The sequence below is a fragment of the Bacillus rossius genome, chromosome 18 (assembly GCF_032445375.1).
Source record: "Bacillus rossius redtenbacheri isolate Brsri chromosome 18, Brsri_v3, whole genome shotgun sequence".
Lineage (NCBI taxonomy): Eukaryota > Metazoa > Arthropoda > Insecta > Phasmatodea > Bacillidae > Bacillus > Bacillus rossius.
Window position 1 is genome coordinate 30,121,365 of NC_086345.1, and position 253,616 is coordinate 30,374,980.

Consider the following 253,616-nt stretch of genomic DNA (forward strand, 5'->3'; position numbering starts at 1 on the left):
GAAATATTCTCTGGTTCATTTCGTGTTATGCTAAAATTCAAATAATTATACCTTAGTGCTGCTTCTGTCATTGGTCCACTGTTAATCTGGAGGACTGAGGGCCAATTAGAGACCCTCACTCGCAGAAGTGTCGAATCACAGGCCACCCAGTCGAGACGACTCACAAGTCAGCAGACAATGAACAGTTGGCATTTGCCCGAGTGTGTGTAGAGGATATTGGAGTCCATCCTGGAGGTCATTGAACCAGCGAATTTTTCCGGTCTCTAGTGACTAGTACCTTTGAATATATATATACTGTATAGAAGTCGCCATCCCAGGTTAAAATTTCTAATACGGTTTTGAGGTAGTTGGTTAATTCACCGCCGCAATCGCCACCATCTCTAGGGCATCGACTTGTGGTGGTCCCTAGCGGACAAGTCTCGAACTCTTCAAACACCCCTTCCCCCTCCCGATGAACGACGTTGAGCTGCAGTGAATGATGGATGAGGGGTGCGGGGAATGACAGCGGGCGACAGCGCTGCGCTCTAACGTGTAAATAACAACTAAGACGATACAGGGCGTTACGGCAGCGCACTGCAGTGGTGAAGTTCCCAAGCTGCTCATCATACGCTTCTGAAAAACGTATAGTAAATCCTATCCACTCGCGACTTCTATACAGTATATATATTCAAAGCTAGTACTGAAAGATTCGCTCACGTTCATTTAATGAAATCAACGATGGAGTACAAATCACGGCCCCCACAAGGGCGGGACTGGGTGGACCACTGGTTCCAGGTCCCGGGCTATCTCAGTGTGTGAAATACGTATACACACTCGCTGACGTTATTTTAAAGTGAAACAATTTTATAAACAAAGCTTAGTTTGGACTTATAAAATACATAGTAACCATAATATTTCAACCTGCATGTTCAGGTTAAATAACATTCTAAGAAGAGTGTAGGTGAGAAATAACCTTGCAATTATAATGTAGCACGTGATTGTAAAATTGTGTGGGGTGGTGGTAGCTAGGTCCAGGGCCCGTAATCGAATGTGGAGGCAATGGTACAAGTAAATACTTCCAGGCCGCGGGGGTGCGAGCGTGGCAGAACTGGGCGCCATCTCCTCTGCTCGGGAAACTAAGGCATCAGGGTGTCCACAAGGAAAAAAAAAAATATTTCGTACCAACTTAGGCGAGAAAAAAGTACTATAGGCCTATTTGAAAAAAAAAGTACTAAATTTTAATTTGTTACGGTTTGAACGTATTAGGAAATTATTATGACATTGCAACACACACATACGTTACATAGTTTTTTTTTAAAATAATTACGCTTGATAATAAAACATATTGGAGTTACTGTAATATTATTATATTAAAGAAAAAAAAAGTACTAGATCTGAGCGTAAAAGTACTAACTAGACCACCAAAAAACTTATAAAAGTACTAGATCTAGTGGGAAAGTACTAACTGTGGACACCCTGCTAAGGCTGTGGCGGCCTCTGATTTTTTTTGTTTAAATTTTTTCTTAACCTAACTAAAAACTAAGTGTGTTTGGGAGGGGTCCGGGTTAGGGGAGGGACCTAAGTGCGTCTCAGGCCGAAGCCTATACGCCTAGTCTTGCTGGGATTAGCCATGCAGGGAGAGGGTCGCATGCATCGTGTGCTAGGAGGGGATTGGCCAGCCATGGCAGCGATTGTTGCCATGACTAACTCCCCTCTAGTCTAAACTACTAGTCAAGTTGGGCCCAGGTGAAACCTGCATAGACACAGGGAAAACCCTGGGCCTCTGTACCACGACGCTGCGGGAAGGGCGCGCCGCCATTGGTCGAGCTGATAGCGAGGCCCCGCCCCCCCAGGGCAGCGGAGCAGAGCGACCCGCAGCCAGCTGACTCCGACCGCGATGTCCGATTACGCGATTACCTTCCACATTCAGTGGCGTAGCCAGGATTTGTGTATGGGGGGGTGTTAAGAAGCATGCCCGCCCCCCCCCCGTATTAAAGCGGGTTGGTCCGGGGGTCGTCCCCTGGGAAAATTTGGATTTTAAAGTGTAAAATAGTGCTATTTTAGCAGTTTTCGGTACTTAAATTTAAATATTGTAATGGTAAAAAATGTTATTAATTTTAATATGAAATTTGTTTCAGTGATGAATAAGAAATTTAATTAAAGATTTGGTGCTAAGGGGGGGGGGATGAACCCCTAACCCCCCCCCCCCCCGGCTACGCCCTTGTCCACATTCACCTGTCCCGTGCATCTGGTCCGCATTGTCCTTCACAGAGGGCAGCACTGTTAACATTCTCACATTCACTCGAACGGATTTCATCAACGGAAGTCTACATATGAGCAAATGTATGTTGCTGAAATATATATAATCGCATTTAATCATATATAATCATATATTCTATATAAATAATACATAAATAATGGAGTTACGCCCTTAAACCAAAATAAAAGAATTAAAGAGAATGATGTTATACAGAACGAAGAATTTGGAATGGATCGGAACGGATTTCATCAACGGAAATCTATATGAACAAATATATGTTGCTGAAATATATATAATCGCATTTAATCATATATAATCATAGATTCTATATAAATAATACATAATTAATGGAATAACGCCCTTAAACCAAAATAAAAGAATTAAAGAGAAAGTAGTGGTTTAATGATGCTATACAGAACGAAGAATTTGGAAAAGAAAATTCCTTCTTGCATGCCCCTCGGGGTTTATATCGAGAGGATAAAAGTGAAAACAAACGCCTATAAATAATATGATTAGTTTATCCATCACAGAGGGCAGCACGGTACATTGCTTGGCTTTACTGCACTGTTAGCATTCTCACGTTCACTTTGCCGAGAACGCCGGTTACAATTATCCAGTATCTCCGCAGATTTACGGAGACGGAGATCAGTTAGTTCGAACATGATTCCAAAATAATATCCTTAGTATATCAACAACAACAAACTGGTTAAGTCTGCAGCAAGTACACGCGGATGGCGAGATCCAAAGTTTGCAAAGCCAAAGGGAAGCTTTAGTATTAACTATTATCTTTGAAAGATTTGTGCAATGGGAGTGCATGACTTGATGTAAGCTTTTGGACATACGCCATTGCTAAGCACATGTATGTCTGTAGAAGAAAACTACAAAAAATCAAAAAGAAAAAAAAAATTAAGAAACAATTGCTGTCAACAGGATATGAACACCACATAATATTTTCATAACAGGATATGGTCAACAAACAAAGAAAAACTAAGAAAAATGGACTAAGATAACGAAAAACAAAACCACAAATGATGACACCACAAAAATATTGAATAAAAAAAGTATTAGTAAAAGATTAGTATTAAAGTATATAGTATTAACTGATTTACAAATGTTAACAAGATGGGCAGTTTTTTTTTAATAAAAACTCTTTTGAATATCAGGTTCAAAGCCGGGGTTTGGTATTTTTTCAAGTATTTTTCGCTTTTATCAGAGCAGTTTCATTTCATATTGTTTTGTTCACCTGTGTGTTTTTACCTTTGTTTAGAACGAAACATAACTTGGTATTCAAAATACGGCGGAGCGCCTACGAAGATTCTGTTATTTAAGATTAGGAAGAACTCTTTGTTTGTTTGAGTTAAATTCTCCGTTGGAAAGTCTGTGAATTTACTGTAATTTCTGACAGTGTGGCGAGATTTATACAAAATATGGATTAACTGAAATTTACTATTGGAATCTCGGTACATTTTTTTGAAAGTGTGTTCCGAGTTTAGTATGTGTTTAGGCCAACCCTGTTTATTTTCACTACTACACACTTTCGTAATTTTTATTCACGCTTTCGGGTACTTCGTTTTACGTTTTCAAAGCAACTTAACGAAAAAAAAAATGCAACTCAACGATGCCCAAGACGAAAAATAACAATCTAAAATAAAATGTTTGTTCGGAAATTATCATTTTCGCGCCTCCTACACTTTGTTTGTATTCATCATTTTTCTCATTGGTAGAAAATGGAAAAATTCGCGAGTTCAATGACCTCCAGGATAGATTACACGATCCTCTGCCCTACTTGGGCAAACGGCGCCTGTTCATTGGGTGCTGAATTTTGAGGCGTCTCAAGTGGCTAACTTGTGATTGGATACTTCATTGATTGATGGTCTCTGATTGGCCAAGAGTCCTACATGTTAACAGTGAACCAATAGCAGAAGCAGCACAACAGTATAATTATTTGAATTTTAGCATATCACGAAATGAACCCGCGAATTATTCCGGTCTCTACTCGTTGGTGCATATTGTCCATGGCGTCAGATGCCCGATCTCCATAGTTACAGTTCGCCGGCTCCGGTCAGACAGATCCGCTCCACGTGACTGTACCATCGGTATCTGACGTCACAGGTCACGTGAGCCAATCGAATGCCGTCAGCTCAGACGCGACTGTCCTGATGTACCGTTGCAGGTCATAATTTTATTTTTGACGTGACAACGTCTAATAAATCGATGAACGCCGGCTGCACGCACGAAAAAGTCCCGTTATGCACATTGTTCCGTTACGCTGTGTCCCGTTACGCTCATTGTACGCTTGTGCCGCAAGCGTACAATCTCTTCCACTGGACTGTTTATAAAGTGAAGTGATAAGTTATTGTGATTTTCTTTGCTTATTACAACAACAATTTCGGCAATAAAGGTTAATTATTCTTGCATTTTAAAAATCTGATTACTAGTATAATTTCAAGTATTTATTCTTTTATTATTAAAATAAAAATGATTCAATTTTATTCATAAAAGTATGCAATAATTGCATCTATGTTTTGTTATGACGTTGTCACGTTAAACCATCGTCCGTAAACCGACTTTACAGACAACCAATTTTTTTACACTGAACACTGTTAAACTTATATAGTTTTTGGGTGGCCCAACTTAAAAATATATATATAACATATAAAAATACCCAATGGATACTTTTTGCATAATTATTTGCAAAGTTTAATATTCAAAATTTTTTTTATCGTTTTAGATAAGGAGAACCCAATGGAACAAACAACTGTAAATTCTTGGGTTTAAAGGCAATGCTGGTGGGTGGCTACTCTGTGGTTGCGGTTTAATTATTTTTTTTCAGAAAAATTTATTTGATTTTATTTAGCTTTTAAAAATCATTGAAATTCTAATGATTTTAAAAGGCCCGTTAAAATTCAATATTTTTTTTATATCTTAAATTAAACGATAGCACATAGCAGCCGGAAAATATTCCTTAAAACGTTAACAGTTCCAGTTTTAAATTTCATTTCACTTGATATCAGGTAGGCCCTACTTGTTTCCGTGACGCCGTGAAGATGTCATCGCCCCTACATACCTCACCGGCAGAGAAAGAAGGGGGTTCAGTTGAAGAGGTTGAGCTGGTAGCCAGCTGTGCATCTGCGTGTCGAAGAGGCCCCAGCTCATCCGCGCACGTGTCGTGTCACGTGCCGAGCACGTGGGCACGCGGGCGCGGCACTTGTTGGCGTCTGGGCGAGAGTGCGCATGTGCTGGTCACGCGGCTGCGTTACAAGCAGGGGCGTAGGAACCGGGGGGGACGTGTCCCCCTGAACTTTTTGGGTGGAGGGGACTGTCCCCCCCAACTTTCTAGACAGTGATATTTTCATTTTATAATATTATTCTGCCCAACTTTATTTGTAATTTCTTTACTCATCAAATTTTATCTTAAGGAAACAATAATAATTTTAACATCGATGTATCCAATGGTTAGATACAAAAACTGCTTAAAAAGCGCTATTTTGCACTTTTAAAATAAAAATTTTCCGGTGGAGGACCCCCGGACCCCCCGTCTTAGTAAGAGGGGAATGGGTTTACATGACATCAAAATCATTATTTGTCCCCCCCAACTTTATGAACACAGCTACGCCAATGGTTACAAGTGGAACTTTACAACACGTCAGTAATCAGCAGAGACCTGTATAATTCGCGGATTCATTTCGCGATAGGATAGAGTCCAAATACTTTTGACATTATTTTGCTTCGGTGATTGGCTCACAGTTTATCTGAAGGACTCTGGGGCCAATGAAAAAATCTTTAACAGAAGAATTAGCGGAATCACGATCATTCCAGTCAACAGGTGTTACACGAGTCGGAAACCAATCAGCAGATGTAATTTGCACGAGTGCATGGAGGATCATGGAGTCCATGCTTTAGGGATTTGAAATCGCGAATTTTACAGGTCTCTAGTAATCAGTCATTTCGCGGCAGGCTCGGTGCTTCATCTGCTATCGGCTCACGGCTAACGTGCAGGAGTCCGGAGCAACGAGAAACACCCAGCCAAGGTGGAGGTCAGGCGTCTGACTTGACTTGCCGGGGAAGTTGAAAGCCGCGTGCCCAGTGCAGGTTCTGTGACCAGGGGCGTAGCCAGGGGGGGGGGGTTAGGGGTTCAAACCCCCCCCCCCCCTTAGCACCATATCTTTAATTAATTTATTATTCATCACTCAAACAAATTTCATATTAAAATTAATAAAAAAAATTACCATTACAATATTTAAATTTAAGTATCGAAAACTGCTAAAATAGCACTATTTTACACCTTAAAATCCCCATTTTCCCGGGGGAGGACCCCCGGACCCCCCGCTGTAATACGGGGGGGGGGGGGGGGGCGCATGCTTCTTAACACCCCCCATACGCAAATCCTGGCTACGCCACTGACTGTGACTCTCCAAGTTGCGTGGGAACCTCGTCATCACTCCACTCATCTAGTCGCCGGGTTGCGTCTACTGGAGCTCTTAATAGGCCCGCCTCGTCAGGGGTGTGTGTGTGTCGGCGAGGCGGGACTGGCTGGTGCTTCTATCGCGGTGTCTCCTCTGGACTGGCGCGCAGTCTTCTCCCAGTGCCTACGAGCGGTGACCATAACATTACATGGCGGAGAAATGAAGATCAAGGTGTAATGCAAGTCCCTTGAGTGCTGTCAATAATCTGTACCGGTTGTTTTACACAAAACAATTACTCTGAAAACACACGTTTTACCCATTTTCATTCTTCTAAAAAATACTTTTTAAAAATTCAATCCGAAATCAAAAGTCCTTTAGGCCCTCGGCGAACTCTTAAATGCTTCTCGTGAGCAGACCCCGCTCGGATATCTCGAGTAGTTTTGAAATGGCGTTGTTTTTCCTGAAGCTCTGCGCACCTTGTGTGTGTGCCCGGGTGGGCGGGGGCCTTAAGGGAATTTTCTGTTGGGATCACGTGGGCAAAATTACAAATGTGTCCTAACAGAAATGGTGTATACGACATAAATACCTAATATTTTACAACGATCTCGTTATTATGTTTTTGTTTGTTATCGAGAAACGCCGCAGATATTTAACTACCTACTCCCGTGAATAAATTTATATCTATAGGTAGAGACCGGAAAAATTCGCGGGTTCAATGACCTCCAGGATAGACTCCAATATCTTCTACACACTCGGGCAAATGCCAACTGTTCATTGGCTGCTGACTTGTGAGTCGTCTCGACTGGGTGGCCCTGTGATTCGACACTTCTACGAGTGAGGGTCTCTAATTGGCCCTCAGTCCTCCAGATTAACATGAAACAATGGCAGAAGCAGCACTAAGGTATAATTATTTGAAATTTAGCATAGCACGTAATGAACCCGCGAATTTTCCCGGTCTCTATCTACAGGTTAAGGTCGTAATCTGGCTCGGTTGAGCTCGGCTGATTGTCGTGTCCGATGCGCCGGAGCGAAGCGTGGCAGTTGCCGCTGCAGAGCGGCTTGCGCCGTGCTGTACCTCTCCGCGCGTGCCGCCGGAAACCGTGTAGGGGAGGCACTTCCTGCGGCGACCCCTCACCTGCTTCATTGAGGAGTCTGTTCGCGGCGCGTGCCCCCCTCCCGCCCCTTGCCCGCGGAGCAGCCCACTCCTGAACCGTGTCGGCGAGTGCTTTCAAGGCTTCATCAAGGGGGGTGTTCTGTAAAGACGGTTTACGGACGATAATTTTACGTGATAACGTCATAAGAAAACATTGATGAAAAAATTGCATACTTTTTTTAAATTTCAAATATCATTTACAGTTTTTTTGCAAAATTTAATTTAAATAATTTGTCTAAATATAATCACGAACAATTAGTTATGGAAATAAACTGAAATCAAGTCAATGTCAATAAATTGTTAGTTTGAAATGACGAAATTGGACAAATAAATCTAATTTTTTTCCCAATTGCTGCTTTAAAAAAAGGCCCGCCTTAACCTGTTTGATATTATAGAAGAATTTTCTCGCACGGTGGCTGGCCGGCACTTGCACGCTCGGGCTCATGCGGAACGTCACAATGAGTCATGATTTTTGTACGTGCAGCCGGGCGTTCATCGATTTATAAAACGTTATCACGTCAGCAATCATGAGGACTGCCGACAGAAGTGAAAACGTTTTTTCGAAATTTTTACGGAAAAAAATATCACGCAACAAATTTGTTTTATCACGTTAGTAAAATAACTCCTAAATTACTATAAAATACCCATTGCATAGTAATTGTAGGTATTAAAAAAGTAAAAAATGATGTTCTTAATTTTTAGGTTATATTGATACAAAGACTCCGTTTTCTTCGTTATTCAAACTATATATCTATATGAGAATATTAACATATTTTATACTCACTTTTTACTGCAAAGTAACCGTATACTTAAGATTTAAAAGCGCAATATGTTATACTAATAGGAACAGATATAGTGTTGTAGTTAACACTTCATGTGACCATGTCGATGATGACTTACATGAATTTACTCCCTATCCAAACCTTCCCATAGAAATTTTCACTTAAAAAAAATCTGATTTAAGATGCTTTTAAGGACGCACGTCATTGCTGGTCACACCGTATGTCACAAGAAATCTCAATAACGGACAAAGAAGATGAATACACAAAACCGATCTGCAAACACATGGAAAGCAAGCCAAAATCATCTGATGCCAAGAAATTAAAAAAAAAAAAAAAAACCACAAACGTACAGAAAAATCCGTGGAAGGAAGTTAGTATTACAGCTGTATATTTTGAATATTCACTTTCGTTTCCGTTATTTTGGGGTCCTTTTAGACGTACGGTGTAGCCAGAAATGGCGTAGGTTAACAAAAAAAGATCTTAAATAAATTCTCGCCGTTGCGAGAACCATTTATGGAAAAGAAAAGAAATATATAACGTCTTAAATTTAAGTAAAACACAGTAGCTTTAAAAGTGTTATTGTTTAGTACAGGTGATGGGACAAATTGCCATAAATCCATTTTTTTTCCCCTGTTACAATGGCATCAGGTACAATACCCCAGTTTGACCTTGGATCCAGAATCTTATCGGTCCATACAGATGCCTTTTGCAAATCCATTGTCTTGTCCAGTAAAGTATTTGACAAGGCTGCACGCCGCACATCCCAGGGTGTTTGGCAAAGAGGGGGGGGGGGGGGAGGACTAGCAGTTCCTCGTACCAAGGGCACTTTGACATATTTCTTTTGTCTTAGTCGGTAATTGCGAATTGTACCTTCAGTGTTATGGCCGCTACCTCCCGGAAGAGGGGATTGCAGTCCCCAAGGCCTGACCCCTCTTTGCCGTCCAAGGTCATACGGCAGAGAAGTTCCAGGACTTCATCAGCCCAGGTAGAACCTAAGGCATACCTTTGAATATATATATACTATATTCAAAGGGCATACGGACTTATTGCCTCAGAGCAGCGGTTCCAAACATTATTCAGCTGGCGACACACCTTTCCTCGTAGGAATACCTCCACGGTCTATCGGTCCATGGCGGAGTAAAATAAAACAAACCTTATTTGTAACGTATCCCTTCCTTATGTATACATAATTTACCATCAAATGTTGCAAATATATGCCCCTTTTTTTGAAGATACAGATTGATTATTGATAAATAATTTGTTTTCTGATTTAAAAAAAATGGTTGACAAAATATGAGCACTTTGTGGCAAAACAGATATTTATTTAACAATAGATATGTGTCTGCACACAATTCGATTTGTTTCTGATTTTTTTCTCATCTTTCTTGATGGTTTTGTTCGATGGCTTCTGATAGTTTTGGGATCGAGTCGCGCGACCCACCTGTAAACCCTTCCGCAACCCCGCTGGTGGATCGCGACCCACCGGTTGGTAACCGCTGCATTGCAGCGTTGCCATCCTTCGACCCACGTTGCGAGGAGGGGGAGGGAGGGGGGTGATTGTCCGACACGATCCAGTAAGGCTTGTATCCAATCTCTGCACTCCAGTGATATTGGAAGAGACCTGAAAAATTCGCGGATTCATTTCGTGATAGGCTAGGATCCAAAATACGTTTGCCTTATTTTTTTTTTTTTTTTACTGCATCAGTGATTGGGCCACTGTTTATCTGAATGACACTCGGCCAATGAAAAACTTTCAACAAAAAAGAAGTATCGAATCACGAGCGTCCCAGTTAACATGTGTCACGAGTCAGTAGCCAATGGGCAGATGTAATTTTTCCCGAGTGCATAGAGGATCATGGAGTCTATCCTACAGGTCATTTTGAAATCGCGAATTTTTCCGGTCTCTAGATATTGGTAGAGACTGGAAAAATTCGCACTTCAGTGACCTCTAGGATAGACTTCGCAATCCCCTACACAAGCAGGCAAATTACACCTGCTGGTTGGCTATTGACTCGTGAGACATGTCAACTGAGATGCTTGTGATTCGATACTTTTGGTTGAAGGTTTTATCATTGGCTCAATGTCCTTTCAGATGAACTGTGAGCCAATCACAGAAGCAATTTAAAGGTATAGTGGTTTTGAACTCGCGAATTCTTCCGGTCTGTAGATGTTGGTCTTCACCAGAGATGGGCTCGCTCGAGGTACGGCAGATACGCCCCCGGGACAGTCGGACCCAATGGGAGCCGGCAGCGCTGACCTCTAACCTCTCGGCGGGCCGCGGCAGGAACAATTGACTCTCAACGACCTCCTTCCGGCCATCTTGGGCCACCGCCGCCATCTACCACGGGAAGCCTTCTGTTCACAGACGAGAGAGACAAAACCCCAAGTTCCCCGAAGTTCATGCTCGCTTTACTTTTTCCGTATCTTTGATGTAGCTATCCTAACCAAATCAACCGTCCACAATATGTTTTTAAGTATTTATGATGTAGCTAACCTAACCTAACTGACCATTAGTATCCTTTTATCAACACCGCCATATTTATTTACAGTGAACAAAAAAAAACCGAAGATGCACGATCGGTAGAGACCGGAAAAATTCGCGAAATCATTTCGTGATACACTAGAATCCAAACAACTATACCTTTAAATTGCTTCTGTGATTGGCTCACAGTTCATCTGAAAGGACATTGAGCCAATGATAAAACCTTCAACCAGAAGTATCGAATCACAAGCATCTCAGTTGACATGTCTCACGGAGTCAATAGCCAACCAGCAGGTGTAATTTGCCTGCTTGTGTAGGGGACTGCTAAGTCTATCCTAGAGGTCACTGAAAGTGAGAATTTTTCCGGTCTCTAACGATCGGGAGTTTGTCTCTCTCGTGTGTGAAAAGAAGGCTTCCCGAACCAGACTCGCACACTTCGCCCGCCCGCTCTGTCGGGAAGTGGTTCCACTAGGCCCTATGCACTCCTGCAACACGCGAGGAGAACCCACGGACCGTAAAGGTTTCCATTAAAGTTAACGTCGCGTTGGATCGCGAGTGTAGCGCACGGAGCAGGCGCCCTATTCTTGACGGGAAGCCTAAGATGTACATCGAGTTCTGTCCCTGCCCGAACACGCCCGAATATTCACCTTCGGCCAACCTCGGGGTTATTTATTCTATATTTATATTTCTCTGTTTATTTTAATGTAGCTATACTAACCTAACTAACCGACCACTTTCAATATTTGAATTCTTTTTTCCTGCGGAAAAAATAAAACAAATCCCGAGGTTGGCCGAAGGTGAATATTCGGGCGTGTTCGGGCAAGGACAGAACTTGATGTACATCTTAGGCTTCTCATTCTTGACGCTGTTAGAGGAATATTAACTATCGGAATGACGTCAAGAACTGTCGTAATAATTCCGCCGCCACCGCCATCTTTGAGGGTTTGTTGTTCTTCGTAACTTCGATCTGTTGAAACCGATGAGGCTCCATCGTGTTTTTGAAAAAACTTTGAAATAGTGTGTGGACAGTTGGTTAAGTTAGGTTAGCTACATTTTAAATTTTGTAAATAGTGCGGATTTGTTAAGTTTGTATTTATGTTTGCTACAAAGTAAAACCAGCAACAATTTGTTCACCTTCGTTATCAATGATATCACTTGTAAAAGTTGCAAGGCCTAGCTTTGTACAATTGATATCGTTGGCAGCTGAATTTCCAAGGATTTTTTCTCGTAAGAGGTGCTGATATATTTTTGAAGTGAAAACTTCTATAGGAAGGTTTGGATAGGGAGTAAATTCATGTAAGTCGTCATCGATTTGGTCACGTGACGTGTTTTTTTTAATATATATTTCAAGGGTAAAACTTAATTTATTCTATTTTTAATGATACAACTTTTTTATTTCATCTTTATTTTCCAAGGAAATTTTAACGTTTTTGTGTGGTACATACTGCGAGTATTGGATATTTTTTAGTAGGTAGTTAAGTTGAGGTTATTTATTTATTCTTTTGTTTATTTATTTACGATGGGAATTCCTTCAAATGTCAGGTTATTGATTTTATTAGAGATAATGTTGATTATTTGTAGATTTAAGTTAGTAATTTTATTTTATTCTTTCAATGAAAAAAACTTCATTTCTTATAGTTTTAAAGTTTTTATTGGTAGGGGCAAAACTTAATGGGTTCGCGTCACCGACATGCTAGTGATATAATACCAAAATCATTTTCTTGCGTACATTTGACGTAGAAATGATTTCATATTACACGTTTAAAAACAAAATTTTAAGTTTTCACTTCTGTCGACAGTCCCCATGACTGACTTTTAGTTTGTTTTTTTTGACGCGATAACGTCTTATAAATCGATGGACGCCGGCTGCTCGCACGAAAAAGCATGACTCATTGTCACGTTCCGCCTGAGCCGAGCGTGCAAGAACCGGCCGACCACCGTGCGAGAAAATCTTCAATATGATATCAAACAGGTTAAGGCTGGCTTTTAAACTAATTGGTCTTGATTATATTTAAACAAATTATTTAAATTAAATTTGCGAAAAAAACTGTAAATAATATTTGGAAATTAAAAAAGTATGCACTTTTTCATCAATGTTTTCTTATGACGTTATCACGTAAAATTATCGTCCGAAAACCGACTTTACAGACAACTTTTTTTATTGAGTGTGTAGAACGGAGTGAAGAGTTCGGCGAGTGTGTGTGTTGTGAATGAGCACTAAGCACGAAGTGAGAAAGGCCTGTAGCATTCACGGCGAAGAAGACTGCGGACTGCGGAGAGATCTTCCCCCCCACCTCCCCCACTCCAACCTCCCCCCTCCCCACGCCTAACGGCTCGTGCGCGGCCCGTGCCCCGCCGGAAGTGGAGGGGGGGAGCGCTTCCGGTCACGCGCCGGGGAGCGCAGGTGTCTGCAGCACCACAGCTGCCGCCCGCTGGCATCTGCAGCTGCAGCTGCTGCCATCACAAACACTAACTGCGTCTTGTTTACCGTCGTTTCTTCTTGTACTTTTTCAACGTTTGTTTTCAATTTTAGATTTGTTTATTTATGATCTTCAGTTTGGCGCAGTTAGGGCGTTTACCTTCTCTTACACTGAACCATGTGTAGAGACCTGAAAAATTCGAAGGGTTCATTTCGTGTTATGCTAAAATTCAAATAATTATTGCTGCTTCTGCCATTGGTCCACAGTAGTATAGGAATGTATGTTCTAAAACAGGATTCAGGTTGTGGAGCCTGTGGAGCCGACCGCCATCTTGGATTGTGACGTCACGGCGGCCATTTTTAACTCAAAATTCCTCAAAATTGACTCAAAATGACTCAAAAATTCCCGTTTTAAGAAAAAATTTCCCGTTTTCGAGGGAAAAATTCCCGTTTCGAGGGAAAATTAGGATTTCGAAAAACCACAAAAGTCGTTTTGCATTAAAAACCACGAAATTCCTGATAGAGGCTTAAGCATCCTTAACTCAAGCCTCAGTTAAGCCTCTTTTAGGATTATGACGTCACCGTTGCTATTTTCGTTACGCCCGCCATCTTGAAAATCCGCAATTATTATGTTAGAAAATCGGGAAAAATTTTAAAAATCATTAAAAAAATTATTTGATCGAATTAAATAAAAATCTTAAAAACCACTGTTGGACTTATCGTTACGGTCGCCATCTTGGATTATATAAATGTTGCAATTTTCGTTACGCCCGCCATCTTGAAAATCTGCAATTTTTATGTTAGAAAATCGGGAAAAATGTTAAAAAATCATAAAAAAAATTATTTAATCGAATAAATAATAAAATATCTAAAAACCACTGTTGCAGTTAACGTTACGGTCGCCATCTTGGATTATATAAATGTTGCAATTTTCGTTACGCCTGCCATCTTGAAAATCTGCAATTTTTATGTTAGAAAATCGGTAAAAATGTTAAAAATCATTAAAAAAATTATTTAATCGAATAAATAATAAAATATCTAAAAACCACTGTTGCAGTTAACGTTACGGTCGCCATCTTGGATTATATAAATGCATATTTCGTTACACTTACCATCTTGGTTGAGTACCATGTCATTCTTACACTTTACGTTACGACCACCATATTGGATCCTATTAATGTTGCAATTATCGTTATGGTCGCCATCTTGAAATTTAGATGCATGCTTGGAAATCTTTATTTATTATCCGATTTTAATGAAAAAAGGTTCAAAATTCATCAAAAAATTAACTTAATAGAATTCTGATTATATCGATTCCCATCCTTGGTTCGAAACCGCTAAGAGCAAAAAAATAAAAAAAACATCAGATCCTTCCTACACAGAAGCCACCTACAGACTGACCTACCTCCACCAATAACAAGGTATTTACCATCAGCTGGTATGACGTCATGTCCGTCATCTTGTCTTCATCCGCTGGAGACCACCAACCTGTTTTCGTCCGTTAGAGTGTGCCGATACCATGTTAGTATAATTTTCTGGGCACCATACCATTGTCCTCAACTGTTGGCATTAAACTTTGTCATTTACCTTGAACTTTGACCTTGACCTTGAACTTTGACCTTGACCTCTAACTTTGACCTTGTCCTTGAACTTTGACCTTGAAATTTGACCTTGACCTTAAAATTTTACCGTGACCTTGATCTTTGACTTTTAACCTTGATGAACATCATGGATCCGTCATTGTATGTTTAGTACATGCTACCAGGAGCTACCACATGCTAGCGATCATTACCAACATCATGTTTTCATCTGCTGGAGGACACCATCTTGTGTGTACTCGTCTTACCATCATGATAGTTTTATTATAACCTGCTACAGTGCAGTAATCATTTATTACTGAGGTGCCCGACATCTTGAAATTAGGCCGCCATCTTGAAATCATGTAATTATTTAGTTAGAAATGCGGGGAAAATTCCAAAAGTCACCGAAAAAATCAATTATTAATTTTCAAATTGAATCGAAGGATTCCTGTCCACGGTTCGATTCCTGACCAGTGACAGTTGTAACTAATTATTAAATAAATTTTAGATTCTGTTTTCCATTACCTTTCGCGGAGTTAATTAATCATTCACTCTACGAAAAAAAACTCAAGTCAATATACCTGACCAACGAATTAATACATTGCCGATTAGCCTATTATGAAAGTCTAATTTTTCAATTATCTGAATAACCTATAAGCCATTCATGTACAAAACCACACATAGGTATAGACCAATTAATTGCCTTCAGTCCATGAGACCGAGTCATGTCCATTATCAGACGTATAGGCTACTCATTTCAGGTCCGCATGACCTTCTTCGTTAGCTAATTATATTCAATTAATCCGTCGTGACATTTTATATACTTACTAAAGGACCAATTGACCTTGAAAAATATTTTAGTAACACCAAGAGGTTTTAAACTAGTAAATATTCAATCACTACATTTTGTACTACGCACAATCAACAAAAAAGGAAGCACCGACAAAGAAAAGGCAGCACCGCCAACGAAAAGGCATCTCATTTGGAAGCACCGACAACGAAAAGGCAGCACCGTCAACGAAAAGACAGCACCGCCAACAAAATGACAGAACATTTTGAAGCACCGTCATCAAAAAAGCAGCACCGCCAACGAAAAGGAAGCACATTTGGAAGCACCGACAAAGAAAAGGCAGCACCGCCAACGAAAAGGAAGCACATTTGGAAGCACCGACAAAGAAAAGACAGCACCGCCAACGAAAAGGAAGCACATTTGGAAGCACCGTCAACGAAAATGCAGCACCGACAACGAAAAGGCAGCACATTTGGAAGCACTGACAACGAAAAGGCAGCACCGGCATCGAAAAGGAAGCACATTTGGAAGCACCGACAACGAAAAGGCAGCACCGCCAACGAAAAGACAGCACATTTGGAAGCACCGCCAACGAAAAGGCAGCACATTTGGAAGCACCGACAGCGAAAAGGCAGCACCGGCATCGAAAAAGGCACCACATTTGGAAGCACCGACAACGAAAAGGCAGCACATTTGGAAGCACCGACAAAGAAAAGGCAGCACCGTCAACGAAAATGCAGCACATTTGGAAGCACCGACATCGAAAAGGAAGCACCATCAACGAAAAGGCCGCACCATCAACGAAAAGGAAGCACATTTGGAAGCACAAGTTACGAGAACTTAGTCTTAGTTAGAAATCTGAATACAAGAAGAAAAAAAACATTAAATTTTTATAATTGCAATTATTTATTTCTTTACATTATACAAATACAAGTAAAACAATCCATTATTATATGTAGCCAGCTTTCCTCATTTCTTTGAGTATGAATGATATTTCTTTGATGCACGAATAGTTTCCTGCACAAAGCGAGTCATGTAGAAGTCTTAGCCGGTCAACCAATATGTTTGGATCGTTCCATGAAGTGTAATCAGTCTCTTCTACCACCATCTTACTTGTTTGATTATTATAAATATTATTTTCTCTGGTGTCTTCCGTTTTAACTCCATCCTCAGGGTTACTTTCATTATCGAGACAATGATCATCACAAGCTATTTTTCAATATTATGATGGATTTCTCCATGTACTCCTGATTATTCCTGTGGTTTCTTCAAGTGCTTCTGTCTATTATGAGAAACCGCTCTCTGCATGACAGATTTTTTACCTAATGAGTCATGACGTGTTATTTAGAGTTACATTTAATTCGAGAATATCTGTTACTAAATCAGCACTTGTAATTTTTTTTACCAGGTGGAAATAAAAATTATGCAACCATTACTCAGTCAAATAATATGTCATGAGACATCCGTGGAGCACTAACATGTAAGACGAACTTCCTTCTCCTTGATGTCTAGCGAAGCCATCCTTGTTTTGCGATCGTTAGTGAGCTTCCCGCATACCACATAAAACAACTAAATAAATTATGACTCAACACAACACGTGGCGACATCACATGCTAATAATCGAGACCACATGTAACAATTTCTTTTGTATGATGTAACTTAATTCTTGCAGATGAAATATTAAAAATTATATTTAAATAATGTATCTAATTTAATTAATTCAGTTTGCATCTGACCATAGTCTCAGTAACTAATATGAATCCTGATTCGGTGACTGTTGCTGTAACGAAAGGACACAGGTGTAAGTTTTGCAGCAAAGAATTTATCTTGAGAAAGAATGGAAGACAACACGAGAAGAATGACTGTGATAAAAATCCACAACGTAATATGATAAGTTGTGTTCGATGTAGCAAGTCGTTTACGCGGAGAGAGAGCTTAAAAAGACATGACAGAAATTGTAACATCAAGCCTGTGTACAAGCTAGAGGACAACGATGGCTCTACTAGACTAAGGAAGAGTGATCTGCATTACGACAATAATTTTCCTTGTCTTGGGAGAGATTATGATCGCGGTTCTTCCGATCTCGACAAAGAACTTAAATTGAAGGACGATTATGATTTATGGAAGAATGAAGACAATGGAAGAATCTTTAACGTAAAAAGTGAGAATACATTCCAGCCGAATTCAAGTAGATCTTTCCTACTTTGTAAAAATGATGGACTCCTAAAAAGGAAGCATGAAGACGATGAAGACGCTTCGACATCATCGACATCGAATTCTTACGGTAATCTGGGTGAAGATGATGTCTTCTACGGTGATTGCTACAGCGACTCTGCGGCTGTTGACAAAGGTATAGACTGTGATGAAGCAACTAAAGCAGGCAAGATCGAAGACTGTGGTGGTGTCCTGAGACCGAAACGATGGAAACATCGTGATATATTAAATAAATCGGATCAAGCTTGTGATGATCATTGTCTCGATAATGAAAGTAACCCTGAGGATGGTGTTAAAACGGAAGACACCAGAGAAAATAATATTTATAATAATCAAACAAGTAAGATGGTGGTAGAAGAGACTGATTACACTTCATGGAACGATCCAAACATATTGGTTGACCGGCTAAGACTTCTACATGACTCGCTTTGTGCAGGAAACTATTCGTGCATCAAAGAAATATCAATCATACTCAAAGAAATGAGGAAAGCTGGCTACATATAATAATGGATTGTTTTACTTGTATTTGTATAATGTAAAGAAATAAATAATTGCAATTATAAAAATTTAATGTTTTTTTTCTTCTTGTATTCAGATTTCTAACTAAGACTAAGTTCTCGTAACTTGTGCTTCCAAATGTGCTTCCTTTTCGTTGATGGTGCGGCCTTTTCGTTGATGGTGCTTCCTTTTCGATGTCGGTGCTTCCAAATGTGCTGCATTTTCGTTGACGGTGCTGCCTTTTCGTTGTCGGTGCTTCCAAATGTGGTGCCTTTTTCGATGCCGGTGCTGCCTTTTCGCTGTCGGTGCTTCCAAATGTGCTGCCTTTTCGTTGGCGGTGCTTCCAAATGTGCTGTCTTTTCGTATGCGGTGCTGCCTTTTCGTTGTCGGTGCTTCCAAATGTGCTTCCTTTTCGATGCCGGTGCTGCCTTTTCGTTGTCAGTGCTTCCAAATGTGCTGCCTTTTCGTTGACGGTGCTTCCAAATGTGCTTCCTTTTCGTTGGCGGTGCTGTCTTTTCTTTGTCGGTGCTTCCAAATGTGCTTCCTTTTCGTTGGCGGTGCTGCCTTTTCTTTGTCGGTGCTTCCAAATGTGCTTCCTTTTCGTTGGCGGTGCTGCCTTTTCTTTGTCGGTGCTTCCAAATGTGCTTCCTTTTCGTTGGCGGTGCTGCTTTTTTGATGACGGTGCTTCAAAATGTTCTGTCATTTTGTTGGCGGTGCTGTCTTTTCGTTGACGGTGCTGCCTTTTCGTTGTCGGTGCTTCCAAATGAGATGCCTTTTCGTTGGCGGTGCTGCCTTTTCTTTGTCGGTGCTTCCTTTTTTGTTGATTGTGCGTAGTACAAAATGTAGTGATTGAATATTTACTAGTTTAAAACCTCTTGGTGTTACTAAAATATTTTTCAAGGTCAATTGGTCCTTTAGTAAGTATATAAAATGTCACGACGGATTAATTGAATATAATTAGCTAACGAAGAAGGTCATGCGGACCTGAAATGAGTAGCCTATACGTCTGATAATGGACATGACTCGGTCTCATGGACTGAAGGCAATTAATTGGTCTATACCTATGTGTGGTTTTGTACATGAATGGCTTATAGGTTATTCAGATAATTGAAAAATTAGACTTTCATAATAGGCTAATCGGCAATGTATTAATTCGTTGGTCAGGTATATTGACTTGAGTTTTTTTTCGTAGAGTGAATGATTAATTAACTCCGCGAAAGGTAATGGAAAACAGAATCTAAAATTTATTTAATAATTAGTTACAACTATCACTGGTCAGGAATCGAACCGTGGACAGGAATCCTTCGATTCAATTTGAAAATTAATAATTGATTTTTTCGGTGACTTTTGGAATTTTCCCCGCATTTCTAACTAAATAATTACATGATTTCAAGATGGCGGCCGAATTTCAAGATGTCGGGCACCTCAGTAATAAATGATTACTGCACTGTAGCAGGTTATAATAAAACTATCATGATGGTAAGACGAGTACACACAAGATGGTGTCCTCCAGCAGATGAAAACATGATGTTGGTAATGATCGCTAGCATGTGGTAGCTCCTGGTAGCATGTACTAAACATACAATGACGGATCCATGATGTTCATCAAGGTTAAAAGTCAAAGATCAAGGTCACGGTAAAATTTTAAGGTCAAGGTCAAATTTCAAGGTCAAAGTTCAAGTACAAGGTCAAAGTTAGAGGTCAAGGTCAAAGTTCAAGGTCAAGATCCAAGGTAAATGACAAAGTTTAATGCCAACAGTTGAGGACAATGGTATGGTGCCCAGAAAATTATACTAACATGGTATCGGCATACTCTAACGGACGAAAACAGGTTGGTGGTCTCCAGCGGATGAAGACAAGATGACGGACATGACGTCATACCAGCTGATGGTAAATACCTTGTTATTGGTGGAGGTAGGTCAGTCTGTAGGTGGCTTCTGTGTAGGAAGGATCTGATGTTTTTTTTATTTTTTTGCTCTTAGCGGTTTCGAACCAAGGATGGGAATCGATATAATCAGAATTCTATTAAGTTAATTTTTTGATGAATTTTGAACCTTTTTTCATTAAAATCGGATAATAAATAAAGATTTCCAAGCATGCATCTAAATTTCAAGATGGCGACCATAACGATAATTGCAACATTAATAGGATCCAATATGGTGGTCGTAACGTAAAGTGTAAGAATGACATGGTACTCAACCAAGATGGTAAGTGTAACGAAATATGCATTTATATAATCCAAGATGGCGACCGTAACGTTAACTGCAACAGTGGTTTTTAGATATTTTATTATTTATTCGATTAAATAATTTTTTTAATGATTTTTAACATTTTTACCGATTTTCTAACATAAAAATTGCAGATTTTCAAGATGGCAGGCGTAACGAAAATTGCAACATTTATATAATCCAAGATGGCGACCGTAACGTTAACTGCAACAGTGGTTTTTAGATATTTTATTATTTATTCGATTAAATAATTTTTTAATGATTTTTTAACATTTTTCCCGATTATCTAACATAAAAATTGCAGATTTTCAAGATGGCGGGCGTAACGAAAATTGCAACATTTATATAATCCAAGATGGTGACCGTAACGATAAGTCCAACAGTGGTTTTTAAGATTTTTATTTAATTCGATCAAATAATTTTTTTAATGATTTTTAAAATTTTTCCCGATTTTCTAACATAATAATTGCGGATTTTCAAGATGGCGGGCGTAACGAAAATAGCAACGGTGACGTCATAATCCTTAAAGAGGCTTAACTGAGGCTTGAGTTAAGGATGCTTAAGCCTCTATCAGGAATTTCGTGGTTTTAAATGCAAAACGACTTTTGTGGTTTTTCGAAATCCTAATTTTCCCTCGAAACGGGAATTTTTCCCTCGAAAACGGGAAATTTTTTCTTAAAACGGGAATTTTTGAGTCATTTTGAGTCAATTTTGAGGAATTTTGAGGAATTTTGAGTAAAAAATGGCCGCCGTGACGTCACAATCCAAGATGGCGGTCTGCTCCACAGGCTCCACAACCTGAATCCTGTTTTAGAACATACATTCCTATACTACTGTCCACTGTTAATCTGAAGGACTGAGGGCCAATTAGAGACCCTCACTCGTAGAAGTGTCGAATCACAGGCCACCCAGTCGAGACGACTCACAAGTCAGCAGCCAATGAACAGTTGGCATTTGCCCGAGTGTGTAGAGGATATTGGAGTCTATCCTGAAGGTCATTGAACCCGCGAAATTTTTCCGGTCTCTACCAAAAAGTTTTTGACTGCGTGTGTCTCTGCAGGTTGTCCTTCATAGATAGAGACCTGAAAAATTCGCGGTTTCGATGACCTTCAGGATAGTCTACACATTCCTCTGTACGCTCAGGAAAACAACGCTAGTTCGTTGGCTGCTGACTTGTTACTCGTCTCAACTGGTTTGCCTGTGATTTGTTACTTCTTTGGTTGAAGGTTGCTCATTGGCCCAGAGTCTCTCATACAAACAGTGAGCCAATAGTAAGAGCAGCTTAAAGGTATACCTATGTGTATGAATTTCAGACTATCGCGAAACGAATCTGCGAATTTTTCCGGGTCTCTATTCATAGTTAATAGACCGGTGGATCCCCACACTGTGAGCACGCGCTGGGACGCGCCTAGCAGCGGCCATGGCGCAGGCGGCTGATGAAGCGCGCCGGGCCGGAAGACGTCGCTTGAGCGATGACGAGCGACGAGCGAGGCGACGCGACGCGACACGGATCTCGCCCCGAGCACTGCTCAGCTCGCCAGTCCGAGCGGCGACTGCTCAGCAGGGCGGACGAGGGACGAGTAGTCCTGGTCCCGTGTCTTCATTTCAAACTGCATTTTCAGAAGAAAAGGAATGGCTGAAAACACGTGTTTTCAAGAGTAATTTGTAGGGCCATGTAATTTTCGCGGAAAGATTTCCAGACCAGCTGTGTGTTAAAACTTTGTAGGATTAGCTGTGTTTCGTGGTTGGCTATGGGTTTATTCCAGCTGCATGTCTACTGTCGGCGCACCAATCACAGCCATCCAGTACGAAAGCAAATTCGTTCTGAATGGCCCGACCGGACAGGGCGATGTCTTCTCTCACAGACGGCAGCCAATCACAGTGGAACAATGGCATAATTTGTTGCAGTCTAACGAGCGAGCAGATTATTTCGCGAAAAATTCATGGCCCTACCTATATATATTTTTGCACGTATGAAATACGTTTTTAGAGATTATACAGAGTATTTCTTAGGAAAGTTGGTGCACACACTGTTACACTGTAATTGACTTTTCACTCGAGCATAATTTTTTTAAACTATGGAAAATATAATAGAATATTTACATCATTAGACTTTATTGGATTTTTTATGATTACTTACGTGCGCAGTTGATACTGGAAAGCTTTATTGTTAGAGACCGGAAATATTCGCGGATTCATTTTGCGACAGGCTTAAATTCAGTTCTGCTTTTGCTATTGGCTGACAACTCATGTGGAGGACTCTGGGCCCATGAGAAACACTCGACCAAAGCTGTATCGAATCACAGGCTACTACGTTGGGACGTCTCACAAGACGGCAGCCAATGGGTGGGTGGCATTTGACCGAGTGTACGTAGAGCTGTGGAGTCCATCCTGGAGGTTATTCAACCAGCGAATTTGTGCGTATCCGTAGAGACCGGAACAATTCGCGGGTTAAATGACCTCCAGGATAGACTCCAATATCCTCTACACACTCGGGCAAATGCCAACTGTTGATTGGCTGTTGACTTGCGAGTCGTCTCGACTGGGTGGCCTGTGATTCGACACTTCTACGAGTGAGGGGTCTCTAATTGGCCCCTCAGTCCTCCAGATTAACAGTGGACCAATGACAGAAGCAGCACTAAGGTATAGTTATTTGAATTTTAGCGCAGAACACGAAATGAACCCGCGAATTTTTCAGGTCTCTACGTATCCGCCTGTGGCTGGGTGTTCCCACGGGGTGCCCTGTGATCGCGGCTCTGAGTCGTGCACACGGCAGAACTCTTTTGTGCCCGCCACGACGTGCGAACAACTGGGACAGCGCAGTCGGCGACACGAGGCACTGCAGGCTCAGTACCCACAACCCCCCCGCGGCGCCACTTCCGGCCCGGTGGCCCGCACTTCCGGTGCCCGGCAGCTGCGGCGGCTGTAGCTCATTGAAGCACTTGCCCCCCCCCCCCCCTCTCGGCGCGCAGAGCGGTTGCAGGGACGTCATTCCGTGGTCCGGCACTCTCCGTCATCCGGCTCCAATCTACATTTCCTGCACGACGTGGTTAGTTCCCCTCTGTCGGTATTTATGTGAGTCCGTAGCTTTCATTTTCGAAATTGGATCATTAACTTCGGCGCAGGGAAAAAATTCACACAAGCTTAGTCCATTAACGGTGCCGTATCCTATATTATTATGCCTCTAACAAGTTCTTGGTTTGGCTCATGATTTTAACTAAATTCTCAAAATAACGGTGGACAATTTTTTGAGAAAAATTTTTTTTTCCAATTTGGTAACTGTTCATTTCATGGTTTTTGAAAATCTCAAAGATCAAGTTCTTGTATATCATTCCCAGCATGAATTAGGCGATTGTAATCTGTACTGTTAACAAATATGGAATTCCCGTTGAAAACGTTTTGACGTAGTATTGACGTATTGGCGTAAGTGTTTTTCTCTGTTTTGAAAACTGGATATTGCTTACAACTTAACACCCGTATTGTCGAATAAAAAAAAATAAAAATTGGTTGTCTGTAAAGTTGGTTTACGGACGATAGTTTATTCTGGTAAACGTTCGAAGAGTTCCATCAAATTGTCCCGACTCCTGCAGCTATTTGCCAAATAGGCAATTATTCGAATCATTGTTTGTTTTGTTTTTTTAATCACGTCTAGCCGTAACGACGTTCTTAACGACCATCACATTCGCGCCCGACAGTAACAACGGAAAATTGCGCTAATTATGTTTTGAAAAGGGCCGTCCCGGTGATTGCTGTTTACTCAAGAGCCGCCCGCCAATCAGAGTGGCGCTAGGGCGGGCCGGCTTCATGCGACACTTGTCCGTGTGGCCCGTGTGTACTGTGCGCGCGAGCCGTACTGCGCCCTGCCACGGCTCGGCCAGCTCCGTCACTGCCGGCGAGTGTACTGCGCGCGCGAGCCGTACTGCGCCCTGCCACGGCTCGGCCAGCTCCGTCACTGCCGGCGAGTGTACTGCGCGCGCGAGCCGTACTGCGCCCTGCCACGGCTCGGCCAGCTCCGTCACTGCCGGCGAGTGTACTGCGCGCGCGAGCCGTACTGCGCCCTGCCACGGCTCGGCCAGCTCCGTCACTGCCGGCGAGTGTACTGCGCGCGCGAGCCGTACTGCGCCCTGCCACGGCTCGGCCAGCTCCGTCACTGCCGGCGAGTGTACTGCGCGCGCGAGCCGTACTGCGCCCTGCCACGGCTCGGCCAGCTCCGTCACTGCCGGCGAGTGTACTGCGCGCGCGAGCCGTACTGCGCCCTGCCACGGCTCGGCCAGCTCCGTCACTGCCGGCGAGTGTACTGCGCGCGCGAGCCGTACTGCGCCCTGCCACGGCTCGGCCAGCTCCGTCACTGCCGGCGAGTGTACTGTGCGCGCGAGCCGTACTGCGCCCTGCCACGGCTCGGCCAGCTCCGTCACTGCCGGCGAGTGTACTGTGCCGTGCTTCGTAAAAATTCACAAAATTTTATCAAAACTCGTCTAAAAGGATTACTTCAAAAATCAGTTTGCGGCTAACATTCTTTTAGAATAAGAAATTGGTTGTCTATAAAGTCGGTTTACGGACGATAGTTTAACATGACGTCATAGCAAAACATTGATGAAATGATTGCATACTTTTATGAATAAAATTAAATCATTTTTATTGAATTATCACTATTTTGTATGGATACAAAAAGGAGGAAATGAAATCTACGATTTAATTGATAAATTTACTTTTATTTGCACTCATCAATTCAAATATGTTTATTACTTTAACGAAGAGATAATTTTAACTATAACTTTTTTACATTTTTTCTATTTAACTTCTTCCAATCTGTGATATTCTGTTAAGGATAGGACGATGATAGGAAAAGTAGGAAACGAATGGGAGTGTCTCAAGTTTAATGTGCCTCGAAAAAGTCAAATCGATGGTTGTTCCAATCGAGTGGAAGAGAGATAGATGCGTCGCAAGCGTACAATGAGCGTAACGGGACAATGCGTAACGGGGCATTGTGCGTAACGGGATAATGCGTAACGGGGCAATGTGCGTATAGGACAATGAGTCATCCTTTTATCGTGCGTGCAGCCGGCGTTCATCGATTTATTAGACGTCACGTCAAAATGGCTTACTTATTGTTATTGTTGTTAATGTTAACACCCCGGCATGTACGTGGCAACAGTGCAGAGTGATCCGGGACACGCCATGACGTCACAGGTCGGCGAGTACCGCGGTCTAATTGCGGTGCGCTCCCAATTAACGCCTGGCGCGCGGGGGACGCAACCCGCCGCGCGAGAGAGCTTTGCTGGCTGCGTGCGGTCTCGGTCAGGCGCCGCTCCACTGGGCCTTGGGCCATAGCTAGAAGAGGAGGGAGGGTTGCCAGGCAACCAGGTCCGGCGGTGCGCGCCCCTCACCCTTGTTGTACGTGCCTAACCCACAAGTGCACCCCACGTATACCTGCGTAGCATTTGTTTATTTGTTCCTACAGCTGAGGGCCATCAACAGAGTTACACACATAAAACATACATACATTCGGGGGAAATACAAGTAAAAACACAGCACACAGACACACACACACGAACAAAATTACAAACAAAAATGGTTACGATTTTTTTCTACAGTTTTTTCCAAAATTATGACAAGAATACAAATACATTTTAGATTTTTCATGACTACACAAACTAAAATCATTTGTATTATAGTTTTCAAATCTAGGTTTAAATTTCTTTTCATTGGAAGTAACAGTAAGTATTAAAATTTTTATACATAAATTTATTAAACTATTTTTTTCTTATACTACTGAAAGTTTCATTTATTCTATTATCATAATACTGAGTTCTTAAGTCAATCTGAGATTTTATAACTGAGCAGTCAAAATGTGATTAAAAAAATTAATGAGAAAGTTGGATCATTGGTAAGAACGCTTAGTGAATAGAAAATGCATTTTAGAATTATATAAAAATGTAACATTGTCAAACGAGATGTGAGACAGAAATTTTTAACTTATGTAAATATAACCGTGCGTCATTCATAGATCACTGTACACTTGCTTCTAAATTTTTTATAGAAAAAGAAACATGTTTTAGTCTCAACTTCACCCAACTTTAAATTAGAAATTGCATACACAGTTTGAAGCTTGATTTGGCAGTAAACATTACGGTTGAATATTTAAACAACGATAACGAGTAAAACACAAAACACAGAATGTATGTAATAAAGGACATTTTATTCAGTGTTAGTCAGATATTATAGTTATTGCCAGTCTGTTTTACTGTCACTCTCCATCATCACGTGTTCTTCGGCAGTGGACTGAGTGAGAAACAACGAAGGATAGACGTGAGCGTGCAATGCAGTGACTGTAGACATTTCAGCTGGTGTAGCAGGTTGACCGGTAAACCAAAAGTATCATCACAGACTGTGTTATATATATATATTTATTTTTTAATATTTATTCCAGATTTCAGGCTTCCTTAACGTGTAGTCTGTGGTCCGAGTATGAAAATAATAAATGTTGATATTTTTTACTTAAGTAAAAAAATACATCTACACAGAATTTTTGTGCGGTACATATGATGTTTCTTGATAGAATAATTTGTTTGAAACATTCTGAAAATACAGCATGCCTAGTAATTAAATGAAAACCAAATGAAAATGAGGTGACTTACTGGTGAACAGCTAAGTGTTGTCGTCATTTAAAATGTGTGATCCTTCGCATAAACATATTTGGTTGACTGTTGATATAACTCCTTCCTACGTAGCCTACCAATGTAGATTCTTTTCGGTGTCCATCTTCCACAGTTTACATTTAAGTAATCCACATAAAGGCATAAAATAATATCGCAGATGTGAATAAATAACCCATCATTAGAGACTGGAAAAATTCGCGAGTTCAATGACCTCCAGGATAGATTACACGATCCTCTGCCTACTTGGGCAAACGGCGCCCGTTCATTAGGTACTGAATTTTGAGGCGTCTCAAGTGGGTAACTTGTGACTGGATACTTCTTTGATTAATGGTCTCTAATTGGCCGAGATTCCTACCTATTAGCAGTGAACCAATAGCAGAAGCAGCACAACGGTATAATTGTTTGAATTTTAGCATATCAGGAAATGAACCCGCGAATTTTTCCGGTCTCTTCCCATCATAATTGCAATTGTAACGAGTCACCGGACACAACACGTCGCTTCGCTTGCCGCGAGACACGACTGGTAGCCAGACATGCTTGTCGAAGGAAATAGCTGAACTAGGGAAGCCTTTATCTTTGAACTTGCTTGCATGGCAGAACCTCACCTCTCCAAACACACGGCCTTGTTTCCTCTTACGACGGCAGTTTTGGAGCGAGCCTCTATCTCAGCGCCCTCTTGCGCTGATAAGACAATCTTCACAGCTATGGACACGGAAACTGTAGGAGCGATTGAAATTTTGTTGCTTTTAAAAATTAATTCCGTTCATTGTGAACATCTTTCACGCTTTCAACCCACATTTTAACTTTAATGGCAATAAACGTTGCCTCTGATCAATTTTTTTTTGTGTCAGTTTCTGCGGAAATGCATTTTTAGTATTAAAAACCATTATATAACTGAAACATGAAGCGTTTTTGTCTTGAGATATATTCGGTGGCGTCCACATGAAATTACTAAAAAAAAATGAATATACCTGTAAGTTTTTTTTTTTTGATGTGGTACATTTTGAAATAGGGCCTTCTACAAAACTGTTCCAGTAAGAAAGTTACTTTTTTAAAATATTTTTTTGGCCCCTTAAAATACAGTTATGTAAGCAAAATATATATCGCCTGAAGTACATGTTATACAATATGCGATAACGATTTGTCCAAAAACTACAGCTTTAAATTCGCATGACGTTTGGCAACAGCGCATGAAGAGACAAGGACAGCACTAGCGGAAGTCGGCGTGTGTTAGAGAGAGAGAGAAAGCGCCCATTTACTTCCACGCTGCATGCACACTGAGTGGGACGGACTATTGTTTGAAGTAACCTGGGTATACGCATCTCGAAGAGATGGTTTTTTTTCCTTCTTCCCAAATCTCACGTAGACATTGTTGACTTGCCGCTTGTTTATAAGAACAATATGCAAAATTTCATCGAGATCAGAGTAAAACTGTAGACTTTTGTGGTAAAAAACAAAACAAACGGAACTATCGTACTCACACAGGCGGTCGATGAGCTATTGTTTGAATATGAAATGAATTGTAAACAATGAATAACCTATGAGGCAAGACAAGCGAGGCTGTCCCCCCCCCCCCCTCACCAACCCTCTAACACCGCCCCGTGGACCAGGGGGGGAGGGGTGACGTGGAATTACACCTCGTGAAATATGCCGGCGCCGAGCCACCCTTCCTCCCCTCCACCACTCCCGATTCCTTATTTACGGCGCGGCAAATGGAATTCCCGCCGACTATAAATATACCATCCCCCCCCCCCCCCACAAGGAATGAATTCGAACAACCCAATCCGTTTTTCTCCTTGCCACCAACTCCACCCCCACCACAACACCCCCTAGGGGCGGGGGGTGGGGGGGAGGGGGGGGGCAAAGCAAGCCGCCACGAGCACGCATTCTGATTGGATCTCATTAACGTCCTTCGCCTCTCCCTTAGCGCCGCTGGTGGCTTGCCAGTCACTCGGGTGGAAGGAGGGGGTAGGGGGTTCTACCCACGTCGGGCGAGATCAAACACCAGACACTGGTGTGTGTCGGAGATGCAAGGAACAAACACACTCTTCTATTATCTTTGAAAGATTTGTGCAATGGGAGTGCATGACTTGATCTAGGCTTTTGGACATACGCCATTGCTTAGCACATGTATGTCTGCAGAAGAAAACTACAAAAAAAAACACAAATGACAAGAACACAAATTAAGCAAAAATTTCTGTTGTCAGGATTTAACGCCACACAATATTCCACAACAGGAATATGGTCAACAAACAAGGAAAAAACAAATAAAAATGGACTAACAGAACGAAAAAACCCCCACAAATGATGAAATAGTTTTTTTGGAAAACTATTGTGTTTGTTTCGTCTTTTCGTTTTGCTGTGTTTTTTGTCTCGTTTCAACTGTTGTGTTGAATTTTTTTTTTGGGTTCGGAATTTTTGTGCTGTCATCATTTGTGGGTTTTTTTTTCGTTCTGTTAGTCCATTTTTCTTTGTTTTTTCCTTGTCTGTTGACCATATTCCTGTTGTGGAATATTGTGTGGCGTTAAATCCTGACAACAGCAATTTTTGCTTAATTTGTGTTTTTTGTCATTTGTATTTTTTTTTTTCTTCTGCAGACATACATGTGCTAAGCAATGGCGTATGTCCAAAAGCCTACATCAAGCCCTTCTAGGTGCGTGGTTGCGGGGCTAGGGACGGCAAAACCTTTATTACGGTCTTTGTTTTTATGTTGCATTATCTTGATATATTTAAGCTAATTTGATTATAGAAATACGTCCACGTATCTACTTCCAACAGTCGACCTGTTACTGCCTCGTAATGCTTCAACGTACCAACCTAAAAAATTCCCTACTGTGAACTCCAATGTTTCACTTCCCCCCCCCCCCCCCTCCATTTTCTATCAAATAAGCATGCGTTCTTTCCGAAGCCTTTGGTCCACCATTTCATTATTTTTTCCTGCCAAATTTATTGACAGTTTATTTTAATATATTTGTTTTTACTTGAAAAATATTATTTGATTCAAATTCGATATTCGGCACTAAAACATCGATATATCGAAGCCGCCCGTGACGTGTGACGCTGTGAGGTACCAGGCTTGTTGCAGACCACAGTCAAGTCAGGTTACAGGCGGGCGTTCCTGCAGCTGTGTGTGCAGTGTTAGGTTGTCACAGTGTATTTCAGTTATTTTATTGTAAGGTTTATTAATTCGTAGGGACCGGAAAAATTCGCGGGTTCAATTACCTGCAGGATGAACGCCATAGTTATACGTACTCTCGGTCAAATGTCACCCACTCATTGGCTGCTGTATTGTGAGACTCCCCAACGTAGCAGCCTGTGATTCGATAAAGTGTTGGTTGGGTGTTTCTCATTGACCCAGAGTCATCTAGGTGAGTTGCGAGCCAATAGCAGAGGCAGCACTGAGGTATAACTATTTGTATTTTAGCCTATCGCGAAATGAATTCGCGAATTTTTCCGGTCTCTACTCTGGGCCAATGAGAAACACCCAACCAATGCTTTATCGAATCACAGGCTGCTACGTTGGAACGTCTCACAAGACAGCAGCCAATGGGTGGGTGACATTTGACCGAGAGTACGTATAACTATGGAGTTCATCCTACAGGTCATTGAACCCGCGAATTTTTCCGATCTCTATTAATTAGGTTTGTTTGTGTTCTTTAGTTTATAACGGCTGGAGTATAGTTTTAAAGTAATCAGGTTTGATGGATAAGTTAAGTTGTCGCGACGCGTTACCCCCTCATTCCCCTTTACGCCCGTGTCACAGTCGGCGAGTTTTTAATGACTGACGTCTCGGCTCTCGCCGTACGGCTTCGTTAGGAGTAATCGCGTGAAAATCGATCCGAAGTCGATAAACGGAAGTGTGTCGCAAAGATGGCGGACCCACGTGTAGCAACATAAACCCGTATATAGTCACTTTCGTAAACATCAGGGTACATAACAAACGTGTTGGTGTGCCAGACGAAACCTTATATCAATGAAACTACCCTGAAAACTTAAGTAATAATAGTAAAAGTAATCATAAGTTTAAAAAACGTTAGAAAACTGGCATTAGTACAATTACAATACATATTCTCCTTGCAAGATTCCAACAGGATGGGTGGGACAACGGTAGAGTGAGTGCGTTTAAACCTCAAAGTATGTGGTTCAAATTTTGCAACTAAATATTTAAAAAAAAATTAAAACATAGTATGCCATAATAATATTAAATAAGCTCAGAAATGTTAAGTTTTTTTTGTAGGAAGTATTTAAAGTCTGCTTTCAGGCGTTTAAGCAAAAAATATACCAACTTAGTGCTATAATATGTGTTATGTTATAAGATGTTTCAGGTAAATATTATATAAAGCCGTAGAAGTATAACTTCTAAGTTTAGTGGAAACTTCGCAGTATTAACTGTTCACTGAATTTTTGCAAGATGGGCAGTATTTTAATGAAATTCCTTGTCGAAAATCGGGTTCAAAACCGAGGTTTCCATAGCAGGTGTTTCTAAAAGTTTAAAATTTCCGGTTGTTTCATGCTGTTAACTGCTATCTTCGTTTGATGGCGGCACGCAACGTTTGCGATTCAGGCAGCGAATTCTAGCGGCGGGCACGGAAAGTATGTTTGTGGTTCGCATACAGAAATTTTTGTAATTCGAAAACAAATACCAGATTGTTTATCACGCTCGGCATTATTTTAAATAATTATACGGTAAATTTCGCGTCAGAATTTCGCATTAAAAGTTTATTTGCTCACATTTTTTTCTTCAAATTTTGATTTTGATTTGAAGATTCCTTGTTAAATAAATTAGAAATATTTTAGAAAAAAATTGTAAATAACATCACCCCTGCGTCCTCTGGGTTTTTTTGTTGCCCAACCGTAACAAAGATATTTTTGGAACGTGCTTTTGTATAGTTTGCCATGAGATTAAGTGTGAGAGAAGGCTAAAGGCAATAACTTCACCATTACAACTATAGAGTTAGTTACAAGTGCTTATCTGAACCATGTTTAATTCAACAGTTTGAAATATTTCTGTCCATAAATGCATAAAGGTTAACTTCAGGATCTCCTGAATACATTATTCAAATTTTCAACTTTTTAGAATAAATAAAAACGGTTCCACATTATACATTTTATTAAGAGTAATTTTACGACTTTTTTTCTACTAAAATAAGCTTGTTTATGCTAAAATAAATTTAAGAAGCGGTAATCCTGATGAAAGGACTTAAATATTTATTGAAACCACCGCAGTTTTTAGCATTCACCAACGAATACAATCCATTACCAGAGACCTGAAAAATTCGCGGGTTCAATGATCTCCAGGATAGTCTCCAATATCCTCTACACACTCGGGCAAATGCCAACTGTTCATTGGCTGCTGACTTGTGAGTCGTCTCGACTGGGTGGCCTGTGATTCGACACTTCTACGAGTGAGGGTCTCTAATTGGCCCTCAGTCCTCCAGATTAACAGTGGATCAATGACAGAAGCAGCACTAAGGTATAATTATTTGAATTTTAGCATAACACGAAATGAACCCGCGAATTTTTTAGGTCTGTATCCATTACATACAATATTTTTTTTTTCGGGAAGGGGGGAGGGAATTGAGTACACCACACGTAGCGGACGAACCAACTGTGGGCGAGGTGGATGACAAACATAGAGGGCATGTGCCGGTCGATATGTGACAGCAAGACTGCAGCCAGCGCGAACGTCTTAAAGGATTGGCTACTAAACCTAGCCAGGACTGATGTTTTTAGCGCGGACTGTAGCCACAGAGAGGGGGCATGTTTTTAGCGCGGACTGTAGCCACAGAGAGGGGGCATGTTTTTAGCGCGGACTGTAGCCACAGAGAGGGGGCATGTTTTTAGCGTGGACTGTAGCCACAGAGAGGGGGCATGTTTTTAGCGTGGACTGTAGCCACAGAGAGGGGGCATGTTATTAGCGCGGACTGTAGCCACAGAGAGGGGGCATGTTTTTAGCGCGGACTGTAGCCACAGAGAGGGGGCATGTTTTGAGCGCGGACTGTAGCCACAGAGAGCGGGGCTTGTTTTGAGCGCGGACTGTAGCCACAGAGAGCGGGGCATGTTTTGAGCGCGGACTGTAGCCACAGAGAGGGGGCATGTTTTGAGCGCGGACTGTAGCCACAGAGAGGGGGCATGTTAGCAGCGCGGACTGTAGCCACAGAGAGCGGGGCATGTTTTGAGCGCGGACTGTAGCCACAGAGAGCGGGGCATGTTTTGAGCGCGGACTGTAGCCACAGAGAGGGGGCATGTTTTGAGCGCGGACTGTAGCCACAGAGAGGGGGCATGTTAGCAGCGCGGACTGTAGCCACAGAGAGGGGGCATGTTTTGAGCGCGGACTGTAGCCACAGAGAGCGGGGCATGTTTTGAGCGCGGACTGTAGCCACAGAGAGCGGGGCATGTTTTGAGCGCGGACTGTAGCCACAGAGAGGGGGCATGTTTTGAGCGCGGACTGTAGCCACAGAGAGGGGGCATGTTAGCAGCGCGGACTGTAGCCACAGAAAGGGAGCATGTTTTGAGCGCGGACTGTAGCCGCGGCCGGGGTGGCGGTAACAAGATTGACTGGCTCCAGGCGGCCACCTCTGAGGACCGCCGCCACCCCCTGCATCAAGGTTTGATGAGCGCGACCCCCCACAGCGCCTGACAGAGTCTCTGGGCTTATTGTTCGGACACGTACACCCGTGTCTTGCACAGGGCCGGTCCAGTACAACCATCAGTATTTTTGAAGTGAAAACTTCTATTTAGGGGCCATGCGTTTTTCCGCGAAATAATCTGCTCGCTCGTTAGACTGCAACAAGGTATGCCCGCTCTAGCGATTGCTCCCTTGTGATTGGCGGCCGTCTGCGAGAGAAGACATCGCCCTGTCTGGCCGGGCCATTCAGCACTTGATGGCTGTGATTGGTGCGCCGACAGTAGACATGCGCCTGAGATAAACCCAGCCAACCACGAGAGACAGATAATGCTACAGAGTTTTAACACACAGCTTTGGTCGGAATATCTTTTCGCGAAAATTTCATGGCCCTACTACTATGGGAAGGCTTGGATAGGGAGTAAATTCATGTAAGTCGTCAGCGACATGGGCACGTGACGTGTTAACGATAACACTATATCTGTTACTATTAGTATAACTTATTTCGCTTTTAAATCTTTAGCATACTATTACTGTGCAGTAAAATGTGAGTATAAAATATATTAATATTCTCATATAGATATATAGTTTGAATAACGAAGAAAACGGAGGAGTCTTTGTAGCAATATAATCTAAAAATTAAGAACATCATTATTTATGTTTTTAATACCTACAATGCAATGCGTATTTTATAGTAATTAGGAGTTATTTTACTGACGTGATAATACAAATTTATTGTGTGATAATATTTTTTTTTTTGTAAAAATTGCGAAAACGTTTTCATTTCTGTCGGCAGTCCTCATAACTGCTTTGAAATTTTTTATGAAAAAATTTATCTTTAATTAAGTTTTCAAAATGAGACACAAATACGCTTAATCCGTGCTGATTCTTTTTGCTCAACTAATACAGAGGGTATATATGTTTAAGTTTGGTTGAATATTTAAATATTTAAAAATTGAATTGTATGGTTATATTTGAGAATGTACTCCTGCTTGTGTCCAACAAAAATGTGGAATGTCACAGTGTAGGTACACTTGCAATCAGAGACGAGTGCGAAAAGGTTTTTTTTTGGGGGGGGGGGGAATTGGGGATATATGCCCACCAACAAACTGAAAACAAATTTTGAAAGCAAACAATTTGCAAATTAATTACTGTTCACGCTCTTGCTTGCAATGAATGCTGAGAAATCCTTATCATGCTTCCTAACCAAATTAATCATAAGCCATTTAATTATTTGCAGTGTTCAAAACAAATAATAATTGCGAGATAACAGTATCGCAAAAAAATAAAATAAAAATTGTGAGCGAGTGTTTCAGCACTCGCCAGAGATGTGTAATATCTATCCTTGCTATTGAGCAAATTCATGCGTTCTTAAGTTGCAAATACGTTTATAATACGAAATTCGGATACGAAATTTAACGTAAAATTATTTTAAATAATGCCGAGCGTGATAAGTATATACAAACTAGCTTTCAACTTCATTTCTGTACGCAAACCACACGTAGTTTCCGCACCCGCCGCTAGAATTCGCTGCCGGAGCAGCTACGGCGACTATTGAGTCATTCCATTTGTAGGCCTAAATTTTATCTATAAAATGAAACTGCTCCGATAAAAGCGAAGAATACTTGAAAAAAATACTACACCCCGGCTTTGGATCAGATTTTCGACAAGGAATTTTATTATAATATTGAGACATCTTGTAAAAATTAACTAAACCGTTAATACTAAAAAAAAAAAATCTCTTTTACTTTGTGATCTTTGATGGCAGCCCCGTGGTTTTTACACATTTCCTTTTCACATAATTCCGTTTTCAGTTTAATGTTTAGAATGCTGTAAGTTTTTGACGTGATAACGTCTTATAAATCGATGAACGCCGGCTGCACGCACGAAAAGCATGACTCATTGTCACGTTCCGCCTAAGCCGAGCGTGTAAGAACCGGCCAACCACCGTGCGAGAAAATCATCTATAATATCAAACAGGTTAAGGCGGTTTTTTTAAAACTTATTGTTCGTGATTATATTTAAACAAATTATTTAATTAAAATTTTGCAAAAAAAAATAATAATAATAGGCATTTGAAAATTAAAAAGTATGCAATTTTTCATCAATGTTTTCTTATAACGTTATCACTTAAAATTATCGTCCGTAAACCGACTTTACAGACAACACCCCCCCCCCCCCCCCTTTAAAAAAAAATGAAGTCTTCAGTTTTAAGAGCGAACATAGTGCAATTCATTTCTGAAATGACGTGAAATAACCCCAAGGTAGTCGAACGGTTGAGAGTGTGCGAGTTGAAGGGCGCGCGATGCACACTTGTTGCCGGCGGTGTACGGTTAGGCCCTGCTACCTGGCCGAGTGATAAAGGCGGTAATCCGTGCAAGGCATTCGCCGACACACACACAACATTCCACCCACCCACTAATTTCAAGCCCAATTCCCACCATGACAACTTCTTTCCCTGCCCTCGCCGGCGGGGTGGTTAGGGGTCTGGCTGCCTGTAAACACCGCGGCCTAGGGCCCAGCTCTGCTTTCCCACTGGCAGTCGCACGTTCAGCTCGGCCATCTTGCATTTCCTGCCCCCTTCCCCTACCTCCCTTCAACGAGTTTCAAATTCCCTTGTTTCTTAATGAAGTTCGCAGGCATTCTCACCAATTGTCTGCAGTTGCTCGGCTTCTGGGTTGGAACCCGCGTCCAAGGTGAAAGTATCACCGACGTTTCGGTCGACGTTGCAGTCGCCATCGTCAGGGGGCAGCTACTGCGAGCAATTGTTTTGTAACGATACAGTTGCTTTCACGTAAATGCACAAAACTGAGAAATATCTGTAATTTCACACGATTATTTATTTATTTATTGCAGTCTCTCACTGTCCCTAATGTTCATTATGTTGGGCTGGTAATGCCTTTAAAGCCTCTCACTGTCCCTGGATCTCACTGTGTTGACTGGTGATGCCTTTAAAGCATCGCCGATAGGAAATCTTGCTCTCAGGCGGTCACTAGCCGGCGCCTCAACACAACACTGTTGCATCCATCTCTTGGACTGCATCCAGCAGGTGGTTCTACACTCTCTGTGGTGCTCTTGCCCGAAACAGACTTGTTTTATTTATTCAATTTTTAATAGGACATTTATAAGAGTAAATATAGCGAGGAACAAAGAATACAAATTTGCGTGTTGGAGTTCAGAAGTGAAACTACTTGATTATTACGTAGGTATAGATAGGGGTATATTATTAAATTTTCTATCATACTATTCACACAAAAATGGATTTTTACTTATATTGTTTATTGCGCAAAGCAGTAAACTCTTTACCACACGAATAAATAAATTATTAGAGACCGGAAAAATTCGCGGGTTCAATGACCTCCAGGATAGACTCCAATATCTTCTACACACTCGGGCAGATGCCAACTGTTGATTGGCTGTTGACTTGTGAGTCGTCTCGACTGGGTGGCCTGTGATTCGACACTTCTACGAGTGAGGGTCTCTAATTGGCCCTCAGTCCTCCAGATTAACAGTGAACCAATGACAGAAGCAGCACTAAGGTATAATTATTTGAATTTTAGCATAACACGAAATTGACCCGCGAATTTTTCAGGTCTCTATAAATTGTTGATACTTTGAATGAAATAAAAATATATGGTAGCCTCATTCGTTAGCCGTTACGAAAACTGAGGAGTAGACAGACACAAGCAGCTTTACGATACGAGAATTCCGTAGAATCACTGCTATGTCATTCCCCCTCCCTCCTCCCACTCGACCGCTAGCGCATGCGCTAGAGTGGCGTCTCCGCTGACGCCCTCATGCGATCGGAATTTTCGTAACGCTCGGAAATTGTAGCCACCTCAGCAAAGAAGTTTCACTTAAACTACAGTTTGATATGTTGAATGTACATCGGCAGAGCTTGTAAAGTATAGACTGAAAAGTCGTCTTATTGGTAATTTAATTTTTATTTATTTTATGTTACCGTGTTTAGCGGTGGTGAAGCTAATGCCACATGCCTTTTTCTAACATATATACATACAATCGTGATGTTATACTAAGTGTATATCAGTTGAGGATATTTGTGACAGAACAAAAATGCAAGGGAGGTATTGAGATAAAGTTTTAGGAATACTAACCCGTAGATAAAAATAACGACAAAAAATAAAAATGGTTCGTGAGACCGAGCCTTTACCGCACTTATTAATTTTCTACAATCACAAATATAATTTTTAAATAAAACAGTTCAGCATAGCTAAATTCACATTTATGCTAAAATAGGCAAATGACCAAAGGCAATCTTGAACGCTAACTAAATGTTCAGAGATAAGAGTTGACTATTACATAATTAAGCCATGTAACTCCAAACTAAGTATACGGGCATACGTATGGGCTGGATGGCGGCTAAATGTTAGGCCTGGTTTATAAACTACGCAAGACGCAACTAACGCAAGAAGATCACAGTCACTTATAAATGACGCAAGTTGCAATAAGTCACAAACCTTACAACTTAGAAGATACATTTCGACACAGTCCACAGGCGTAGGTAGGAATTTTTTTAAGTAGCCTACCTATTTATTCTGGAAATATTTTGGAAACTTCCATGAATTTCTGGAACATTTTAAGAACTTGATGTGCATAAATTATTTATATTATCCAATATTACAAAATTATCGATTTTAAAATTTTCTCATTTTCCATGAAGCGAAAATATTACGGCTATTTTTAACTCTATGTTTCCTCCATTTAATCACTTAGAACGAATGTCATATTGTATGCCAAATAAGGTAATTATTTAATTGTTAAACTTCCAAACACTATTTTTCATCCCTTGCTAATAACGTGGTCGTATAAAAATTTTATTTGCATCAAGGTTTAAAATAATGTTAAAATGGTTTGAAAACAAATTCGAATGATTTTGATATTAATAAATTTTGAATTTTTTTTAAAATTTAAACTCCTGTTTTTACGAAAATAATTCGTTTAATCAAAACATTTTCAGCCAAAGTTTTTGATAGTAATTGAAAGTTTTACAATAAACTAGAACGAATTTTATCGTGTACACGGTACGGAAATTATGAATTTTTAAAATACCTTTTTTTTCAACCCCTTTATGCAGTGGCTCATCTTATCAAATTTTTTATCAGACAAAATTTCTAGATAAAAATTATAAGATTTGCAAACAATTTGTACGAATTTTATGGTGTGCCTATACGAACAGAGTTGTATTTTTTTTTATCCTCCAAACCTTTTTTTCCCACCCCTTGCAGTTTTTAGACAAAAGTTTTTGGTATTACTCCTAAGATGTGATATTTTTCCATATTATAGGAGTTTTTTCTCTGTCGGAGATTGACACTTTAACGGACTCGACCGAGATTTTCCACAAATAGATTTTATGTATCAGTTTGGAAGAGAATCGTAAAAAAATTGCGGCAGTTATCGGGTCCACAAAATTGTGGTATATATAAAATTTGAGTAGACGATGGTTTTGGGGCCGTGGACCATGAAACGAAAAAAAAAACTATAATTTTTTTTCCGGAAGTCACCCCATAGTAACGGCTACAATAGGGAGTAATTTTTTTTGACGTGATAACGTCTTATAAATCGATGAACGCCGGCTGCACGCACGAAAAATAGTCACGTTCCGCCTGAGCCGAGCGTGCAAGAACCGGCCAGCCACCGTGCGAGAAAATCTTATATAATTACAAAAAACGTTTAAGGCGGGCTTTTTATTTGATTGTTCGTGATTATATTTAAACAAATTAAATTTGCAAAAAAAAACTGTTAATAATATTTGAAAATTAAAAAGTATGCAATTTTTCATCAATGTTTTCTTATGACGTTATGACGTAAAATTATCATCCGTAAACCGACTTTACAGACAAACCCCCCCCCCCCCTTTTTTTTCAGCATCTTTTCTTCATCAATTCCGATTGCAGTTGGAACATCATTTATTAAATATTAAAGATTAGTATGGGATAAACTACTACTTTGCGGAACACCTAATATCATGAAATTGAAATTGCATTTGCAAATTTGACTGCAAAGGGTCTATTTGCAAGATAATTAATATATATGTATATACACATAATACTGTGAGTGTTTAAGACGATCTTCCTGATTGAAAACTATGTGGGTTTTTTTTTATTAGGGTATTTATGAGCGTGGCGGTTGGTACAGGCCTAAGACATTATAAATTGGTAGAGACCGGAAAAATTCGCGGGTTCAATGACCTCCAGGATAGACTCCAATATCCTCTACACACTCGGGCAAATGCCAACTGTTCATTGGCTGCTGACATGTGAGTCGTCTCGACTGGGTGGCCTGTGATTCGACACTTCTACGAGTGAGGGTCTCTAATTGGCCCTCAGTCCTTCAGATTAACAGTGGACCAATGGCAGAAGCAGCACTAAGGTATAATTATTTGAATTTTAGCATAACACGAAAAATGAACCCGCGAATTTTTCAGGTCTCTATAAATCGGTATAACTGATTGTTGAAATGCCTCTCGGGCACTGCAGTCAGCGCGTGGGGCGGTCTCTGGTCGGTGGTAGGCGGGCACGCGGGAGTCGAGCTAGGCGGCCCTCAGGCAGGCGGCAGGCGGCAGGTGGCCTCGTCCTTCAGGCCCTTGTTTGTTCGTAAACGCGGATGGTGTCTGCCCCCCTCCCCCCTCCCTTCCCAAAGGCGCTACAGCCGCCATCTCGCCGCGATAGAGTAATGAAGGAGGGAGCAGACATTCCTGGCATAGCTGGTCGGCTACAGGGAGGTCTCTCCGCCTCCCCTCACTCCCCTGCCCCACACTCCAGGGGCGAGGCTCGGCCGACACAGGGTGTGTCGCAACCACGACTCTCCTGCGGCCACAGGTAACACGTCCTTCGTTTTCAGAGACCGGAAAAAATTCGCGGATTACTTTCGAGACAAGCTGTAATCCAAACTCTTTTATCTTAACTTGATGTAAGTTTTTGGACATACGCCATTGCTATGAACTTTTTCTGTTGAAGAAAAACTAAAAAATAAAATAAATAAATAAATAAAAATACCCAAAAAAAGACAAAAAACACACAAAATTAAGCAAACAATTGCTGTCAACAAGAATATGAACACCACAAAATATTCTGTAACAGGAATATGGTCAACAAACAAAGAAAACAAAGAAAAATGTTCTAAGAGAACAGAAAAAAAAACCACAAATGATGACAACACAAAAATATTGAACCCAAAATAATTCAGCACAACAGTTGAAACGAGACAAAAACACGACAAACGAAAAGACAAACGAACACAATAGTTTTACCAAAACAGAAACAAGCTTTAGCTAAATGCTGCGTCAGTGATTGGACCGCAATATACCTGAAGGACTCGTGAGCCAATGGCAAACACTCAACAAAAGAAGTATCGAATCATAAGAATCGAGTCGGTAGCCAATGACCAGGTGATAGTTGCCCGAGTACATAGAGAATCGTGGAGTCTATCCTAGTGGTCATTGAAACCTATTCATTTTCAGCCGCGTGTTGTAATGTTGGTTTCTCTTTACTTTGCAAGTAAGATAATATTTCAGTCTTGTCTGGTTTCAATACATTTGTGTGGGAAAAAAATTATCTCAACATTTTAAAATAAAAACAATATTTATGAAAACGTGTAGGCTACTCAAATTATACAGACTGTTAAAAAAAATCTCCAAATATTTTGGGGAAAATCCCCTCCCCCCTTCTCCAAGATCAGCCCTACCTTAAGTAAAAACTGCTGATGATTTACAAGTTGAAATGTCTTTTCCACCTCATGATTTAATTAATGCTATAAATAAGTTGAATATGGATCTTGATTGTATTTTGAAATGGTCGATAAAAAATAGTTTGCAAATAAGTCAAAAGGTAATAATGCAAGGGACAAATGCTATGATGTCGGTGATAAATTAATTTAGCATCCCTGCTATAATTTAAGATAAACTAAAAGTAAACATTTCACCAACAGTTAAAAACTAGGGTATTATGCTTGATAGGTAGGGCCATGTAATTTTCGCGAAAAGATATTCCGACCAGCTGTGTGTTAAAACTCTGTAGCATTGTCTGTGTCTCGTGGTTGGCCGGGTTTATTCCAGGCGCATGTCTACTGTCGGCGCACCAATCACAGCCGTCCAGTGCTGAAGGCAAACTCGTCCTGAATGGCCCGGCCAGACAGGGCGATGTCTTCTCTCGTAGACGGCAGCCAATCACAGTGGAACAATGGCATACCTTGTTGCAGTCTAATGAGCGAGCAGATTATTTCACGAAAAACGCATGCTTCTATTGATAGGTCACTAAACTGGTCTCGGCATATAACGTTGGTATGTAGACGGGCGTTCGGCGCTTTGCATGGCCTTAAACGTCTGGAAAACGCTTTTTCCGACCTGGGATAAAAATATTTTATTCAGACGCTTATAAACCTGATGTCTGATTACTGAGGTACTGTTCATGGCTATTTAACCGAGGCCCTGGTCGTGAGAGACAGGCAGCCATGCTGCGCTGAGGTCTCTTGTAAGCATACATGCACTCTACTATACTCACGCCTCAGGCTGCAGTGCCATTGGCACAGAAAAAGTATCATTTTCTAGCTGAATGGTACCGAGATCAAGGTAATTAGTTAAGAGTGCAGATTGGAATAATTCGCGAGTTCAATAACCTTCAGGATAGACTCCACGATCCTCTGTCTACTTGGGCAATCGGCGCCTGTTCATTGGGTGCTGAATTTTGTAGGCGTCTCAAGTGAATAACTTATGATTGGATACTTCTTTGACTGATGGTCTCTAATTGGCCAAGAGTCTTACATATTAACAGTGAACCAACAGCAGAAGCAGCACAACGGTATAATTATTTGAATTTTAGCATATCACGAAATGAACCCGCGAATATTTCCGGTCTCTAATAATATGTAATAGATACAACCAACTAAATGGTTTACATCTTGTCAGTATGCAAGATTTATTTTTCCAGTTTTCAGTGGTATTGGATATGCATTGTTTTCATTCTAGAATTTTAATTCTGCCTACTACTAGCCCTTCCTCAATCACTTTAGTAATTAATGATGATAATAATATTTGCTCGCATTCCTTTTGGCGTAAGAGCCGGTTAAGGAATTGAAAGGGGGATTAAAGTTTCAGTGGATGCCGCAGGTAACAGGTGCTGTTGCTCTTTTGGGGGGGGGGGGGGGGGGGCAGTGTGGAAAGTAGCCACGCAGTCGCGTGTTCCAAACACGGCAGTGTGTACAGTGTTCGTCTGGCTCTGCGAGTCACTTGTGCCACTCTCGCCCGCTGCACCCGCGGCCAGACCCCCCACCCCTGCTCACTCTCACTCCAGCCACACGCACAATTATCACTTCCCCTCCCCCCTCCGGGGCCGGACCAATAATAAATCTGGACGCCGGCTTATCCGACGCGCCCCATCGCCAATAGAGGCGGCCCTTAAATTACGGCGGGCCGCCGCCGCGGCGGGTAAATAAACACATGCCGACTGTAATGCCCTGGGCTGCCCTGGTCCAGAGGGGCCGGAGGGGCAGGCAGCCAGCTACCTTCCAGCATGATGAGGCGTGTGTCCGCTCTCTCGTTTCCTAGCTGCGCTGCCTGATTGCCTCGCTTCACCTCGTCGCTAGAGACCGGCAAAATTCGTGGGTTCATTTCGTGTTATGCTAAAATTCAAATAATACCTTAGTGCTGCTTCTGTCATTGGTCCACTGTTAATCTGGAGGACTGGGGGCCAATTTGAAAACCCCTCACTCATAGAAGTGTCGAATCACAGGCCACCCAGTCGAGACGACTCACAAGTCAGCAGCCAATGAACAGTTGGAATTTTCCCGAGTGTGTAGAGGATATTGGAGTCTATCCTGGAGGTCATTGAACCGGCGAATTTTTCCGGTCTCTACTCATAGCCTGGACATCCTTGGCTCACAGCCCAGGCAACTGGCCAGCCTCTACGTGTAGGCTTAGGCCTGAGGCGCACTTTTTCTAAAATAAATATAAATACTATTTTTGAAGTGAAAACTTCCATAGGAAGGTTTGGATATGGAGTAAATTCACGCAAGTCGTCATCGACATGGTCACGTGACGTCAACTGTGAATGTATGTGTGTATATATACATATACTCAGTGGTGCGCGCGCAGCCAGTACACATAACACAGGTCGACAAGTAATGCACACGACATATACCAATACATATCTTATTAATACGCGTCTTCAGTCCCTGTACATCAGTGCTGTGCACATGTGAATCGAATGTGTGTATGCAGTAAAAGGTGAGTATAAAATATATTAATATTCTCATAAAGATAGATAGTTTGAATAATGAAGAAAACGGAGTCTTTGTAGCAATATAACCTAAAAATTAAGAACATCGTTATGTATTTATTTTTAATACCTACAATTACTATGCAATGCGTATTTTATAGTAATTTAGGAGTTATTTTACTAACGTGATAAAACAAATTCGTTGTGTGATAATATTTTTTTTCGTTAAAATTGAGAAAGTCTCTTATTTTTAACAAAAAATTAATTCGGATATCCAAAAATAACAACTGTTTGTTTATAGTTTTAAGTTTTCACTTCTGTCGGCAGTCCTCATGACTGCTTTGACATTATTTTTAATAACTTCGACAGTAATTCACCCAAGTAAGTAACGTCTGCTTGCATGATAAATTAGCTTTGGATGTGAATGACTTTCTGGTTGTTGGTACAGAGGGAGTTGTTAGCGTGAGAGCACATGACCGCCGGCTGCGCTGCAGTTTGTAGTGAACATCTTCTGCTTGAAAACACTGTAGGTCGGTGGGTGAGTACCTGCCAGAGATAGGAAGCCTTCTTTTCACAGACGAGAGAGCCAAACGCCCGATCGTGCATCTTCGGTTTATTTTATTTTGGACAACTCATGATAACTAATGGTCAATTAGGTTAGGTTAGCTACATTATAAATACTTTAAAACATTGTGAACGGTTGGTTATATTAGGTAAGTATAGCTACATTAAAGATACTGTGAAATCATGTAAACGGTAGAGACTGGAAAAATTCGCACTTTCAGTGACCTCTAGGCTAGACTTCGCAATCCCCTACATAAGCAGGCAAGTTACACCTGCTGGTTGGCTATTGACTCGTGAGACATGTCAACTGAGATGCTTGTGATTCGATACTTTTGGTTGAAGGTTTTATCATTGGCTCAAATGTCCTTCAGATAAACTGTGAGCCAATCACAGAAGCAATTTAAAGGTATAGTTGTTTGGATATCACGAAATGAATTCGCGAATTTTTCCGGTCTCTAGTAGTAATTTATAGAGACCTGAAAAATTCGCGGGTTCATTTCGTGTTATGCTAAAATTCTAATAATTATACATTAGTGCTGCTTCTGCCATTGGTCCACTGTTAATCTGGAGGACTGAGGGCCAATTAGAGACCCTCACTCGCAGAAGTGTCGAATCACAGGCCACCCAGTCGAGACGACTCACAGGTCAGCAGCCAGTGAACAGTTGGTATTTGCCCGAGTGTGTAAATGATATTTGAGTCCATCCTGGAGGTCGTTGAACCCGCGAATTTTTCCGGCCTCTAGTATTTTAGAAAATAGTTATCTTTTTCTCTCTTTCTCTCTTTCTGCCGTTCATACTTGCGAGTCGAGGTTCGAATATCCGGAGAGCTGGACTCGTGTCACGTGCTATGTCACCCCAGCCCCTCGGCCGTGGACAGGCGAGGGTTAGGCCCCTCGGAGACTGCACTGTGGCGGCACGCCTAGCGCGGGGTTGGCGCACAATGGCGTGGGGCAGGTCAGTCCCTTTCCCGCCGCGCGTAGCAACTCCCACGACACATTCCTTCCGAGACCACTTTGTGACTCTGCGACCAACACACTGCAACTTCCTGCAGCACACATGTGGACAACACGGAATACGATTTAATGCACCGACAATTGTTCATGCGGCCATTTAAAAGGGTAAATTTTATTTAGATTTTGCGTACCAGGTTTTATCTTTGTATTTTTTTTTTATGCTTAATACTAAAATCAAGTAACTGCCATATAGCTATCTATAACTGTATTACCATCTGAAGTATCGTGATGAAGTATGGTTCAGTAAAACTCTGCATATTTGTACTCTGCATTTTTTATTACTATTAACCAAAGACTAGCCTATAATTTGTTTGATAACATTTCCAATTTTTGGCTCAACACCTTGGGTAAATAGAGGGGTTGATTTTTTTGAGCTCTTAAAATTTTTTTGGGTATTCCATATTTTTAATAGTATTTACACAGAGTGTGTCGGGGACGCAACCCCCCTTCCATGTTGGACGGAAGGCGGTTTTCACAATAAATGAGATGGCTATAGTAACGGTTGGTGAACAGTTTTGAAGCACGTGACATAATTTTACACCTGTCGCGACAACACGATTCAACGAGTTTCAGAAACACATATCGCTCATTACAGTATACCCCATTATCTTTTGGGAGGGTGAAGATGGATATCACTTCAACATTGAGCAGGTAAATCCATTTACAAGAGAAAAATTAATAAAAAAAAGTTCCTGCAATGAATTTTTATTCTTGCCGTTTAATGATCCGGCAAGCGACACAAAACCACATTCTGCAATGTCGTCAATTATATGTGTTGCAGAAAGTTGCAGTATGTTTGTTGCAGTGTTACAATGTGGTTTTCCGAAGGAATGTGTTGTGGGAGTTGCTTATATATGTGTTGCATATATGTCGGGATAACAAGAGATGTTTCATTCAAGCGTAATTTTTAAAACAATGAAAAAAAATCAGATATTCAATGATTGTAATCAATTAATTTTATTATGCTTATTAATGTGCGCAGTTAATACTGGACAAATGACTTTAAACTATTGGAGGTACTGGGACAACACAAAGCACGAATTCCCGGATAAGAATCCGAACCCAGTATTGCTGTGATCACTAGGTGCATGCACTTTTCGCGAAAAAATCTGCTCGCTCATTAGACTGCAACAAGGTATGCCCGCTCTAGTGATTGTTCCCTTGTGATTGGCGGCCGTCTGCGAGAGAAGACATCGCCCTGTCTGGCCGGGCCATTCAGGACGAGTTTGCTTTCCGCACTGGATGGCTGTGATTGGTGCGCCGACAGTAGACATGCACCTGGAATAAACCCAGCCAACCACGAGACACAGACAATGCTACAGAGTTTTAACACACAGCTGGTCTGGAATTCTTTTCGCGAAAATTACGTGGCCCTAGTGATCACTATTTTGTAATGAAACAGTTATTTTCAGGTAAATGTAAATATTTTTAAATAGCGAAAACTTTACATGAGTATTTCTGTTCTCTTTAAAAATAAAACTACAGTGTATCAGGCACTCGCACATGACAGCTCGCCCCAGCTAGGACCCCGCATTCCGACGGCCTTTCGATACATCGTTCGAGTGATATCGATACCGATTAAATATCCGGTTTAATATTTCCGTGTTTTCGATAAATCGTGGTGTCATAATACCGAAACTTCTGCCCTTATTTCGCTTTTTTATAATATTATAATCAAAGTTTGTGTAATATAAAGGTACTTGACACATAAAAGCTCTTACAATGGAATTACATAAAATCAGTTTGGCTCTTGCAAACAAAAAAAATTCAACTGAGAAATTTTCAAAATTTTAAAAAATAATTTGTATATTTTTTTTCTTATGGAATAATATTTTATTTCGATATTATTGGAACAAATATTATATATAAAAAAAAATATCGATGCGAAATTATCGATTTTTGAGCATTAAAAATAGATATTTATCATGTATCGAAGTATCGTGGCCACCTCTACCTCGGTATGCTCCCGCTGGTGGGTTTCTGCTGCCTTCTGGCAGCTACAGCTGCAGCTGCAGCATAGCGCGTCATACTGAAACGCTAATTCTCAACAAACGACAAAATAATTGTTTCTTGCGCGGCAGTCCGTTTACCTACTGAACAAACTATTATTCCACAAGCCACTGGACAGTTTGCGTAACAATGTTTAAAATTGACTGTTAGTGCGTAGCATTTAAGAACCTTTTCTCACATCCGTGCCAAGTTTAATCTTCTTATTTGATTTATGTGCGTCGTATTCTATGGACATTAAAAAAGGCTGAAATGCGTGTTATCTGAATTGTATTTGATAGGAAATCGGATGCCCTGATATCGATGTTCAAAACGTGTTACTCATAAATAGAGACTTGCAAAATTCGCGGATTCATTGACCTCTAGGATAGACTCCACGGTCCTTTAAATACTCGCGGAAATGACACCTGTTCATTGGCTACTGACGCGTGAGACGTCTCAACTAGGCTGTCCGTAATTCGGCACTTTCTTGGTTTAGTGTTTCCCATTGGCTCACAGTTCCCCGGATAAAATGTGGGCCAATCGCAGAAGCGGTACGAAGGTATAGTTGTTTTGATGCTAGCCTATCGCGAAATGAATCCGCGAATTTTGCATGTCTCTACTCATAAACACTTACACGCCATGTTGGCGTCAGTAGAAGTAGCTGCTGAAGGGTGACGATGCCGGCGCCTGAGCTCGCCGCGGTATGCAACCCGCGCGGCAGCGCTGTAGTGCGGGCAAGCCTGACGCGCAGGCTGCCGTGTGTTCCAGGGCCGACTGGTTCATTGTTACACGGTATTGCTGTGTTGTGTGTGGAGTGATGCCGTCTCTCATGCAGTTCATACACATGCGCCCGGCGCCTGGGCTCGCCGCAGCATCGTGTGGCGTGGACTTAAACTCCGACACCGTTTGACCGCTCGCCACGAAAGTTGGCTCATAGAATCCCCCCCCCCCCCCCCAACAGACCCAATTGTGAATGCTTTTACGGTATCCATTTTTTTTTCTGTAGCTCTCCGCCAGACGGCGCTGCAGCGCAACAATTTCTAAACCGTTCAACCGATAATAATGGGTAAACATGAAAATCGTAGGTCGTGGACATACAAACAGCAATACTATGTGTGTCATTTCTCTATGACTGTCATATAGCGCTATCTATTTTTCTTTTGACTCGCGGACAGTATATCACCAGGCAACGCCGGGTGTTGCAGCTAGTATTTAACGTGCTTTATGTAGCGAGATTGAGAAGATGTAACAATGTAAAATGATCACGGTCTAAAAGCTGTTGACGCGGAGAGACGGGGCGTGTATCTGCGTGTATCTGCGTGTATCCGGCTGCGTGCCGGCTTTGAATATATATACTGTATAGAAGTCGCGAGTGGATAGGATTTACTCTACGTTTTTCAGAAGCGTATGATGAGCAGCTTGGGAACTTCACCGCTGCAGTGCGCTGCCGTAACGCCCTGTATCGTCTTAGTTTGTTATTCACACGTTAGAGCGCAGCACTGTCGCCCGCTGTCATTCCCCGCACCCCCAACCCATCATTCACTTCAGCTCAAGGTCGTTCAGCGGGAGGGGGAAGGGGTGTTTGAAGAGTTCGACACTTGTCCGCTAGGGACCACCACAAGTCGATGCCCTAGAGATGGTGGCGATTGCGGCGGTGAATTAACCAACTACCTCAAAACCGTATTAGAAATGTTAACCTGGGCTGGCGACTTCTATACAGTATATATATTCAAAGGTGCCGGTGAGGACTGCGTGCGCGCGCGGGGTAACGGAACTGCGTCCACGCGCAGCGAGGCGGCCGTGGAGCGTGGAGCGTGGAGCGTGGAGGCGGCGCCTGGTCACGCTCCAGCGACACGCTCTCTGCACGCTCCGCTGGCGCCCCGGGACCTGCCATTCGTGAGGGTCCGGGCGTGTTCGGGCGTGTCCGTGACCCGTCGGCTATGCTCGGTCACCTCCTTCCCCCCTTCCACCATGCGGCTTGTGTGTATCGTCCTTACTGAAGTCGTACTTATTCAGGCGCGTTATTAAAAAAAATGATGAGAAGGGATTTTTACGATGCGCGAGCAGCATGCAACATAAAAACTGACAGGATGAAAAAAAAAAAAAAAGGTTTCATACAAATAAAAATAATATATGTACTTTTAAATCATATACTTCAGTGACAGATGTTGGATATTGGTCCATACAATTGAAAAACTATGGTTTATTGTGAATATAAATTATATAAATTGTTATATAAATTGTGTGTATAAACTTTTCAAGGGAGGCTATGTTTCAGTATGCATGATTTATTTGCATTAAATTTATTATATTATTAAGAAATAATTAAAATTTATAAATTAGAATAAATATCCAGCATATTTATTTATTTTCATTATTAATTAAAATTATCTACATTTATTAAATTAAAAAATTAATTTTATACAAGTGATAATATTAATATTATGATTATTTCGTTTTGAAATGCTTCATTAGGCTTTAAAACAGATGCCAGTAAATTCATCGAGGGAACTAAAACAACAGTATTATTAAAGATAAAACAAAAATTTTAATCGTTATTTAACCTTCTTAAAATATAAACTTTTATAAAAAATATATAATTTTATACTTTTAGTGTATTAACTAATATAATTTAACCATAGTTCCTTATGACTGTAAATATATTTTGCTAACTTCGAAAAAAAATTGGTTGCAGATCTAAATTAGACACAAAAATGAAAAAAAAAAGTTTTATTTGATTTAATCACCTTTTCCAGCTTGCAAAGTAAATACAAAAAAAAAAAACAATCGTCAAAACCCCATCGTAGCGATTATAGAGATTTTATTTGTAGGATACAGTGCGCACCGCATCAGTTTAACTGAGGAACTATTGGTCCTTTAATTAAAAAAAAAGTCGAATGCGAGAGTCTAGGAGTCCAAGAGTGAAGAGTGCAATGACGAGTCCTACAGTGCAACGAGCAGTCCATGAGTGCAACGAGGAGTCCAAGAGTGGTGCAGGAGTCCCAAGAGTGCAGGAGTCCAGAGGCCACAGTGCAGGGAAGCACCGAGTCCCGCCGGACTGTCTCCCGGGCGTCCAAGCGAGACGCGAGGCCGTGGGAACATCTTCCCGGCGCCTCCACTCCCTCCCTCCCCCATCCACCCACAAGCCTTGCAGCATCTCCGCTGGACCAGCCAGGCGCGACCCTCTGCCGCCGGCAGCCAGGCTTCACTGCTTCACTGCTCTCCGGCACACATTACCTCACTCTACGGTGCCTGTTGCTGCTTCTGCTCGGATATACATTCATTCTTCATTCCGTGACTGGGACAATATGGTATAATAGGAATAGTACGTCTTTTATAAATTCAGTCAATTCATGTGACAGAAAAACCACGTATGCTCTTTGTAAAAATTACTGATATATGGTGTCCCTTTGCACAAGACTGTAATTAACCAGTTACGTGCGACAAAAGGCCTCGTGATTCTTACTTTTACACACGTGAGGTAATCTCTGAGTCCATGAACAACCGGGATTATTTGTTTCGTTACGTAACCAAGCTGCAGGCAAGCATGCGGCCGGGTGTGGGAGGGGGGGGGGTGTCCGCCGCTAGTAAACATGGCCGCCGCTTCTGTCGCGACTCGCGAGGCATGCCGGGAGCGACGGAGAGGAAGTACGTCACGAGCCAATAAGGAATACTGTCATATTTTCAAAATGATTTCCCTTTAACTTACCTTATATAGCTAAGCTGATGTTATTTTATTATGTCTACAGTGCGTTTTTTATAATGTTAAACTTATTTACGATAATGATGAAACCACAGCATGCAACGAAATGCACGCATCATGCAACGGAAATCTTAACAGGATAAAGCGCATGCGCAGTTAGGTCCAGTTGTGTTCGAAACAAGATATACAATGTAGCACTTAGTATCCAGACAAATGAAATATAGTTCATGGAACAATTTAAAAAAAACATTATTAATATTATATTAATAGCTACAAATTCTTGTAACTATTTTTAAAATGCTGTAAACCAGCTTTAAAATTCTGCAATTCGATTTTTTTTTTCAGGTTAACTCAGCTGAGAAAATTGTGTTAGAACATATATAACGTGGTAATTATTTTAATTTGACGAAGACTATGCTATCTCTTCCTTTGATTGTAACTATTTGATTTTTATAAAATGCCAAAAGAGTGCAACACGTTAGCGCTCAGCGCAGGAAAAATGAATTCAAATTTTAAAAGTGGTCGGTTAAGTTAGCTACATTAAAACACTTTAAAACACTATGGACGGTTAGTTAGGTTAGTATAGCTACATTAAAATAAACATAGAAATATAAATATATATATATATAAATAAATAAACCCGAGGTTGGCGGAAGGTGAATTGTTCGGGTGTAATCGGGAATGGCAGAACTTTATGTGCATCTTAGGCTTCCCTTGTGGGGAAGGATTTAGGCCGTGTTTTGATTGTTTTATGTGTTAAGCAGACATTATTTGTTCAAATACGGTATCAACCCTCCTGTCTCCTATTTCAGAAAATGTGTCTTAAAATAATATTGGTATTTCGACCAGGAAAATGGTTTAAATAGCACCATTTGGCACATACTAAACAAAATTTTCCCGGGGGAGGGCCCCCGTATCCCCCCCCCCTTCTTCTCTTTATTATGCCAAATGTTTCTCACTACTGACAGGCACTCCACAAGGTTGGGATCTCCGGTATTGGTCCTGGAAGGTGAGGGCGGGCCACTCACCACGTTCACGAAGTCCTGGAAGGTGATGGCGGAGGTGGCTCGCTCCCTGGCGCGCTGCAGCAACACGTCTCTCTTGTTGGGCTCCAGCTCGGCCAGGAAGTCGGGGTTGTGCAGCACGGCCAGGAAGTCGTCCCACGGGATCTCGCCGAACCCCTCCGGGTCGTACTGCAACACAGGCACCCGCCCGTCAGCGCGGCATGCGCGCGGCACGGCCAACAATAGCCCCGGCGCTTGTGCCAATCATGTGCATTGTAGGCACCTTTTTTTTTAATTTTAAAATAATTTAGTTTTTCTCTATTTTTTTTTTTTACTTAAATTATTTTCTTGGTGCCATTTTATTCAGCCCAGTGTACGTCCGGACTAATTCTTTTTCAGCGTGTTTTTTTTTTCTTCTCTCTCTCACTCTCTCTCTCTTTCCCCCCCCCCCCCCCCTCTCCCCCATCATCCAGTTGTTACGCCTCTCAGTTTATATGTCCAAGAAAGTCGTTAGACGTCTACAACCCTACAACTCAAAAACGTAAAACAGGGAAAAAAAAAAATTCTTCCTCGAGCTTCTTAGAAACCTCCCCCCCCCCCCCCCCCCCCATCAGTCCTTAGAAAAATTAATATTTGTATTTAAGATCGTTATTATCTTTCGCTTTGAAATAATTAAAACACGTGAGAGAAAAAAACTGCATGGGTTAGAAATAAAATCGTATCTTTCTATTGAATAGTCGCTGTACTTGAGAGTTTACAAAGTATCTAATTTTAAAATACAGAAAACTGAAACGTGAGCCGAAAAGCTGCAAGTGGAACGTTTTCCGATGCTTGCTTTAGTGATTTGCCTTCTTATACTGGTATCAGCAAGAAACGTCATTTAACTTCTGGCGTGTTGAGTTTCTCGCGTTCTTGCGTTGAATCAGCGGCTGTATGTAATGCCTTTGAATATATATACTGTATAGAAGTCGCGAGTGGATAGGATTTACTCTACGTTTTTCAGGGGAATAAGATGAGCAGCTTGGGAACTTCACTGCTGCAGTGCGCTGCTGTAACACCCTGTATCGTCTTAGTTGTTATTTACACGTTAGAGCGCAGCACTGTCGCCCGCTGTCATTCCCCGCACCCCCCATCCATCATTCACTGCAGCTCAAGGTCGTTCAGCGGGAGAGGGAAGGGGTGTTTGAAGAGTTCGACACTTGTCCGCCAGGGACCACCACAAGTCGATGCCCTAGAGATGGTGGCGATTGCGGCGGTGAATTAACCAACTACCTCAAAACCGTATTAGAAATTTTAACCTGGGCTGGCGACTTCTATACAGTGTATATATTCAAAGGTAATGCTGAGAGAGTTGATATCCGTGTGATCGCACCAGCCGTAGCATGGGCCGTGCAGTGTCGGCTAGCAGTGCCTCGTGTGGCCGTGCAAGCATTGAGGGAGCTGCCACAGTTCAGGAACACACCAGACACAATCTTCTGTGTGGCGCCTGTTCCAAGTAGCGTGGTTCCAGCTTGTGATGGTTGTGAGCAGTGGCGGATCCAGCGGTTCACCTTGGAGGGGGCACTCTAGGATTTCAGAATAGCCAGAGAAAAAAATGTCTTAAAATTACTAAATTTGTTTTTAATCTACTCACACTACACGTAACATCCAACCACCAGATTTTATGATTCTACAAGAAATTCATTAATTATATTAAAATATTTTATTGGTTTCAGAAACAATCATTTTTGTAGGCAATATTAATGTAGCAGACAACTGGTTTTTTCGGGGGGGGGGGGGGGGGGGGGGGGGCTTGCCCCTGGTGCCCCCCCCCCTTGGATCCGTCACTGGTTGTAAATTATGTGGTTTGGCATTTTGAGTTTCTAAGTCAAGTTCTAGGACACGACAGTGCTAAGTTGTGTTTGTGGATTTATTTTTTTTTTCCTTCGAGAATTCTAAGTAGGTAATGGGAAATAATCGATTGTTTGATTCTGTGGAAAGCGAGTTTCTGGCACTATAACATTTTTTTTTTTTTTATGTGTGTGACTCGTTGTGTCTTTTAGAGCACAAAGAGCCCCCCCCCCCCCCCCCATGTCTTATAATGAAATTTTTACAATTACAAACTTACTCTGTAGGTCCGAGGACTGGCATAATAATTAAATAAATAATAATAAGTCATCGATTCCGCTATTTTGAATTATTACGCCACATCCGTCATTTTGTTTTTTTAGAACTTTCCGCCATTTTGAAACATGACGTAACCGTTGCAAATTTTGTTACGTCCACCAACCTGAAAATCTGTAATTATTAAGCTAGAAAATTGGGTAAAAATTAAAATAATACAAAAAATAGTATTGTCTTTTCCGGGTCTCGTAACCAGTACCCCCTGTAGGGAAGTGGCACAAATCCGACTGCGCTCTGAGCTCGACAGCTATACAGTCTTCCACGCGATCAATACATTACGTCACGACTGTCAAGTGTGTGGCCAGTTCAGTCCAAGCCAAGGAGTATACAAGTAGAGAGAGATTTCACTCCCAGGTTGAACCTCTTTTCTTTATATTTGTTCTCGGATAACCGCCACTATGTAATGTAATAATACCAACAACCAGCGTGAAAAAACCATGCAAAAATGTATTTTAAATAGGTATTTTATTAATGCATAATGTTAAATAATGGTTTTAAAATAGTTTTCGAACGGTTTTTTTATTTATTAAATGTATGTACAAAAATTGAATTCAATGTTATTGTTTAAGAAGGTAATTTTGTTTGTCCCAATACCGCAGGATCTGGGGCTCCATATTGTATAGGATCTAGGGTGTTATTTTTATTCCAGATTAATGGAAATATGTATTATTAATTCCCCCCCCCCCCCCTCAACAATTTTTTTTAGTTAGAATCGTTCGGAGAATAACTTAGGTTATCATCTATCCATCAAATGAAAACTTATTCTGAAGTCCAACAAATACACATAACCTAACAACATCATTAGGGAAACTAAAATGTTTCACATCGTTTCTAGGCTTAATATTTTCACAGTGCGGCACCCAACATCTTCCAAAAGTTTTCTTCTTAACTTTTTCCATCTCAAATTTTTAAATAACTCAAAGTAATACCAAATTGCATTCGTTTCAAATTCAAACTATAACAGTTTTAAATTTTGAAACGAACAGTGACACCAACACCTACATTCAAAATATCAAAGAAATAATGTATTTAGCATGAATGATTTTAAACCAGTAAACTAAAGTAAATTTCGAAAATAAAATCAGATTCCTTCATAAAAGTCAAGTTATTCAACATAAAATTATAAAATTATTTAGTCTAAAATAGCTTTCTCACGTTGGCACGAGTCTTTTCCACAGTCTTCAATAAGCCATCGTAGGCCCTAACTAGTGACTATCCCCTGGTCCAAGCTATATTTTACTGTTTCTTTCGTGCAGTCTTTCTTACTTACAATATATGTATTTTACAGTCTCTTATAAACTAATAAAGATTTAAAGGCATTTTTTTTTTTTTTTTTTTTGTATTTCGACAAATATCTTCCAGCTGACCTTACTCTCATACTTCTTAAGTTGCATACTCGATTAACAGCCAGTTTTACACTGAATTGCTTTTCTTGGTGGAAAGAATTGCCTTAGTCTCCAATTTTTTATTCATACATTTTGCGATCGAGGCACAGTGCACACAGTTATGTTTTCTGAGAAGTGACCAAGTCACTGATGCTATTACAACGTCCCGTGTTCGGTGTTCGGATTGGAATATTCTGAAGTCGGAATGGTCACGTCATCCGATTTTTCAAACGAAAATTTATGACAAAAAAAAAACGTCGATGACAACAAAATTACGAATTCATGTGTCCATTTTAACTTTTATAATAAAACGTGTGTATTTTTGTGCGAATTTAAACTTGTTTATATTGGCATGGGTTTTCAAGGACACTATCCAGACGCGTCTACCTGCATGGCATGGACGTTTGAGACAGGTTAGTGTTTGACACAAGGAGGAGGGGGAACAAGATGTCAATACATACTAATATATATTGATTCATTACGGGGGGAAAAAAAGCATATACAAGTCTACCACAAGTTCTCATGCGATGAAAAAACCTGAAATTAATTTTAATTGTACGCATTGGATAAAGTGCAAACGACTTAATAACATTACTCATAATAATTACAGAATACAATTTACCAATGTGTGTCCAAATTCTGTACAGCGAAAACTTCCTGATTGTTTTCCATTTAAAAGTAAAAAAAGCAGCAACTGTAAAGTAATACCTAATAGGGTGATTTTACCACGAACTAACTAATATACAAATTTTAATGGTTGGAATGACTCGCGTATTACCTACAATTAAATTAAAAATCAGTAAACCACACTTGTTTTATCTTCTGGGATTAATTATTAAATTTCGAACAAATGTAATAAACGACTCGTCCATGATAACATCACGTGATTTTATTTTGAAATGTATATCACATACATAATATTATCTACAATGTCATACACACGAACGATCCAATGGATGACGCGAAAGCCAAGCGGAAACAGACGGATCTCCCGTTATCGCGTCTCTGATGCTCCAACAATGCACGGAAACGTAACAATTGGCAATCAGTGAGATTGGCTTTCAAGGTTAAGAACTATTAAGTTAATTGTAAAATATTTTATGCTTCGAGATCATAACACCGGCAGAATTTACGTATATAATAAAAATGAACGACCAAGTTACAATAGAACACTAGATATTCTTGTACTTTAAACAATTATTTTACGTAATTACAACGTAAACAAACATGGCTACCAGCGCGGCCAAGTACTCTGCTTCTATTGGTCGCAATGAGAAATGTACACGGAAGACGAAGAGTTCAGCATTGAGCTAATCCGTATGTGTAAGTCTCCGACTGTGTGTGTTGTAGAAACTCTATTCCGCGACATTCGTAATCGTTTATATAAGTGCCACTGTAAAACGGGCCGAAGTCATCATACGGAACGATCGAAAAAAGGGTGAGCATTTCCAAGTTCTTAATACTGTTGATAATTCGGGGCAATTTCAGTCCTCTGGTTGGCTACATTTTCAACCTTGTATGAAACCCGCCATCAACACTTCCAAGGATTCCAAGGAACCTTCCTAGGAAAATTATTTACTGTATTTATGTCGTTCTGTAAATCCCACATGGTCGAGTGCCGTGGGATGTAGAAAATATCAGTAAATACATATATAAACAAATAAATTACCATTTAAATAAATAACAAAAATGTTTAGGAAAAAAACATGCCAACCTATTAATATACTTACAGTACAAAACAAGAGTACATAGAAAAAACAATGAATTCGTTACGGTTAATATTACCACTTTGCCACAAAATTTTAATTTTAGTACATAAATACTTGTATTAATTTGTTTCGTAAAAAAAAACATTAACAATAGTTCAATTGTTTTTTTTTTGTGTTTTATTAGGTGAAACATTCCTTTGAGTGGGGAAAGGTGTTCTAATAGAACCTTTTTATTTTATTTAAGATATTGGTAAACTATTTGTGTTTTGTAATTTTTTGTTGTAGAAAAAAAAATATAGTTTTATGCCCATTAATGTATACTTTTTTTAAAAAAAATTGACTGTGTGATCTGGTGTCCTGAAATTTTCTATAAATCTTAGTGTTATGTTCGTGCATATTTATGTTCATTTGGAGGTAAAAAAAATTCTTTATGAACTCCATTGTAACATGTGAACTATAGCGGAAAATTAGACAAATTTTTTCGAAAATTCTGCGTTGCGACGAATTTAGAATGGAATTTTTGTCCCAATCATATGCGGTTATATCCGGCGCACGTGCTATCACATACATAAGTCTATTCTTCCATCATACAGCATTGAGGACAGAAGCGCGCGAGGCGCGACGCACCAGCCATCTAGCGAGCGCGCTGAGAACTAAGACACGATCCGTTACGGATCAGCCGCTAGGTAGCGCTAACGACTTGTGACAAACCAGCTGCTACACTTAATCAACGGGGAGTCGATTATCTACACTATTAGTGTTGAGCGAAGAAAATTGGATTAGCAGGTCTGTTGAAAAAAAAAGTGAAAACATCACTGAATTTTATTTACTAAACTGAATACTCATCGGAAAGTTTTTTTTTTTTTTAAGTTATTTAAATAAAAAATCATCATAGTGATTGTAATCGATAAATTAAATGAAGCCTGCTTACGTTTGTTTATTAATTACTGGTATAATATTTGTGCGTTGATTAAAATAAAACAATTATAATTTTTAATAACAGTAAATGAATTGTTTACACATTTTCTCCAATTATTTTATTAATAACTGTTAATGATAGAGCCTGTACATACTTAGTTAGTAAGTAGGTGATATTTCTGTTAACGGTAATTTGGTCCATAATTCTCGAATTTTCCCAAAAATTAAAAGTGACTGCAGGTAAGTGAAGTGAGTAGGTATGTTACCGCGAAGTGATCAGGAATATGGCTTGGTTCATTGTTGCGCACACCATTCATGACACACCATGTTTAATTCCTCCTCCTTTGAGGAGACTAATTCTTTCCCCAAGGTCTGGCACATGTGTGAGACATGGCAGCTATTCTGCCATTTCGTCTTGTTTCACACTGTAGTAGAGTTATTTTCTGTTACAATTATGTTTTGGGTGGAGGGGGGGGGGGGGGGCGCCGATCCTGGTTCCAGGGCCCGTAATCAAATGTGGGGGCCATGAAACCACTCTGCCAATACAGTACGAGTAGTGACTGTTGTTTAAGTACAAATAATGTATCATGGTTCACTTATAGTTTTAGAGATTACTAAAATAGTAGTAACTTATATAATTTATATATTCAGCGAAGCGCGAAACGAAACTGAAGAAGATTGAAAAAAAAAAAATAATAATTGCTAAACATGGTTTTATAAACGCTCGGCAAAGTTTGAAATAATTTAAAAATTTCCTTAAATTAGAGGGCGCAAAAATTATTTAAGACTGGTATTATTCTAGACTTAAGATTGTAATTGCAGCAAAACACATATGCATAGAGTGTGTATTGAATGTTTTCTAGTACGAACATAATTTTACTAAGACAATTAATTCCATGATTTTATCGAATACAACACTGCTGAGCTTACCCGGATACCTAGTAACAGGTTGTATTCAAACCAAATGCGACTGTAGAACTTCAAGTTTGGTTGTCGCTTCAACAGTGTTCCCCTCGAATTGCTAATTAACATCCACACAAATATTTCAAATTAAATGTGCTTTCGCATTTTCCTGTTTCGGGAACTGTAAGCCCTGTCTGTTTTGAAAGTTTTGTTGATGTGTTAGTCGGTGGTTGTGAACTTTGCGCCTGTGTCACCGCAGCAAAACACGACTCGGTAATGACTGCCGACTTCAGCGGCGGGTCGCAGGTAATTAGAGCCGCGTGTTGCGCTCGTCGTTTGTTTGTCGTCCTTTCCGCCGCCGCCGCGGTCTTAATTGCAGCAGTTATTACAGCCAGGCCCAATCAGCGGTCCTTCTGAGCAGTGTCGCCTGTGCTGGCGCCTAAAGACAGGCCCGTACTACCAGCCAAGGCACGTCTGCGCATGCGCGCGCTTGTCACTCTCTCCCCCTCCCCCCCCCCTCCTGCACCACCTTACCCCTCCCTTCCTATTCTTCGATATTCCCGTGATCACATTTGGAACGTGCGGTAGGCATTACGGCAGAGTGTAACGTCTAAATAAATGCCATATCTGTAATATTACTATCCCTTTAAATTTACAGAACTTTTTTTTTTCAGTTACGATATGATCATTTATGGAGAGTGAATTGAAAAAAAAAAAAAAGAAATTAATAAGGAAACAGTCCGAGAGTTACTGCCATATTCTAGCCTTTAATAAATGTATAAACATAAAGCTGTAAATGTGATATGAGCGTTTCGCATAATTTGTATGGTTTCTAGTGAATTATTATAATTTACTATCCGATCAGTGTAAACTCGTGCGTTAAAACATTTCACATATCATAACCGAGCCCCCCCCCCCCAACCACCCCCCCCCCCCCCGACCACCCTGGGAATACCTCCCAGTAAAATGGGGAGTCCCAAATATTTGTTTATTTTTAAGCATTTCTGATGTCTTGGAAAGTCATTATCAAAACTTTGGTTTCTATCTGAATTTTAAAATTAGGTACTAAAGTTATGAAAAAAATATACAAACAGTACAGTTGCACTAAATTAAAAAAAAAATTATCAATTTCTACATAAAATAAATGAACCATTTTCAAAGGTCAGTTGTGGATTGGAGTGTAAATACCCCCAGATTTTTTTTTTCTCATTTGTCAAAAGTCGATGTTAGTGGCGTAAGGTAACTATATGTTAACTACTGGTGTAACCATATTATAAAATCTACAGTCGCTCAGGTGAAATAATTAGAGATTCCATCCCTGGCTGTTGTATTCCGGAATCTGTTCATTTATACAAAACTATATCAATGGAAATTATATTAGAGATATTTTATGTCGATGTGCTTCTTCATGCCCTTAATCTAGATGAATAATTTTTGCTCACACTAATAGCAAAACAATTTAGGAAAATATGCAAAACACTTATACTTGAGTACTAGAGACCGGAAACATTCGCGGGTTCAATTACCTCCAGGATAGACTCCAATATCCTTTACACACTCGGCCAAACGCCAACTGTTCATTGGCTGCTGACTTGTAAGTCGTCTCGACTGGGTGGCCTGTGATTCGACACTTCTACGAGTGAGGGTCTCTAATTGGCCCTCAGTCCTCCAGATTAACAGTGGACCAATGACAGAAGCAGCACTAAGGTACAATTATTTGAATTTTAGCATAACACGAAAAATGAACCCGCGAATTTTTCAGGTCTCTATTGAGTACTATATATACGACCCTGGGCTTACCGCTGTTTCCAACGGACAACATATTAAAGCGAGTTGTTTCACATTGTCTGTGGTCTCATCAATGAAAGAAACCTCTTGTAAATAAATGATTCTGAAGTGTTCAGATTGTATAGTAAGGATACTAGTCCTATCCTGCCCGTGCATAGCGAGGGTGTGCAGTGGTAACGCACTGGCCTGCAAGCACTGTTCGCTCTCCGGACTGCGGCCGGTGGCAGAAAAGAGAGAGAGAGAGAGAGAGAGAGAGAGAGAGAGAGAGAGGAACATCGCACGATATTCTCCTCGTGACCGCACAACAAGCAAAGTCGAGGAACAACTCCGCGTTTTTGTTGACGGCGCGCGGCAGCCAGCTCCATGCAAAAAAAAAAAAAGAAAAAAAAAATTCCGCCGTTAAAAGTTAAACGAAAGGGGAGCAGAAAAAAGTCGCGTGAAATGTTAACGAAGTGAAGTCGGAGAGGCAGAGACTAGCCGAGATGTAGAAGAAGGAGGGGGGAAGCGATTTAATTAAAGGGCCGCGCAGCGCGGATGGTTAAGGGGGGAGAGGGTAGTGCCACGAGAGCCAATCACGAGCCAGTGTTTGCACTCGGCGTCGCGTGGCGATAAAAAAAGGGGGGCCTTTTCTTCCCTTTCCTTTCGGCTTTCCGCCGTGTCCCAAGGACGGGAGCTAACCTCGTTCTGCAAGCGCAGTCTGGACTTGTGGGGACTTGAGGGGAGGACTTGGCGTTAAGGCCGCAGCCAGACACAACCACTCGCGCTTACAGCTGTTTCTTCGAGACTGATGGCGGAGTCCAGTCTCCACACCGAAGGGCTTACTTTATAAGCGCAGGAGGACATGACTGTGAAGGAACACTCGCAGGGTTAGACATTGTTAGGTTATTGTTCAACAAAGGATCGAATAAATATATATATATATTTTTAAGATTTTTAAAAATTTTCATGATTTTGTAGTTTAAAAATTACGAATTTTCAATATGGCGGACAAATTTCAAAATGGCGGGATTATTTTTTATATTAAAATTTTTATTATATTTAATTTTAAAGATATTTTTTCCCCGATTTCATACCACAAAGATTGCGGAATTTCAAGATGGAGGCCGCTGAAACTGCTTCGCTACTCATTAATTCATCTTATAATCGTATTTCATCACCAGAAAACTGTATCGAAGTACACCCATCATATAAATCATGTGTCACAAACCTGCAATAATGCTTCAAGCTCTAATTAATAAGGAAGCTAATGTTTTTGTCACGCACAGTGCCGCATATGCCGACACACGTTACGCAGAAGCCTAAAATATACAGCCTGCGCTCTGTTAGAAATTACAGTAAATTTACGTACTTCGAAGAATTTAACTGAAGTAAACGAAGAGTTCTAATAACTGGATCTTCATAGAAACTACGCCGTATTTCGACGCCAGAGTTGTGTGTGTCGTTCCAAACAAACACATGGACTAAACAAGTGTGTTATTACTGTAGACAACAAGTTTTTGAATTTTTTTTTTGGTTAATATACCAATAATATTCTTTTGGATTCACGTTCAAAGTAAGTGAACACAGCGTCTGTAAATTTATGAAGATCCCTGGACAATTTGTAACCAGCGTTTTTTTCGTAAATTAGAGATGAGAATTTTTAAAAGTACATTTTTTTTCTCTTTTAAACACTCGTATAAGCATTAAATATGCCATAAGAGGCAAGGGTTATAATTTGAATTTCCCGCCACATTGGGAAACAATTCTCGCGAGGAAGAGCTAGCTCACGTTATCGCCACATGTGCCAGTGTTGAACAGGCCGAGTGTGAACTGTATAGAATTTGATTGGATTCCTAGGACTGTAAGCGAACATTTTTTTGTCCTCAGTTTTTTATTCACTTGTATTGTCGTGCTTTTTGTGATTATTGTTTACTCATGCAGGTTATTGGAACACATACATTTAAATTCATGCAGCAGCAACAGCCTATGTAACACAGTTCAAATAAATAACTTATGCGGTAAATTACCTTGTCAAATAGCTGGCGCCATTTCTGAAAAAAAAAGAGAAAAATAATTATGCATTAGTATTACAGTTTTGAACGTTAGGTACAAAATACAAGTTATCGTGTTCATGAAAACCTATCACACGGGCAAATTAGATTGTTTATATTATTATTTAAATCAGCATTGGCATAAACTGTAAACACACAGGTAGTTATTTTAAATTTGAGTTATTTTAAAAATAAAAAGCACATACATTTAAATTAAAATTTAATGAAATAAGTGACCAATCATACACACTTTACCTACACTCCTAGACTCTTCCTGTACATTCCCATACTCTTTATTTACACTCCTACACTCGTACACAATTTACTCTTCCCCTGCACTCCTGCACTCCTGTCGCAGATGGCAGCACCGTGGTTACACGTTTCCGTTCCATGCGACTTCCGTCACATTCATGAAATTTCTCCTATCAAATGCCGTATTCTGAGAGCTAGGATGATACACACATAAAAAAAGATAACTCTTGATCTTCAGATCACTTCATCTCCGTCATCGCGAATTTAAGCAATGTACCTATCGGTACGAAAACGAAACCAAACACCACTGTTCTGTGCCACGCTGTCACCAGACAGGGCCTACGATACGCTCATTGTGCTCCAAGTATTCCGTCTGTGCCAACGTACCAATGCCATTCACTTTCAGAGCTGATTTATAAGTAATTTTTAATTATGTGACTGGTGAACAAACTGTAATTATTCTAACTCGTACAACATTTTAATGTTAAGGACACCACATAACAATTATTATTTAAATAAATATGCGAATCAACAAGTGTTACACCGTCAGGTTGGAGCCCTTGTGTTTTTTATTATTATTTACATGGCGCTAGTTAAAACATCGTTGTGTTGTGTATATTCCCGTCTAATACGTATATTTGAAATATTAAATAATACACGTAACTTTTAAATAATGCGTTAGCTCCAGAATGTGAAGGAATCGGGTGGCCTCCGGTAAACGTGTGTGTTTAAATACCTACATTCATGTTAATTGTTTGAATGTACCAGTGATCCTTGAAGGCAGGCAGGACTTTCACGTCACTGGAAGATCATGACACGTGAAAAGTCACAGGAACAAGGTGCAGGAAGGGTTTACAAACTCGGAGGAGGAAGCAAGAGTTAGGAGTGTGCAAGAGCTATTACAAACACTCTCTTCTTCATTGGTGTAACGTAAATAAATGTCCCCTTAACATATCTTTGGGAGACTGGTGGACCTTTTTAGTTTCAGATGTGAAAGAATAACCAATGCGATTTCGTCTACATATAAGTGCACGAGGCGACTTCGAAAGCATGGGGCTTAATGGAGGGGACTAGTGCAGCGCTCTGGTGGATTTGAAATGAATGAGGGGGCACTGCTTGTGGTGTGAGGCGCCGGCTGGCAGGCGTTTAGCGGGCGTTCAGGGGAAATATTATCTTTGAAAGATTTGTGCAATGGGAGTGCATGACTTGATGTAAGCTTTTGGACATACGCCATTGCTTAGCACACGTATGTCTGCAGAAGAAAACTACAAAAAAAAAAGACAAAAAAAACAGTCGCACCTGTGTTTCCGTACCATGTGCGTCTCTGCCTGAGGACGGGAGCAGATAGCAGTTCCCGAAACGTCGCTTGTTTCTGTTTTAGAAAACTGTTGTGTTTGTTTCGTCTTTTCGTTTGGTCGTGTTTTTGTCTCGTTTTGACTGTTGTGCTGAATTTTTTTGGGTTCAATATTTTTGTGCTGTCATCATTTGTGTTTTTTTTTTTTGTTTTTGGAAAACTTTTGTGTTTGTTTCGTCTTTTCGTTTTGCTGTGTTTTTGTCTCGTTTCAACTGTTGTGCTGAATTTTTTTGGTTCGGTATTTTTGTGCTGTCATGATTTGTGGGGTTTTTTTTCGTTCTGTTAGTCCATTTTTCTTTGTTTTTCTTTGTTTGTTGACCATATTCCTGTTGTGGAGTATTGTGTGGCGTTAAATCCTGACAACAGCAAATTTTTGCTTAATTTGTGTTTTTTGTCATTTGTGTTTTTTTTTTTTTTTGTAGTTTTCTTCCACAGACATACATGTGCTAAGCAATGGTGTATGTCCAAAAGCTTACACCAAGTCACCCAGGGGAAATAACTCGCAAATCCGCCACGAGCGGGCAGAGGCGGTACTTTCCAAGACCAATGGGTGTCCTTGGCTTCAGCCGGGGTCAGTGGCCGGTCAGTGTCCTGGGCATGGTTCCCTGGGCATGGTTCCCTGGAAAGGCAGTATAGGGAGGGGGGGAGGTAGAAACTGCATGACGGTGGGAAATTAAGAGGCCACTCCAGTGTTTCAGGGGCACTACGCAACCCGCGTTAACCTCATAAGATTCAATGATATTTTCATTTTGCTTATAACTTATTAACTAATATAGATTTCGAAATGATGCTTGCTTGATATGTAAGACAACGATGCACTTATCAAAGCCCCTTTCTTCAAAAACGTGCATAAATTATGGTTCAAACCTAGACAATACACTTATGCATATTAGTAAAGATTATAATTAAACCATAATTTATGCACGTTTTTGAAGAAAGGGGCTTTGATAAGAGCATCGTTGTCTTACATATCAAGCAAGCATAATTTCGAAATCTATATTAGTTAATAAGTTATAAGCAAAATGAAAATAGCATTGAATGTTATGAGGTTAACGCGGGTTGCGTAGTGCCCCTGAAACACTGAGACGTGCCGATACGTCGAGAAGGGCGCGCCTCTAGGCTGCTTGCCTCAGGAGAGCGCCGAGAGATAAGGCGTCTCGATCACGGCTCGGAGGAGAATTACAGGCGACGGGCGTGCGTCAAAGCGGGGATAACACGAGCGCACCTGCCGGCTCGCAAAGACTGGGCAAAATAATCAGACCTGGGGCTGGGAATCGGTTGGGGAGAACTGGCCTGACAAAGATAAAATGGGAGTTTAAGTTTTATCTGCACGGGTCTGAAAATCGTACAGGTGCTGCTGCGTAGTGTTTCACTTATGAACAACTTGCAGAACTGTTACGACCCATCAATCTCCGGGACACGAAGTACGCTGCAAATTCTTTCTATAATTGCACGTGATATCGTAATTTATTGCAGTGTCCTATTGATTAATTATATCATCATTACTGAGAATAGTTTATCGGAAGGGAAAAAAAATATGTGTTTCAGTGGTCATGTGAATAATGTCAAGGAAAAAAAAAGAGAGGCGACTTTTCTGTTTTAAAAGCAGAAGTTATTCGGCAAATGTATTTTGGTCTTTCATCCTACCAAGTAACTCGTGAGTTAAATAGGTAATTAATGTACAGAAAGCGAAAGAATTTTTAAGTTTTATCTGCAAAATTACTGGTAAAATGAATGTTTCAAAAATTCAAATTCAAAATATGTGTTCCAAAAATGCTGATTGGCGGCACAGAGCTGAAAGGAGCGTGCAGGAGATGCAAGGAGGTCGCACGAGCTACTCACGTCGTTGAGCAGCTCCCGCCGTAGCTCGGACTCGTCCAGCTCTGACTCGTCCTGCTCCGGCTCGGGCAAGGGCTCTGCCTGCTGCATGGCGCGGCGGGGTCCCGCTGCCAGCGCGGCCCAGGACAGCCGCATGTCGCCGCTCAGCGCCCCCTGCCCGCGGCCCCTGCAACACCGGCACAGCTGCGTGTCGCGGGCCGCTTGCCTGCCGGTTCGCCATCACCTTTGAATATATATACCGTATAGAAGTCGCCAGCCCAGGTTAACATTTCTAATACGGTTTTGAGGTAGTTGGTTAATTCACCGTCCGCAATCGCCACTATCTCTAGGGCATCGACTTGTGGTGGTCCCTAGCGGACAAGTGTCGAACTCTTCAAACACCCCTTCCCCCTCCCGTTGAACGACCTTGAGCTGCAGTGTTTGATAGGTGGGGGGTGCGGGGAATGACAGCGGGCGACACTGCTGCGCTCTAACGTGTAAATAACAACTAAGACGATACAGGGCGTTACGGCAGCGCACTGCAGCGGTGAAGTTCCCAAGCTGCTCATCATACGCTCCTGAAACACGTAGAGTAAATCCTATCCACTCGCGACTTCTATACAGTATATATATTCAAAGCCATCACGCAGCGCGGCTCGAGTTTCGACGGAGCGGGGAAACACCACCGCGAGACAGCGCGAGACGTGTGTTCTTCCGACCTCTCGGCCGGCGTTGCTCACGTGTCCCCATCCCGATGTGCGCCCTTGAAGGGTAGTGTGGGAGTATCTTCCAGTTCTTTCCTTTAAGAACATTCCAGACCTTTTTTAAAATATACAGAACTGCAAGGGATCGCTCCCTATTTGTTTGATCGGGAGGGTATTAGAGCTTCGGCTGGGACCACCAACCCAGCACAGTCGCCGCCTCAGCCCCTCTACCGCGCTCAGCTGACCAGACAGTTGGCTGTGTCCTGAGCCCTGAGACTTTATCAGCACTGCGTGAGACAGCGCGAGACAGCGCGAGACACCGCGAGACACCGCGAGACACCGTGAGACAGCGTGGGTGCTCGTGTCCAGCCCTCAGGAGACGGCAGGTTGGGCGCAGAAACAGCCGCCAGCAACACGGAGGCCATTTTGTTCACATGTTATATTAATAATAATTTATGTACCATTTTTTTACACTTTGTTAACAATATTCACTTAATTAACCTGGAAATTTAGCTCTCAAGAAAGCAAGCTTGTATGTGAGTGCATATAGTCACTTCAAATTACAAATTACATGCGGTATTTTGACGATTGTAAACATTTGTAAATGTATAATAACTGAGAAATAAATATATAAAATATAACCTAAGAAACTTTACATTAGTTATATAAAGATGAAAGTTAAAAAGAGCGTATCCTCGACTGCAACGGTGGGATGGACGGTAGCCACCTACTAGCGAGGTATTGGAGGTGACATACCATCGACATGGTCGATATAATCACCATCATCATCATGGATAACACATCGAGTTTAAACTTACTTGGAAAATTCCACAAATTATAATCGTTAATCAAAAAAAAAGGCTAATGATTGAATGTGATATGAATATTTTATTGAAATGATAATCATTTATAAACAATCAACCATGGTTAAATTTGATCATAATGTAACACAAAAACTGTGAAGAAACATATTTTTTTAGGAATATACTTGGCTTTTGAAAATTAACTCCGTATCTAATGCAGGGCTTTATCACAACTCTGATTCTTGGGGTTTGGCGAGGAATAGTTTAAAAATTAATTTATATTTTATAATTATCCTGTTCTCTTACTTTTCCAGCTCATGCATCTACATACACCTTCTCATGCTGTTACGTAACGACCCCCCCCCCCCCCCCCCCGTAACAATTAAAACCTTTAATAATCAATTTATATATGTGTGGGGTAGGGGTAACAGGGGTTATAGCCTTTGGTACGATTCCTGTTCTGATCGGAGATTTTTCACTTGTGAACTATTTCCTTCCAGCCTCCAAAGTTTCACAGCCCTCTTAGTTCTGCTTCCGTCACGCGACTGTCATGTCCAGTGCAATACTGGCCACCCCATTATTTATATATATATATATATGTATACACAAGATCTACTGTATTCTATAATTCTCTAAAAAAAAAAAAAAAAAAATGTAATTACTTAGGATGCCTTTGATTTCAGACGTATGAATCAAAAGTGTAATCTTCTGTTTGATTGGTAGCCCCAGGCCAACTGCTATTCCTGAAATGTGACGGTATTGGATTCCTGTTTTAATTTCGCCCGCGGATCTCGCATTTATGTAAATATAACGTTTTTTATTTGATGTTTGCCCTCCACTCCTGCATCGACACTGTAATGTGGCGAGGTATGAATAATCAGTTGCGCGAGACCCGATATTGGATTTTTGAAACTTTTTTTGGTGTAAAATGTTTATTAACCTGTAGGTATCTTATACAGATTCACCGCGTACCAGTCACTAGCACGGCTAGCTCCTATGGGACTGTCGAACTCACGTAGTCAATGAGTCAACTAGAATTTTGGAATTTTTCCCGAATTTCTAGCTAAATAATTACATTTCCAAAATGACGATCATAATGGCTTACTGGAGAATGATATATGAGGAGTCTAAGCTGCTTTTAGGATTTTGAACATTATTAATGAATCAGTGTATTTTTTACATAAAATATTTTTTTTCCATCATCCAGGGATCGAGCCAGGGGCAGGAATCTATATAATCAATCAGTAATGTATTTAAAAAATTCATTAATTTAATTAAATTTTTTTCCATAAATTTTAAAATTTTCTCCGAATTTCTAGCATAAAAATTACGGATTTTCAAGATGGCGGGCCGTAGCGAAAACTGCAACGGCGACGGTCATAGTTCAAAATGGCGGAATTCAGAATGGTGGATGATTCGAGAAAACAAAATGGCGGAGTTCAAAATGGCGGGAGTACTGAGACTCGCTCACGTGTTCCCCCCCCCCCCCCCCCCCCCCCCCGTTAATTTACACTGCCTCTGCATGGAGCTCGAAGATGGCACAGGTGTGGCAGGAGGTGTGTGTGTGTGTGGGGGGGGGGGGGAGGGGGGGCGTTGCCCGTGCGAGACGCGACAAGTCTCCGTCCCGGGAGGCCGTCACGAACCCAACAAGGACCACGAGTGCCAACCTTACAAACCCGCAGCATCGCGGGTCCATCTTGCCTTGACGAGGAACCAACAAGAGCACTCACTGTCATTCCTAGAGACCGGAAAAATTCGCGAATTCATTTCGTGATATACTAGAATCCAAACAACTAAAACCTTTAAATTGCTTCTGTGATTGGCTCACAGTTTATCTGAAGGACATTGAGCCAATGATGAAACCTTCAACCAGAAGTATCGAATCACAAGCATCTCAGTTGACATGTCTCACGAGTCAATAGCCAACCAGCAGCCTGCTTATGTAGGGGATTGCGAAGTCTAGCCTAGAGGTCACTGAAAGTGCGAATTTTTCCAGTCTCTTGTCATTCCACACGCGCACGTTAGCTCTCGCGCCATCGTCGTTGCTCGCGACTGTTGATGCGGCTTATAGTGTCGGCCGAAACGTCGGAGGGTCTTTCTTTGAAACTTGACGCTGATGGAAAAAAGAACCACACCAACCAAGCAATCTCATTGTTGGATTTGTTCAGCATGATCAAGGCTGCGAACTATTTCAGCAACACTTTCCAAGGGAAAAAGAAAGCAGCTTTGTAAAGTAATATGGCACAAAAAATTGTGCTCGTATAGTGAATATATCTGTCAGTGTTGACAAAAAAAAAATATTTTCAAATCGGAAGAGATTTTATTGTCTGCAACCATTTTCATTCGACTTTTAAAATATAAAAATAAAAACTTGAGACATGATTTTTACTTCGATTTTCTGCAAGAGTAATTGCTTACGGTTTTTGTGGCTTTCCGTCATTTTTATGGACACGTTTTATTTATTAAATATGACTTGAAACCTGAAACTATGCAGTGCGTTTTAGTAAAAATCCACAATACAATTTATTTTTTTACGGTTTGAGCCCTCTATTAAGTCATGTTTTATACATTTTCCACTGTACTACAAGTTGCGCGGCTAAATAGTACTTGAAAGTGCAATTACGATTCGGATATATTTCCCTTTTTTTAACAACCTGTGCTCTGTGCGATAAAAAATTACTCTTTATTTTAATGACAAAGAACAATTCGTGTTCCCCCCCCCCCCCCCCCCCCCCCTTCCCGCCCCGACCCATTCCTAACCAAACACGAACCTAGCGAGATGTGTTTTGAAGTCCCTCAAAAATTCATTTCTCATGCGAGAACATTTTTGCGTAATAACACGTTTTAAATATTCAAGAGCCCTGAAAAATATCTCATGTATATTTTAAACCTCATTCCGACTGGCGACTGGCGGTGAACTACCAAACATTTCTCTTTATTGCTGCTTCATTGCTTGGCGCGAAATGCAACGACGCCGTTGTCATTTCTGTTTGCGCTTTTGCAGTCTAAAACTGAATACGTTATTTCAATCAGTGACACACTTTTCACTGAAACTACGGCTGCCAATCTTCTTCCGACTGACGTATCAATGGAATACACCGACAATCAGTAGCAGTAGCTAGATAATCGAATATTAAAAATCTTGATTTTTATCTTTCTTTTATTATGCTTATTAATAGAGACCGGAAAAATTCGCGGGTTCAATGACCTTTAGGATAGACTCCAATATCCTCTACACACTCGGGCAAATGCCAACTGTTCATTGGCTGCTGACTTGTGAGTCGTCACGACTGGGTAGCCTGTGATTCGACACTTAATTGGACCTCAGTCCTCCAGATTAACAGTGGACCAATGGCAGAAGCAGCACTAAGGTATAATTATTTGAATTTTAGCATAGCACGTAATGAACCCGCGAATTTTTCAGGTCTCTGCTCACAAGTCAGCAGCCAATGAACAGTTGGCATCTGCCCGAGTGTGTAGAGGATATTGGAGTCTACCCTGGAGGTCATCGAACCCGCGAGCCACAGGTCTGTCCTGAGCAGAAGGGTAGAGCTCCTCCCCCCATCACCCCCCTGCTCCTGGTCTCATCACACGGCCGACGTCACAGCTAACTGGCCGCTTCCCCAGGCTCTTCCCCCCTCGCCCTGGTCAGGACAGAGTGGTTCGTCAGCATTTCAAGTAGGCACCAGTTGTAGTTAACGACCACTTTGTACCGATACTGTTCATGGAACCTTTGAATATATATACTGTATAGAAGTCGCCAGCCCAGGTTAAAATTTCTAATACGGTTTTGAGGTAGTTGGTTAATTCACCGCCGCAATCGCCACCATCTCTAGGGCATCGACTTGTGGTGGTCCCTAGCGGACAAGTGTCCAACTCTTCAAACACCCCTTTCCCCCTCCCGTTGAACGACCTTGAGCTGCAGTGAATGATAGATTGGGAGGGTGCGGGGAATGACAGCGGATGACAGTGCTGCGCTCTAACGTGTAAATAACAACCTAAGACGATACAGAGCGTTACGGCAGCGCACTGCAGCGGTGAAGTTCCCAAGCTGCTCATCATACGCTTCTGAAAAACGTAGAGTAAATCCTATCCACTCGCGACTTCTATACAGTATATATATTCAAAGATGGAACTGGAAGTCGGTGCAGTATCTGCTGTATCTTGCAGCGACGATACCCAGGTTAGGACTGTGTTTGTCAGCGGCCTCATTAACATTACCATTTAACTTTATAATTATCTGAAAACACCGCCTGACCACTCCCCGCAACAGGGTCTGTGCCCAAAGCAAACATACAAGCAGATCACTGGCAAATAGGTCAAAATAGGACACGTGACATTAGTAAACAGAATTTCAACTCACTAAAAAGGTTATTAAACAATTAATAGAAATAATAAGATACAAACAAATTATGCGAAAAACAATCCAATGGCGACAAGTTAATATTAATTTTACAATGGATTTATAAAAAAAAAATACCAACTAACATTTAACCACACGCGCGAGACACAAAGAAATAATACAATTATAAAGTTATTTGTTTACCTTTCCACACAGAAGCAAACTGAAATATTCTGCCAATTATAACAAAAAAAATTGTATAACTTTAATAGGTACAAAGTATTTAGACACTTAAAAGTAGATACCTTCAAAATATTTATTGAAAACGTTCGTAGATACAACGTAATTTGGGGAGCTTAAAAAAATAATTGGTTGTCTGTTAAGTCGGTTTACGGACAATAGTTTAACGCGACAACGTCATAAAAAACATTGATGAAATTATTGCATATATTTATGAATAAAATTGAATCATTTTTATTGAATTATCACTATTTTGTATGGATACAAAGAAGGAGTGAAATTAAATCTACAATTTAATTGATAAATTTACTTTTATTTTCACTCATTAATTCAAATATGTTTATTACTTTAACGAAGAGATTATTTTATCTTTAACTTTTATACATGTTTGCTATTTAACTTCTTCCAATCTGTGTTATTCTGTTAAGGATAGGACGATGATAAGAAAAGTAGGAAACGAGTGGGAGTGTTTCAAGTTTAATGTGCCTCGAAAAAGTCAAATCGATGGTTGTTCCAATCGAGTGGAAGAGAGATAGATGCGGCGCAAGCGTACAATGAGCGTAACGGGACAATGTGTGTAACGGGACACTTTTTCGTGCGTGCAGCCGGCGTTCATCGATTTATTAGACGTCACGTCAAAATCGAAGCAAAACAATCCGGAACGTTGCCAGATGGTGACCGGACAATTTTATCTTCTGAACACCGCGGACATAAAATTTACAAAATGATTTCTTACGGTCAAAAATAAAAAAATAAAAATAAAAAAGGGCGTTGTCTGTAAAGTCGGTTTACGGACAATAATTTTACGTGATAACGTCATAAGAAAACATTGATGAAAAATTGCATACTTTTTAATTTTCAAATATTATTTACAGTTTTTGCAAATTTTATTTAAATAATTTGTTTAAATATAATCACGAACAATTAGTTAAAGAATTAAACTGAAATCAAATCAATGTCAATAAATTGTAAATTTTAATTGACGAAATTGGACAAATAAAACAAATTTTCTAAATTGCTGCTTTTAAAAACTCCCGCCTTAACCTGTTTGATATTATAGAATATTTTTCTCGCACGGTGGTTGGCCGGTTCTTGCACGCTCGGCTCAAAGCGGAACGTGACAATGAGTCATGATTTTTTCCTTGCGTGCAGCCTGCGTTCATCGATTTATAACTTTTATAAGACGTTATCACGTCAAAAAGTTTGAAAGTAGCGCAGTCAACTCGGCTCTGCCCACTCCCCCCCCCCCCCCCCCCAGCTACTGCCGCCTTGTCAGCATGTCACCCCGACACGGCGTGGCGTCTGCCGACCAGACCCGGTGCGACTGCTGCGACGGGGTCTAATGGGGCGGGGTCGAGGCGCTGGTATAATGGGGTCCCTGGCGACTGGCCCACATCCTCCATCGGCCGCGGCGGGACAGCTATCGATCTGGGACCGCGCCTCGCTTCTTACGCCCGCCACGCCTTCTCACGGCCCCGCCCGGGACTGTGCAGTCTGTGGTGTGCTCGCTGCAAGACCGCGACACAGCCCGGGACTGTGCAGTCTGTGGTGTGCCCGCTGCAAGACCGCGACACAGCCCGGGACTGTGCAGTCTGTGGTGTGCCCGCTGCAAGACCGCGACACAGCCCGGGACTGTGCAGTCTGTGGTGTGCCCGCTGCAAGACCGCGACACAGCCCGGGACTGTGCAGTCTGTGGTGTGCCCGCTGCAAGACCGCGACACAGCCCGGGACTGTGCAGTCTGTGGTGTGCCCGCTGCAAGACCGCGACACAGCCCGGGACTGTGCAGTCTGTGGTGTGCCCGCTGCAAGACCGCGACACAGCCCGGGACTGTGCAGTCTGTGGTGTGCTCGCTGCAAGACCGCGACACAGCCCGGGACTGTGCAGTCTGTGGTGTGCCCGCTGCAAGACCGCGACACAGCCCGGGACTGTGCAGTCTGTGGTGTGCCCGCTGCAAGACCGCGACACAGCCCGGGACTGTGCAGTCTGTGGTGTGCCCGCTGCAAGACCGCGACACAGCCCGGGACTGTGCAGTCTGTGGTGTGCCCGCTGCAAGACCGCCACACTGGTCCTGACACAGCCTGGGGTGCTGACATGCAGAGCGAGCAGCATGGCTGACTGCACGGGGAATGTCAGCCACCAGCTACCCTCAGGAGAGTTCTGCCGTGTGGAGCGGCTATCTGTAGTGCTCATTGCTAGAGCCACGGAAATTTCGCGGATTCATTTAGTCGCAAGCTAGAATGCAAACCTCCACACTCTCGCACTGTGTTCATGATTGGACCGCAGTTATCTGGACACGCCCCTCTACGACCGTGAGCCAACGATGTCCAGCTAGGAGAGAAGTAAGCGAATCAGGTAGTGCCAAATAACAAGGATAAAAATGTTCTCGCTAAGAAATCAACCAATGGGAAAGTAAACATGGGTCGAACACACCTATAACTTTGAATTCTATCCTGAGGCCAGAGGAATCCGCGAAATTTCCGGGACTCTACTCATTGCTAGAGACCGGAAAAATTCGCGGGTTCATTTCGTGATGATATGCTAAAATTCAAATAATTATACCGTTATGCTGCTTCCGCTATTTGTTCCACTGTTAACATGTAGGACTCTTGGCCAATCAGAGACCATCAATCAATGAAGTATCCAATCACAAGTTACTCACTTGAGACGCCTACAAAATTCAGCACCCAATGAACAGGCGCCGTTTGCCCAAGTAGACAGAGGATCACGGAGTCCATTCAGTCCTTGAACATTGCAAGACCGCGACACTTGGCCTGACACAGCCTGTGCATCTCGAGTATTTCTGTGTTCTGTAGAGCACAGACGTCACCGCCAACACAGTTCATGAACCCGAAGTTAGCAGAGGTGGATTGTGCTGGATGAGAGGTGATGAAGATAAGATATTGTTGGATTACGATGCAATCGCATCATTGGGATCAATTTTTTCATAAAGATTGCATTTTCTGGGCTTCTGGGTGTAGGCCGTGCCAGGTAATTGTCTTGCGGACGTTTCGGCAGTCATTGCAGCTGCCATCATCAGACAGACTAAGTCAGATTGACTGGTGCCGCCGCCGCTGATTCATCATATTGCCATCCGGGGCGGTAAGCGCGGGCGAGGCCAGAAACCCAAGTTTCTACAACTCGCTAAGTGCATAGTAATTGAGGTGCACCCCACACTGGTGAATAATCATTTGAATCGACGGCGGGGGTGCGTGTCTTGTTGGATAGAGTTTGGCACACGGGCCTATGTGTGCGCTGGTAGGTTGTGTAACGCTATAAAAGTTACGTGTATTGACTGGTGCCGCCGTTTCCTCATATGCTCAGCCGGGAGCGTGTGACAGCGATACCAGGAACTCTTACGTTCCCATAACTCGCTATGTGGTCGCCAATATAAAGATTGCGACCCCGTCACTTTGTTCGAATCATTGGAAACGACGGCGGGGCGCGAAGTGTGCGATTTTAAGATTAAAGGTGGCTCACGGTCCAGAAAGAAGTAAAATAGCTGTCGCATGTTGCTTGGCTCTATTTTTAATAGTGTAGATGTCAGGCGGGGGGGAGGTCACCCTTTCCCCTCAGTTAGTTGGCTAACTGATGCATGAAAGTGTCGTGATGTCTGTATTTCAGAGGTTGCAGGTCCGTTTGTACCCTGGTGTCTGGGTGGTTGTTTTCTGGTTCGCTGGGCTGGTCGGCCAATGACAGGCTTGCTGGCTCCTGATTGGTTGAGGTGGTTGGCCGATGACAACGACTCTGAGGTCAGTCGCCGCCGCGCCGTGGCTGGCATGGGGGAGGGGTGGAGGGGAGGGCTCGCTGCCTGCTGCATGCTGCATGCTGCATGCCGTGCAACATGCATGCATGCCCCGCCTCGCCGTGCGGGCCTCAGGTGTATGGGGGGGGATGGGGGAGGATTGTTCACATGTGCCGAGGAACACGACCCTGCGTGGCTGCAGGCGCCGACATTGCAATCCCGCGCGCATCGAGGCACTGCTCCACTGGCTGAGAGGGCAAATGTGTATCCGCCTGGCTGACAGGTTTAAACACTTTTAGATAATATTATAATAACATTTTTTTAGTAACATTATTATGTTACAGGGTCACTATTTATAAATATACAAAATTTAAAGTTAGTATATATGTATAAATATATATACACACAACCTTAAATTTTGTGTATATATATATATATGAATGTCTGTCTGTTTATTTGTCCTATGCGTTTATAAACCTTTTATTCGATTGCGATTTAATTTTGCACGCTTGACCTTCGAAACACGAGAGGAAAGTCACTCACTGTCTAGTGTGATGTTTTAGAGAAAACCAAACTTTTGAAACAGAATTTGATTGTCCTTGGTAAAATTTCGGCATGGTATTGTTGACGCTTTCTTTGTCTCCGTGGAAACGGTCTCTTGCATTGTTGACGCTTGCTGCGTATCCATGGCAACAGCTGTTGCGACGACAGAGGCGCTCCCAGGGGGAGGGGCGTGTATAACGAACAGTGCTGCCTGCAGACTGCCGCGACGAAGCGCGGTACTAAATAAAACAACTTACTATTCGAAGGAACGTGCCGAGTTTTATGTTATAAATATATAAAAAAAAATTCAGTGATAATTTCTACACAATTAAGTGGACAGTTTACTTCGGAATTTTTTTTGACGTGATAACGTCTTATAAACAGAGATTAGAGAAAGTTACAGATGGAGCATAAGCTCTGAGCACTGTGGCCAATTTGTTCACGCAAGAAGATGACGGTCATTTGTTTATATAGTATATAGAAATGTAGTTTACTACATACTCTTGTACACAATCATTTTTCTCGAGTCAGCAGTCTTTATTTGTTTAATATTCGTGCACTTTTACACCATCATACATACATCACTTATGAGAAAATGCGATTTTCTTCATGGAACAATATGGCGGCGACCTGCTTCCCCCTTACGTCCCCTGGCTTCAGCAGATATACCTACAAACTGTGTTTATGCTCCATCTGTAACTTTCTATAATCTCTGCTTATAAATCGATGAACGCCGGCTGCACGCACGAAAAAAGCATGACTCATTGTCACGTTCCGCCTGAGCCGAGCGTGCAAGCGAGAGCGCGGAACAAGCGACAGAGAGGCACGATCGACTTGTGACGCATCTGTCTCTCTCCCACTCCATCGGCCGATGTGTCCGAGTAGAAGAGAGACAGCGGCAGCACACAACCTACACGTGAACTGTTTTGTCAACTGTTCATAAAGTGAAGTGAAAAGTTAATGTGGTTTGTACGCAATTTTTCATCAATGTTTTCTTATGACGTTATCACATAAAATTATCGTCCGTAAACCCACTTTACAGGCAACCCCCTTTTTTCATAAATTTCGTGACCCACAGTTATCCTGATTATTACACGAGAAGTTAAATGTTATACCTTTCGCCATTAAAAAAATTGTATTTTTGTTAGTCATTAGCAAGAGAGTTAAGCTAGTGTTTTACGTCCACAGAATAATTTGTGAGCTGTGTTAACTTGATCAGGGCCGAAACCAGCCCACCACTGAACACCACTCATCAAGAGAGAGAGCTGTACTGGTCGGGGCATGACTGAAGGTGTGACGTGAAGTCAGTTGGCGCATGCGCATTCGCGGATGCTCGCTCATAGCTCGTAGCTCATAGCTCGGTGCGGCGAACACGAGGCGTCCTGGCAGGGTGATACTGCGGTGGCTCACCACTGCCTTCTGCAGTATCTGTGGAGTGTGTCAGTCCCGTCTCATGACAACACCATAGTTCTTTCATTTTATTGAAAACATCTACGATTTATTTATTCGTGTGGAAAAGAGTTATTCGCCAAAAATTGCTAAACAATTACTCAAAATTTGCCTAAAATTTGCCAAAATCCACCAAAATATCCAAGTTTTTTTTTTTTAAATTCAACAAATTCTTTTAAAAAAAGTAAAAAAAAAATTGCATTTTCGAAAGGAGAAACCCGCAAAAAGTTCAAAAATTTGGAATTGGAAAAACCCCAAAAGTCTTTTGCCTTACGGAAAAAAAAGTCTTAAAAACGGCTTCATTTCCCATGGGCAGGCCAACCTAAGCCACCGAGGTCATGACCTTGACCATTACGATTAGGATGCCACGGCCATCATCTTGGATTATGACGTAACTGTTGCAATCAACGTTATGGTCGCCATCTTGAAAATCCGTATTTATTATGCTAGAAAATCGGGAAAATGTTAATTGAATAAAAATGTTATATAATAAATTTTAATACTAAAGTACCGTCATTTTGAAATAATGACGGCACGTCCGCCATATTGAAAATCCGTAATTATTATCGGCAAAGATTGGGGAAAACGTTAACATTTATAGAAAACAGGATTTTTTTTTGTGGATTTTGGTGCATTCTGGGCAAATTTTGAGTAATTTTTGGCGAAGTTCAAGGTCATCTAAGATGATCGCCGTGACGTCACAATTCAAGATGGCCACCTTGTCGTCACAATCCAATTTCCCCCCCCCCCCCCCCCCCAATGCAGCTACTCCCACCAATCAACTACAAATATGATTATTGCTGCTAGGAGAAAATTCACTGAAATTTAGGGCCTGAAAAAAAAAATATTACAAATAATAATAGTTGTAAAAAACACTAAATTTGTTTGTTCTTGTACATAATTGGGTAATTGTCTAGTGTAGGTATAGGTGCCACCTAAAAAAAAACCAAACACCCGAAAATGGATTTGTTCAGTCCCTTGTTTATTTATAATAATTGTGTCGAAGCGCAATAAGACATTTTCAAGAACTTCACATGTAATTAACAATTTTACGTTAGTCTGTGCGGTGACTCCGCCGCCGATATGCGTAAGTCCCGGTAAACGTTGAACTATACTATCCAATCGACGTGAGAAAAAATTGGTAGATGTAGATATTATCTGTAATACAAATTGAGCTGTGCGGCAGAGACTGTTTGACTCGGCACTGTGGCAGCCGGGGTTATTTCCCAAAAACACAGGAATGTTTACTGGCAGTGTGGCAAGACTAATGAGGCCCACTCAGGGTGGGAACACGAGTGATAAGTTGCGAGGAAATGGCCGGAGTCGCACCAAGGCGAGTGCTGGCTCGTGTGCGAGAGAACGTGTGAATCGCACCGCGGCCCCCGTGGCAGCGCGCCAGCGAGCAAGGAGGCCCGCCAGCGAGCAAGGAGGCCCGCCAGCGAGCAAGGAGGCCCGCCAGCGAGGAGGAAGAAGCCGGTCGAACACGGAGCTCCCTCTAGAGCCGACCTCTTTGGCAGGAAGCTGAGTTGGAAGCGACTGTTACATCTCGGTACCAGGGTACCACTACACATCAAGATGGCCGCCCGGCCTCAAGTCGCTCTTATAACACGAAACTCGGACACAAAATTTAACGTATAATTCTTTAAAATAATGCCGAGCGTGATAACTGGAGACCTGAAAAATTCGCGGGTTCATTTCGTGTTATGCTAAAATTCAAATAATTATACCTTAGTGCTGCTTCTGTCATTGATCCACTGTTAATCTGGAGGACTGAGGGCCAATTAGAGACCCTCACTCGTAGAAGTGTCGAATCACAGGCCACCCAGTCGAGACGACTCACAGGTCAGCAGCCAGTGAACAGTTGGCATTTGCCCGAGTGTGTAGAGGATATTGGAGTCTATCCTGGAGGTCATTGAACCCGCGAATTTTTTCCGATCTCTAGGTGTAATTCTTTAAAATAATGCCGAGCGTGATAACTATACTGATAATATATTCGTTTTTCAAATATCAAAATTTCTGGATGCGAATCACACACATAGTTCCTTTTTGCCCTCGCTGCCTGAATCGTAAACGTTACTTGCTACAATCAAACGCAGATAGCAATTATCAGCACGAAACTATAAAAAAAACTTCATAGAACGGCTCCGATAAAACCTCTGCTTTGGACCTTATTTTCGAAAAGGAATTTTGCTAAATTACTGCCCATCATGTTAAAATGCACTAAGTAGTTAAACTTGTATGGCATTACTAAAATATTAACAGGAATCATTATACGAAATAACACTAAGTATCTGTTTGTATATTTGTTTTTGTTCAAACGATTGATATCAGTCTGTAAATACTTCCTACATTGAAACTTAACCTTATTGAGCTGATTTAATATTATTATCACATAATAATGAATTGTTATGTTATTTAAAAGAGTTTAAAAAAAACATTTTCTAAAATGAGGTTTGAATCACTTCCAAAATTCACCTTTGAGCTTTGCTATTTTGTTTTTGTAAATGAATTTACAGAGCTTGTGACATAATATCATTTGTCTCTCTGATAATGATTGATTTCTGTTGGTTAAAAACTAAAAACTTGTAATATTTCTGATTATTTTTTTGTTTTTTTTTTTTTACTTTTGGTCCCCCATAACTTCTGGTGATTGTAAAATGAATGCAAGAGTCCCGAAAGTAAGCCTAATTGATAAGGCCCGGTCTAGTGTATTCCAGATATTAGGAAAGAATACAGATCGAATATTAGCTGTAGACGTGAAGGAAGCCGTTACCCCCCCCCCCCCCCCCAATTGTTTTTTCTGATTTTCACATATAAATATGGCTGTTCTGGCCTGCTTTTATCAACTACTGCAGATAAGCTGTTCGGAAGAAAATTAAATGAAAATATTACTGGTAAATATGTTAATATATATTAAAAGACCAAAACAAATCTTCATATTAAACATTTAATGATTAGAGTTGACACGTTTCTCCAATGTAACCTCCAACACAGGTGCAGCTACTACATCTGTAAACACACGGCCGCCATATTGGTACGTGTAGTACCCAGAAATACCCCTCACCCAGAACCGGACCTTATGCCCCCAGCTGTATAGTTCCCTGATGTCTAGGGGCATGCATTTTTCGCGATATAATCTGAACCCTAGTTAGACTGCAACAAGGTATGCCATTGTTCCCTTGTGATTGGCGGCCGTCTGCGAGAGAAGCCGGGCCATTCAGGAAGAGTTTGCTTCAGCACTGGATGGCTGTGATTGGTGCGCCGGCAGAAGACATGCACCTGGAATAAACCCAGCCAACCACGAAACATAGCTAATACTTAGAGACCTGTAAAATTGGCGATTTCAAATCCCTAAAGGATAGACTCCATGATCCTCTATGCACTCGTGCAAATTACATCTGCTGATTAGTTAGCGACTCGTAACACCTGTCGACTGGAATGATCGTGATTAGCTAATTCTTCTGTTAAAGATTTTTCATTGGCCCAGAGTCCTTCAGATAAACCGTGGCCCAATCACTGAAGCAAAATAATGTCAAAAGTATTTGGACTCTATCCTATCGCGAAATTAATCCGCGAATTTTACAGGTCTCTACAATGCTACGACGTTTTATCACTAAAGACCGAAAAAATTCGCGGGTTCAATGACCTTTAGGCTAGACTCCAATATCCTCTACACACTCGGGCGAATGCCAACTGTTCACTGGCTGCTGACCTGTGAGTCGTCTCGACTGGGTGGCCTGTGATTCGACACTTCTACGAGTGAGGGTCTCTAATTGGCCCTCAGTCCTTCAGATTAACAGTGGACCAATGGCAGAAGCAGCACTAAGGTGTAATTATTTGAATTTTAGCATAACGCGTAATGAACCCGCGAATTTTTCAGGTCTCTATTTATCACACAGCTGGTCTGGAAATCTTTCCGCGGAAATTACATGGCCCTAAGTGATGTCTGGTGCGCGCGTGTGGCTGAAGGCCTGGAGGGTTGGCAGCGCTGGGCGCTTCTTGCGCCGTCTTCGCCCGACATCCTGCCACAGGCCCCGCCCCTATCGATCCCTCCCCTCCCCCCGCCAAGAGACGGTCAGCGCGGGGCCGATCTCAGCTCGCAGGGAGAGAATATCAGCTCACGCTCTCATGAGCATGGTCTCCACCCTGTTTACTACTTGACGGTTTATACTCGTTAACAAATACTGATGCACATATATTTTAAAATGGGGCTCTAGATATATGTATGCATAGAGACCGGAAAAATTCGCGGGTTCAATGACCTCCAGGATAGACTCCAATATTCTCTACACACTCGGGCAAATGCCAACTGTTCATTGGCTGCTGACTTGTGAGTCGTCTCGACTGGGTGGCCTGTGATTCGACGCTTCTATGAGTAAGGGTCTCTAATTGGCCCTCAGTCCTCCAGATTAATGACAGAAGCAGCACTAAGGTATTATTATTTGAATTTTAACATAACACGAAATGAACCCGCGAATTCTTCAGGTCTCTATGTATGCATTGTCTAGCTGGGAAACACACACACACACACACAAATGGGTGCGTGTACTTATGTACGCGCGTGAGAAGTTATACTTCTTTGGCATCATTAAAAATAGTTTTTAATTGCATGCAAATAATTAATTACAGTAAAATAATAAAGGGCTGAAAAAAAGAAAGTCAACACAGTCAATAAAGTTCAATTTAAATTTGAAAAATTAAATAAATAAAATTTAGAGAATAATAAATATATATGACATAATTTGTACTAAATATTATAAGATACCTAATTTTAAATATTTATTATTGATTATTTAATATTTTAAAAGAAAATTAATTAATTTAATATTCACTTTTCATTTTTTCAAAACTTTTTCATTAAATTGGTTCATTAATTTTTATAAAATTTATTATTTTTCCAATTTAATAATGAATATTAAAAATTGATATTTTAATTTGATGTTCGATTTTAATTTTTATCTCAATTTTTTAATTAAATGTTTTATTTAATTTATTTCTTTATTTTGTAAATATTAAATAACCAATAATAAATATTTAACATTTATAATTTAATAATATTTAGTATCAATTACATTAAATAATAATATTTTAATTTATATCAATAAATAATATATGCGGATAGTTAACCTCAATTAGATTGGAGCACTTGAAAAAGTATAGACTAAAGGCAAAATTTTCTTTTACTAATATTTACGAATAGTAAATAATATTAATCAAAATATTCAATTTAATCACTACTGAATATAATTTATTAGCACATATATAATTCGCACATGTATGAAACTAAAACACGTGTTGTGAATTTAGAAACTAGAAACATGTGGATAAATATTATAAATTTGAAAACAGTGATCAGAGGCGATTAGCGTGCCAACATGCGCGACTAATAGAGGTTCTATTTCTATTTTGTTGGTAGCTTTTTTTTCGAGACTTAATGAGCGGTTTAGCGGGCAGCTTCAACCTGTTAATTTTGTGTTACAGTCACGCGCGCGCATCTTAAAATTTCACTCTCATAATTTTTTCATAACGCGCCTAAAGAAGTATAACTTCAAAATTTATTGTGGTGAGTTGTGATGTAGCTAGTCAAATGAAACATAGGTATTAATAAATTATCAGGTGACAACATTTCCCGTGAAACATGTAATTCAATGACTAGAGACCGGAAAAATTCGCGGGTTCAATGACCTCTAGGATAGACTCCAGTATCCTCTACACACTCGGGCAAATGCCAACAGCTCATTGGCTGCTGACTTGTGAGTCGTCTCGACTGGGCGGCCTGTGATTCGACACTTCTACGAGTGAGGGTCTCTAAGTGGCCCTCAGTCCTCCAGATTAACAGAGAACCAATGGCAGAAGCAGCACTAAGGTATAATTATTTGAATTTTAGGATAACACGAAATGAACCCGCGAATTTTTCAGGTCTCTAGCAATAACTATGAACTGGAAAAAAATTCGCGAGTTGGATGACCTCCAGGATGGACTCCACATATTATGACGTCTGCTCTCGTGAGACTTGTCCTAGCGTGGGAGCCTGTGATTCTGTTCGGCTGAGGTCGGGTGCTTCTCACTGGCCCAGAGTCCCTCCAGGTGAGCTGTGAAGCTGCGAGCCAACAGCAGCAACGGCACCGAGGCGTAACTACTTGAACTGCTGATTTCCGGCCCGAACCTCCCCTCCCGTGTCTGCGCCCTTTTAGGGTAGAATAGGAGTAGAGACCTGAAAAATTCGAGGGTTCATTTCGTGTTGCGCTAAAATTCAAATAATTATACCTTAGTGCTGCTTCTGTCAGTGGTCCGCTGTTAATCTGGAGGACTGAGGGGCAATTAGAGACCCTCACTCGTAGAAGTGTCGAATCACAGGCCACCCAGTCGAGACGACTCACAAGTCAACAGCCAATGAACAGTTGGCATCTGCCCGAGTGTGTAGAGGATATTGGAGTCTATCCTGGAGGTCATTGAACCCGCGAATTTTTCCGGTCTCTAAATATGAGTCGTCTTGCAGATCTTGCTAGTCCAGAGCCCACCACCTGAACTAGACTGGGAAGACAGGTGCCCTCCGCTCTGTCCGACCTGCGGACCGCCGACTGCCTGCGCCAGTCAGTGGACAGAGTTTCACAGGAAGTCAGCCTCAGGTTCCCGCCGCCCGGCAGGCTGAGACCCCAACAGTACGTGCTGACTCCGGAAACTGGTGACCACCGAGGTCTGCCACCAGACAGGCCTCAACGGGGACGCACCACAACGCCGAAATACACTAACGCCGAATAATGTCATTGCAGGACTGACACAAAGGTTAGGTTAGGTTAGGTAAGGTTAGCACACAAATTCTTTCAGTTGTTTTTCCATTTTGCTCCTGTGCCCCCCCCCCCCCTCCCTTCCCTTTTCCCCGCGGCAACATTTTTCGGCGTTTATTGTATTTCGGCTTTGTGGCACACAGCAGTTTTCTAGCTGTCACCGTTGCGGTCAATTCGGCATTCGGCGTTATTGCACGTACGGCGTTGTGGTAACGACCCCACCAGCACTTGTGGGGTGTCCAGTAGCTGGAGTCAGGTGATCCTGGTGTGTGGCGGAGAGGGGGGTGGGGGGAGGGGAGAAGCCCGCCAAGAAGCCAGCGCAGCGCCCTCGGAGTCACGTGACCGAGTAGCCCGCGCGTGGTCCAGGGTTACTGACTGCTGGGGACAGGACCAGGGGCGCAACAACAGGGGGGGGGGAAGGGTATTTTGCCCCCCCCCCCCCCCCTCTGACACCTTGAAGTGGGGGCAAACGGGAGCAAAGAAAGTGCTGTGTAATCAATTTTCAGATAATAAAACTGCTTAAACAGCACCATTTTCCACCTTGAAATACAAATTTTTCCCGGGGGAGTTCCCCCGGACCACCCTGCTTCAGTAGGGGGATCCATCATTCTTTATATAAAGGTATATTGCACCCCCCCCCCCCCCTTTTGGAAATTTAGTTGTTGCGCCCCTGGACACGAGCGTACTTGGGAAAGGGGGGGGGGGGGTGGGGGTTGTAGTGCCATTCATCTCTGGGGCTCGGTCCTGGTGCTCCTACCGGGACCGACAAGTCAGTTGTGGTTGAAAACCGGGGTCGTTACCGCGACGCCGAAAATACCATAACGCCGCCGAATGTCAAAATTTGACCGCAACCGCCGACAGCTAGAAAACTTCTGTGTACCACAACGCCGAAATAACAACTGGATGAATTTGTGTGTGTGTTTCTTAAATGTACCTTTAAAGCCGAAATACCACAATCAAACCTAACCTTACCTAACCTAACCTAACCTAGCGTAATATAACCTTACCTAACCTAACCTAGCCTATCCTAACCTAGTCTAACCTAACCTAACCTAGTATAACCTAACCTAACCTTTGTGGCAGTCCTGCAATGACATATTTGGTCGTTGTGGTGCGTCCCCGTGCTACCGGACAAGTCCCACTGCGCTTCGTCCCGCGAGCAGGGGGGGGGGCAGTCACCCTGCGGCACGGATATCATCATCACCAGACACGATCCACAGGCAGCACCACGGAACAAGTACAGGAACAGAAGAGGCGGGGACAGGAAAATAAAAAAAAAAATAAACCGCAGAGCGTAACGTAACGTGGCTGAAAGTTGCACTGAGGTATCTGCATGGACGTCGGAACGTTTTCATGAGTGGGGGGGGAGGGGGGGGGGGGCGAAAAAATGTATCACACTTACCTCAGTCCTAGAGTGGGGGGTCAGGAGTACTCCCCCGGGAAAATTTTTGAATTTGAGATGCAAAATTGTGCTATTTAATGAGTTTCCGAACCAATATATTAAATATACCATTCTAAGAATTTGATGACGTGTTATGTATTAAATACTACTCTGACAGTAGATGTAAGTACAATTTAAATGAAATACCATCTAGGAATTTACAATCATTTTACAGTATATTGACAATAATAAATTTGATTTTCTAATCAATGTGATCACCAATGCAAGGTTTGTAACTACTGGTTGAGAAAAATACTACCAGGACCAAACATTTATTCTGGGAAAAGGAGGAGGGCGAAATGCTACTCTCGCCCCCCCCCCCTTCCCCTGTTCCGAAGTCCCTGGGTATCTGGACACGCAGCAGGAGGTCCTGGCTTCGAGAGCACGTGGAAGACAAGGTGTTCGAAGAGGCGGGAGCTGCGAACACCGCCGTCTAACGGTTAATGCGGGTACAGGAGGAGGAGGGGGGAATGAGCTCGCACAATAGCGGCCGAGGGGAAAGGCGCGAGTGTTTTGTTCTGCGCGCAGCAGACAAGGACGGAGAACCACAGAGAGAGAGAGTGTGTGTAACGGCAACTCCCAGGGAGAAACAGCGGAACACAAGGCTGCCAGACTCCCTGATCAGAGATACAGCACGGAGTACACTAAGCACCAGTGCACAGAGGACACTAAAGCTACTGAATCTTCGCATTTCTCCTTGTACTAATGCGCTACAAGTTGCCAAACTTGACAAACGTGAATGCGGACGTCATGTTTTTTTGTTTAATTTACAGCAAACGGGATGCAATTCAATAAATAATATTTTATATTAGTAAACTATTCGTCTAAAAGCTATCATTATATTTTAGGTTTACAACAAATATAGTCAAAATGTGTGTAAAATCTGTATGAGGAAATATAGGGATTTTTTTTCTTTGGAGTAGCAGCTCTGCAATTTTTTTTCTGTCAGGGGTGTGTGTGAATTAGTGAGGCGGCATGATAAGGGCGACGCTCGCTGATATTTCAAGCGCGGTATAGTCTCCAAGCGCAAGTCTCTGAACAGGCGCGCAGTCTTCTCGTCGTCACAGGAAAACTGTGAAATTTGAGCGGTGACCATAACATTACATGGCGGCGAAATGAAGATAAAGGTGTAATTGCAAGTCCCTTAAGTACTTTCAAGAATCTGTACCGGTTGTTTCACGTCTAAAAATTACTCTGAAAACATGCGTTTTAACCATTTTAACTGTTCTAAAAATACATTTTAAAATTTAATCCGAAATCAAAAATACTTAACGGCCCTCGCCGAACTCTTAAATGCTTCTCGTGAGCAGACCCCGCTCGGATATCTCGAGTAGTTTTGAAATGGCGTTGTTTTTCCTGGAGCTCTGCGCACCGCGTGTGTGCCCGGGTGGGCGGGGGCCTTAAGGTTGAAAGTAACTGTTGCACAGCAGTCTCGGGGCTCGTGAAGCACCGGGCGAGGCGGGAGCGCTGGTTATCTGCGTCTGGCCGGCTCATCTCTGGCGGAAGTGGCGCCCTCTAGAGCCAGGAAGCAGCTCTGCTCCGACACCCGACCCTCCTGGCATCACCCCCCCCTTGCATCTGGAGTGATCTTGCGAGCCTCTTCCTCAACAATACCGGAGACATGGTCGAGACACATTTTTTCCTTCCACGCAAGTAGAAAATTATTGTTCTTAAAATCAATTTTTTTTCCTGACCTGGACATTCTTTACAGCCAGCGCGATGAAGCGAGGTCATGCCTCATCAGAGCGCCGCGATCTCGCCTCAAAGAAACCACGACCTCGCAGCTACTGCGGTATATCGTTTGCTTTTTCCCGTGATGCACGAAAACACGAGAGAAGCAAATGCATGAAGAATCCTCACGTAAAGTTTCGCTGCGATAACCGCCATGTTTGTTTTACGCGCATTGACAGTTTGAGACGTTATGAGAAAAAACCTGTTTCTCCTGAGAAATAATAATTTTTGTTTAGCATGAGTTTTTTTTTTTTTCATATTGTCTAAAACTGTAATTCTGTCAGTAGAAACTATTTTATGGTTTTATAAAAGTCAGCAAATAGTAGAAATTATACGGTATATGTATAAAGACTTATTATAACTAGGGGCATGCATATTTCGCGGAAAGATTCGGAGAATAGCTCAAAGTTAAATTACTGTAGCATCGTCAGTGTCTCGTGATTGGGTGAGTTTCTTTCGGGTCAATATCGATTGTCACAACACCAATCACAGCGATTCAGTGCGGAAGCAAACGCGTCCCGAGTGGCTCGGTCAAGCAAGGCAACGACTTCTCTCGCAGACGGCCGCCAATCACAAGGGAGAAACAGCTGGTGTGAGTATAAATTTTTACAATCTAATAGCCGTTCAGATTTATTCGCGAAAGATGCCTGCCTTTAATTATAAGTAGAGACCTGAAAAATTCGCGGGTTCATTTCGTGTTATGCTAAAATTCAAATAATTATACCTTAGTGCTGCTTCTGCCATTGGTCCACTGTTAATCTGGAGGACTGAGGGCCACTTAGAGACCCTCACTCGTAGAAGTGTCGAATCACAGGCCACCCAGTCGAGACGACTCACAGGTCAGCAGCCAGTGAACAGTTGGCATTTGCCCGAGTGTGTAGAGGATATTGGAGTCTATCCTGGAGGTCATTGAACCCGCGAATTTTTCCGGTCTCTAATTATAAGAAAGTATGGTATAAAAATATTTGTAACGTTGACAAGCCGGGTTTGTTATGAACCGCAAACTGAGCGCGGGACGGCCTATCGGGGCTCGGCCAGTTATCTCGCCAGCTGGTTTCCCCGCGCGCACGGCCCATTAGCTCCGCGCTGAACAACATTACAAGTTTGGCCCCGAATATTGATGGCCCGGTGCCTTTGTCATCGCCACATAACCTGACCTCTCGCACGGACTCTGTCCCGGCCTTCGTTCTCACTTCCCTTGATACATGTACATTATTTGTATCGGTCTAGTGTTTACAGATGTGGCTTCTGTCAAAAAATACAGCACTAATTTTTTTTTTTTGCTCCGGTGTGCGTGTCAAGAAAACTATTTAATTATTCATATAAAATTTTAATGTTTATAAATACAACTTTGTACGGAGTATACCAAGATAACTACTGCAATTTGTATAATAATATATAATATCCTCTGCTGATTTAAGTGAACGTAGTTAAATTTCGTTAGCAATTATCATAATAGTCCAGCTTATTAAAATTTTGTTAAAAGTAACATAAGAGTAGCGGCGGAACGCAATGGCGGGAAAACGCGTTCACGCGAAGAAAGCAACGTCCGCGCGCCACAAGCCCACCGCCTCCTGCCTGTGACGTCACGGACATGTTGTAAGCCTGGAGTCTCGGTGGTGTTGGCCTGGTCCGCTCACGGAAATAATAAAAAAGCATTTAAGAATTGCGCCGAGGGCGGTTGAATAGCTCTGTTTCCATATTTATTGTTTAAACTTTATTTTTAGAATATGATCGGTCAGCGGTAAAAAGTCACGCGAGTTTTCCGTATTCATGGTCACTCGCGTGATTTCTCACGGCTCGGAAATAACGTTAATGAAATACATATCTGGTGAGGAAATTCGTGACCTAACAACAACTAAAAGTCAGATATCGGAGAAACACTTACGGTAATGAAAAAAAAAGGGTGTTGTTTGTAAAGTCGGTTTACGGACGATAATTTTACGTGATAACGTCATAAGAAAACATTTTGAAAAAAATGCATACGTACGTTTTAATTTTCAAATATCATTTACAGTTTTTTTGCAAATTTAATTTAAATAATTTGTTTAAATATACCTAATCACGAACAATTAGTTTAAAAAACCCGCCTTTACCTGTTTGATATTATAGATGATTTTCTCGCACGGTGGTTGGCCGGTTCTTGCACGCTCGGCTCAGGCGGAACGTGACATTTTTCGTGCGTGCAGCCGGCGTTCATCGATTTATTTGACGTTATAACTAGAGACCCGGAAAATTCGCGGGTTCAATGACCTCCAGGATAGACTCCAATATCCTTTACACACACGGGAAAATGCCAACTGTTCATTGGCTGCTGACTTGTAAGTCGTCTCGACTGGATGGCCTGTGATTCGACACTTCTATGAGTGAGGGTCTCTAATTGGCCCCTCAGTCCTCCAGATTAACAGTGGACCAATGGCAGAAGCAGCACTAAGGTCTAATTATTTGAATTTTAGCATAACATGAAATGAACCAGCGAATTTTTCAGGTCTCTATTTATAAGACGTTATCACGTCAAAAAAAAATTTCGTTTGAGACCAGCCATGGTTCCTTCTGGTCGGTGTCAGCACACGGGATATCTGGAGGGGTGACGTCACAGGCGCAACGGAATCCGATGGCCGAGGCGAGCCTGACGAGTCGATATCACGGAGGAGCACAGACTCCTGCCAGCAGCAGCGACCAAGCAGCAGTTCCATTGTTTCCACGATCTGTGACTTCAGCACGGGAGTACAGTCGCTGACACGTTCAACAGGTTCCTGCTTGCAAATATTTCTAGTATGTACTTCTGCCGGATTTATTTTGAGAATACCGTACGTAGACACTGAGCGCATCTACCTAGCCAAAGAAATTTGAAATGTGACGTTTAGTTGTTTAAAGATAAATTTTTTTTTAACATTTACATGTACGATCATTTCATATTTTATGTGTATTAAGCCACTTGGTTTATTTCGTCAACAATTTTTTTTTTCCGGCATTCTGAGAGGTGTAAGATCACTTCACAAAATTAGAATCTGAAACCTGTTCTGTGCTGCTCGGTCGTTTGATGATGATACTGAGGTTCCAAAATACGCCAATGAATATATATATATATATATATATATATATATATATATATATATATACCTATATATATATATTCAAAACCTACTTTTTTTAGGTTTTTAAATTTTTATTTCTAAATGATTTACACCTCTCAGAGTGTTGTAAAAATATTTATAATAAAATAAACCAAACGTGTTGGTATAATTAAAATAGTCTACGATAGTAAATGTAGGACTGGTTTTCCTGTGATTCGATGCTTCTTCAGTCGAGTGTTTCTTATTGGCCCAGAGACGTCCAGATGAACAGTGAACCAATAGAAGAAAAAAAGCAGCTTAATTTGAATTTTAGCCAATCGCGAAATAATGACTCCGCGAATGTTTCTGTGCTCTAGAGATAATTCATTCATACAAAACAAAAATCTCTTCCCCCCCATTTTCATCGAAATAAAAATGAAATTATCGCTTAATCCCTGCTGCAGCACAAAGAACGGAACCCTAAAAAGAAAACTACTTCAATTGATTTCTCTATTGATTGAAATGGGGAACCGAAAGGCTAAGGACTGGAAAAATTCGCAGGATTCAATGACCTCCAGGATAGACTCCAATATCCTCTACACACTCGGGCGAATGCCAACTGTTCATTGGCTACTGACTTGTGAGTCGTCTCGACTGGATGGCCTGTGATTCGACACTTCTACGAGTGAGGGTCTCTAATTGGCCCTCAGTCCTCCAGATTAACAGTGGACCAATGACAGAAGCAGCACTAAGGTATAATTATTTGAATTTTAGCATAGCACGTAATGAACCTACGAATTTTTCAGGTCTCTAGCCATAAACACTAGTAGACCCTCGGTCATTTCGCGAGTTCACTGGGTTGCAAAGTTCACTTGGAGCTCGTTCACATCCGCTCCCCCGTCGGTGATTGGACGACAGTGTTCTTCTCGACGACTGTATGCCAGTTACGAACAAGGAGAACCCGCCGAAACAAGTGCGCTTGAGCGGGGCGCGGCTACCCTGGACGGACAGTAGCTCCGGGTAGTGGGGTAGTGGGGGACCGGGGAGGAAGTGGCCAATCAGAGCCTGCAGCGGAGCACGCTGCTCCCTCCCGCCGCTACCCCCGCGCCATCCAGAACACACCCCGCCGTACTCGACCCTCCAGCAGAACATTAGCAGAGACTGGAAAAATTCGCACTTTCAGTGACCTCTAGGATAGACTTCGCAATCCCCTACATAAGCAGGCAAATTACACCTGCTGGTTGGCTATTGACTCGTGAGACATGTCAACTGAGATGCTTGTGATTCGATACTTTTGGTTGAAGGTTTTATCATTGGCTCAATGTCCTTCAGATAAACTGTGAGCCAATCACAGAATCAATTTAAAGGGTATGGTTGTTTGGATTCTGGTATATCACGAAATGAATTCGCGAATTATTCCGGTCTCTAAACATTAAGACTGCAAACAGGTGCGCCAACCCTGGCGATTGTTCCGCGAGAGAAGACTTTGCCCTGTTTGACCGAGCCATTCAGGACACGTTCGCTTCCGCACTTGTTGGCTAGGATGCACTTGGAATAATACCCAGCCAACCAAGAAACACACACGATGCTACAGAAGTTTTAACACACAGCTGGTATGGCAAATCTTTTCGCGAAAAGTACGTGTTCATATGAAAAGCTTTCGAGTAACTAGCCACGTGTTAAAACTTTTGTAGCATTGTCTGGGTTCATGTCAGTTACATGTCTGCTGTCGGCCCACCAAACACAGTCCTGAATGGCCCGGTCAAATAGGGCAAAGTCTTATCTCGCAGACGGCCGCCAATCACAAGGAAGAAACAGTTTGTGTGGGCATACCTTGTTGCAGTCTAACAAGCAATGAGAAATATTATTGCTGGAAATACGTGCCACTACCGATTACTAGAGACCTGAAAAATTCGCGGGTTCATTAAGTGCTACGCTAAAATTCAAATAATTATACCTTAGTGCTGCTTCTGTCATTGTTCCTCTGTTAATCTGGAGGACTGAGGGCCAATTAGAGACCCTCACTCGTAGAAGTGTCGAATCACAGGCCACCCAGTCGAGACGACTCACAAGTCAGCAGCCAATGAACAGTTGGCATTTGCCCGAGTGTGTAGAGGATATTGGAGTCCATCCTGGAGGTCATTGAACCCGCGAATTTATGCAGTCTCTACTGATTACACGACTTCATGAAAGTTAGAACTATTTTGAATCTATCCTGTTGATAGGAACTGCAAAATCGCTGGCTCTTTGACCTAAGGACTCCACAGTTCTAAGGTAATTCTGTGACGTGGTTGGTCCCCAGCTAGCCAGATGAACAATTAACCAATCACAGAGGCTGTACAAAAGTAAGAGTGTTTGAATTCTAGCCTATCACGACCTGAATCCGTTCAAGGCAATGTCAATCTTAGCTAAACACAGGCTGGATTCTTAAAATAGCTGCTTAGTATAGTCACTCTGCGCTTATATGCTGCATGATGCAAACTGTACCGTATGCAATTATTTATTATTAATTTTACTTGTTATTATTCTATTGTAATATTCAGTACACAGCTGAATCAAATTGGTTAGAATTTTTTACCTGCAAAAAATAAATAACATGAACACAAAGTACTAAAAAAACTGAATAATTAAAACAATATTAATGCTAAAAAATTATTAATGGATAAAAAATTTGATAATGCAAATTTTTTAAATGAAACTGTCATAAAGTATTCTTTTAACTTATTTTTTTTTTGTGATGGTTGGTGCACTAAAATTATTTTGCTTTCTGCTTATGTCCGGGCTTAGTAAAAAAAAATTTTTTTTCTCAAAAATAGCATAATGATAATAACAATAAACCTATTTTTAGAATAGGTGTGATCCGGAGAGATTTTAAACTCTTAATATTAAATTATTAAACTATGAGCTAACTAACTACATGTAATCATAAATATTCCACATTAAAGGATACACCAATTCCCTTATTTATTTATGTATTTTAATTACATGTCTATAATATCAAACTAAATCAATCACGATTATCCCAAAATTGCAAAGAATTGTTTTTAGATACGAAGACCATTAAATTACATAATGTTTGCAAGTGAGGATAAAATATAATAAATTTTCCCTAGCTATATATACACTTTCGTGTCGGTTCAGTAGTTGATTAGTAGGGACTGGAAATATTCGCGAGTTCAATGACCTCTAGGATAGACTCCACGTTTCCCTACATATTCGGGCAAATGCCACATGCTCATAGGCTAATTACTTCTGAGACCTGTCAACGAGAATGCTTCCGATTCGATTCTTCTTTGGTTGAAGGTTTTTCACCGGCTCAAAGTCATTTTAACATAAACTGTGAGCCAATCACAGAAGTAATATGAAGGTACAGGTGTTTGGATCGTAGCATAACGCGAAACGAATTCGCGAATTTTTCCGGTCTCTATTGATAGAGACTGGAAAAATTCGCACTTTCAGTGACCTCTAGGATGGACTTCGCAATCCCCTACACAAGCAGGCAAATTACACCTGCTGGTTGGCTATTGACTCGTGAGACATGTCAACTGAGATGCTTGTGATTCGATACTTTTGGTTGAAGGTTTTATCATTGGCTCAATGTCCTTCAGATAAACTGTGAGCCAATCACAGAAGCAATTTAAAGGTATAGTTGTTTGGATTCTAGTATATCACGAAATGAATTCGCGAATTTTTCCGGTCTGTATTGATTAGATTGACAACAGCATGTTCTACACAGCTGGTACGGTCGGCAAGTAGGTGTCGCGCGTGTGCTCCAGGAAGCGTCTATAGCCCTCGGCGTGGCAGACGGCGGCAGACAGGCCTCGTGTGGGGACACGGCTCGCTGGTCTCCCCTCCCGCCTGTTATCACACTCGCCGCGTGTCTGGCGGGCGCTACTGCCGCTCCAGGGTAGCTCGCACCAGCTGCTGCTCCCTCAGTGGCGTGCCACAGCTCCGGGCTAGATTTCCGCGGGTTCACTGACCGCAAACTGTTTCATAAGGCCCAGCTTGATATGCACTGGAGGAAAGATGAGTTTCTCTCGTTCAACTAAGGGTCTGTTAAGGGCCCCGCCTACCTGGGCACACATACGGTGTGCAGAGCTTCAGGAAAAACAACGCGATTTCAAAACTACTTAAGATATCCGATTGGGGCCTATTTACGAATAGCATTTAAGAGTTCTCTGAGGACCGAAAAGTACTTTTAATTTCGGATTAAGTTTTTAAACTGTATTTTTAGAAGCGTTAAAATGCCTAAAACGCGTGTTTTCAGAGTAATTTTTAGGCATAAAACAATCAGTACAGATTCTTGAAAGTACTTAAGGGGCTTGCATAACACCTTTATCTTCATTTCTCCGCCATATAATGTTACGGTCACCGCTCAAATTTCACAGTTATCCTGTGCCGACGAGAAGACTGCGCGCCAGTTCAGAGACTTGCGCTTAGAGGCTATACCGCGCTGGAAGCACCAGCGAGCGTCGCGCTTATTATCCCGCCTCACTAACACACATACACCCCTGACGAGGCGGGCCCCTTAATAACGTTTTTTTTTTCTCTAACGTCCATGTCTTCTCCTTTAGGCTACTCTCTTGTCTAACCCAGTTGTGTGTTTTATCTCTGCTATCCCAGACACACAAGAAACAAGGATATTTGGTGTGGCCACTTGCTGTCCGAGGAGATAGCTACCATTTTTAAGTCCACACAAATCACCCATTGTTGTCCACGATACCGTATCTCAGTTCTACGTACACCCGGGTATATGTCACCCGCTCATTGGCTGAAATCTTGTGAGACGTCCCAAAGGAAGCAGCCTGCAACTCTGTTCAGGCCGCCAGGGTAACGGCTCTCGGCGGTTCAGCGACCTGCAGTTGCGACAGCCCGCCCCGCCTCCCCTCTCGCCCGCCACCGAGGCCACAGAGGTCACAGAGGTCACAGAGGTCACCGGCCAGTGCAGCGGCGACGTCCGCCACGTTCCCACTGCCACCTCGCCCAGTCGGGAGTCAAACTGGGACCGCAACTGCTGTGTCTTGTTCGGCACTGTTCGTTACCGACGATCCAACTACTACAGACCGGAAAAATTCGCGGGTTCATTTCGTGATATGCTAAAATTTAAATAATAATACCGTTGTGCTGCTTCTGTTATTGGTTCACTGTTAATATGTAGGACTCTTGGCCAATTAGAGACCATCAGTCAGTAAAGTATCCAACCACAAGTTACCCACTTGAGACGTCCCAAAATTCAGCACCCAATGAACAGGCGCCGTTTGCCCAATCAGGCGGAGGATCGTGGAGTCTATCCTGGAGGTCATTGAACTCGCGAAATTTTCCAGTCCCTACTCATACGCTCTCAGCGTATTCTTGTGTGTTTGTCGCTGACAGACGCCACACTCCGAAATCTTGCGCAGTTTTCAAAAGGCGTTTTCCCTGAAGCTCCCCAGCAGAACCCCCAGAGACACGTGGAAGCCTTTTTTTTCACAGACGAGAGAGCCAAACGCCCGATCGTGCATCTTCGGTTTTTTTTTTTTTTTTTAGTTCATTGTAAAAGGTTAGGTTAGCTACATTATAAATACCTACTTTAAAACATCGTGGGCGGTTTATTTGGTTAGGATAGCTAAATTAAAGATACTGTGAAATCATATAAACAATTTCCTAGCGCTGGATAGCTACATATTTAAAAGTTATTTGCTAAGCAACCATAAAACGATTTTACAGTATTTTTAATGTAGCTATACTTATCCTAATATAACCAACCGTCCACAATGTTTTAAAGTATTTATAATGTAGCTAACCTATCCTAATCGACCGCAAAATTTAATGCCACACCGGTTTATACAATGAGATAGAACGGGGGGGGGGAAAAAGCGAGCATGAACTTGGGGGAACTTCGGGTGTGTATCTCTCGTCTGTGAAAAGGCTTCCCCAGAGACACGTGGTCACTGGGTGTCTGCTAGGGGGGAGCGCCCCCCCTCCCCGTGTAAACAAACCTATTTCGGAGCCGGAGCCTGCGACTGCCGCCTGCTCGCTGCGTCGACACAGCGCGAGGTGACTGCTCCGAGCAATGAGCACTCGCAGTCACGTGTCGTCATCATGAGCAAGTTCTCACGTGGCTCTGAGAAGCGAGCTCTGTGTCAGGAACAAGAGAACCAACACTTGTCTGTGCGCGACGAGTCAATAACTAAGGACACCTGTATTATTTCGCGAATACATCTCGTGTCAGGCTATTTCACACATAACTGTAGCTTTTTTCTTAGAGGTTTGGCGAATAACGGGCGTGCAGCAGTACGGTAACTACGTCCTCATTGGCCCCGTCAAGTGCGGGAAAACAGCCTTCACCGACCACAGCCAATAATTACAACAAAAATCTACAGTTTTAACCAGTGGACCAATGACAGAAGCAGCACTAAGGTATAATTATTTGAATGTTAGCATAACACGAAATAAACCCGCGAATTTTTCAGGTCTCTATACATGATGGTCGAACCGGTAAACCTTTACAAGAGATTCCCCCAAGAATGGAAGCCACCAGAGTCAGCTGGCAGCGGTCACGTAGGTAAATAAAGACTGGCGCGGCTCGCTGTGATGCGATGCTTGTCCTGGCGCGAGTGACGTCACACTGTCGCCTGTCTGCACTTGCGGTGCGCGACGTCCTGAGCGCCGTGCTTTGTAAACGTGTTCGCAGTGAAATTTTGAGTATGTAGTTGACTTGTGAAATTAGCTGGAGTTTTTAATAACATTTATTTATTGATATTCTGTAAACGCTAATCCAAGTCCGGTATTATCTGTTTACCTTCTGATAAGGGAACCGAGAACAGCAGACATCACGGGAAGGGGACGGACGGAAGGTTCAAGCAGAAGCAGGCCCACGCCATGACAGGGTGGAGGGGTGGAAGGGGGGAGACGGTCGCCATGGCAACAGCCGGGAGGGGAGCTCCAGCATCCCTCGTCTCGCCGTCAGGATGGACTGCACCGCCCTCCACGTGCATACAGCATACTACAAACATATAACTTTCAGATCTACAGAAATTTCCCATATGACACAAGTAGGGCCAAAAGAAAAGATTTTTTCGCGAAAAGATTTTTCCGACCAGCTGTGTGTTAAAACTATGTAGCATTGTCTTTGTCTCGTGGTTGGTTGGGTTTATCATACTGTCGGCGCACCAATCACAGCCATCCAGTGCGGAAGCAAACTCGTCCTGAATGGCCCGGCCAGACAGGGCGATGTCTTCTCTCGCAGACGGTAGCCAATCACAAGGGAGCATTCGCTAGATAGGGCATACCTTGTTGCAGTCTAACGAGCGATCAGATTATCTCGCGAAAAAATGCATGCCCCTCGACATAAGTTTTTAACGATTACGCTTATGAACCCTGTTCCACAGTTGCAACTGCAAGCGGGCCCCGTTAGCGAGGGGCTTCCTAACTCCAGACACCCCCCCCCCCCCCACTCGTCCAGGATCTACGCTCATTCGGTCGCGAGTCACACTCTCGCACTGTGTTCCTGATTGGACCGCAGTTGTGTGGACACGCCCCTCTGCGAACCTGAGCCAGCGACGCCCAGAAGAGAAGTGAGAGAATCAGGTAGTGCCACCCATCAGGGACAAAAAAAAAACCTTACTAAAATACCAACTGGAGACCTGAAAAATTCGCGTGTTCATTTCGTGTTATGCTAAAATCCAAATAATTATACCTTAGTGCTGCTTCTGCCATTGGTCCACTGTTAATCTGAAGGACTGAGGGCCACTTAGAGACCCTCACTCGTAGAAGTGTCGAATCACAGGCCACCCAGTCGAGACGACTCACAGGTCAGCAGCCAGTGAACAGTTGGCATTTGCCCGAGTGTGTAGAGGATATTGGAGTTTATCCTGGGGGTCATTGAACCCCGCGAATTTTTCCGGTCTATGTTAATAGGATTTAAATAAAGTATTTAAAGGATCAAAATGAAAACATTATAGCCAAAATATCAGTTAAATTTTTTAAATATATTTCCTCAATTATTATATTAATGTTGATATACTTAATAGCTAGGGACCGGAATAATTCGCGGGTTCAATGACCTCTAGGATGAACTTTATAGTTCTACGTACACTCGGTCAAATCTCACCCTCTCATTGGCTGCTGTCTTGTGAAGTTGTCCCAACGTAGCGGCCTGTGATTCGACACAGCTTCGGTTGAGTGTTTCTCACTGGCCCATAGTCGTCCAGGTGAGTTGTGAGTCAATAGCAGAGGCAGCACTGAGGTATAACTATTTGAATTTCAGGCTGTCGTGAAATGAATCCGCGAATTTTTCCGGTCTCTATTAATAGCTTTATGGTAAATAAAGAATTAAACGTACGTAAGCAACCGTTCACGCCGTTGTTTACAATATTCTAAACGTAGCTAACCTAACCTAACCGAGCGTTTACACGAACATATAATATTTTCAATTTCACCTAACCTAACCAAATCATTGAACTGTTAATAATTGGTACACACTACTCAAAACACTGAAATGCCATGTTACACAATGATTATAAACAAGGACCTATTCTTGTCCTTTTCGCGTCAGTTCAGTTTTACAAACAATTTTTTCATTCACAAAAACGTTGCATTAGAGACTGGAAAAATGCGGGTTCAATGACCTTTAGGATAGACTCCAATATCCTTTACACAATCGGGCAAATGCCAACTGTTCACATTGGCTGCTGACTTGTGAGTCGTCACGACTGGGTGGCCTGTGATTGGATATTTCATTGATTGATGGTCTCTGATTGGCCAAGAGTCCTACGTGTTAACAGTGGAACAAATGGCAGAAGCAGCACAACGGTATAATTATTTGGATTTTAGCATATCACGAAATGAGCCCGCGAATTTGTCCGGTCTCTATGCATTAATATTCGTCCTTGATTCTATAATCCGAATGCTATGGGCTGCGAACACAGGGTCTCGGTGTTGTCTCGCTAGAGTGCGCCGCCAGCTGTCTCTGTGCTGAGGCCGGGCCGGCACAATTGGCACGGGACATCTGCATGGGGCGGTCTGTCCGCGCTCCCATTGGCTGACGGCGCCAGCTGTGCGCGTGGCGCCCTCACCTGGCCCAGGGGCTGCTGCCACCCTTAACCCCCTTCCCTACTCCCCCCCACCCGGGTTGCTCGCGGCGAGGCAGGACGTGTCATTTATAGAGACCGGAAAAATTCGCGATTTCAATGACCTGTAGGATATACTCCATGATCCTCTATGCACTCGGGAAAATTACATCTGCTCATTGGCTACTGACTCGTGACACCTGTTAACTGGGACGCTAGTGATTCGACACTTCTTTTGTTTACGGTTTTTATTTGGCCGAGTATCATTCAGATAAACTGTGTCCAAATCACTGATGTAGTAAAAAGGCAAACGTTTTTTGGATTCTAGACTATCACGAAATGAATCTGTGAATTTGTCAGGTCTCTAGTCATGACTAGAGACCTGACAAATTCTCGGGTTAATTTCGTGTAATGCTAAAATTAAAATAATATTATACATTAGTGCTGCTTCTGTCATTGGTCCACTGTTAATCTGGAGGACTGAGGGCCACTTAGAGACCCTCACTCGTAGAAGTGTCGAATCACAGGCCACCCAGTCGAGACTACTCACAAGTCAACAGCCAGTGAACAGGTGGCATTTGCCCGAGTGTGTAGAGGATATTGGAGTCTATCCTGGAGGTCATTGAACCCGCGAATTTTTCCGGTCTCTATAAATAATAGGCCCCGCCTATCAGGTGTATATTTATGATAGTGATGCGGGATGATAAGTGCGACTCTGGCTGGTGCTTCTAGCGCGGTGTCGCCTCTACGCGCAGGGCCGCGGCAACTGTCAGATCTGAGAGGCGACCATGACACATGGCGGAGAAATGAAGATACAGGAGTAGTGCGAGTCCCTAGAGGGCTCTCATGCATAAGCGTTGTTCTGTAAACGTGAGTTTTAAATCTTTCCACTCTCCTAAAAATACGGCTTAAAAAAACAAACGGAAACAGAACTACTCATTCACACTCAGCACATTCCAAAATCCGTTTCATATTTGCAAGAAGACGCCACTCGGATATCTCGAGCAGTTTTCTAATCGCTAACACTTCACACGTCACGTGGCCATGTTTGTAACATGATCTGCGCGTATACATAGCAGTCAACTCTGTTAGCGACGTACTTGCAATTGTCGTCCCTGTGTTGCACAACATACTAACAGATGAAGTGGTAGTACAAATTTCTGCTCATTTATGTTCCACGTTTAACCCCCCCCCCCCCCCCCCCCCCCAATAATTAAAAAAAAAAATGTGCTGAGATTTACATTATTACATTTTCCTAGAGGCATGCATATTTCGCGAAAAGATTCCGAGACTAGATGAAAGTTAAAAACACTGTAACACCGTCTGTGTTTCGTGATTGGGCGAGTTTCTCCCAGGTACATATAGATTGTGACAACACCAATCACAGTGACTCGATGCAGAAGTAAACGCGTCCTGAGTGGCTCCGGTCAAACAAGGCAACGACTTCTCTCGCAGACGGCCGCCAATCACAAGGAAGAAGAAACCACAGGTGCGGGTATACCTTGTTGCAGTCTAATGAGTGTTCAGATCTTTTCGCGAAAAATGCCTGCCCCTACCTTTTCCTCGGAATGAAATTAAAAGGGTTCGCAACCAATCATCTGCATCTTCCGCTAGACAACTGTAGTACTATAGAGAGAGATTGATAGTTGTCTAGGTTGACTCGGGGGAGGGGGGGGGGTGAGTAAAATATTTGGAAAAACTGTATCTTCCTCGAAGCATTTTAATTAGAGGAAATATTTATGTTCCGAGGAAGTTATTTACTACCAGACAAATCAGGGACGACACGTCATGAAGAATCTGCACTCTGATTGGCCCACTGAACACCGGAACAAATATATTTTTTTCGCCGATCAGAACCAATAAGAAAGCATTAAAAAAAAAATTCTGACGTGGGCAAAGTGTATGGAAGTCAAAGTTTCCCGCCATGCATCACTATCCCTACGCATAGGTAGCTCAAATCATAGTCATAATTGAAAAACAAATAAATATATCTCGAAATCAGACTAATCAACAAAACCATTTCTGCGCATGGAGCACGTATGTGTCTGAAGCCTGAAGCAAAACAAACAGCAGCAGTAAAAAGACCAGTGCTAGACGTTGCTCAATATCTGGAAATTAACTTGCTGGGGAAAATGTAACAAAATGCAGTCAGACATGAAGCGAGAATTGTTAGATTAAAATGTCAATAAAAACTTCTACAAAGAATAACCGTTATACTACATAATAGCTAAGATTGTTTTGCTATCCAGAAAGGAAATTAGTGGGGGTTGTTCTCGTATTTACTTCAACTTATTGTTTATTGTGTGAGCAGTAATTGTCATGTTACTACTTACATGAAATCAAAAATATAAACCTCTTCCCCCTAAAAAAAATCACTTCCTAACTGGACAGCAAACAAATTTGTGATTATAACGCATTTTAAAGCTGTTAGATCTCAAAAGTGTTGTTATCATGTTAGTTTAACAAAACTTACTAAACTACTACAGGACATGAATGAAAATAATATTTTTGGGTACATCTGTGAGAACACTGTGGCTTATAAACACTGTCAGCTGACAGTATGCGAACGGTAGGTACACTTGATATTTATTTTCTGGAAGATTCTTTAGGCGGGCCGTGTTACACGATGTTGGTCACCAATGTTTCACACAGTGAACAAATGAGTCACGGGGTGCCCACGTCTGCATGGTTACATTGTGCGTGAGGCCGTTACATTCTCGTCAGCTGATTGTTGCGCTACGTTGGTTGGACGCGCTGAAGTGTGTTGTTTACATTGTGTAAACAGTTTCAAATGCTTAATTTTAGGCTACTTCTTCAGGCTCTTTATGAAAAAAAAAATGATGACAGTGAATTTTTAAGATGCGCACGCATCATGCAACGAAATTTTCTCAAGATGAAAAAAAAAAACTACATACAAATAAAAATTATATTTGTACTTCTAAATCTTATACTTAATTAGTGATAGAAACTGTGTGTATACACTTTTTAAAGTGTAATTTCAAGTGTATTTTATAAATGAGGTTAGGTTATACTTCTTTAGACACGTTATGAAATAATAATGACGAGAATGAATGTATACGATGCGCGCGCAGCATGCAACAAAAATTGACAGTGTGAAAAAAGGCTACACACAATTAAAAATTACATATGTGATTTTAAATCATATTCTTTATGACTGATATTGAATACTGGTCCATATAATAAAACACATTTATTTATTGTGCATATAAGTGAGGTTATAATCGCGTATGTATAATTTATTAGCATTAAAATGATAAATTACTATATTATTATTTAATAATTAATTAAAAATTAATATATTAGAATAAACATTTTGATTATTTATTGATTTTCATTAATAATTAAAATGTATCATGATTATTTTACTAAATTAAATAACTACTTTTTTAGACGTGTTTATATTAATATTGAATGTTGGGTAGCTATTCGATTGAATGTATAATTTACTACCCGCATTGATGATATCACTACAGTGTCTGACGTCACGATACGAGGTCACGCGATGTTCTGGGCGTCACAACAGGGTGGATGGGTGGAGGGTCGTAAGCTACAGGCTCACCACAGAGGTAGGCAGGTCGAAGCGCTCGTGTTCCTCCCTGGAAGCGCGCGGGCACGCGGCACGCGGCACTAGGCACGAGGCACGTGCAGCACGCGCCGGTCGAATGCGGCGGTACGCCACGTGCGCACGCCGACACGTCACCGCCCGACTGCCAGGCGACGCGCGCGCCGCGCGGCGGGTGGAGCGTGAAGCAGCGCCGCCGTCTGCGCCGCGATGTCCGCGCCGCTCCTCGGGCGCGCTCGGCTCCGCTCGGCTCCGCTCGCCGTCCTCGTTCACGTGAGCTCTGATCCCAGATACACGCCATCCATTTAGCGCAAAGCTTTTAGTAATGCACACTGCAAAACTAGAGACCGGAAAAATTCGCGAATCCATAGAGACCGGAAAAATTCGAGGTTTCATTTCGCGATAGGCTAGACCAGGGCCGCAACTAGAGTCTCTGGCACCCGGGGCATGAATGGATTCATGCGGCGCCCCCCCCCCCCCCCCTCTATTTTTGCACATACCACACCAATAAAGCGGGGGTCCGGGAGCCCTCCCACGGAAAAATGGTGCTATTTAAGCATCTTCCATACCTACATGTAACAGTTTCTGTGCTACTGTAACTTCCATGCATGAACCCACTATGTCCATAAAGTAGTCCGTATAATCACTAGACTTGTTCATTAAATATGTTGAGACGTTATATTGTAAATCAGATTAGAAATTCCTGGCATGCAAGTTAAAAAACTTTTTACCAGTTACCAGTTGTACTAGGAATTACAATGCAAGCGATTTCGGCGCCCCCACAGCTTTGCGCCCGGGGCGTATGCCCCGCTTGCTCCCCCCTAGTTGCGGCCCTGGGCTAGACTCCAAACTCGTACACCTTTATGCTGAGTCAGCGATTGGACCACCGTTTATCTGAAGGACTCTAAGCCAATGAAAAACCTTCAACAAAAAACGTATCAAATCACAAGCATCCCAGTTGACGCGTGTCACGAGTCAGTATTCAATGAGCAGGTGCAATTTGTCCCAGTACATAGAGTATCATGGAGTCTATCCTAGAGGTAATTGAAACCGCGATTTTTTCCGGTCTCTACGAATTCATTTCGTGATATACTAGAATCCAAACAACTATACCTTTAAATTGCTTCTGTGATTGGTTCATAGTTTATATGAAGGACATTGAGCCAATGAAAAATCTTCAACCAAAAGTATCGAATCACAAGCATCTCAGTTGACATGTCTCACGAGTCAATAGCCAACCAGCAGGTGTAATTTGCCTGCTTGTGTAGGGGATTGCGAAGTCTATCCTAGAGGTCACTGAAAGTGCGAATTTTTCCAGTCTCTATGCAAAGCTATAGTGACGTATGAAACGGCGGAGTATATCCTGAAGGACAGTGAACGCTATTGTTGCGTTGGACCTCCAGCTATACGAATTTATAAAACACACAGACCTTCTACATGTACAGCTGTTCACGATGTTCCAAAACAGTAGCTTTTGGTTTATGAAATTTTCTTGAAGTTCCATGATTGATAGGTACAAATGTACCATACAGTAGTTTGATAATGGTATAAAGTAGCCGGCAGAAACCTTCTTGCTAAAATGTATCATTTTTTAACAATGGTTTTCCCATTAATGCATTAAAAAAAATTGAAACTTCAAAATTGTTATGGATATCACTCAGTTTGTAGGTTCTTCAGTTTCCCCTGGCGTGTATTGCCAGGTGTGTGTCTATATGGTCTACTATTCTAACAGCCTCTTTGTTGGATGTGTCTGTATGTCCAAGAAACTAGTATATTTAAATGAACATAATTATTTATCATTCGATGAGAAAAAACATCAATAATGTCTTAATGTCAATTTTTTAATTAATACATTAATGTTTTAAAGCAATTTTTTAAATAAATAATAATTTTTAAGTAACGACTTGAAGGTAACTTCCATATAAAAATATTTTCCTTTATTTCTGAGTTACTTTTTTTTTGTCAATCAGCAGTTTCTTTTCTTTTCGGATACCATAACTAGAGACCCGTGAATTTCGCGGGTTCATTTCGTGTTATGCTAAAATTCAAATAATTAGACCTTAGTGCTGCTTCTGCCATTGTTCCTCTGTTAATCTGGAGGACTGAGGGCCAATTAGACACACCCTCGCTCGCAGAAGTGTCGAATCACAGGCCACCCAGTCGAGACGACTCACAAGTCAAAGGCCAATGAACAGTTGGCATTTGCCCGAGTGTGTAGAGGATATTGGAGTCTATCCTGGAGGTCATTGAATCCGCGAAATTCACGGGTCTCTAACCATAACCTTTATTATCAACATTAACTTGGCTTGTCTCGACAGCTACAAGCAGCAAGTATACCAACTGCACACATCTTGGCAGTATCGGCCAACCTGTTCAGGTTGACTGAGAAATGACCTCGAAACGAAACACGTTCGGACTGAGCGCAACCGCACGGAAAGGGTGAACATGTTCACCTGGAGCACGAAGTAGTTCAGAGTCCCTTGGAACCAGGGCAGACGTGGCCACGTGGTCTTCCATGTCAGCTCGCGGTCTGCGCCATGATGGCTGGACGCTGGTGTTTGCGTCGTATTGTGTGGAAGCGACAGACTTGTTCAAGCACCGAGGGTGTAACAATATGGCGGTGGCGAGGTTGAGAAGTGACCTGAACTACGTCACAGCGCGCCCTCTCGTGACCAGGGTGTCCACAAGGAAAAAATATTTCGTACCAACTTAGGCGAGAAAAAACTACTAATTTGAAAAAAAAAGTACTAAATTATAATTTGTTATGGTTTTAACAATTTAGGAAGTTATTATGACATTGCAATGCTCGAACTTGAATATCACACCACAAACATACATTCCATAGACCCAGTGGCGTAGCCAGGATTTGTGTATGGGGGGTGTTAAGAGGCATGCCCCCCCCCCCCCCCCCCCCGTATTAAAGCTGGGGGTCGGGGGGTCCTTCCCCGGGAAAATTTGGATTTTAAGGTGTAAAATAGTGCTATTTTAGCAGTTTCGGTACTTAAATTTAAATATTGTAATGGTAAAAATTTTATTAATTTTAATATGAAATTTGTTTGAGTGATGAATAAGAAATTAATTAAAGATTTGATACTAGGGGGGGGGGGGGGGGGTTTGAACCCATAACCCCCCCCCCTGGCTACGCCCCTGCATAGACCATGGTTTTTAAAAATAATTACGCTTGATGATAAAACATATTGAAGTTACTGTAATATTATTATATTAAAGAAAAAAAGGTACCATATCTGAGCGTAGATGTACTAGACCACTAACAGTACTAGATCTAGCGGGAAAGTGCTAACTGTGGACACCCTGCGAGTTGCCGCGGCGTCTCGTGCCGGAAGCGGAAGTGGCGAGCGAGGCCTCGCGCTCATCGGGGGCCAGACGCTGCCGCCTCATTGAAGCAGGAGGAGGGGTGTGGGGGAAGCGAGCCTGTGAGTCACTCCTGCAGAACTGCGCTGGCCCTGAAGGGTGGGAGCGCCCCTCCAGCCACACCGCCTCTTGCGGCATTCAAGAGCCATTCCGACATGAAAGGCTGGGCCTGCCCAAACACTCTTTATTCTCACAACCCTCTCTCTGCTTTATCAGATCACTTCTCTCTCTCTCTCTCTCTCTGTCTGAGAGTGTTGGTGCTCGCACGGCCTGCTGTTCTCCGTGCACTAAATACACGATGCACAGAGACCGGATAAAATTCGCGGGTTTAATATCCTCCAGGATAGACTCCAATATCCTCTACACACTCGGGCAAATGTTGACTTGTGAGTCGTCTCGACTGGGTGGCCTGTGATTCGACACTTCTGCGAGCGAGGGTGTGTCTAATTGGCCCTCAGTCCTCCAGATTAACAGTGGACCAATGACAGAAGCAGCACTAAGGTATCATTATTTGAATTTTAGGCATAACACGTAATGAACCCGCGAATTGTTCCGGTCTCTATCTATAAATGCATGATACAACATAGAGCTTCTCGTCTTCCACACTCGGTGCGTGGGTTCGTTACTGACGTACACGAACAGGCAGTGGGGGTTTTCAGTTCCGATAGTAGCGCATAAATTACATTACTACTGCTGATAAAATCCATTGGGAAATTTATAATTAGGAATTGAAACAATTCGCGGGTTCATTGACCTCCAGGATGGACTCTACAGTGCTATATGTACACTCGGGCAGATGTCACCCGCTCATTGGCTGCTGTCTTGTGAGACGTCCCAACGTAGCAGCCTGCGATTCCAATACAGCTTTGGTCGAGGGTTGCTCATTGGCCCAGAGTCCTCCAGGTGAGGTGTGAGTCAATATCAGAGACAGCACTGAGGTAAAACTATTTGAATTTGAGCCAGTGGCGAAATAAATCAGCTAATTTTTCCTGTCTATACTTATAATTATACAATTTTTTTTTCAGATGAAGTTTGCAACTATGGCCTTGGAAACGTTTTATCTTTATATATTTTTTTACTGTGGTTATAGAAAAAAAAATTACATTATGTAATGGGTAAGAACACTCTAAAGGTATGAAACCCCTAGACCCTTATTTATTTTCAAAATATATAGTGTTGTTTATCATTTTAATATGTTTGTTATGTTGCTAATTTCAGTTTATAAGGTTTTTCCATTTATTTTAAGGTACTGGTTAGGATAACAGCCTCGAAAAAACTAGACAAGAGGAGACACAAATCAAACTACCAGTTAATTATTTTAAGTTAGTTTTAGGCGACTTTTTAGAAGATTTAAATATTCTTATATTTTCTATTTTTATATTTTCTTGGGTGTAGATGCATATTATATTATATATATAATATAATATATAATGATTAGTAGAGACCTGAAAAATTCGCGTGTTCATTCAAATAATTACACCTTAGTGCTGCTTCTGCCATTGGTCCACTGTTAATCTGGAGGACTGAGGGCCAATTAGAGACCCTCACTCGTAGAAGTGTCGAATCACAGGCCACCCAGTCGAGACGACTCACAAGTCAGCAGCCAATGAACAGTTGGCATTTGCCCAAGTGTGTGTAGAGGATATTGGAGTCCATCCTGGAGGTCATTGAACCCGCGAATTTTTCCGGTCTCTATATATGATAGTGTGTTGCACTTTTTTTTCACTACGCGAGCGAGAAGAAGCGGGGAGTGGTGAAGCGAGGAGAGGGGAAGTGAACAGAAGGAGAAACAGCTGCGCTACCGAGCGTGTCGCGTGTAACGTGTCACGGATTAAGGGGCCCGCCTCATCAGGGACGTATGTGTGTCGGCGAGGCGGGACTGGCTGGTGCTTCTAGCGCGGTGTCTCCTCTGGACTGGCGCGCAGTCTTCTCCCAGTGCGTATGAGCGGTGACCGTAACATTATATATGGCCGAGAAGTGTGATGCAAGTCCCTCAAGTGCTTTCAAGAATCTCTACCGGTTGTTTCACGTCTAAAAATTACTCTGAAAACATGCGTTTTAGCCATTTCAACTGTTCTAGAAATGCAGTTTAAAAACTTAATCCGATATCGAAAGTACTTGTCGACCCTCAGCGAACTCTTAAATGCTTCTCGTGAGCAGACCCCACTCGGATATCTCGAGTAGTTATGAAATGGCGTTGTTTTCTTCCCTGAAGCTCTGCGCACCGAGTGTGTGCCCGGGTGGGCGGGGGCCTTAACGCGGCGGTCTCCGCCATGGTTGACATCGTCAGGAGAATAAACTCGAGATGTGATAAACGAAACATTACATGTAACTTTTGAGTAAATGTTACGACGTTACGAGTGTATCCCGGGTAACTTGTGTCTTCAAGACATGGCTACGAAAGTAGCTTGGCTTCTGGGTTGTAGCTGTGTCCTTGGCAAATAATTCACCGACGTTTCGGTCGACATTGCAGTCGCCATCATCAGGGAGCAGTTACCTATTGTAGGTACTACTCAGTACACAAGGTACCTTTTAGTTATGTATTTAAAAAGCAAGTGTAATTTTTCATAGTTCTTTTTTTATCACTTATATGGTATTTGTTAGTTTTTAGTTAATTCTTACTGTATGGTTTTAATCCTACCCCTAATGGGAGTGTAGTGAAATTTAAAATAATAATAATAATTCTTCTCTAGTCATATATTTACATTAGAACTGAAACCTCACATGTTAACGTAAAAAAAAAATTATTATAAATTTATTCAATTTTTCTTGTAACAAAATTTATGAGATTTTTTAAAAATTAATTAACTTAGTTGATGTCGTAGGACGTAACATACCCTTCGCATGTCTGGATGCCGCCGTATGAGGCTCAGGGAGGGGCCAAATTAATTTTTCTAATAAAGTTTAGCATATTTGGTATTGAAATACCGAACAGTAAGTTTAGTGTGGTCTTAGTTAGCTTGCTGCTCTATTTAACAGTGGGTTGAAAGATGATTAATAATTTTGTAGTTTTAATTAAGTCGTGTGCATTTGATTTCTGATTCAAAAACGTGCTCTTATTTATAGCACTACAGTAAAATAATACTTTAGTAATTTTGGAAAACAATGATTAGAAAAATCAGAACGTATTCTGGGTTCAGAGGGGAGCAAGGCCGCTATGCCCCCATCCCCCTTCTGGATTCGCCAATGCTTAGGGCGGTAGTCCAAGATGTTCGGGTTAAGGTAGCGAACAAGCACTGCTTTGTTGGGCCACAACCGTAACCTAACCTGAAGGCTGTATTCCAGTACGTGTTCGAACCAAATCCGAGTAAGGCAAAAAAAAAAGGGGGGGGGGGGGGGGCAACAGTTCTAATAATCTATGCCCTGAGGAGGCTATAAACTGGTGTCAACTCATTCTAGCAGACGTTTCGCAACCATAGATAGAATAGTTACGGAAAAAAAATTCCTAGAGATGACAGCAACATCACACACAAAAATAGAACCGACTACTTAATTTTCTCAAACACTTTTAAAGTTGCGATTAGTTGACCTTGAAAGTGTATTAAATGTATTCCAGGATATTTTCTCTTTCGTAAAGTTTCATTTCGCACATCAACATGCTTTTCATATCCCCCAAGATCACAAAAATGACTATAGAAGCTAACAGCGTCAGATGTGGGTTCGCCATTTGTACGAAAACAACGAAAAAAATTGAGATTTGTGCATGCACGAAATTAGAGAAACTGATCGGCAACGAATAGGACACTAAAATCTGTTTCCTAGGTCACCTCCAACAGATCGCGATGGCAGAAGTCCCGCGCACCCGGAAGCAGCTGCAGCACTTCATCGGGTTGCTAAGCTGGCCCCGAAACTACATCCCAAACTTTTCCCAGGTCATCGCGCTCCTAACAGACCTGCTGTCACCCCAAGTCCACTAACACTGGGGCACGGCCGCGCAGGCGGCGTTTGAGGCCGTCAAAAGCGCATTCACCCGGTGCCACACTCTGGCCCGCATTGACCCCGAGCACCCTATCGTCCTCCAGACGGATGCAAGCGCCCTGGGCACCGGAGCCGTGCTGTACCAGGTGGACGACCGCGGGGAGCGGCAGCATGGGCGTCGTAACCGGGGGGGAGGGGGGGGGACACGTCCCCTCCAATAATATATTTAGTTTCGTAGTTTCTCCTAATGTTTAAATTAATGATTTTGTGTGGATATAGCACCAGCAGATATGTTAACTGTGTTTTTACAAATGTGTTCTCTGAAAATATTTTTTATGAAAAATAAATTATATATTGCAACCAACTATAATTAGAAAATTTAGGAAAGAAAAATGCCTAAAAACCACCTTTTTGCACCTTAAAACCCCAAATTTTCCGGGGGGAGGACCCCCGAAACCCCTGCTCCCCCCCCAAGAGGATGGATATTCCTCAACAACTAAATCAATTGAAGTCCCCCCCCCCAAAAAAAATATATCCTTGCTACCCCCATGAGCGGCAGGTGGTGGACTATGCCAGCGCAAAGTTTGGCTCGGCGGAGAAGCAGTACCACAGCAATGAGCAGGAGTGCTTAGCGGTGGTGTGGGACGTGAAGAAATGCCGTCCACACCTGCAGGGCAGGCATTTCACCCTCCGCACCGACAACCGCTGCCTCACCTTGCCCCCACGCAATGCAGGGGAGGAAAGGGAAGCTGATCCGTTGGTGCTGCTCCTGCAGTCATTTGACTTCACAGTAGAGCACGTGCCAGGTGCGAAAAACCATCTCCCTGACCTGCTCTCGCGCGAGCCAGGCGGCAGTCGGGAGGTGCTGGATGAAGAGGAGTGGGACGAGATCCTGCCCCCACCCATGCCAGCACAACTGCCGACCGGCTCCCTACCTGTATCCGCCTCACGATCGACGTGGAGGGGGCCGAACAACCGCCCAGCACCCAGGCCGACATAGAACGGCGTGTTCTCGTGTCCCAGCGCCGATCGCCAGATGCCGACCAATGCCGCGAGCTAGTGCGCGGAGGAGGCCACCCCTCCCGGCAGCTCCGGGACGACCGGGTCCTGAACAGGTCGCCGGGGGATACGGACGGGTGGAAGACGTACGTCCCCCCAGATGCGCGCGAGGCAATGCTGCGATTCTACCATGACCATGACCTCACTGGACACCCAGGCCCGGACCAGACTCGGAGAGCCGTCTGCCAGTACTACCACTGGCCAGGGGTGAACCGGGATGTCCGGGTCTACATCCGGGAGTGCGAGACCTGCCAGCGCCGCAAGGCCCGTCGAGGCGACGGCACCTAGCAGCAGCAGCCTCGCCTACCGTCAGCGCCGTTCCAGACACTCGCGCTGGACGTGATGGGGCCGTACCCCCGCTCGCCGTGGGGTAAGCACTTCCTGGTGGTGGTGACCGACATGTTCACCCGCTGAACCGAAGCCTACCCCTGCGGCAACATACGAGCAGCCACCATCATCGAAGTCCTGATGCTCGAGTTTCTAACTCGGTTAGGCTACCCGGAGTCCGTCCTGACGGACAATGGCAGCCAGTTCCTGGGGGCCCGGTGGAGATGGTGGTGCCAAGAGGCACACATCATCCACCACACCACACCCTCCTACCACCCCAGGGCCAACCCGACCGAGCACAGGAACCAAGACCTGAAGGTCCAACTGCGGCTGTGCCTGGGGGAGGACCATGCCCAGAGGGACCGCCACGTCGCCGACACACTGCTCTGCGTCCGGACGGCGCATGAATGCGGCCACTAGGATGACTTCCGCGGAAATGACCCAGGGGCGCAACCTGCCGCTACCCAGCGAATTGGCAACCCACGGTATTCCGCACCCGGGAGAGCACCAGGAGCAGCGCGACCAACGGCGCACCCACGAACACAATGCGGCCCGAGCGCGACAAGCGCACTACAACCAGGAAATAACACCACAGACTGCACGACCACCGGCACAACTGCGGGCCAGCGACCGTGTGTACGCCCGGGCGTACCCCCTGTCGGCGGCACCATGGAAATACTGCACCAGACTCGGCCCCCCCCCCTGGGAGGGCCCATACACTTTGACACGGCGCCTAGGGACAATGTCCTACATGGTGAACCTAGGTGGCTGCAGTGTGCAGAAGATTCACCGGGACCACCTGCGAGTGGCGGCGACTTCCGGGGAACCCCTTCCGACAGAAACCCGACCAGGGCCCGGCCGACGGACTCACTCCTCCCGACGCGCGCCCTCCCGGAGGACTCGAGCAACCGCAAGAGACAGCCAAGGACGCCACTCCGGAAGAGCAGGAACACCTCGCCGACAGAGGACTGGAAACGGACACCCCACATGACCCCTGCGATGCCCCCTGCTCGGCAGCGGCCCCGACACGGGGGGAGGCCCCCGAGAGTGAGCCCCCCCCCTCCGAGGCAAGAGGAGTCCACGGGGACATACACCATGCCGCGCCGGCGGAGAAGGGACCGACCCGGCCATGCGCGGTGCCGGGTAGTGGAGGTCACGGGGGAGGACTCCGAGGATCCTGCCGGAGCGCCCCCTAGTCCAGAGCCCATCATCTCCGATCCGGATGAGGCCGAGGCGGAATCGCCCCCGAGTCTGACGAGAGGCGGTTGGGGACACACAGCCTCCCTCACTGAGGCCACTTTCCACATCACCGTCATGCACCCGCCCGAGGAAGGGACCGGCTGTCCGCAAAGAACGTGGCACAGACCAGCGAGGTTGCGGGAGTTCGTCCTAGACACCACCCAGGGGCAGAACTCACCCAGCCCGACGCTGATACCCGAGCGGGAATGCTAGCCCTACGGACGGCAACGTTCGACAAGCCCCGAGGAGAGTAGCCAGCAAGAGCGCCCCCGATGGGAGCGTCGGCTCCCAGCCCGCCTGGCTGAGTACGTCCTGGGCAGTCTCGTCGCGCCACCCCCCACTTCACGTGCTGCGGCGCTGCCTCCCGGCCTAGCTGCCCACACGGCGACCGAGGCGGCATCCGTCTGCGCCAACACTTCACGCCCCGCGGCGCCGCCTCCCGGCCTAGCTGCCCACACAGCGACCGAGGCGGCGTCCGTTTGCGCCAATGCTTCACGCGCCGCGGCGCCGCCTCCCGGCCCAGCTGTTCCCGCAGCGACCGAGGCGGCATCCGCCAGCGCCAACTTAATCATTGTATATCTCGAGATTTCTTGCCACAATACGATTGATGATTGATAAATATAGTAACAGTTCTCTATTCCCGCCAAAATGGTTTCCTACTTTACTCTCATTGGTTGTTGCGCCATGCATCCATAAAAGAAATAAAAATATTCAACAGCAAGATTTCAATTGGGAACCTATTTCACACAACTCATGTGCACAGTCTTGCTTATGGCCTGTTGTGGACTCGCTTATTATTTTTTTTTAAATTATGAATGCAGCCTAAAATTCTGCAATAAATTACAATTAAAATAAACACAGCCAAGTCCTGTTTATCCAAAAAAAAAAATTGGGTAAAATATTTTTAAAAATTTAATTTTTTTTTTGTGTTTTAAAAATTGTGTTTAATATCTTGATCTAATGTGAGTTCTTAAAAGTTTTTTTTTTATTTTTACTTTATTGCAACTTGTCCCAAAGAGCTGAAATCTTATGCTGGGGGACAATACATACACTGTACAATGTATATACAACATCAACAACAGCAACAACAACAACAACATAAACACAATTGTATCCATATGGCTATCAATATTAAAATAGCCTATACACATACATTATTACGTTTTACCACACAAGTCAAATACTAATAACAGTAACAGCTATGATTATTACAAACATGTTCAGGGTTGCATAAAACTTTTAACTAATATTTAGCGGTAATAGTCATAAGAAGTTACAATAGAAATAACACATATACTCAAAAATATTAATTATAAATAAGTTTTATGGACTGTGTTAAGCAATAACTTAATGCATATATAGATAGATTTGTCTCCACGATGTGGCATTGCAAAAAATATTCAGCTGATTAAAATATATGTTGTGCAGCTGTTGTAAGGTACAAACTCACAATAATTACTTCTTTTTATGTTTTTGTTCTGCTGATGAAAAACTAGTTTTCTCATTAATATTTTTTTCTTAATTACACTTTATGTCCCAAAATTAAAATATGGTTTTAAACATTTTATTTTATCTTAGATTTTTTATCACCATACTCTGTTTCTATTGTAACTCCCCCGCAACATCAGTGTATTTTTAATTTATGGTATTTAAACTTTTTCTTTCTATTGTTTTTAAACCTACATAAAGATATCTAGCAGTTAACTGTTAAAAAATAATATTGTAAAGAAAACATTAAGTGTGTTATGTTCGTTTAGAAATAATTTATTTACAATAAATGCAGGAACCTTTTTCTCTAATAACTGAATTTATAATAGGCTATCTAAGTCCTTACAACTTCTTTAGCCGACCTCTATAGCGTAGTTGGATGCACACCGGCTTACAGTGCGAGGGATTATGGGTTTGAGTCCCATTTATGGGTGTAAATAAATTTATATACGGATATTTTATGGCTAACATAATGATATGGCCGTGGGCTTTGAGCCGCAGGCTACCCCTCTCATACAAAAAAGAAAAGTTGCCTTCTTTGCTATTGGTTATTCTTTTGTCGGCTTTTGAAGAGCGCTTCCGGTGTAGCTCGAATAGTGGCCGGATACGAGGGTGCATTTGACTACGGTGTTAATTGCATAACCATCATGATTACGGAGTCTTATCCCTCAAGCGAAATTAGAGGAAGAAAGCAAATCGCACGACAGATCCAGCTACTGAGACACCGGCGGAAACCAGGTATGACCAGAGCTTGTTATAATTTGCTTTAAACCATTCCGGACCCTACGTCGTACTAAGAGTAGGTATCTGATGATTAAAACGTGTGGGAATTTTCACTCTCTTGAGATTGGCCGTAAACTTTATCCTAACCTCGACATTGAAAGCTGGCACAAATCGATTGAAAATTAATGTTAAAACTCGATGAGTTAAGCGATTTCCACTGTCAGGAATCGCACAGAAACATAACCTGAATCCCTATACCCAGCAGACCCTGCTGCTTAGTTTTGAGTCGCGCTGAATGTGGGCGTCGATCTACTTCACGGAACAGAATCATACCGTCCTTAAACTAGAGGGTTTCACTAGATATCCTTCTGGCCCCCGCAAACCAATTAAATTAGTGAAAGTATTTTTTGAAGGGCTATCACTAGCTGATATTCCAATCTACAAAGAAAGGTACAAAGTTACTCCCAGTGAGTTTTCAGTTGTTCATTGCAAGAAATACTTATGCTTCGGACACCTACACACGTTCTGTAGTATGCTCGATCCTGGGTCCGGGGCCCGTAGTCGAATGTGGGACCATGGAAAAACCATCAACCATTGATAATTACATATATATTTTTGAAACATCAACAAGCTATTGTGAAAAGAACGTGGAAAAATAAAAATGTAGACACCGGACACAATTGTACATTAGTTTTTTTTTTCTTGCGGAAAATATATGGACATTTTTCCGATCCATCGTGTCTTTAATCGTAATGAGTTTTCAGGGTTGTTTTATTTAATTGGTAAATATGTATTGTACGGATTAGCGCCAAAAAAAAATTGTACAAATATGAAATAACTTTCATTATATGCTATCTTACGTCCTCTTTTCAGAACCGCCTGCGGAGATAAAAAATTCCAATTACTTTTGGAGATATCAAATTTTTTAATATTCATTTTTTGGCTATTTTTTTAAAAAAAATTTAAAAATCCGAAAATACCTTTATTCTGTGCTCTTTAACTTCCTCTTTTCATTAAACCCGGCGGAGATCAGAAATTCCAAATACTTTAGGAGATATGGAATTTTTTAATTTTCATGCTGTGCACTATAAATACTTAAAAACTAAACAACCATTAAAATTAATTTTTATTATTTTTAATGTCCGTTCAGTTTCAAAGTATTTATACTGTAGCTGACCTGACCTAATCTACCTTTGTCCCATTTTGTTAGGTCAGGTCAGTTAAATTATAAATACTTAAAACCATACAAGTAAAATTAATTGATATTATTTTTAATTTCCGTTTATTTTGAAGTATTTATCATGTAACTAACCTTACCTAATGGAAAATTTCTGTTATTTAGGCATTCACGCACACACGGCAAAATATAAAATGGCGTTTGTTAAATGATTACATAGGGCTTGTATTGCAAAATAAGAACGGCGATATCTGCAAAAGTAATTGGAATTTTTAATCTCCGCAGGCGGTTTTGAAAAGAGGACGTAAAAGAGCATATAATGAAAGTTATTTCATATTTGTAAGATTTTTTTTGGCGCTAATCCGTACAATACATATTTACCATTTAATTTTCTTTCAGGTTTATTGTGTGTTGAACTTTGGTGCTCTCGTTGTATGAGTTTTGTGCAGGTGTGTCGCTGCAGGTCAGAGGGGTGACGTTCACTGGAGTGGTCACGGCTCTGTGAGATAACTTAACTCTCGCTGACGAAAACATCTATCGGTGACTTGAGGGGGAGGACGGTAGGAGGGGGATGGGTTCCGAAGAAAAATCGGCACGCTCGGGCGTTCAAATTATGAACTAAAACAATATCGAAACACATTCTACTCAGTTGTGTGCACTGTAACTGTTTTCAGTAACCCGTTTAACTTTAATCTCAAATGATATATATATAAAGTGCAAAGACAGTATATTGAAGAAACTCGAGGCTCTTAGGTAAGATAATTACAACTAAATATTTTTTTTTTATATTGACATCATTGAAAACTTAGTTCCGGAAGTAGTTTTATTAGCAAATAACACGGTAGTGGCATTTGGCGGAGTTTGTGTCAGCTCCGACTGACTGTTACAACTAGGCACCTCTGTATGAGTCGTGCTCCGTGAGTCTGTCTTCATGTTGGCTTTATTTCCTTCTTAAAATATTTCTTTAAAATTAGTCAGTTATATTTAGTTTCTTTTACATGCCTTCGCTGGCACTTCCATTTTTTTTTTGCATAATATTTGAGTTATTGGTCTTGTATTGTCAAGTTTGCTTTTGCATGCACTAAATTGTCCTTGAATGTGTAAGGTTTGGGCCCTAGTCACTCACTTTTGGACGGCCATTTGCAAAAGAGGTTGTTCTAATTTTTGCGTTGTCATCTAGGTTAGGTATTTTATTATGTGTGAATTTTTCCCTGTGTTTTATTGGCTCACGTCTCGTGGAGTTGATATTTTTTAGTTCAAGAAGTGTTAAATTTTATTACTTCCTTTTTTAATAATTTTCTTTTCAGATTTCTTGGGGCTTGTGTGAGAGTTTTTTTTAGCCTATTAAGAGACATTCCTGTCTTCAGTTAGTTTTCTGTTATTCAGCTGCGGTGTAAAGTGCTCAAGAAATTACTTGTCTATTTAATTAATTTTTCAGGCCTATATATAAAAAAATCCAAAAAACTTATTTCAACTTCTGTTGCAACAAGTTTTGTGAAATTGTGTTATTTGTCGAAATCAGTATAGTTGAAAATTAAGATGTGGGTTTTTTTTTTGTTTTGATAATATCTTGTGTTGGTTGAACTGCATTGTTCGTAGTGGTACGAGTATTTAATAATCAGGATCCTTGTGACCTGTTTTGGGGTTGTGTGTCATTTCTGTTGTCCCAGGGTTGTGCAGGGGGTGTCGTCCCGATCACAGGTTTTTTTACCCTTTTTTGTGCCGAAGGGTGCTTTTTGAGGTTTAGTCTTCCTTCTGTTGTAATGTGTCCTATTATCTCCTGCTGTGCACTAGATGTTTTGTTACTAATTCTGTCATTTAGGTTTCATCCTATTCGGTCATGTTTTGTTTTTTGTTGTACTCGTATGTGCCGAGATTGGATTTTGATCCCTTTAGCTTCCTCCTCCACTGTAGAGTACTATGTTTTTTTTTCTGTAATGTAATAACTAGGAACAAGAATTTATGGTTTTATTTTTAGTCCGATTTCATTTTAAACAAGATATTTCGGTGTTAGTATTTTAATTATTTTTTTTTATGAACTCTGTTTTTTGATGAATATAGCCAATTATTAAACAAATATGATGTGTAAATGTTTCATTAACTCATCTAAACAAATATTGTGATTGATACATGATACTCTTTTAAGATATTATAATTTGTAATAAGCATTTCTAAATTTTTGGAATAAAAATCAGCATTTGTTCATGTGTTTGAAAAATGTACCAAATGGTGTAATGTAAAAAGAGTTGCTAATAACAGTTAAAAGATTAAAAAAAACTTCAATTAAATTGTTACAACTTTCATGCTTAATATGTTACATTCCTCGAGTTTAATGTATTTAAAGAAATAAGTTTTGTGATTTCAGTTAAATTTGTTATTAAAGAGACTGATTTTTTTATTCAGTTGCATTTTGGTGTTGTATGATATATTGAATTACTTTTTGGTGTTATTTCGGTTTTATCGCAATCCACCTTTTAATATTGTTTGTATTAATAATATCTTTTTTTTATGATTTTTATTTTTTTGGACTTTAGCCCTTAGTTTTTTTTGTTTATTTTCAGTCTGGTAAATGTCTCGATGGCCGTGCGGTTAAAGACGTATGTTTTCCAACCTAGAGATCAGAGCTGCGATGGTTCGAATCACAGCGCTTCCAATGTATTTTGTATAAAAAATTAAATTTAATATGTCGATAAGGACTATAATAGCTATGGTAGGTAATGAAACATCAACCTTATCGCAATCCACCTTTTAATATTGTCCGTAGTAATATATTTTTTTTAATGGTTTTTATTCTTTTTGGACTTAAGCCCTTAGTTTTTTTTTGTTTTATTTTTTTTTTGTTTAGGGTGCTATTACCACCTACCTGCTACGGTGGGTTTTTGATGTTCGGGGAGTGATGTACTGCTAACATGAATGTTGTCCTATACTATCATGAAGATACTGACAACCTGCGATCTCGTGATGTGCCATGCGTGTTTATAAAGCCTTCCTTGCACTGCAGTGCCTCGACTGCTGACTGCAACCGAGGTCCCCCGCTGATGGCATCTCGCAGACGCAGCAGCGACCTGGGTCACCACCACGGAGACCCGGGGCCTCCCCACCCTGTCGCCCGGAGCCTGCGACGGCACGGGTAAGTGGCCAGGGGAGGGCTGGTTGGTGTAACGCTCAGTGCAGCTACTTGCCTTGGCCGTAGCAGGGGTGTTTCCGCGGCGTGTCGTACCTTACTTTTAAATACTTCCGTCGCGAGTGAGCATGATAAATGTGTCATGGTTAGAGACCCGTAAAATTCGCAGGTTCAGTGACCTCCAGGATAGACTCCAATATCCTCTACACACTCGGGCAAATGCCGACTGTTCATTGGCTGCTGACTTGTGAGTCGTCTCGACTGGGTGGCCTATGATTCGACACTTCTATGAGTGAGGGTCTCTAATTGGCCCTCCCTCAGTCCTCCAGATTAACAGTGAACCAATGATAGAAGCAGAACTAAGGTATAATTATTTGAATTTTAGCATAACACGAAATGAAACCGCAAATTTTTCGGGTCTCTAGTCATGGTATACAAGTGTTGTGTTCCACGATGTCGTGGAAATTATGAAGGTGGTCCAAAAGCTCGCGTCTTCAAATTTCTCGACAGTGAAAATAGTAAAAGTGCGTGGTTGAACGCAATTCCACGGGAACACTTCATACCCACAAAATATTCCAGGGTAAGTTGTGCATTAACTCTAGTATTTATTTGCCAATAGTGCTAATATTCAATTAGGGATTTTGCCATTTTTTAATCCGTGTTTTAATCAATCTGGTTTTAAATCTATAAAACATACAATATGCGTTGACAAATGGAATTAAATTAAATAGTATTCAGCAATAAGCATGATTCTGTACCGTTATCGGTAAATATGTAGTTAGGCGGTATTTGCGAAAAAAAATGTTAAAAATCTGAAAATACCTTTATTATATGCTCTTCAACTTCCTCTTTTCATTTAAAGTGGCGGAGATAAATTCCAAATACTTTAGGAGATATAAAAATTTTAAATTTCATCATATGTAGTTCAGCGGTATTTGCGGAAAAAAATGTTAAAAATCCAAAAATACCTTTATTATATGCTCTTCAACTTCCTCTTTTCATTAAAAGTGGTGGAGGTAAGAAATTCCAAATACTTTAGGAGATATCGAATTTTTAAATTTCATCATATGTAGTTGAGCGGTATTTGCGAGAAAAAAAAAGTTAAAAATCCAAAAATACTTTTATTATATGCTCTTCAACTACCTCTTTTCATTAAAAGCGGCGGAAATTCCAAATACTTTAGGAGATACCGAATTTTTGAATTTCAGCACAATACCAGTGCATTCATGTGGCGTGCATGCACCATTGTTTCTTGTTTACGTACGAGTATCTATTTTTTTATTGGATAATGATGTCAAATGATTGTTCGTGATAGGCCAGAATTCAAATGAACTAATACATGATTATTTAGTTTATTTATTGTTTAAAACAGTGTTTAATTACCGCCTCCAACTTAGGAGAGTTTTTAACGTTTCTAATTTTAAAGTCTTATTTCTTATTTGAATATTGTTGCACAAGTAATAAGTAAAAAAAAAATTACGTGAGTTCCTACTGTCCATCCTTTGTCCCGGTTGGTTAGGTCAGGTCAGTTAAATTATAAATAATTTAAAACTAAAGAATAATTAAAATTAATTTACATTATTTTTAATATCACCTTAGTTTGAAAGTATTTATAATGTAACTGATCTGACCTAATCGACCATTTTAGTTTACTGTTCATCCTCTGTCCGGGTTTGTTTGGTCAGGTCAGTTACATTATAAATATTTTAAAACTAAACAGCCATTAAAATTAATTCACATTATTTTTAATGTCGGTTAATTTGAAAGTATTAATAATGTAACTGATCTGACCTAATCAACCATTTTATTAATTACGCATTCACGAACACACAGCAAAATAACAAAAATAGCCGCGGTCGAATGGTTGCAGAGGTCTTGTATTGCAAAATTAAAAAATTCGATATCTCCTAAAGTATTTGGAATTTCTTATCTCCGCCGCTTTTAATGAAAAGAGGAAGTTGAAGAGCATATATAATAAAGGTATTTTCGGTTTTTTGACATTTTTTTCCGCAAATACCGCTGAACTACATATTATTAAAATTTAAAAATTCGATATCTCCTAAAGTATTTGGAATTTCTTACCTCCGCCACTTTTAATGAAAAGAGGAAGTTGAAGAGCATATAATAAAGTTATTTTCGGGTTTTTAACATTTTTTTTCGCAAATACCGCCCAACTACATATTTACCCCGTTATCTTCAGCATAGTAAAATTATTCATTAAAACGCACTTAATAAGTAATAATAAATAGTATTACGCCATGTCCGAAACTGCATATTTTGTATAAAACTTCATGAGACCCAATTTTCAATAAAATTATTTGAAGACGCATTTTAGGGTTTATTATTACATATTTCGTATCTAGAGATGTAAATAAATTTAAGTAATCTCAAAACTCACGCTGTGTAATTTTTAACCTTCGGAAACACGCAAAGATATTGTAATATGTTTAAAAACAAATAATTTCTTGTAATGGTCGTAAGAAATATTTTTAATAATTGGTAAATATTGCAGTTAGCTTATATACTAGGCCTACTCATCCTTAGAAATAAATTTTAACATTTGTCGTAATAATTCCAGTTTGAAGCATTTATAAACTTTGTTCTTTTGTACACTTGTAGATGTATGGAAATGTTTACTGACGATGGCCAAGTTTAATTACACTAAATAAAATTTTTATACAACTATTAACCATTATTACGGCCTTAAAGTACCAAGCATTAAACTCTGAATTCGTAGGTTTTCTTATAGTGGTTATGTTTTGGTTCAAATGGAAAAGCTCTCTATTGATAACAATACTGCCCACATGCATAATATTTATCTGAGTCGGATATTAGCATAGACATTTTATATAAAAAGACAGCAGAATCCTTACACAGGCTGCACAAATACATTTTGCCATGCCAAATTCATCATTGTATCTTAATATAAGCTACATTATTTGCTATTTTATACACGTGTGCTATAATTCATGTCAAGTTAAACTACACTCCATGATATCGTTCTAATTGTAGGAACTGTCAAAAGTATGCTATACACCAAGCATATAAATTAAACATGTGCTATGAGAAGCATTTAAGTTGCTTTTAATTTGTTTGTTCTCACTTCCCTTGATACATGTATATTATTTGTATCGGTTTACTGTTTACAGATGTGGCTTCTGTCAAAAAATACAGCACTAATTTTTTTGCTCTGGTATGTGTGTCAAGATTACCATTTAATTATTCATATAATTTTTTTTTAAATGTTTATAAATACAACTTTCTACGGAGTATACCACGACAACTACTGCAATGTGTATAATCTAATATATAAAATTCTCGTGTCACAGTTTTCGTTGCCATACTCCTCCGAAACGGCTTGACCGATTTTGATGAAATTTTTTGTGCTTATCCGGTATCTATGAGAATCGGCCAACATCTATTTTTCATCCCCCTAAATGTTAGGGGTAGTCCACCCCTAAATTTTTTTTTTTATTTCCAGTTTTTGGTAGGAAATCACCATGGCAACGGCTGTTGCTTTGTTGATGCTTCATTCGTCTCTATGGCAACGGCTATTTCATTGTTAGTGCAGTCCTCATCACCGTTGAAATTTTGCAAGTACTTTAAATATCAAAAATTGCCCTTTTTTTTTCAAGTATATATATTTTACAGACTTGAAACTTCACAGTAATGTTCCTTATGTTACGCAGGATGACATTTTCCGAAAATTAGATCCCATAGCATAGGTGTTTAAAACCAGGCAACAGTGGGTACTTTGTCTGCATGAGAACAGTATTTTGCATTGTTCATGCCTTCTGCGTCTCCATGGCAACGGGCATCGCGTGGCAGTGGCGTACCCACAAGGAGGGGCATGTATAATGAGCGGTGCAAGAGTGATCTGCCTGTAGACTGCCGTAGCGAAGAACGGGTATATCAGTTGTACGTTGCGTGCACGAGTCGGGAAACCATCGGTGCTATTCATTTTCTCCCCGGTACATTATACAGCATTGTAATAAATTTTCAATGAATTTTTTATATTTACCATTACTGTAAATGGGAGATGTGGCATAATTCTTTTTCCATTAGTATAGCCGTGCGAAGCCGGGTCGGGCAGCTAGTAATCTATAATATCCTCTTGCGGATTTAAGTGAATGTAGTTAAATTTCGTTAGCAAATATAATAGTCGTGTTTAATAAAATTTCGTTAAGAGTAACATAAGAGTGGCGGCGGAACGCAAGGGCGGGAGAAACGCGTTCACGTGAAGAAAGAAACGTCCGCGCGCCACGAGCCTACCGCCCCCTGCCTGTGACGTCACGGACATGTTGTAAGGCCTTGAGTCTCGATGGTGTTGCCGCCACGCTAGCAGTACATCACTACTCCACTGTGGATCACACCGACACAGTAAAGCTCTGTTCTCAGCGCGTGCTCGGGTTGCCTCGGAAACCGAAACTGCTCACGATTGTTGGGGCAGAGAGGCTGGTGGTAAAAAACTATAATGGAGAACAAAAATCGGCCCCAATAGATTTTCAAATTTTTGTTTGAAGTTTGAGCACTTTAGCCCTAATTGTTTCCCCGCTGCCCAGTGACTCTGCACTGTTCGGAGTTCAGATTGAGGACGCGGAGCTGTGAGGATGTCTGGCGGACGCTACGTTGGCGCTGCCGGTGCGGAGTTGGTTCCGAGGTGTTTGGACGTGAGCCGAGTTCCATGTCCTAGAACAGATTGCAGAGCAATCACGATTACATTGTATGCTTAGTCGCTCGGCAAAACTGTTTAAATTTCCGACAGTAAAGTAATGAATGGCTAAAAAAAAAAGAACACTCAAAAAACCTATGTAAACATTTGCTATGACCCTATACTATTTCAAATCAGGAACCTGTAATTAAGGTAACCATCAGTTATGTGTTTTTCACACGCTCATCAAATATGTACTTGCAAATTATTTTTACTTGTAAACAAATGCCTTTAGAACTAACAGCTTTCGTTTCCTATTTGCAGCACATTTTACACTGTAATAAAATGGTTTCAATACAAATTCCTTTAATTTACTGTCCATAATTATATATTTCATAGAATTATTTACAGTGTGAAGGTTTGTAAACTTCCTTTATATCCTTAATAAAACCATAATTTGTCTTTAATTGAATAAGGGCCCTTAAAAGTCCTTAAATTTCACCAAAAATCCTTAAAAATTCCTAAAATAAAGACTGATAGCTTGCAAATAATATATGTTATTTTTTTTCCAGACATATTAGCAAACTGCTGTGCGCATGCAAAGTACAATTGGTGAATTTGGGCCATAAGATTAGTTTTCATTTTGTATTTTGTATTTCACCTTCAAACTTAATATGTGTGTTTTGCTGTCTTATTTTGAACTTATAAAGTAAATGTAATTACGTAATTATAAATTAAAATGTTAGCAGTGGAAATTTTGGACACTATGTTTGGGTTAGATGTGTTCCAGAGATAATTGTTAACAATAGGGGCTTATCTGTAAGAATTGAACTAACCAACTTTTTTTTTTTTTTTTGCTTTAACTTGGTATTTAAGATATTTTTTGTACTGATTTTGTGATATTACAAATAATTTCTTAGCTCATGATAGTGGCCAAGGAAATGAAGTAAATGGGTCTTTAAAAAGGCCTTAATGTATGATTTCTCAAGAGGGTACGCCTGAATTATGTTTGTTACAGGTAGACATTTCACTTGGCAGCCACACGCACCCTGACGGCCCCCGAAGATGACAGCTGTCACGCCATGACGTCTCAGTACGTAGTACATGGTTCATACCCTCTCGAGCGATCCAAAACTAAGGAGATTTTAAGCACCCCTTTAAATCATCAATATCACCACCTTAATCACTATCAAGAAGTTAATAACCATTTGTGCAGTTACGTCGACTATCGAATTTTAAATTTTATAATGAAACGGCAACGACCAAATCGAAAAAGACTTAGAAATTAATGTTTTCTTGTGTTGCAAGTACACTTATAGGCCTAATACGAAACTTGGACATGAAATCTAACGTAGAATTTTTTAAAATAAAATATTATTTAGAATATTTTTAAAACACACATTATAACACTAAGTTTGTGTTGTAAAATTGTTTTTGTTAAAACGACTGAAATCAGTCTGTTAATACTTTATACATACAATCATTATCACAAAAGTATCTCAAGAAAATATTGTTAAAAAGTTAATTCACAACAAATAATTTAGTTAAATTAAACTCTTACAGATAAGTCCCTATTGTCCAGAACTATCTCTGAAAAATGTCAACCCAAGCATTGTCTTATCTGAATTTCATATCCCTACCATTTACAGTTGTCACTGATTATATTTACTTGAAAAGTTCAAAGACAGACAATAAAACACACCTCGTTTGAAGATGAGATGTACAAACTATGAAAAACAAAAAATTAAACAATTTTTTATACATAAAATTCTAATCACTTGGCCTGAAACACTCCAAATGGAACTGGGAATGCACAAGGCATTGTTTGGTAGCAAGTCAGACACAAAAGAATGTTAAAGCAGGGCCGGTGCAAGGTAAATTGGCGCCCTAGGCGAAAATCCTTAATGCCCCCCCCCCTCCCCTCGCTGGACACCCCAAAAAAATTTTCCTTGCCTCAAAATACATCATGCAAGCCTGAGATTTTGTCAACAATCAAATGTAAGCAGGCTTGTGTTTTTTTTTTTTACTTTATTACTTATTACAAATCATAAACAGGTCACCGTGGACTTTAAATAATTACTTATATCAATATAAACATTCTAAACTGTTACAAAAATCCATTTTCATCTAGTTTCAATAATCGTTAAACATGTTATATCAGCTGTTATGTGCCGTGCTGCGCCGCCCCCAGCTACTTGGCGCCGGTTGCCTGGTTCGCCTGTATGGAAGCGCCGGCCCTGCGTTAAAGTACCTGCAAGTATCTGTTACTTGCAAGCCATCAGTCTTTATTAAGGAGTTTTCAAGGTCTGTTAGTGAAATGTAATGACTTTGTAAGGATTGTAAGGAAGCGTGATGGCTGGCCGGAGCGCGGAGTGACTGTCCTACTGGTGCAGGGCCTTCTGGGAGGTGAGGGGTGACGGACGTGTGCTCGTGCTTCGCAGGTGAACGGAGGGGGCTGCTCCGTGGACCGTCGTGTGTCCCCTGGAGCTGCAGCACAGTCCAGTCCAGTCCAGTCCAGAGGTAGGCACCACTAGCATCAGTAGTGTGGGAACAACCTTCCACATGACTTGATGTAAGCTTCTGGACATACGCCATTGCTAAGCACATGTATGTCTGTAGAAGAAAACTACAAAAACCCGAAAGACAAAAACACAAATTAAGCAAAAAATTGCTGTTGTCAACAGGATATAAACACCACATAATATTCCATAACAGGAATATGGTCAACAAACAAAGAAAAACTAAGAAAAATGGACTAAGAGAATGAAAATACCCCCACAAATGATGACAGCACAAAAATATTGATCCCAAAAAAAAATTCAGCACAACAGTTGAAACGAGACAAAAAAACGTCAAAACGACATACATGTCTACAGACGTACATGCCCCTAGAAATGGCGTATGTCCAAAAGCTTGCATTAAGTCATGCACTCCCATTGCACAAATCTTTCAAACATAAAACCTTCCACATACCTTCAGTTCTTGTAGGGCCTGAAAGATTGTTTTAACATGCAGCATCACTACCTTGAGGGACCATTTGAAAACGGCTCAAGATATCTGAGTGATGTCTATTTACGAAAACCATTTAAGAATATGCTATAAGTAGAGACCGGAAAAATTCGCGGATTCATTTCGCGGTAGGCTGGACTACAAACTCGTTCACCTTCATTCTGAGCCAGCGATTGGACCACCGTTCACCTGAAGGTCTTTAAGCCAGCGAAAAAACTTCAACAAAAGAAGAATCAAATCACAAGCATCCCAGGTAACACGTGTCACGAGTCATTATCCAATGAGCAGGTGCAATTTGTCCTAGTGCATAGAGGATCATGGAGTCTATCCTAGAGGTCACTGAAACCGCGAATTTTTCCAGTCTCTAGCTGTAAGTAGTTAATTTTTTTTTTTTTTTTCAAACATTTATAAGAGAGTGAACTTATGGTTTAGAACAATTTTCAGGCATGAAACACCTGGTACATATTCTTGACAGCACTCAAGATACTTTCATTACACCTTTATCTTCACTTCTCCGCCATGCAGTGTTACGGACACAGCTCGGCGCGTGACGAGAAGACAGAGCAAGTCCAGAGGAGACACCGCGCTAGAAGCACCAGGTACACCCCCTGACTAGGTGGGCCCCTTAACTAAAAATTTCCAAAATTGTTCACATGCTAGTGTTGGTTAACCACCTTCCTGTCAGTCGGCGGTGGTTCGGTAGTTCAGCCTCGGTGAGAGCGTAGTGCAGTGTTTCGTGACACGCCGGAGACACCAGTAGTCTTTGGGATGCACTTGCATTTTATTGCAATCTGACATCAAGGCAGTTAATCTTTGGTGCAAATCAAGTCTTGTCGATCTTAATCATGATAAAACAATAATAATTTCCTTTACTAGGAAATATTTTCCTATAAACTATGATTACAAATTAGATAATTTAATTCCAACAACGATTCGAAATAATTTTTTCATCAACATGTAGGTTTTTTAGTTTCTAGTTCTCGAACACTTGCCCTAATTAAATATATTACTTACCATGCCATTAATTCAGATTCCATTATTTCTCTTTTCTTAGCACTTATTAGGTCAAAACTAGAATATTGTACAGTAATATGGAACAACAATAATTCATTGGATATTGATAAAATTGAAAATATTCAAAACAAATGTATTAATCTTATTACTCAAAAATCATTTCCCCCTCCTAAATTAACATCACTTTTTGATCGGCGTGCCCTCCTTGACCATCTTTTTATTTCCAATTGTTATTCTTCTAAAATCAATTGTAAATCCATCTTGGATAATACTGGTTTAAGAGTCCCCCAGTATCATAGTCGACTTATGTCTACTTACTGTACAATCAAGAGAAAAAATGATATTATTTTTAGATTAGCAATTTTAATAGATTAGACCTAATAGTAACCAGCTTAACCAATTAGTAAATTATTTTAGTAGCACATGCAGTCAACTTCAATTCACTGTGTATCTTTGTTTTTTGGCATTCTAAATCCACTAATTTTCTGTATTTTTGAATTAATTAATTTTTTGTTTTTAATTTATATTGTTTTGTGTCCTTTGTCTGAGGTGTCTCTTGTGTATTGTGTTTTTTTTTTTGTACCGTGCACACCCCTGTAATCTCTTCGCAGAGCATTGGTGTGCATGTCACAATTTATAAATAAAAAATAAATAAGTTTTTTTTGGTTAGTGAGTTTAACAAACAGTGGTGGAGGCAAAGCGTAGGTAAGGTGGGTGAGGTAAACTACACTTTGGTGTTCACTCAGCTGGGCAGTGCTGAGTCATAAATAAGGTAGGGGAGAAGAGGGGGGGGGGGGGGGGGCAGGTACCCACAGCTCAGTGGATTTTTCATATCATTTTCACTGTGCAATTATAACTTGCTAGTAGGATGAAAATCACAAATCTATTAACAGAATTTATAGGAAACCTAACAAGTTATAAAACATGTGCAGATCATGTTTACAGTTTTTTTGCCAAGATTTTTTTTTTTAATTAATGGGGTTTTAAAAGTTGTACAACAAGATGAATTAGACCCCACCATCTTGAATTTTCCCATCTTTTTTGCCATAATTCTAATTTTGAATTAGGTATTTATCCCGATTTTTTTGGCATGTCGAAGTGTATATCATATCTCCCGTGCCTTCTGTACCTGGTTGCAACCACGTATTCGCTAACAGCCGCGTGGAAATAACTTATTTCTCGCAGGCAACTGCAACTATAATGATGATCACACAAGTTCACAAGTGTTGACTTCAACAAGTAGACGAAGCTAAGTCCTACGCCATGTCAAACCAAAAAATTCAGAACTGAAGCTTTTAACTGCAAGTGGTATCTAAATTTTTGACATTGCATGATGGAGATGCCTGATCCCCTGGCCCTGTGGTAGAGTATAAACATAAACCAATAGTAGTGTTCCCAATCTCTCTCCCCACAGTCTAGTATTCTTAGCTTGGTTAAAATTCAACAGAAGTCAGTAAAATAATAAAAAGAAATTAACTTAATTGTGGTAAAAACTGTTCCTTAATAGGCTCCTTCTAATAATGAATTTGATTCAGTGTGTGCTGGACTCCTTTTGTGCTTAAGCAGTTTCGATTAGTCTTAAAAACTTTGCTCACTGGTTCAGATGATGTGTTTGTTATCTGTGAAGGCTGAAATGATTAATGCATATCCTCTTCTTTTTGTAATAATAAAATGAGTTAAATTGATAGATTCTTACATACTTATTGATAGGGACAAGTTATAGGATTAATTGTGATAAAGCCAAAGTAACTCATTGTGCTATTGCGTGGTACATGTCAGTGCACCATGCAATACCACAAAGTAAGTTAATACACAACTAAGAACCAAAATGTTACTTAATTCATAAAATATCAGCATCTTTTATTAAAAATGCTGATTTAAATCACAATAACATAATATTTTAATACACAAAATTCGATGAATGAATATTTAGTGTGACATTTGTACCATAGTGTATGTAATAAATTGATTGGATAAATTTTTTTTTTATTTACATTGCAATGTTGGTACATTTGTCGAACACAGACAAATACTTTTCAATTAATTTTTATTGTCTTATCTATTAGTGTCATTATAATATTGTGATTAATGTAAAGGTGCTTAATTCATCAGTAAAAACGACTCTGGTGAAACAAGTATCATACTTAAGCATTATATTTATGGAATAATATGATATATTTATGAATAAATAGGATTCATAAAATATAAAACAAAAAAATGGGTGCGTGTACTTATGTACGCCCGTGAGAAGTTATACTTCTTTGGCATCATTAAACGATAGTTTTTAATTGCATGCAAATAATGAACTACAATAAAATAATAAAAGGGCTGGAAAAAGATAGTCAACACAGTCAATAAAGTTCAATTTAAATTTGAAAAAATAAATAAAATTTAGAGTAATAAATATATGTGAAATAATTTGTACTAAATATTATAAGATTCTTAATTTTAAATATTTATTATTGATTATTTAATATTTTAAAAGAAAATAAATAAATTCAAAAATTTAATTTAAGTTTAATCATTTTTTAAATATTTATTTTCTAAATTTAATATTCACTTTTCATTTTGATGTGACGTCTTATAAATCGATGAATGCCGGCTGCACGCACGAATTAGTCTCCATGGTAGCATTAAACGTTTAACGCAACCTTGTTGGAAGTCGCATTAGAAGTATAACTTCAATAAAACTGAAATTGCCTTAAAAATAAAACCATAAAATCTTGTATATATTTATTAATGATGCACAGAATGCGGTGGCAATTCACAGCAAATGCTGTGTTGCAAACATTGACTGATTGTGTGTTGGACTGCCAGATACCTTAATGCAACCCTTAAAATATTTATTTTATTTTTCCTCTTCAAAGACTTAAGTTGCAAGTTCAGAAGCAGGTTGTCACATGTATGATAATTTTTTTTGACCTTCCAAGAAGTAACATCATTTTCAAAGTCTGAGACCACTAACCTCAATTTTTTTAAAAAAAAAAAAAAGAAAAGAAAAGGTTAACAAATGTATTGAATTATGATCAACAGTTGCCATAAGTGAAAGGAATATTCAAATGTTATAAATTTTTAAGAAGTGTGTTATGATGTTTGTATCTAATAAAACATAATTTAAAATAATTATGAAGTGTATGTGATTCATGTAATAATTGGAAATGTGAGGTCATGTTGGGATGTTTAAGCAATGTGCCTTGCTCAGTTCATTTTATTGTCAATATGTTAGAGATTTTTCTGTAACTTTATTCCTATAGCACTCTTAAATTTATTGTAAATTTACCAATTTTCTCACCTAATATTTACTTTGTTATTTTTGCAAGCTGCAAAATGTCACAAGTGATCATAATAATGAACTATTATGTTATGCTTTACAGCAAGTATTAGATAATCTTTTACAAATATTTTGAGACTAGAACATAGAATGAGTGTTTGCTATTGTGTTAATAAAAAAAAACATGAAAATGGTATGTTCTGTAAATGATTCATACGTGGGGTAATGTCGATGTAATATGATTTTTTTGGACACAACACCACTTCAGTTTTGCATTGTTGGTCATTGTAAAAAAAATAAAGAATGTAAAGTAATAAATTAAAATGAAAACCCCACAGGGAACAGGCCTAAATGAGCTGGTGTCGAACAGATGAACCTAAGGTTGAACTTGAACAGGTATCATGGATAGCACAACAGCACCATGGTTCTCTATGACTACAGTTGCGATGTTTTGGGAGGTGGCACCTGTTCGCGTCATAAGGCACAGACAGGCTGACAGCAACAACTGTTTCATCATAGGAAACTGTATTTCTGTGCTGTTGGTGTCTTGTCCATAATACCTACTTGTTAAGGTTAAATTATTGAATCTGGTTCAATCGTTGAATCTGTTTTGACATCAACAAATTTAGGCTTGTTTTCTGTGAGTTTTCATTTTTTTAATACTTTGATGTCTTAATAATTTTTTAATGACCAACAGTGCGAAAATTGATGACCAAAACATATGTTGCCAGACAAACTGAAGATCATAGGAATTTTTTTTGTACCTATGGAGAATATAATGAAACTTCATTCTTTTTATTGTCAATAAATTGTTAAAAATGACCCTACCTGATTTTTATTTTCTAATTAGAAATTAATTTGAACTGTTGCAAACCAAATGAGGAAACAATTTTTTTTGTGTTGGACTTAGAGCAATAAATTTAGTGGTTTTAAGGGCCCTGGGAGGCATAATATTTGTACAATCCATGTAATAATTTGTACAAATATAGCACAAACTTGAAAAAGTTTGTACAATATTTGTACAATATGTGTAATAATTTGTACAAATATAGCACAAACTTGAAAAAGTTTGTACAAACTTTCAATGGTTTGAATATTATTTGTTAATGTAGATACATTAAGACAAATATTGCCTAGATATTTACTCAGTTTATGGAAAAATATGCTTAATTTAATGTATATTCCATAAATAATTAACCAGAAATGCTTAATTTCATGGGAAAAAATGCCTTATTTAACTGTACTAAGTCCAACAAAAAAAAATTCATTTCTTCTTTAATAAAATTTAAATTTTGTGAAAAAGTTAAAAATAAGAGAGGAACAGTTTTCTGTCAAAAATCATATTTATTTCACAAATTAATTATTAATTTAAACAGTATGTACAAGAATGGAGTCTTCACAAAGTGTATGTTGCAATGGTGTCTCCATCAGTGCAACAGGATAATCACCCAAGGTGAAAAAACTCTAATGCTGCATGGGGGGGGTAGATTGTCCAGCCATGCTGCATATGGGCGTCTGCTGGGACTGTCACACCTGCAACAACCAGACAAACCCTAGATGAGTTTCAAAAATATGTCAAGATGTTCAAAGCATATTGCTAGTGGAATATTAAGTTGACAGAAGTGTCAAGCTTATATATATTCATGAATATTAAGGTTTTAACAAAAATTTTCTTACCTAAGTGAAATGAATTAGATATCAAAAATATATATAATATCATGATAATATAACCACACGTTGTAAAAATCAAAAACAAACATGTGTGCAATCAGTCACTTAGAATGAAATGTGTTCTTAAAAATTAGAATGTTAGCAGAAATTGCATATTCTGAGGAACTGGTCGCTAATTAGCAGGGCTCATTTACATCATGTGTTCCCAAAAGGGGAAGGAAGAAATAATTTATCAACTAATATTTGTAGTTTTGTCTCTAAAGGCTTGAACAGACATGTTTCACTAGGAAGTCATGATTCCACTGCAGTTGCTGCTGTACATACAGTTACCAGCAGATAAATGGAGAGACCTTGCTTTGTGTTGTGAGAGTTTCCTGCCACTGGCTAGACTGAAACAGACTTCTGTAGACAGACCTGTGCACGCGTCTCTTCTGTTTACAGAAGTTGAAACAGACTTCATTTTATTTCCCTGTGGAGATTTTGCGCTAAATTAAATTTACAGACGTGCTATTCAAAACGTGCAGTAATATTAGGTACATACCATCGTGCAATCTGAAGACATGCTAAGAATCCCAAAATAAATTAATTGGCTATGCTGGTTTGATTGGAAATAACACAACCACCCTTGATTATTAAATACATATTTACTTGTAATAATTCTTTCAAAATTATTGTATTAAAAGGTTTCTTAAAGAATTTATTTTTTAAGATAGTCTAGAAACGAAACACTTTGAACCTGGATACAACATTTTTTTGGGATAGAATACAAATATTTTCTTGCCGTTCTACTGTAGTCGGCAATTAATAAAGTTTGCATGGTCATATAGTTGTTTCATTTAGTATTTTGGATACCAGCCAAGATGTACCAAGGAAGAAATCCAATCCAACACAGCTGTCCCTGCATGTAACTCACCTCTGGCAAGTGGACGGTCGCTCCGAGACAGACGGCGGCCTGGCCGGTGGTGGCGAGGACAGACGAGGACACAGCTCAACTGGACATACTGTTACGACGGGACGCTGTCTCAGCTCGGGCAGGTCTTCGACACAGGACCCAGTAACCAGCCGGGTGGAACACCGAGCCAACGACCAGGTTTCCTAGCCTGGGTGACCTCCATTGCCGTCTCGCCTAGCAGCGGCGAACCTGCAGACAACTTGCAGTGTAGTGAAAGAATAAATAATTTAGATGAGCTATCAATCTTCTCTACGTGCTTTATGGAAAAGTGAGTGAATTTTTATGATGCGTACCTACCATGGAACAAAAACGTTACTTGCAAATAAAATGATAAATATGTGCTTTTAAATCATATACTTTAGTGATTGATATTGAATATTGGTAAATATAATTAATATGTATTTATTGTGAATATTAGTGTTAGATGTTGTGTTTATTAACCTTTTCAAGTGTATATTATATAAGTGAGGTTATGTTCTCACATGTATAATTTATTTTAATTATTTTATCTCTTAAAAATTTTATAAGCATGTTTGTAATATTAATATTGGATACGGAGTATTTATTTAATTTTTTTTACTTTGAATGAATTTATACTTTTATCAATATTTTATTTCTATTAATTTTTTTGCATGAAAAATTAAATATTTTTATAATGCCAAATAAGCATTCACATATGTACACGTGCCCAATTTTTATTTTCCTGTTGATTCATTCTGAATTTTCTAGAAAATAATGAATATCAAAGTTCAGAAATATTTGTGTGTGTTTGTAGTGTCCAACATGTGACGGTTTTAATTATCTGTGATTGGCTCATTTTATCTTAGCCAGGCCAATAATAATATCTGTTTGGTATATTCTGATTCACAAAAAATTGCATCTTCCCATTTCAAAAAAGGCTCCATGTACATTTCTTCCATTGTTTCCATAATACAATTTCAGTTTAAACAATTAGACATATATATTGCATGCACAGTAATGGCAGACTGACTGGATTATAAGCGGCATGGTTGCACCTAGGTAGAGCGGGTGATTTAGAGTTTCCTGTACGCCTAAGGTTGTGGTCTAACATAAAACCAAGTTACACTGATCGGTGATCGGCAATCAGGATAGCAATGTCAAAACCTTTTCTTCTACAAAATCAGAAATAGCAGGGTTCTCTGTTATAGTTTGCAGTCTATGAATATTAATGTTAATTGCACAGCAGTTTTGATAGTTCACTAATACCACCTTTGCTTCTATTGCATTCAAAAAATATAATAAGGCAGAAATTCAGTATGTAATAAAGTTAAGAATTTTTAATTTTTTTTCACACAACTTACAGAATTCTCTGTAATGCAGTGAAAGCATCCCACAAGTGCTTGAGCTAGTTCGGCACAATGACAGAATGGCTAGACTGCAGTGGTTTTGTCCTAGAGAGCGAGAGACAATATGAAAGACTGCAACAAGTAGTCCAGTAGGTGGAGAACACAGATTACTGCTTCAAAGCGAGGGAAAGCAAAAGACAGACTGATGAGGTAGTTGAAATCACAGGTCTGCAATATGATACATCAAGGAGAACTATGGTTGATAGCAATTATATCTCTGTTACAAACAAGTAGTCATGATTTTATGGTTTTAAATTTGGACAGATCCCATTTTTATATGTGAAAACCAGAAACCACATTATTGGACCTACCACACAGCAACTTATCAGTAGCAGAGAGGGGGGAAAAAAATATGTTCAATTGACAGAATGCTTTAAGATATTTCTGGTGCCGACATTTCAAATTTGAATACAAGAAATTGATATGCAATGTTTAAAGCTCATGTTTCTCTGTATGCTTTTAGCGACATGTATGGGTTAAAGATACGGATTGTTTTTAATAATTCACTTTTAACTAAATTTTTAAACTAACTTTTTTACTCTAAAAACCATACATTACAAACTAAATAAATCATAAAGATTACACAACTAAATATTTATGAATTGAATTATACATTTTAAAAGTCAAAATGAGAACTCATGTAAACTTTAATGTTTTGCTTTATATTTTGGTGTTATGTGCTGTATTAACTTCCAATTCACTGTTATTTTGGTTTTATTACTATTCACCATATTGCCTGCACATAAGGTTACTAGGATTTATAATACCCAGCTTCTTAGAAACTGATCAACTAATTACATGAGTTTATAGAAGTCAAGTTTAATGTCCAATAGTTACTACAAGTATACAATACATTCAGATAAATAAAGCTTCTTTGCAATGGAGACACCGTCAACTACTGAAGCTACAGGACACCACGTCGAACACACAACACAAGACGACAACTCCAAATTAAGACCACAACATCGTAACGTTCACTTGACAAACTCCCCATCTATTGTGCATATGCAATCCTGGGACAGTACACGGAGCGCGTAGCTGTTTACATCAAGACATTTACCACAGAGTTCATTTTGTTGTTATTTCTCAAACTTTGAGCTACAAAATGCAGAACCAAGCAACCATTTATATGCATCCTTTACACGACACTTAATATAAAAAAAAAATCACACCCTAAAAAAGAATGTTAAGATGAAGGGCTTTCTTAAAGGTGTCAACATTTATCTTTATAATATACCACGAATTGGACAAAGCATTGAAGACTACACGCGAACGTGTACGTAGCACCCGCGCTAGCGATGGTGCAAACACAACAGCGTAAACAAACACATACACAATGTTGTAGAGAGAGCGTTGTGCAAGAGTTACAACATGATCCCTTCTCTCAACGAGTTACTCGATAAATGCAGACTCTGGTATGTCGGGTTACCACCATGCTTACGGTAAAAACACTCAGCTGATACATTTATAAGACTTTTTAACCCTAAGTGTGTTTTAAGCTATCATATCAAGTGCTATAACATTTATGATTACATAAATTATTCCTGGATGTATTTACAGCAACAGACATTTAAAAAAAACTCTCCCACCGAAACATTTCATATCAAACATAACATCAGAACTGCTCACGACCCTTACATCTTGTGCGCAGAAAACTACACTTAAATTATGTACCATATAAAACATTTAATTGTATAAAGTAGCATGTTAACTCTCATACATTTACTTATTTCCTTAATACTAAACCTTATTTACTTAACACTACCGAATTTTCAAATTAAAACGTGGCATTATAGACGTAATAAAATACTTGCATGAAACAACAAAAAAAAAACCCAACAACTGTATATGTGAAACGAAAGAGCTAAACACCCAACAAGTAAATGCTTGATGTTGAACTGCCACCATGTGCAATGGTTAAATAGCAGCGTTCCACCTTGGATCAACTGCCGTTCTGTTGAGTTCATTTTGATGCCCTGCAAACAAAATTCCGAGATAATGTTTCGTCAGAGCGACCGAACTGAAACGCCCAGGCAACACACAACTTTGCAACCTAGGCAAAGGTTTATTTATTTCTTTATCTCTTTTAACTATAACGAGGGACTTTTAACCATGCCTGAAAATGCATCAGTAATAAATAAAATAAATATAAATAAATGTTTAGGCCGTACCCAAACGGACCCGATTCCTATTACGTTAATGAGCATTATTTAGGTGCTGAATGTGATATTCTTGTATACCTTCTTAGTAAAATGTTTAAATTACAACCATGCACATTACACTTCCACCACATTGTTAACTACTTAGCACACTGACTACACTTACTTAAACATTACTACATGTTACTCTCAGGCCTGCCACTTGAATTCTTTACAAACTTCTTGCAAATCACAACATTTAGAGTACAGAATGTTCACTCCAGTTCTTTGGACACCTGTAAAGGTTTCTTTTAATTCTTAAAAGAAGGTAGATGAGACTACTTAACTAATTTAATATAATACAAGCTTTGTTACCCTTAAAACTATCTTTTCACCACAAATATCTTGAAATGACATGAATATGCTCAGTGTTAAGATTAAATACACCAGTTTTTTTATGCTTTATCTACATACACACACACACACTAACACCACACACATTAATGCCATTAGAAAGCTAGATTCTACAAAAAAAAAAATTTTTACGTTTCAGCCTTTGTTCTTAACATCTGATGAGCTTCTCTCGTCTGTCCAAAACCAACACCAGGGTCGGTCACACACTCGCTGCACATCAGAAACATTCCACAGCATTTGACCACAAAAGTGCACACACATTTACTTATGAACGATGAACAGATCTGACGACACGCACGCTCCTCGCTCGTCGACTGGATATGCTCAGCGAAGACGGACAACACACAGGTGGGGGGGGGAGAGGTGGCTCAGTACTCCCACTTGGTGGCGCTCTCGTAGTCCGTGTCTCCGAGGCGGAAGGCCCCGTTCTTGCCGGCCACGAGGTACTCCCCGCCCACGCTCTTGATGCAGATCCGGGTCGGCTCCCGCAGCTCCAGGTAGAAGCCCTCGGGAGAGTCCGAGTCCGCCGTCACCGACTCCCCGTCCACGTGCCAGTACTTGTCGTTCTGACCTGCGCACGCCCCGTCCCGTCACAGGCTACAGCAAGCCGCTCAGTAACAACCGCATCCTCGCGCTGGCCATGAGATAGAGCTGTGCCGATCCGTATCGGCAGGTACCGATATTGCAGATATTTTGGTGTATCAGATCGTATTCAGGATCCACCAAAACGAGAAAAAAATTGCAGGCACTGTATGTTTTTGCCCAGATATTGTTATTATTGAATTAATTGTTTTACTTAATTATTTCGAGGATTTGTAATAAACTTTACCATAATTATTGCACGAAAAGGTATGTAATAATTATTTAAAATTAGGTTTCATAATTAACTTCGCAACATGGTATAAGTTTACCCGAACTACGTTTCCTTTTTCTTGTCACGTTTATCGTGCGACATAAAATGGCGATGTCTCGCAGTCCGTACAAAAAGACCGGGCGTGGTTATAAAACCGTAAATATACATTTAAGATAACGTGTGTACAAAATACAAAATGATTTGGCAGTTTTATTAAAACATGTCTGTTTAGCTAACTTATCCCCAAAAATAAATTTTCACCAAAGCCAACTAATACGCAGTTTTATTTCTGTTTGCGTTACATACAACAGGTCAGCCGGCAGTAGTTTGAGAAGTTAGTGAGAGATAGCTCTCCCGTCGCTACATTAGGTAGTTTTTACGTTTCAAGGCAGATGTCTCTAAGTGTAATTGATTGAAAAAATTTTGATTTTCTTTTAGCGTACCGCTTGAATAAAATACGTGTTTTGTTTATTAAAGGCAACGAAACTGCTCAGAATTATTATATATTGTGACGCCTGTAACTTTACGAGATACTTCGGCTTTACTATCCAAATATAAACAAAAGCAGTAATTAATGCATCATTGAATTTTTTTTACTAGACTTTTTTTGTTTTGGTTATGTTAAAAGTCTGCAATTAACACAAGTGCTTGTTATTTTTCTGTATGAGTGGTGTTGAGTCAGTACATTTTACTGGCTGAATAAAAAAAAATATTTGTGAGAATACCATGTCGTTCATTTGGAAATACTTTACAGTATCAGAAGACAATAATTCCAAAGCTAAATGTACAATTTATTGTGTGATAAGATCGTGAGGTAAGTTGTAAGCATTCTGTGTACATTTGCATATTGTAAAAAAAAAACATTCAGACATTAAACACACAACAAATTTGCAACTCCTGTTATATTTTACAGTTTTTTTAAATTTTGATACAGGTGTAAGTAAAAATTATTTTATAATGTATCGGTCCCGGATCGGCCGATATTAAAAATTAATATCGGTAGATCGGTGTATCAGCAAAATTTGTAGATCAGCACAGCTCTGCAATGAGAGATGTTGTATATGCCCTTAAAAAGTATTGATTTATTGACGTTATAACATCTTATAAATCAATGAACGCCGGCTGCACGCACAAAAAATTGTCACGTTCCGCCTGAGCTGAGCATTCAAGAACCAGCCAACCACCGTGCGAGAAAATCTTCTATAATATCAAACAGGTTAAGGCAAGCTTTTTAACTAATTGTTCGTGATTATATTTAAACAAATTATTTAAATTAAATTTGCAAATACTGTAAATAATAATTGAAAATTAAAAAGTATGCAATTTTTCATCAATGTTTTCTTATGACGTTATCATGTAAAATTATCCTCCGTAAACCGTATTTACAGACAAATTTCCCCCCCCCCCCCCCCCCTTCACCCCTTTTTTTTAAAGTTACTGTAATTAAATAAATGTTCGCTAACAGATCGTCCAAATTTTCATTAAGAACCCACTAAGTGATCATTAAAATTTCAAAAGATAAAATTAAAATTTCACTATGCACATTTATCACATGTATGTTAACATTAAGGAAATATCTGTGATATTTTCATTAAAGAGCTTATTGTAAGAACCCTGAATCAACACACTATTTTTAAGATAATCAAATACATTAATGACGACGAATAAAGAAAATAATGGACGAAAAGGCAGGCAGCCACAGCTGGAGCCAGATATTATCCTGGCTACCAACTTGCTAAAATTCAGGCAGGACATTTCAGACAGACATTTAAATTAGAGATGGGTCGAGTCTTGGTTTATCGAGTCGAGCCGAGCCGAGTTGGGTCAGATTGACTCGACTCGAAAACCGAGTCACATATTTTATCAAGTTCGAGACTCGAAACACGTTTCGAGTTAAGTAACAGCATAGTGACATTATAGCACTTTATTATAGGTTGTCTTGAGTTTTCGCCAAGTCATTAATACAGCAAGAAATGATAATGACCTTTAAACAAAACAAATCCCGTGCAAACCTAACCTTGCCTGCTAGGTACCATGCTACGGCGCTAAAATAGGCACAAGTGCAACCAAACCTAGGCCTACCTTCATTTATGAACGTGATGTCGTAACGTGATTTTGTCGATAGTGGCGACAGTTTATAGGACAAAATTATGTCACATGACCATTTTATATATTAAAAAAAAGGCTTGGAAAACAGCGTGCACTGTTTTCATTTTGTTTTTCATCCTGTGTTTACTTAAAATACGGTACCGCATTTGTTTACAAAATACGTCAAATGGATTTTCACTGAAGAAAAATATGTTGCAAAACGCACATGTATTAATAATCATCACGTTTATCGTGCCCCGTTTATAAAAACTCGTATAAACAAGAGATTTCCGTAACCTAAAAATGAAAACATAAAATAATTATATTGTAATATTTAGTAAATAACACCAAGCCGTGATGCGTGAAAATGGCTGCGTGTAAGGCCAGCCAGCCTTGCATTTTGGAACTAAATTTAGCTGTGCTCCGCTACGCAGCGCTGCGTTACAATAACATTTAGGATAAAATTACTTTTCTTTTGTTTGAATAAAATATAATAATAACAACGCTCATGCATTTTATTTGGCAATCAGTTACTGATCGCCGAATCAAATGCATGAAATATTTATTTAAAAACATATTGATATTCTTGTAGTTGTAACAAGTTTCGGGCGAATAATCTTGCCGCGGAAAGTGTATTTACATTGAGAATGTGACAATGTGACAAGGCCTATATGCCTTGAGCTGTTTGTTCATGTGGGGATCTGCCGGTGGATTGAAAAAAAAAAAAGTTACGTAACTCGGGAAGCCTTCTTTTCACAGACGAAAGAGCCAAACTCCCGATCGTACATCTTCGTTTTTTTTTTTTTTGTTCATTGTAAATAAATATGGCGGTGTTGATAAAAGGAAATACCATAAACAAGGCAACAGTATTTATTTGTACGCCGCCATATTTTTCGTTTGCAGTGTGTCCGTGAATGTTTATTTTGGACAACTCATGATAACTATGGTCAATTAGGTTAGGTTCGCTACATTATAAATACTTTAACCCTTTTAGTGCCAAAGTCCGATAAATCGGCCTTGCCTTGTTGTGCGAGAATTGCCAGGGCCGAAAAATCGGCCAGATTTTTTTTCCGTTTTCAAGACAGGTTTTTGTTACTAGCAGCGCATTCTACCTTTCTCTAATGAAGTGTCCTACTATCTAGTTCCTTTTTCTGTAAACAGGTAGCGTATGTGCCCTACTATTTAGTTCTTTTTTCTCACAACAGAGAGTATGAGTGTCATACTGCTGGACATCGCACAGCGTAAGAAACCGCGTTTTGCTGCATTTTTTATCCTAAAGAAACACTTTTCCTTTTGAAAAAAAATTGTTTCTTTTGTAAATTCTTTATTTTAATTCTTTTATAAATATCATGAAACTGTTTTCCAGAAATTTCTACAAATGTATTTTTTTCAAAGTTATGACAACAATGGTTCATTTATGTAAACGATATATGTAACTACCAGTTTCGTGGATATTACAAATTGCGTAGGATTTTATACCGTTGGTTATTCTGCGTTGAAAATTATTATTGTAGTAGTCATAGTAAACACGTTTTCCCGCATATTTCTCAGTGGAAAGTGATGTTACTCTGTTTCAAACTAATACTACCGCGAAACTTTGTGCGATCAAGGCTTTTGTTTTCGTTTTCATAATAATGTCTCGGAAAAGAAGTTACATTGCGGGTAAAGATGACAAAGAAATGCTCGACTATTTTTATTCGCTCGATAGTGATATTTGTGAAAGTGATACAACAAGCGACAACGATACAAGTACTGATGAGGAAGAGCATTTACCATCTACTTCAAACACACCGAGACTTACTCCTGTGGCTGCGGATAATTATATTCCAGCCGGTGCATCACTTCGTACGAATTCAGGCGATAGTTCAAGTGATTCGTCGGATGAAAATGAACAGACTGACGTAAATAATATAATCTGGTCTTCTTGTGAAAACTTTTCACCACCAAAACACAACATACCCCAGTTTTTAGAAAATGCTGGACCAAAACATTTACCCCCTCGAAACTCGAAGCCCATAGCATATTTCCAGCTAATGTTTACTTTTTCCTTACTACAGCTTCTTGTAAAGGAAACCAATAGATATGCTCAGCAGTTTTTATCACAGAACAAGGGTAAATTAGGTACAGGTTCAAGAGCTATTTCTTGGAAAAAAAACTTCAGTTGTCGAAATGAAAGCATTTGTAGCATGTATAATAAATATGGGCCTCATAAAAATGCCTACACTTTCCTCATATTGGTCTACTGTTCCTTCTCGCAGCATGCCATGGTTTCGAAAAATGTTTTCTCGCAATAGATTTCAACTACTTCTAAAATTTTTCCACCTATCGGATAACAAAAACCTTGGTCTACCAGGCGAATCAAACTATGATCCAGAAGGAAAATTCAAACCAATTATTGACCACGCAAATAATGTTTTCAAGCACCACTTCACTCCATACCAAATGCTGAGCATTGATGAAAGTTTGGTCGGAACAAAGAGCCATACTTCATTACTTCAATACCTTCCCAACAAACACCACCATAGATGGGGAATAAAATTTTGGATGCTATGTGATAGTACTGTCAATTACTGCATGGGATTTTATGTATACCGTGGTGCTAAAGATCAATTAGATAAGACTAGCATAAAACTACATGGTCTTGGGTACACTGTGATAATGAAGCTATTATCAGGTGTGAATTTACTACGAAAAGGTTATCACATTTTTGTTGATAATTTTTTTATAAGTGTACCAGTTGCACAGAAACTCTATTCTGAAGGGACTTACCTTACTGGCACTGTTAGGCGGAACAGGAAGCATCTACCAGCCGAATTACACAGGCAAAACAAATTTCAGGTTGGGGAGAAAAGGTATTTCAAAAGTAATGAACTGCTGTTATTGGCATATCGCGAAAAGAAATCTCAAACAAAACCAGTAATTTTACTATCAACAAATGGAAAAACAGAAGATGTTCAGTGTACTAAAAAACGGCACGGACTAGAGAGAGTGCGTGAAAAACCAGAAATCATTCACAAATACAATAAATACATGGGTGGTATAGACACAAGTGATATGATGCTGTATTGTTATCTCGACGAAAGAAGGTCATTGAAATACTGGAAAAAAGTATGTTTCAATATATTTGGCCGTATGGTACTCAACAGTTATATTTTGTACAAAATGAATACAGATGGTAACATTCTGACAAGATATGAGTTCGTCTCTGCTGTAGTGGACAGTCTCGGAAAAGAGTGGCTAGAACAGCAACACCAACAACCTGGTGACACTAACGAAAGTGTGGCGTCATCAGGAATTCTGAAACTGCCATTGAAGAAAGAAAAAGAATGTTGTGTTTGCAGTGTATCGAGTAAACGTCAGGGAGGAAAAAGAAAGCGTTCAAGGACAGTTTGTGCAAAATGCCATAAAGGATTGCATGGTGTTTGTTTTAGTAAACACAGCTGCTAGGACCAGTGAATATGTATTTGACTATAGTTGTGATGGATTTATCGTTGTTATCATGAACTACCAATTAATTTTATATTTTTAATTGAAAAAAATGTGATAATGAAAAATGCTGATCAAACCAAGACAATATTTTTCTTCTAAAATTTGAAAGTCAGTTTCACCTAAATTTGTATAAAGACATACAATAGCAATGCATAATTTTTTAATTAAATCGTTTACTTTTTAAATACATTAATAACAGACTTATAATTATTAAAAAATTATAAGGATTCAAAATACACTATATAGTTGGAGTTACGCTAAGAAAATATTTCATTTGTATTGTACACAGTTAGAAAAGCAATGTTTTTTTTTCTTTTTTTTTTTTTTCAAAAAATTATTATTAGAATAAATATTGGAAAAAATTACATTACTATTATACTATCATATAGAAAAACAATTAAATATTTTTAAAAAAATTCAAACCAAAGAATATTACTGTCAAAACTACTCCCTATCCACATTACAATTTATAAAAAAAATTTAATAATTATTTTTTTTTAATTTAAAAAACAACAAAAATAAAATAAGATGAAAATTTTTATGTTTAAACATGAGAAGTGACAGAAGAAAACATTTATCTATAAACAGTAAAAAATTTCATAGTTATAACAGTAAAGGTTAAAAAGTTATTAAAATTAAACTCTAGAGATGCAATTTAGTTAAAAATGACCTGGCACTATTAGCACTACCATACTAGCAGAGGCTGGCACTAAGAGGGTTAAAACATTGTGGACGGTTGATTTGGTTAGGATAGCTACATTAAAGATACTGTGAAATCATGTTGAAATAAAGCTTAGTTTTTTATATTTAAATAACATAATGATTTGAATTAATCATTTAAAATATTTAAATAACATAATGATTTTCTAATTAATCATTTAAAATATTTAAATAATGCAGATGCATCTTGGATACACAATTTTTATATCAATGGGTGTAATAATATTTTATTTATCATATTCGACGCAAAAAATTATAAAATTATGAAACTCTAACTGACTCGACCTCTTCAAAAATTTGGTGACTCGAACTCGACTCGACTCGAAATATGAATTGCTAAACTCGGCTCGACTCGACTCGCCAAAAAACCTCAACTCGTCCATCTCTAATTTAAATATACTCCACCATAAACAATCTCCACATAAAAATAAGGGGGTGCATATTCTTATGTACACATGTTAGAAGGAGTGATACTATAAACACAGTTGGTAAAGTATGTATAACTTTAATTAATCAAGACAAATTTTAATTAATAATGACAATAAATATGCTGAATGTTTATTATAATTTAGTAATTTTAATTATTTAGCAATAAGTAATAATTTATAATGAAAATAAATTATACATACGAAAACAACCTCGCATAAATAAATACATTTGAAAAAACTTATGAACACAATTTCTATCACTAATATTCACAATAAATAAACGTAATTAAATTAATGTTACTAAAATAAACAGAAAATAACAAAAATTACAAAATAAAATACTGGTAGGCACATGCCACAGCGCATGCATTGTAAAAATTCATTTTCATTTTTTTATAACGCATATAAAGAAGTATAACTTCAAAAAATCAGTGAACAAACTGATTATTACAGAAAGGGCATGACTACAAAACATATTAAACACGAATGAAAATATAAAGTATTTACAAGTTTACTCGTGTTGATTGGTTATTATCTGGGTCCAGCTTTGGCTGCCCGACTGTCAATTATTTTTGAAAATACACTTCTTCAGGCACGAATGAAGAAGTAATGAGTGCATTTTTATGGTTTGTGCGCACACCGTACAACAAAATTTTCACACCATAAAAAAAAAGGGCTACATACAAATAATAATATCACATGTGCTTTTAAAACATTATACTTTAGTAATCGATATCGAATACTGGTCCACATAATTAAAAAAAAAAATAATTTATTGTGAATACTAGTATAAACTTTTTCAAGTGTATTTATGTGTGAGGTTATGTTCCCGTATGAATAAATTATTTGCATTTAAATAAAAATTAATATATTAAGAATAAACACATTGCACATTTAATGATTTCCATCAATAATTTCACTAGATGAAACATTTACTTGTGTGCACGTGTTTGCAATATCGGGACGGGGGGACGGGGGGGCACGCACCCTTGAAGAAGACGACGCCCTTCTCGCTGCGCTCCACCTGGATGGTCTCGTACGTGGCCTTGTTGCACTCCAGCTTGGGCGACGACGCGCTCTTGTAGCCCACGAAGCCCTGGTCGCTCTTCAGCACCAGGATGGGCCTGCACGCACACACGCACGCACACGCACGCACGTGCACTTTGGGACCGTCCTAGCTTGCTATGTTTGTGTCCCGACATCTCAGAAACCATTAAACCTAACCCTTAAAGACTTTAAATATATTTCATGTGTTTTTATAATACTGTACTAGAATCGATTGCTGTATGTGCTTTTGGAAAAAAGTTACTAAAATTTTGAGAAATAATAGTATTTTTCCAAATTAATTCTTTCTAAAAACAACTTCATAATTATAGTACAGCTATTTCACAATTACCATCTCCAGCTATGCTAAAAGTTTGAACTTTGTAGTGTAATAGTTTTTGAGATAATGGGTTAAATACGATAGAAAATGTAGTTTTCCGTAAATCAAGCTCAAAGTTGGAAAGGTCTATAAATCAATCAAATCTCAAGTAAGGCTCCAAATTTTTGAAAATATACTATTCAGTATTCAGAAAAGTCAAACTAATATATTTTTTTAGCATTTAAAATTTGAAAGGAAAAAAAAAATCATTTTCGAAAAATGCAGTTCAACTTTAAAAAATAAAAGAATTATAGATGGAAAAAAGCTTTTCGCAATAACACTCATATCATTTTATTCAGGAAAGTCGAAATTTTATTTTGGTATTAAAAATTAAAAAAGTACCTAAATATTTTAATTTTTTTACTGTCAGACTCAGACTTTGTGCCGGAGTTCCCCTGGTTTTCCCCGTCAGAGGGAACTCCGCATGCGGCCATGAAACGCACGCACTGCTCCGAGCCGTAGCGAGCGCCTGGCCGCGTCCTTTCCCGCAACGCTGGTTGTCGTTTGTAAGTGTGCGAGAAATGTGTTTTCATCAGTTCCCACAATGTTTATTACTGATGTCAGTCGCAAACTTCCTGAAATACTAGCCAATTGTCGGTGGGATAATGTGAAGGTAGGGATCAAAATAAATATGTTATAAGTTTCAAAAATTAACATTGTAGTAGGATTATTGAAGTGTAAAAAAACCAGTTTTGTTGGTGTTTATTTGCTTGATGAACCAGGACTACGCATATGTTTGTAACAGTTTTGACTGAATAAAATCCTCTTTGCATTCTAGACTCTGTATGAGTTGCACAGCCCACAGCTGGGCATTGAAACACATTTAAATTTAAATTAAAAAATAACATTTGATGTTTTCCCTACCCTTATTTTCATGGCAGACTTGATATTTAACTGTTTCTCAGTGGGTAAAAAATATATATACACTCTACTTTGAACTGTTTTAAGGCTTGTGTTGAAAGTTTTACAAAAATCAAACATTGAATACTTGGGACCAGTGTTTTAACCATAAATTGAAGATACTAGCCAATCTAGTTATTTATTAAATTTTCACATAGAAATAGTGAAATATGCTATATAATGAGCACAATATGAAGACATTTTCACAATTAATATCTAAAAATTTCTTGTAGGAGAAACCTTTGAATGCCCTGCTAGGAGTATCAACCTCTTGACAAGCAGGCAGAAAGAAATACAGTGCAATGAATACTCTAGCAAGCGATGGGAAAGGGTTGCTCCAAGTTCAGCAAGACTTGACACCATGCTTCTCTGGACTTTCTCAGCAATCAGATAAGCTTACTGAACGTCATATAGGTGCCGCAGATAATCTACCAGCCGATGATCAACAGTTTACTCTAGTTATCTTTTGTTTCCCAAGAACATCGAAGATTACCCACAAAACCTTGTATGTTGTTTTTGGTTCTATTTACAGTTTTCCTCATTGTTAACAACAGTGGTGTTTGGGGACGCTTGTGGTGTGTGTGTACATACAGAGATGTTCCTTTTCCGGAAAAGTATTTTTTGGGGACTTCTCCAGTTATTTACAGGAAAATTCTGTTAAATGAGAAAATTTTCAATGATTTATACTGCCATAGAAAATAAAGAAAAAAAAAAAAATTTTTTTTTCACCTGTTGTATAAATATTAGTGAGTCATTAGTTGGTAAAATGAACTGTACATGTGTGTATGCAGAACAGTCTTCTACCTACCTGCCATTTTCTTCAAAGTTTTTACCTATAAAATTTCACTAGTGGTATACAAAGTTTGTAATAGAGGATGAATACTATACACACATTCACATAACAGCATGAGAATGATTTTCCCTGTTTCTTAGTATATCAACCTATCTTAAAATCTATGTTGGTATTGAAAAAAATGATAAGTGGTTATATTCCCACTTGCGTCCTAGCCTTAGACTTGAGTTTATACCATTTCTTATGTACCCATGTTTTTTTTTCTTCTCTCTTTCTTACTATTGAAATGTAAGAGTACTCTGTAATATTTAGTTTTTGTGGTTGTACAGTTTGTTTGTATATATATATGTATATATTTGTATTAATTGACTCGTTCTATATCCCTGAGTCCTTACCTCCTTGTGGGATCTACAGATCAAAAACTGAATAAATAAATAAACGTGAGTAGCATGCAACATGCCGGGCCGGGCAGGAACTAGGGAGCACGCACCTGTTGATCAGGTAGAAGTAGTACTTGGCGCTGTCGTCCACCGAGTCTGAGTTGGCGTAGAGGTGGCCCGAGCGCTTGGTCGCCACGAACTTGCCGTTGTTGGCGCGGAACCCCACCGAGCCGTCGTTCTGCCACACCAGGTCGAACAGGGCGTTGGAGGACCTGCGGGCAAACAGCAGGTCGTAGGCTCACACCTGCACGTGACGCAACAGCAGGGAGCCTCTTCCAAAAGAAACTGGAAGCTGTCTGTAATTAATTGTTCATCATGTGGTGGTATATAATTTCCCACGCTTAATTCTTCCTTTAAAAATTATCATACTTATTTAGATATGCGACTAATAAGTAGTAAATCTATGTAAAAAAGACTAATAAAACTTTTTGTTTTTTAAAATATATTTAATAAATTTTTTTATAAAATGTACAAGTATGAATAGCTACCTGATAGCTGTTGTGAGAAAAATAAAAAATATCACCCTCAAAATTTTATTTAACATTCATCATCCAAACACTACTGATGGTCCTGAACTTCTGCCGAGATCTGTATATTCTAAACGTGAACATGTGACCGCAAAGCTGGCAGAATGTGAGCTGTGTTCGAGTAAGTGTAGCCGTAACTCTGCAGATCCAAGACACGTTAAGTCTGGGTCACGCTGTTGGGAAGGCATGCGACACTACGGTAGACGATAGCTGGAAGGAAGGCCAATCGCCAAGATGAAATAGAAGCATGTTTCCTATAGGAACTTCTAATTCCAGCTACAAAGTTGACATTCACCCCATCATTTCAGCTACGTAACTACGTCACTACTGCCTTGTGATGACATCAGTACACTCCGAACACTGGGAACTCCTGTATCAAGCTGTCTACTAATACTGGTGAACCATTTTCAATAGTTTTTCAGGACTTAATCTTAATCAAATATTCTTTAAACTTTTTTGTGTAACAAAGTTATTTTTTTTACTTATAATAAGCAAAAATTAACATACTATATTAATTGCAGGAAAGTGTACATTTTTACGATAGAAAACTGAAACCTTTTCCGAATTAATTTCTACATAATTTTCAATATAAACGAATGGTCTCCAATTGTAAACTGTGGCAAGGTGTCAAAAAAAAAATACAAGTTAGCAAATGGTGTTTGGATATTAAAGTTTTGTGACTTATCAACACCGCATTATTATTTTGTTTTCTTCTTGGGACCTTATTTCTTTCCTTACCTGCTGCCACCATGCAAGTGCTTTCAAGTTAGGCCTACTTTAGAGTTAACAGGCACCCGTGAATTTACTTAAAGGCATTTCACAAATGTAGCTAGTTAGTTTAATACCACTGCTGTCCAATGTAATGTAAATTTAGCACATGCATTTATTACTCGATAAGGATTTTGGCGACATATTTCGTACTTGACATGGTAAAATTAATGACTTTCGAATGTTATTTAAACAGTTACAGTTTTCAATATACCTGATAGATTTAGCCTAATATCTGTAGGAAAGAATAATAAATTACTACCTAAAGTAACCAGCATTACCCCAGCAAATCTCTGTGAACAGTGACTTTCTTCTTATTTTGGTGGAAACTCATTTGTGTATAACAAGCTCGAACCCTGCAGATTTTGTTTGGATAAAAAATACAGCCAACGCTCTGCAATCCTGGCTTTCTTCAGTTTGAAACATTCTGTTATTAGTAGGGACAAGGTTACATTGTGAAACATGACAAAGCCAAAATAACACTGAAAAGCATATCAATAATACCCCATAAAGCACCAAAGTGCAACCAAAAAAAATTAAATCAAAACTCAACTCGGATAAAAAAAACATTCATGGAGTTAGTATCAAAATGTAAGTCAAATATATTGGAAAAAATTGTGCTTTTTTTTATATTGCAACTGTTATTAGTTAAAAAATTTTACATTAAGATATTAGTAAGTTTTTCAAACACACACATTTTTGCTGATTTTTTTTATTATCCCCATTAGTTAGACATGCTTATTTCTAACTATTACATTGAAAAAGTGCATCATGTATCATTCAAAATGACACTGTTTTAGTGAAGTAAGTATCATTGAACAAGTGTCACATTCGTTGAAAATTGTGCTATCTTATTGAATAAACAGGGTTCATAAAAATCATAAAATTTTGTTTAGGTATCCGGTGCCAATCTAGCCTTGCGCGTGCGTGTATGTGTGTGTGTATACATACACACTCACACACAGACACACACAGAACGTACGTTCTTCCATTCGGGTGTTCCCTGACCTCTAACCCAGACCACACCACTGCACTCCTGCTAACGTGTATTCACACAAATCTGTTCTGAAATTTTCCTGACACTCTCCATGACCAAAATTATAACATGACCTTTTTAAAAACTAACCTCTCTGTACATATATGATAACACATCTGTAAATAAAAATGCTCTCAGTCTGAAGCATGAGCTTGTTTGCTCTGCCCGGCGCACAGGGGAGAGGGGAGAGGCTACTCACTTCTTGTCGCCGCACGCCTGGATGCCGCCGCCCGTCTCCAGCGTCCAGTAGCGGTCCTGCATGGTGCGGATGTACCAGCGCTTCGTGGACGGGTCAAACTCCAGCTGGAAGGTCTCGTGGTCCGAGATCTCGTCCTGGTTCGCCGTCACGTCCACGCCTGCCAACATACACACACCTCACAACTCAGTATTCACACTATTCTTACATTGTACACCAGCTTTACAACAGCCTTTAAATCTGCAGTAAATAAAGAATTTTTTTTTAATTCACAGTCTTTTCAACTGATGACTTAGTGTGACAAACATTCACATGAAAAAAATTTGAAAGCCTCTAGGGAAACACATACCGACTTATCCAATCTATCTCTGCAAATTACATACAAACATTTGGTCACAGAAATTAAGTAAATACATGTTAAAATTTAAGGAAACTCTTTTCATAAATTTTTCCAGTTTAATTAAGGCATGAAAATCTGTTTTAAATCGCTACTTTTTAATGATGATAAATAGTGCATATAAAATTCAGGAGAACTATTTACTTCAGACAATTTCAGTTTCTTTAACTGATATCTACAATGGTGCATGCAGGGAGGGGGGAATATACTTCCACCCCCCACTCTAAGTTATTAAAACATTTTGCAATATATCATGAGGGCTGTTTGCAGGGTAAGCTGTCACGACATCTGAAACTACCGGCTGCACAGTTGAGACACTTGTTGAAATGTGCAAGCAGCGTACAACAAAAATTGACAGGATGAAAAAGGCTACATACAAATAAAAATTATACATGGGCTTTTAAAACACATATCTAGTGAGATATTGAATACTGGTCAATATAATTTAAAATAAATTTATTGCAAATATTAGTAATAGAAATTCTGAAGCGTATTTATGTAAGTGATGTTAAGTTTACATATTTATAACTTATTTTCATTATAAATTATTACATTATTAAATAAATAAAGTTAATATATTAGACTAAAATTTTCAGCCATTTATATTCATTATTAAATAAAAATTGTGACAATTATTTTACTAAATTAAGTAACTAATTTTATACAAATGTGTATATTAATATTAAATACTAAATAGTTATTTAAATTTTATTGAATATAAACTTTACAACCGTATTCATCACTCCAGTTCTTTGTTTTATTTCTATTAATTATCTGCAAGCAAAATAATTTTTTTTTTTTTTTACCGCGCCAAATAAGTATATTTTCTAACGCGCGCACAGATTCCAAACACCCCCCCCCCCCCCCCCCCCCCCTCCAACCTGCTAAGAAGCATGGCGGGGCTGCTGTGCGGGTTGCCTGTCCGCCGCCCGCAGGCGCACTGCCATCCGTCACAACAATGGTCCATTACAACGCTGCCAACTGCTGAGAAAACTTTCATTATTTTTTTTTTACAAAACCTCTCTTGTAGGATTAGATTAGTTTGACAATCTTCTAAGTTATGCATTTAAAGCTCATTCAACTTTTTTTTCTCTTCACAATCGTATTTATTTAATCATGTTCAGTTTTTCATTCCTGTGACAAGGCGATTTTTGTAAAAAAAAAAAAAAATATTAAAATGTGTTCAAACTTAAGTTTAAAAAAATTAAATCAATTGAACAATTAAACTAAGAAAAACATCTTCAAATATAAGAATTTACACGCACAAACTATGAAGACATCCGGAGGTTACATGTGATCCGTCCGTCCGCCGACAGTTTGAAGACACCAAATCTTTGACGGACGGACGGACATATGACATACTCTCGGCCGCGAACCGCGAGCTCTGCACACACTTCACTGCCGCGACAATACACAACACATGAGACTGCATTTCAAGGCTACGAAAAAAAATAATTTCATGAATAAAAACACGGTCAGAATTTGGGTATATACATAATAAATAAAAAATAAACAAAAATAATTATATAATAATAGATATCCTTGTACTTAGAAACAAATTACAACGTATTTTAAAGTTAAACACACCGCGGACAAATACTCTGCTTCTATTGGTCCATGTCCGCATGAGTCACAGAGTGTCGCCACTCTCCTGGCCAATCACGGACAGTGACGTCAGCGCAACATGAATGGCGGACGCGACACACCTTCCAATTAGCATTTTTTAAAATTATTATTTCAATCGCGTCGCTAGTCTCGCCGTGTCCGCGACGTGACTGAAATAATGATAACATTTGTGATCAACACATTTCTCTCAAACATGTCCTACCTGCAAGCACGGACTGCTTTTGTGTGTGTGAGGGAGGGGTGTGTGTGTGTTAAATCAACTTTTTTTAAATATAAGTACATATGTTGATTTGTCGCGCAGGTTCACGATAACGCGATATTTTTGCTTTTGCAGCGCACAGTTCACGCCGATAATGTTTCCCCAACACAAGAGAAAAAAAAATGGGGGGGGGGGGGGGGTTCACTGCTCATAAATTGTTTTTTCCGACTTGCGTAATGTCTTGGAATTTCGTCCGATTGCTAGAAATGGTGTTGTATTTTACATACAGAATTTCACTGATGAGGTTGATAATACAAGGGCTGGCGTGCAGATAGTAGACAAGTGAATGAAAGAAACTCTTATCTCGCAACCCAGACGATGCTACATTGTTGCAAATCACAGCTAATATCTAAATCTGTCCGCGAAAACTGCATGCCCCTACTAGCACGTTGCAACGTGGCAGCCAGGCAGGCAACTCGAAAAAAAAAAGTTAAATATATTACTCTCGATGATTAAACGGACATATTCGCATTGTTGGTGCACACTGGTTGTCAAAGGCCTTCACACGGAAACCGTGCCAGTATCAGCTCATGCCAAATGTCAAACGAAGCACGGAGACTTAAACGAAGGGATTTAGTCAGTAAACATTACCGCACATAGAAACAGTGAACACAGAAAGACAACCACCTTGGACAATACATAGACGCACAGACCACGAAAGAAACACAAGACATTCAGAGATCACATGTTTCAGAGCACCGGTTCACAAACTAAGCGAAGCGCAAGTGTCGTTCAACTTCCAGCTCTCTCGCATTTCCGACGGCCATACTGGAAAATAAAGTGTTCTCATCTGAACTTCTAAACACGCAGATGTTTCGTTGCGTCGACGACCACGATTTTCTTTCTATTACACATATGTTTACACTTGTTAATAACTTCACATAGAATATAACATAGAAAATAACTTATTTTTAATTTAATTAGATTGTGATAGATATGAATTATTTTAAGAAGCCCCGGGGTAAAAGCGTGTTTTCTACGTTTTACAAATTACAGTTGTGTTGGCTGCATGTCGCGTGCCTTGCCATGAGCGCAGCGGGATGGCAGCGATATATCGATATATCGAAAATATCGATAATTCAGGTTAAAAATATCGATATTTTTTCCTTTTTTAAATCTAATTTTAAGTAGAAATATTTTCCAGTAAAAAAAATTATAAAAATTCTTCAAATAAATTTGGTAGAAAAATAATAAAATAGTGGACCTAAGGCTTCGGAAGGAAAAAATTAATTAAAGGAGGTAAAAGAGGGGGGACATATCGGGGTTGGCAGTATGGAAGTTGACAGGGTCATTGCAATGCAGTGACAGGCTGTTGGGCAGGGTCGAACACAACTAGGTCATTATTCCATTTTATCATTATTCACTATTCTCTTTTCTTCGTGTTGTTGGCTTTTTTTTTTTTTTTTTTTTTTTTAGCTTAACATCTTCAGAAGTCTAGGGCAATATCAACCCATAAATATTGCTTAAAAAATGGGAAGAAAAAACTACCGAAACACTAAAGAGAAACTATTATGGAACACTAAAAATAAATAAAAATTAGTTGTATTCACTTTTGCTAGAGAGATAAAACATACATTAAACGTGTATACTGATGTCGACACAAAGAAAGACCCCTCGCGTCGTGTGGCAGACGGCCGCGTCGTGTAACAAGGGCTGTGACTCACCAGGCTACCCCGGCCTCCTGGGATTAGCATGGGGGGGGGGGGGGGGAGACTGAGAACAAAATACAGCTTTGTATCGATTACCAACTTTACTGGTCCACTAAGCGCGCTCGGAAACCAAGCATTGCTACTCGGTCAGAAAAAATAACAATAATAATTAATAATTACATGCTTTACAATAATGCCGTCCATTTGATTACATACATAAAAATTGTAATTGTGTGTATGAATGTATGTGTATATATATATAAATGCTAGAGAACTGAGAAGTTTGCTTGCATAGTATAACTTTCTTTTGGTTGTTAAGTGAATAGATGGAGTGATTTGGTGGGGGGGGGGGGGGGGTCGAAGCCGTGCTAGTGTTTATTTTATTTTTACGGAAATGCAATCATAATACGAGTGACCAGTAGTTCATCTAATACTATATATTTAACTATTAGTGGAGACGAGTAGTTTTTGCTCAGAGGCTAACAATCTTTTTAAGACGAAATTTCCACGCAATTATAAACGATTGAAGCAAAACCTTAAATTTGACGAGAATATGTCATCAGACAAGTTTGAAGGAATTATTTCCAGTATTAAATGACAGTAAGTCACGTGATTGTTGTAAGTTAACGTCATACCTGTGACGGGTGCTTGCCCTACCGTCTGGCCGACCGGCCTGCCTCTAGCCTCGTCTCCGACATCGTCGCAACAATATCTCAACACATCCTCCAATGACAGAACGCACGTGGAAAGGATTAAAACATTCTCCGAATGATTCTTGCCATGAGGAACATTGATTTAAGACATTATTGCAGATGTATCGTGTTTGTTATTTTTTTTTTTTTCCTTCGTCCATTCCTCAGGTTTGCTCTACGACGTACAGTGCAGACCAGCAATTGGCGTAAGTCCATAATGATGTTTCAAAGCAAGAATTCAAGTTTTCAAATGATTATTTTATAGATATTAAAGTCTCGTGGACCACTAAGTTATTACGACAGCATTACACATTAGATTTGCCAATAAAATTAAAACTGTTAGAGATAAACTTTTTTGACATGACGTCTAATAAATCGATGAACGCCGGCTGCACGCACGAAAAAGTGTCCCGTTACGCTCATTGTTCCGTTACGCTGTCGGCGAGTGCAGTAATAATAGTTTATGTTACAATTGACTAAAAAATTATGGTGATTCATATAATTGATGATAGATATTTGATTACAGCTTATTTATTTATAAAAAAACTTGTTAGTAATAATATTTAAACTTTATAGCTAAACGCCAGTTTTTAAAATAATTACAAGTCATCTACACGTGAACTGTTTCGTCGACTGTTGATAAAGTGAAGTGAAAAGTTAATGTGGTTTTCATTGCTTAATGCAACAATAATTTCGGCAATAAAGGTTAATTATTCTTGCATTTTAAAAAACGGATTACTAGTATAATTTCAAGTATTTATTCTTTTATTATTAAAATAAAAATTATTCAATTTTATTCATATAAGTAGGTATGCAATCATTTCATCAATGTTTTGTTATGACGTTGTCACGTTAAACTATCGTACGTAAACCGACTTTATAGACAACCAATTTTTTTTTGTTTCATAATTAAACTGGCATCAAGTTTTATTCCAAGCAGTTCTTTACGGAGCACCATTTTAACGAGTAAGTCGTGAAAGCTTAACATTCACAAAACGAGAACCTATTTTCGCAAGAATTCATACAAAAGATAAAGGAATAAAAATAGGACAGTGCGTTTCAACCTGAAAGCATGTGAAATATAGTGTTATTCTTCCACTGGCTGGCTGTACGGCACCGGGCGTGGGGAGACATACAGCCGAGGACGCACCACAACGCCGACAGCTAGAAAACTGCTGTGTATCACAACGCCGAATTACCACAACGCCGTAAAATGTCATTTCTGGACTGCCAAAAAAGTTGGGTTGGACTAGGTTGGGTTGGACTAGGTTAGGTTGGACTAAGTTAGGTTGGACTAAGTTAGGTTGGACTAGGTTAGGATAGGCTAAGTTAGGATAGGCTAAGTTAGGTTATATTACGCTAGGTTAGGTTTGATTGTGGCATTTCGGCGTTGTGGTAACGACCCAGACAGGAGCAGTGGAGGCCGCGGGCTCTACAGCTGATTGTCGCCCAGAACCTGCACACAGGTACAGTTCCAAAACAAGTGGAAGATGATGATACGTCACGGAGCCCCGCCCAGTGTAAGTGAGCCTCGCTAATGGCAGTTCCGTTACAGCACTGCCGCACTGCCGCCAGCAGGTTCGTTAGTAATGACAGCCGCGGAACAAACCAGTCCCGCGCTTGCAAGGTAGTCACTGTGGAACGGTGTCGCTGAACGCAAACGCCACAGCTATAATTCACGTCTGCTTATTGCATGCGCGTACAGCGTACAAAATACTAGCAGTTAAAAGCCAACCTAGGATAAAAGCCTGTATGTTGTGACCGTGTTGTTCTGTCCGGAATGACAGAAGGCTCGGGTCACGACTACAGTTACCTGCCGGCCACAGCTGTGGCTGTGGCTGTGGCTGTGGCGCAGTGGCGCAGTGGCGCACCTCCGTCCAAGGGAAGCCGCCTTTTCACAGACGAGAGAGCCAAACGTCCGATCGTGCATCTTCGGTTTATTTTTGTTCATTGTAAATAAATATGGCGGTGTTGATAAAAGGATACTAATGGTCGATTAGGTTAGGTTAGCTACATCATAAATACTTTAAAACATTGTGGACGGTTGATGTGGTTAGGATAGCCACATTAAAGATAAGGAGAAAAAGCATGAACTTCGTGTTTTGGCTCTCTCGTCTGTGAAAAGGCTTCCCTCCTCCACCCACCATCACCACCGCGTTTCATCTGTTATACACGTATTTATTCAACCGTATTTAGAAACTTAAAAAGGCCAAATTTTATGCCAACTACAGCATGAACCGAGAGCATGTAATTGTGTTGTATACAGTTTTATTATACACACACACATATATTATACACACATACAAATTGAGTAATGGACGACTAAGGCTGCGCACAATTAATTTAAAACTGTCCACAGCACGATTGCGAGCTCTCAGTACATGCTAGGGTTGACATAAAAAAAAATTGGCCTTTTAAGTTTGTATTAACTAAATAAATACGTATTACATTTCTAAAACCGTTTACAAACCACTAACAATAGCTGGAGCTGTCGGCAGCTCGAGACACACTTCCGGCGGAACTGCACGCTGATAGCGCCGTGTCCGAGGAGAGATAGCAACAGTCGCCATCTTCGTCTCAAACGGTTTACGCCACAACGCATCGGGAAATGTCCTATCCCGATCTCGCTCGCCATGTTCATTTTTTAATCAACTCGTAATTACTATTGCAGTAGTTCTTCTGCTGTGAATAGCAGCGCGATATTTAACAGCAATTACGTCACACTTAGTAAATATATGTTTGGAAATATTTGCGTCATAACATATGCAACAGAGGGATAAAATGTTACATTTAAACTTGCCCTTTTAACTAATGGCAATGACGAGCCAATGAAAAAAAAAATCAACACGGCCTTACGGCAAACATCACCCAAAAAGAGAGTTACAAAGACAGTAACAGACGCTATCGACCTTTTTCTAAAATTTTCAATACCAAATGTTAATTTTTTTTTAACACAGGCCAATCATAGACTCAAAAAAATACCATTAAATCACATACTATTTTCAACTAAGTCAAAATTTTAAAATTTAATAATTTGATTGACCTGAAACCTGTATAAAACAAAATGGCGTCTTTCGATTGCTAACTCTTACCGCAGGGGACATTATTATTCTACGTGACGTTTTGAAAACTTGTCATAACTTCAAAAAACATTAGTGAGATAATCTTTCCGTACTCTTCAGAGATGTGTAACATCTAACCTCGATAACGAGTCAATTTACATGTTTTCGTGTAGCAAATGAACTTGTGATGCAAAACTCGTGACACGAAATTTAACGTACAAGTCTGTAAAGTAATGCCGAGCGTGATAAATACACACAAATTGTGTTTTAACTACACATTTCTGGACGCTAACCACACGTAGTTTCCACACCCGCCGCTAGAATTCGCTGATCGGAGCAGCTACGTCGACTATTGAGTCATTTGATTAGAATATTTATACATTTTAACTATATAATTAATTTGGGCCTGATTTTCTATAAAGATTTTATTAAAATTCTGCTCATATTTTTAAAATTCATTAAACAGTTAAGACTATACAGGTTCCCTTTGGCTTTGTGAACTTTGGTTCGCGCCGTACGCCAGATTCATTAAATCACTCACAAAAAACACCGCATACTGAGCGCTAAGATGATGACTATGAAAAAAAGAACTTGTAAAACGTAAACCCACACAACCATCGCAGCACGCTCTCTTGTCATTTTGGTTCCGTCACACAGATTGTCTCGAGACAGTTACCGAACAATGTTCGAAACATTAAAAATTGCTCGCGTGAATTATCAGTGACGGCTGTGGCCAGGGCCGCAACGAGGGGGGGGGGAGGGGGGGGGGCAAGCGGGGCATACGCCCCGGGCGCAAAGCTGTGGGGGCGCCGAAATCGCTTGCATTGTAATTCCTACTACAACTGGTAACTGGTAAAAATGTTTTTTAACTTGCATGCCAGGAATGTCTAATCTGATTTACAATATAACGTATCAACATATTGAATGAACAAGTCTAATGATTATACGGACTACTTTATGGACATAGTGGGTTCATGCATGGAAGTTACAGTAGCACAGAAACTGTTACACGCAGGTATGGAAAATGCTTAAATAGCACCATTTTTCCGTGGGAGGGCCCCCGGACCCCCCGCTTTATTGGTGTGGTATGTGCAAAAAAAAAGGGGGGGGGTGGGAGGGCCACATGAATCCATTCATGCCCCGGGTGCCAGAGACTAGTTGCGGCCCTGGGTGTGGCTCAGTGAAACGCAGGAATGCCGAGCCACGGCGCGTGTGTAACGGCTTGTGGCCGTGTGTGAATGCCGAGGCCACCGGGCGGGAGACGGCCATACGGTAACGCAATGAAATAGGGAAGCCTTCATTTCACAGACGAGAGAGCCACATCCGAAGTTCATGCTAGCTTTTTTTTTTTCCGTTCTATTTCATTGTATAAACCGGTGTGGGATTAAATTTTGCGGTCGATTAGGATAGGTTAGCTACATTATAAATACTTTAAAACATTGTGGATGGTTGGTTATATCAGTTAAGTATAACTACATTAAAAATATGTACTGTAAAATCATTTTATGGTTGCTTAGCAAATAACTTTTTTAATATGTAGCTATCCAGGGCCAGGAAACCGTTTACATGATTTCACAGTATTTATAATGTAGCTAACATAACCTAATTGACCATTAGTTATCATGAGTTGTCCAAAAAAAAAAACCGATGCACGATCGGGGGTTTGGCTCTCTCGTCTGTGAAAAGAAGGCATCCCAATGAAATATACTGTTGCACAGTGTTCTAGTTGCAGGCCCGGCTACGCTAGCGAGACGTCGGGACTGCTAGGAAGCAGAGCGTGGCTGTTCCGTTACCAGGTCAGCGCGCATGGATACAGCACAGCGCCAGTTGCGCTATTGGTGGAGGTTTAAATAGTTAAAATAGGGGGGGGGGGGGAAGAGAGATAATAAAATTAAATAAACACAAAATTAAAAAAAAAAAATGAATTAATTGCCTCTAAAGGGCAATATTTTATTGTTATATCTGAATCATGATAAACTAATGGACTGTCTAGTCTGGGGAGAATCGGCGTGGCTGAGCAAGTGCGACATCTCAGGAGGAACCAGCGTCTTGCGTCCACGCGGCCGACACAGGAACATACTACCAACCCCACAGGCTGTGACCAACATGGAGGACGCTAGAGGAAGGACACGGCCAGATGCGCGGCTCTGCAGCACTCATTAGCACCCCCCCCCCCTTCCCTTTATCGCTCCCGCGTCTCCGCTAAATGTCACATCGCGCCATCCACCACAACTATTGCAAACACTAGGATGCCACACTGATCCCAACAGTCTTACTCCATAATCATTGTCTTTGTTAAGGAACACAAATCCAATATATATTACTCTATGGACAATATCATTACAGCTGTAAGAATGCGCGAAAACTTGAAGGGTTACTGGGGGGAAAAAAAGGGGGGGGGGAGTAACATTTATCATTCCCATTCAACTGTTACGATTTTGCAAGCGCAATCAGTCCCCTGCCCCCTTCCCCGGATTAGGACCATGGTTGTCAAACATTCCTATATGCCAATGACTTTACCGTTAGCTTCAGGTACTCCATTCAATTATAATGGCGCAACTTTAATATATCAAACTCTGTCTGTATTTTACTATGTAAAAATTTATAACATTTCCGTTACACTGCACTTTTCAAAGTGGCGTCCCGATTTAAATGACGTATTCAGTTTAAAAAAATAAAACCCCGAGCTGTTGTCAGGAACCTCGCGTCCAGGTATGGCCAGGGACCTCAGCCACAGTGTTTAATGTTAGTAAGTACAGTGCTTCGACTACAGATAACAAACAGACGCATCGTTTGGCCGTCACAGCTCTGCGATCACGCGAGCTCTCAGCCAGTGAAGCAGTGCCCTGATGCGCGCGGAAATTTACTATTCGTGCCTGTAACGTTGCAGGGTTTCATTTCTCGACAGCTGTTCCTCAACACAAGTTGATTTTTTTTTCTAATTTGCTGTTACCCATTAGATTTAAGCCCCGCAGTTCGCGGACGCAGCGACAAGAAGTCCCGCCACTGTTCACGCACTGAACCTTCCACACGGATGTCAAAGGGATTGCTCTCCCTTTTGCTTGTCGACCCAGTCCTCTCAGCCAGGCCGTATGCGCGAGACAGGAGATATCCAGCTATGTCCAGGGGCTGAGGCTACCCATGCCAGTATAACTTCATGTAGGCTTTTGGACATACGCCATTGCTTAGCCCATGTATGTCTGCAGAAGAAAACTACAAAAAAAAAACACACATGACAAAAAACACAAATTAAGCAAAAATTGCTGTTGTCAGGATTTAACGCCACACAATATTCCACAACAGGAATATGGTCAACAAAGAAAAAACAAAGAAAAATGGACTAAAAGAACGAAAAAAAAACCACAAATGATGACAGCACAAAAAATATTGAACCCAAAAAATTCAGCACAACAGTCAAAACGAGACAAAAACACGACCAAACGAAAAGACGAAACAAACAACAGTTTTCACTCCCTGCCTCACTCGGCTGACGAGACAGTTCGCCGCCTGAGTATTGGAGTGTTCTATGTCCACTGTTTAGGTAATTTATGCTATGGACACGAAATTAATATTAGTATTAATTTGTACTATATGCACACACGTCTACGCACATAAAAATGTTTGTTCTTAATTTAAGACCAATATTATTTTGTTCTATGTCATGATATTCATATGCTTATATCTCAGTTCCGAACTTCAATGGACATATAACACTCCAATTCTCAGGCGACGAGTTGGCTGTGTCCTGAGCTCTGCCACACCACACTGGGACCCAGTGAACCCGTGGTCCGGTGGAGGCCTAGTTGTCCGGGCTCGAAGATATACCGTCCAGTGCGCACGTTAACCTCGACAACTCCTGCCAGAGGGCTGCGGCAGGCGTGCCAGCGCTAGCGGGCAATAGGACGAGGAGTCCTCTGCAGTCACTGAACTGTGTTTGGGACACTCGCGGAGACTGGCTGGACCGGTTATCCCCAGGGCCTGGCCGGCTGTTGCACAAGAGAGCTGCTCTTCCTATGTCCACACTGTCCCAGGCAGTACCTCCCCGCTGTGTCCAGGCGACTATGCTTCAACCCCTCCTCCTCCGACACTCCTCCACACACATTCCTCACCTGAATTCATTGTGTAAACATCAACCGATCAAAAAAAAAATAACTCACCTTTAAATTCACTTCGTGCCGCACCATGCTACGTTCGGAATTATTTTGGTGGTCACTAACATCTTCATATTCACGATCTAATTTGTTGTCAATAAAACAAAAAAAAAGCCTACGCAGCTGCAAAGTTTGTTGTTCTAATTAAATATTTTTTTTTTAAGTTCTATCCAGGATTTGTGTTTCGCCCCAGCACTGTTCATGATCAAACAACTAACTGATTACATTGCAGTTCCAAATGTTAAAGCGGTGCGACTGTGCTTCATATCCACCATAAAACTGCTTCCAAAAGGTTTTTTTTTTTTTTGCTAGTTAAGCATAAATATAGGTACGTACCCATACAACAGCAAGCGCACAAATATTTCTCACTAGCTTGGCCACCTCATGACATGGCTGGAATTTCTTTCCGGAAAACGTATTTATTTTACTGATTTGGCAAAATCACCACAAGTCTAAGAACGTAATTTTTGCCACTAATTATGAATAAAACATGTTTCAATTAGCGAAAGATAAACCAATAAGAAAGTCTACTCTTTAACAGTATTTGACATTAATATTAAATTACTGCCTGAAACGTAACTTCTCATAACTTCACGAAGCTAAGGTCATATCTTCTCTTTATCTGCACAAGTATTAACAGCTATGGACAATAGATTACCCACTTTTTTTTTAATTTAACATTAATATTTCAACTCGGTATTACATATCATTATCTACGAAAACGTTTGGCTTTCCAACATGGCTACAGCAGATTTCGGAAAAATTTGTTCCTATTTTATTTTACGTGATTTTTATATCATCCGTGGCTCGCGCCAAAAGGGAACGGTTTTCAATATCACAAACACGACGACAGCACACACTTAACACATTCATACTTAAACATCAGACAGCACAGGAATACCGTGGAAGGAATGTAGTTATAAATAAACACAGCCCAGACTGACACAGTTGGATAACAACGACGAGACAGTTTCAACACTAACTGTAAATGCAGGCAGACAACAACAAACCTGCACAAAGCAGCAAGAAGATACACAGGTAGGTATTATGGGCAATTCAACGAGAACACCGACGAACATGGTATGTTTCCATGTGTTGTCCATAATACCTACCTGTTTGGGTTAGTGTGTTAGACTACAGCCTATTTAGGCCTGTTCTGTGTGAATTTATGTCTCTTATGTTCATTTCTTAATTAGCTTTCTTGGATGTTTCCCTCCCTGGAAGGGAAGCAAGATGTCCATCAAGCTCTGTCCTAGCCCGATTACACCCGAACAATTCACCTTCGGCCAACCTCGGGTTTACTGACGTGACAAAGTCTAATAAATCGATGAACGTCGGCTGCACGCACGAAAAAGTGTCCGGTAACGCACATTGTCCCGTTACGCTCATTGTACGCTTGCGCCGCATCTATCTCTCTTCCACTCGATTGGAACAACCATCGATTTGACTTTTTCGAGGCACATTAAACTTGAAACACTCCCATTCGTTTCCTACTTTTCCTATCATCGTCCTATCCTTAACAGTATAACACAGATTGGAAGAAGTTAAATAGCAAACATGTATAAAAGTTATAGTTAAAATAATCTCTTCGTTAAAGTAATAAACATATTTTATTTAATGAGTGCAAATAAAAGTAAATTTATCAATTAAATTTTAGATTTAATTTCACTCCTTCTTTGTATCCATACAAAATAGTGATAATTCAATAAAAATGATTCAATTTTATTCATAAAAGTATGCAATCATTTCATCAATGTTTTGTTATGACGTTGTCACGTTAAACTATCGTCCGTAAACCGACTTTACAGACAACCAATTTTTTTATATACCTATATTTATACTTCTCTGTTTATTTTAATGTAGCTACACCAACCTGACCAACCGTCCATAGTGTTTTAAAGTGTTTTAATGTAGCCAACCTGACCGACCACTTTTAATGTTTGAATTCATTTTTCCCGCGCAAAAATAAAACAAATCGCGAATGTTGGCCGAAGGTGGATTGTTCGGGTGTAATAGGGGAATGGCAGAACTTGTGATGTGCATCTTAGGTCTCACCTCCCGGGACCACCTGGGCGTAGCGGCCACGTGCGTGCGTGCGAGACTCGCACCAGGACAGAGCAGGACACAGGAGGACAGAGCAGGACACAGGAGGACACAGGAGGACACAGGAGGACAGAGCAGGACAGAGCAGGACACAGGAGGACACAGGAGGACAGAGCAGGACAGAGCAGGACACAGGAGGACACAGGTGGACAGAGCAGGACAGAGGAAGGAGGATGCGCGCTAGCAGGGCGACCTCGCCGATGTGGGGCGACGGGAAGCCCCTGCTTCCGGCCCCGCCGTCAAGGCCTCAGCCGTGTCACCGTGTTTCCTCCGGGTGCTCCCGGGCTCAGTCGCGTCACCGTTACAATCACTCGACGGGATAACATGCTGCATGCAGATCATGTATAGAAATACAACAACACGACTGTAATCTATACTAATATTATAAAGCTGAAGAGTTTGTTTGTTTGTTTGAACGCGCTAATCTCAGGAACCACTGGTCCGATTTGAAAAATTCTTTCAGTGTCGGATAGTACATTTATCGAGGAAGGCTATAGGCTATATTATATTATCAATTACATTAGGGATCCTTACTAAAAGTCCAATTTAGAATCAAATGCGTTGGAGGGGGTTAGATACAACATGCAGTACACGTACGAAGTGTGTGTTGACAATGCCGCAGGCGCTATAAGTTGCCACGCACTAGATGCCTTATCATTCTTAATTTTCCCATACAAGTAAAAAACACCCGTGTGATATTAACAACGAAGCAATCAGTACCCTCATATAGAATACATAGAGATAGTGTGAGGTATATATGTAGATATAGAGATAAATACAGATAGAGAGATACATAGATATATAGGACTATAGATGTAGATAGAGATAAATATATATTTAGAGACATGGATAGATTATTTGTATATGTGTAACTACTTCAAACATATTACAAAACAAAACTGAATGAGGCATTGCAATGCATGCCGAGCATTAGCTCGTTAATGGAATCTTTTCAATATTAGTAATCCCTCATTTTTCAGTTTTTTTTCTTTATTGCTTTATAGAGTCTAGATTACATACAGACCAGGTAAATAACTATAAACTGGCAGAATAAAAGTCTGTCGGGATCTGAAAGTGATATAAATTATTTTGCACACTTGACATTCAAATTAAGAAGACAATTACTAACTACATCTGATCTCTGAACAGTTCCCCTTCACCCTGTGTTCAGCCCGGGCAACGCTGGGTACTGCAGCTAGTTATATTATAAATACGATTTTTAAATAAACTCAGTTTATAGAATTAATTTAATTTAGTGAAATATTTGCGATAAATTTTAATTAATATTGAGAATCAATAAAAATGTTTAGTGTAACCTAATTTATTAAATGTCTATTTATAATGCAAATAAATTACATAAACGGAAACACAGCCTCACTTGTATAAGTACACCAATATTCACAATAAATAAATTGGTGTTTTAACTGCACGGACCAGTATACAATATCATCACTAAAGTATAGGATTTAAAAGCACATACATATTTTTATTTGTACGTAGCCCTTTTTCATCCCGTCAATTTTGGTGCGTGCTGCGTGCGCATCGCAAGAATTCACTTTTTTTTTATATCACATCTAAAGCAGTTTAACTTCAATAAAATAATACTATTTCTTGGATTCAGAAAACTTACAACAAGGGATTTGGACAGTTACATTATCTTCCACTGCCTCTGTGGTTCGTTAATACAGGTATTTTAACATCTCGTGTCACCCGTAACAACATACTGTCTTCACTGTGATCTTGCTTATTTTTTCATAACAAAGTCAAGGGCAGGGGGGGGGGGGTTTATATTCATCCTATCGCCTCTTGCATTTGCAACTTGGCAATTGGCATTTCAAGACAAGACAGTTACAAATAGAGTTAACTTTTATTACTGGTCAAAATAAACTAGGAATATACCAAAAGAGGGTTTACCAATATGTACTACTAGTTACTGTTAGTTCTAAGGTGCCCGACGAAAAATTATAATTATAACAAAAACCTTAATTTAATACAAAGGAAATTTTTACTTAAAATTTAATTCCTTTTAATATTTTGCAAATGAAAATTATTTCTCATACGTAAATGAAATGATAAAAAAAATTTACAAAATTTTGTTTTTTAATGTAGAACCTCTTGAAAAAATAAATTTAGTGTTTTCTCTCATCATTCAGTAATCTTCCTTGCTGTGGATTCGATTCGATATACACCAGGATGGAAACCATATTGGCAGAGTGATTAGTATGAAGGTTAGTATGAAGGTGCTCTACGGAATAGAGTTTGCAACAACCATTAGCATGCTAACAATTTAAGCGTGCCTTATCATCCAATCGCGATCAATTTACTGCTATCATTAGCGCTGGAAATGGACAACAGAAACGTGGCAAAAGTCACGGCTCGCTACTTTTTCACTATCGGCGTCGTCAGAACATGAAGCCATGCCCCCATGCAGGTTATCTTTGAGCCACGGACTGTTAGCACGAGCTATGTTACACTGTAAGCGCATGAAAACAGAATTCATACAGCGTTACAGAGTCGTACAGTGAGTCTGCGATTAGGGTTTATACTATTTTATATTACTACCTGAACATACATGGTTGTAGTTTGCGCGCTGTTTGTCAGGGTTTTCAGGTTTAATTTTTAACGTGATAACGTCTTATGAATCGATGAACGCCGGCTGCACGCACGAAAAAGCACGACTCATTGTCACGTTCCGCCCGAGCCGAGCGTGAAAGAACCGGCCAATCACAGTTGCGAGAAAATCTTCTATAATATCAAACAGGTTAAGGCAGGGTTTTTTTAAACTGATTGTTCGTGATTATATTTAAACAAATTATATAAATTAAAATTTTGCAAAAAAAAACTGTAAATAATATTTGAAAATTAAAAAAAAAGTATGCAATTTTTTCATAAATGTTTTTCTTATGACGTTATCACGTAAAATTATCGTCCGTAAAGCGACTTTACAGATATACCCCTTTTTTTAAGGTAAAAACAACCAGCGGTGACGGTGACGGTAATGGCAGAGACCACGGTGGCGGTAATGGTAATGGTAATGGTAGAGACCACGGTGACGGTAATGGTAATGGTAGAGACCACGGTGACGGTAATGGTAATGGTAGACACAGCGGTGACGGTAATGGTAATGGCAGAGACCACGGTGGCGGTAATGGTAATGGTAGAGACCACGGTGACGGTAATGGTAATGGCAGAGACCACGGTGGCGGTAATGGTAATGGTAGAGACCACGGTGACGGTAATGGTAATGGCAGAGACCACGGTGACGGTAATGGTAATGGCAGAGACCACGGTGGCGGTAATGGTAATGGTAGAGACCACGGTGACGGTAATGGTAATGGCAGAGACAGCGGTGACGGTAATGGTAATGGCAGAGACCACGGTGACGGTAATGGTAATGGCAGAGACCACGGTGACGGTAATGGTAATGGTGGAGAGTGGCGGCAGCCGGGCTGTAAGGCCGTCGCGCTCCGCCGCACTAGACCGCCACTAGAGAGCTAACTCTGCACGCACGGCTGGCCGCGACAACACCCCGGCATGCACCCGGCCACTGCTACTCTCTGGTCGCAACTAGAGGCACCAGCAGGAGCACTGACCTTGCTTGACGGACACGTAGCGCGCGTTGAGCGCCGCGGCGAAGCTGGCCTGGGGCAGCGAGTCCTCCAGCGAGAACAGCTCGTCCTTGGTGACGGACGTGGAGCGCGACTTGAGCACGGCCTTGGAGCCGATGGGCGACAGGTAGGCGCCCTGGCAGTCGCGCAGCGCCAGGTGGCCGGCGTGGTACTCGGCGGCGAACAGGCAGGCGGCGGAGCACGCGCCCACCAGCTTGCCGTCGCGCGACAGGTACTTGTTGTTGCACGAGTGCAGCGCGTACTTGCCGCCCTCGTCGGCGCGGAACTCCAGCGTGAACAAGGTGTCCTCTCCCCACGGCACGTTGGCGTCCACGTGGATCTCGTCCAGGCCCTCCGACAGGTGCGCGAACCGCTTGCGGCCCACCGACCGCAGGTTCACCTGCCGCACACCACCACACCACACCACTGTCAGCACACCACGCCACACCACCACACCTCCGACAGGTGCGCGAACCGCTTGCGGCCCACCGACCGCAGGTTCACCTGCCGCACACCACCACACCACACCACTGTCAGCACACCACGCCACACCACCACACCTCCGACAGGTGCGCGAACCGCTTGCGGCCCACCGACCGCAGGTTCACCTGCCGCACACCACCACACCACACCACTGTCAGCACACCACGCCACACCACCACACCTCCGACAGGTGCGCGAACCGCTTGCGGCCCACCGACCGCAGGTTCACCTGCCGCACACCACCACACCACACCACTGTCAGCACACCACGCCACACCACCACACCTCCGACAGGTGCGCGAACCGCTTGCGGCCCACCGACCGCAGGTTCACCTGCCGCACACCACCACACCACACCACTGTCAGCACACCACGCCACACCACCACACCTCCGACAGGTGCGCGAACCGCTTGCGGCCCACCGACCGCAGGTTCACCTGCCGCACACCACCACACCACACCACTGTCAGCACACCACGCCACACCACCACACCTCCGACAGGTGCGCGAACCGCTTGCGGCCCACCGACCGCAGGTTCACCTGCCGCACACCACCACACCACACCACTGTCAGCACACCACGCCACACCACCACACCTCCGACAGGTGCGCGAACCGCTTGCGGCCCACCGACCGCAGGTACACCTGCCGCACACCACCACACCACACCACTGTCAGCACACCACGCCACACCACCACACCTCCGACAGGTGCGCGAACCGCTTGCGGCCCACCGACCGCAGGTTCACCTGCCGCACACCACCACACCACACCACTGTCAGCACACCACGCCACACCACCACACCTCCGACAGGTGCGCGAACCGCTTGCGGCCCACCGACCGCAGGTTCACCTGCCGCACACCACCACACCACACCACTGTCAGCACACCACGCCACACCACCACACCTCCGACAGGTGCGCGAACCGCTTGCGGCCCACCGACCGCAGGTTCACCTGCCGCACACCACCACACCACACCACTGTCAGCACACCACGCCACACCACCACACCTCCGACAGGTGCGCGAACCGCTTGCGGCCCACCGACCGCAGGTTCACCTGCCGCACACCACCACACCACACCACTGTCAGCACACCACGCCACACCACCACGCCTCCGACAGGTGCGCGAACCGCTTGCGGCCCACCGACCGCAGGTTCACCTGCCGCACACCACCACACCACACCACTGTCAGCACACCACGCCACACCACCACACCTCCGACAGGTGCGCGAACCGCTTGCGGCCCACCGACCGCAGGTTCACCTGCCGCACACCACCACACCACACCACTGTCAGCACACCACGCCACACCACCACACCTCCGACAGGTGCGCGAACCGCTTGCGGCCCACCGACCGCAGGTTCACCTGCCGCACCACACCACCACACCACACCACTGTCACCAGGGGCGCAACAACAGGTGGGGGGAGGATATTTTGCCCCCACCCCCTCTGAAACCTTGAAGTGGGGGCAAACGGGGGCAAAGAAAGTGCTGTGTAATCAATTTTTTGATAATAAAACTGCTTAAGGGTGTGCGTCCCATTTCAGGTCAAGACTTTATATTTACAGTAATTACAGATAAACTTGTAGACTTTTTCAATTGTTTAAGATTCACGAAATGAAAAATATGTACAGCGCATGCTTTTTGCATAATTAGCTGCCAAAGTTTAATTATTTACGTTTTTGGGTTGTACAAATAAGGAGAATTTAATTTATTGCAGAACTGTAACTTTTTAGGTTTAACTGCAATGCCACAGGCTACTTCAAGAAATGGTTTGAATTTATTTCAGAAAACATTAATTTTACCTGGCATTCAAAAATTCTCAAATTTGGTACGATTTTGACAGCTAAGAAACATGAAATGAGTTTTTGTGATAGAAATGTTAACCATATCACGAAGTAGCCAGTGGCATAGCAATTAAACCTTAAAAGTTTCAGTTCTGCAATAAATTAAATTCTCCCTATTTATACAACCCAAAAACGTTAAAAATGTAACTTTGGCTGCTAATAATGCAAAAAGTACGCGCTGTATATAATTTTTCATTTCGGGAAAGTTAAACAATTGAAATAGTCTAAAAGTTGATCAGTGATTAATATAAATATAAAATCATGACCTGAAATGGGAGGCACCCCCTTAAATAGCACCATTTTCCACCTTGAAATACAAATTTTCCCGGGGGAGGACCCCCGGACCCCCAGCTTCAATGGGGGGGATCGATGATTCTTAATATAAAGGTATATTGCCCCCCCCCCCCTTGGAAATTTTGTTGTTGCGCCCCTGACTGTCACCACACCATACACCACACCGCAGAGCCACGGTCGTCACACGCGCGGGGGACAGAGGGGAGGACAATCCGGAGTACTGCGATAACAAAATAGCTGAAATTCTCGTCAATCATAATATTAATGTTGAATCCATAAAAAACAACACTACTGGTTACATGTAAAGACCGGACAAATTCGCGGGTTCACTTTGTGATATGCTAAAATTCAAATAATTATACCGTTGCGCTGCTTCTGCTACTGGTTCACTTGTTACTAGGAAAGGAATCTCGGCCAGTTAGAGACCATCAATCAAAGAAGTATCCAATCACAAGTTACCCACTTGAGACGCCTCGTAATTCAGTACCCAATGAACGGGCGCCGTTTGCCCAAGTAGGCAGAGGATCGTGGAGTCTATCCTGAAGGTCATTGAAGTCGCGAATTTTTCCAGTCTAGTTATATTAAGTCTAGATCGGATCATGTATCGGTAAACATATTATCTTATTTAAAATTTAAAAAAAAATACTTGGTCTGTGGTTCCAGATACTTGATTTTATGCAACACTAAGTTTTAAATATTTTATTAATTAGGCAGATGTGGGGGAAAACACTTATATTTTTACTAGGTCAATAACTTGTAAAAATTTTGACTGCAAAAAAAAAAAAAAGGAATGGGATGGAGTTATTTAGAATGCATCTTCAACAATGCCAACCTCGTTCACAATCCACGTAAGTTTTCAACTTAAAAAACATTCTTGCACGCAGCTACTGCAACTTAAAACTTCAAAACTTATTTTTTTCTTTCGGCCAATTAAGGCATTGGAATGTTTAAGCACCCCAGCACCTGACACCCGTCACAAGTCCTGCACTCCCCGCATTAGGGCGGCCTCTTCAGGAGATGGCCCAGGCATCGCCACGTGGCGGGGTGAACCTGCACTCAACTGTGATGGTCTGCATTTGTACGCTGAGGAAAGCCGAGTAGTTTTTCTTTTGACGTGACAACGTCTAATAAATCTATGAACGCCGGTTGCACGCACGAAAAAGTGTCCCGTTACGCTGTGTCCCGTTACGCTCATTTCACGCTTGCGCCGCATCTATCTCTCTTCCACCCGATTGGAACAACCATCGATTTGACTTTTTCGAGGCACATTAAACTTGAAACACGCCCATTCGTTTCCTACTTTTCCGATCATCGTCCTATCCTTAACAGAATGACACAGATTGGAAGAAGTTAAATAGCAAACATGTATAAAAGTTACAGTTAAAATAATCTCTTCGTTAAAGTAATAAACATATTTGAATTAATGAGTGAAAATAAAAGTAAATTTATCAATTAAATTGTAGATTTCATTTCACTCCTTCTTTGTATTCATACAAAATAGTGATAATTCAATAAAAATGATTCAATTTTATTCATAAAAGTATGCAATCAATTCATCAATGTTTTGTTATGACGTTGTCACGTTAAACTATCGTCCGTAAACCGACTTTACAGACAATGATATTTTTAGGAGAGTGAAAATGGCTAAATAGCATTTCCAGCATATTATTTAAGCTAGAAACACCTGGTAACAATATATTTGAAATCACTCAAAACGGACTTCAATTACACAATTCCGAGACGACAGAACTCTTTTTTCGCCGACCTCCACGTTCACCTAACATAACACCAGGCGAATTGTTTTTCCTTTTTAGGGCTCTACAAAAAGATCGTGTCTACGTTCCGCCGCTACCTAATGAGACACATAATTGAAGAGGCTATTTCTTCCGTTAATCCGGGACGTGTTAACCAAAGTGTGGTAAGAACTGGACCAAGTGTAACTTAAAAGGTGCACATGTTGAACGGGAAACCTTTTCACAGACGAGAGAGCCAAACGCCCGATCGTGCATCTTCGGTTTTTTTTTTTTTGTTCATTGTAAATGTGTTGATAAAGGGATATTAATGGTCAATTAGGTTAGGTTAGCTACATTATAAATACTTTAAAACATTGTGGACGGTTGATTTGGTTAGGATAGCTAACCTAAAAAAACGAGCATGAACTTCGGGTTTTGGCTCTCTCGTTTGTGAAAAAGAAGGCTTCCCATGTGTAAGAGTGTACGGCGCTGTCGGCCGCTGGTTCACGGCTGGCCGACTGGCGCTGCTGTCGCTCCACTGGGCCGTGGCCTCGGTGTCGGCTTACAGCCAGTGTTCCGTTACCTGCCCGAGCACGGCCTGGGAGACACCACGCTCTGCATTCCCTAGTGTGGGCTCTCTACGACAACCATCTGAGGGCCAACTGGTAGTTCCGTCCCATCTCAGCTATCGGCACGCGGCATTTGGTGGGAGTGATTCCGTTAATGGAACATGGAGTCGCACGGGACGGAAACGTGTAACCACGGTGCGGCCATCTTGTGGCGGATGGCGCGAACGAAAGTTCACAAAGCCAAAGGGGAAACTTCGTAGTTTTAACTGCCATATCCAATTATTGCTTTTTCCGCTATCTGTAACTGACATTTTAACCAACAATGTTAAAATTTTGTAAACAGTTCGGTTTCTCTTATTTAAACCACACAACTTAATACAAATACTGAATTATGGAACAATAATGTGTCTTATTAAATCACTGAAATCCACAAAAGCTTGTAAGTCATTCAAAATATATATTTAAAATGAAATTTAATATAATAAAAAAAAAACATGCTCGAGAACTCACAATAAATTATATTTATCAAAATGAAATAAATTGTTTAATTAATCAAATACACAGTAATTTTGATAAATGATTTTTAAATTTTAAAATGATTTTAATGTTAATAATACAGCACTTTAATGAAAAAATTAATTTTTTTCGTGCTATGTATGAAACATTTTTTTAAAAATTTTCTATGGATTAAAAATTTAAATTTAAGAATTTTCAATAATTTTTATGAACCCCTCAATACACTCATGATATTTGAATATATGCAAATTTCTAATGAGTCGACACATTTAGGCTTGCATTCAAAAACTTTTTTTTAAAGTTAATTCTCTTTTTTTTTAATCTCTTCATTAAAATTAGCAAAAACAAAATATTTTGAGCACTGTCAGGGCCTCGAGTGGTTCCAAACCCAACATTAACTTTAAGCACACCAGATGAAACCCTTGCAATATTGTTAGCAGAGGCACTTGCAATGTCAGCCGGCGGACAGCCACGCTCTGCTACCACTCGCTCGGTGCCGTACCTGCGGGCGGGCGGCGAGGTGCACCAGCCACAACTCGGCGTCCCCGGGCGCCTTGGCGGTGCAGGTGAGCTTGTCGGCGGAGGCGCCCAGGAAGTAGCCCCGCGCCTCGTTGCGCAGCGCCCAGCGCCCGCTGCCGTCGGCCGCCACGGAGATGTGGAAGCGGCAGCCCGGCTCGCGCTCCTCGCCCTCGCACGCCACGTTGCCGAACGAGTCGACGGCGAGGTACTTGTCGAGGTGGGAGCGCAGGAAGATGGCGGGGTCGCCTCCGCCGCTGGACGCCGGCTCCAGCGTCCACACCTGCTTCTTCTTCAGCGACGCGCCGTTCGCGTTGATCTTGAAGCCGAACGTCTCCGCCGTCAGGTAGCGGTACTTCGAGTTGATCAGGCCGATGGTCCAGCACGCCTTCGAGCCGGCCATGTCACCGCCGTTCATCTCCACCCCGTGACCGTTCACGCCGTTCATGGTCGCGTCGTCAGTGCCTGCAACACCACAATAATGTTCGCAGGCTTTCAGGACCATTGTCTTAAGTGGCTTGGCTTCTGGGTTGTAGACATAGGTAACTAAATGCTCCCTGATGACGTCGGTGAATTATTCGCCAAGGACAAGGCTACAACCCAGAAGCCCTCCTTGTCACCGTGATAAGAGACCAACTACGTGTATTTATTAAACGCTAATCATAATCCCTTGTGGGTCCACGCTTGGCCATATTGCAAGTGAAGATATTCGTGTGAGTAAATAATTAATTTAAAACAGAACCGTGAAAAAGTCAACGTAGTACAAAGTAAACTGGTAAACTCTTGCAGCAATCACATTGTACACGTGAATGAACCTCGCGGTGAAAGCTGCAACGAAAGCAACTGCTGTAGCTCCCCTCCTGCAATGCGAGAAGCTGGCCAGGAGAGTTAGGGGACGTGTGAGCTGGATCCAGGTGGGGTAGCAGTCGGAGGGGAGCCATCGAGGGTGGCTCCTCAGGGGAGCTATTTCGGACCACCTTATCGACGACCAGCACCAAAGAGGGGGAGGGGGGGGGGGGGAACACCGCCGCAACGCACGCAACAAGAAAAGCGCCAGCCTATCTTCGACACGTGAATTAAGAGGCCACTCCAGTGTTTCAGGGGCGCTACGCAACCCGCGTTATCCTCGTAAGATTCAATGCTATTTTCATTTTGCTTATAACTAACTAATATAGATTTCGAAATGATGCTTGCTTGATATGTAAGACAACGATGCTCTTATCAAAGCCCCCTTTCTTCAAAAACGTGCATAAATTATTGTTTAAACCTAGACAATACACTTATGCATATTAGTAAAGATTAGTATAAAACCATAATTTATGCACTTTTTGAAGAAATGGGCTTTGATAAGAGCATCGTTGTCTTACATATCAAGCAAGCATCATTTCGAAATCTATATTAGTTAGTTAGTTATAAGCAGAATGAAAATAGCATTGAATGTAATGAGGTTAACGCGGGTTGCGTAGTGCCCCTGAAACACTGGAGTGGCCTCTCAAGGTCGTGGCCCGCTGGACAGCTGCGGGTCTGACTGCACCTGAAAGGGTCCGCGGCACGCCACTCACCCGTCCAAGCCGGGCCTATCTCGTGAGCACAATGAGCGGTGCTGGGCTCCGATTGGCGGCCAATTAGCCGATGATATCACGCACAAGGGCATTTGCGACTGCTGAAGGACAAGTTGCACTTCTGTTTCAATAGAAGAGATGGTTCGACTGATGGTTTGCATCGCGCGAATATGGAAATGACCAGGGAAGTAAAATATATGTAGATTCTCGAAGGGGGGTCCATGTACCCCTCAAAATCGTCCCCCCCCCCCACTTAGAAATAGGTTACGTCTATTTTAAATTTAATTTTGAGCTATTTTAACTGCATTTTCCTAATTATTTCCACTTCAAAACATTTTCAAATGACCATCTTCATGACATTAAGTAAACCTCAACGTCGGGAATAAAATGAACTCAGTTTTCAGATTGTTGGTCAATATTCTAACTATTGTTTGATAAACCCTCAACCCCCCCCCCCTCACATTTTTTTCCCCCCTACATTAATGCTCATCTGGAAATCTTTTAAACAGAACCACTTAATACTTTCACAGAATACAGACGTGACATCTGGACTTATTTTAAACCCAAATGGTAAAAACCTATTATACATTATTCTATTAATTTTTAAAAAATGAAAACTTGAGTTAAGTGAACACAGTTGGTAACAGCCTGAAGGAAGTTTTTCTCATACTTTCAGATCCGAAAGGCTTAAAAGAACTGAGTTTCTGTGACTAGGTTTAACGAAATTTTAAACTTAACAATGAAATGGCTCCTATAAAAGCAACAAAAAAAACTTGAGAAAATACTAAACCCTGGCTTTGGACCTGATTTTCGACAAGAAATTTTATTAAAATACCCATCTTGTTAAAATTTTGCAAACTTTGGTTTGCACCTTCCTGTAGATGGCAGCACCTTAGTTACACATTTCCGTTCCATTTCTTCCGTCGCAGTCACATAATTACTCCCACCAAAAAATAATGCCGTATACCGAGAGCCAAGATACTATATCCCCTGGAAGCTGCATCGTCCTCGTCCTTGTTTCCCGGTCGTCCTGACAGATGGGCGAGCGAGGGGAGGGGAGGGGCAGGCGCTATTTCCGGAGCAGCGGCGGGGACATTCGATCGCGGCCGGGAACTACCGGGGTGGCTCTCACAGACCCGCAGTCTGGTCGGGGCGTGACCTATGGCATCGCGGGCGGTGCTGTGTGCGCGGCAAGGGTAGTAGAGACAGCCTCTGTCGAGCCGAGCTCCACAGCGGCCGAGTGAATAGTGGCTACTTACGTATCAACGACACCGCAGCTACACATTTGGCGGTTATTTAAGAGGCCGCTCCAGTGTTTCAGGGGCACTACGCAACCCGCGTTAACCTCATAACATTCAATGTTTTTTTTTTTTTTTCATTTTGCTTATAACTAATTAACTAATATAGATCTCGAAATGATGCTTGCTTGATATGTAAGACAACGATGCTCTTATCAAAGCCCCTTTCTTCAAAAACGTGCATAAATTATTGTTCAAACCTAGACAATACACTTATGCATATTAGTAAAGATTAGTATAAAACCATAATTTATGCACGTTTTTGAAGAAAGGGGCTTTGATAAGAGCATCGTTGTCTAACATATCAAGCAAGCATCATTTCGAGATCTATATTAGTTAATAAGTTATAAGCAAAATGAAAATAGCATTGAATCTTATGAGGTTAACGCGGGTTGCGTAGTGCCCCTGAAACACTGGAGTGGCCTCTAAGTGCCGCCAATCTACACCTACAAATTTTTTTGCGACAATTTTTAAAAAAATAGTAGTCAATCGGATGGTTGGGTTATTTTTATTTATTTATTTTTTATTTATTATAATTATTTGAGTGTTAAATTTAAAAAAATGCTATAAACCAGTTTACAAGGTTGGTTAGGTTAGGTTAGATACATTAAAAAAAATACTCTAAAATGTCTAAAATGGTTAGGAATCCCCTATTACAATTTGGCTAACGTAACCAACCAAAAAGGACAACTTCTACGTAAGTACCGAAGTGTTGTTAATTTGAATGGTTGAATTACGTGTAACTGTAATGAGTCGGGCTATCCTGCCACAGGTGACAGCACTGCGTGGGACAACAGGTGGTCACGTGACGGGCGTGTGACGAGACAACAGGTGGTCACGTGACGGGCGTGTGACGAGACAACAGGTGGTCACGTGACGGGCGTGTGACGAGACAACAGGTGGTCACGTGACGGGCGTGTGACGAGACAACAGGTGGTCACGTGACGGGCGTGTGACGAGACAACAGGTGGTCACGTGACGGGCGTGTGACGAGACAACAGGTGGTCACGTGACGGGCGTGTGACGAGACAACAGGTGGTCACGTGACGGGCGTGTGACGAGACAACAGGTGGTCACGTGACGGGCGTGTGACGAGACAACAGGTGGTCACGTGACGGGCGTGTGACGAGACAACAGGTGGTCACGTGACGGGCGTGTGACGAGACAACAGGTGGTCACGTGACGGGCGTGTGACGAGACAACAGGTGGTCACGTGACGGGCGTGTGACGAGACAACAGGTGGTCACGTGACGGGCGTGTGACGAGACAACAGGTGGTCACGTGACGGGCGTGTGACGAGACAACAGGTGGTCACGTGACGGGCGTGTGACGAGACAACAGGTGGTCACGTGACGGGCGTGTGACGTCACTTGCGACATCAGTTATCACAGATTCACGTCGGAGTGTGACAATCCTCCACAGCCTGGGAAACAACTATCATGTATACTGCTACAATAACAACCAAAAGAATTTATCCCCTTTTTTTAGCAAAAAAAAAAACCACGCAGCTAATCCATATTATACATACATATATAGTATAATTGTATAGATAATTTCTTATTAAAAGGTAAAAAATAATTTGAATTAAAATAGATTATTGTTGATTTAATTGCATTTATATATTATTGAATATCTGTCTGTCTGATGAAATATTTGTGTGTTTGAAATCTTATGATTACAATTATAACCTGGCATGTATTTTATCTCACTGATGAGAGATATACCAATAAAACCAATTTTTTTACAACCAAGTGCAACCAACGATTGATATATTTTTTTATTGCATGATGAGATAATTAAAGAAAAAAATCAACGTGAGATTTTTCTCACGAGGACATAAACTAGTTTACTTTTAAAAAAAACAAAAAGCCGGAAAAATAACAGTGCGTTGCGACTTTTTAAAGACGACTTTAAAAAATGCTAAACGATCAGGAGTGGGGTGTTCCACGACAGTAAATAAACAGCGGCACACTTTGCAGTCCATTCATTGCAATGTTTGTTACAACTGTGAACTTAGCTGGTTGTTACCGTTCCAGTGGATTGTTGAAGCGAGCAGATTCACTTGTAACGCGCTTGGAGTTTTCTTCTGAAACATGGTTTTGTCCACACCAGGTCGGCAAGAAGTTACCTGCCCGTCTACAGTCCAAGAACGTCGGTTGCAACCACGGCGCGGTTAAAGCAGAAATTCGTTAGAAAATTGGAACAACGAGCAGTTCAGAGGAAGATCTACTCCGCTCCGAATAATTTTAACGAATCTCCATAAAGTTCTGAAAGTTTCGAAAAAAAAAAAAAAAAAAAAACGTATCTTGCGAGCTCTATCTTATCTATGAATCACAATATAAATGGCAATTAGCAACCATTAAGGGTATGTCGTTATTTTATATTTACGTTCAACACCATTATGTAAACGTCATGGACTATTTGAATGGCCGAACTTTAATCAAAATTAAAAACGTATGTGTATATATTATTGTGCATTCTTTTCACATGATTAGCTGTAAAAAGTTGAATATATATTATTGTGCATTCTTTTCACACGATTAGCTGTAAAAAGTTGAATTTTAAACAATTTCGTGCAGCATGGTGAGAACCAAATGGTAAAGTAACTGAAAATATTTTTTGTGTTTTAAGGCATTCCTGGTGGCCATCCGTGATACGGTTTTAATTCTCACAAAATTTCATTTTATTTATCAATTGAAAATCATAAAAATTCTGATTTTAAAGTCTAGGTAAAATTAAATAATTTGTTTCTGAGAGATATTAAACCATATTACATACTAGCCAGTAAAATTGACTGAACATAAATAGTCTAATTTTATATTCCATTTCATTCTTCTTATCCATACTTAGTGGAAACATTAAAAATGCAACTTTGCCAGATACTTTACAGCAAAACGTATGCTACACATATACATACATACAATTTTGTTAACTTTCAACCACTCACTCAAGAGAGACAGCAAGTTTATGTGGGATGTAAATAGCAAATATAAAATAATGACTAGAAATTGGACCACGAAAGTATTCACAGCACTGAACAGAAACCATACTACATCAGGTCATAGTTGCCATGTTCTTACAACGTCATTGAAGATAATCAGACCCGTGGAAGTTGCTCACATCTCTTCATCAACTAGAAGAGAGCTGAAGATCTTCAAACGGCTGAACAGATTTTCTTGAACCATAGCTAAGAAAACTCTCGGTCAAGTCACTTTTCAAACACAAAAAATACCTAAAATCAAAATAGGTTCGTTCGTTTGGGAGTTACGATGCCACAGACAGATACAGACACACACTTGACTTGAAACACCCCTCTGTTTGCGTCGGGGTTAAAAAAAAAAAAAAAAACTAGAAAACTAGAAAACTTCCAACACGCAAAAAAATTTGGATGTCGCAATCTCATCTGTCCGTCCGTCAAAAGTATACAAACAATTGGCGGAAGGATGGAATTTTTCGGGCCATCTCATTGGCTGGAGGTCGCGCGATTCACGGACGGACTATTGTAATTTCGGTTTCCGACTGCGTGCTTAGTTTACGGCCATTCGAATGTTGACCACACGCGACATGCTGTCTTCCAGGTTGTTCAGACTGTCTGCATATTCCTTCACGGCTCCCGTGCCGACGAGTGAAGTATGACTTAAATAATCCAGCGCAAAGTTGAACAGGCGTCACAAACAAACAAAAAATTAAATCAATAAATAAAAATAAACACCAGTTACACTGCGTTCAGGCCCGCCAACCCGGGCACACAAACTGCGCGCACAGCTCCAGAAAAAAAAAAAACTTTGCGATTTGAAAATTTGTCAAAATGTTTTCAGTGTTGTCTGTTAACGAAAAGCATTTACGAACATGGATTAGATAGTAGTCCCGTACCCCATTTAGTTTTAAAACATCATATTTAGAAGAGTGAAATTGGTTACTAAAAAGCGTGTTTTTTTTTTTTTTTTCAAAATAACTCTTAGGCATGAAAGCCCCAGAGGAACTACTAACTCCACCTGTATCTTCGTTTCTCTGCAACGTGTCTTGGTCGCCTCTCAGATCTGACAGTTTATTCCGACCTTACGGCCGGCATTCTCGCGTTCCCCTCCCACATATGCGCCCTAATAGGGTAGGGTGGGAGTACCTTCCAGTTCGCTTTTAATAATATTCCAGAGCTTTAAGAAAAACAGAACTGCTAGGGATCGCTCCCTGTTGTTTGATCGGGAAGGTGTTAGACCAGCGGCTGGGGCCACCAACCCAGCACAGTCGCCGCCTCAGTTCCTCTACCCCAGATCTGACAGTTGCCACGGCCCTGCGCATAGAGGCGACACCGCGCTAGAAGCACCAGCCAGAGTCGCACTTATCACCCCGCCTCGCCGACACACACACACCCCTGTGTCCTGGACACACCGCGTCACTTCACTCCAAGCAGATCCGCGCAAGGTAAGTGTAAGTGCAAGACCCGTCTCACAAGAAACGCTAATTTCTTTAAAGACTTTTTGACGTGACAACGCCTAATAAATCGATGAACGCCGGCTGCACGCACGAAAAAGTGTCCCGTTACGCACATTTTTTCCGTTGCGCTGTGTCCCGTTACGCTCATTGTACGCTTGCGCCGCACCGACAGAAGTGAAAACTTAAAACTTTGTTTATAAATGTGTAATATGAAATAATTTCTACGTCAAATGTACGTAAGAAAATGAATCTGATTAATAGTATAATTTGAAGTATTTATTCTTTCATTATTAAAATAAAAATGATTCAATTTTATTCATAAAAGTATGCAATCATTTCATCAATGTTTTGTTATGACGTTTTCACGTTAAACTATCGTCCGTAAACCGACTTTACAGACAACCAATTTTTGATCAAGTATTTAACACGATTACCTCCATTTCATTTCAAGGGCGTACAAGGAAATCTCACAAGTTTTTAAACCAAAGTTAAATGAAAAAAAAAAAAATACTTTTTTGTATATTCAGCTGTGTGTGTGTGTATGTATGTGTGTGTATGTGTGTGTGTGTATGTATGTGTGTGTGTGTGTGTGTGAGATATTGGCATAAAAATAAAAATGATTCAATTTTATTCATAAAAGTATGCAATCATTTCATCAATGTTTTGTTATGACGTTTTCACGTTAAACTATCGTCCGTAAACCGACTTTACAGACAACCAATTTTTGATCAAGTATTTAACACGATTACCTCCATTTCATTTCAAGGGCGTACAAGGAAATCTCACAAGTTTTTAAACCAAAGTTAAATGAAAAAAAAAAAAATACTTTTTTGTATATTCAGCTGTGTGTGTGTGTATGTATGTGTGTGTATGTGTGTGTGTGTATGTGTGTGTGTATGTATGTGTGTGTGTGTGTGAGATATTGGCATACGTGCATGGTACCTACACTTGTTAAATGTAATGCGCAACAGTATTAAGAATACACACACAAGGTCATGTACACCGATCTGCCAAAATTTTTTTTTTCTTTAACTCGGCTTTGTAGGTTTTCCTAGTACGTCCAACACGGTTTGTACCGTCGCAGATATGCTCCAAGTGTAGAGAGAACAGATGAGTCGAAGGGGGGTAATGGGAGGGGGGGGGGGGCAGGGTTGCTACGAGCTAATTCCCCGACTGCACGTCTTCGTAAACAATTAAAATAATGTATGGTAATTGAGATCATATTTCATTAAATATTAGAACGAAAAGAATATTAATTTAATGATTTACAAGTGCTTAGCTTACATGAATGAAGACGAGCCCACTAAACGTTCATTTAAATATATATATTTTTACCTATCTTTACCTGTCAAAGGTTGCACATAGGTATTGTCTCCGGTGTTCCGTGGTGGTGCAGAGCGGCGGTATGCTCTAATCTCAGAGGGAACATGTACTCGTACTTGACGGAGCTGAGACCCCCCCTAAAGCCACCGAGTGTGTTTGTAAACACTGCGGGAGGGGGGCAGGACAGGATGCATGCACACGGTACCTGCAGCGGGGGCCAAGATGAAAGATCCAGACCGCGGCCAGGGAGATCTGGACCTTTGATCTTGTAGCTTCTGCGTCCGGGCGCGCACTGGCCGGGCAGCGGCGCTGCAGCATCGAGCCGGCACCTGCGCGCATGCGCATTGCGCCCGCACCGGCCAGGCTATACCCCCTCCCCTCTCCTCCACCTCCCTCCCCACAGACGAGACAGCCGAGCAACCGATCGCGCATCTTCGGTTGTTTTTTGACGTGAGAACGTCTAATAATAATAATAGTTTCTTAGTTTCTTAGGTGCTGACAGTGCAACCACTCACCACCAGGGGCGCTTGCGTCCCTGGTCACTAAATCCAGTCCTGGACAAATAGCAAAGCGGACCACGAGTCCAAGTGCCCAACCCCCGCGTGGTAGACTCTTTTCTACTCTGTCCAACACTTCATCCAGACCATCCTCTGTCTCCTGTGAATTCCTACACGTAATGGCATGCCAAATTGCATCCCGCATGAATGTGCCCAGGGTTTTCCCTGTGTCCATGCAGGTTTTACCTGGGCCCAACCTATCTCCAGTTATAGTCTAGATTTAAGAGTGAGGGGAGTTAGTCATGGCGCCAATCGCTGCCATGGCTGGCCAATCCCCTCCTAGCACATGATGCATGCGACCCTCTCCCTGCATGGCTAATCCCAGCATGACCAGGCGCATAGGCTTCGGCCTGAGACGCACATAGGTCCCTCCCTAACCCGGACCTCTCCAAAATACACTTAGTTTTAGTTAGGTTAGGAAAAAAAAAACGTCTAATAAATCGCCGCATCTATCTCTCTCTCTTCCACTCGACTGTTTATAAAGTGAAGTGACAAGTTAATGTGGTTTTCATTGCTTATTACAACAACAATTTCGGCAATAAAGGTTAATTATTCTTGCATTTTAAAAATCTGATTACTAGTATAATTTCAAATATTTATTATTTTATTATTAAAATAAAAAGGATTCAATTTTATTCATAAAGTATGCAATCATTTCATCAATGTTTTGTTATGACGTCGCGTTAAACTATCGTCCGTAAACCGACTTTTTTTTTTGTGACTCGATTCAGACCGTATCACCACCTTATCCTTATAAGAGTGAAAACGGTTGAAATGCGTGTTTTAAGAACACATGTTTAGGCATGACATCTTGCAAGCCCTCGAGGGACCTGCACTACCCCTGCGTGTAGTGTCGTGGTTAGCGCTCGGCCCCACAGACGAGAAGTCCCGTCAGCAGACCCCTGGATGCAGACGGGTCGATACCACAACGCCGAAATACCAACAACGCCGAAATACCAACAACGCCGAAATACCAACAACGCCGAAATACCAACAACGCCGAAATACCAACAACGCCGAAATACCAACAACGCCGAAATACCAACAACGCCGAAATACCAACAACGCCGAAATACCAACAACGCCGAAATACCAACAACGCCGAAATACCAACAACGCCGAAATACCAACAACGCCGAAATACCAACAACGCCGAAATACCAACAACGCCGAAATACCAACAACGCCGAAATACCAACAACGCCGAAATACCAACAACGCCGAAATACCAACAACGCCGAAATACCAACAACGCCGAAATACCAACAACGCCGAAATACCAACAACGCCGAAATACCAACAACGCCGAAATACCAACAACGCCGAAATACCAACAACGCCGAAATACCAACAACGCCGAAATACCAACAACGCCGAAATACCAACAACGCCGAAATACCACAACGCCGAAATACCACAACGCCGAAATACCAACAACGCCGAAATACCAACAACGCCGAAATACCAACAACGCCGAAATACCACAACGCCGAAATACCACAACGCCGAAATACCACAACGCCGAAATACCACAACGCCGAAATACCACAACGCCGAAATACCACAACGCCGAAATACCACAACGCCGAAATACCACAACGCCGAAATACCACAACGCCGAAATACCACAACGCCGAAATACCACAACGCCGAAATACCACAACGCCGAAATACCACAACGCCGGAATACCAACAACGCCGAAATACCAACAACGCCGAAATACCAACAACGCCGAAATACCAACAACGCCGAAATACCACAACGCCGAATTACCACAACGCCGAAATACCAACAACGCCGAAATACCAACAACGCCGAAATACCAACAACGCCGAAATACCACAACGCCGAAATACCACAACGCCTAATGTCAAAGTTGACCACAACGCCGAAATACCATAACGCCGAATGTCAAAATTGACCACATCGCAGAAATACCATAACGCCGAATGTCAAAATTGACCACATCGCCAACAGCTAGAAAACTGCTGTGTACCACAACGCCGAAATAACAAATGAATGAATTTGTGTGTGTTTCTTAAATGTACCTTAACGCATAAATACCACAATCAAACCTAACCTAGCCTAATACAACCTAACCTAACTTAGCCTAGCCTAACCTAGTCTAACCTTTGTGGCAGTCCTGCAGTGACATTTTTCAGCGTTAGTGTATTTCGGCGTTGTGGTACACAGCAGTTTTCTATCTGTCGACGTTGTGGTCAATTTGGCATTTCGGCGTTATGGTACGTCCTCGATGCAGACCTCCGAGGCTGCCGACGGCCTCTAGGGGTAGGCGGCGGGCGGTCACATCAAACAGGGGCCGCCACGTCTGGCATTCCTGCTCGGCAGGGAATCTTATCGCAGCTTCCCCGGATTACCGACCGAGGCGCTCACATCTGCCGGATTAGCGAGCTCCAGGCTCTCGTGAAGTCGATTAATTACCGTCGCCGCACTGCCGACTGTGTGTACCCTAATCGCGCGAGAAACTTCACCTTATCGAGCATTCCATGGCCTCCCGGGGCAAACACACGAGACTTCACAGACAGAGGGATAGGAAATATGTAGCGAATATACATATATGAAACAAGTACGAGTGTATGCTGTGCGAGTGTACGAGTGTATGCTGTGCGAGTGTACGAGTGTATGCTGTGCGAGTGTACGAGTGTATGCTGTGCGAGTGTACGAGTGTATGCTGTGCGAGTGTACGAGTGTATGCTGTGCGAGTGTACGAGTGTATGCTGTGCGAGTGTACGAGTGTATGCTGTGCGAGTGTACGAGTGTATGCTGTGCGAGTGTACGAGTGTATGCTGTGCGAGTGTACGAGTGTATGCTGTGCGAGTGTACGAGTGTATGCTGTGCGAGTGTACGAGTGTATGCTGTGCGAGTGTACGAGTGTATGCTGTGCGAGTGTACGAGTGTATGCTGTGCGAGTGTACGAGTGTATGCTGTGCGAGTGTACGAGTGTATGCTGTGCGAGTGTACGAGTGTATGCTGTGCGAGTGTGCGAGTGTATGCTGTGCGAGTGTGTGCGAGTGTATGCTGTGCGAGTGTGTGCGAGTGTATGCTGTGCGAGTGTGTGCGAGTGTATGCTGTGCGAGTGTATGCTGTGCGAGTGTGCGAGGGTATGCTGTGCGAGTGTACGAGTGTATGCGAGTGTGTGCGAGTGTACAAGTGTATGCTGTGCGAGTGTGTGCGAGTGTACAAGTGTGTGCGAGTGTACAAGTGTATGCTGTGCGAGTGTACAAGTGTAAGCGAGTGTGCACTAACGCTAACCAAACATGCCGTCCAGCGCTGCTGTTCCCGGCAAGTAACCAGGTGGCTGGTGAAGTACATAACAATTAATTGTTAAGACATGGCGTCGAGAACCCTTCAACGAGTGTTCGACTCTGGGGCTTTATCCGATACAACAATCCCCTCCCCCCACCCTCGAGTGCGCTCCAAGGCCGGGCGCTGCTCTTTTGTTCTTCTGGACGTCCTGATCTCGAGTGGGCGCAGGGTGTCCACAAGGAAAAAAAATATTTCGTACCAATTTAGGCAAGAAAAAAGCAATAGATTTGAAAAAAAAAGTACTAAATTATAATTTGTTATGGTTTTTAACAATTCAGGAAGTTATTATGACATTGCAATGCTCTATATCACACCACACACAAATACATTCCATAGTTTTTTTAAAAATAATTACGCTTAGTAATAAAACATATTGGAGTTACTGTAATATTATTATGTTACAGAAAAAAAGTACTAGATCTGAGCGTAAATGTACTACACCGCTAAAAAAAACTTATGAAAGTACTAGATCTAGTACGAACAAGGGCGTAGCCAGGGAGGGGGGGGGGTTAGGGGTTCAAACCACCCCCCCCCCTTAGCCACAGAACTTTAATATTTTATTTATCACTCAAATTTCATATTAAAATTAATAAAAAATTTACCATTTACAATATTTAAATTAAAGTACCGAAAACTGCTAAAATAGCACTATTTTACACCTTAAAATCCTAATTTTTCAGGGGGAGGACCCCCGGACCCACAGGCTTTAATACGGGAGAGGGGGGGGGGGGGCGCCATGCTTCTTAACACCCCCCCATACACAAATCCTGGCTACGCCACCGAGTACGAAAGTACTGGGCGCAATGTGACCTCTCACGGGCCTCGCTCTGGAAGGGTTGTGGGAGAGGAGATGGAGGCGAGATGGAGGCGAGATGGAGGCGAGATGGAGGCGAGGTGGAGGCGAGGTGGAGGCGAGATGGAGGAGAGGTGGAGGAGAGGTGGGAGGAGCGCACGGCCGCCGGAAGGACTCGAGGCAGTATCGATTACCGTCGCTGGACCGAGGTGCCAGTCTCGCCGCCTGCATCCTGCCCGCAGCATCCAGCATTTCAGACGAGCGACTGCGCGCGTGGAGTTACACCAGGCGACGACTGTTCACTCCCAACAGGGTGTTGAAGCTAGGTACTGCAGTTCGTCCAATCACACATGTATAAATAATGCCGTAGCTAGTGACGGTCGCCGGAAGGGGGTGTAAGCTTTTGGACATACGCCATTGCTAAGCACATGTATGTGTGTAGAAGAAAAATACAAAAAACACAAATTAAACAGGAATAAGGTCAACAAACAAAGAAAAACAAAGAAAAATGACAACAGCAATTTTTGCTTGATTTGTGTTTTTTGTGTTTTGTTTTTTTGTAGTTTTCTTCTACAGACATACATGTGCTTAGCAATGGCGTATGTCCAAAAGTTTACATCAAGTCATGCACTCCCATTGCACAAATCTTTCAAAGATAATAAGACAAAATACATGGGGTGCGGCCGCCTAAGTGCTGCAAGTGAAACTTCACAGATATACAGTGAGCTGCACTAATGTGTGGTCTCACGCAAACACGACTTCTAACGCCCCGCTCTGATCCTTGCCCTAAGAGCGTTGCACTTTTACGTTACGCTCTGATGACGTCATCGCCTCGTCTCACCCCACCGGCTAAAAAAAGCAGTTTCTGGTGTTGGCTAGTGTGTTGCGCTGATAAGTCGCGATGTATATGTTACTGCGACGCAAGTGATATGGGCCAGGAAGTGCGATTACAATATTTTATTTGAAAAATATTATGAATACATTCACACTTAATTTACAGTGTAGAATAAATAGCATTCAGTGCTGCCCTGCTTAGCTATAAAAATGATTTTATGCAGTCGTTGATTATGATAAGTTTTCATATTTCCTTTCAATTTCAATAGTTAATGACTATGTGGTCATAAAGCATTCTGCATGAAAAAAAAATTGAATGCAAAAAATTAATAATTATTTCAAATTATAAACTATTATTAGCAGCAGTCGATCACTATTAGTAAAAAACTATGCCATTAAATTAAGTGCTGTGTCAAACACGGTAAAAGAAAAATACTAAAGGATAGAGAACATGGGGACAAAAAACTGGAAAGCAAGATGGCGTCTTTCAGCTAAGTCGTATTATTATAAGTAAAATTGAAATATTAACAGACGATACTTTTAATTAAAGAGAGAAAATTTTTAACAATGTATTGTTCCAAATATTTCTATAAAAAAGTGTTTCAGATACATTTTTAAAACTGTTTATCACACTATAAAGTTGTGCTCTATTGCGCTTATCTGAAACAAGGACGGCGCTACTGGCAGTGTGCTAAAAACGTCGAGACAGTAACAAAGAAGACATAAAGCGACTTTGACACGAAGACAGCACAGACTAAAACAGAAAGCTTCATAAGACAACAATTACGACGTTGTGCTATTCATGTTTTTTGACATCGGCTGATTCTAGCTTGTGTGTGTTTTTGTATGTTCCTTTTGTACAATAATATTTTTTGATCCGATATTTAGGTTTTCTTACGACATACAGTGTACCCAGCAATGACGGCTGTCCAAAATACATCTTGAACCCATCAATGCCCATTGCCACGACCATTCAAAGAACAGTCACTGTTGCCAAATTTATATTACCCACATTAACATTTAAATTCTTATTTTGTGTATCAAAATTTTTAATGATTTAATGTACTATTAGTTAATATTTAATACCATAATTAACGTCTTGATAGTATTATTACAGTTGTAGCAATTTTGAAAGAATACATCAATTCTAAGTCCTACCTATTATTTCACAGTAGTTATTATTTTTTTTTTTAGCAGTCAGTGACCATTAATAAAAAGGCTTTCCATATGTTATGTTCCTATGGTCAAACAGCCACACATGTTACTATTTAAGATATAAAAAAATGTTATGACACAAAATGGTTTGAAACCAAGATGGCGTCTTTCAGTTACGTTTCCTTAGAAGTAAAAATTTAATACAATCTAATTATTCTATTTATGAAATACAAAAACAAGAAAATTTAATGTCTAAAATTCTCATTATACAATTTTTTTTAAATAAATAAATATTTTTAACGATATTTATTACATTATGAAATAGGGTATATCTGGCAACAGCGCCCGCTGAAGCAATTGCAAAGAGGCAGTAAATGCCCCATCACACCGCATCCTGCACACTTGGCGGTCGCGAGTGGAGGCCTACGCCACGGTCATTAAGGCCCACGTACAGCCAGGGCGTGTGTTCAGGCGCGGTGCTTCTGGCGCGGCATCGCCTCTAAGCGCATACGGCAACTGGCGGAGAAATGAAGGTTAACGTGTCAAGTGCTGTCAAGAAACTGTACCGGGTGCTTCATGACTTAATAATTACTCTGACAACACGGTGTTCATGCCATGCAGTACGTGCCTCGAAAAAGTCAAATCGATGGTTGTTCCAATCGAGTGGAAGAGAGATAGATGCGGCTCAAGCGTACGGGACACTTTTTCGGGCGTGCAGCCTGCGTTTTATCGATTTATTAGACGTTGTCACGTCAAAAAAACCGCCAAGCCTTACCATTTTAGAATTTTTCTGCTTCTTCCCGATTTTCGAGAATCCCCCATAGCAGCTGCCCAGATATAACATGATAGCTTACAAACACTGCAATGAGGTATGCCCGGGCAACGCAGGCGACGCTAGAGCTCTGACGAACAGCTGAGAGATGACGTACCTGGGTGCTTGTAGACTATCAGCACGCGAGTGGGACTCGTCCAGTCGCCACGAGACATCCCGACACGTACACTACTACACCGCACACAACATGGCCGCCGGGCATAGACATGGCACACACGGCCGGCTCGCTGTTCCTCCTTGGGCGCCCGCAGGCTTGCCAACCCAGCATTCATCACCACCTCTCACTCGGGAAGCCTTTTTTCCACAGACGAGAGAGCCAAACGCCCGATCGTGCATCTTCGGTTTTTTTTTTTTTTTAGTTCATTGTAAAAGGTTAGGTTAGCTACATTATAAATACCTACTTTAAAACATCGTGGGCGGTTTATTTGGTTAGGATAGCTAAATTAAAGATACGGTGAAATCATGTGAACGGTTTCCTAGCCCTGGATAGCTACATATTAAAAAGTTATTTGCTAAGCAACCATAAAATGATTTTACAGTATTTTTAATGTAGCGTGATAAATATACAGAAAAAATATATATAAGCTTTTCAAATATCAACATTTCTGGATGAGAATATAACACTTTCTGCCTCTAGAATGCGCTGCATGAACTGTAAACGTCACTTGCCGACATCACGCGCAGATACCGGCACGAAAACAGTCGGCCATTTTAAATTATTAGATTCGGCTCCGATAAAAGCGAAAAAGACTTTAAAAAAATCCTGAACACCCGGCTTTGGAGCTGACATTCGGCAAGGAATCTTATTAAACCACTGCCATCTTGCAAAAGTTTGCTAAACAGTTAATACTACAAAGTTTTCGCAAACGTTATAAGCTATGGCATTACTAATATATTAACCTAAAAACATATAAAAACACGTAACACTAAATATATGTTTGTATATATGTTTTTGCTTAATCGACTGAACTCAGTCTGTAAATACTTCCTACAAACATACCTTAATCTTATTGAACTGATTTAATATTACTTAATTTTATATTGTTGTTATTAAAAATTGAAAACATTCCAATGACGAGGTTTGAACTATTTCAAAAATGCACCCTCGAGCTTTAGAGCACCCTGGGCTACACTGCAGTGCTATCGAGTCTAATGGGATTGTGCAAGGAGAATATGTAATATAATCACTGTAATGATTATATAAAAATATTATTAAAACTTGAAATTACTTTTTACTATGACTAATTTAGTTTACCAATATATTCCAGGGTAGTTTCGCGATCATAAAAGTTTTATTCGGCACACCGACGCGTTTGGTTATGTCCCTTAATGTGCACGGAAGTGACTATATACGGGTTCATGTTGCTACACGTCGAGTCCTTCAAACTTTGTGACAACACTTCCGCTCATCTACTACCGTCCCATTTCCACGAAGATGGCTACTATCAAATGCCGTATACCGAGAGCTTAGATGTTTACACATAAGGAAAATATTAATTACGTAATAAAGGTTGCGTCTAGATCGAATGTGCTCTGTGGCGTAACATCCGGCAACAGCGCCCGTCGGGAAAACGACCGCGCTACCGGAAAGAGATAATGCTCACTGCAGGGCACGCTAGTGACACGTTTGTCGGAGCAGTGGAAATTATACATTTCGTAAAAATACACAATTCATATTAAACGTTAGGTTTGTTTTGAAAAAAAAAATATAAGGAAATTAGATCTTATTTTCTTTACAAACTGCAATCTTCTGCACTTCTCAGAAGGCCAGTTCGCAACGAAATTAAAACTACATGTTCGTCTGCACTTTTCTAATATTTTACAAGAACGTACGAGTTGTGTTGAGACAAGTTTAATTCCAACAATTAATTTTGTGACCTTTGCTGTATTTTCTTGACATACAATTATAAGTTTATAATAATTCTTATGATAAATGTATTACACATATTGGACTTCAGAGAGAAGTAAATTGCCCCGGACCTCACACTTGTGGCGGCCGTCAGCACATCTGACTCGCCTCGCGGTGTTCCTCTCTGGTGGTGTGCAGGCCGCGAACTGCAGGGAGGGGGGTCCCCGCTGCTCGGGGGAACTGGAGGCGCCAGTGCCGGAGGAAGTCGCCGCTACACCCCTCGAAATGTGCGGGGAAAACGGTCCAAAAGTTCCGAATTCGCCTCCATCAATGCGTCGCTGCTCATGGTTACCATCTTCCTTCAGGTGGATAAAAATAAAAGGAGATGTATATTGATTAAAATTAGATCAAAACTCAATTTCCGTACGTAGCTCAGCTTTTTTTTTAATAGACCTTGAAAACCGATACTTTTCGCCCCACCCTATATTATGAAAACTACTCATACTATCCAGCGGAACTGCCCAAAACTACTCGACGTGTGTGTGCGTGTGTATATGTGTGTATGTTTGTGTATATGTGTGTGTATGTTTGTGTATGTGTGTGTATGTTTGTGTATGTGTGTGTGTATGTGCGTGTCTCGACTGCGGAACACTCCGGCGACCGTAACTGGGTCGCCGCGGCTACTGGAGCGGCTACTGGAGCGGCTACTGGAGCGGCTACTGGAGCGGCTTCCAGAAACAGCTGCCTCTCACGACCTCTGATCGTCACAGTCGGGGACTGTCAGGCTCTGCCTCGTCCCGCACTGTGCTCCAGTACAACCCCCGTCCTTACAAACCAGCCACTTTCAACTTGAAACTGTTTCCACATCACACGGGACAATATGGCGCAGCAATTAGATGGGGGAGGTGGGGGGGGGGGGGAAGGGGATGTCTGTAAAGTCGGTTTACGGACGATAATTTTACGTGATAACGTCATAAGAAAACATTTATGAAACATTGCATACATTTTAATTTTCAAACATTATTTACAGTTATTGCTAATTTAATTTATAAATAATTTGTTTGAATATAATCACGAACAATTAGTTAAAAAGCCCGCATTAACCTGTTTGATATTATAGAAGATTTTCTCGCACGGTGGTTAGCCGGTTCTTGCACGCTCGGCTCAGGCGGAACGTTGGCAATTTCTCGTGCGTGCAGCCCCGGCGTTCATCGATTTATAAGACGTCATCACGTCAAAAGGTATTTAAAACTGTTTCCACATCACACAGAACAATTGGTTGTCTAATTAATATCGCGAAACAATTGTCTGTGGAAAAAAAATCTTCACGCAGTTACCACGCAATCATGCACATCTCCTGGTTCTCTCACAGACTGTTCACGCCGGCAATGCGAGGCCGTTCGCCTCCGCCATCCGTCTAAGGTTTGGTACCTTCACACTTCGGACGGACGGAAGGGCGAAAAATACAACCTCCATATGTCAGCTGGGTTTTTGAGCATCCAATCTTCTTTTATCAGAAAGTTTTAAGTTTAAGTGCTTCCGAAATTATATTCAACTTAGGTCTGGCAAAATTTTAAAGGGATTTTTATTGAAATAAAAATTGTTCAGAGCCTCAGAAGTGTAATTGAAAACGGTAACTCTGAAAATGTGCAGTAGCATTTAAAAAAAATAAAAATAAACATACATTCGACAAATAAACTACACCTACTTCAAAGGTCATGTGTGGTCTGGAGTAGAAATTTTCTACTATCTCTAGTTTTAACTGTAGTTCTGGAGGGTGTTGAGGAAACATGGGGCCACGGAACCGCCAACTAGGTGACCGATTTGACACCATGACATGTTCGATAATATCGCTAAATGCGACTGTCTGCTGGAGACAGGCTACCCATGGCTCCACCCCTCCTAGCGGCCCGTCTGATTACACGTCAACCAACCTTATTTTATTTATTTATCGTCTTTATTGGTGGCGAAGTTAAGGCGGTACGCCTTTTCTTACACTTAACCACTTTTCTGCAACTACATCAAATAGTGGAATATTAAAAATTAAGCATGATATAAGCAGATTCTGACTAAATATTAAGAGAACAAATAAAAATATTAACTTAATGTTCAAATATTAACTATTACAAAAGATTCAACCATAACTAGTTTAAAATAATTAATAATAAAGCATAGACATGCATAAAAAGGAAAGTGATTAAACATACAGCAAATAGTATTTTAAAAAAAATAGGTGCTACTACATTAAAACCAGTCACTCGCACATTCACTCACAGATTCAAGCAATAGGGTAGCGGCGAAGTGGTCACGGTAAGCAGTTGTTACAAAGATGTTTTTTTTCAGTCTGTACTCAAAAGGAAGCTATATTTTTTTGTACAGTACACAGCAACTGGCGGCCGGGCGGTGACACGCCTAGCGGACCCCCGTCCCAGCCCCCCCCCCCCCCCCCCCCACCCTCCTCCCGGACCATCCTCTGCCCCCGCCTGTACGGCCACACACGCGGCGCGCAGAGCTGCAGGAAGAAATACCTTTGAATATATATACTGTATAGAATTCGCCAGCCCAGGTTAAAATTTCTAATACGGTTTTGAGGTAGTTGGTTAATTCACCGTCCGCAATCGCCACTATCTCTAGGGCATCGACTTGCGGTGGTCCCTAGCGGACAAGTGTCGAACTCTTCAGACACCCCTTCCCCCTCCCGTTGAACGACCTTGAGCTGCAGTGAATTATGGGTGGGGGGTGCGGGGAATGACAGCGGGCGACAGAGCTGCGCTCTAACGTGTAAATAACAACCTAAGACGATACAGGGCGTTACGGCAGCGCACTGCAGCGGTGAAGTTCCCAAGCTGCTCATCATAAGCTTCTGAAAAACGTAGAGTAAATCCTATCCACTCGCGACTTCTATACAGTATATATATTCAAAGGAAATACTCAACACACCAGAGTGGGTTCATGAATTCGCTGAGGGCTGGAAAGTTTACTTTTGATTTTCCGATTTACGTTTTTGAACTGCATTTTTAAGAAGAGTTGAAAATGACTAAAACGCGTGTTTTCAAAGAGTAATTTTTTTAGGCATAAAACAACCGGTGTAGCTTTTTGAAAACACTCAACGGTCTATCATTACACCTCACGCCGTAGTGTTACGGTCACCGCTCACATGCACGACGAGAAGACTGTTTTTAAAACACTTTTTCATATTCCAGGAGTTCTTACCATGTTTTAATTAAATATTTATTATTTTCTAATCAAGGGTCCCTTACTTACCTAACCCTGTTGCTTGGAGGTTGTTTGATGGACCTTTTAGTATAAGTTATATTGTAATTAAATCAACGTAAATGATTGACTGAATACTTCCCCCTACACCCCTTCTCCGTTAGAGTGTCCCAACTCTACTTTATTTCTTAGTTGGTGTATATGTAGTGTGTAGGGGCATGCGTTTTTCGCGAAATAATCTGCTCGCTCATTAGACTGCAACAAGGTATGCCCGCTCTAGCGATTGCTCCCTTGTGATTGGCGGCCGTCTGCGAGAGAAGACATCGCCCTGTCTGGCCGGGCCATTCAGCACTGGATGGCTGTGATTGGTGCGCCGACAGTATGATAAACCCAACCAACCACGAGAGACAGAAAATGCTACAGAGTTTTAACACACAGCTGGTCGGAATATCTTTTCGCGAATATTTCATGGCCCTGGTAGTGTGCTCTCGGTGTGTTCCAAGGACATGCTCCAGGGCAGGTGAGTGAGGGGCGCCTCCCTGGCCAGGACAGTCAAGGAGGTAGCGGCCGGTCACGAGACCAGAGGGTCGGGAACAGCGCGGGAGCAACGACCTGTCCTCCCGTTACCCGTCTGTCCCCGCAGCGACACTGCAGACACACGGGGAAGCCTGCTTCTCACAGACGAGAGAGACAAACGCCCGATCGTGCATCTTCGGGCCTTTTTTTTTTTTTTTTGTTCATTGCAACTCATGATAACTGATGGTCAATTAGGTTAGGTTGGCCACATTATAAATACTTTAAAACATCGTGGACTGTTGGTTATATTAGGTAAGTATAGCTACATTTAAAGATACTGTCAAATCACGTAAACGGTTTCCTAGCCCTGGATAGCTACACATTAAAAAAATTATTTGCCGAGAAACCATAAAATGATTTCACAGTTATTTTTAATGTAGCTACATGTACTTACACCTAATATAACCAACCATCCACAATGTTTTAAAGAAGTATTTATAATGTAGCTAACCTATCCTATTCGACCGCAAAATTTAATGCCACGCCGGTTTACACAATGAGATAGAACGGAAGAAAAAAGTCGAGCATGAACTTCGGGTGTGGCTCTCTCGTCTGTGAAATGAAGGCTTCCCCAGACCTACAGCTGCAACATGGCCACTGCTCACAAGTGCCGAGTTCCAAACACGAGCAAGACTCGCAAACAGCCCGCTCTTAAAACATTACACGACAACATTACCACATTCTCAGTTCAGACTATACTACGGAATAAATTTCTGCCGATGTCAAATTATTTTGGTAGCAATGACGGTTTGAAAAACAAAATCCTTGTGAGCTTTGCTTCTGCGCGTCTGTATTTTTTTCTTTTACAATAGAAACCAAGTTTATGATTTCCAGCATTCAAACTTTGCGCCTATAAAAATGTTTTTTTTTTAAACATTTGAAACAGAATATAAAGCATTTTAAGATAGTTTTTTTTTTGTTATTCCTTATTGGCAAATAAGTAATCTTTTAACGTAATACGGACAAAATCGAAGTTTTCAGCATTTACTATCGAAACGTTAACGACTTTCATGTTGTTAGGTTGCCTCTAAACGACGCGTAGTTATCGGTTTCCCAAAAAAAAAAAAAAAAAAAAAAAAAAAAACAAGGGTGTTAGTTACAGCACTGAGCTGCCACTCAGTATCTTCATCGCTCTGTGGCTGGCTTCAGAGACCTCATCAGGAGATTAGCTATTCTTCAAGCAAGGTCATTTGTTTAATATTTCATTTCTGTGATCCAGTAGTTTTATTTCATTAGATGTAAATAAACCTCTTAAATATAAAACGCGGAAATTATAGGACTACCAATTAGCCTTTTTGGGTTATGTAAAGGGCAATGAGATAAAGATCGAATGCATCATTTGTATTTAGTCGATTATATTAATCTTAACCGCTGTCCAGGGGAGGCCATAGGATGAAATAATTCCCCCCCCCCCCCCCCCCCCCCATTTCACAGAAATACTAAGAAAGCTCTCTCATCGCCACAACAAAAAGGAATATTTTGAAAGCAAACAGCAGGCAAAGAGGTTCTATCTCTATCTCCCCCCCCCCCCCCCCCCCCAAAAAAAAAAAGCTGTGATAGGCCGCTAAGCTGTTTTCGTCGCAACTCCAACTAGAACACAACAACGGACTTGAAAAGAACGTGAATTACGGGACTCAGTTTATTTATTAAATATTTAAGATGAATAAAGATTTGATAAACTATTCTACGTAGTTTTATGTGATCGACCTGACGGTATCTTCTGCGGTGACGGAAAGTTACGACTTCTCGTGGAAAGTGAGAATGTTGTTCGAAAGGCTTCAATTAATGTTTGGACGCGAATGAACGTTATCTGCTGCTCCGAATGAAAACACAAGTCAACATTCCTCGCATGTCGGCTCTACCCTGAGATAAAGGTTTGTTTGACGCCGACAGTGAATTCGTTGCATGCGGTGATGTGAACTCATTCAAACAATAATGTTCGCAGGCTTTCACGGCCATTGTCTGAAGTAGCTTCGCTTCTGGGTTGTAGCCGCGTCCTTGGCGAATAATTCACCAAATGTTTCGGTCGACATTTCAGTCACCATCAGTAGGTAACTGCTCCCTGATGATGGCGACTGCAATGTCGACCGAAACGTTGGTGAATTATTCGCCAAGGACGCGGCTACAAGCCGGAAGCCAAGCTGCTTCCTTGGTTCAAACAATGTTCTGCATTAGGAAACTGCACGTTTGAATCAAGGAGACACGATGGCTGAGTGGCCAGGGAACTTGTCTCCCGCCAAGTCGGTGGGTTTTCTCAGGGTGCTTCCGTGCCCTCCACCCAATATTCCTCCATCCTCACCTCATATCCCCACGACGTCTAGTGCCTCGTGTCTTAGCAGACGATATGTTTAGTCATTTTTGACGTGACAACGTCTAATAAATCGATGAACGCCGGCTGCACGCACGAAAAAGTGTCCCGTTATGCTGTGTCCCGTTACGCTCATTGTACGCTTGCGCCGCATCTATCTCTCTTCCACTCGATCGGAACGACCATCGATTTTGACTTTCTCGAGGCACATTAAACTTGAAACACTCCCATTCGTTTCCTACTTTTCCTATCATCGTCCTATCCTTAACAGAATAACACAGATTTGAAGAAGGTAAATAGCAAACACGTATAAAAGTTATAGTTAAAATAATCTCTTCGCTAAAGTAATAAACATAATTGAATTAATGATTGGAAATAAAAGTAAATTTATCAATTAAATTGTAGATTTCATTTCATTCCTCCTTTGTATCCATACAAGGAGCGATTATTCAATAAAAATGATTCAATTTTATTCATAAAAATATGCAATCATTTCATCAATGTTTTGCTATGACGTCACATTAAACTATCGCCCGTAAACCGACTTTACAGACAACCAATTTTTTGAAGTGAAAACTTCTTAAGCCGCGTTGAGCGATTTTTGGTAGGGGCAAAACTTATGGGTTCGCGTCACCGACATGCTAGTGACGTGTTGCGCCAGACTGGCGACGCGCACCGGCCTATGTACATGTACACGCATATATACACTAATACATTGTATATACTCGACTGTATCATGTGCGTGTTGGACTCTTTGGCTGGGTAAAATGTGAGTTCGCCTCACCGACATGCTGTAGTAGCAGTAAGTGAAGTTAATTTGACCACGTGAATACATGACCTAGGTCTGACTTCACTGGTAAGTCGTAGCTAGGTAATGAATTTTTACGTCATTTTTACATACCACTGACATCTGTTGTGACTAAAAAAATAATGTAAGGATAAATGATATCATGCTGACGTCGTACTGATATAATACCAAAATCATTTTCTTGCGTACATTTGACGTAGAGATGATGTCATATTACACATTTAAAAACAAAGTTTTAAGTTTTCAGTTCTGTTGACAGCCCGCATGACTGGCTTTTTTTTAATGCTTCGTTCGGTTTACGAAATACATATCGCTGCACGGTCAAATGTGGTATAACCAAAAAATAAAAATAAAAAATGTTACGAGGCTGCTAAACCCGAAGCTGGCCGTCCAATCTGCTTTTCCCCCTCCCTTTCCACAGCCTTGCCATTGGAGTCCGAGCGCCTCTGTCTGGAGGGTTCGGCACGTGAAGTGGCGTAACTAGGACGCCACTGTTCTCGCACTTTCGAGTGTCGCGTTCTCGCACTTTCGAGTGTCGAGAGGATAGGAGAGGTGGCATCGTGTATGAACGACTTTAATATAAAAACAATAGAATCTAATCTACTTGAAATTTTATGAGGCTGGTTTTAAGAGATATTTTCTGTACGGATATATGAAGGTTCAGAAATAATCAATAGTGTATTAGTTTTTTTAAAATTACAAACTGATTTTTACTAAATAAGAGCTTGAAACAAAAAAACAACTTGACAAAAGTTCGCTCTAAATTATTAAAATAATAAGAAAACCTCTGTAATAAACAAATGAATTCAAATTTTTAGTTTTAAATTATTCAACACTGTTATGCAATTGTAAAAAAAAAAATCATTGAAACAACACTCACCACCACGGTCCTGGTGCTTGTTTACTGTCACAGCGCGTGAAACTATATGGGACAAGACAGTTACCAAACTTCGTGTTAGTAGATTCCTTGGAAAAGGCAAAAGGTAAATATTAAATTATTGATAGGAAACTTTTTTTTTTCCGATGTACATTTTGTATAGATTGTATCTTTTGATAAATTGTGTTAGTGTTGGTATGCCAATTTTTTTTTTGTTTGCAAGGTTCGGCTGTTGGCCCCTGGAACAGAGCGCGGCGGGAACTCTCCCACCCTGCACCCCTCCAGAGCGGACGGCGGTGTGAAGTGTGAGGAGTGTGAGAAGTGTGTCGGGAGACTGACTGCTGTCGAGGCAACGACCTCTCCCGCCGTTACCCCGCCCAGGGGCTGCTGTCATGCGACCACGTGACTGCAGCGTCTTCAACCACGGCCTAGCTGCCAGCACGTCGCTCACTGCAAGCTTTGAATATATATACTGTATAGAAGTCGCCAGCCCAGGTTAACATTTCTAATACGGTTTTGAGGTAGTTGGTTAATTCACCGCCGCAATCCGCCACCATCTCTAGGGCATCGACTTGTGGTGGTCCCTAGCGGACAAGTGTCGAACTCTTCAAACACCCCTTCCCCCTTCCCGTTGAACGACCTTGAGCTGCAGTGAATGATAGGTGGGGGTTTGCGGGGAATTACAGCGGGCGACAGTGCTGCGCTCTAACGTGTACATAACAACCTAAGACGATGCAGGGCGTTAACGGCAGCGCACTGCAGCGGTGAAGTTCCCAAGCTGCTCTTCATACGCTCCTGAAAAACGTAGAGTAAATCCTATCCACTCACGACTTCTACACAGTATATATATTCAAAGCTACAAGTTATGTGCTTGCTAGCGCCTCGCGTGAACACCTACTTGACAACCAATGCCTGACCGATGCAACCCATCGCGAATGCTCGTTTTACACGTACGCTACTTCCATCAGAAACTTTCATCATTGGGAAGATAGAAAATATTTCGTTTTAAGATGTAACCGCCCTGTTGCTTTGCTCCAGCAACACCGCGGTCAACAATCCGTCCTCACACTCTTGCCCCAAGGAGGGTCAAACTTCGCACGGGTGGCACGATCCCACCGCACGTGACTGTAAAAAATATACTTCCCCTTTTTATTCCGCAAGTGTGAGATGCTTAAAACCAAACAATGTAAGAGCAGGATTCAAATTCTTTAATTCTCTCATGGCAGTTACTGACTGTTCAAACTAACTCCTAAGAACATTAAACTTTAACTATTATTACATTTACATTTTCTAATTAAACACAAAAATAAATACTTCTTCAAAGAAATACTCACGTAGGCAACAGCTAACTAAACAATTAAGAAAGTTACCGGAACCGGTAACAAAGACCATCGCCTAAATTATTTCTCCATAATGTTCCCAGGCTTTCACGGCCATTTTCTGAAGTAGCTTAGCCTCTGGGTTGTAGCCGCGTCCCTTGGCGAATAATTCACACAGACGTTTCGGTCGACATTGCAGTCGCCATCATCAGGGTGCAGTTACCTACTACTGCTCCCTGATGACGGCGACTGCAATGTCGACCGAAACGTCGGTGAATTATTCGCCCAAGGACACGGCTACAACTCAGAAGCCAAGCTAGAACTTCGCGTACACCATTTTACTGAGTGTAAATGACTATGCACTAAAACACCACCACGTGTTCCTAAGTCTGGGCGATAGCCAACAGGAGTGTGACATTTCTCCCGAGGTGTTTCCGAGACTGCAGCCGTGCTGGAGATACTCCAGAAACGACTCCACGTCACGCCACTGGAATGCCTGGAGCCTGGTCCGGGACTATTTCGAGGCTCGAGTGTCAGAGGTCCAGAGTAATGCGGGAGGGGGGGGGGGTAGGGGGCTGCCCAGAGATGGGGCAGACAGTCTCACTCAGTGATGGTGAATCCGTCCATTACTATGTGTAGAGTGATCAGGCCTAACCAACTTGCAATTACGAATATTTTGATACAACTTTCAATAAAGCTTCCGTGCTTTTTTTAGTTATTTATTTATTTATCGTCTTTATTGGTGGCGAAGTTAAGGCGGTACGCCTTTCTTTACACTTAACCACTTTTCTGCAATTACATCAAATAGTGGAATATTAAAAAATAAGCATGATATAGGCAGATGTTGGCTAAATATTAAGAGAACAAATTAAAATTTTAACTTAATGTTCAAATATTAACTATTGCAAAAGATTCAACCATAACTAATTTAAAGTAATTAAAAATTACGCATAGACATACATTTAAAGGAAAGTGATTAAACATACTGCAAATAGTATCAAAAAATAATAGGAGCTACTACATTAAAACCAGTCACTCGCGCATTCACACACAGATTCAAGCAATAGGGTAGCGGCGAAGTGGTCATGGTAAGCAGTTGTTAAGATTTTTATTTTGTTCAGCCTGTACTTAAAGGAAGCTAGATTTTTTGCTTGCCCTGTGCATTGTCGCTTGGTTGAAATGGCACAGTACTTAGCGTTGCCTACTTTCTAAAGTCAACACGTGTGAAGTTGTGTGATTATTCACCCGCGTCAAATACGTTATTTCCCCGCGGCGCTCAGTCTTAGAGCCTATAGCAAACACGTAGTAGCAACCAGGTATAGACGGTCTGATGTATGCCTTGTTGATGTGCCAAAACATTGGGACGAATAGCTAAAAATTAAACTCTTAGAACAGAAAATTGGTTGTCTGTTAAGTCGGTTTACGGACGACAGTTTAACGTGACAACGTCATAACAAAACATTGATGAAATGATTGCATACTTTTATGAATAAAATTTAATCATTTTTATTGAATTATCACTATTTTGTATGGATACAAAGTAGGAGTTGAAATCTACAATTTAATTGATAAATTTACTTTTATTTGCACCCATTAATTCAAATATGTTTATTACTTTAACGAAGAGATTATTTTAACAATAAATTTTATACATCTTTGCTATTTAACTTCTTCCAATCTGTGTTATTCTGTTAAGGATAGGACGATGATAGGAAAAGTAGGAAACGAATGGGAGTGTTTCAAGTTTAATGTGCCTCGAAAAAGTCAAATCGATGGTTGTTCCAATCGAGTTAGAGAGATAGATGCGGCGCAAGCGTACAATGAGCGTAACGGGACAATGTGCGTAACGGGACACTTTTTCGTGCGTGTAGCCGACGTTCATCGATTTATTAGATGTTGTCACGTCAAAATGGAAAAAAAAATCCGAGATGGTGGGGCCTAATCCCCCTTTAAGGCATACTTCCTGTAATGTTTTGCCCGTAGCTCTCACTTATTGGTGTCAAGAACATTCTCACCAGGTACTTCACTAGGGTCTTAAAAGTTACTTCCAAGCTTTAAAAAGGTGTCATGCAAGCGATCACAACTATGGACACTTCGCCGCTGTTGTGTTGTTCATCTGTGCACAGCGAGAATATTTGCGACAGGAACAAATGAACGAGCGACAGCGCGTGACAGGACGTCACAGCCACCGGCACATCTGTCACTCGGCCCAGTGACAGCACAAGACATGTTCCGTGACCAGAGTGTGCTAGCTCTGTGTTGCCCGACAGACACTCAAGTGTCTCTCGTCCTCAGTCCGCAGAGCCCCCGCCACAAGACGGAAGTTTCCCTGGAAGTTCTTCCACGACAGCAGGCATGGGGAAGTTCTGTGGAAGAACTTAGCACAGCGCTGGCCGTTTCCATGATATGTTTTTGTAATTAGTCGCGCTCGGATTTCTGTGGAAAGTTTCGTGGACGGTGGAAATTCTGCCCGATCAGAATTAACGATGTGGTGGTGTGCCCCAAGTGTCAAAACTCTTAAATTTATTTTGGACGGAATTTTAAGTTTTCTTAATTACCGATTTGAAACGTGGCGAACATGTGGTTTGTTGAAGCAGTTACGGTATTGTGCGACAGTGAAGAAACATCCATGTTTGTACAGTACAAAAATGTATTAACCATCGCAACAAAACCATTCGCACAAGGTAGGCCTAAAATATAGTCACAATTACTCTACGTATGATAGTTTCTTCCACAGAAACATCCATACCTGCTGTCATGGAGGCTTGTCTAGCAGGTTTGCTGGAAGCTTCTAGCAGGACGTGTGATACAGGTATTTACTCTTTTTCCAATGCCCTATATCTGCTATTAGTGCTGCCCTTGTCCCAGCGTGCTCTGTTGCCAGATGTACCCAAAAAGCCTTAAAGGTTTTAAGAAAACTCAGATCTGCAGTGTCCTTGTGTCTTAATTACTGTCCTTGTCTCTACTGCGTCGTCGTTGTCGGCAAACGTGTCCGCCCGTGCTGCCATGATCTTTCAACTAATTCCTTCCACACAATTACCTAGGCTGTTTGACATAAGCTGATAACAGCTTGTTTTCTGTGTGTTCGCATGTAACATTTGTTTTGTATATTATTTATAATTTAAAAAAAAATATTTTAGAGGTTTTTTTTTATTGCATACAGCGAGAGGCTCTGGGCTGTTGTTATTTTTTGAACCACCTAAACCCTCCCCCCCCCCCCCCCCTGGAAAATTTGAAATATTTACTATTTTAAAAAATGTTTGACCCCCACCTGGAACTTTTCGAACACGGTTTTGCTTATTCATCTTAAGTTATTTTGATATTCTTTCCTGGATAAATCATCCTCATGCCAGTTTTATAAGCGCTTAAAAAGTGGCAATAAAATCTTTGAATTTTTTTTCCTGATACGAAATCATCAATTGAAATAATTGTGTTCTCCAGCACATTAAGTTACAAAGAAAAAAAAATTTTGTATGTAAAGTCGGTTTACGGACGATAATTTTAAGTGATAACGTCGTAAGATAACATTAATGAAAAAATGCATACTTTTTAATTTTCAAATATTATTTACAGTTATTGCAAATTTAAATAGTTTGTTTGAATATAATCACGAATGATTATTTAAAAAGCCCCCGCCTTAACCTGTTTGATATTATACAAGATTTTCTCGCACGGTGGTTGGCCGGTTCGTGCACGCTCGGCTCGGGCGGAACGCGACAATTTTTTCGTGCGTGCAGCCGGCGTTCATCGGTTTACAAGACGTTATCACGTCAAAAAAAAATTCATTTTTCCCGAGTAATGTGCATGTTTGTAACGGAACACCCAGGGAAGGAACACGGTGCCGAGACAGTGGGAGGAAGGTTGTAAGGGTGCAAGGGTGCAGAGGGGCAGAGGGGCGAACGGCTGGCTGGTTGGAGTAGTCCCGGGGTCCGCTACGGGGGGCGCGGCAATCAATACACACGCAGCCGCCCCCGGGACCGCCGGGCTGCAGTGTTGCCAAGTGTCTGTCTGCAGCAGCCGCGCCTCGCTGCTGCTGCTGCTGCTGCTACTGCCTCGGCAGCCGGCTCATCAGCGAACTTCACATTAAAAAAATTTAAAAAAAAAAAATCAACCTAACGTTCCACCGCCCCTAAACAAAAAAAATTAATTCCTGCAAGTTGGCAAGACTACGCGCCCAGCAGAATTTTCGAACCTTGTTTATTTTCCTCCGCCCGGAAGCCAAGGTCGCAGAATCTGTCTCACGCGTCACGAGACTCGCTCGGGAATCCTCATTTCCACAGACGAGAGAGCCAAACACCCGATCGTGCATATCCGGGTTTTTTTCCATTGTAAATAAATATGGCGGTGTTGATAAATGGATACAAATGGTCAATTAGGTTAGGTTAGCTACATTTTAAATACTTTAATACATTGTGGACGGTTGATTTGGTTAGGATAGCTACATTAAAGATAAGGGGAAAAAACATGAACTTCGGGGAACTTCGGGTTTTTGCTCTCTCGTCTGTGAAAAGAAGGCTTCCCGACTCACACAGGTGCTGGTATTATCGCGAGTGACGCCCGGGGCAGTCAGCCAATCAGCGCGGAGCTGCGACGGAACGGGAGCACCCCGAGGAAACCCGCTCTCCGTCACGTCTCCCACGCTCTGTGATCACCTGGCAGTGACAGAACTAGTGCTAGGGAGGTGCCAGCCCCTCGACAGACAGAATAAGCCCCTCGACAGACAGAATAAGGCCCTCGACAGACAGAATAAGGCCCTCGACAGACAGAATAAGGCCCTCGACAGACAGAATAAGGCCCTCGGCAGACAGAATAAGGCCCTCGGCAGACAGAATAAGGCCCTCGGCAGACAGAATAAGGCCCTCGACAGACAGAATAAGGCCCTCGACAGACAGAATAAGGCCCTCGACAGACAGAATAAGGCCCTCGACAGACAGAATAAGGCCCTCGACAGACAGAATAAGGCCCTCGACAGACAGAATAAGGCCCTCGACAGACAGAATAAGGCCCTCGACAGACAGAATAAGGCCCTCGACAGACAGAATAAGGCCCTCGACAGACAGAATAAGGCCCTCGACAGACAGAATAAGGCCCTCGACAGACAGAATAAGGCCCTCGACAGACAGAATAAGGCCCTCGACAGACAGAATAAGGCCCTCGACAGACAGAATAAGGCCCTCGACAGACAGAATAAGGCCCTCGACAGACAGAATAAGGCCCTCGACAGACAGAATAAGGCCCTCGACAGACAGAATAAGGCCCTCGACAGACAGAATAAGGCCCTCGACAGACAGAATAAGGCCCTCGACAGACAGAATAAGGCCCTCGACAGACAGAATAAGGCCCTCGACAGACAGAATAAGCCCCTCGACAGACAGAATAAGCCCCTCGACAGACAGAAGAAGCCCCTCGACAGACAGAAGAAGCCCCTCGACAGACAGAAGAAGCCCCTCGACAGACAGAATAAGCCCCTCGACAGACAGAATAAGCCCCTCGACAGACAGAATAAGCCCCTCGACAGACAGAATAAGGCCCTCGACAGACAGAATAAGGCCCTCGACAGACAGAATAAGGCCCTCGACAGACAGAATAAGGCCCTCGACAGACAGAATAAGGCCCTCGACAGACAGAATAAGGCCCTCGACAGACAGAATAAGGCCCTCGACAGACAGAATAAGGCCCTCGACAGACAGAATAAGGCCCTCGACAGACAGAATAAGGCCCTCGACAGACAGAATAAGGCCCTCGACAGACAGAATAAGGCCCTCGACAGACAGAATAAGGCCCTCGACAGACAGAATAAGGCCCTCGACAGACAGAATAAGGCCCTCGACAGACAGAATAAGGCCCTCGACAGACAGAATAAGGCCCTCGACAGACAGAATAAGGCCCTCGACAGACAGAATAAGGCCCTCGACAGACAGAATAAGGCCCTCGACAGACAGAATAAGGCCCTCGACAGACAGAATAAGGCCCTCGACAGACAGAATAAGGCCCTCGACAGACAGAATAAGGCCCTCGACAGACAGAATAAGGCCCTCGACAGACAGAATAAGGCCCTCGACAGACAGAATAAGGCCCTCGACAGACAGAATAAGGCCCTCGACAGACAGAATAAGGCCCTCGACAGACAGAATAAGGCCCTCGACAGACAGAATAAGGCCCTCGACAGACAGAATAAGGCCCTCGACAGACAGAATAAGGCCCTCGACAGACAGAATAAGGCCCTCGACAGACAGAATAAGGCCCTCGACAGACAGAATAAGGCCCTCGACAGACAGAATAAGGCCCTCGACAGACAGAATAAGGCCCTCGACAGACAGAATAAGGCCCTCGACAGACAGAATAAGGCCCTCGACAGACAGAATAAGGCCCTCGACAGACAGAATAAGGCCCTCGACAGACAGAATAAGGCCCTCGACAGACAGAATAAGGCCCTCGACAGACAGAATAAGGCCCTCGACAGACAGAATAAGGCCCTCGACAGACAGAATAAGGCCCTCGACAGACAGAATAAGGCCCTCGACAGACAGAATAAGGCCCTCGACAGACAGAATAAGGCCCTCGACAGACAGAATAAGGCCCTCGACAGACAGAATAAGGCCCTCGACAGACAGAATAAGGCCCTCGACAGACAGAATAAGGCCCTCGACAGACAGAATAAGGCCCTCGACAGACAGAATAAGGCCCTCGACAGACAGAATAAGGCCCTCGACAGACAGAATAAGGCCCTCGACAGACAGAATAAGGCCCTCGACAGACAGAATAAGGCCCTCGACAGACAGAATAAGGCCCTCGACAGACAGAATAAGGCCCTCGACAGACAGAATAAGGCCCTCGACAGACAGAATAAGGCCCTCGACAGACAGAATAAGGCCCTCGACAGACAGAATAAGGCCCTCGACAGACAGAATAAGGCCCTCGACAGACAGAATAAGGCCCTCGACAGACAGAATAAGGCCCTCGACAGACAGAATAAGGCCCTCGACAGACAGAAGAAGCCCCTCGACAGACAGAAGAAGCCCCTCGACAGACAGAAGAAGCCCCTCGACAGACAGAATAAGCCCCTCGACAGACAGAATAAGGCCCTCGACAGACAGAATAAGGCCCTCGACAGACAGAATAAGGCCCTCGACAGACAGAATAAGGCCCTCGACAGACAGAATAAGGCCCTCGACAGACAGAATAAGGCCCTCGACAGACAGAATAAGGCCCTCGACAGACAGAATAAGGCCCTCGACAGACAGAATAAGGCCCTCGACAGACAGAATAAGGCCCTCGACAGACAGAATAAGGCCCTCGACAGACAGAATAAGGCCCTCGACAGACAGAATAAGGCCCTCGACAGACAGAATAAGGCCCTCGACAGACAGAATAAGGCCCTCGACAGACAGAATAAGGCCCTCGACAGACAGAATAAGGCCCTCGACAGACAGAATAAGGCCCTCGACAGACAGAATAAGGCCCTCGACAGACAGAATAAGGCCCTCGACAGACAGAATAAGGCCCTCGACAGACAGAATAAGGCCCTCGACAGACAGAATAAGGCCCTCGACAGACAGAATAAGGCCCTCGACAGACAGAATAAGGCCCTCGACAGACAGAATAAGGCCCTCGACAGACAGAATAAGGCCCTCGACAGACAGAATAAGGCCCTCGACAGACAGAATAAGGCCCTCGACAGACAGAATAAGGCCCTCGACAGACAGAATAAGGCCCTCGACAGACAGAATAAGGCCCTCGACAGACAGAATAAGGCCCTCGACAGACAGAATAAGGCCCTCGACAGACAGAATAAGGCCCTCGACAGACAGAATAAGGCCCTCGACAGACAGAATAAGGCCCTCGACAGACAGAATAAGGCCCTCGACAGACAGAATAAGGCCCTCGACAGACAGAATAAGGCCCTCGACAGACAGAATAAGGCCCTCGACAGACAGAATAAGGCCCTCGACAGACAGAATAAGGCCCTCGACAGACAGAATAAGGCCCTCGACAGACAGAATAAGGCCCTCGACAGACAGAATAAGGCCCTCGACAGACAGAATAAGGCCCTCGACAGACAGAATAAGGCCCTCGACAGACGGAATAAGGCCCTCGACAGACAGAATAAGGCCCTCGACAGACGGAATAAGGCCCTCGACAGACGGAATAAGGCCCTCGACAGACGGAATAAGGCCCTCGACAGACGGAATAAGGCCCTCGACAGACGGAATAAGGCCCTCGACAGACAGAAGAAGGCCCTCGACAGACAGAATAAGGCCCTCGACAGACAGAATAAGGCCCTCGACAGACAGAATAAGGCCCTCGACAGACAGAATAAGGCCCTCGACAGACAGAATAAGGCCCTCGACAGACAGAATAAGGCCCTCGACAGACAGAATAAGGCCCTCGACAGACAGAATAAGGCCCTCGACAGACAGAATAAGGCCCTCGACAGACAGAATAAGGCCCTCGACAGACAGAATAAGGCCCTCGACAGACAGAATAAGCCCCTCGACAGACAGAATAAGCCCCTCGACAGACAGAATAAGCCCCTCGACAGACAGAATAAGCCCCTCGACAGACAGAATAAGCCCCTCGACAGACAGAATAAGCCCCTCGACAGACAGAATAAGCCCCTCGACAGACAGAATAAGCCCCTCGACAGACAGAATAAGCCCCTCGACAGACAGAATAAGGCCCTCGACAGACAGAAGAAGCCCCTCGACAGACAGAATAAGCCCCTCGACAGACAGAATAAGCCCCTCGACAGACAGAATAAGCCCCTCGACAGACAGAATAAGCCCCTCGACAGACAGAATAAGCCCCTCGACAGACAGAATAAGCCCCTCGACAGACAGAATAAGCCCCTCGACAGACAGAATAAGGCCCTCGACAGACAGAATAAGGCCCTCGACAGACAGAATAAGGCCCTCGACAGACAGAATAAGGCCCTCGACAGACAGAATAAGGCCCTCGACAGACAGAATAAGGCCCTCGACAGACAGAATAAGGCCCTCGACAGACAGAATAAGGCCCTCGACAGACAGAATAAGGCCCTCGACAGACAGAATAAGGCCCTCGACAGACAGAATAAGGCCCTCGACAGACAGAATAAGGCCCTCGACAGACAGAATAAGGCCCTCGTAAAGACTGAAGGGTCAAGTGGGGCGAGAGGAGGTGTGACGTCACGGGTCAGGCCGCGCAGTGGTAACGCACTGCACTCACCCGTCCGTCCAGCAAGCTGGCTGCATGCGGGACACCGCTGTCAAAACACCGCGGGTAAACACGCTGTCACGCTATTGGCGGGCTGGATGCTTGCGGTCGTGACGTCACAACCAGGCACGCGCGCAGGGTGGGATATGTAACAAACAACCCCCCAACTACCCACCCTGTTCACCACATGGGAGATACCAAACGTATTGGGTGTGCCGAATGAAACTTTTATGATACTAAAGCTACTCTGGAACATATTTGGTAAACTAAAACAGTCAGAGTAACAAGTAATCCCTAGTTTCAGATTACTTAAAATTAAAATTAAACTGGCCTAGTAATGATAATAATACAGTCTCCTTGCTACATGCTAACATGCTTCGTGGCGTACCGTAGCGTAACGTAGCGTAGAACGCGCGTTTGGGAAGCTCAGGGGCCATGGTTCAAATCTCATCACTAAAATTTATTTTAATATAATAATGTTGAATCAGTTCAATTAAGTTTAGGTTCATTTGCAAGGAGTACTTACAGACTGATTTCAATCGTTTAAGCAAAAACAAACACAAAAAAATATACCTGGTGTTGTGTTTTAAAATATTTCAGGTTAATAATTTAGTAATGCCATAAAAATATAAATTCTATCGTGTGCGAACGGGAACTCTACAGTATTAACTGTTTTAACAAGATGGGCAGTGTGTTTTAATAAAATACATTGTCGAAAATCAGGTCCGAAGCCGGGAGCCGTTTCAACTTTCAGTGTAACATGTCCTGTTGTTTCGTGCTGATTGCTATCTGCGCTTGATGGCGGCAAGAAACGTTCACGATTCACGCAGCGAATCCTAGCGGCGGGCGCGGAAAAGTTTGTGTGTGGCAGTTTTATTTATCACGCTCGACATCATTTTAAAATATTCTACGTTAGGTTTCATGTCCGAGTTTCGTATTATAAGTTTATTTGTAACCCGAACTACACGAGAACACGTGAGTTTGCTAGTAACCCAGGTGAGATGTTCACACATCACTGGCGAGTACTGAAACACACGCTCACATTTTTGACGTGACGTCTAATAAATCGATGAACGCCGGCTGCACGCACGAAAAAGGATGACTCATTGTCCCGTTACCCTCATTGTCCCGTTACGCTCATTGTACGCTTGCGCCGCATCTATCTCTCTTCCACTCGATTGGAACAACCATCGATTTGACTTTTTCGAGGCACATTAAACTTGAAACACTCCCATTCGTTTCCTACTTTTCCTATCATCGTCCTACCCTTTAACAGAATAACACAGATTGGAAGAAGTTAAATAGCAAACATGTATAAAAGTTATAGTTAAAATAATCTCTTCGTTAAAGTAAATTTATCAATTAAATTGTAGATTTCATTTCACTCCTCCTTTGTATCCATACAAAATAGTGATAATTTAATAAAAATTGATTCAATTTTATTCATAAAAGTATGCAATCATTTCATCAATGTTTTGTTATGACGTTGTCACGTTAAACTATCGTCCGTAAACCGACTCTACATACAACCAATTTTTTCTTCTGTATTTCGAATGGTTTCCATTTGTCGGTGGCGGTGATAGACGGTAGGAAGGTAGGTAGGTGTATGCGGTGTTGAGGAGAGAGCGGTCACGGAGGTACAGAGTGGAGGAGAGGTCAGGGGGTGACCGTGACCCACAAGGTCACGCGCTGACCTTCACGGGGTCACGTCACGGCCGCCGGACCCCCGCCGATCTCCCACCACAACTACTGTGACCAGGCGGTCACATCTACAGCAACAATGGTGGAAATGTTCCGTCCCTTCGTTCAAAATATTAACTCAGATAGTTCTTCACAGATTGCATTCAGATTTTGACACAACGTTGCATTCGAATACGTGAGTGTTTTTATACACGTGTCACACCTGAAAAATCTATCATTCCCACCAACAAATGGAAACAATTTGAAATAGACAAGAAGGGAGGGGGGGGGGGGGGGGGGGGCTCATGCTTGATCTCTTCGCGGCTCATGTAGCTGTGCGCGCGCGACAGGTGATATTGTATCACTATCGCTTATCTTGCACTGATCACGTGTCAACTACATCCCAGCAGGTGCCATGCTTGGTTTCAAGTTTTATGCAGATTAAACTTACTGGTTAAATTATTTATTTGTTAACAATTCTCACTTAACTTTTAGCTAGCGTTCAGGTTTTTACTCGTGTCATGCTGCCCTACTTTATCAATTCAATTCAAGTTATGATACATTTTATTATTTTTAATACATATAAAGTATGAGGTGTTATCACTAACTTTGCCACCAGCATATGTTTTATACAAAAACACACACACACACACACACCACATGCACACAAGAAACAGGAAGTCTTAGTTCTAAAACTAGTTATTCCTGACAGGGCATTTTAATGGCGTGTTTTTTTATTTGTATAAAAAAAATCATGACAGACATTTAAGTCTTCAGAAATGAAGTGGTTACAACAGTTTATGACGATTGTACAAAAAAAATGACTTCCCGTAACTCTAATTTTGCATGCACATAATTAGTATAAATAAAATAATAAAAGGACTTGGAACGAAGTGAAGTATAATAATTTTAATCAGTAAGAAAAATAAATAAATATATATATATATATATCAAAATGTTAATGCTAATTTATTATGTTTGATTATTCATTAAATAATAAATTATATATACGGTAAATATTTTTTTAAACACGGTATCTATCATTAATATTGGCAATACATAATGTTTTTAATTATATGGGCCAGTAGTCAATATTAATCTTTAAAGTATAAGATTTAAAATCCCCACACGTGTATAATTCTGATTCGCACGCAGCCCGCGCAAAAGTCGTAGCATTGTGCGCGCGCGTCGCCCAAAATCCGCTCTCGTCAATTCTTCCCCATAACGCCTCGACTCCTGGGCAGCAGACAGCCGGGGGGCGGAGGCGGGGGAGAAGGGGGCGTCTCCATGGAGACACGCCCCTGGCCGCCGGCACCTGGGGCGCGGCCCCCGGCCGCAGCTGGGGCCAGGGGCGGCTGCCCGGGAGCACACACGCCTCGCACTACACGGGGGCCCCTCTCGCAACTCCGACCATCTCCTTTCATATCGCGCACATTTCAATTATTTCTGATATATATGAAATTATAGAAAATATTCGACAACAAATATATACTAATAAGTATATACGTATTAAGAGCATCTGTACTATTTACCGATATTTTTAGCAGCAAGCAATGGACGACTTGAAATGGGGCGGCGCTAAGTAGTTCAAGTAACCGCCAGCGGAAGCGCCACTGTCAACTGTGGGAAACAGTTGGTAAACAAACAGCAGTTGATCATGGAAGAAGCTACGTTGAGTTGTCGTGGACAAAATCCTTATATAATTTGAATTCCTTTGATATCAGCTCTGGTTTTAGGTTTTTCGGGGATTTAGGTAGTAAGAGGCTTTCTAAAGAAGGGTATAGTTTATTTGTTTCTTCATACTACAAATATGTGTGGACTGCGACATGTGGGAAATGTGTGTTTGTGAAAGCATACTGCTATCCACGTCAAAGAAAAAATGAAAACGCCCGGTTTCTCTATTTACGTGGAGAGGAGAAACCTAATGGTTTTGAAGTTACGCATACTGTGCGTGTAAAGCAGGGTACGTAATTATTATTTACGGTTTGTATAGACAAGTTGCAGGTTTTACGTGTTGATTGACAGCTCGTGATTCGAAACTAAAAAAGTATTTATCACAAGATTAATCTTCAGTGCATAACCCAGTAAATCCGTTTGCAATACTGCACCATTATTAAACAATTTAACAAATAACCATCACTTAATGCGCCGTTGTAGGTTGCAGCCATATACAACAATAGATAGCAACTGTTTTGTTTCCCACAGTTCATCCTCTCTCCAAGTGTATCACGTAACGCTGTGACGTCAGAGGGCGGGTACCTCTAGTCGTCCATTAAGTGACCACAAAAAATTCAAAAGGTTAACTACAAAAAGTTAATCTGCCAAAAAATACATTCAGGCATACACACACACACATATACATATATATATATGTATGTATATATATATAGCTACTTTACAATTAGTCCAAGAAAATAGTTAATATTGTATTCATATTACAAACATTTCCACCGACAAAAATCATGGGCGAGCTAGTAGTGAAACTTCACAGACTGGTTGTACGTAGTTCCACGCAGCTCGCTAACGGCGCTGCTATCGGCACGGTATTCAACATGGCTTCCCAGTGGCCCGAGACACACTTCGAAAACATTACCACTTGTATTAGGTATTTCTTGTAACTTTAAGCTCGCATCATTTTGTATGTTTTAAATTGCTCGTTTTGTACGCTCGCTCTGGACCTCAAGATGGTAAGATGCGATCAAGGTTCGAAACCAACCACTATAATTATGGCATCGTGAGCAATAGCTCTCCCTTCTGGCGAGTTACTTTTGTAAGTATACTTTTTAGGCCTAAACTGCGCTGTAGGGTGCTTCCTGATTACTATGCATTTATTTAACACATTAATATATTGCTTTAATATTAAGGTTCTACGTAAAAGTATAGCTTTAAAGGGCAATACATTGCGACAATTTTTTTTTTTTCCCCACGACGTTTGGACATGTGACGTGTGACGTGTGACGCCAGCTTAATATTGCAACGTCTTCTTGACTGGAAGAATGCAATTAGCAAGAAACGAAGAGCTCAGTTCGCCTGGAACGCAGTATACAGTAACCACGCTCGGATGGACTGCTCACACGAGGGAACACCACTGGACTCAGTCCGCCAACTGGCGACTTCAAGCATTACATTTATCTAAGTGACATGCTTTCAAGTATACATTTTGTTAATAACCTTTAAATAATTTTTTTTTAATTACCTGAAACCTCCAGACTCCCAAGATCGCGAACATAATTTCCACTGCTCATCATTTTAAAATACGGCAAAATAAATGTAAACCCCACATAACGGCAACTAAATTACAATGGTAAGTTTTACTACGTACATCAATGTCACATACAAATGTTACTTAAATTAATGTTGTACTCATAGATAAAGTAAGTACATTTTTTTTAAGTGGTTATGTACGTCGCTAGAGTAATCGAAACTAATTACCAGCTGTCCAAGCCAACACGGGAAAAAAATATTCAGCTGACGCATTGACTGGCAGAACAAAAAAAAAAAAAAAAGCGACAGCGTTTGATGAGTTCCAAGTGTCGATTACACCGGGGGAGTTATCCAGCCACTTGTCAGAGAGAAAAACTCTAGTCATGTGTGTGTGACGTCACTAGCTCTCCGAGTAGATCACAATGGATGAAGGCACATTCGACTATAGCGTCCCTCATCCTTATTGCGTAGTGTGCAATGTATCTGCTAGCGCCACTGTCCTTGTTTCAGTGCGCTGTTGCCAGATATGCCAGAAGAGCAACATTGAAATAATCAACTTTATAAAAAAATTAATGTACGTGACATTTTTTTAGATGAAAATTTGGGAATGAGTATTTTGGAAATACATTTTCTTCTTGTATTTTGTCAAGAGCATCATCTTATAATATTCAATTCCTACTTTTAACTGAAATACGCCATCTTGGTTTCAACCGTTGTCATTTTTTTTTATATATTTTAAAATATTTTGGCTCCATTTGACCATGTGACATAATAAATTGAATGCCTTATTAACAGTGGCCAACTACAACAACTAGTGTCTCCAGTGAAATAATTTGTGTTAGGACTAATACTTTCTTTTCCTTCAGAATAAATACAACTGTAATATATAATATGTTATATTTGCTACAAAGTTTAATTTATTCAAAAAAAAAACTCGTAAAATCATTTCAACTTAAATACTTTACTCGTAGTGAATTTATTACAGAATCAATATTTAAAAATGTTTATATAAATAACTTTAAAACAAAGCGTGCATTTACACATATTTCCATATACTTTTTAACCAATGAACGGTTTTGTATGGTCTGATGTACCGTTTTCCTTGTATGTTTTATTCGTTTGCAAAGTGTGTGGAAGCTACTCCTCTGGGTCTAGGGTCGCCTCCCATTGGCTACAGCCACAGCAGGGCTATGTCAGTTCGTATTTCAAATAAACGTACATGTTCCATTACTCAAATATACATTTATATGAAATTATGAGACATTTTTAATCATTTTTTTCTTGGAATTGTATCTATCATCTCCCTTAGCAGGCACTATCAGATCCGTTCAAATTATTTCCTTTCGCGATACACTTCAATATTTTCATCTTTTCCCCTCCGCCATTCCTCAAGTTCGTCCTTTAGCATTTTTTTTACAAGCAGTAAACCCCCCCCCCCCCAAATAAAACAAAAACAAGAATCACCTGCACGTGACAGCAATGAAGTGTTACACATAAATAATTTCAGTTTTAAAGCTAAAATGTATTAGTTGAAAAAAAAAATGTAAACAGACTGTTCGGCTGGCCAGTGCTAGTACTAGTACCGTGTCCAAGATGCCAAGCATTTAACCCGTCCGGATTCGTCGAGAGGACGAGTGAAGTGCGCAAGGGCGCAAGTGCGCACTTCAGTTCGGACGCGGCCTTAGTCGCTAGCTGTTTCCGGATGCAAGGATGCGTCTCAACGGTTACGTCGTAAGGCTGCATCCAATCAGAAACCGGCAGTGACAGGATATCCCAATTCTTTTGAACCTAACACTACCTGGTTAGGCCGGGTTTATAGAAAACGCAACAACGCAGAAACGCAAGAACGCAGGACGCGACAACCGCAAGAAATTCACAGTCGTTTATAAAAAACGCAAGGACGCCGGCCATCGCCGTCAAAAAATAAAATTTCAGGAATAAGTCATGATTTTTAAAATCTTTGTTGTACTTATCGTACAGGCAGGGAAAATTTTTGGATGAGCTGAACTAATAGAAATTCATCAGCTTCCTCCATTGCACTGTATTCACTAGAAGAATGCCAGCCCAAAACATAAATAAACACAAGCGTAACGATTAAATACAATCGCAGAGCCTTCTATACAGTTTCCACATACTAAAGCAACCAGTATAGAAGGCCGAAACGCAAGGAGAAAACGCAAGAAGTAGAAAGTTGAACAACTTCTGCATTGCGTTCTTGCGTTATTACGTGTCTTGCGTTTTTTATAAACGTGCTGGTAAAAGAGTTAAGGTTGGACTTTTACCGTAGTTGCGTTTCTTGCGTTTCTGCGTTCTTGCGTTTTCTATAAACCCGGCCTTAGGCAGTCAGTTGTACACATTTACACTATTTTCAGAATCGATTTTCAATTTTTACACGTTTAAGTTAATTATTTGATAGTCATTGACAAACATTAAATGGTTTAGATCGTGTAGGATAGAAGTAAGGGAGCTGTTGTGTTCAATATTTGCTACGTTATTACTTAAAAGCATCCCCCCCCCCCTTTTTCACCTCTTTCATTTAACGCTAATTTATTGAAGATGTGTTGGAATGTTTGTTCAGTAATATTCATTATATTATGACATCCAAACGATTCTCCCTAGCGAATTTTGTCAAGCTATTAAACAAACTAACAAACTTATAGCATATAAAATTTTATACGGCTACGTTTTGTTTGGCTATTCAGTAACTAACCTGCTGACTTCAACTTCAGACGCCCACCTCATAGACTAATACATTTTTACGAAAAGATAGCGCCACAAATGCCTTAAAACTTTGAAATCCTTTAAGGCTGTAGTGTCATTTCTCACGTGATTTTAATTAAATTCATAATATGACCATATTTTAGATTTTACAAAAGTTTTTAATTTTATTTTATTAAGTTAATGGCAAATTTTTCAACCCTACCACGTACTTTAAGATTGAAATCATGTGATACAAAGTTTTGGATTAAACGTTTGTATGTAGCCTTCGTCCTGAAACTATTTTTAGTATATTCTTCCCAAATCAATAAAAAATAAAGGTGGGGTATACTAAAAACCATTTAAACAAAAGTTTTTCAAGGTTTCGGGTGGGGAGGAAACATTTTTTTATTGATTTATTGATGCTATAATAATAGTTTGAGGGCGAAGGTTGCATACAAACGGTAAATACAAAACTGTGTACCACATGTTTCAATATTTTAGCGTGTGCTAGGATATACATTATTTAATTATTTAAAATTCTCGTGTTAAAAAAAAACACGCAGTATCAGAAGCACATGATTAAGGAAACAGCAGCTGCAGATGCACACGTAATTGCAATAAGTTCCATTTGCAATATAGGACTGCTTCAGATCAACAGTCAATTTATGCTTAAGGTCTCCAGGAATACAATTCGCCAGTTTACATCAGAGAATGTCCACATTTAAAAATGTTCAGGAAATACGAAACTATTTGTTATGCAAACGACAGCAATGACTTGAGTACCAACTTATAAGTCGGATGGTGTATATATGTATACCATGGTGATTTAGTATGTATACGACCAGGGACGTCGGAACAGGTGGAGGGGGGGGGGGGGGGGTCAGCAGCGGCGAGTCGCCCCCGTGCTGTTATGCATTGGGAGGGGGGGGGGGGGGCGAGAGTAGCATTTCGCACCCCTCCTTTTCCCAGAATAAATGTTTGGTCCTAGTAGTATTTTTCTCAACCAGTAGTTACAAACGTTGCATTGGTGATCACATTGATTAGAAAATCAAATTTATGATTGTCAATATACTGTAAAATGATTGCAAAATTCCTAGATGGTATTTCATTTAAATTGTACTTACATCTACTGTCAGAGTAGTATTTGATACATACTACTTCATCAAATTCTTGGAATGGTATATTTAATATCTTGGGTTCGGAAACTCATTAAATAGCACAATTTTGCATCTAAAATTCCAAATTTTTCCGGGAGGGCCCCCGGCTCTAGGACTGAGGTAATTGTGATACATCTTTTCGCCCCCCCCCCCCCCCCCTTTCCAGGCTCAAGAAAACGTTCCGACGTCTCTGTATACGACGTTATAATGTTGTCAGTATTGGATGTATGAAACCTGTGTTTTAGTTTTTGTGATTACGTTAGCCTCTGTGCTATTAACAACAATAAATAAAGCTGCAGCTGCAGCTGCAGCCGGGGCTGGGAGTTGTGTGGACTAGAAGACGCGCGCAGGACAAAGGAAGGAAGCAAGACTCAGGGACAGGAAGTGGGCCTCCGCGACACGTGACGTCACAAGCAGCCGACACATTCAACTGTCACGTCGACACACCCCAACTCCACCCTGCGCCCTTTTGGTGGGGGTGGTGGTACACACCTTACAACACACTGCACTTACTAGTTACCCCCAATGTCCTACTGTACAGTTTGTACAGCTGCTCCGCAAATACAAGGTTCGCGTCACAGTCAAACGCGAAACAAGAGTTGCATTACACCATCAAGTGTTTTTTTCTTTTCTTTTTGGGGGAGGCATTGTTCTACACGTATGGAACACAAAAAATTTTCAAATAACTACATAAACTTATTTTTTACTGTTACATTACATTATATTATTATTGTGATAGTCACCCTGAACATGAAACCGGCAAATCGTATTCAGCATCTATACAGAATAAAAACATTTTTTTCTCTCTCTCTCTGCTGCGTTCGAAAGGACATAATGATTGTTGCATTACCCGATTTTTTAATAAAAAAAAATTATGCATTCCAAATACAAATTAAACTACGTGGTTTTAAAACATGATAGTAAACTCCTGTATTATTTACTTATTAGGAATTGGGCGAATATACTTTGTCTAAATGGCCGTTCACCGAGACAATTACTTAAAATGTATTTTTAGTTGTTTAAATCACTGCTATAAAATGTGAAATTTTAACATAACTGTTGTAGTTAAATTTAAAGGTATTTGAGATTTTACAAATAATAAAGTTTAAAATAAAACTTTTTTCTTTAATTGTTCGGAGTGTCACTTAAGAGAAGAAAAAAAAGTAAATGCGGAATGCATCTGAATTCAAACATAGGTACCAGCTTAGAATATTGTGCAATTCGAACGCGGCCTTAATACAGGATTCAACAAACTAACCCTTCAGTACTGACACGCAAGAGATTCACGGATGAGAACGTTTGGAAACATGCCCGACTCGTCTGGAGAAAGGGTCAATAATATTCCGTCAGCACGCCAGGCTGAACAAAAAGGTCCTGTCCGACAAAGGCACGCCATGTTTCGGGGAAGGAAATCCCGTTGCAGCGAGTGACTCATTGGGAGAAAAGATGCTGTGTGCGTTTCCCGTCCGACGGAACCAGTCGCCGGGTACAATGTCAAGGTTACCGACTCGAAAACAGGACGGTAACCTCCATCGACATTCTGCGGCCGTGAAGTTTAAAACGATCAGGCCGATTTTACTGCCACAACACAAAAGAACAAACACAACAAAACTTACCTTTAAAAAAAACCCGAGCGAGCCGTCACAGCAACACACGACACCGCGGAATGCAGGAAACGAAACGCAACTGTGAGAATTCGAACGAAACGAGAAACTTTAAAAAAAAAAAGACGTTAAAAAAACAAAAGAGAAAAGTAAATGTCAGTGGGAAGCACGCGCCGCCAGCCCTGCCTCCAACCGTCCGTCCCGAGCGCTGCGCCACGACTGCGCCTCACAGCGGCGGGCGGCGCAACTAACTGCTCGGCGTGACGCCGCGCCAGCCAATGGCAGCGGCGGGCGCTGACCGCGACCCGAGCAGCAGCGGCGGCCCATTATCCGGCACGCCATTCGGCTCGACAAATTGCCCCCGCGCTAATTGCGACACGGTAGCTTCTGCCCGTCTCCAGCGCTGCGGGCAAATATTCGCCCAGGCCACCGCCAGTAGCGCCTGTCCACACAGTGGTCGAGTGCTTCCCCAAACAGTTGGCGGTGTTGGCATTGCCCCCCTCCATAACCTACCATCACCTAGAGTCGATGCTTGAATCAGCTTGTCCGCCAATCTTAACCTCACCTCGACTCATGGCCAAAATTTCGCTATCGCGTCTTCTGCTTTCACAATGCACGGAAACGTAACAAATGGCAACCGGTGGGATTGTATTTCAAGGTTACGGAGTATTAATTAAATTTATATATATATATATATATATAAATAAAGCTTCGAAATTATTGAACACAATAAACTACTAAGTAATAATATAACACTAGATATTCAAGTTTTAACGTATTTAGAACATAAACAAACATGGCTTCCATTGGTCGCATGGAGCAACGTAAACGGAAGAGCTCAGCATTGCTAATCCGTACGGGTCCGTCTCCGTCTGCGTGTCATAGAACGGGCTTAAAGCCGGGTAAAAAACTACCTGGAGGGGTCCAGTATAACTATTGTATTATTTCATCAGTCAAATTTTCTTTATAGTTAAATTTTAAAAGAAAACTGATGTCACGCTAACATCTCCGGGAATAGTAGACATTTAGAACTTTTACGTTAACACACATAAATTTAATTAATATTTTGCTTGGTTTTTATTAAACTGTTTTTAATAATGTACTTTTGTTCTTTGTCATTTATTTAATGGTTTCGTTAAAGTAAGACATGAATGCACATACATTAATGTTATTAAATACATGAAACACATATATCAAGTTTGCATGAAATACATGCTTACAACTAACACGCGTGCAAACAGACATTAAATAAAGACTACATGGAAATGCAATTTCTACCGCTTCTTTGTAAGAGGCTTGTCACGCTGTAATGGGGAGGAAATACATTGTTGTAGCCCACTAACGATTACAATAATCCTTCCAAAATAATCTCTCTGAAATCTTACGTAGCTAATTTGTTGTAATTTACTTACTCTGTCTTGCTTGTAATTTTTTTTTATTATCATGGAAGGGAGTTTCTGGCCCCCATGGCTACGTCCCTGGAACAACGCAACGAATGCTAGCGACGCAACACCGCAACACGCAAGAAAATCTCGGACGTTCATAGAGCACGTATATCGCAAGACGTCACCAACCTGACAACTTGAAATTAATTGTAAGTCAATAGAAAACTAATATCTTCCCCGGGCTATTTTTGATAATACATGTTAATAATTAAAACATAGGAAATTGTCAAAAAATTGATTTGAAAATGTTATTTTCTGTGACTGCAACAAGTGAAAAAAAGGGCTCATATAATTAAATAAAACAGTAACATAACGTCTGCCTCATTTAAGAATTTTCGGAATGCTTTCCTTCAAATACGGACAACGGAAACGCAAGCCAAACGCAATAAGTTGAAAGTTAGGCGATGCTTGCGCTTGTACATTTTCCTTGAAATATTCATTTTTAACTTATTGATATATACTTTTTTTTCTGAAACAATGTAATATTTTATCTTGTTTTTAAATTATTATAATTTTTTTAAATTATACTTTACAAAAAACTTATGTAAGTTTTTTAAAGTTATTTTTTATTATTAACTATAATTTTTTACCTTTTAAAATATTTATTTTAGTCAAAATATCGCACGTAGATTCATGTGATTAGATGCACTTACACAAACTTTCTTTCGTAGTGTTAAATTTCCAGTTTAGTTTAGTGAATGGTTGCCAAAGCTGTAAAAAAAAAAAGCAAAATAAATTTAAAAAACTATGGGTGCGTGTACTTTAGTACGCGCGTTAGAAGTTATACTTAGTTGGCGTAGTAAAAAGACTAACTTTAATTTTGTATACAAATTACATAAATTAAAAAAACTCAGTATTTAATATATCATCACGTGTATACAATTATTTATTTAACTTTCATTAAAATAATCAAAATAAATTTTAATTAATAATTATAATAAATTAATAAACATAATTTTTATTTTAGTTAACTAATTAGAATTATTTTAAAAATAATAATGTTTTAAATTAAAATGTAAATAAATTATATATACGTGAACATAACCTCACAACATTCCTACGAAAACAGCCAGGAGACTATAAAAAATATTAGTAAGATACCCGCACCGACAACAGGCATCAGGATGAAAAGCTGAGGATCCACCCGCCATCTTGTATTGTGACGTCACGGTTGCCATCTCTGATGACCTTTTGCCTTTACGTTGACCTTCAAAATCTGCCAAACATTTGCACAGATCGAACCATAATTTCGGCAAAATGACTCAAAATTTTAAGCTTTTGTAAAAAAAAAATATCCACAAAAAAATGTAAACATTCAATTATTCTCTTAGCCTAAGTGCGGTCGGGGCATCCAAGAAAGAGGGCCGCTGATCAGCAGATACGCCCCTGGCGGCGGCTGCAAGAACCTCGCAGTCGGCAAACCCAACAATGGCACGAGAACTAGCAGCAGTTCTTCAGCCTCGTACTGCGGGGGCGAACTTTCCTTGTGTCATACTTCATTAAAAAAAATAATTAAAGTCATTATTATTGTGTTTTATTTTACAGTTGTTTTTCCACTTTCGAATACTTTGTAATTTGACGTGACAACGTCCAATATATCGATGAACGCCGGCTGCACGCACGAAAAAGGATGACTCAGTGTCCCGTTACGCTGTTTGTACGCTTGCGCCGTATCTATCTCTCTTCCACTCGATTGGAACAACCATCGATTTGACTTTTTCGAGGCACATTAAACTTGAAACACTCCCATTCGTTTCCTACTTTTCCTCTATCATCGTCCTATCCTCAACAGAATAACACAGATCGGAAAATGTTAAATAGCAAACACGTATAAAAGTTATAGTTAAAATAATCTCTTCGTTACAGTAATAAACATATTTGAATTAATGAGTGCAAATAAAAGTAAATTTATCAATTAAATTGTAGATTTCATTTCACTCCTTCTTTGTAACCATACAAAATAGTGATAATTCAATAAAAATGATTCAATTTTATTCATAAAAGTATGCAATCGTTTCATCAATGTTTTGCTATGACGTTGTCACGTTAAACTATCGTCCGTAAACCGACTTTACAGACAACCAATTTTGTTATTTTTTATTACTAAACCTATTTCATACTTGTAAGCTTAGCTATACTGTCTCCCATCAGTCAGTGCTGCCAGTGAAGGCATACACCCCCCACCACACCCCTCGCTCACGGCTTGGTGGGGGTTGATGTTCTCAATATCACCGCGTGCTTACACTGGGGGTAACATCATTCAACTAAGATTATAATCTCTAACAGACGACAGAGGATTCAAACATTCGTACTTAAAAAGATTTTACAAAAGTTAAATAGGGAATGTTTCCTCACCATTCCGCAACGGCGAATATCCTACGAAGGTTTTCCTTAGTATAAAGTCTCAGTGGTTTGTTCGAGAAGCCTGAGATGTCCATCAAGTTCTGTCCCTGCCCGATTACACCCGAACAATTCACCTTCCACCAACTTCGGGATTTGTTTTATTTTTGCGTAGGAAAAATGAATTCAAATATTAAAAGTGGTCGGTTAGGTTAGCTACATTAAAACACTATGGACGGTTAGTTAGGTTAGTACAGCTACATTAAGGCTAAGATCCTTAGTTTTGCAGCCTCCAAGAAAATTATTTCTCCCATGAATATCGTAGTAGATAAAAAAATTAATAAACAGTAGAATTGTAAATAAAACTTTGAATTTTGTAAATATTATGATGAAAATTTTCTCAAAAAGTTCTTTCTTATTTAATTTTAATTTAGAAATTTTCAAAACTAAATATTAGGTATATATTTAAACGGTACACGGCTGTTACTTTGCACACAACTTAAAGGAGGTACAATGAACAATTCTTCGGTTTAATTTTTTTAATACAACGTACAGAATTTAAATAATCTGAGTACAAAATATTGTGATTTAACTGTCACTTGCCGCTGATGAAAGGAACGAGTTCAACAGTTTGCCGCTAGAGCTCCGGTTAGTTCCGAGTTTACTCACTAGATGCCTCGAATATCGCAGGAGTTCAGGCGGGAATATTATCGCTTCGAAACGGTCAAAACACAACACTAGTATCAGCAATAGTAAGTGGACGTGTATTTAAAATGAAGCACAGCAGGAAATGGAAAGAAGCCCATCGACGCCAACTTGAGTAAGTATTTTTATGTACTTGTTCTACATTGTAATCACATATTGTATTTTTTTTTCCCCGGAAAAGTAATTCCAGTCCATTCATATGTATATATTTATGTTATATATATTTATATTATTAGCCGTTTTATTGGTTTAGAGTTTAAAGAATTTATTAATTTATAACTAGCGGTAATTTTTTTTTTAAATAATTACATTACCCTTTTCTTGTACATACTGTGTTGGTGTTAAAATCAATGGCATTATATTAAAAATCCCTTTCGCCCGTATATTTTGTAGTATTTATTTATTTGATAAAGGTTTGAGATAGTATTTCGAATTTTTATAAAAAATTAAGACGTATATATTATATAGCGTAGTTACTCAAACAATGATTTTTTTTTGTTATTTCACCCATTGCAGTGATGCTTGGTTATATAAAAATTTAAAAATATGAATATTCTTTTAATGTGATACATGTTTCCTAGTAACTGCAACACCTCAAATTAAATAACAAATTGATATAGCAATGAAAGAGATTGTGTTTATTCAATATTTCCCCATAGTTTTTTGCTATAGCGAAAATTAAGGATAACTCTGCAATGATTGGGTGTATCTAAAATTGTTTCAGACAAAATTTTTTGATAACGTTTATAAGATTTACAAACAGTTAGAACATATTCGATGGTGTGCCTACTAAGGGAGCAATGATTTTTTTTTTTGTCAATTCCTGTTTAACCCCTGCAAAAATGGTTCGTCTAATCAAAAATTGTTTCCGACAAAAGATTTAGTTAAAAAATTACAAGGTTTTTGAAGAATTATAACGGATTCGATAGTATGCATAATAAGAGAGTTACGATTTTTTTGGTCCGAAACACTTTAATTTTTACACCCCTTGCAGTTATGGTTGGTCGTATCAAAAACTTATTCAGACAAAAGTTCTTCCTATTTTTTCCTTTAAGCTTTATGTTCACACGGATGCGATATGCATCATATTATGGAAGTTGTTGCGATTTTTCTGTTAAAAAAAACCTTCCCCATTTCTACCCCTATGGACTGATTTTGTCCATTGACGAACTCGATCGAGATTTTCCATTACTTGATTTTATGTATCAGTTTGGAATTGATGTGCGAAAAATTACGGCAGTTATCGTGTTCATAAAATTGTGATATATATATATATATATATATATATATATATATACATACATACATATACATATAACTTTAGAACTGATGATGGTTATGGGTTTCTTGGACTATGAAACGTAAAACTACATAAAATCTTTCAGAAGTCGCACCGCTGCGCTGGTACGTTGAAAATTCTATATTTTTTTTAATGATTTTTCCTTACGTATTTGAAATTTTCTAAAGAAAGTAATGTAAGGAATAAGAATTAGATACAAAATGCACGTTTTATATGCCATAAAAAAACATTGGTGTGCTAAAACAAAATGAATGCAAACAAAACAAATATCGTAGCAGGACTGTATTTGATACGGGGGAGTTTAGACTAGGAAATCAAATTTGTATAAATGAGTGCATACGTATTAGTCCGCGGCAATTATTATATAGTTATCGATGGTTTTCATGCATTCTACGCGGCACAAACATATTATGAATTTTTAAACTTAAGTACTTACTTAAAAATTCCATTTGAGTTGTAACTGTTCGTTCTAACCTGGGAAATACAACCTAAATGACAAGACAAATCATATTACATGTCGTACATCGTTCCATTAAGTCAAAGTTTATAGTATATTCCTATAACAAATGCGTATATAAAATACAGTATATAATGCACTAAAAACAAGCAGGCCATTTAGAAAAATTTTATTTTCTGTTGACAGTTTACGTGCACAAAAACATAACATTTAATCGTCTCTGGCACGTTATGAGATTAAGTTTATTTTAGATACTTCCTCTTTCGAAAAAAACAAACAAACAATTTCGTCACATACTGTTTTTTTCTTCTGATTCCAGCAATCCTTCAACTCATTGTCTTACAGAATACCAACATTTCATTACAAGTTTTTCGCTGAAATGGCCCATTATTAAATTAAATCTTGACTAATTTTATAAAAAAAATATTTAACCATAATCACGATGATATCCGTGTATGTAAACAGTTACGTAACACTACAAATGTGAAAATGTACCCACACACAAACGAAATTTCGTTTTGTAGCATAAAGATTAATACAGTAGATAAATATTTTTCAAGTTTAGTTTTGTAATATTTACTTTTTATTTCCGAAGGTACAACTACTGTTTGCAAAAATAATGAAAAAAAATTAAGTACTATTAAAGAGCATCTACAGGTTTAAAATTTGCCAAATGTAATACTATATGAATTCTGAGCAACATATTAAGTTATTGACAACATCTTTTATAGTTACGTAAAATTCAGTAACATGCTAAAGGTGGTTCAGAATAGAATTCAAAATTCCAAAGACAGTTTAAGCATTTTTAAATACAAATGCGTAATTAATCACATAAAAAACATGTTAGACATTTTACCGTGCCACCTATTGGTCGAAACTTATGCTATAATGTGTAGTAAATAAATCAAAATTTCCGCAAAAATTGCTATAAGTGCACCCAGAAAAAACCTTAAACAATTCGAGAGTAAAATCAACAAACAAAAACCACTTAACTCAGAAATATTTTAAAAAATATTACAGATGAAAATAGACAACAGAGAGATTAATGATTAATGGACTAAATCTAGGCAAACAGCAGATGAATCACAAAAAAAAGAAGGGGGGGGGGGGGGGACAGGCTATTTTTAATTAAATAGTTTCCTTTAAATAAATTTTTAATAAATCTTAAACTAGCAAACTTAAAGAATATTAAAGCAAAGGCAAATTAAAATTCTTTAACTACTCTAATGAATTATATTATTTCACTTAGGCTTGCAACATTAGCGAGAAAAAAGAAGAAGCTGGGGTTGACACAGAACCCTCTGCCTGCTGGTGATGGTCCTGCAACACCAACCTTGCCAGAGAGCCCAGGCGGTGAAAGTTCGGTCCCCACAGTGCCAGATGTAACCACCATGGCGTCTTCAGTGGCGGCGTGTACATCACGCAACACTGATGACAGTACACATACTCTGTCCGATGACTATCAAGGGTAAGCTTTACACTTACATATCTTGTTTGTGATATGACAGGTAAATTTAGAATTCATGTGATAATACTCATATGAATAAAAATTATTGTATGGGCTATGTTTCTTAAAAGGGAATAACTCTTCTAGGAATGATGACCTTCCTCCGCTGATAGTGGTTTACGAGCCTCCATTGCCACAGATAGATCCGGGACTCAGTATGTTAGAGGGTCGAATGATGGTTGACGTTCGTCACTTCATGGTGCAATGCCGTCTTCTGGAGAGACACAGGTAAAAATTGTTTTATGTAAAATTGAGTTATTTAGATTTTTTTCCACTACTGTTTACCGCCTTCTGAACGTTTAACCGGCTGGAAGGTTGAAAATTCTTCTACAAACTTATTGACTTCATTAGTTAGTAAGTAAATAGGATAGATATGTAACAATACCGATTTAAATTAATAAATGTTGAAAATAAAAGGAAAATATATTTGAGCCATATTGACGAGGAGAGATAAATAGCCAATGTAATCACAGCTAACGCATATATCGAGTGAACTGTGGTGGAGCTACTTACTAACGTAGTAAGCCTTTATTCGATAAGAGGTTAAACACTATAGTGGAAAAAAAATTGCACACCATATAAAATTTTCATCGGGGAAAGATGGACTTTTGCCCCAACAAACAAAAAAAATAATTACTATGCTAAAAAATTACAGGGTTCCATTTTTATCGTATAGTTTTACACTAAGCAATGCAAAGTTGAATTGCAGTACGAACAATATTATGTTTTTCTTTTAATTTCATACTTTTGGCAGCCGCGCAAAGGAACCCCCTTGCGCGCCGAGCGGACCAGCCGCCTACGGCCACTTCCTCCCGTAATTATTTAGTTATGTATATAACGATACAAAAATAAGGGCCAATCTCTCGATGCTGTCGTTCAACAATGGATTTTTCACTACCCAAGCATTTATTGTATCACTAACCCCTAGCAGTTACACATTTTCGTTAGTTATACAAGTTCGTTAGAAACACAATTACAAGGCAGTGGCGATTCTTTTTTTTTTTTTTTTTTGCTTTTGGGGTCTGTAAAATTTTGTTTGTAAACAAATATTGGCCAGAAAGAATTATATATTTTTCAATTTAACTTCCGCTACATTATTTGCAACTATAAATGATCATAGAAACATAAGTTCCACGTGCGCGCACACACAACAAGTGAAATGAGGAGTTTTAGCAAATAAACATTGAGGTAATTTTCCAAAATACAATTTTAAAGACCTTTATACTGTGTTCTTACATTTGCAGTTAGATTTATTTAAATTCTTTGGCAAATGTTACAATTTAAAAACTTTGTTTAAGTATGTCCAGTTATTTTTTTAGGTAATTTTATTTGTTACAAGAAACCGAAGACCTTGCTGAAGTAAAATTATTATGTATAGAAATTGTGTTTAAATGGGTGTGTAATACTAAGATGAAATTGATACAGAATTATATGAAATAAAATTCTATTGTTTTACCAGCTTTTGAGCTTTCTGGCTGACGTGAAATTGTTATAATTAAACTTAGGGCCTAAATTTAGAATTGCTCGAATATGCAAAAAGTAATTCACTCGCTCACACAATGGCCTATACAAATTCCAACCCACTGTCAAAAGGGCTGGAAACTTTAAATTTGGGTCGCAGCCTCAATGATGAAAGTGGGAAAAGTACCAATTTTTATTTTCTAATTACTAAAAAAATAAAATTAAAAAGTAGGCACGCACCTTTAAAATCGGTGTATACCTTCTTTCGGAAGAACGTTGTTGCAGAAATTTTTTAAGAAACATAGTAAAAGGAACAAGATAAATATATTTTTTAATAATTTAAAAACGTAATATTCTAATTGTGCATATTCTTGTTACTTATAAGAAGATAGCATCATAACATTTGCACGCTTGGCTTACGACAGTTGGACGTGCCAACGTGTCTGCCGATATGGCGATAGTACCTATCTGTTCTACGAGTAAGTAACATTTTAATACCTCAACGTAAATATCCAATTTATTTTTTATTAATTTTTTATTATTAATTTTTTGGAGGTGAAGACGATGACGATCGAAATAGTGTTTTACTATACCATGATGTGTAAGAGGGCAAATGCGCGAATAAATGTGGCCATGGCCATATGGCTTCTTGCAGCACAGTGAAATGCAAATGAAAATTGTATCCTTTTCTTGAACAACATTTCAGACTTACATTAAAATAGCATAATTTTTAAGCATGTAAAATGTATATCTGTTCGAGCCATGTCACAATTATTTTTTTATTTAATTGTGACATGCACATCAACAGTTTGGGAAAACTGTAGTGGTGTGCATGTTATTATATTGATAAGTACAAAGATAAAGAAGCTTCTGTTCATATTCAAAAATTAGCGAACCTACTGGCATGTAAGTTTATCTCTTTCATTTTATTCTGTTCACATGTCACTCGACAGAGCTCAGGAGCTGCTAAGATTATTGTGTATGGTGAAACGAGGTAACACCCGTACTGATAACTTGACCACCTTACCTCAGTGCACTTCAACGTACATTTACGTATATATAGAATAATCTTTTATCACAAAGAGTCGGGCAGATCTTTCAGGATTCACTGCAAGCTATTTATGTTCGATTTTAACGACAGTAGTTTGGATGTATGCAATATTATGCTGTTAGAGCAGTTGTATGAAATTAATAAAATCACAACCTAACAGCTTGAGTACCAATGTATAGCAATAGTTATAGCTAAATTGCCGATGCTAGTAAAAAATTGTCTTGTTTATTGTGTGAAAGCCAAACGGGTAACAAATGTTTTTGGGAGATGTTACCAGAAATTATTATTATGTTGGTTTTACAGGTGTCCCATTTCATCTTCAGGAACATATTTTCTGGAAAGTGTCAACAGGTACGGTCTGCTGACAAATTTTAAATTTAAGTGCACTCACTGCAATCAAGAGCAGCAGTTCAAATCTGAGCCTGTGGAATGCCTTCCAGTGGGAAGAAAAAGAAAATGCAAAATCGATACCAACTTAGATATCAACGATAAGATTGTTTGGGGCGCAATTTCGGTTGGTCTAGGCTACGGACCATTGTATGAACTATTGTCACTAATTGATATGCATCCTATGAGCCCGGGTTGCTTTTCTTATCACGAGAACAGAATCGGAGAGCACTGGAAGGCAATGTTGCAGAAGGAAATGGAAGATGCTGCACTGGAAGAGTTCTCTATGGCGAAAGATGATGGACGCATCTGTATGGTTGGAAATGAGGAATATGCTTGGACCATAGGAATTTTGGATGGAGGTTGGAGCCAAAGATCCTATGGTCATAGGTATTCTGCTAAGTCTGGATGTGCTATAATAATTGGCTTCTACACTAAGAAATTGTTATTCCTTGGTGTGAGAAACAAATATTGTACCGCATGCATTCGGAGCGAACGGATGGAAAAGGAACCCACGCCTCACCTGTGTTTCCGGAACTGGACTGATTCTTCCACTGCAATGGAGGCAGACATTATAGTGGAAGGTTTCCGGTTCTGTGAAGCCAAGTACAAACTTCAATTTAAGAAGTTTGTTGGTGATGGGGATTCAAGTGTGCATGCAGCCATAGTTGCAAATGTTTCGTACGGAAGAGATGTTGAAAAGATTGAATGTGCTAACCATGTCGTGAAGAATCTCAAAAAGAATCTTTATGCCATAGCCAAGGGCATCCATATGCGGCATCTCAGCCAGTCGAAAATCAAAGCCCTCTGTCGCTGTGCAAGAGGTTGTATCAGCAACTGTGGGGGTGATGCTATGCTACTTCAATCAACACTTCTAAATGTGCCCAACCATGTGTTTGGAGACCATAAGTTATGCAATTTAGATGTGTGTGAGAGAGCTGGTAAAACAGCAAATCCCTGCAGTTATGACGCATTGCCTCGTGAATTGATTGTGGGAATCAAACAAGCTTTTGACCGAGTGAGAGCAAAGTCACAAGCACTTGTAATGGATCTCACAACCAACCAAGCAGAAATGTACATGTCATTAGTTGCAAGGATGGCTGGCGGTAAGCAGATAAACCGTTCACAGCAGGGGTCTTACAGCCGTAGGGCTACTGCTGCTGGTTTGTCTTTCCAACTTCGCTACAAATGGCATGGACAAACTATGAAGGCGATCACAGGTCACAGCCCTGGAGTGACTGTGAAGCGATTAATGGCAAAAAGACAGAAACAGCAGGCGAACTGTAGGCGAAGGTTGGATATGAATCCGCATGTACCACGGAAATCGGAATCATTTAAACCACAGGGTGATAAGAGCTATGGTCCTCATGCAACTCAGCCTCCAGCTTCTGGTCTTGAACTAGAAATTCTGACTGAGTCTGTGATGAGAAGCATAGAGCTTACAGTGCAAGAAAGGAATGATCTGGAGGTGCAGACACGAGATCAAGGAAGCAGTCAGTTGTGGATGAAGGAGCGGAGAAAACGAGTCACTGCTTCCTTTTTCGGACGTGTCTGTAAAATGAGGGAAAATACTTCGTGTAAAGTGACAGTGGAAGCGATTGTGTACAGTCGTGTATTGGAGAATGCTGCCACAATACATGGTCTAGCAAACGAGCGCATAGCTGTCGCTTTATACGAAGAACAAACAGGCCATACTGTTAAACAATGTGGTCTCTTCGTTGACCTTCAGCATTGCTTTCTTGCAGCTTCTCCTGATGGTTCAGTTGATGAAGATGGTTTGGTGGAGGTGAAATGTCCATACTCTGCAAGGGAACTTAACCCTTTAGATGCAGCAATGCAGCTGAAAACGTTCTTTTGCAGAGTTGTCGACGGCGAGCTTTGCTTGAATCGCTCTCACAATTACTACTATCAAGTGCAAGGGCAATTACACATCACACGAAGAAAGTGGTGTGATTTTGTCGTTTGGACAACGAAAGGCATTTCAATAGAAAGAATTGTGAGAGATGATTGTTTCTGGCTTGAGAAAATGGAGTCAAAATTGTTGCGATTTTTTAACAACTGCTTGTTGCCAGAGCTTGCTGATCCATGTCGTCCCAGGGGACAACCGATTCGTGAGCCAGAATATATTATACAGGCACAAGAAAGTCGTTCAAAGAAACGCAAAATTTCAGATGTGTGAATTTTGAGAGACAGAAATTGTGTGGCTGACGAGAACTCTTTTTTTTAATTTGATACAGTGATGCTTTATATCTGATAAAAAAATTCTAATTATTGTTTACTTCTCATGCTTGTACAAATTTAACAGTACTGTAAATGTATTTGATGACATAAGCAATAGTAAGTTATTAGCTGATATTGAATACAAACATTTTTTTTTCATGACTACAAAAAATAAGGTTCTCTGGTTGGCGAGTGATTATATTATACTAATGTCAAAAAGATGTTATCGGGAAAAAATAAATGAAGTTATTTTATACCACTGATTCACTACCCATAAAATCAAACTGTAACGTCTTTGCAACTAGTATCTCATACAAGAAATATATAACATATTCGTGCTTCATTTTGTATAAAAATAAAACACATATATAATATCGGGAGACAGCCTTGAAAATCGTGCATATCACCAACATGGCCAATCAGACTCACAGTCATGTTTACGATAGCAAGACAGCTAGCAAACCAGTTCAGTTTATATGCAGCTTAACTGAAAAATTTATTCAATATTTTCGGGGTGGTTTTACGCTCAAAATTAATACAAAACCAAATCAGCAATCCTTGTATTATCATTTATAATACTACAAAATATCTTCCATTTCCTTCGAATTGTATTGAGCACTAAAATATTGATTTACTTTTGGCCCAGATTTTATTCGACGATACTCTGTAGAGTTTAGCTTGTTTGCATTCTTTATTTATTAGGTCTAAATCATGGCCAAATTTATTGAAGTGTAACACAAATTATATATTTGTGTGTGCCTGGTTAGGAATTTGTATGATGTACTTACTAGAAAAACTATGTCATATCAGTGTAATAGTTGTACCCTTACAAGCGTTGAATATTTATGAAACATTTTATTTCTTTTGTTTTTAAAGCCGCAGACTTGTATTTTATTTATTGCATTTAGACAACAACATGCGTCCGTGTTTTCTACATTGCACGCTCTGTAATATTTTGAATGTTATAGTAATTTTTGCTTTTTAAAATCTGTGATTTATGTGCAGTAGAATGATTTGTAATTTATGATTATTTCTTTTCATATTTTTAATGAGCCATTTGCTAATATTATATACACTTCTCCATTTATTATAATAAACACATATTCCATTATTGGAATTATTTCAGAATGGGAATCACAAGACTACAAAAACTATTCTCCTGCATAAGAAAGGTGATAATACCAGTAAAGAAAATTATCGTCCGAGAGCAATTACGTCTTATATTTAGGGACACCTGTATTTCGCTAATACATTTCGTGTCAAGGTATTTAACAAAACACTGTAGATTTTTCTTGTAATTATTGGCTGTGGTCGGTGAAGGCTGTTTTCCCGCACTTGACGGGGCCAATGAGGACGTAGTTACCGTACTGCTGCACGCCCGCAATTCGCCAAACCTCTAAGAAAAAAAAGCTACAGTAATGTGTGAAATAGCCTGACACGAGATGTATTCACGAAATACAGGTGTCCTTAATTATATCGAAAAATATTTGAACATTGTATGATAATTTTAAGTATGAAAAGTACAAAATACTTTCAAATTTAATACATGGTTTTACATCAACTCTAAGCACTAAAACCCATACTGCTTATTATCTACAAAATAAATCTATACACGGCAACTGATTATGAATCAGTTGAGTTTTTTTTATAAAGCATCTAAGGCCTTGATTGTATAAATATATTGTTGGATAAATTAACTAAACTAGGAATACTATAAAATGCACAAAAATAGAAGAGTTTGATCTCAATGACATAAAGCATAATTTATCTATTTAGCACAGCCTGTATAATTGCTTCCCCATTGTCAAGACTAAAATTTAAAAAACTGCGAAAGAAGCAGTATAAAATATCTATCTCATTATCTTTGCGGGTGACTCAAATATCATACAAACAAAACGAAACGCAAGAAAGCATATTTTAAACACTGTAAATAACTTAGATTTTAAATAAAAGGATAATAATCAGTCTGTAAAATTTAGTTTTAACGATGAGTTGTAAACAGAACATCAAACATATATCATAGGTGTTACTGCGAACAGAGAACTCTCACAAACAATACAATTCCTTTCTGCGCAACCTACAAGCTCCGGTACCTTCTGTAAAAAAAATATATAAATGTAAAACTTTTCCGGAAGTCGTACCATGGTAATGACTAAAATATGTAGCCTTACTTCTAAATCTAATTATCTAGAGAACAAATTGTATTACATTATTTTCATGATTTAAACGGTAGCAAAATTAACACCTACATACGAACAGAAGTTTGCTCTTTTATTCATTTTTTTAGTTACGTGATAATTTTTTTGAGTTATAAAGAAATCCAACTTAAACAGTAAAAAAGAAAGGCTTTTAATGAAAAAACCTACTCAGTCATTATAGATAACTGTTCAAACCATTTAAGATTCATCCTGTTACATAAATTTTTATATTCATATACATCTAATGTATACACATATCAGAAAAAAGGCAATAAATTCATATTAACTTCATTATCAAACTATAATAAAACACAAAATACACTTGCAGAGAACCACCAAATATATTGCGTGTTTCTGCAATGAGTTAAACTTTAAAATTGACTTTATTATTTCAAAAAAATAATTTAAAACTCCAAGCAAATGTAAGAACACGTCTTCTAGATATAATGTAAGATTATAATGCCGTGTCCGAATTCGCCTGAAGAATATACTTGTAGATACTTTGGAAGTGACTTTGCAAGACTGTCAGAAATGGACGTGAAGTATGTATGCTATGCAATACGCAAGTAAATGAGTCTGTGTAATTCTCGCGTACTTGAAGTTGAAAATACTTCTTCATTTGAAATATTTTTGGTCATATTTTATATATCATTTAAATAATTTAAGAGGACGTAAAATAAATATAATTTATTTTGTATTTTACTGGTATCTATAAATAAATTGACAAAATTAATTTATGTATATGGATGTTTAAAACGAAGTTTCAACAAACACATGTACATATTTAGCCTACAGATCGTTACTACAAAACAAAAGTACAATAATAATGTATGTTGCCGTAAATTCACGTGACAGCGATGAAGTGTTAAAAAAAAAAAGGACTAATTTCACATGCGTTTAAAAATAAAATCTAAACATCCTTTTCGGCTGGCTAAACATTGAACTTATCCGGATTCGTTAAAGGCAAGTGAAGTACGTAAGGTTGCAAACATGTAACTGCATTACTTTCTGATTAATTTTAATAAAATTGTGCATATATCCAAAAAATGTTCAGTTAAAATTAGTATTGTATTGTATTTTATTTTATTGTATTGGTGTTTGTATCTGGGTATATTTTTATTGTGTGTTTAAGATTTATTGACTTTTGTGCCTCATGTACTTTTGGTGAAAAATGAAAATGTAATTATGTATTATTATCAGGGCCCAAAGCAAAACTATTTGTTCGTTGGCCGAAAATGAAATGTAGTTATACTTGTATATCTAAGAAAAATATTTGTATTTTGTATGAATGTAAGTATTTTATTATGTAAATTTTTATTACTTACAAATATTTCGTACTCATAATATCTAGTTTCCATTTGTCTTAAGACATAATAAAATGATATACTAAGCAAAAAATGTTTATTGGTTCGCAATTTTTCATTGTTACAATATTTTAAAATGAAAAATTTGCTATTCAGCAATATCAACTTCTAAAACGTGAGTAAAAATTATCATTAAATTATATCAATGGAATATTTATTGCATTAGTATTCCTTGCTCCTAATCACTTACTCTGGTTGATTACCTTCCTTATAACCTCAGTGATCTCGTAATTTATGTACACCTTTTTCCCACTAAGACGATTCAGGTGCAGATTCTGGAGCAGTGTTTTTTTTTATGTACGGATGTGCCAATAAATCCATCAGTTTGGTGGTGGTGTTGGGGGGGGGGGGATAATACTACTCTTAAAATATCACTTTATCTGTATGCACGATAAAATATCCTTGGTTAGCTCCCTCCGAAATATTCTTATACAACCTATGACGTGTAGCCTACTCCTTAGATATTTTAAAACACGTTTGATTGCGTAGAGAAGGCGATTCTTCGAGTATGTGGCCCTTTCATAATTAAATTATTATTATTATTATTAGTTACAACTGATGTTTATTTCGAGCCTCTTTGACATCCAGTTCATACATAAAAAACGAACTACCAGTGATGCTTGACGTCACCAGTAGGGATAGCGTGAAGGAGCTCCTCATTTCGCCAGACGCGACTGGCATACACAAGTATTTATATTGCAATAATAAATTACTAAATGATAGTTTAATTTTCGAAAATATGATTATATTTTTTACAAGAAGTACGAATGCCAGGACATTAACTAATAACGTTTTTAAACATCACATATAAAAAAAAAGTGTAATCAAAAGCCACAGGTCAGCTAAAAAAGCAAACAAAAACTTTTTTCTAGCTCTAGCCTCATGTATACATACATAAAAACATAATACATTTAAAACACTAAAATTAATGCAATAACCTGCAATATTTTGAAGACAGATATTCAGCTACAAAAAATTATCCGATAGTATAAAAAGTTCGCCTGTATATATATATATATATATATATATATATATATATATATATATATATAGTTGCACAGAAAAATACAGTTCTAATCAGATATCAATATAGCAAATAATACCGTTTTGCAACATAAAGTCATGCTATTAGATGGTCAACGTTCAACTGTTTGTATAATACACATACGCACACACCTGTGACAAAATGTGGAAAAAAAAAATAATTTTGTAGAAGCGCAAAACCTTTGTAGTACTCAGTTAAAAATTATTTTTTTTTTTTACAGGGGCAGGAAAACTACATTACTGGCCAGTTTATTTGAATGTAGTGGTTAGCTGTGAACGAGCGTTCTTGCAAAAGAGACCAAATCTGACAGTTTTGGCCACATAATCACCGCAGTAAAACATACAATTTGTATATCGTATATGTGTAGTGCACCAAATTAATATTTATTATAATTACCTTGGGTTGCACTCGGTTACGTACAGGTTTCTAACTGAAATGTACCAAAAATAGTAATATTTATTCCCTTGCGCTTTGTTGAGGATCGAGTAGTCTTGAGTGGGTGTGGTGGAAAGGGACAGAATGGCAAAGGGATTGGAAATCTAAATGCTCGCCGAGGCAGAGTACACTCTTCCCCCACCCCCCTCTTCCAGACCTGTCGTAAACATGACACCCCGCTGGGAGATAAGAATTCTGAGAACAGCGTCCTCTTTCCCCCCCCCCTCCCCCCCCCTCCCAATCCTTTTTCAGCGCGTCGCTACATCGTTCAGCCGTACTACTAGTGCGCTCTGTTGAGGACAAAGATAACTACGCGTGTCTTTGCCAGCTCGCGAGAAACTCAGGATCTTAGCCTTAAAATAAACAGAGAGATATAAATATATATAAATGAACCAGAGGTTGGCCGAAGGTGAATATTCGGGCGTGTTCGGGCAGGGACAGAACTCAGGCTTCCCGGTTTGTTCTTGAGGAGCTGCTGGCTGCAGCCACTCACCGCCAGGGGCGCTAGCGTCTCACCCCGTCCCGACCCCGCGTCACGGCGCTATTCGACCCCGCACGACCGAGCCAGAGTCTGTGCCCCACTTGACATGTCACGGTCTGGAGTTACGTCACGGCATCAATCGCTGCCATGACTGGCCAATCCCCCATGGCTTCCGCCTGAGACGCACCTACCTCCGCCAATACACCCAGAATAAATTGAGTGGATGAAAAAAAAATTATACTCTCTGCTTCTATTTTCTCCGAACGTTTCCATATTTTCCCGCAACGCTGGTGTGTTTGCGCTCTGGTGACGTCATCGTCCCACCGGCTGTGAAGTAGTTTCACTTGATAAAAAAAAAACTGCAAGGTGAGTGGTTGCCGTCCAAACAAGAGTAACTGCTGCGCGCAGCACGTGGTGTTAGTGTTGTAGTTGCCGCGGCAGCAGACACGGGGCGTGGGCAGTGTTTACCGGCGAGTGCAGGCAGGTGCAGGCGGGGGCGCGCCCCGAACAAGGCTCGCGACACGGGACACGCCGTGCAACGCCCCGGACACTGCACTAGGGACAATACGGGGAACAGTCAAGTGATTGCAACAAACCTGGCGGCGTGGGGTGAACCCACGTCTTAAAGGCGCCCGCCTCGTCAGGGGTGTATCTGTGTCAGCGAGGCGGGACTGGCTGGTGCTTCTAGCGCGATGACTCTCTCTCTCTTTTTTTTTTTTTTTTTTTTCATTATGTGGCCTACATCTTTCGCCAACGGCCAAAGGGTCATTATATTCAGTGTGAATCTCAATTTCAACTCTTTATCAAATATCAGAATATATATATGGTACACCCATGCCTTACCCGGGACTCGAACCCAGGACCCCTCGCACCGTAAGCCGGTGTGCATCCGACTACGCCACAGAGGTCGGCGGTGTCTCCTCTGGACTGGCGCGCAGTCTTCTCCCAGTGCACATGAGCGGTGACCGTAACACTACACGGCGGAGAAGTGAAGATAAATGTGTAATGCAAGTCCCTTGAGTGCTTTCAAGAATCTCTACCGGCTGTTTTATGCCTAAAAATTACTCTGAAAACATGTGTTTTAGCCATTTTAACTGTTCTAAAAATACAATTTAAAAACCTAATCCGAAATCAAAAGTACTTTTCGGCCCTCAGCGAACTCTTAAATGCTTTTCGTAAGTTTCCCATACTGTCGTGTTACGGTATTTCACTTCGCCATCACCATATTGTCACGCCCCGAACATAGCGGAAGTGGCGCTTAATAACATCTGATGAATTACTATCTCTGTCGTTAAACAAAACCTCTTCCTTAATATACAGTCATTTGAAAACTGTTTAAACACCACACTTCTGTCAATGTCTTGTGCGGACCATGAGCTTTTTTTATTTATTTTTTATTATAATAAAAGGCTTTACGCGGTGACCGCGTGATCATGCAGACGTGGAGGAGTCTTACGTCACATTGTAGAGCAACAACTTGTTCACTCCAGGCTACAAGCTACTGTTCTCAACACAGCCAAACCACTTACGGTATAGGGATAGGAACAAAAAAAAATGCCGTCTTGGTTTCGATAGTTTATAGGACATTAAAACTTTACTGTCCTTGGGTTTTCAAAATCGGACTTCGCTAACGCATAGCACATAGTTTGATGCAATGGCAGCTACATGGAAGAGTTCTGGGCCGTTAAAGAATTTTTCAAGTATAGGAAGGTTGTTCTTATAGAACTTGTTGCAGTGTTATTTTCTAAGTAATACTTCTTTGGGCACGTTATGAAAAAAAATTATGAGAGTGAATTTTTATACGATGCGCGCGCGTCATGCAACGAAATTTTCACAGGAAGATGGCGGATCCGTGTGAAACAACACAAACCCGTATATAGTTACTTTCGTAAACATTAGGGCCCATACCAAACAAAATGGTGTGGCAAATGAAACTTATTGTTAGTGAAACTACAGTGGAATATATTTGGTGAACAAAAAATAGTAACAATTATAACACATACTCTCAATTAAATATATATTTTTTCCTAACCTAACTTACACTAAGTGTATTTGTTTAGGATGGGTTTGGGTTGCAATTAAAATTAACACATTAAAATAAACATTCAGCAGTTTTCATTATGAATTTAAAAAATGTCTAGATTAATTTTACTAAATTACTGATTATTTATTTACACATGTTCATATTAATATTGAATGTATACCAAGTATTTCTTCAAATAAATTTCAAAACAGTTCAGTGTCTTAAGTCAAAAAAAGAATTATAACTTCTAACACGTGTACAAAAATACACACCTTTAAAGAAATTTTTTTTTGTAAGCTGTTTATGTTCGTAAAAGTTTTTGGTGACGCATTGTTAACCTTTTTATGGCCACGTGATTGTTTTAATGTTTTTTGTAACCGGCTGTGGGTGGTCAGTGTCGCGCGAACACCCTGTCGCACTGACCGCACTTATCGCCGCTGCCCGCAGCCTTTGTCGAGCGCGGAGACGAACAAACAAACTAACTAACTAACAAACAAACAACCACCTCCGCGGTGCCACCGAGATAGCGCGATAGTGCCGTGGCATTTAGGAAGTGTCTCGCGCGCTTGTAGCAGGGTGTCCACAGTTGCAGTAGCGGATCCAGAGGGGGGGGGGGGGGGGGGGCTAAGGGGCTCAAGCCCCCTCCAAAAGCATCTGGGTCCACTATTGTTTTAGCGTTTGCCTTGATAAAGCCTAGCCTCAGCTGGGTCAAGACCCTCCCAAACCAAAATCCTGGATCCGCCACTGCACAGTTGGTACTTTCCTACTAGATCTAGTACTTTTATAAGTTTTTTTTAGTGGTCTAGTACAATTACGCTCAGATCTAGTACTTTTTTTTCTTTAATATAATAACATTACAGTAACTCCAATATGTTTTATTATCAAGCGTAATCATTTTTAAAAACTATGGAATGTATGTGTGTGTGGTGTGATATTTAAGTTCGAGCATTGCAATGTCATAATAACTTCCTAAATTGTCAAAACCATAAAAAAAACTATAATTTAGTACTTTGTTTTTCAAATATAGTACTTTTTTTCTCGCCTAAGTTGGTACGAAATATTTTTTCCTTGTGGAAACCCTGGCTCGCAGCGACCCCGCGTCTGCTGGCAATGGGCAGCTACTTCTTCAGGGGAAGCCTTCATTTCACAGACGAGAGAGCCAAACCCCGAAGTTCCCCGAAGTTCATGCTCGCGTTTTTGACGTGACGTCTAAAGGCCGGGCTACATTCGCAATAGCACGCAAACAGCACACAGATAGCACAGAGCTTGATGCTACATTCACGCACAACACAAAAGAATACCGGAAGCATTCAAAAAAGTTTTTTAAATGTATAACTTCCGTTAACAATTTTGGTCACTGAAGTTGGCATAAGTGACGTTTGTTTATGTTATATATGTTTGTTTAGATTCGTGTGTTGTTATTGTGGTACGGTTTTCGTTAAACCCAGAAATATTTAAAATACTTCAAAGTTTACATACAAAACACAATGAGCATTCAAGAATACATATCACTGTTTATTTCAAATCCGGCTTCTTTAACACATTCATACACGGACTTCCAAGCATTTAATTTAGCTTCTTCATTTTTGTATCCTGCGGATCCCCTGTCATACAAAATATTTTTACTTTCTATTACAGCTATCAAAAATATATCAAATGTGCCTTCCATTTTTATGTTATCGTGTGTTTGAAAACAATAACAAACTATTCAAGTCAACAGCACCAATACTTTCGTGACAATTGTTCTTTTATAAGCCCACTAGCGTAGTACTTAAACTGTTTGCTGATTGGCTACCACCAGGGTCGCGCACAGAAAATAACCTAAAATTTAAAAGTTAATGAACTTTCTGTGCGCCGATCCTGTGCTATTTGCCAATGTGGCAGCTCTCATCTAATAGTGTATGTTGAACTTCTGTGCGTCTGTGCTGTTTGCATGCTATTGCGAATGTAGCCCGGGCTTAATAAATCGATGAACGCCGGCTGCACGCACGAAAAAGTGTCCCGTTACGCTCATTGTACGCTTGCGCCGCATCTATTTCTCTTCCACTCTTTCTTTTTTTCCCGTATCTTTAACGTAGCTATCCTAACCAAAATCAACCATCCACAATGTTTTAAAGTTATTTATAATGTAGCTAACCTAAACTAATTGACCATTAGTATCCTATTATCAACACATTTACAATGAACGAAAAAAAAAAACCGAAGATGCACGATTGATCGTCTGTGAAAAGAAGGCTTCCCCAGCATGGGCGTCGCAAGGATATATTTTTTGGGGGGGACTTCAATTGGTTTAGTTGTTGAGGAATATCCATCCCCTGGAAAAAAATCGGGGGTCCTCCCCCGGGAAAATTTGGGGTTTGAAGGTGCAAAAAGGTGGTTTTTAGGTATTTTTCTTTCCTAAATATTCTAATTATACTTGGTTGCAATATATAATTTCTTTTTTATAAAAAATTTTCCGAGAACAAATTCGATAAAAAAAAAAGTTAACATATCTGGTGGTGCTATATCCACACAAAATCATTAATTTAAACATCAGGAGTAACCTGAATGTTACACTTAAATGCCGCAGCAGCGTTAAGAATATTTCGCACAAGTACACAAACATAAGTAATAAAGTGATTACATTCACTATTATTATAGTATCTCTCCTCGGTATCGGACTTGATTTTGATTTTACACGAAGATCGAATTAAAAAAGTGCTCACATTACCACGATTGGACTAAATGCACCGTGCGCAACATATGGGTTGTATCACAGAAATCATATTAATAATATAACTACGAAACTTAATATATTATTGGAGGGGACGAAATTGAAAACTTTTATTATTGGGGGGGGGGACGTGTCCCCCCCCCCCAGGGCCGCAACTAAGGGGGGGCAAGCGGGGCATACGCCCCGGGCGCAAAGTTGTGGGGGCCGCCGAAATCGCTTGCATTGTAATTTCTACTACAACTGGTAACTGGTAAAAATGTTTTTTAACTCGCATGCCAGGAATGTCTAATCTGATTTACAATATAACGTATCAACATATATTTAATGAACAAGTCTAATGATTATACGGACTACTTTTATGGACATAGTGGGTTCATGCATGGAAGTTACAGTAGCACAGAAACTGTTACACGCAGGTATGGAAAATGCTTAAATAGCACCATTTTTCCGTGGGAGGGCCCCCGGACCCCCCGCTTTATTGGTGTGGTATGTGCAAAAAAAAAGGGGGGGGGGGAGGGCCGCATGAATCCATTCATGCCCCGGGTGCCAGAGACTCTAGTTGCGGCCCTATAGCCCCCCCCCCCCCTAGGTTACGACGCCCATGTCCCCAGTGGACGCGTCTCAGGGCCGGAGCGCGCGCCCCTGCTCGAGGCTGCCCGAACTAACGACCAGAGACTTCCTGTGGCGCGCCCAGCGGCCGTGAAGAGCACTGCTCTCGCACGCTCCTGGCGCTCGTAATTGCCGCTGATGCGAGATACGCGCTGCCCGGTGGACGACCCCACAAGCTCGGCGGCCCACACTGGCTGCTTCTCTCGTCATCACAGCCGCCGCCACGACATCACGAGACCAGAGAGCCAAACTCCCGATCGTGCGTATTCGGGGTTTTAAGACGTGACGTCTAATAAATCGATGAACGCCGGCTGCACGCGCGAAAAAAGGGTCCCGTTACGCTCATTGTACGCTTGCGCCGCATCTATCTCTCTTCCACTCGATTTGACTTTTTCGAGGCACATTAAACTTGAGACACTCCCATTCGTTTCCTACTTTTCCTATCATCGTCCTATCCTCATCAGAATAACACAGATCTGAAGATGTTAAATAGCAAACATGTACAAAAGTCATAGTTGAAATAATCTGTTCGTTAAAGTAATAAACATATTTGAATTAATGAGTGCAAATAAAAGTAAATTTAATCAATTAAATTGTACATTTCATTTCACTCCTTCTTTGTATTCATACAAAATAGTGATAATTCAATAAAAATGATTCAATTTTATTCATAAAAGTATGCAATCATTTCATCAATGTTTTGTTATGACGTTGTCACGTTAAACTATCGTCCGTAAACCGACTTTACAGACAACCAAGTTTTTTTGTTCAATTTAAATAAATATGGCGATGTTGATAAAAGGATACTAATGGTCAATTAGGTTAGGTTGGCGACATTATAAATACTTTAAAACATTGTGGACGGTTGATTTGGTTAGGATAGCTACATTAAAGATACGGGAAAAAAAAAAAGCATGAACTTCGGGTTTGACTCTCTCGTCTGTGAAAAGAAGGCTTACCTTACCAGACCACTGCTAATAGGAAACCCACGAGTTATGACCACTGTAACCTGCGCAGTCTCCAGTGAAACTTCTTCTTTGGGCACGACGGGAGTAAGATTTCATGGGCGAAGTCCAATGCAACGTTTTCGTGAAACACTGATTTGTTTTTTCCTAGCCCAAGTTAATCTTAGTGTGTAAAGGGAGGGTCCAGGTTTGAGGAGGACCTAAGTGTCTCAGGCCGAAGCCTATACACTCTACCATGCGAGGTATTAACCATGCAGAACAAGGGCAGGTGCATCATGTGTTTTTTTGGGGTTTATTGGTCAGTCATGGTGACTGCGATTGGCACCATGACTGACGCCCCTGAGTGCAAGTGCGAGTGTGAACTCTGTTTGCCTGGGTCCCCCGAGAACCAACCTGCTGATTGGCTCCCGAGGGACCTTTGCAGTTTGATGTGGAGTATACCTGACCTTGCGGTCATATCTCATACCTAAAATTTAAATATGACTGACGCCCCTTTAATAGTATTGTTGCGAAACCATTTCTGACGCTAACAGGTTGCGGACGGTGCAGAGAACTTACCTTGTGCGGGCTCCACGTGGCGGCGTGCCAGGCTGCAGGGATAGGCGGGTCGCGGCGGTAGGGACCCGCCTGCGCCTGGCGCCACCCCGACATAGGGAGTGTTTGGGCAGAGGGCAAAACATGGGGTTTCAGCTTATTTTGAAATTTATTCATGTTTATTTAGACAGGACCACAACTAGAGTCTCTGACAACCGGGACATGAATGGATTCATGCCCCCCCCCCCCCCTCTTTTTTTTTTTTTTGCACATACCACACCAATAAAGCAGATGTCCGGGGGCTTTCCCACGGAAAAATGGTGCTATTTAAGCATTTTCCATACCTACATGTAACAGTTTCTGTGCTACTGTAATTTCCATGCAAAAACTTTTTGCCAGTTGTAGTAGGAATTACAATGCAAGCGATTTCGGTGCCCCCCACAACTTTGCGCTTGACCCCCCCCCCCCCCCCCCCTAGTTGCGGCCCTGTATTTAGACAATAAGCCTTATTTTTCTCTCTATCTCTGCCGTTATATCCCTTACGATACACTTAATAGTAAGAGGTGCAAATTGCCAAAGAAGGTTCTCTTATATCACATGATATTACACTTTCTCTTTTTTTTTATAATTTTGGGGTTGCAAAAAATTTCGCACAAAGTAATGGGGAAGGGACCCGCAATGGCGGCTTCAGGATGACTTATCGCACAAAGAAAGGTCGTTGTTGCAAAATGAAAGTGGTCAGATATTGGCCTTGGAATATTATTTACAAATTACAGGTTTCAAATACAGAACCTTAGTAGCTATCGACTCCACCACCACCCCCCTTCTGGAACCGCGCTTGGGGACCCGATGAAATTATTTGCCCCCAGACCTTTGTTTTCTCTCGACCAGGAACCTCGGGCCGTGCAGATCTGCCAGCGAGGCTGCTGGTCCAGCGGCTAGCGAGCGCACCATGGAGTCCTCCCTGGATCTAGGACTCGGTGCTTGCAGAGGGCACTGGCCAACCACCGCTGGATCATCCTGCCCCGGCTGTATCGCCGTGGCACACACACTGAGGAGCTACCACCTCACAAGGGCTACTCCCGTGCGTTCGACACACGGCTCACGCATACCTATGTTCTTACGTCACACATTCTTTCAACGGACATTTACGCACTGGTGTAAGAAGCCACACAACTGAGAACAAATACAAACCACTGCGTGACTTTTTATTCCATTATATTACTTTTAATAATGTGTCTGATAGAACATCATACACAAGAGAGTTATAGTAATAAATTTACAGTCAATAGCCCTTAACAGTAATGATGGAACAAATGGAAAAAAAATAAACATGGATGGTTAAATCCAGCCTTAAAAGAGGGTAGTACACCTATTATAGTATTTTGCTTCTAATATTTTGTGTGTTTGCACATGGTTTTAAATAAATTAGCAATATAACCATATTTGATTGTTTCGTAAAAGTTTAATACAAATGTCCTTTTTTTTTTGTTATGAATTTAAAGGAAAATGTTTATGCCCGTCCAATTGGTTTACCCCAGAAGCATAGAAACCTTACTTCTTCTGGGATTGGGACAAACACAATTTTTTTTTTTTACTGATTTATGAATTCAATGAAAAAATGTTTTTGAAGACAAAGGCTACATATGAATGGCTAACCCAAGACTATACATCACATAATTTAATGTTTTCAGTACATGCTAGGACAGAAATAATTATTTGCATTAAATTTATAAATATTAAATATATATATTTTATTATTTTTATATTTAGAAAATTTATTTAAAATGATTTTCAAAAACACAAAATAATACAAGCAAAATAATTGACGATACTACCCCATAAGAGACCGCCTAGCCACGCAGAGCTTCAGAAGTAATCACGCCATTTGGAAACTGCTCAAGACATCCGAGTGGGGTCTGTTTCCAAAAAGCATTTAAGAATGTACGGAGGGTGGATGATTTTTTTTTTTCCCCATATCTCATTTTTAAAACGTATTTTTAGAAGAGTGTAAATGGCCAACACGTGTGTTTTCAGAGTAATTTTTAGGCATGAAACTCCGATAGAACTTGAAAGTACTCTAGGGACTTGCATCACACTTATCTTCATTTCTCTGCCATATAATGTTACGGTCACTGCTCAGACCTCACAGTTGCTCCAAGCACGACGAGAAGTCTGTGCGCCAGTATTTTTTTTTTCTGTCTCACGTGTAATGATCACTGAAAGTACCCGATTCATTATTTTTCAAATTTTTATCTTGCACAAAAACCGACGTATGCGATTCAACTCGTAGAGGCGCCAGATGAACTGTTGGAGGATTCAATGAGCCCGAGTCTATCTTAAGAAGGAAACCGACTAGACTGATGACAGTTGAAGCTCGGAAGCAAGCGAGTGATGGCTGATAAGGGCCACTCCAGCAAGCACCATCAGTCTCCATTCACCTCTACATGCAACACACCATTTATCATGCAGTATCTTCACCAAGCTGCTTAGATTACTGGAGTTCTCAAAATTTTTAAGTTCCAGAAGTTAAATATTTTTTTTCTCTTTATCCAATTACAACATTCTACTTCACACGTGCAATATAAGACACATGTGCACGCACACAATCATGCAGTCTTGAACGCTAGTCAAGGCCACCACCACAGAACGTCTTCGATAGTTTCCCATTGAAGGACCAATTTGTTAACTTCTGCACATTCCTCCATGCCAAAGCTGAGCACTTAAGTCCGAGAGAAAAAGAGACCATTTGCAAATGTAAATAGATGACTAGTGGTACATGCAAACAGAAATCCCTACAAATTCTAAATAAATGCTCAATCTTCTGTTAACTGCTACGATGTGGTAACTTCGGATCCTTACAAAATACATTAAATTTTAGGTTTGTTCATATAACCCACTAAAAGTTTCTCCGGAATGCTTAGCACTGTCATAACTATGCACACGTTACAATTAGATGTTACGGCTTGGTTGGCAATAAATGCATTATTTTTGCGAGAATGTGAATTAATGTGGGCATTTGTGTTCTTACCATTTGGCAATCCCAACTGAAAATAAATTCTGATATTTTCATTACCAAAGGTTTTTTACAGCAGCACAAATATTTCCTTGTTTTCAACATTGCACTTCATCAGTCTCATTTAGAACCACATAAAAAACAAAACCATAGACATTATGATGCAGTGAGGATTCTTAAACATTGGCAATGTTGCTAGTACGTATCGCAGATTTAGTAACATATTGAGCCAGTAAAATAAGCAGCCGAAAAAAACTTATTTTCACTTTTAGGAAAGATGCAAAAATAACAGGGATGATGCAAATAAATTCAAACATCAAAGAAAGACGTGAGGTCAACAGTGCTAGACACTATTATTTTAAAGTAAAAGTTTTGCATTTCATATCGTCATTCAGAAGAGATTAATAATTTCATGCGCCATACTAGAACTAAATGACAGGCGGAGTTAAAAAAAAAAAAAAAAACCAATAGCATAAGTATTCGATTCGACCTTGTTTGCTTATGAAAATTTGACATAGCATACCATGTGAGTGTCTTTTACCAACATTTACTGTTGAGATTAAGTCATTTGTGTGATATAAATACCCTGTTTTGAGGTTTTGATGGGACTTCAGAATAAACGGACATTTTAAACATACAAAAAGTATTCCACTTCTTCCCCCCCCCCCCCCCCCCCCCTGCTGTCATGCAAAACAGCAACAGAAAAAAATCGTGTGAACCATTGAAAACACGCCACAATTTTCATTTGTAATTTAATTTCAATTTTCATTCGAATACGAATTCATATTCAAAAAATGTGAATATTCGCACAGGTCTAGTTTGGGCAGAGATTTTTATAGTTGAGTCTCACATTGTTACAACCACCCAAACGCACGGTACAATATTGTGGAAAAGAAAGAACAGCTGTAGGCCAGTCACATTAGCAAGATGTTTTTGTGAACCTGAACAACACTCTAAACTTGCATTCGCAACATCCAAGGATTGATATCTAATGAGTAGAGACCAGAAAAATTCGCGAATTCATTTCACGATAGGCTAAAATACAAATCGTTAAACCTCAGTGCTGTCTCTGCTATTGGCTCACAACTCACCTGGATGACTCTGGGCCAATGAGAAACATAAAACACCCAACCAAAGCTCTATCGAATCACAGGCTGCTACGCTGGAACGTCTCACAAGGCAGCAGCCAATGAGTGGGTGACATTTGACCGAGTGTACGTAGAACTATGGAGTTCATACTACAGGTCATTGAACCCGCAAATTTTTCCGGTCCCTACTAATGAGTAACAACTAAGACATGATATTATGGTTTCACTACTAATCAAATTGTACATGTTACAAAATTTATATTTGATGCTATATTTTGTTTTAAATTTTTATAAAAAAAAGTTATTGTTTACTTAATACGAGAATTCTTTATATAACATTAAAGTAGATGAAATGTTCCACAGTGCTCAACAGAAAATGAAGTTACTGTGACGTACAACTTGTATGTGCACGACTACGGCATATTCACTCAGAACAACAAAATGCAACCATCCAAGAAAACATGCATTCTACGCCCCAGTTTCAGAACTGCAAGCATTGGTCAGTAAGTTTACAATCAAGTAAAGTATAACAAGTACTGGTAGTTAGGGGTGTGCGAAGCTTCGAGTAATCGAAGTCGAATCGAATATATTTTTTTCCTTCGACTTTGGCTTCAACAAAAATAAACTTCGAGTGGAAAAGTCGAAGATTTTTGCCAGAAACGTTTGGCCCACTATTTGGATCAATATGTATATTGTACTGCCAAAATATATTTGCGGCGGGTAATTTCCCGATTATGTATACAGCAAATTCTCTCTAGTACGTCCCTCTTGTTAACGTACAATCCAGTATAACGTATAAGCCGCCGGCCGGTCCCTTGAAACGCCATGCAAATTAATAGGCATAATAAATATATAACGTACGTTTTTCAAAGCCCTGGACGGTAATTTCTCATTAATACGTATCGTTTTGCCGATATTAATACACAAAATATTAAACATTTTCTCATTTCATTCACAATTCTATAGCTTTGTTTAACGACAGGTCTTGTGGAAATTGTTTACAGACGTTTTCTTTATTTGGTTGAGTAAAATGGCAGTTGCAGTGCTGGTAACCGTGCGGATAGAAAATTCATTCGTATAAAAAAAATGTCCGTTTTTTGTGTGATTGGTGTAACAACATAACATTTATGCGGAATAATCAACAGTTATAAATAAAAAACGCTTAACTTTTTCAATTAAGAAAAAAACGATTCGATTATAATATTT

General features: G+C 40.7%; 3 protein-coding genes and 1 long non-coding RNA gene across 8 annotated transcripts in view; 2 read left to right on the top strand and 2 right to left on the bottom strand.

Annotated features, from left to right (window-relative positions):
- Positions 1-104,518, bottom strand: part of LOC134541471 (protein rhomboid) — a 219,627-nt gene extending 115,109 nt beyond the window's left edge. The window contains exons 1-4 of the mRNA XM_063384957.1: positions 104,371-104,518; positions 66,925-67,087; positions 63,453-63,476; positions 52,605-52,769 (exon numbers count right to left, since the gene is read on the bottom strand). Coding sequence (XP_063241027.1) covers positions 52,605-52,769; positions 63,453-63,476; positions 66,925-67,056 — 321 coding nt within the window. The 5' untranslated portion in view covers positions 67,057-67,087; positions 104,371-104,518. The remainder of the gene's footprint in view (positions 1-52,604; positions 52,770-63,452; positions 63,477-66,924; positions 67,088-104,370) is intronic.
- Positions 104,519-116,369: 11,851 nt separating this feature from the next.
- LOC134541298 (uncharacterized) lies at positions 116,370-153,313 on the top strand. Of its 3 annotated transcripts, XR_010076599.1 has the most exons (6): positions 116,370-116,514; positions 120,678-120,806; positions 126,470-126,544; positions 127,893-127,971; positions 128,905-129,059; positions 152,929-153,313. It is a non-coding gene; the product is annotated as an uncharacterized LOC134541298 (long non-coding RNA). The 3 variants fall into 3 exon arrangements; XR_010076598.1 differs by lacking the exon at positions 152,929-153,313 and having other exon boundaries at positions 128,905-131,819; XR_010076600.1 differs by lacking the exon at positions 152,929-153,313 and having other exon boundaries at positions 128,936-131,819.
- On the bottom strand, positions 137,539-224,500 carry LOC134541297 (protein singed). Of its 3 annotated transcripts, none has more exons than XM_063384621.1 (7): positions 224,479-224,500; positions 176,447-176,925; positions 170,481-170,895; positions 152,952-153,108; positions 150,472-150,633; positions 147,853-147,989; positions 137,539-139,858 (listed from the first exon to the last, which is right to left on the bottom strand). In XM_063384621.1, exons 2-7 carry the CDS (start codon positions 176,906-176,908, stop codon positions 139,656-139,658), a joined length of 1,536 nt encoding a protein of 511 aa, XP_063240691.1. In that variant the 5' UTR covers positions 176,909-176,925; positions 224,479-224,500; the 3' UTR covers positions 137,539-139,655. The 3 variants fall into 3 exon arrangements, with proteins under 3 accessions (XP_063240691.1, XP_063240689.1, XP_063240690.1); XM_063384619.1 differs by lacking the exon at positions 224,479-224,500 and adding an exon at positions 192,674-192,834; XM_063384620.1 differs by lacking the exon at positions 224,479-224,500 and adding an exon at positions 185,283-185,389.
- A 6,466-nt stretch (positions 224,501-230,966) lies between these two features.
- LOC134541041 (uncharacterized) lies at positions 230,967-236,013 on the top strand. The gene is made up of 2 exons (XM_063384179.1): positions 230,967-231,048; positions 233,636-236,013. The coding sequence occupies exons 1-2, from the start codon at positions 230,978-230,980 to the stop codon at positions 235,896-235,898; spliced, it is 2,334 nt and encodes a 777-aa protein (XP_063240249.1). The 5' UTR covers positions 230,967-230,977; the 3' UTR covers positions 235,899-236,013.
- Positions 236,014-253,616: the final 17,603 nt, after the last annotated feature.

What these genes read in the sequence shown, in the direction of transcription:
- LOC134541297 (XM_063384619.1), bottom strand. Translation starts at nt 192,731, where the DNA reads ATGTCTCGTGGCGACTGGACGAGTCCCACTCGCGTGCTGATAGTCTAC. An exon ending in TACTTCTACCTGATCAACAG is followed by an intron (nt 147,990 to 150,471) that starts GTGCGTGCTCCC and finishes GTGTGCGTGCAG; the next exon opens with GCCCATCCTGGTGCTGAAGA. An exon ending in GGGCGTCGTCTTCTTCAAGG is followed by an intron (nt 139,859 to 147,852) that starts GTGCGTGCCCCC and finishes GGGCGTGCGCAG; the next exon opens with GTCAGAACGACAAGTACTGG.
- LOC134541041 (XM_063384179.1), top strand. Translation starts at nt 230,978, where the DNA reads ATGTTAGAGGGTCGAATGATGGTTGACGTTCGTCACTTCATGGTGCAA. An exon ending in CGTCTTCTGGAGAGACACAG is followed by an intron (nt 231,049 to 233,635) that starts GTAAAAATTGTT and finishes TTGGTTTTACAG; the next exon opens with GTGTCCCATTTCATCTTCAG.